Source organism: Stegostoma tigrinum, chromosome 22 (genome assembly GCF_030684315.1).
Source record: "Stegostoma tigrinum isolate sSteTig4 chromosome 22, sSteTig4.hap1, whole genome shotgun sequence".
Lineage (NCBI taxonomy): Eukaryota > Metazoa > Chordata > Chondrichthyes > Orectolobiformes > Stegostomatidae > Stegostoma > Stegostoma tigrinum.
The window spans coordinates 23,035,189-23,323,546 of record NC_081375.1 but is presented as its reverse complement, the minus strand read 5'-3'; the positions used below and the strand labels follow the sequence as shown (position 1 = coordinate 23,323,546).

The window sequence follows — 288,358 nt, the reverse complement described above, 5'->3', positions numbered from 1 at the left end:
AAGAGGGCTCATAATGCGATGTGGCCAGGGAATTGAAAACACTCTTTCACGTACTCAGCCAGTCTATGTATCTACTGATGGAGCAAATTGACTCTAAAAAGAGCCACAGTGAGCCATCTGTCTTTCTATTGATGATTCAATGTTCAATTAGTCATTCCAACTCAGAGTATGAAACACGTTCACAGATTTTGAACTTACAATGTTAAGTTTTTACACTTTTGAAGTATTTTGTGTCTTGAATGTTACCTTTCTTCCAGTTTTTCTTACAGTGCTGGTTCCCCATCCCCTCCCCTGAAAGTGTTTTATGTAGTGGATCGTGATTCTATAGATCTTTTCAATTGCAACTCAAGTGGTCAATCAACAATAACTGGCATGCTACTTACTTTACAGAATTAGCTTGGAAATTCCATTGTTTGTATTATATTATAATTTAACAGTAGTTACACTAATTCATTCCAATCAAGGAGGAATTATTCTGAGCTGCATAAATTTGATACTGGAGTCCATTTGCACATCCCTGTTCATCTTTATATTCATGTGAAACTGTAGACACACCAAGTTAAGATTTTTGGTTAAATAAATAGATTGTTAATTATTCTTTCATTCTTTGCCAAAAGTACCATTATGTGGAGTAAGTATACATTACTAGGCGGAGACAGCAGTGAATTAATTACCTGTGATTACTCCAGGCACTAACTGTTGAGACAACTGAAAATTCTAACAGGTTTTGTTTCGGGTCTGAGCTGGGAGGTAATTCATTCCGTTTTGAAACTCCATCCCCCGATTGATAGAAATAATTAATATTGATTCCTAATGCTGGTTACTTGAGAAAGGATCTGGGATTTCTTCATGGCGTTTGTCAAATATAAAAGCTCTGAGTTTGGTCTGAGAGCCCACATTTTACCCCAAGCTTCACAATCCTGGTCTCGAGCCAAAAAGCAGTTTCCAAGCCTGCAGTTGCCGGCAGCAGAATTGGCTCAGTGCATTTACCACAGCTCACCTCCAGATTAAGAATGACAGCTGGCGCTCCGATACTGCCAACCAATTAAAAGGCTGGCACCTCTGAATGCTTAGCAACCCAAACAGGGGAAGTGGTTGCTGCTGAGGCAGGCAGGAGACCTGGAGGGCAGCTGAAAATGGAGGGCCCCTCAGAAAAGTATGTAAGAGCTGGGGGGGGCGCGCAAAGAGCATTAAGTGCCATTAGATGGCTGTGAAGTGACCATCAGCACCATGAAGGTTGATGCTCAGACCTGAAGCTCCCTGTGTGGACTGTGGAGCCTTCGGCTCTGATGGCAACCCTTTTGGCCGAGCTGCTACATGAAGGCTGCCTCTCGAAGCTGGTGGCCTCCATAATGAATAGCAAAACGCCAGCAACCCCTTAAAATGGGCCTGAATTGGCTTTAATTATGAAAGTCTGCTGCTTACCTCTGTGGTGCGGGTAACCAATCTGCATCTAAGTATACATTCTGTCTGTTGTTGGGAAACCTTACGAGGGGCTGGACAGAACAGAAGGCATCCCAAATTGGGATCCTGCTATTTTATTATTCTTAGAAACTCTCCAGACTTTTCTGCAGTTTTCACTATATCATTAATTTATAAACTACAAATCCTACAAACAGCAATGGGATAAATCTTTACGGAGATTGAAACGTGCTCCAGACAACAAATGTCAAAATATTGGAACCAAATAATTAAGTAAACACATCCATCAAAGGACTGAAAAAAACATATTTAATTAGAGATAATGGGAACTGCAGATGCTGGAGAATCCAAGATAATAAAGTGTGAAGCTGGATGAACACAGCAGGCCAAGCAGCATCTCAGGAGCACAAAAGCTGACGTTTCGGGCCTAGACCCTTCATCAGAGAGGGGGATGGGGTGAGGGTTCTAGAATAAATAAGGAGAGAGGGGGAGGCGGACCAAAGATGGAGGGAAAAGAAGATAGGTGGAGAAGAGAGTATAGGTGGGGAGGTAGGGAGGGGATAGGTCAGTCAGGGGAAGACGGACAGGTCAAGGAGTCAGGATGAGGTTAGTAGGCAGGAAATGGAGGTGCGGCTTGAGGTGGGAGGAAGGGATAGGTGAGAGGAAGAACAGGTTAGGGAGGCGGGGACAAGCCAAGCTGGTTTTGGGATGCAGTGGGGGGAGGGGACGAGCTGGGTTGGTTTTGGGATGCAGTGGGGGAGGGGGAGATTTTGAAGCTTGTGAAGTCCACATTGATACCATTGGGCTGCAGGGTTCCCAAGCAGGATATGAGTTGCCGTTCCTGCAACCTTCGGGTGGCATCATTGTGGCACTGCAGGAGGCCCATGATGGACATGTCATCTAAAGAATGGGAGGGGGAGTTAAAATGGTTTGCGACTGGGAGGTGCAGTTGTTTATTGCGAACCAAGCGGAGGTGTTCTGCAAAGCGGTCCCCAAGCCTCCATTTTAAGCAGATGTTCACCTGCACATCTGCCAATGTGGTATACTGTATCCACTGTACCCGGTGTGGCTTCCTCTACATTGGGGAAACCAAGCGGAGGCCTCCCTGGACCTATCTATCCCCTCCCTACCTCCCCACCTATACTCTCCTCTCCACCTATCTACTTTTCCCTCCATCTTTGGTCCGCCTCCCCCTCTCTCCCTATTTAATCCAGAACCCTCTCCCCATCCCCCTCTCTGATGAAGAGTCTAGGACCGAAACATCAGCTTTTGTGCTCCTGAGATGCTGTTTGGCCTCCTGTGTTCATCCAGCTTCACACTTTGTTATCCTACATATTTCATTATTCTATTTTCAGCAACAAGTTTGAGCTATATGTAACATGTTAATAGCTCTCTGATTAAATTTTGTAAGACTTGCATTAAATACAAATTGCAGTTTAACCCCGAACTACAATATTCTATACAATATGAAGTTTCCATGTGGTTTTTAGGAGGTGAAGATCTGCCTATAGATTCTGCCTCGCAGTGAACACAAATAATTAGTCTCAAGAAAGACAACTCTTGAATTACAACAAAAACAAAACACTGAATGTTCTTTCTATCCCTGAATGTTGAGATGTGTCCCAACTGGCCTCACATGTAACACTGAAGACATAGATCTGTGGAGAGAATAGAGACCATCATTTCTGTTTTGTGCTGATTTTCTCACTCTGTTGTATAATCTGTAATACAAATAGTTACATTTTTAATGTTCTTTTCATTGTTCCATCATGTGAAGGCACACGAGGATCTTAACCTTTTATTGCAGGTATGAATATCTCAACTTCCTTTGCTTGTAAATTACACAAAATGGTAACTATTGACATTGATGTTTCATTGCTTTCACAACTCCTCCTTCAAGCCTGCCTACAGATTCCTTGCTAACTCTTTGGCCTGGATGAAAACCTTACTAAATCTGCTGTGAGAGTGAACTGTTTTCTCAAGCACAGCAAATGCCTCATTCTCTGGTTCACAGTCTTGATAAAACATCATGGCATGCCAAAGCCTAAGGATAGGAGCCACATCTACTTTCATGCAGGCCCCTAATTATCCAGTAGAGATTCTAGCCCATACCAGGATAAATAAATAAGATTCAATAGTTTAAGATTCCTTTCTTTTGCCACTTCCACAGATTATTAAATTTAGATGCCTGCTGTTTATCTGAATATAATGGTATAACTACATTCATATTCATTAAATTCTCCTAAACAGAGTCACCTTCACAGATGAGGAAGAAGCCTGGAAAATAACAGAGGTTATGCATAAATGAGTCTTTTTCACAATGGCATGATACGATGACTGGAGTTCTGTATTGGTCTGTACCAGGCCATCAGCATTTTACATTTTATAGCAATGACTTAGATGATGGGAATAGCAGTGGATAAACTTGCAAATGACAAAGATTGATAGGAAAACTTGCTGTGAATGTAGACAGATATTGAGAGTTTAAGTGCATGAGGAAAATCCTGGCATACGGAGGATAATGTAATAAAATGTGAAGTTGCTTACTTTGGCAGGAAAATTAGGAAAGGAGAAGTATTACTTGAAAGTTTGCCTTTTATGACAGAGATGAGAGATTCTCTCAGAGAATTGAGTGAATCTGGAATTCTTTATCTCAAAAGGTGCTGAAGGCGGAGTATTGAATATTGTTAAGGTGGAGGGTAGATAGGTTCTTGCTAGACAAGGGAGTAAAAGGCTACTGGGGAGAAATGAAAATGTTGCATCTGGAACACAAGTAGTTTCAGCATGATTTTATGGAATGGCAAAGAAGGCTTGAAGAGCTGAATGGCCTTTTCCTGTTTCTAATTCATACAATAGTAAGTCTTTATCAGAGGGAAAAGAGAGGACAATATGGAATCATAGAATATTACAGCACAGAAGAAAGCTATTCAGGCCATCATTCTGTTCTGGCCCTCTGAAGAAACTTGTAATATGCCCCCACCTTCTTCTCCACTCTTTATGTTCAGTTAATAATCCCATTCTTTAACGTCTCAATTGAACCTGTTTCTACCCCACTCTTGGCCAGTTCATTCCACGTCCTAACTGCTCACTAGTTTAATTTGGGATTATGTTCGGCATGGACTGGTTGGACTGAAGGATCTGTTTGCATGTTATATGACTCACTGTGTAAAAAAACAGTTTGTCCTCATGTCACCTTGGCTTTTTTGGCTGATTGGCACTCTGGCCTCTGGTTCTCGATCCTTCCACCAATAGGAACAGTATCTCCATCAATTCTGTCTAGATTTTGAACGCTTTTAGAAAAGCTGGCTTTTAAATAAAAATTAAATTCTAGGAAGGATTTTTGTCATGTTCTATTATTTCTTCAAGGTTCTGGATAGAAATGTTTTTGTGTTTGACTTACCTTTCCAACTCATCTATTTCAATGTAGGCCTGTATTGTTTTCCAGCAGATCTACAGAGTCTACTACACTCTTCCCTGCATGTTTGCCTTTTCAAATTAGACTTTACTTGGTTACAATCGCTATTTTTTTTCCCCAACTTCCTTGACATCACAATCACTTTGCTGTTTGATGCAGACATCCCCAGGGAATGTGGAGGAGCAGCTACATTTTCCAGCTTCGTCAGCTGGGGTTGGAGGAGAGAAAGTTTTGGCTGTGAGGCCACCATCCCTTTTCTATTAAGTGGTTAGCCATAGTTTCAGAAAGCTTTCTCCTGTGGAGCCTGTAGGGATTTTTCTTGGTTTTTGTTTTGACAGAGGGCCATCATCCAAAATGTTAGCCTGTCATGTTTTCTCCACAGACACTGATCTCATATTTGCAGAGTTTTCTGTTCTTCTCTCCCATTTACAACATCACAGGCTTTTTTGCTTTTCATTTAAGCACCTTCTTTCTCATTTAGTTACTGTGCTGTTTCTCTCCAACTGCTCGAAAAATCAAATAACTTGCTTCAAGTGTAATGACAAACGATGTATCCTAAACAGGGTATGTTTCTGTAGATAAAGTTACTGAGGCAGGAACTGATAACATTCACTTCTGAGGTAACTACAGAACAACATAAACTGAGAAACATTCGGTGATCTGGCACTTTTTTTTTGTCATTTCAAGTGATAATATATTGTGGGACCTACAGTATGGCACTCAGCAACAAGATGAAAAATTATTGTGGAAGGTACTGGAGAGTGATGATTTTTATAATAGAGGCTGAAAACAATGTGTTTTGTGTTTTAAAGGAGCAATGGGGTTTACATCATTTATAAATCTTTTATATAACTTTCCAAAATTCCCTGTTCTCTTAAAGGCAATAAGAATTTCTGGGACAAGACTCCACAAAATCTGACAGTGCTCCAGTGCATCAGCCAAGGGCTAGTTGTTTTTACGATATGAGAACTAATAATGAGCAATGTATTTCAATGGAGTGAATGACGCTTTATCATTCTTGTCAATTTTAGGATCTTATCTGTGACTTTGGGCAGTGATTGCTTTTAAATAAAATAATGTTCTCGAAGGGGTTAATATTGGAACCTGCATTAAACTCTGCCCAACTTGATGATGTCATAAAGATTTGAGTGACAAGGCAGACATTTAAGGATCTTGCAACATGAATATTCGTGTCAACATGTCTCTGAATAGTCTTAGTAACAGCAGGTGGAATTTTCCCATTTGCAGTTAAAGTTGCATTCATAGCATACAGTCATTGCTTAGAGTAACATTTCTTCTTCAATCTTTTACTCTTTACTCCTTGAATTATGCAGACGAGCTTTTCTTGGAAAACCAAGCATTTGCAGAGGCAGGAAATATCAATATTGCCAAGACTTTCTGGCTTTTATTCACTCATGGGATGAGGGCACCTCTAGCCAGGCCCACCTTTATTGCTCATCCCTAATTGCCCAGAGGGCAGTTGAGAATCAACCATATTGCTGTGAGTTGGAGTGTCATGTAGGCCAGACCATGTAAGGATGACAGATTTCTCTTCCTTAAAAGGACATTAGTGAACCAGATGGATCTTTCTGATAATCAATAATGATTTCATGGTTGTCATTAGAACCTTAGTTCCAGATTCTTTATTGCATTCGAATTCCACCATCTGCCATGGCTGAAGGTTAGGAAATTGAGAGTAATTGTTAACGGATATTTTTCAGTCTGGAGAAGAATTGTAGTGGAATTCAGTTTTGCTTTTCCGGATATGTTTAAATGATCTAGATCTTCGTGTGTGAAGGGAACAGTTTCAAAGTTTGGAAATGACACAAAAGTTGTGAAAATTGTAAACTATAAGGTGGAGAGTGTAGAAAATCAAAAGGACATTGACATATTGCTGGAGAGGACAGATAGGGGTAGATGAAGTTCATTACAGAGAAGTGTAAAATGATACACTTTGGTACAAATAACATGGAAGAGAAAATATAAAAGAAAGTATGTTCAGGAGCAGAGTGACCAAGATATACATATATTATATGTACATAGAGTCAGAGAGTCGTACAACATGCAAACAGATCCTTTCGTCCAACCAGTCTATGCCGAACATAATCCCAAATTAAACTAGTCCCACCTATCTGCTCCAGGCTCAGGACAGGTTGAGAGAGTTGTTATTAAAGCATACAGTATTCTAGTCTTCATTAATGCGGGCATAGAGTACAAGCGCAGGGATTAGCTTATATAAGGTACTGGTTAGAACTCAGCTAGAGTATTTATATAAAGTTCTAGGTGTGGCATATCTGAAGGATGTGAATGTAATGGAGAATGTGCGGAAGAGATTTATGAGAATAGTTCCAAAGACAAGATGGTTCAGTTATAAAGAAAGAGAACTCGAGACTGCTTTAGACCAAGGGAAGATTTAGTGAAAGTTTGCAAAACCAGGATGTATCTGAGCAGAGGAAATAGGGAGGAGCTGTTTCCACTTGTAAACACATCAAGAACTAAAGGCCACGGTTTTAAAGTCTTTTGTGGAAGTAATAAATGCAATAAGAAAATTCTTAGCCAACACAACATTGGGAGACTGGTGGAGGTAGGTTAAAGTGAGGCATTCAAGAAGACATTGAATGCTGATTTAAATGGAAGCAATGTGCGGGGTTACAGGAAAAAGACAGGAGATTAGCTCAGAGAGTCAGTGTAGATACGATGGATTGAATGTCCTCATTCGGTATTCTAACAATTCAGGGATTCTTTCACACCACTGGCACGACATTTAAAACCCAGTTGCACACCCAGTCACTGGAAGCCAGGAATTTATCTTCCCGCTGTGGTAATCAACTATATTCACAAAGCACATGGCCCTGAAGAGTGGAAAGCTCATTCCCACTTTACAGGCTTGGACCTGGAGGTGTTATGAACAGGCTGCTGGAGAGGAAGGCTGTCCTTTTTCCAGCTGACTGCCACTGGAGGACATGCCACCAGAGACAACCAGCCTGGATACACTGACTGCAGCCCAGGTCAGTGCTGGAAAGGGGCACCCAGAAGGGCAGGATAAAGATCAAGGATCTTCTGTCCATTGTAAGGTTAAATGTCACTGTTCTCTCTGCTACTTCACACTCACACAGCTTGCACTCACTCTAACTCTGCCACTGCACATGACCCTCACCTAGGCTTATGGACTGTGACTCTCATGATTGTGTCCCCTACGTTCCCTCAATGATTCTCACCATTCCCATCCTCCCAACAAATGAACCATTCCTTCTATAGAACATAGAACATAGAAAAGTGCAGCACAGTACAGGCCCTTCGGCCCACGATGTTGTGCCGTGGAATAATCCTAATTCAAAAATAAAATAACCTAACCTACACTCCCCTCAATTCACTGCTGTCCATGTGCATGTCCAGCAGTCGCTTAAATGTCACTAATGACTCCGCTTCCACGACTACCACTGGTAAACTATTCCATGCGCTCACAACTCTCTGGGTGAAGAACCTCCCTCTGACGTCTCCTCTATACCTTCCTCCTAACACCTTAAAACTGTGACCCCTTGTGGCTGTCAATCCTGCCCTGGGGAAAAGTCTCTGGCAATCGACTCTATCCATGCCTCTCATTACCTTGTACACCTCGATCAGGTCACGTCTTTTTCTCCTTCTCTCCAGAGAGAAAAGCCCGAGCTCAGTCAACCTCTCCTCGTAAGACAAGCCCTCCAGTCCAGGCAGCATCCTGGTAAACCTCCTTTGCACCCTCTCCAAAGCCTCCACATCTTTCCTATAATAGGGCGACCAGAACTGGACACAATATTCCAAGTGTGGTCTCACCAGGGTTTTGTAGAGCTGCAGCACAGAACACTTAGAACACACGCAGTGGGGTCACCTCACCACCTCTCTTGTTCTTGCATCACCACCCAATTTTCCCCATCCACTTCCATCCTACTTAATCCCTCCCCTTTTCTCATTGCTAGAAACATGTACCCACAACCTGGCCAAGGGGGTCAAGAGCTACTGGGGGTGGGTGTCAGTGCCTGACTGACTGGGGCCAACCCCCTGCACTGGAATCAGACGAGCCCTTGACTGATGGTAAAGCCCCTTTGCTTCACTAAGGACTGCGCCAGTCATTTGGCCACTTGCTTGAAGAGTCAGCAGTGCATGTAAACTGCTGGCATGTACTGCAGGTCTTACGTTGGCATAGCATGGCACCACACATCCCCGCCCCCTTATTTGATTAATGGATTGCCTGATCAGTGCACCTCACCATGCACTTGCTTGCCGCCTCCTCTGCACTAAAAAGCAATGCAAGCCACAGAAGCTGGCACCCTATTTGTCAGCATGTAAGACACTGTTTGCAAAGAAAACAATGCAACTCACACTGAGGTTGGCATTTGTCATCAGCACTGAAGTCAGTGAGTGTACACAAAGAAAGGATGTGAAGTATACAGCGGCTGACAGGGAAAGTGAGTGAGTGCTACCAAAGTATCCAGTGTAGATACATAAGGAGTGTGTACATGTGTGCACATGTGCGTGTATGCAATTCACAGGTGTCCCTGATCTCCAAAGGAAAGCGTTGAAGGGATGGATTTAGGCTGAGTGGGTCCAAGAGAAGACTGGTGATGTGCTGGGGCCAGTGGTTTATTGAACAAGGAGGGAGATGGCCATGGAGGGTGTTGTGAGGTTGTCATGAAGGAGCAGCTGGATGATGGCAGGTACAGGCATTCAGCAGGTGCCCGCTTGGATTTCCACATCAGGAATTTGAACTGTCTAGTTTCTCAGGGAAAGAGTGGAGAATTGGAAGTGGTGTATAAATAAGGTGAAGCAAGACTTCAGTGAGATGCAAATGCACGAAAATAAGGGCATTGCCATTCAATGGCAAGATTCTGAAATCAACGTTGATAGATTGAGAAGAATATTAATATTAAAGAATATTAAAAACATCTTTCTTGATGTCGAAAATCTGATTCCTTCACTCTCACTCTCACCATTTCTCATGCTACACCAGGGAAGTGGAAAATGCCACCCAATGTCTAATGTACTCATGTAACCTGAACCTGATGGCTATCACGTAGTAAACTACATCTTGTTTAAGGTTCATTCCTCTAATTAAATCCCACTGTTTCTTCTTCTGAAGCACTATAAACAAAGTAGGTCCCTAAACCCAGTTATTGGAAAGGGGCTAGTGGCAGCACATGACCACAAACAAGTTGATAAATGTTGGCATTGCAGCACATACAACATCTGTCAGAAACTATTCATCCATGGAGTAATGAAAGCCAAGATGGACAAAACCTTAAACCAACAGCCACAATGTAGAACTTTCTGGAGCAAGTCACTGAATATCAATCAGAAAAAGGCTGGCCTAACCTCAAGGTTGTGAGACAAATTGTAGCACTGCAAATAGATGGTCAATGCGTGGCTAGGACAGTGAACCAGATGGGACCATTTGGAGACAAATCTTTCCTTCCTGTCTCATGGATGCCTTTGTCTTTTTCCCGTTTAGTCCAAAGATTAGAGTAAAATTTCAGATATATTAGGAGTGGTAAAGAAGAGTTTGGTCATATAGAAGAAGAGAAAATGTAGTCTTATCTAAAAGAAAGTTCCTTCCCTGATTCCTTCACTGAAATGTCAACTCCTAGACAATGTGCTCAAATCCCTAGAATGGGGCTTCCAACTTCAGCCACTGATGGGGAGGTCAGGTGTTAGACTCCAGCAGTATTACGCAATGTCCCAAAGGGAAAATGGGACGACAACATGTGGATGTTTCGGGACAGACATCTTGAACACCATTCTGCATGTTCACAAAGGCAGAAGTGAGATAAGAGAATAAAATTGGCATTAAACAAATAAATATCTCACGTGAAACATCATACACTCCCTCTGCCATCCACATCAATCTCTGTCCAACATTCCCATTACCTGGAACAGTATCGTGACCGATGGCAAACACTATGAGAACAATTTAACTGAAGTCACATTCATCTCACTGCTGTTTGTGGTGCCTTGGTACACACAATTAGTTCCTGTGTTTCTCTACAACTGGACCACTTCCAAAAGAAAAGCAATTTGATGCTGCAAATTGCTTTTAAAAATCCTGCAATTGTGGAAGACATGAATGCAAATGAGTGCAAATTCATAATGTGGCTCAAGTAAGGTTGCTACATATTGTGCAATCAGCTGTGAGAATTCTGTATTCTTCCCCAGTTCACGGAGTTCAAATTTTCTTGCCCTTCTTGTGTGCTTTCACTTCCCGCTTCCTCCATCTTACCCCACCCCCACACCACTGTAAGATCATAGCTCACTTGGCTTGGAGCAGAATTCATTGCACAGTGTGTGCTTGACATTGCATCTAAATACCTCTTTCAGGTCTCAGTTCTCCCCTCTTTGTTAAGATGTATTGAATTTGAGCCAGGTCTATCAATAATGATCTCATCAGCATCAGGAGAAGACAAATATAAACAGTTTTCTCAACAACATCCATCCTTTCATTGCCTGATATTTACTTTGTGAAAACACTCTCCCTAAGTATTGTGCCCATGTTTGTCATTCAGTGCTGAATTTATTTTAAAACAGAGGCAAGACACTTGGTAAATTCTCCAGAGCTAGCAATATATATCTTCATTAATAAACACTGAATAATAAATGTGATGAGTCAGCAGTATAATTATTACTTCAGAATGGTTCTATTACAATTCTTTCCAAAGCAAACAGATTGTCATAGACATTTCTGGGTGCCTCTGACAAACGTCTTCCTCAAATAATTCATTTAATTTAACCTTCCTGTTCCTGATCAACAAGTCTCCCATTCTCTTCCCAGAATGTTCAATGCTATTAACTATTGTCACAGCAAGAGTGTCTGTTTTTATATATGTAAAGGGTATTTTCTTTGGAAAACCTTTCATTTGTTTGCCGACACAATATTGTAAATTGTACTGAAATGTATAACTGAGTTGATTGCCATTGCGGTAATGCACACAGGTCTGTTCCTTTAATTAACAAAACATACAGGCAATTGGAGATGGTGAACAACTAGCAACACATACGTCCTATGAAGAAAATAAGAATTTTTGTTAACCAGCATGCACAGACATGTTACAACACACATCTGTGGCCAGGCTGGAACTTGAACTTAGATGTCCCCTGGCCCAGAGGTAGGGGCACAGCCCTTGAGGTACAAGAATCCTGTAGAAAGCTGTTTTTCTTTGCTGGGCCAATCAGGCAGGTCCCTGCGATTACAGGAGTTCCTAGATCAGTTAATTGGATAAATTGATCATTCATTCCTTTTTGGAAAGTGGCTGAGTTGCTTCTGCTTCTGTGAATAGCCCAAGGCAGAAGGAAGACATTGACCTTCTCTCCTGATGTCACATGATGCCACATTACCAGCACAACTCAAAATCAATATTTTCTTCATCAGAACCACTGCATTCGGTGATCATTATTAAAAAAAAACTGGTGGACATACTGCAGAATGAAGTGAGCTGTTTTTGTCCAAACATAAATCAAAGGGACTATGGTAATTTGATATAAATTTCTTCATGTACTTCCCGGAATTCTCTAACCCTGGGTTACATACAACTGAATTACATCAAGTAAAATCTCATTGTTCTGAGAATAAATTGACTTTAATGACATTTTTATGCATCGATCCAACCAGTGACCTTGCACACATGTCAGAAAAGCAACTACCACCTCTGCCCAACATTGTGAATGTGCATGGAGTGACATGGAGCTAACCATTAGGACCAGGCTGCTGGTTTATCAGGCCTTTGTTCTCAGCACCTTGTTGTAGGGCTGTGAAAGGTGGACAACCTCTAATTATCAAGAAAACAAACTCAACTGTTTCAACCTTCACTGCTGGTAGCATATTCTTAGCTTCTCGTGGAAGGACAAAGTCGTAAACAGGACAGTCCTCTCAACAGCTGAGATCCCAGGTATTTTGGCAGCGACCAAGCAGGAATAACTTCACTATCTCAGGCACATTCACAAGATGGAAGACAGTTATATATTCAAGGATTTCCTGAGATAGACAACCAACAAGGTTCCTTTGGCTCAGCTTCAAGAATGCTGGCATGAAAGACCTAAGAACTGGGCTGAAATTTCCCATTTTCACTTAAAAGTGTTTTGTTGAGTGAGATTCATGGCAACCGGCCTGCCATACTTTGGAACAACGTATCTCATACAATTTCCCAACTCTTTGCCTCTGGGCTCTTATGGACCCTTCTCATGTAACCACACAGCAGGAGGTATAGAAATGCTCACTGCTGCCAGGGCTGTGTGACAATCACCTCACTGGCGCCATCTTGAAAGCCCAGCAGTGCAGCTCTTCAGACATTGACGGCCACCACTGACCCTCTCAACGTGGTGCTTAACTGTTATTACTGAGAACACGTCTCAGAAAAGGAAGCTTACTCCTCACTTCACCAGCAGGATCCTGGATGTGCCCGTGGATGGGCTGGTGTAGAGGAAGCAGGTACTTTATCCAGCCAGATGAGGGCACACCAACAGTCTCAATTGGCAGGGACTCGAGATTGCAGCTCAGCTCAGTGCTACGTCCCATGTAAAGAAAATGTACAGCATTATAGGAAGAAAGTCAATAACATTCTGTACCTTCACAGGAGTGAGCACCACCATCTAGTCTCTATTGCCTTCTGCTCACAGGGCCACTCCTCAATCTAACGCTGCAGCTACTCACCACTTCAACCAAGGTCCACAGATATAACTGTAATGTTATGTCCATTCTACTCTAGTCCACTCAACAGCTCTCATCCAACCCTCCTGGCCATGTTGTGATGAAGGCAGAGCTGAATGATATCCAGGAGAAGCAATGGGTGAGCTGCAGCCACCCAGTACCTGTTCTGAGCTTCAACCTAGAATTACAGTCATCTACTTTCCCAGGTAAGAACGGGAGAATTGGATTGTTGTATGGAAATGAGGTTTGTTAGGCTACAAGGAGATGCAAATGCATGGAAGTAAGGAGGTGCCACTCATTAGTGGGATTCTGAAAAAGTCTTTCAAAAGTTTAAAGGGAAAATTAGGAATTCTTTTCTTGACCTCAAGATTCTGATATTTTTGCATCTTCGCTGTTCTTTCTCCCCCAACTTTCTTCCAATTTCATAATTGATCATTTCACCCATTTATTCTCACATGTGGGGATACTTGCCAATGTTAGAGGGAAAGGATGGCATTGCCTGTGGCCTCGCATATGCCACCTTGATGATTCCTGTTAAATATCTTGACAATAGGTGCAAAAAATGAGAACCAGCCCCCATCGCTATACCTCATAACCACTTCATAGGAGGTGCTTGTGTCAGAACTGACCTCTTATAAGTTGTTCCTGTCCACGATCAGCAAAAGGGCAGCAAATGAAATAATCCTGTTGCTGATGGATCTGATTTGCTGCTATGTCCATCATTTTATACAGAGGGAGGATGGTGATGATGAAAACAACAATCATTAACTTAACTGCATGTGTTAAAGTTTTTGTTAGTCACTTATCTTTATTTAACACTGCTACACTGAAACTTGAAAGATAAATCTCAGAAATTGTGAACATTTTTAGTTGATAACCAATGTACAACTCTGCTACTTCCTTCCCATTAACAGATGAAAATATATATTCCCCAAGAAAAGTAAACTTTCTGTAAAATTCAACCCCTGACTTTTGAGTAAAGAATCCTCAACTTGTTTTCATGTGTCTTGAGTAAATGTTGACACAGACATTTGGTCAAAAATCCAAAGTTTTTCTCATTAGCGCCCACTTCCCATCTTTCACACAGGCCTACCCCCTTTCCTCTCACTGACTCTATCATTGTTTTTCTCCACTATTTCTCTTCCACTCACTGCTTCCTTCTTTGACTCTCTCCAATGAGCAAATGTGTGGGAGAAAGGGAGACAGAGAGTCATAAAAGGCTGCAGCATTGAGAAAGGCCCTTGACTATTCAAATCCCAAATCCCTGTACCTGGCCTGCAACGTTGTATAGCCTGGAGGCAAGTGAACAAGTCAGAAAACAGGGAGGCAAGTGAGAAGCAAAACTCAGGGTGCGGTAGATGGTCCTCTAAAGTGGTGTTAATACAGTCATGCACACTCTCTCAGGCCCAGCACAAAACAATGCAGAACGATTCAAACACCTCGACCATATTATTTGTGTTAAAATTAATCCATTACATTTGCCAAAAAGTTGGCCTTAAGGCATTAGTATTTATATAAGTACATACAGAATGAGTTTTGATTTGTGGCAATTCAAGCGAATATCCATTTTGAAATTGCAATGTTAAAGAATTATTGATGGTCTGCAGTAGAATCTGTAAAAACAGGAAATAAAGTCAATATTTGGAATTAAATGGATTGCCTTTAATTAGAATGTCCACTGTCAGAGCAGAAGTACTTTCAATTCCTTATCATCTCTAGGCATTGTGAAGAGGATCTGGCAGAAAACAAGGCATCAGCTCTGAAATCTGTCTTTGTGACAAGATGTACAAATTGATTCTGTTGAAGGAAAATAATCCGAGTAAAGGAGCAAACACTCAAAACTGCTTTGCCATGTACCAAACATTGATTTTATTTTAACCTTTCACACTCACTGTAGATGACATTAGACTGAATTTCTTCTTCATTGTTTTATGATGGTAATGATGACCCATCTGCTTACCGTACCAACATGCAGCTGGAACACTGGTTTACAGCAGCATTGAGAAAGTCCCTAATTCCCTAGAAATAACTTGAGGGAATATGCCCGAATAGAGGCGATGGAATTCGTGAGGAGGCAACATACAACCCATGAATCCAGACAGCTGGTCACATCATAGAGTGAAGGATTGGAAGAAGTCATCAAAACAAGTTGGAATCCAAGATCAGCAAGTAATAGGGGAGGCAAATAGAATGTTGGCCTTTATTTCAAAGGGAATGGAGTATAAAAGTAGGGACAGTTTGCTAAAACTGCACAAGGCATTGGTTAGAGATAATGGGAACTGCAGATGCTGTAGAATCCAAGATAACAAAATGTGAAGCTGGATGAACACAGCAGGCCAAGCAGCATCTCAGGAGCACAAAAGCTGACCTTTCGGGCCTAGACCCTTCATCAGAGGTGGGGATGGGGAGAGGGTTCTGAAATAAATAGGGAGAGAGGGCGAGGCAGACTGAAGATGGATAGAGGAGAAGATAGGTGGAGAGCAGAGTATAGGTGGGGAGGAGGGGAGGAGATAGGTCAGTCCGGGGAGGATGGACAGGTCAAGGAGGCGGGATGAGGTTGGTAGGTGGGAAATGGAGGTGCGGCTTGAGGTGGGAGGAGGAGATACGTGAGAGGAAGAACAGGTTAGGGAGGCGGGGACAAGCCAAGCTGGTTTTGGGATGCAGTGGGGGAGGGGGAGATTTTGAAGCTTGTGAAGTCCACATTGATACCATTGGGCTGCAGGGTTCCCAAGCGGAATATGAGTTGCCGTTCCTGCAACCTTCGGGTGGCATCATTGTGGCACTGCAGGAGGCCCATGATGGACATGTCGCCTAAGGAATGGGAGGGGGAGTTAAAATGGTTCGCGACTGGGAGGTGCAGTTGTTTATTGTGAACCGAGTGGAGGTGTTCTGCAAAGCAGTCCCCAAGCCTCTGCTTGGTTACCCCAATGTAGAGGGAGCTACACCGGGTACAGTGGATGCAGTATACTACATTGGCAGATGTGCAGGTGAACATCTGCTTAATATGGAAAGTCATCTTGGAGCCTGGGATGGGGGTGAGGGAGGAGGTGTGGGGGCAAGTGTAGCACTTCCTGCGGTTGCAGGGGAAGGTGCCGGGTGTGGTGGGGTTGGAGGCGAGTGTGGAGCAGACAAGGGAGTTATGGAGAGAGTGGTCTCTCCGGAAGGCAGACAAGGGTGGAGATGGAAAAATGTCTTGGGTGGTGGGGTCGGATTATAGATGGCGGAAGTGTCGGGGGGATGATGCGTTGTATCCAGAGGTTGGTGGGGTGGTATGTGATGAGGGGGATTCTCTTAGGGCGGTTATTGCGGGGGCGGGGTGTGGGGGAATGTGTTGCGGGAAATGCAGGAGACGTGGTCAAGGGCGTTCTCGACCACTGCGGGGTGATGTTGCAGTCCTTGAAGAACGCGGACATCTGGGATGTGTGGGAGTGGAATGCCTCATCCTGGGAGCAGATGCGGCGGAGTCGAGGGAATTGGGAATAGGGGATGGAATTTTTGCAGGGGTGCGGGTGGGAGGAGGTGTATTCTAGGTAGCTGTGGGAGTCGGTAGGCTTGAAGTGGACATCAGTTTCTAGCTGGTTGCCTGAGATGGAGACAGAGAGGTCCAGGAAGGTGAGGGATGTGTTGGAGATGGCCCAGGTGAACTTGAGGTTGGGGTGGAAGGTGTTGGTGAAGTGGATGAGCTGTTCGAGCTCCTCTTGGGAGCAAGAGGCAGCGCCGATACAGTCATCAATGTAACGGAGGAAGAGGTGGGGTTTAGGGCCAGTGTAGGTGTGGAAGAGGTTATTGGTTCGACCACAGCTGGAATACTGTGACCAGTTTTGTCCTTGATCTAAGTAAAGATATACTGGCACTAAAGGCAATTTAGAGAAGGCTCACTAGACTTATACAAGGAGTGGGGTGAGGGGCAATCTCAAATTTTACTGTTTGGCTGGGAAATAACCATTTCAGAGCTTTAACAATTAAGTTAAGGATCCCTATAAACATGGTGGGAGGTAACCATTAAATTAACAAGACAAAGGACAAAGGATAGAGAGTGAGAAAAAGGTGAACTTAGCATTCAACAAGGGCATCATCACCAAAGGTACAGCAGGAAGTCAAGGCCAGTAAATTAATCTATGGCAATATTGCAACATCAGGAATGCCATGGGACATACTAAGTGGAAAAAAGAGGCATTTTTAATGATTTAGAAGATGGAGACTGATGGAAGAAGGAAGTTAAGAGAAATTTTAGGATCACAGATTTGGTTGGAAGACAAATTAAGACTGCAGCCACAGTTCTTTCTTTGAAACACTGGAGATAGGGTTGTTTTGGGCATTAGACATGAAAAGCAAGAAACCATCTTATTTTACCCATGAAGAAGCAGGGAGACTTCAATTTCAGTTGGACTGCACAAGATGGGAAACCCTCACCTTGCCTACAGAAGGTGGGAAATCGGAAAAACAGGTAGGAAAAACCCACCTAGCCATGCAGAGATGGAGTAATGCAATTTAGCAGAACTGAAACTTCATTAGCAAAACAGTATGCAGTATTGCTATAATGCAGAGTTTAACAGCTTGAAGGAGCTTTAGGATCAAGGTAAGTAAAGTAATATTCACAGACTGCAAGATTGAAATCTTAAAAACCATCAGCCTACAAACAACTTTGAGAGACTACAGATTAAGGGCTCATGGTGCAGTGTAGTGTTGTTACCTATGAACCAGGAGATCTGGCTTCAAATCCCACTTACGTCAGACATGTATCATAAACATAGAAAGGAGAGGATTATTAGCAAAGTTCTACCCCATTGCAAGCTGCCAGTGGTTGGTTTCACAGACATTTGTAAAGGTAAACCTGGCAAAGATCGGGTAACTGAGTATAGTTCTTTCACTAACAAAGCAATGCTGGAGAGCTTTCAGCCTTTTAGTTCGTTTAACACATTTCATCATTTTTGGAATTGTGATGATATTGGGCGTATTACTCTCTATAATTGAAAATAGAGTAATATAACGAGCGTTCAAGAGATTTCAAAGCAAACTATGCCTTTACCTGGATTTATTTCTTTTGGCTTCGGATCATTTTCTTTAATTAAACATTGTATTAATTAAGGCTAAATTGATTCCCTTCTGAAGGTTAATGAAAGGTCACATCTTTACTGTATAACATTCCCGCAAGGTCTCTCCATGAGACAACTGTATTACAAATCCAACCAGTCTTAATCCTCTGTTCTTTATATAGAGACAAACATGTGGGGTGCATCCCTGCTTTGATACAACAGAAGCTGTATGTTGAAGTTATCGTTTAAAAAGCGCTCTCATTATTCTAATTGAGCTTTCATGAAAAAAAATACATTTTAACCCCATACAACAAAAAGGAGGAACTCTGATTTCTCTAGTGCCTTCAGTGACCCCACGATGTCCAAATCACGGAACTGTTATGGTGAGAAGCAGGCCATTCAGCCTCGCGTGCCTGTACTGGTTTAATTACCTAGTGCTGACCTTCTGGCTTTTCCCCAGATCCCTGCACACTATTTCTACCCAAATAATCATCCAATGCCCTCTTGACTAGCTCAATTGAACCTACATTCGTTACTTTTCCAGGAAAGGCATTCCTGGATTCTCTTTTTCTCTCACATCACCCTTACATCTTTTGCACATCACTTTAAAATGCATTGCTCCAATTGAAGTATTTTTATTGTGTAGTCACTTAAGGAAATAGAGCAGCCAAATTGTGCACAGCAAGCTCCCACAAGCCTCAACATGATAATGACCAGATATTTTAGTCAGAAGTCACACAACATCAGGTTACAGTCCAACAGGTTTATTTGAAATCACAAGCTTACACAGCACTGCTCCTTCATCAGGTGAAGATGCTTTAAGATCAATATAATTGAAGCAATTTTCAGGTAATCTAAGATTTAAAGCTTAAAAACCATCAGATTACAAACAACACTGAGATACTACAGATTAAGGATTCTTCTGGTGCAATGTAGTGTTGTTACCTCTGAACCAGGAGACCCACCTGATCTAGAGATAAATAATAACACTTCTAAACAGATTGATTCGGAAAGTAACTGTAGACAGGTTAAGTGAGTGGATGAAAACTCCACAGATGTGATATAATTTGAGAAAAAATGGCAGAGAGTGTAGAGAGATGGACAAAATAATGAAGGAGCAGTGCTCTAAAAGCTTGTGATTTCAAATAAATCTGTTGGGCTATAACCTAGCTTCATGTTACTTCTGACCACATCTATCCCATCTGCACCTCCACATCACATATTTTAGTGACACCGATAGGACAGGGATTAATAATAGTAGTAACACTGAGGCCATCTGCCCGCTCTTCTTCAAAGTTGTGCTTTGGGATATCTTAAATCTAGTTGAGAAGGCAAACAAGGTTTTGCTTAAACATCTTAACCTAAAGACCACACAATTGTCAGCAGCACACCCTCAGTACTTTACTGGAGCATCTGTCTAATTTCTGTTGTTAGGAATATTTGTATTAACCCAATCCTAATGACTCCTTCGTGACTTTAAATCACTTCTTTTTCCTACAATTGGCCACCTTCTCATGATGAACTGTTTTGATTAATTATGCCACTGAATTAACATCAATCATTTTGGAACTGGGTACAAACTTTCGATAATGCTATTTCATCGGCTCAGCACAGACTTTTTAAGGCTGCTTCTCCAGCCACTGTGATGCCCAGATGCTCATAGATGTTCACATCGTCACTTCAACCTTCCATTCACAATGAGTGGTCATGTTGTGGGTATCCTGTGGATGTGGGTGTGGGTATCCTGTGGATGTGGGTATTGTGCAGTGTGGGTATCATGTGGGTGTAATATGTCAGGTGTTTGGGAGTGGTGGGTTGACATTTGCTTAAGAGAAGATTTCCCAGCTTGTGGTGGCTCAATTATTTATCACTTCCCTTACAGGTCCACTGTATTTCACTTCCATTTTTTGTTTTAATTTAATCTCTGCTGCATCCAAAGCTTCTTCATTTTTTTTACCTTATTTTAAAGTATCACTTGGCCCCCTCTCATGTATTTCACATTCTCCTACAATATTTACACAACAGGCAATGATCAGGGATATAAACTCTGGATAAATTCCTTCTCCTTTCCCCTCCGATTCCCAACAAAGTTCCTTCACTTCACCTCCACATGGCGTGTTGTTATAGCCCAGTTATGATGACCTGTGTCACACAGAGGGAGGATACAGCTCAGGAGTTTAGTGTTATCTATAGCGCTCATCTGCTGAATGCATCATTGCTGTTTATCTCAATTCTATGAACTGAAACTTTTTAAAACCCCCAACCGAGAGAGTCTGGAATTTCCTGGACTTTACATTGCATTACATCATAGATGAAGCACAGAAGCAGGCCAGTTGCCTTAACTGGTCAATGCCAGCATTTATAGTCCATGCAAATTTCTCCCCACCTACCTTACCTACACTGACATATATTCCTCACTTGTCTGGCTTTCCTTTAAGTGCATTTATGTAATTCACCTCCAACTGAATAAGAGGGTTTGAGGCCACATTTTATTATTACATAAGTATTGCGTTTTATTAGTATGTTTGCAGATTGCTTTTTCTCCTTGTATATACGCTTCTCCCTGGAAACGACTTATTTCCTGCCATCTACACATTCCTTGAATACTGCAACTTGCAGAAAATCCAGCAGCCAGTGGAAGGCCCTGTCAGCTCGGCTGGAAAGCTTACTTGCCCTCACAGATAGGTGGTGTTTGGACATCAACAGGACCCCAACGTCACTGTGTAAACATGTGACTGCACATACCTTACACTGGTATTTGACATTAAGCAACTTGTCAGAGGCTGCTAATAGGATTGCCACATCGGGAGACAAAGAATATTGGAAACTTTTTTTGAGGCCAGGAAGGGAACTAATTCCCTCTCCCACCATTGTCGCAAGGCCCAACCTTCTGTAGCATTTCCATCCACCCCTTAACTTACCTCCACTGGTTGCGCAATGCCTACTGGTTCTCTGCACTGACCAGCAAAAGCATGAGGTGCAAGAAGACCCATCTGTCAAAATGGTCCAGGTCTCAGGTCTCAGGCCACTTCCACTGGGCAGGCATTACAGGCCCTCCACCTGCATTTTCCCTGATAGAAGCACTCCTGAGAAAATCCACACCAGTGCGTTTAGATGGTGAGCAGCTGATTCCTACTGACCAGAAAGGTCACAGGGTAAAATCCTGACCTTTGGTGACCTGAGCTGGCTGTACAGGATCCTTGCCATTGGTATCCTGCAAGACGTCAGGCAGGATTCCCAGTCCTGGTCTCCTTTAGTGACTCTTGGCAGTTGTGGACAAATATGGATGTCAGGGAAGGGTCAGGTCAGGCACGTCAGTCACGTCAGATGGTGGACTGATGTTCATCATCGTAATCAATGGCTGCTTTGGTCATGTTCCTTTTGTGGGTACAGTGGCGAGATGATGCAACCAAGCAAAATACATACCAGGACTGATTGGCCTTTGGCCGGGTGGTTGAGATGGAACAACCTTCCCAAAACAACAAGTCACTCAATTCCAGCTTGACAAATTTCGAGTGTGTTTTTCAAGTCATGGCAAGAGGAAGGAGTGAACGTACAGTTGATAACATTGAACATCAAGGAATCAGCAAACAGCAGGAATGTGAAAAGCAGAGAAAAGCTGCAGCCTGCCCTTGGAAAAGCTACTTGTTATTGTGACCTCGTGCTGTTTTGATGATAGACGGGAACAGCAACATCATAAGCCTTTTAAATCCTTTGGTGACTCAAAGTCTTCTATCTCCACTCCTTCTCCTGTCAGTGCTCATTCACGCTGGCTATAGAATTTTCCACCAGAGGCTCTCAAGAATCTTCTCTCTGTGTTAATATATTTTAAAAAAACACTCCACCTGGTAGAGTTTTGGAAGTTCAAACAGTTTGCGGAATGATCCGATCCGTGCTGACCTCAGCCACCTTCAAATTCACTGACAAATCCATTCAAGGCAAGTACGGTTCAGGTGAATTAGTGGCATTGCTTAAAGAGGAATTGTCTTCACTGAATTCAATTTACCTTTGTAGAGAGAGAGAGATGATTCAAAAGAAGCAGCTGTTTTCAATGGTATCACCTGTCACAGCAGTGATGCGTTCCAAGGTAATTGATGTCATTATCTCATGCTCATAAATAAATGAGAAAAAGTTTGGCAAACACAGTTTGCCAGAAGGACTCATGCTGTAAATGAACATCCCTGTCCACACACTATAATCAATGTCCCTTAGTCTTTGTTGCTGTCTTCTGTAAGTACAAGTTTCAATCTGGCCTCTTGTATTGAATCAGCCAATAACGAAGGAAGTGCCTGTTTCCTTACACTTGCTAAACTTAAGAGTGTTCTTCAGGTCTCAGAGTCCCAGCTCTCTTTAACACTTCAACCCCCTTAAAATTGAGTAAATTCACAGGTATTGCCTTCTGAAGAAGGACTCTACAGCAGTCGTAGAATTTTCAGATATGCCTTGAAAATGGAATTCAAAGGTTAGTCATGCTCTTTTTGGGGAGAGGAACAGAATGAAAGAATCATATTGCCTAATCTGAGATAGAAAGAACTGCAGATGCTGAAGGCAGAGATAACACAATGCGGAACTGGAGGAACGCAGCAGTTTAGGGACTATCGGGAAAGTTGACATTTCCGGTCAGGTCGGGTCCCCTCTGATGCTGCCTGGCCTGCTGTGTTCCTCCAGCTCCACGCTGTATTGCCTAATCTTATTTGTATTCTCCTGTCAAGATTCTGCTATCCACACACAGCCTTTACATTACTGTCTCTTGGGCACCACGGTCTATATTGCAGCACAGATACTGACACCTTAAATGTAGGTGGTCCTTACCTACCAATGGACTACTCACCCATGCAGTCAAATGAATCAACTCACTGAAAAAGTGGTAAATCAACATTGAATTTCCAGCAGAGAAATAGGCCTTTCAGCCTAACTGTTCAATACAAGCCACATCCCACCCCTTTTCATCTTCTGTCTAATCCTGCAGTCCGAGGCACAAAGAGGAAATTTTCAATTGATAATTTAACTGGCTGCAATAAGCAAGTGGGCTAACTGGCATGGAGTGCAGTCAACAGCAGTAAACTCCAAAAGGAGGGGGGTCAGTGTGTGGAAGGCTTGAACTGCTTTGATGTGCTGAAGCCTTCTCATTGGGGTTCAGTGGGAGGGAACACAGAGGAGACAGAAAACAAGAATTCAGTTACTATGTGCAGATGAATGGCCCATTCTAAAATCCTGAGCACAACACCACCCCCTCCCCATGTGGAGTCAGTTATTAAGGAATTGGAGAATCGAGCATTCACTGCCTACTCATGTTTTCCTGTGTAGTGGAACTTCACGGTGTCTCAGATCAGTCTATTTTACACAGTATTTCAGCCAGCTCCAAAGCTGTCTCTAACCTATGGCTCTGCACAGGCACCAAGGCACCACACTGCCAAAAGCAAAAGAAGAGACAAAGGCACACCAGTAAATTCACAGGCATTGCCTTCTGAAGATTTGACAGCAAGTTTAGTGAACCCATTTCCTCTTTAATCTTCCCATGTGCTGTTTATAGAACTGCAGGTGTCAGATTAGTCTGAGGGTTGCGGGTTGAGACAGAACATCTGAAGCTGGCCTTCACAGGTTAATGGGTTGGGACAGTTTTATTTAAACTTTGTGTGAAATGGTGTAAAACAATGTAAACGCTTGAAAGGTGGGCCCATATTGATCTCATAAACAACTGTCTTTTGCCACAAAGCTCCAGATGAGGCTTTTGTTAAAAAAGAACATGCTTATTCACAAATGATCAGTCTGTTTTCTGGGTGACCTTAGCAACACAGAGCTTGTTGCTGCTTCCTCCTTTTACTTTCCGCCAGTCTCTGGGTCAGAGCAGCTCACATTTCCATATAAAGTCAGCTGTGAGGCCTCAGAGCCTGTGCACATTTTATTAACTGCAAACTCTGGGGAAGAATCGACAGCACCCAGTACAACCAAAAAAGGACAACTCTAAGCTGATCTGCTACGGGTGGAGCAGAAAGGAGGGAGGAGGCTGCTCAGGACAGGCCAGTGGGCAATCACAACAGGAAGGCTTTAAGGGGAGAAGAATCTGTTTCCTTTTAACCCTTTCTGCTCATAACAAGTCTTTCAGTGCAGCGCTGCAGATTCTGAATCCTGCTTCATTTCAGACATTAACTATTGTGTGATTAACAATCATCGATCTGAAACAGGAGTGTTGCCATGATGAGTAATTCCATTATTTCCTATTTTTATTTCAGATTTCCAGCAGTATTGTGCTTTTTGATTATGTATTGTCACCTTTGTGACAGCTTTCCTATAATCTAATACAGACCATTTGTTTCTAGGGCTAAGATTTCCCCAAAGTGGCTAACAATTTTGGGTCCTGCAATGATAGCAGATTACTTCTGAAAGTAGGGGACAGGACCGGTTGGTCAATTGTACTCCCATCATAAGCCAATCCCAGTACAGTATGAGTGCAGAAAATAGCTATTAAACTCCAGGTAGGAAATTCACTTCACAGAAAACATAACAGTGAACTTGTCCCTAGGATGAGTGATTTCAAGACTATAGGGCAGATTTTTTAAAGTGAGAGGAAAGAGATTTAGAAAAGACACGAGGGGCAAATATTTTACACAGAGGGTGGTTTTCATGTGGAATAAACTTCCTGAGGAAGTGGTGATGTGCGTGCAATTACAATGTTTAAAAGACATTTGGATAAATACGTAATTAGTAAAGGTTTGGAGGGATACGGGCCAGGAGCAAGCAGGAGGGACTGGTTAAGTTTGGGATTATGTTTGGCATTGACTGGTTGAACCAACTGGTCTGTTGCCATGCTGTAGCATTCTATGACTTCCATGACTGACTGTATAATATTATAGTACAAATACTGAAAACTGACTTTCTGAGTTATTTCATGTTGTGCTACAGCACTGACTTCTATACTCATTTTGAAAACACAAACACTCACAATTGTCTTCCTGCACAACCTGCCTACTGAGGAATATTACTTTCAGGAGAGAGTTGCTGCATCAAAAAGTCAGTATTACTACATTTGTAGCTAACATAACCCAATCTGTAAATGACAACATTTTTTTAGAAGACAAAGTGCCTTTCCTAAGCCTTCACTGCTTGCTACGCCTGACCTTGAGGATTAGCTGCGCAGCCTGTAAACCCATGCAAGGTACTTCCGCACAACAACACAGCTAAGAGTAACAACATGTGCTCAACCAGGCACAAGGTCGTCTCCCACTACTCCCTTGGCATAACATCAGAGATTCCTTTAACCCTTCATTTCTCCCCTGAGGAAACATGAGACTGCACAGCTTCAAGCCTGAAGCAAAATGATATGACATAACTCAGAGGTTTACAAAGATGCATTACTCCACTGCGGTGAACAGTTACCAGCTTGTTTCCATCTCATTACTCATTGGAAAGAATTGCCTGCTTGCTCTTGGCTCCATAGCAATCTGCCTTTTCTATCCTTCCCTTCTCTCATCAAAGAAAGAATTTACAATTGGACCACATCTCAGGCTGTCCCAAAGCATGTTCAAAGTATAGCCACCACTAATGTAGCCAATTTGTAAACAGCAAGCTCACACAATAGACAATGATCTAATTATTGATTATCTAATCACTTGATTTTCCAGAAGTAATATTTATAACTGAGCCTGCTAGTACGTTCCTTGTTGACTCAGTAAAATATACTGCTGGATGGGGTGATGGGGTATATACAGACCAGGAAGGTTAAAAATACACAGAGTTAACTAATTTTAGCTAGTATACTTTATATTACTGGTTTAAATGCTCAGGGACTCCAAAATGGAAAACTTCACAAGGTCCAAGTTCTGATTGTGGTTGATGCCTTTTACTGGAAAATAAGTATGCATATCAACTGAGGAGAAAGCAAATTTGGTTATGATGCTTCCTCTGGTAGATAAGTTGTTAACATCTATAAATGAGTTGTCATTTTGTCCATGGCCCTTATAGAACCATAGCCTAACCAGAGGAAGTGCCTTCAGGAAAGTAGGGAAGAAAAATACAATGAAAAGATAATGGTGGCAGAGAAACTCAAATCAATCAAGAGGCACTGGGCTCAAAACATTAACTCCTTTCCTCTTCACAGATGCTGCCAGACCTGTGAGTTTCCTCAGCACTTTTATTTCAATTTCTCATCACGTGAGAATCACTGCAGACCAGAGACAGTTAGATTAAGCTTCTTTATTTGCTGTGGTCTTGGAAAGGAATTATCATCAGGTTACAGGTAAACTTTGGCAATTTGAAGTAAATTTGCAAATGTCAAAGCCTTCAATGACAGTCTGCACGTCCAAAAAATGATTGGATCCAAAGGTCAACTGTACTTCCAGTCAATTGTTAGCTGGATTATTGTCACTGCCATTGAACTTGGAGTGGAAGAGATTTGACTGCTGAAAGCAAGTTTCATTTCAGCAGCGAATTGCTGGATTGACAAGCATTTGGTTCACTTCCATTATTGTGAACTGAATTTAGATGATGCCCCCTGCTGCATGATCAGAGTATTTATCATTAGCTGCGCCTGTTTATGCATCACACAAGCAAATCCCACAGGATTATTTGAATGGTGAGGATCATATCACCTTAATCACTGGTTCCCCCCAAACATTTAATGGTCTGTGGGGCATTAACTGCCTAAGGACAAGGCTTCAGCCCCCAACTGTGGAGCAAGTTCCATCTTCGAGAGAGAGAGAGAGAGTAGACCCAGCAGTGCCACGTTTGACTAGTGGCCAGTTCTGGAATTGCACCAGAAGAGGAGGATGTGGAGGCTGAACTATTTAAAACCAAGGGTCCTACTGAGAGGTGCTGAGGGGAGTGAGGAGCAGGATTTGAGAGGCTGTGGTAGGTGGGGAGAGATGATAAAAGTGGCTGTAAGGCCTTGTATGGGTCAGGGGCACTCTAAAGGGGTTCATCCCTCATCGTACACATATCACCACTAACACTTGCCCAACAACTGCCCAGACAGGAAAGTTTGCGTACTACTTACTTTAACATATTTGAGCAGATCCATGCTGCTTGGCACCAAGTATCACTGTGGTGAAACAACAGTGTAACAAACATGGAGGAATAACTGTGCTTTAGTTTCGACTAAAGACTTGTTAACCTCAACACCGTTCCTCTTAAATTACATGTGAGAGCAGAACAAAGTTGGGGAGATGGTGGCAGGTGCTGGTAGAGGTATTGTCACATGAGTCGTAATCCACAGACCCAGGTTAATATCCCGTGTTTGAATGTCACTACAACAGATGGTGAAAGTTGATTTCAATAATAAGCAAACCCAATAGCTACGTTGTTGATTGTTTCATTGATGGACTTTAGGGAAGGAAATCTGGCATCCTTACCTGGTCTGGCCTATATGTGATGCCAGACCCAAGACAATGCAGTCGATTCATACCTACTGTGTAGGTAATTAGGGATGGTAATAAACCCTGGCATAGTCAGTGATGTCACATCCTGTGAATAGATAGAAGAAACATGTAATTTAATGGCTGCTATGAAGGACTCCCCTTTTCAACCTCTCTCCTTGTCATGTCCATAAAGACTCTCACCAACTTCTACAGATGCACCATTGAAAGCGTAATGTCCGGATGCATAATGGCCTGATATGGCAACTGCTCAGCCCAGGACCGTAACAACTTTCCCCCTTGCCTGAGACATGGTGACCCTCAGGTTAAACTACCACCAGTTATCGCTCTGTAATGATGGTCTGGTATGAGTTGGGAAAAATTTGGTGACCTTACTTACTATAAAGTGATTGTTTTGCATTATATCAGCAGAGACCAAATACTTTCACGGATGAACATTTATCATTCCATAACCCATTGCCTTGCTTCACCTTAGAGGAATGAGATTCCGAAGCTGGAGTTGAGACTAACACAGTATGATTATCTAATGGGCAGTGAGTAATGACAACACAGGCCTGAAATGGACAAAACAAAAGTGCAACATTGGCCGGAGTAATTCAATACTCAAAAGGTTTGGTAAAATTAATTTGCAGCATAAGTTCTCAGCATTCCCAAATTTTACTTTGAATAAATATAAATTCAGTCAATCATAGAAATATAGTAAATAGAAGGTGTAGGCCATTCAGCCCTTCAAGACTACATTGCCATTCATTATGATCATGGCTATTCATCCAGCTCGATGGCCTGATCTTGCCTTTCCCCCATATCCTTTGACCCCTTTACCTCTAAGCGCTATACCAAACTGCTTCAAGGAATCAAGCAATATTTTGGCTTCAACTGCTTTCTGTGATAGCAAATTCCTCAGGCTGACCATTCTGAGTGAAGAAATTTCTCCTCATCTCAGTTCTAAATGGTTTATCCCTGTGTAGTTAGACTATGACCTCTAGTTCTGAATTCCCCCGCCATGCATCTACCTGTCTTGTCCTGCTGGTATTTTACAGATTTCTATGAGTTTCACCCTCATTCTTCTGAACTCCAGTGAATATAGTCCCAAACAAATCCATCTCTCCTCATACGTCAGTCCTGCTGTCCCAGGAATCAGTCTTTGCTGCAATCCCCATATCAAGTTCATCCTTCCTCAGATAAGAGGACCAAAACAGCACACAATATATATATACAACAATATATCATCTGAATGTCTCCATCCTTTGTTGATACGAATTGACTGTTTAAAACAAAATTCAAAATGAAACTTTAAGCCTTTTTCCAGTTGCTGACATCTGATTAAATGTATCAAATGGAGTTTCAAGGTTAGCGACGTCATTCAAATTGTCAAAGCAATGTAACTTATTGGCATATCTACAGAAATGGAGCTTTACATTGCTATCAAGTTACATTTACTATCTGAAAACACAATTATTTAAGATGTCAAATTAATCATGTGAGTTTCAAAACAAAACAACTACTCACCTTCATTCAATAACATGGTTTAAAATTTCTGACTAAGACACAAAAAAGCCACATTTTGTGATATTTCACCAACTACAAGGCTGGTAGACAGAAACATGTATAGATGCTCAGGGACGCTGTACAGGAAGCTTAATCCAAATGTTACATTCAGTAACACAAGGCAACAACAATACATTGCATTTATATTGTGCCTTTGAGTAAAAAAAAGTTCCAAAGAGTTCCAGTGGAGAGTAATCAGGCGAGAATTGCACCAAACCAGAGACAAACACGAGAATAGGTGATGATGTGTATAGGGACTGATTTTTAGGTACCAATGAGGCTGGGATAGAACTGCATGAGTGCTAAAAATAGCACCGCAGTCTTTATTTTTTTCCCTGGATCCATTTTCCCAGAGGTGGGATCTGGTGTAGCAGTTATATACTAGCACTCATAGTGGGTAACCAAATAAAGCTATTAATTTCCAATGAAGAACCCGCTAGCCGAGGCTGGCCAGAACTGCAGGGCCTGGGACCCATTTAACTGCCTGCAGGTGGCAGCCCTGTGCCAGACTGAGCACCAGTGTCCCAGACTGCACTAATGGAGCCCTCCCATCCTGCCTAAGGGCAGCAGCAGCCATACGTTGCCTGGTGGAGGAGATTCCCTTCTTCCTGACCCCAAGGCAGTGCTGGCCTAGCTGAAAATACCAATTTTTCAATTAAAGTTCAAAATATTGCAGGCAGAATGCCTCCATTTTAAAACACGCTGCCCTTCGTTTCCAAAGCAACCTGTGCTGCTTTCGAATTGGAAGGCCATAAATTGGGTCACCAGTCTAAAGGGTCTACCCACCACCTCAAATTGGACAGCATATCCACCCTCCAGTCATTAATGGGCAAGTCTGGCGAAAATCACAATGGGTGACTCTTTCCACACATTCGGGCTCTGAACCCCACCTGAGCCTGACAGCAAGGTTTAGACGCTCAGATGAAACATCCAATGTTTAACAGAGGAGAGAGGTGGAGAGATAAATGAAATGAGGTATGAGTGTGAAAATATTTTATCTCTTCGGGAATCATGAACCTTTTTCCCATATTTAACAATTTAGCACTGTAAACTATCATATTATGTTTCCTTCAGTAGTGGTTGACTGAGTGAAAGTTCATTGTTTGATAATCTAATACAGGTGGAGAACAGAGTCATGTATTCTCAGATTGTGCACAGATGGCCAACTAAAGAACGATAAGCTATCACTCTTGCTGTGATCCATACCCCAGCACCAGCAACATTTTATCAGAGAGGGCAGATTTACTACAGACTTAGGTTCAGTCTCATGGTTTGCCCCAAAATGGTTAAAGGTCATCAAATATTTGGTAGCTAACACTTCAGGAATTACTTTTAATGCAGTTTCATGGGTCCAGCACCATTGCTAGTATGTATGGGATGCAGCTCTGTTTATTATGTCATATAACATACCACAAAGATCGGGTTTTACTTGAACCAGATGCCTTGAGGTTTATTAGCAACACTACTTACATTGCTTACCACATAGCCTGAGGGTTGGGTTCTGTGCTAACTGATGTTACTTTGCACTAAAAATATATAACTACCTGAACATACTATACCGACTTCATTATTCACAGAGTGACAGAGTCAATGTGGATAGCTTTATATTGGAATGTCACATCTCCTGTAACTACCTTCTGGAATCTATGCAATAACACAATATCCACTCCACACTCACCTCCCAGGTTTAAATAACGTCTTGTTCTACTCAAGAGTTAACTAAATCTACTTCTTACATAATGATCACAACTTGACTCTGTAGGTACACACATAGCGTGCTGACTGTCACCATAGGTGGATGTGTACAATCAGTCGTAGATGTGTGGTTGTTGCACAGCATGATATTTTCAATATCCAAGTTGTCATCCTTTTTGGTAGGCATGGTGGATGCACTTTGAATATGTGTCTATTTCTTTACTGATTATTGTTCATTTCAATGTCAAATAACCTAGGATAACCACAAAGTAATAGCTTTAAACAAACCCATGTGTTCATTTGAAAATCTTGCTCTCTTATGCTTTGTCCTAGTTCATGTTGGGATGACTGTCTGCATGGTTATTGCTCATGCCTTTGTACGACCTTCTTCTTGCTTTTCAGCAATGCATCACACACATAGTTGGATGGTGGGACTGCACGAGGGGAAAACTATGTAGATCTGTCTCCCAAACATGAGAGCTACCCAGTGAGGATAAATTTGTTGAGTAGTATGTAGATGTAGAATAGCTACCTGAAAACACAGACAAGTCACTTTACCTTTGACTATCATGGATTTTACTGTATGAACACTGCATTCTGCAAAACCATGAGGCTGAGGATAGACAGCAAAAGAGACAATGTGTTGTACACCACGTTACCTGCATATGACTTGGGAAGATGCACTAGTGTACTGCAGACTGTTGTCATGCACAATTTGCTGAGGAACGCCAAACATGCTAAATATCGTGAAGTTTCAACAACTATTGCACGTTTGTCACACACAAGAGAATTTAGTGAAGTTGTCAGTCGCCAAGATGTTATCATCCCTTGGACAAGGATAATATCAGTGGCAATCTTACACCACAAACTCAGAGGAATTTCTTGGGGGAGACGTGATGGAGTTGGCATGTTTCACATGCTGTGATTAACTGATTGTCCTTATAATGTCAGGCCAGTTTAGGTGTTTACATATCATTCTCTTAATATTATCTGTGCCCATGTGACCTATGTGTATATGGTCTAGCATGATTTGATTGCAGCAGTTGTGGAATTCCATAAGTTTGCCTTTGAAGATCACATTCATACAGAGTCCTAGTTTGTTTCTGAATGACCAGAATTAACATACTAGATGGGGGACGTGTTCAGGCCATCTTCTTGTGGTGATTATTTTGAGCTGTTGCAACTGGTCACCATCAGACACAGCTCACAGAATCTGTTCTGCTGTGGCCAGGATCCAAATACATGAGGTCAGTTTGGAGATCTGGAATCACTGGTGTTGCAAATAGTAGATTTGTAACCAGTGAGGACAGGAAACTACACCTTCTCCACAATAACAATCAACACTGGAGCACCCCAATGATGCGTCCTCAGGCCCATACTGAACTCTCTTTACACCTATAGCCAAATTCCTAATGAACACCATCTAGAAGTTCACTGATGACACCACCATAGTGGAAACGGATATCTAATGATAATGATTCAAAATACAGAAGGGAGAAAGAGGGTTTAGTGGCACGGTGCAATGAAACAGCCTCTTTCTGAAAATCAGCAAAACCAAAGAACTGGTCATTGACTTCAGAAAGAAAGGAGAACATGTCTCCATTTAAACCAATGGAATTGAAGTTGAGAGAGTGGAGATTGTCAATTTCCTCAGAGTGACAATAACCAACAACTGGCCCTGAACTGCCCACATAAATGCAACAGTCAAGAAGGCACAACAATGCCTCTTCTTCCTCAGGTGGCTCAGGATGTTTGACATGTTCATAAGGTCCCTCACCAACTTCCACAGATGCAACATTGAAAACAAACTCTCTGGGTATGTAAGGGCCTGGTCTGGCAACTGCTCTGCCCAGGACCATAACAAACTACAGAAGGTGGTGTGCACAGCACAGACTATCATGGAAGCCAACCTTCCATCTATGGACTCCATTTACATGGCTTACTGCTGTGGAAGGGTGGCCAACATCATCAAAGACCTCTCACACCACGGTAATGATCTCCTACTATCTCTTCTGTCATGCATAAGATACAGAAGCCTGAACATACGCACGAGCATGTTCAGAAACAGCTTCTTCCCATCTGTAATCAGGCTGATGACTGGACTCTGTAGGCTCAAACAATACTGATCTTGCTAACATTGATCTTGCCTTGCGCACACCCTGTGCAATGTAATCTGTCTGTCTCTTTCTAAGTCTTTTTGATCTGTACATCCTTTGCTTGCTATGGTCTGCCTGCACTTCCCATAAACAGAACTTTTCACTGTACTTTAGTATATGCAACAATAAATCAATCAATCAATTAATCAATCAATCATAGATCATGATAATACATAGATCCATGTATACTGGTATAAGGCTTCAGGTGCTCACACTGAAAATGCAAACAGGAATGACATTTACACCTGCACCAGTGCCAGTCTTGGCATTTAATCCATGCTGTCCATTCCATTTCTTGTAAGTCACTTGGATTGAGGTAAAGGCTTCCATTTTTTCTGACAGGGTCCATATGGTGTGATAAGTGAACCATATGTCCTGTCTAACTGGGGTCTGTAAGCTGTGATATTACAGCTACCTGTTAAGACTTTGTTAATGTGTTTGCATGTAATGGATGGAACTTTAGAAATGTCCTTGACATTGTTTTTATGATTGAGTCACTTTCACATGCTGCTGTGGAGCATTGTACCCCACATCTGAGTTCCTCTGGTCAATTGGATTTCTTGAACATTTTAGCTCAATGCATTCTTGTAGGGCATAGCTTGTATGTGTCATGAAATGCTGGGCATTGTCTTGGTACGTAAGACAAGCCACATCTCATACACAATTTGGATGTTTTTGAATGCTTCAAAGTTTCATATCATGTACAAACTTTGAAATAGTTGCCTGTGTATCAAGTAAAAACTGAAGGAACTGCAGATGCTGTAAATCAGGAACAAAAACAAAGTTGCTGGAAAAGCACAGCAGGTCTGGCAGCATCTGTGAATGAGAAAACAGAGTTAACATTTCGGGTCTGGTGACTGGACCCGAAACATTAACTCTGTTTTCGCCTTCACAGATGCTGCCAGACCTGCTGAGCTTTTCCAGCAACTTTGTTTTTGTCCCTGTGTATCAAGGTCTAGATCATTAATATATATCAGGAAAAGCAAGAGTCCCAACTGAGCAGCATGGTGGCTCAGTGGTTAGCACTGCTGCCTCACAGTGCCAGGAAATCAGGTTCAATTCCACCCTTAGGCAATTGTTTGTGTGAAGTTTACACATTCTCCCCCTGTCTGTGTACCCCATCTGGGTACTGCGGTTTCCTCGCATCAGCCACAGATGTGCAGGTTAGATGGATGCTAAACTGCCCATAGCATCCCAGGACATGTAGGCTAGATAGATTAGCCATGGGAAATATGGGGCTAGGGTAGGGGAGTGTATCTGGATGGGATGTTCTTCAGTCAGTCAGTGCGGACTTAATGGGCTGAATGGGGAACTCCAGTACAGACATTCCTATATCCATTAACCATTACTCTCCATTTCCTAACACTCAGCCTTTTATGTATTCATGTTGCCATGGTCCATTTTATTCCATGAGGTATAACTTTTCTCACTGTATCCACGTACACTACATCAGCTGCATAAACCTCATCAACTCTTCCTTTTACCTTTCAAACTCCAGCAAGTTAGTTAAACATAATTTTCTCTTTAAAAATCCAAGCTGGCTGTTACTAATCAAACCTGCTTTTTCATTATAATAAAATGTGAGGCTGGATGAACACAGCAGGCCCAGCAGCATCTCAGGAGCACAAAAGCTGATCTTTTGGGCCTAGACCCTTCATCAGAGAGGGGGATGGGGTGAGGGTTCTGGAATAAATAGGGAGAGAGGGGGAGGCGGACCGAAGATGGAGAGAAAAGAAGATATCTCTCCACCTATCTTCTTTACTCTCCATCTTCGGTCCGCCTCCCCCTCTCTCCCTATTTATTCCAGAGCCCTCACCCCATCCCCCTCTCTGATGAAGGGTCTAGGCCCGAAACGTCAGCTTTTGTGCTCCTGAGATGCTGCTTGGCCTGCTGTGTTCATCCAGCCTCACATTTTATTATCTTGGAATTCTCCAGCTTCTGCAGTTCCCATTATCTCTGCTTTTTCATTATGACTGATAATTCTATCTAAAATAATTGTTTCTAGAATCTTCCCTATTACTGATGTTGTGCTAATTGGTTTGTAATTGCTGGGATTATCCTTACAATCTTTTTTGAACACAACCACAATGCATGAAATTCTCCAACTCTCTGGCACTTGCCCAAGTTACGGAAGGATTGAACAACAATGGCCGATGCCCTGTAATTTCTGTTCTCACTTCTTTTATTATCGTTGGATGCACCTCATAGATCCTGGTGCCTTGACAACTTTAAATACCAACTGTTTATCTGTATCAATTTTGAACCCTACTAATTTACAGAGTTCCCCACTCTGTCACCACAGCCTGGATAGCATCAACTTCCTCAGTAAAGATAGATTCAAACTATGCATCCCTCAGCCATGCCCATACTTCCATATGTAAACCCCTTTTAATCCCTAATCGGCACAACTCCTCCATTTACCACTGTTTTACTATTGATGTGTCGACAGAAAAAACATAAGTGCAATCAACGTCTTTCTGCCATCCTTCACTCTTTCCTTAATACAGAGAATCTTCATGCGATTTCCTTTATGAAATGTTAACAAATGGACGCATATGGATTAAATTGCTGACTGTCAGATTAAAAGCTCAAATGTCAATATGTATGGTAACAGCAGTGAAATAACACACACGCACACACAGACACACCCCACCCAACCCAGAAATATTACCCTGTGCTCCACACCTGGTGTGAATCATTCATTTGCACCTTGAAAAAAGAAAACATTGAGGGGTGTAACAATGAAATTGCTTGTTTTGTATATGTAATCTTTGCTGCCCTCACAGGATGACATAATTACTGCATCATTCATTCCACAAGTTTTTTTTGTTGTGGTGAAACTGTGACTTACAAATAAAAATGACTATTAATTTACTGACTGGAAATCACTAACTGAATGCTTTAAAAAGACTGAAACCACATTCCAATCATAGCAAAGGACAACAGTCATTTGAATCACTGTAAGACTATGTTGCAAAACCATTGAAATTGAAGCAATCTGTCTGTAAAGTTGCAATAGGAGTAACTCCCCAACTTCTACTCATTAACAAAGCACTCAGATAATCATCTGGACACCAACTGGGTGGAGATACACCATTTGACGTAATCACTTGGACAATGGGACTCTTTATTAAAGGAATTTGTTCAGGTATAATTTAATAATGCCAGATATATAACTGAAATCCATAATACCACAACTGTATTTGATGTAAATGGGTAGGTAGAATCAAGTGACACACCATTGAATCCTTTGCCTGTTTAAGCACCTGTATTGTCTGTAGGCTACAAGAAAGCAATGATATCCTAAAGAAGTGAGATTCCCATACAAGTTTTGAGCCTCGTCTGCTGCTCTTTAGCTCTCGCTATGTTCTACGGAGGATTTTTAAAATGTGCTCAACCCAACAAACACTGTCTTCAAAATAACATCAAAATTGTCCATCCACATCTTTCAACAAAGATAACAAGATGTACAGCTGGATGAACACAGCAGGCCAAGCAGCGTCAGAGGAGCAGGAAAGCTGATGTTTCAGGTCAGACCCAATACGTCAGCTTAACAAAGTATGGGGCTGGATGAACACAGCAGGCCATGCAGCATCTCAGGAGCACAAAAGCTGATGTTTCGGGCCTAGACCCTTCATCTTCTCTGACACTGCTTGGCCTGCTGTGTTCATCCAACTCTACACCTTGTTATCTCAGATTCTCCAGCAATCGGCAGTTTCTACTATCTCTGAATCAGTTTGAATCACACCTTTCAACATCCTTGATGCTGAACTCAAGGGCACCAGCAAACTTTGCTGGAACTCCACCAAATCACTAGCCTCCAAGAGTCCTATGGACCTTTACTTTCCTGGACTTTTAAAATTATTTAACCTGTCCTTCCATTCTGTAAGCTATGCATACTTGAGAACTTTGAGTGTATGTTTGAAAGTTGGAGTATTTTTAATATTTCTGTACATTGGGTTAAGTAGAATAAATGCTTTTATTTCTTTTTAAAAATCCCAAGGAACTACCCACTTATAACTATTTAAATCTTATATAGTCACAGCAGGGAAACAGTTAAACACTCAAAACTGCCAGCATGTATATGTCAGATAACAAAGTGTGAAGCTGGATGAACACAGCAAGCCAAGCAGCATCTGAGGAGCACAAAAGCTGATGTTTCGGCCCTAGACTCTTCATCAGAAAAGGGGGAGGGGGAGAGGGTTCTGAAATAAATAGGGAGAGAGGGGGAGGCGGACCGAAGATGGATAGAGGAGAAGATAGGTGGAGAGGAGAGTATAGGTGGGCAGGTGTGGAGGGGATAGGTCAGTCCGGGGAGGACGGACAGGTCAAGGGGGCGGGATGAGGTTACTAGGTAGGAAATGGAGGTGCGGCTTGAGGTGGGAGGAGGGGATAGATGAGACAAGGAACAGGTTAGGGAGGTGGGGTATATGTCGCCTTTTTTGAGAAGGAGGATAATCAAATTGTTGCACCCAAACAAGGAGAAGGGAAAGGGGAGCCTCTCCTCACCTGACAGTAACACTGTTCACTCTTTCTTTGGCTAACAGAAACTCCAGAATCAAAGTAGAACATGTGACTCGAGCAATTATAGTAAAATCGGCTTTTACTTGCTCTACTTCATTGTTTTCAAAGATCACATGGGCTAAGGCTCATTTTAGTACTCCAGGAGGGAATGTCAGCTCTGATTTCCAGGTAATCAAGAGGGTTTATGCTTGAAAGAACTCATCCTATTAACTTGCGACGGAATATTTCACTCAGGTCAACTGCTGAGAGATACAGTTGTGATGAGTGTGTGAGATGCATGTACGTGTGTAGAATACCTGTTGGAAGCTCTGCTGCCCCTCTAACCTGGTTTGCAGCAAGGTCCATTCACCCATCCCATGCTTGCTGACCGACATTGGCTCCTCAAACAGCAAAACCTCAGGTTTGAAATTTTCATCCTTGCATTCAAATAGCTCCAGGGGCTTGACTGCTCCCGCTGTTTGTTCATTGCTCTGATCCTCCAAGATTTTGGCATTTCTCCACTTGTGAGTTCTTGTGAAGCCCAGTTTCATTTACTTCTCTTCTGGCAGTGAGGCATTCAGCTACCGATGCTCCAAACCCTAGGATTCCCACCCAAAATTCATTGCATTTGTACCTCTTTTTCTTTTAGACAATGCTTAAAATCTACCTGGCAGCTGTACTATTCTCTCTTGTAAATCAGGAACAAAAACAGAAGTTGCTGGAAAAGCTCAGCAGGTCCAGCAGCATCTGCAAAGAAAAAAGTCAGAGTTAACATTTCAGGTCCGGTGACCCTTTGAGTTCTGAGGAATGGTCTCCAGACTCGAAACATTAACTCTAATTTTTCCTTCACAGATGCTGTTAGACCTGCTGAGCTGGGGGAACATAGCGTGGAGCTGGATGAACACAGCAGGCCAAGCAGCATCTTAGGAGCACAAAAGCTGATGTTTCGGGCCTAGACCCTTCATCAGAAAAGCTGCTGAGCTAATCATTTCAAATGCAGTTTAGTGTCAAACTTTGTTTAGTAATGCACCTGTGGAGCATCTTGGGACATAGTACTATTTTAAAAGAACAATATGAATAGAAATTGTCGTATTGCTGTGTGTGTAATCTACAGGGTGTGTGTGCATCTCTGGTTTGTGTGCTTGAATGTATGGTGTGTTTTTCATATTTCATATTTAACAATTTGAGTTTGAGTGATTATGGAAACCTGGATTGCTTTTCTAAAAATGGATCAATGAAAGGACAGTATAACTTCTGTTTTTAAAAATGCATTTGTTGATAGCCAAGATAATAAAATGTGAGGCTGGATGAACACAGCAGGCCAAGCAGCATCTCAGGAGCACAAAAGCTGACGTTTCGGGCCTAGACCCTTCTTGTGCTCCTGAGATGCTGCTTGGCCTGCTGTGTTCATCCAGCCTCACATTTTATTATCTTGGAATTCTCCAGCATCTGCAGTTCCCATTATCTTTGTTGATAGCCAGCTGTTTTGTGATACTTGCTCATTTTCTGGTTACCCCATGCCTAATTTCATGCTTCCACTGAGTTATATAGTATACGGGAAAACAACCGACACTGACCAAATCCTCAACTTCCACAGCAGCCACCCAAATGTCCACAAACAAAGTTGCATTAGGACACTATTTAAATGGGCCACTACTCACTGCAACACTCCAGAACTACACAGGAAAAAGAGCACGTATACAAAATCTTCACTATGAACGGATATCCCTGCAACTTCATCCGCAGGTGCCTACTGAATAGACAATGAGACGACACAACAAGCCCTAGCACAATGGCTACATTGCCATACATCAAGAGCATCTCAGAACTGACAACAAGACTCCTAGGACCACAAGGAATCATGGTGGCACACAAGCCCACAGCCACTCTACAGCAAACACTCAAAAGGATTAAAGACCCCATTCCCACAGCATGCAGAACCAACGTGGTTTACAAAATACCATGCAATGACTGACATGAAAATTACATCAGACAGACAGGAAGGAAACTAGCCATCAGAATACATGAACATCAACTAGCAGCAAAATGATACAACAAACTTTCCTTAGTATCAGTACACTTGGACTATGAAGGCCATCAATGTAACTATAGTAGCCCAAACCAAACATGGGCATGCACGGGAATTCCTAGAGGAATGGTTCTCAAACCATAAGGCAATCAACAAACATGTAGAATTGAACCCCATACACAAACCCATGCGGAACAAAACCAGAAATGACAGTAGTCCCCATTACTGACCAGTATAAATTCTAAGCAGAGTGGAACAACATCGCTTGAACGGAGGCCTCACTGAAGACATATCTAGCATGGTGACGAAACATCTGAATGAAAACAAGCCAGCTCAGCGAGCAAGTCAACAACCTCAACAACTGTATGTGTTCATCAACATCTATCTTTGTACTTAGATAGTTGTTTATTCATTATTCATTCATTTATGGGGTGAGGGTGTCTCTGGCAAGGCCAGCATTTATTGTCCATCCCAGGAAGCAGTTAGGAGTCAATCACACTGCTGTGAATCTGGAGTCACATGTATTCCAGACCAGGTAAGCATGGCAGTTTCCTTCCCTAAAGTACATTTGTGAACCACATGGGTTTTTCTGACAATCAACAATGGATTTGTGGTCATCACTAGAATGTTAATTTCAGATTTTTATTGAATTTGAACTATTGATTTTTATCAAATAAATAGCTATCTGAGCATTGCAAATCTTGTCCTTGCCTGAAAAACTAACAAAAAGTTTATTTTAAAAAGTCTCTGCAGATAGAAACGCTACTTTTCAACTTTGCATGTCTTGTGTTTTGAGTGATTTAGAGGAGTAAATATCTATATTTTTGTGTTACAAACCAATTGAGTAAGCTTTGTTTTACAATTAATTAATAATTTTATGTTAGTTAAAAAAACATGGTTGATCAATATTTTTACTGAGTCTAAGATGGACAAAGCATGTGATTGTCCATATCAAGGCCAAGATAAAACAATTACATTTACGTTGTGACCGATGGAGGGTGGGTTTAGAAAATCAGTGTACACCTTCCATCCCGGTCATAGAAGGTGTATGAGGGCATGTACTTTGTGTGGATGGACTTGTGATATTTGTGTTTAACATGTAGTATGTGTTGTGGAATATGTCTGTTAATGGAGTGTGAATGGTACGTGTGTGTGGTGCAGTGCATGGATGCATCATTTGTACACTATAGTGTGTTTCTTGTGTGCCTGTCTTTGTGGTGTGCACGTACTGACTATTCGGTAAACTGAAGTAATGCTTTGCTTGTAAAAAGTTTAAATTATCACTGGTTTGAACTGAGCAATTTCAATAGAGTTGTGTCAGATGTTTTCTATAAGACATCATTTTAAAATAGCCACTCAAATAAATGAACATAGCGTTTGAAGTGGCAAAGTTTATTTACCTATGTGTTTGTGTACAGGTACATTTATGCATTTGTGCTGTCCCTATTAGTCGCTGCTGCTGAAACCCAGAAATATGGGGGAAGTGAGACAGCAGTAATCCCCAAGGCTACATTTTTAGCCTAAGTGCTGAGGAGAACATTCTTTCGATCTTCCTTACAGCAACTGAACCCGGCTGCAATTCTGAAATACTGAACACCGACAAAGCCGTGCAAATGGAGGCTAATTAACCCAGTAGAACACAAATGGCTGCCATTTAAACATTAATGAGTCACTCAAGCGGATTATAAATCAGTAATCTGCCTCGAAAGCAGGGGAACGGACAAAGCAATTTAAAACCTTCATTGCTAGAATCCATTCCGTTTAAGCTCTTTAAAGCAGAGGCTATTCTTACAGGAAATAATTTTCCTTCTACAAAAAAAACCTTTTAAATTAGAATTGATTGGTTTCTATAGAAAACATGATAACATTGAGGTAAAAGGTTTAAGTATTTTAAAAAAAGAGCTTTCAACAGGACTTAATTAAATTTTGGTTACCCATGCAGAGCGTCCTTACTGACACCTGCAGGTGGGAATGGAAAACTTAATCTCCCTCTCTTAGCATTAGTAACAGTGGCGCTTTGCCTAAAATGTGTTTTCTTTCCTTTTCACACTCTTTAACTTCCAATTTTCCTTCCTCTTCTTTGAAAATACTGACAGTAAACGCCTTGTTGAAACAAACAGGAACAGATAGTAATATGATAGTAGACACAAATCCAGTTTATTTTTTTTCTTCCTGAAATATATGCGAATCTTCAATGAGGGAAGGAAAAAGATCAGAGCTGGACCAGAATAGCCTATTCGATTTCACTGTCTAGATATTACAAAGGCCACTTGGACAAATACTAGGCAGCAACCAGAACCGTTTTACAATTACACCTGATGGTATAACGTTATCCAAAGCCAGGTTATAACTTCAGGGTGGGAGGCAACAAAAGTGTTAAAATCTGGCAAATGAAAATTAAACCAAGCAAAAACGCAAATAAATCTAGAAGCGATACAATTAAACCAGTCCACACAGCAAAAACGGACGTGGAAAAGACATTATAGCGGGACACTGGAAGATGCACGGTAATCAGCAGGTTTTTGTGAAAGGGAAATATATTTAACCAAGTGGTTGGTGGTCTCTGAGGAGATAAAATGTGTTGTGGATCAAGGGGGACTGTAGTTAGATGAATGCATTTGATAAGATCTACATCAGATGTTGTGGGAATTTTAGCTCAGGGTGCAGTGGATAGTATATTGGCATGAATAGAATATTGGTTAACTAACATGAAACAGAAAGTCAGCATTAATAGGCCATTTCCTAAGTGGTGAAATATAGTGAATGGTATGCCACAGGGATCAACCTTCATACAAGTTATATAAATGATTGAATGAAGGGATCAAAGGCATGATAGCCAAATTTGCTGATGACAAAAAGGAAGGTAGCAAAGTAAGTTGTGAAGAGGACATAAGAAGGTTACAAAAGGATATAGCTAGATTATGTGAATGAGCAAAGATCTGACAAATGGTGAGGGATTACATGACTCTGAGTTGCAGGGAGATCTGTGTGTCCTGGTGCACAAAATCACAAAAGGTGTACATGCGCGTAGAGCAAATAATTAGGATAGGTAATACAATGTGATTGTTTATTTCAACAAGAATTGAATACAGAAGTAGGGAAGTCATGTTTCAGTTATACAAAGCATTGTTGAGCCCACATCTAGAGTCCTATGCACAGTGTTGGTCCCCTAATGTAAATAAATACGTAAATACATTGGAATTAGTTCATAAAAGGTTTGCTAGACTAATACCTGGTATGTATGGGTTGTTGTATGAGAAATGGTTAGACAGGCTTAGCTTGTGACCACTGTAATTTGAAAGAGTAAGAGTTAACTTGATTGAAACATATAACATTTGGAGGGTTCTTGACAGTGTGGTTCTGGGAGAGTGTTTCCTCTTGTGGGACAATCTAGAACTGGGAGTTATCGTTTCTTATTTAAGGCAGAGTTCAGGAGATTTTTTTCTCACAGAAAGCTGAGAGTCTTTGGAACTTTTCTCCAAAAGTTGGTGGAAGGTGTTTCTGAACACTTTTAAGGTGGAGGTACATTCTTGATACGCAAGTGAGTGTAATGTTATTAGGGATTGGAGGAATGTGGAATGATTATACTAGCCATCATCTTATTAAATTGTGGAGAATGTTTGTGGGACCAAGTGGTCTCATCCTGCTCCTCATTTGTATACATGTTTGTACATTTGTATGGAATTCAATTAATAAATCTTTAGGGACCATGTGCAGGGCAGATTAATGCAAATGTCTATTATCCCCAGTGTCTAATGCTGTGTAGAGGTTTTACTACATCTAACTGAGTGAATTCGGTGCCAAAAGCAAATGTACCTCTTTTCAGCAAAAAACGTCCCTCACCTCAGTCAAAATAAAATTCATCCCCACTCCCAATTCTTTTTTAAAATCCTAATTCTTATATCAAGTCTTCACAAACCAATCATTTACATTCGCTAAAACAAGAATGATAAAATATGAGCTGATTTAAGACAAATGTCACTTCGGCAGGAGGTGGCAGAAAAGGGAAGAGATGGGCATTCAACCCATTCTGTATGTTCTGCCTTTCAAGTGGATCATGGCTGATTGTGTCATGAATCCATACTGTACTTATTTTTATATGACACAAAAAACATTATGGAGAGGACATTCAGCCCCTCAGGTCTGCTCTGCTATTTAGTATGACCACAGTTATCTTAACTCCATTTTTCCACTCACTCCTCATATGCAATGATTCCCTTGGATGCCAAACATCTGTTTATTTTGACCTTGCATTTATTTGTAGTGGATTAGAACCTAGGATATCTTTGTGCCTCCCCACCACCATTGTCCCCCACTCCACAAATTATGGACCCCAGTTTTCAGCCTCCATTCCCTGCTTCCATTCCAATTAAACTGTTACCAATACAACAGATTATTCTTAAATCCCTGTGCAATAAAAACTCTTTGGTGTCTTTGCTGAAGAACAATCGATACTGTATTATTGTACCCAATGCAGTGAACATCTGTATAGTTGTATACAGTGACAGTAAGACCCATATCATTTTATTTTTATTCACGCATGGGATGTCGGCATCACTGGGTGGTCCATCCCTAATTGAACTTGCAAAGGTGTTTTTAGCTGCTTTCTTGAACCACTACAGTCCATTTGGGTGTAGGTGTACCCACAATGACATAAGGGAGGGAGTTGCATGATTTTGATCCAGCAACACTGAAGAAATGGTGATATACACTCAAGTCTGGATGGTGAGTGGCTTGGAGGGCTCTTTGAAGGAGGTGGCACTTCCATGAATCTGCTGCTGTTATAGGTGTTAGAGGTCATGGGTTTGGAAGATACTGTCAGAAGAGGCTTGATGAGTACCTATAGTGCACACTGGTGCCACAGTGTGTTGATGGTGAGTGGTTTGTATCTAGTTGCGATTCTGGTATGGACATAAAAGATTGAGTGGCATCCTTTTGTACTGTAATTCTTCAATAGTTTAATTCCTTTACCAGAGGGCTTTGTTAGCTAGAGTGTGGTGCAGAGTACATGCGACAATATAGGTTCAGACCATTGGCTGCTTTAATTCATGGTGGCCCTGCCTCATCACTTTGCCTGTGGAGTGGTCTCCTTCAAGCTGTACATAACTAATTATCTCTAAGTAATGGAGAGAGATGTTTATTGTCATTTGTGGACCATGGCTTATTGTACATCCTTAACATTTCAAAAATCAAAATTAAAAACTAACTGCTGCATTTTTAACTACCTAAGTTGAGGTGTTAAAGGTGCACTTCTGGAGTGCAGACAATTACTTCATACAGTCAAAGAAAAGTTCATTAGCTTCATGTGAGTGCTGTTGGGGGATATTTTCATATCAGAACTTTTGCATAGTGGATACATTTTCATCATAAAATATACTGAGGGGAGCAAGTTGCTTCTTGGCCTATTCATTTCCAGTGGATGTCTTCCGGATATTTGTGAATAATTTATCAATCACTCTTCCGCAAAGGAGACTGCAAACTTCTCTGTGCCTCAAAGTCAAGGTACATGTAAAAGTCAATGAAACAGATATGTTAGCAGCTTCAAAGCTTTGGTTCACACAGTTAACTGAATCAGTGGATATTGTATTTTACTGCTATAAACAGTTAATTACATTCAATCTTTAATGAGATATCTATGCAAATTCTGGCGAGGTAGTTTTAATAGTTTAATTATTATTTTAATTCATCCATGAAATACAAGTGTCTCTGGCAAGGTCAGCATTTGTTGTCCATCCCTAACTGCCCAAGAGAAGGTGCCTTCTTAAAATTGCCACACTCATGTGGTGTAGGTACCCCCGCAGTATGGTTCGGGAGGGAGTTCCAGGATTTTGAAACAATGACAGTAAAGGAATAATACCAAGTTTAGGTATGTGCAGCTTGGAGGGCTCCTTGAAGGAGGTGGCACTTCCATGAATCTGCTGCTCTTCTAGGTGTTAGAGGTCATGGGTTTGGAAGATACTGTCAGAAGAGGCTTGATGAGTACCTATAATGCATCACCTATATGGTGCACACTGGTGCCACTGTGTATTGATGATATAGGGGCTGAATATTTGAGACAGTGTATGGCATGCCAATCAAGTCAGCTGCTTTGTCCAGGATCATGATCAGCTACTTGAGTATTGTTAAAATTGCACTCATTGAAAAACACAGACAGTATTCCATCACGATCCTGACAAATTCCTTGTTGATGATGGGCAGGCTTTGGAAAATCAGGAGATGAATTACTCATTGAAAATTTCCCAGCCTCTGACCTACTCTTTCACAGTAGTACCAATATGGCTAGTCCAGTTAAATTTCTGGTCAGTGGTAGCCCTCAGGATGGTGATAGTGTTAAATTCAGCAATGGTAATACTGTTGAACATCAAGGGGAGATGGCAAATGCTCTCTTGTTGATGATTGTCATTAACATCATATAAGTGCTAGGCAATGTTACTTAGCATTTATCAGACTTCATAGAACATAGAAACGTACAGCACAGTACAGGCTCTTCGGCCCACGATGTTGTGCCGTGGAATAATCCTAATCCAAAAATAAAATAACCTAAACTACATTCCCCTTAATTCACTGCTGTCCATGTGTTTGTCCAGCAGTCGCTTAAATGTCACTAATGACTCCGCTTCCACGACTACCACTGGTAAGCTATTCCACGCGCTCACAACTCTCTGGGTGAAGAACCTCCCTCTGACGTCTCCTCTATACCTTCCTCCTAACACCTTAGAACTATGACCCCTCGTGGCAGTCAATCCTGCCCTGGGGAAAAGTCTGAGTATTGTCCCAGGTGCGTTGCAAACAGACGCATACAATCTCTTTACCTGAGGAATAATAAATTAAAATGAACACTGTGCAACAATTAGTGAACATCCCCAATTTTTTGACCTTACAATTGAGGGAAGATGATTAGATCTAGGATACTAACCTCAGGAAGTGCTGCAGAGAGATGTCCTGTGACTGAGATGATTTACCTCCAAACACTCCATCCATGTTCCTTAGTGCTAGGCATGACTCTGAATAGTGGAGCGTTTGTTTCCTTAATTGTCATTGACTCACAGACATCTATGGCACAGAAGGCCATTTGGCCCACCTTGTCCACACCGGTTAACAAAGATCTGACCATACTCATCCTATTTTCCAGCATTTGGCACAATGCCCTGAAGGCTATGGCAATGCAAGTGAAGATTCTATTTAAATGTTACAAGTGTTTTTGACTTAAACCATCCTTTCAGGCAGTCAAAGTCCCAAAACTCACTGAGTGAAAGGATTTCTCCTCAACTCTCCTCTTCGCTTTCTACCTCTTATATTAAGTCTGTACCTCTTGTTGATTGACATGTCCTTCCTATCCATCCTAATTATGTCCTCATTATCTTATACACCTCTAACAGGCGCCCCCCCCCCCATCAATCTTTGCTGCTCCAAAGAAAACAACCCCAGCCTATCCAATCGTCCCTCATAGTTTAGACCTCCAGCTAAGGCAGCATCCTGACATTCTTCTCTACACCGCCTCTAGTGCAATCACACCCTTCCTATAAGGTGATGATGCGAATGCATGCAGTACTACATTTGTGGCCCAACCATCATTTTGTATTTATATGCTATGCAATTAACCACGTTATCTACCTATCCGGCTACCTTCAGGAATTTGTGAATAATCTTCAGTACTTTCCAGGGTTGGACCATTCGTAGACTAATCCTTTGCCTTCTAGCCTTCCTCAAGTGCACGTGGTTGAATCTATTTGCCACTGGTCTGCCCACCTGACCAGTCCACTGGTATCCTCCTGCAGTTCACAATTATCCTTTTCATTATCTGCCACCTTACCAAATTTTTATCTCATCATAAACTCCTTTATCATAGCCCCTACCTTTAAGCCCAAACCATTCATTTAGCCATCAACAGCAAGGGCCCCAACTCTGGGCCCTGCACAAGCCCACTGCAGATGCAGAAATATCCCTCTACCGTAACACTCTGTTTCCTGCCTCTCAATTAATTTTCAATTCATTGTGCCACTTTGCTTTGGATCCCATGGGCTCTTACTTTCTTGACCAGTCTGCATGAGGAACCTATGAAAAACCTTGCTAAAGTCCATGGAGGTAGATTCAAATGTATCACTCTCGTCAACACCACTGGACACCACCTCAAAAAATTCAATCAAACTTATCAATTGCAACCTTCCCTTAACAAGTCCACGCTAACTGCTCCTGATTAATCTGTCTGTCCAAGCATACATATCTTCGGTCCCTCCGGTATTTTTTCTAATAACTTCCTTGCCACTGACTGGTCTATAATTTCCTAGTCTACCCCTTCCTCCCGTTTTTAATAATGGCACAATGTAAGCAGTCCTTAATTCCTGTGGCACTTCATTTATGGCCAGAGAGGATTGAGAATGACTGTCCGATATTTCTTAACTCCCTCAACAGCCTAGGATGCATCTCATCTGGACTGTAGCTGTATCTACGTTTAAGCAGGCTAAACAATTTTGGACCTCCTCACTCTACATTAATTTTTTTCTAATATTTCACAATGCTACACCTGAAAAATGATGAGGTACTTATTGAGGACTGTGCCCATATCTGTCAGGGCCACATATAGATTGCCCCTAATGGTTCCTTCTCTTTCCTTAGTTATTACGTTGTTCTTTATATATTTAATACCAATCCTTGTGTTTTCCTTTATTGAACCTTTCGGTGCTTTTTTTTATATCTAATCCCTTTTTTAAGTTCCATTGTTAGCGGCCCTTGATACCGTCATCAGTCACGAGCTGTATTGATATCAAGGTCACTCTCAACTTGCCTGTAGAATTCTGCTCTTTTGTCCATGTTTAAACCAAGGCCTTAATGAGGCCAGGAGCCAAATAGCTTCCTAGGGCAGGCCATTATTGCTGGACTGTTAATGCAGAGACACAGAAAATGTGCTGGGAACACAAATCAATTCCTGCCACAACAGATGGTAGAATTTGAATTCAATAAAAATCTGAAATTAAGAGTCTAATGATGACCTTGAAAGCGTTGTCAATTGTTAGAAAAATAAATGATCTCGCTCACTAATGTCCGTTAGGCAAGGAAACTGCTATCTTTACCTGGTCTGGACTCTATGTGACTCCAGACCCACAGCAATTTGGTTGACCCTTAACAGCCCTCTGGGCAATAAATGAAGGCCTAGCCAACAACATTTTCATCCTGTAAATGAATTTTTTGAAAAGCCTGGACTAAATCCAAACTGAGCACTGATAATTACTGAATGAGTGCTGTTTGATATCACTATCAGTGATATCATTCACCATTTCACTGATGATAAATTACAGGCGGACCTATTGGTCATTGGCCAGATTGGATTTGTCTTGCTTTACTAGTGGATAGTATGTTTCTGGACAATTTTCCACATTATCATGCAGTTTCCAGTGTTATAGCTGGCTATCCTGTCTGCAGTTTGGTAACACTCTAAATGGAAGTGGATCTTGCAGTTTCTTGAACTGTGAATGGTCCCATTCAGAGAAGCCACTATCTGATTTTACTTCTCTTGGAATTAACAAATGGAAAATGGTTGGGCTTTGTTGCAGGTTTCTGATTCTCTCCTGCCCAGTTTTACTCCACCCTCCAACCAAGTACAGGACTGCTGCAACCCTGTGTATCAGTAACCTATGCCAGCTCTACAAATCTATGAGATACTTACGTTTTTTTTATGTTGTCTTCTTGTGCACGTTACTTTTTTAAAAAAATTTTCTCAGAATTCTAGGGATAAAAGCTTTGGAATTGCCTCTATTTCCCTTTAAAGCAGTTCGAAAACCTTTCTTGATGAACCTGATTTCAGTCACTTGCCTAACATCCCCTTCTCCACCTTTGTGTTAAAAGTTGTTGATGACACTCTTGTGAAGTGCCTTAGAACATTTAACCACATTGAAGCCTCTGTATAAATGCAAGTTTTTGTTGCAGGTAGGAAAGCTGAAAATCTTACCTCGGTTTGTGTTTCTGCCTCCGTGGAGAGAAGACGTCTTCACCAATAAAATGCTTCACTGTGAGTTTAAAAATTTACAATAAAACTCGTTTTTGTCAAGGAATCGCAAAACTGCTCACCTTTGTAAGATGACCATTTCGTAGAGAGAAAAAGGTATAATTGAATATTTTATCATAAGGTGTAGAGCTGGATGAACACATAAAGAAGGGCCTAGGCCTGAAAGGTCAGCCTTCCTGCTCCTCTGATGTTGCTTGGCCTGCTGTGTTCATCCAGCTCTATACCTTGTTATCTCAGATTCTCCAGCATCATTGAATCTTTGATGGTTTTGCTCAAAATGGGGACTGTCTATTCTGCAAACTGCTCTGTTAGAATTAATTGATTCTCATGACTGAGAAATTGAACCAATATCAACTAAATTTATTAGAATCATTGATGCACCATCTGTTAATGAGCGTAATACAGCTCTTTTATTCTGACTTCATAATTCCTTCAAACTTGTACTCCGCAAGATCACGTAAACATTTGTTATCTAAACATTCTCAAAATATCAGCACATTTTTGGCACATCAGTCAAAGGTGATCCTTTATGTTTCACCCCACAATTGCCAGGGGACTGTGATAAAACAAAAATAGTATTTATCGGAGATAATGGGAACTGCAGATGCTGGAGAATTATCGAGTGCCTTTCATTTCATAACACATGCTACATTACTTTACAGCCAGTGAAGTATGATCACTATTATATATAGAAACAGTGGGGTGAGCTTGGTGCAAAGCTAGTTTCCGACAAAAAAAGGAAATTTGGGCATAAGTGAATTATACCTGTTTCATAGAGTGCCTACATTTTTTTTATATTGGTCCCACTAAATATTTGCTGATCATCAAAACAGATTAACTCTGTGCAAAGACCAGCCCATTGTTGCTTTTCTGAATTTAAACCAGGGCCAAAGTCATTTTTCTGGTAATTTATAACGATTTTTCAAGAATTCTTTAAATTTCTCTTCACAGAGAGCTACAGTAGTCCACATTTTGCTCAAGCAATAATAGTGAAGCTATTGACACATCACCTGAGGATAAATTCAGCTTACAGAATGGCTTTTTCGGTCCGCAAAGGTCTCAGAGGGTGTCATGCTGCATAAGACTCCCAATGACCGCATTACCACTCAAATATCCACACTAAATCTGTGAGAGCAGTCACCCTAATGGATAGCAAGTGCCACTTGTTCAACAACTTGTTCGTCTGTGCCTATGAGTTTTCTACAGTTGCAAATGTATCTTTAAGACTTCAGACTGATTTGCACTAAAGATACAAAAGTTTTTAACGCGTCTATCCTTTAAATATGCTGTGTGGAATATGTATAAACAATGGTCTTTTTGTTCCAACTAAAGGCGATGAGATTCTCAGAAAGTTTCCACACAGATTTTGGCAAAACTTACACCATTTCAGGAAATTCCAAGCCTGGCTGTTGGCAGGCTTTTTGACCCTGTCAATATCACAATGGGGCCAGATCGTTTTCTCATCTAACATGCACAAAATGGACACTTTCCACCAGGGATGGCTGGACATTGGTTAAGAGGCAGAGTGCATCTGTGAGCTAGAGGTACAGACGCCAGACATAGTTCCTGCTGCTGGGATCAGCTATATTTGGAAATGAAGCCAAGAATGCTATAGACATGTAGAGAAGCTCTGAAGTTGTCAATTATTGGCTAAAGTGATTATTTGGAGAAAAGGCTTTGTAATATGCTGACAGACATTCCTTGTAGAATGCAAATAACATGTGGCAAAAAGGAAGAAATAATTGCTGAAAAGCCAGCAGAAAGATTGAGGCCAGAGACAGGATGTGAATAATGTGAAGGATATTGTACAAAAGAAAACCTAGAATGGTCCAAAGTGGGGAAAGTAGTGCTCTAACTGCAAGAAGCTAGGTCACTTTGCACGCAAGTGTTTAGCTATGAAGAAGCAAAGTGAGCCTATAAAGATCGCGGCTAGAGATATATTAGCTGATGATTCTGACAAATCATCCTATTGCCACAAAACAGGTTGTCATCCTTCGATCTAAAGACAATAAAGGGTTTGTGCATGTTAGAATGTTGACTGCCAGAGGACAGCTTCAAATGGACAAAAAGTGCCAGACTTGACACCATACAACATCATGAGTTTCAATCGACCTATGCAAATTCACTTGAGATAGTGACCCAAAGAATGAAGCTGGTGAAGGTAAGGTTCAGACTGTATGATGGGCACCATGCTAGTGCAAGAGGACATATGAAGCTGAAAGTCTAATACAATGAGAAGTGTGAACATGTGCAGTTCCAGACAGGCATCAAGATAAATACATTCATCTGAGCTGAAGCAAGTCTAAAGCTTGGATTAATAACCCTAAATGAACTCAAGACTTTTCCAGCATTTGCAGTTCACTAAGCTATTGACGACTGAACAGGTCCAAACAGATTATAAAAATATTTTCACTTTTTGGATGTCTATTTGCTGAATATCATTTTAAAGCAGATGTGAGTGTGAAGTCACTACCAAAGGAAGTTCCAGGTGCTCTCAAGTCTGCCCTGAAGGACAATAAAGAAGAGCTGGAAAACAAGGGAGTAATCAAGAAAGCGATAACTCCTAAAGCCTGGCCTGGATCAGCAGATTAGAATCAATGGAAAAAAATACCTGGGAAACTGAGAGTATGTATAGATCCAATGGATCTCAATGAAGCTCTGCAGAGATATCATTATCATACACAATGCGAAAGAAATATTGCTGCAATTTGCCAAGATGAAGGTCGTTTCTACCCTGATGCGAATGATGTTTATTGGCAAGCAGAGCAGGATGAAAACAGTTTCCTAACGATGTTCTGGACACCATTCAGGAGGTAACACATGCTTGTGCATTCTGTTTTGCATTTCTATTGCTTGAGAAGAGAGTATTAATGCTAACAGCACAAATTAGACCATGGTCTTCCCAAAATAGAAGTTATTGTAAATGATCTGTTAGTCTGAGTATGTGGAGCCAAAATGGAAGAAGCTATCAGAACATGACCAAAATCTGGTGTTGCAGCAACCAACAGATGTGAAAGCAGTGCAATGATTTGTTGGATCCATGAATTATTTAGCAAAGCAGTTGCCTAATTTGTTATCAGATTGTGAACCCCAGTGAAAGCTGTGTGCAGTGGTATTGGGGCACAGAACAGGCAGCAGTTTTTACTAGAATCAAAAAATTAGTGCTGACAGCACCAATGCTGAGGTACTATGATGATAACGATGAAGCCACCTTTGTGATGCCAGTGAAACAGCAACCCTTATAGAACACAGACAACTAGGTGTTGTTGCATCTATAAAGCAAACCAAATGACACTCTTGCTCAGATGGAGAAAAAAAACCTGTCTGGCTATTGTACTTGTCTGTGAGTATTTTCATCACTACTTGTTTGGATGAGATAAAGTGCCAGCAGAGTCCGACCACAAGACAACTTTCAAAGCATCTTCCTGCAACGACTTCTATCTCTCTGAAGTATCTGCAAAGAATGTTATTTCATTTACAGAGATATCATCAAGACATGACTGCATGTGTACCTTCTCTGTAAGAAAGTTCACCTTTTAAGGAATCCATGTGCCGTGTGTATACAGTGCTGCAACTCTGCCTGGTAGTTAGTTTGCTTAACGTCAGGAAATGAGCACTGTAAGCAGCTGGTTTGCTATAATGTCTGTTTCATAACCTTTAATGTGTTTACTGTTTTAAGTAAACTAACCCATGAACTTCGTTAATTATTAGACCTTTATCATTAGCTTGACAGTGACATACAAAGGAAACAGATGTACTTCCTGACATGCTGTCAGGAGCAACAGTCCCTATGAAGGTTGCTGAGGATGCCAAGAAACAGTGTGAAATCTTCTAGATTAAATGAAAGGAAACAGATCGACATGCTCTGGAGGTGTTCAACTCAGTGAAAGCATTAAATCTGAAAGATGAGAGCTTATTTAAATCAAGCACATTATGTAATAGGAAGCAAGTCTCCAAGCGTTGCAGGAAGTAGTGATGAAAGGATGGCCTAAAAGAATCAGGGACATAGCCTTTTTTTATTCATTGGATGAGGGCATCGCTGGCTAGGCCAGCATCAATTGCCCATCCCTAATTACGCAGAGGGCAGTTAAGAGTCAGCCACATTGCTGTGGATCTGGAATCACATGTAGGCCTGAACAGATAAGGATGATCGTTTTCTTCCCTAAAAGGGATTAGTGAATCAGATGAGTTTTTCCAAAAATCCACAGCAGATTCATGGTCTTCATTAGACTCCTAATTCAAGGTTTTTTTAAATTGAATTCAAATTCCACCTTCTGCCATGGCAGAATTTGAACAAAGGTCCTCAGAATATTAGCTGGGTCTCTGGATTAAGAGTCCAGTTATAGTACCACTAGGCCATTGCCTCCTTGCTGCTTTAAGATAGTATTGGGCATACAAATGTAAAGTGATAGTGCAAGATTGCATCTTGTACAAAGGAAATAGCGCTATTAGCCTTCAGGAAATGAGAAAAGAAATACTAAAGCACTTCTTGGCATCACTGAATTGAGTCTAGTTTGAGGAAGGCAAGAGAAATGTTAAACTGGCCAAACATGAGCCATGAGATGAAGGACCACATCAGCCAGAGCAGTGTTTGTAATAAACACCATGCTAAAGAGATGCTAATGACATGTGACATGTCTGACAGACTATGGATGAAGCTTGAAGTAGATCGCTTCACATTCACTGGAATTGATTATCTTGTCACTGTTGAATACTGTTCTGACTGCAGAGAGTTAGACTAATTGACATCAACAATAACCAATGATATTGTAGAGTTCCTGAAAGTGCACTTCTGTCATTACATCATTCTACACATTATGTTGGCAACAATAGCTCACACGTAAGTGAATAATTCAAGTGCTTCGTAAAAGGCAAACTCAACAGCACCACAGTGACCCTAGTCAAATTGGAAACTAAGGTAACTGTAAACATGGGCAAATGGATCACAAAGAAATCTAAGCAAAATTAGCACGGGCTTATAAAAGGCAATCCTTGAATGAAGAAATACACATATTGAAGATATGGAAACCAGTCCAGTGGAAAAACTGATGGCACTACACATCCATGTTGCTATATCAGACATGAGTGGCAAAATCAAGGTGAAAATACAGAAAGTAAAATTTCACTTTGATACAACTGCAAAGTCAGTCAATTTGAGCATTGGAGAGCCAGTTGGAGTGCAAACGCTCAATGATCTTAACAAAGTTTGGCCCACACAGTAATTTGGGACCTGAGTAGAGCAGATATTACTTAAATTGTTCGTGGTAAATGTAAATTACTAGTTATATCATTGCAACCACAAACATCCACAGAAAAGCCGTGCCTTCATTGCTGGTAAGGGATCAGGAAGAAGTGATTTCAAAAATTCAAAGTATAGAATGACCGTTAATCCCAGAAGTCCATCATTCCAAGCAACAGAAATAGATCAGCCATCATTACTATGACCACAGCACTCAGAAAAGGAATTACACTCCCTGGAGTGTATCCAAGTAATGAATAGATACCACGAAACAGACAATGGCAACACCACATATATAACATTAGGCCTGTATGAGTTAAAGATTATCCATGCCATACTTGTACAGAGACTGATGAAATTGCAACTGACCAGAGTTAAAAAGAAAAAAATTGTTATTGAATGGCAATTTTCTTTGTGACCATATATTTGTAGTTTGAATTGCAAATGATAATGTAGTCAAACCCTTTTTGTTTCTTTCATCAAAAAGGGATGTTTGTAGAAATGCAACCATTCCCTCGATTCTGGCTGGCTTGCCATAATCCTGTGACCTCCACCTCTGCCATAGGTGTCTTTGTGTAAAATTGACAGCAGTTAAACATATTGCACCTGTAACGTGGCTTAATCAGGCAAATGGCACTAAAAATCGGTCAGTAACAAAGGTACCATTTTTAACAAGGTAAGCAGACTGGGTATTTCGTTAATGTTTCAATTACAGACCTTAATACCATAATCCTCTCAATTTTACATTTTAAAAGCTCTATTGATTTGATGTACTTGTTAAATTTTTTTTAGAAAGTACTGTTGATTCCATGTCAAAAAAGTGAGCATCACTGTTAGTGTGGGGAGCCTGGATGAAGAAGTGGCTGAGTGATACATGAGCTCACTGACCATCATCCAGGCTGTAAGATTCCATTGTCTTTCAAAGCACTCTGTCTTCTTGATGAATGTTGATGACTTTTATGTGAGCTGGTATAGGTCTAGAAGCCAAACTGGTAACTGACACAGATTGTGTTCAATACAGTTTTATCATCTACTACCTAATGTAGGCAAACCACACTAATGCTGGCACCCATTATAGTGGAAGCTGTATTTGAAAATAAAACACCCATTAACCTTTCTGTATAGCTTAAACTAATACAGAAGTTTAAACATAAAGAGCTGCATCAGGCATTAATTTTACCGGGTAGATAAATAGCGATGAATTCTAATCATCCAATTGACAGTAAATTTCATAATCAAATCAGAACCCCAAGACATTGAATACTAAAAAGCATCTCATTTGTAGTTTCTTGTGCCCCAAAGACACAGAGGTTGGATTTCATGGAATGTCCTCTGCATCTTGTGAAATATTTTGGTTAAGGAAGGGGAGGTTTAGGTCACTCCATATCACATATCTTCCTGTCACACAATAAGACGGAGCTGGCAGCACTATCCATCACTGCTGATTATTGAGCGACAGTGCGAGACACAAGAACAAAGGAAGGCTCACAAACCACAGAAAAATCGAAGGCTGAAGTTGGAGATGGTGATACAGTGGCCCAAGGCATCACATTACTGTGTAAAGCTAACCCCTTCTGGAGGAGACTCTCACAGATAGCTCTAAGTCCCACAGGATCCCCAGTATCCTCAGGTAGTTAGCTGATTATTTTTACTTAATGACCATATCTCACTTCCACCTACTGTTGTTGTCTTCCCCTAATCACTGATTGCTGATTAACCACTTTTGTTCTTTTCCTCTTGCGCCTTTGGTGGCTAGCTGAACCATTACCTTTATTATAATGTCACATTTTTAAAAATTACTGATCGAGAATAAATGCAAGCCAGCAGCAAATGACTAGAGACAATTCTGCATTGATATTCAAAAGCTGCTCAAAGAAAAACAGTGGTAATCCTTGCATAATCTAGCATTCATTCAGAACAAATACAAGACTATGAATGTTTTGCCCCTCTAAACCAGATAAATTATTTAAGGTTTTCATCATTTGTGTTTGAGGTACAGTATATGCAATGATGTGATCATCAAATTGAAACCAGCATGTGCTTATGCAACATCTTGTACTGAGAGTGGGGAATCTCTGATTTTTTTTCAGTCAGACAGAGAGATTTGTGTCTAAATTCCTGAACCTAACTGGGGAAGAAAAACTTAGTTGTAGTCTGGTAAGAGCTCGAGGGGCATGAAATTTGATGGGACCTAGTTAAAATTTGCTTTTTATTTAAAGCAGGAGACTTCATCAACATCTCTTATGCACCAACACTCAGTATTGGAACTGGTGGGATGGCAAATATCAATCAAAATTCCAACACAAGTTGCATCTTCCCTCGGCCATTATATTTACCTTATCTGGGTGCATGATGCATGTTGACTATTTTGCTGTGATAGCTAATGACAAAATGTGGATATCAAGAAATCTTTTTATTAATTGACTTCACCAGGATATTCTCTGATATGGAGGGCACTAGCTATGAAGAGAGGCTGAGTAGATTAGGATTATTTACATTAGAAAGACAGAGGTTGAGGGGGGACCTGATTGAGGTCTACAAAATCATGAGAGGTATAGACTGGGTGGATAGCAATAAGTTTTTCCCAGGGTGGGGTACTCAGTTACTAGGGGTCACGATGTCAAGGTGAGAGGGGAAAAGTTTAACAGAGATATCCGTGGAAAATTCTTGATGCAGAGGGTGGTGGGTGCCTGGAAGGCATTGCCAGCAGAGGTGGTAGAGACGGGCACGATAGCGTAATTTAACATGTATCTAGACAGATACATGAATGGGCAGGGAGCAGAAGGATACAGATCCTTGGAAAATAAGCAACAGGTTTAGATAGAGGATCTGGATTGGCGCAGGCTTGGAGGGCCAAAGGGCCTGTTCCTGTGTTGTAATTTTCTTTGTTCTTTGACTCTAGTCAGAATGGCATTGGTCCCCAGAAAGGGCAGCAGCTCTGATAGTCACAATCCATGGAAAGGTAAATATCTAAGCTATGGCACAAATCATTCATAAATCATTTGAGTCAGAATTGAGAGAACAGAGCAGCAGCTAGAAGCCCAGTCCAGATCTGCATTGGATCAGAGCTTTGTTGTGTGCAACAACAGAGCCACTGTATGAATAATATTGCCAATAAAGCTCAAACCAGAACATTTCCCACCACACTGTATGGCTTAAATTGCTTCCTTGAGTCACTAGCTTCAGTCAGAGGCAGTAATCCATCCTGTCATTTCCATTCAAACAGGGAGACCACATAAAGCCCTGTAAGCCTGTTCTGCCAAAGAAATTGATGTTGGCTGATCTGTATCTCAACTCCTCTTATCTACAATTGCTCCATAACCCTGGGCATGCTTACAGTTTAGATAGACAGGTGACATCATGGCTACTGCTATTCAGCTGAAATTCCTCTTTCCGCTATCACATTGGAGTCATTAACCAATTCCTTACAAACAGATTAGTATCTTCACTGAAATAAAGGTCAGAGGAACTTCAGATAAACATGTTAAGTATTATATGGTTATTATCTGTGTTTCTGTATAATCTGACAACTGTGTACCCATCAATAAAAGATATCCAGCACGAATAATTTTCTACTTTTTATTGGTGATAAGTAAAGTTCTATGTGCTCTGGGTTTTTCAGTTGATGTCATTTACAGAATGTAGAGGTTGAAGGTGGTGTCTTCGACCGCCTCATTGGTACAAGCTCAAAGTTCAGCAAGTTGTGTGTCTGATCCCTAGTTGACATTGTTTGCCTTTCTTCAGTAGGACCCATGCTAGAATATTGTAATTGATCTCAGGAGACATGGGTAAGTCAGGTTGTCTTCAAATGTCTCACAAAATGGACCTTATTTCTTGCCTGAGACATAATAATTACATAAGATATATGTCACGCAAACAGGCCATTCAGCCATCCAGCCCATACAATGTTCATAAATCATTTGAGCTTCCTTCCAACTTTTTTCATACATACTTACCATCGTATATTTATTTTCCCTTGTGCACTTGTCTAGTTTTCCATTTTGCCTCTACACTATTCAATTCAACTATTCCTTGTAGTCCCAAGTTCCACATTCTCACCACTCTTTGGATAAAAGAATTTCTTCTGCGTTTTCTAACAGATTTCTTGACTTTCTTATGTTGATGGCCTCCAGTTATGCTTTTCCCCCTGTGTAGAAACATTATCTATGTGTCAAACCTTTCGTAATATTAGGTACGTCTATTAGATCACACCTCACCATTCTTCTTTTGAGTCTCTTTTCAATCTGGGAAACCTGTTCTGATACATATACCCACACATGTCTTGTAAATAAATGGATATCAGCTGGTACTTTTTAATGTAGGTGACTTTACAACTAAATCCAGTCATAGAGATAGAGATACAACATGGAATCAGACGTTTCAGCCCAATTCGTCCATGCTGACCAGATATCCTAAATTAATCTAGTTCCATTTACTAGCATTTGGCCCATATCCCTCTACACCCTTCCTATCCATGTACCCATTCAGATGCCTTTTAAAAGTTGTAATTGTACCAGCCTCCACCACTTCTTCTGGCAGCTCATTCCATGCACGCACCACCCTCTGCATGAAAAAGTTGCCCCTTCGATACCTTTTATATTTTTCCAGTCTTACCTTACTAGTTTTGGATTCCCCAATGCTGGGAAAAAGACCTTATCAATTTACCCTATCCATGCCCCTCAAGATTTTATAAAGCTCTATACGGTCACCCCTCAGCCTCTGATGCTCCAGGGAAAAGAGCCCCAGTCTATTCAGCCTCTACCTATAGTTCAAACCCTCTAACCCTGGGAACAACCTTGTAAATCTTTTCTGAACCCTTTCAAGTTTCCTGTCCATATCTGATCCCTGTACATGCCAACTTCTAATGGGGGTATTAGAAATCAACTGTGGCAACTGATGTTTACTATAGGTTAGACAACATAATAATTATTTCACACTTGGATTGGTACTGAGTTATCAGCAAGTTTATTAACAACTATGTACACTGATATGAAGCCTCAGTCTTACATATACAGTTGGATTATATTCATACTTAGCCTACTGTTTCATTTTTATATACAATATATATTTGACCAGCTGACTGACTGACACGCTGACTTTCAGCTGAGTGTACTAAGAGCAAGATGGAGAGATTTTTATACTTAACGTCATAATATCTCCTACCTCTCTGAAAGGTTTAGTGCCTCTCTGAAATCTCTGCAATTATACAACATTCCCTCAATTTCCCCTTAAAGAACAGGAAACCTGTTCTGACATACATCTAAGGATGTACATAATGCTTTGATAGATGCACAATATGAAGATCCAGCCCATACACAATTTCCACAATAGCTTCACTCTGTGATGTGCTGCCTCTCATTGTGGATAGATGTTTACATGTGTTTTGGATGCATGATTGTTGTCTGGTATGATAGTTTCAGTTGTAGAGTCATTATCTTGAATGACAGACAGTAGATCATATAGAATTCAAATGTGCTATCTGCTTCAGTGTAGAATTTGTGACAATGTTGTATGCCCAGGATTGTACACATCATTGTTGTGCCTTCTTCTGAACTCATATGAAGATCTGGAACCCCGATTCATTGTTCTGTCTACATTCGGATAACTGCATATTCATTGATTTTGATCTTGTACCATTTTCTTTTTTCTTTCCATTGTGTGTAATGTGGTTGGGTGGCAAAAGTGCACGAGGGAAGAATGGAAATATGAGAATTGCTGGTGAAGGTAAACCATTGCCTTGAGGAGTAGCGTGTAGATTTAGCATGGCTATCTGAAAGTCTTGGCAAATTGCTTTGGATTTAATGATCACAGCACTATACAAACAGTGCATTCCATGAAACAATTAAACTGAAGACAGTGGAAAAAAACAGGTAATGTGTTGAATATGCCACAACCTGCACAAGCCTTGAAAAGGTGCACTGTTGTACTATGGACCTTTGTTGAGGTATACCAAACAGATTAATTATAGCAGTTAATGCATTGTACAAGTAGTATTTTTGATCTGTCCGACAGACGAAATTTGGTGAAATAGTCAGCCATCAGAATGTAGAGATATCTTCAAACTCTGATTTGACAACATCCACTTGTAAATCTACAGAATATTGGAAATCTGCTAAGATCGATGGATATAGTCAGCTGTGAGCCTGGTTGGTATTGTTCTTCAAAATTGTACCCCTGGAACTTCACAACTTTGTAGTCATGGAGATACGCTTTTGAAATTCTGTTGGTCTGAAAACTTGGGAGTGAGATCTTCCAGAGGAATCTTCCATTGCAAAGTGCAGTTATCTTTGATCTAAATATATACATAGATATATACATATCTTTCTCCAAAACACAAGTAATGAAGTTGCAAAAGCCAGTGCGATGCTCAGCCTTGTAAATGATATATTTTGTTCTACGGAAACCAATTCCACTTTCACCCTGAATGTGAATATTGCATTTATGACAAGTATGAATGCTGGATTGGGCATCATCCTTCAGGCGTAACATTACATTGCCTTTAAAGCTAGCAATGGTATCAAACTGGTTTTGCCAGAGGTTAGTCAGATCACGCAGAGATACAATTAATTTCCTTAATTTTTCTCTCTCTCCTTTATTGCTGCTTTAAAATTTATAGGCTGATATTTAAACATGGTGTGCACACCAAACAAATGACTTTTGTTTAATTTATGCAATAATTTTGAAAGGCAAGATGGCAGACTTGACCAAAATTTGAACATTTGTAAGGCCTATTGAGAGATTAAAAATTTTTTGTGTGTTTTTACTCTATATTTTGTCTAAGAGTTTAAGTAGATTGCGACTGTGTTTGCGGCACTTTTAAACTCCTGCTTTTAAAATCTGACAAGCTGTGGCCTCTTTACTTTGAAAAGAGAGAGAATGAACTCACAGATGTTTCTAGATTCAACAAAGTTGTAGCCTTCAGTCTTGGCTGCAGCACTTCAGTCTTCAACAGGTGATAGGTGACTGTTAGGGAAGGAACATTTCTCAACTTCCACTGTTGAGAGAATTCTTTCAGTTTGTCACCAAAATGCTATCACCAGTTCGCTGTCCACCTCCTGCCATTACAGTCACTATGATATGCTTTCTTGTTTTCTTTATATTATCCGTGTAACGTACATCGCAAAAGCTTGGTTTGTATCAAATTCAGCTATCTAGTAATTTATTAGCAATTATATGTACTCACATGATCTCTCAAACTTGCATATAAAGTAACTGTTACCCAGGCTATAATCAACCTGTTTGGACATATTGTTGGTAATGGAGGATTTGAATTATGGGGAGAGGCTGAATAGGCTGGCACTATTTTGACTGGAGTATGGGAAGTTGAGGGGGGACCTTAGAGGTTTATAAAATCATGAGGGGTAACAGATAAGTCAAATGGCACATGTCTTTTCCCTAGGGTGAGGCATGTTGAGATTGCGGTGAGAGGAGAAAGATTTAAAAAAGATATGACGGGCAATTTCTTTACATAAAGAGTCGTTTGTATGTGGAATGAGCTTCTCGAGGAAGTGGTGGATGCTGGTACAGTTACAATGTTTTAAAGACATTTGGGTAAGTGCATGAATAAGGGATACGGGCAGGTGGGACTAGTTTAGTTTGGGCCTATGGTCAGCATGGACTGGTTGAACCGAAGGGTCTGTTTCCATGCTGTTTGACTCTATGATATGTAAGACACATCTCCAGGGCAGTTTGAATTTGAGCCCTAATCTCTTAACCGAGAGGAAAGGTCACTATCATTGTGCCATGGGGTCCTAATATAGCCTGGGTTATTGAGATTACTAATCAATCTGCTCAGACATGTTATAGTACACGTGTGGAGCAGCTCAGACTCGAACTCAGACTTTCTGATCCAGAGGTAGCACTGCACAACTAAGAACCCTTCAGGCCTGATTATATGTTTTCTTAGATTCCTATTACGTTATATACATAATTTCCTGGCTAGTAATCTGACAACCAACTGAATGTACAGATAGAAAGATAAAGACTTATTATACCAGAGCGTCACTTGTGCTGGTGCTGGTGCCATCCAGCTGTCTTTGATATACAGTGACTTTCGGAAATTTTGACAATAATATGAAAGCAATTCTGCTGAAATTTCCCCTGTCAGAAGTGACTGAGACCAATTGTAGCATTTGGTTGACCACTCAAACTGAGATCAAACAATTTGATGCAGACAATCAAATGAAGTACTTCAGTGTCTCATTGAATTATCAGGAGAACAAAGTTCCCACTCTTGTACCCAACTTAGTGTTTCCTGATTAAAGCAGCATGTGTGCAGATGCTGTTTAAGGACACACGCAGGCTTGCTTTCAATGCTTTGTTCATTTGATTGACAACTGACCTTCACTGCAATGCCTTATGTTATTGAATGAATCATTTAATTCTAGTTGCCTAGGCTTATAAATAGACACTTGGGCAAAGCACTGAAGGGTGTCAACATCTGTGGAATTGTAAGTAGAAAATTTCAGCAGCTACATATGAGAGGAAAGAATATTGGGGGGAAGGGGAAAATTGATTCCACATCATATTAAAATAATATAATCCATAAGCTCATTTGAGTAACAGAGAAAATCCTGTCCTTGCACAGTTAATGATCTTCACCATTCCAGGATCTCCTTTCCTGATTTGCTCGTTATTATTCCTAGACTACTGAAAGCTCCATAGCTTATGAGGCTATCCTGTGCAAACAACATTTTAATAAAGAATTGACTGATGTACTAATGTGACTTAAAAGATGCTGGCACATCCCTGCATCAATATTTATTCAGCCTGAAGACAGCATGCTGCTCACAAACCTGTTTTATATCAAATTGCATTGAAATGAACCTTCCTGGCATATGAAGTTAGCATTTTGATAATGCCAAATGTTTGAAGCTTCATAATTCATTCTGGTCGCTAAGGGATAAAACTGCCAGCTAGTGAAGCATTGAGTTTGTGGCTGGTGGGTCAACAATGGATCTGGTTGGTAGCCAATGGATTTGATGCTTGGCAACAGTTTGAACTTTGCAACTAATAATCATTGTCTTGACAGAACAGCAAATCTCTGAGGTTCAAACACGTTGTTCCATCAAGTGAACATGTGGTCACTTATCGAACCCAATGATGCCCTGAGTTCAAGTCCCAGGGCTGCCTTATACTCCGAAATGTGGAACATTTTGTCATGTCTAGTATTGGCAAGCCCAATTCTGAACTTCAAATTCTATTTTATATTTGGATATTGGATACAAAAGATTTTGGAAATGACACCTGACCTTTTTTGTGGATTGAAATCACTCCTCTGTCTCAAGAGGGATCAAAAGGATCATTTCAGACTGCTGTTCGATCAAGCCCTTCTCTGGAACCAATTCAGAAATATATTATCATCAAATTGATTCGTTCATTTAAAGAAAGAGGCCCTAATGTCTTAAACTTTTAAAGTATTAAAAAACATGACATGCAAGCAACCTAACCACCCAATTTATTTAGATAAAGACTTTTAACTTGTAACAGTCACATGTGAGACCGCCATGTTTCCTGTCTGCTTTTAGAACCAGGAAAAAAGTTGTTGCTTGCAGACAGAGTTTTACCACAAGTCATTGAGCCAGCTGCAAACTATCTGAACAGCCAAGATAATTAATAGCGAAATCTTGTAAGCTGGAGATTCCAACAGAGTGAAAGACCTGTTCCAATGTCAAGTTCACTTGATAACCATCCTGTTAGAGATATGTCTATAAGAATCCTCAGAGCTTGCTGAGAATCCTTCACTTTACTGGACTTCACCATTAACGCATCAACTTTAGTCAAAAAATCAGGCCTACCACATAAGAGACATTGACCATAAACTAGAGAATGAGTTAATTATAATCTGTAACAGTTTTACCAACTTTATCTGAAACTAATCTTTGTGTGTGTTAATGTATATGTCTGAACAGATTTGTGAAGCATTGTGTTTTAAAGTTTGGAGTAAGTGCATGGAGATAAATATCCTTCATTTTAAAACACACCAAAGCTTGCTACTGCATCTTTTTAAGAGGATTATACTCACTGAGGATCAGAAAATTCATGCCTCTTCCAGACCAAACATACTGATTACAGGCAGCAAAGTGAATTCAGAATCTGCCCATGACAATATGTTGATGGGTTTTCTTGTCATTTTGCAATACGACCATTACAGAGGCAAAGTACGTATCCCCATTGTATGAAAGAAGCAGTGACCTATCAAGAACCTGTGTACCACACTGTGTTCACCTTTCATCTTTAATTACCTTGTTGACAATTCAGAACAAAGTGCAAGGATCAGGATCTTCTCTTTAATGCCACTGACTGTAGATTGCAGCTTTTTAGAATGCTTTGGTCCATTTGTTCAAATTTAGCGCTAGACATCGAGAGGATGCAGGGCCACTACAATTAAAGTGAGTAAAACTGACTGGATTGAACCTACCTCAAACTCATTCTCAATTAGATGACTGCTCCATAATTATGGGCAAATGCAAGTACTTCACAAATAAATAGTTTGGCATAACTAAAATGCCACATTTCTCAGTTAAGATACACTACTAGCATAATGTTTGTGGAGCCACACCTGACATCTGATCTCTATTATATTTGGCCAGGAAATGCAAAGGGATTAAACACAAAAACCTTAAGTCTGGTGATACATTATGGGAAGGACTGAGGAGAACGGTGATAAATACGCCAAGTGCAGGCTCCTGCTGAAATGTACACATGAACCAACAGCAAATGGTATAATGACATTTTTATTTATCTGTGTAATTTTGTTCAGATTTTAAAATAATAAAAATTATTACTTTTAGTTATGTGCAAGCTGCATGATTGTGCAGGTCTTACTTCTGTTACGTAGTTCAATTGATATAGAATGTGTTGTTGTACAAGATTCCAGTCTCATTCACTGTTGCAAGCTGTCGACACCCTCAGTTGGATAGTGTGGAAACCATAATTAGCATCTCAGCTGGGTTGGGGAAGAAGAAGCCAGAGGTCCTCTAATCTTCCAATCATGAACTGTACACAGCATATTTCCATCCACAGAGTAGGGAAAGAAACTGGGGGAAAGGAAAGGAAGTCTGCATTTTCTAAAGCAAAAGATGAATGAATGGGAGAACAGTCTTATGATAAAGAAAGAGGCTGTCATGCACTCCAACTTGTGCAATAGTTTAAAATAGCCAGTATTATTTCAGATGCCCATTGTACATCTCACCAATTTTAATTCCATTAACTTCAATGTTGGGAGAAATGCTGTAATAAGTTCATGGTCCAACGCTACCTATTTTATGCTATTGTGCAAAGCAAAAGTTATTGCACTCCCTCAATCCAATCCTGATCATTAGTGTTAATAAAAAGGCGGAACATGCTTACTTTAAATGAGCAATGCTTGATTCACAGATCCACAAAAAAAATTGTTGGATTAATATTTATTTCATTCGGCCACTGGGCCCTGTGTAGATGGATCATGGCCAAAGATGGATAAAGTTCTAAAGACATCCTGTTTGTTCACTGTCAACATGTGGAACCTTCTGCATAACCGCATCCGCAAAGTGGAATTGAAGATCAGGGATAGAGATGAAAACTATTAATGTACTGGAATTTAAAGAGCAGATCTCTGTTCAAAATTTTCAGAAATTCAACCAGTTTTACAAATACAACTTTAAAGTTATAGAAAATTCTGGAAGTAGAGTCTAAAAATAACATTGTTGCAAAAACATCTGTAAATTTGCACAAAGTCATCTTTGATGGTATCTGAAAGTCCTTTAGATACTCTAAAAACTTACTAATTAAGCTTTTGCCTTCTTGTTCTATATCTCTTTGTGGCTCTATGTCAAATTTGGTCCAGTATTACAGGCAACAAAAGATACTTTATTAAATTAAAGGCTCTATATAAATGTAAGCAATTGTTGTTGAAAACAAGGCAAAGCAATAGAAAGGTTTACAAGGGGAACCAATGCTCTTTGGTGATCCTGAGACAGCAAGTGCTTGCATTCGACAGAGCTGATTTGAATCCTTTCTTCCCTGACAGCCTCATTAAAAAAAAACTTGGAAACAGGAGCTCTTGGTGATATTTGCCTATCCACTAATTTGGGGACTGAGGCTAATTGTAGCTCTCTTACCATCCCACTCGCTGGAACAGCTAACACAGTACAAGACCAGCACTATTCAAGCCTTTACAAAATCCAATATTTCTGAAGTGAAAGGGCCTGAATTTTATCTAACAAGCTGCCAATAAACATTTGGCTTCCAGAATACATCCAAACTGGAATTCATCTGTTTTCATAATTAAGTGCTAAATATAAATATATATTTTGGGTTCAGTTCAAAGGAAAGGTACAGTTTCCACAATTCCACGCTGCTGAACTCAGCTGTGTTATTTTGTGTTGAGAAGGTAGAGGGAACTAGCCTTAGATAGGGAACAGGTGTTTGTTATATTATTTGGGAATTCCAGATTAGAAACACAATGAAACTGACTTGTGCCAACCTTTCATTGGAATCTAGACTGAGCTTTCTTTCCCATCTTTTTTTCTCTCTGAATAGCCTGTTTTTTTTGTTCCTAACTGTTTACAAAATGTCAAAGGTCACACTGAGGATTTGCAAAGCATCAGCTGGAATTTACAAACCATTCATCACCAGGCTGCTTAGAATTCCTGTTGTCCTAAAGGATCAGGATCTGTACACATGGGAACAGAAATGTATTTGCTCCACGGGGTGCTTGCAATTTACAGTACCTTTGCAGATTTAGAAACGCTATGCTAGGAGCACTGTGTACACTCCCCAGATGGACAAAGTGGTGACGTGTTGGATCTCAGCTTTATTAATGAGTTTTTTTCTCTCAATTCTCTTTCATTCATCTACACGATCTCCAGCTGTTGTTGACAGGTTGCGACGGGGTGAAACACACTGAGTGGCTCCAGAAGTTTGGCACCAGGGTGTTGTCAAGTGATTAATTTGCTAATTGAATACTGGAGCATATAAACGACCAAACAGATGTTCTGAAAGATTAAACCATCGTAAAAATGCTAGTTAACAAATACTTAAGAATTAGAGTAAATTGCAAGTATATATTTGTAATTAAGGATTCAGTATATTGTATGTGCTGGTAGAATCTCTGCCCATCCCTACTTTATAATCTGTGACTGTAACTATCTATAGTCAAGTAGGTATAGCTTCTTAAAAAGATCAAAAACCACTTTCTTTCTGCAATGATCATACTGATCCATGTTTTAAATGCCCATTTGTAAATTAAATGCCCTTTAGCACACATCACAAATTTTACATTTACAATTAAAATGAGATTAAACCACCAGTATATAGAAAACTACTGGATATCTGCGATTTCAGGAACATATCCAAATACAGCAGTTACAAATTAAGTCTGCAAATTCTGGAAATTATTTCACAACAGCCTATCAGCTTTTGCTTCATGACAGTACTCTTGCCTCTGAGTTAGGAGGTTGGGAGAACATCAATGCTACCATTTGAATCAGGGATAAAACTGAAGGTCTGTTTGCCTTCAGCTGAACATAAAAACAAATGCAATGTTTTGAAGGAGGATGGAGAAAACATTTTCCCACTGTGGGGCAACAGTTTGTTTCAGTTCACTCAGGGAATCTGAGTCGCTGCAGTGGCTTGCATTTTTGTACGTGTGTTGTAGCCTGGAGTTATGGATATTGATGGTAGACTCTCCAAAATTCTTTCCATCACATGGCTGACCAGGAATCTGTCCCACTCTTAGCAATGCCACTGGCATATGTCTGAAGAACTTCACATGTTAATAGTCGAACAGTTTGACTACATTATGAATGCATCTACCTTGGCCATTCAGTCCTGGAGTGGGACTTGAAACTATTGAAAAATGGGTTTTTGGCATGGAGGCAGGGATCATTACCTATTGTGCCACAAGACCTCCATCTCCTACTTTACTGGCAAACTGGCATCCTTGCATCAACATTGTTAATGGAGATTATTGGTTCATTGTCTCACTGTTTGAGGGGACATGAAGTGCACAAAATGGCTGCCATCTTTCCCACATTTCAAGACTACAAAAAGCAAACTCAAAAAAGAGAAACAAAGGATTAAACAGATAGAGGAAGTACTGGAAGCTTGAATGGTGGCCAACAGAAATGAAAAGGATGTGGAGAGGTTTCCTGAGTACATGGGTGTAATGGTAATGCTGGTGAATTAGGCAGTATGTGTTCGGTCAGAGGGTGGTAGAGATTGTAGGGTTTAGTGGAGCTACAAGAAGAATTAAAGAAAAGGACACGAATTTTGAAGTAGATATCATAGGTTAAGAAGCAAATAAAAACTTGTGATGATGAGTAATGGATGGCTGCAATTTGGTTTAGGATAGAGTTGGGTTCTGGGGTAGAACTGGGGAACTGGCAGAGGGAAGACTAAAGAAATTATATAATATGTGGACGAGCATTTCATTGCAAGCACGGATAGTGAGGCAAAGGTACTGGTAAGCTATGTTTTGCCAACAAAGTTGATATGGGATTTGAAACTGAGCTCAGGGCCAAATTATAGGTTGTGTAGGTACTGTTGAATATAAACGAATAAGCAGGAAAGAAAATGGAACTCAAGTAAAAGTTTTCTGATAAATACCAACAGGAAAGTTTATCAATTTTGTGCCACAGAAAGTGTTGGTTATTTCAGGGCTTGGTGTCAAATTGATAAATAGCACAACATTATGCATTCACTGAAGGGTGGAAATGGGATTGCAGTTGGGAGTTATTAAAGTCAATATGGATGGTGACCTCCTTTCTGCACAGGCTGTTGTCGAGGGACACGATAAATAAATAAGGACAAGGGTAGTTCCCCGAAACACATCATAAGTCTGCAAGTTTGGCATCAGTTCACCTAGACTAGCATATTACGGAAAGCTTTCCACGAATTGCCGCCTTGATGTCATTGAGAGGCCTATGTGCTCCACCTGGTCAGTCAAATATTCCAATTCCTATACATGTTGAAGCAGACACTCTGGAACACATTAAGCACCTCCCATGTCTTGGCAGCCACCTATCTCAAAAGGCCACTGTTGATAAAGAAATGCAACACTGGATGAGCTGAGCCAGCATAGCTTTCTACAAGCTATTGCTCTGAGTGTTTGATATCAAAAAGACCTCTGCAAGATAACAGAAGTCCTGATGTAATGAGTAGTCGTCCTCAGCATACTCCTGCACTGAGGCCTGAACAGTGAATCAGTGGCACACAAGAGCACCAGAGAAATCCCACAGCAATGCCTCCACTGCACTCTCCAAATTCAATGGTAGGATTGTCGAACGAATGCTAGTGTCAGTCTTGAAGCCAATTCCTTAAATATTCAAGCAAAACACTTACAGGACTGGACACCAAGCTCTGATGGCTGAAAGATTCCACCTCCACCAGGTTCTGTTTCCTTAGTTGTCAAATGGCCATCATGGCAGGGAAGGGAGGGCAAAGGAAACACTACAAAAATGCTTGGAGGATCCTCTTGAATTGCAGCTGCATTGACAGGAGCAACTGGGAGAAACTTGCTACAAATTGTTCAAAATGGTGACAACACCTCCATCAAGCTGCATCATGATTTGAGTCCAAAAACATTTACCGATGAGGCAGGGAAGGAAAGAAGGGGAAGAAAAATCGAGATTCCTCTGTCTCATTGAATGTTCTGAGGTATGACTGTATGTGGCCAAAGTATTACAGACTCAGAATCTGCATGTTCAGTCACTACAATAGTAACTAACAGGCTTCAATTTGATGGATTTATCGTCATGTGTATTTTGTTACAAGATACAGTGAAAAGTGTTGTATTGAGTTGCCACTCTCTGGTGCCATCTTAAAAAAAACCATAGAATATAAAGCCAGAAAAATGAGGAATTAAAGGAAATGTGCAACTTTACAGTGCTTCTTGTTAAGTGCTCTGTCATGGGCCATGGTGGCCAGGCTTAAGCCCCCTCATCACTGGAAGGAAGGTTGCCATTCTTCAGTGCCATCTCACCTCCACGATGCTCTTGCCACTGCGAGTACCTACCGGACTTCACCAGTGCAGATGCCACCGATGCTGCAGGGTACCAGAGCAGCCCACAGTCGACTGTGCCTCTGCCAGAGCCATGCGTGTCTGCTTCAGGCCCATCTTGCCAATGACACCAGGTCTCTTACAGGGCCCAGATTCGCCTCCGCCACCATGAATCTGCGCTGGAAGCAGACGGCGTTGGGAACCCAAACTCGCCTCCGACACCCCTCCAAGCCTGTGCTGCTGGGCCTCGCTGCTACCGCGAGCAAGCTCTTCGCCAAGAAGTAAAACAAAACACGAGAGAAAGGAAACAAGACAGGGAGAAACAAAAAAGGGGTCGGGGGGACATGAACGCTGTGGTCAGAAGCCCCACTCCACAGCCTACAGACGCTTGAATTGATGGACAATGTCAATGATATAAAATATAAATGAAATAATCAACATTATACAAACTGTCTAGCAGTTCTACCCTGAACAATATCCAGTTAAATATCAGGCAGGAGTCCTGTAATGGCATGGAGTTTAAACACTGCCCATTTAAGTGGGTGCAAGTCGAATGACCATTTGGATCAGTTCGTGGAGGGCAGTGGACAGCCATTGAACTGAACCCTGGGATCCGAGAGGAAACAATTTGCGGGGCAAGGGCTGTTAAAGTTAAAATTGGGGAATGAAGTAGCCTTGTCGTACCAAAGTTTGGAAAACTGTATGGTTTAACCCGGGAACGAAATGCTGGTGAAAGAATCATTCCAGGTGATAATGAGGACAATGGATGAGCTCCGGTTGAAGGGGGTTTGACTCGCACTGATCGGCACCATTTCCGCCAATTTTTGAACCTGAAGTGGAACTAAAACCTTATTCGGATTTTTTTTTCTCTCTCTCGCTCCCTCTCGTCTCATTTGACAATAGAGAAGGCGCAGACAGTTGTCTCTGTTGGAATCCCTGACAGCTCCTGTATCAGCGCTGAAACAGAGCGCATTTCCTCCCTAGGGAGCTGAACTAATATGAACAGAGACAATATGCAAAACGCAGATAGAGAGGGGCTACCCAGAGCACTGTCAGAACGCTGTCTGAAAATTCCCACAGGGCCGCTCTGTGGGGGCACGTTGTGGATTTTCTTTTATCATTCACATCACGCGGCTGTGTTTGACAAGGACTAATGAACGCTGACACAGGGAGGTTATGCAATATTTATTCAGTGCCTCAGAGACATGGCAATGTATTGCACCGACCCTCCGCTGTAGGGCAGTTATGGATCCCTCGTACTATTTCCATTAACCCTTAAGGAACTGCAACAGCTGGCTGTCCCAGTGGGAGAGATTGGAGTTGAATGCTTTGTGCGACTGAACCAAACTCCAGCCGCCACAGACTTGCATTTTAGTCTCTGCAATAACCGAAGTTTTTGGCAATGTTTGGGCAAACACACTCGACAGGACTGCAGTTGAAACTGGTGTTGCAAATACTGCACCGAGGGGAAGCAGCGGGCCTGTGCACAATTATGCAGCTGTGGCTAGCCCTGGAGGGAGTGGCTGCTGTTAGACGGTGCAAGACCCAGGGGGCGAATTGTGTTAAAGGCGAGAGAATCAGATTCAGGATGATGTCTAACATCTGGGAAATGTGCTATCAGAATGTAATACCGTTGTCGAAGACGCCTTCACTGTACCATCCAAGTGGGTTCAATCCCGAAATTAGAAGTGCAAGGATATTTTTATATGTGTCTGTGTGCGGTACCTGGATGTACTGTCACCGTAGACCCTCTCACATCTCATTCTCACCATTTGCGTACATGAAAGCAGTGCGAGAACCATGGGAGGATGTGACTGGGTCGGCGCGGGGGGGGGTAGGGTTTTGTTTAATCGAATCATCACACTGACAGGGAAAGGTCAGCTTGCAGAATAATGCGTGGAGCCAGCTGTCAGTTTGTCAATACTCATCCAGCTAATTGATCAATCCACCCTGTTAAGTAGTTTGTGGGCCTGCACAGCGAGATTTATAACATTTTAAATAGACATCGATCAGGCACAACTTATCAGAATTTGGATTTTATGAATAGCCCTGGTGATGGTGTTTGTATTTTGAAACCTTGCAGTATTCCCAATGGTCAGGGCTCAGAAGCAAATTGAGCGGGTGTGTGGGAGAAACAAACAAACAAGGGGGACGGGGAACGTGACTGAACAAGAGTCAGCTAACCAGACCATATTATGCTCACTGCAACCAAGAGGCCATTTATATAAACAGAAACAAGCCTGCTTTGTCAGCGCACCACAAGCCCTATCTCTAATCCTAAAATTGGCTTCATGAGATAGACAGTTGAACAGGCCATCATGGTAAAGCTTAGCATTTCCAGTAGAAAGCTATTATTCTGTTTTAATTAATCTTCCTGAAAGCCAAGTAAATGATCTTTACTGTCTTGACCATGGTCAGGAAGAATTCCAAATCCCCTATTGTCTCTCCTTGGTGTAGTGGTCTGCCTCAACCCTGCTCAGCCACAAGCACATCAAGATCCTGAATCAAAATCATTTGCCTAAATCTGTTAAAACAAATAAAAGACCTTGCAGTCAGTGGATCAAATTCTGAAACTCAAGTCCTTTCAACAAACTGCAGGTTATCAGCAGAGTGACCAGCCTCAGGGAACTATCTTCAAGATTAATGTCCTGGTGAAACTATCCCATTTCTAATCGTAAAGTAGAATGTGGGACGCTTCCTACCTCTGGGTTCAGGTCCCAGCTGCTCTACTTGTGTGTTCGAACATCTGGAAAGAGTGGTTAGGGCTGCATCTCTTGCTTGGCCCTAACTACAATTAGGGCTGTAGACGAGATACACACTCCCATCGGCCTTATCCTGTTCAGGATCATTAGAGCTTCGCTGCGCAAACAGTGGACATCATTCCTGTTTTTGTTCACTGTTCTACATCTTATCCTGGAACTTCTATACAATTAGAGTTTTATAAGATTGTCACGCTTTAGGATTGAGCCTTGAAGGCTAAACTGATTCATTTGATGTTATCTTTGATCTGTCCGGCAACCAGCCTGGGTGGTTTGATTTTTACAATTAAAGGGAGGCCAGATGTTTTATGAGGAAGAAGGCGCAAGATGTTTAGAAAACTTAGAGTCTCAGGGCTGTTGTAATGCGGTGGCAGTGTCCCTACTTCTAACCTAGAAGACCTGGGTTCAAGTCCCACCTGCTCCTGAACAATGTAGCTGAACAGGTCGATTAAAAATGACTAGAACTTAGAGACAATGGCAGTAGCCTGAATTCTCACAGTAGATGGGCTGTGAGTCTCTGAAGTCCCTAAAAGGGTGTTGAAAATGTTGGGCTGTAAATAATGGTGCCTTACACCATCCATTTACTACTTAAATAAAGTAGAATTGTGGTGACAACATAATCAACATTTCTGTCCAGTTACAAGACCTATGTGTTTCATCTTGTCATAAACGTGGGCTTTGAGAGGGGAAGCATATCTAAGATATTCCTGAATCTCTTTAGCAAGGCTAGTCTTCCAGGAGCTGGGAGAGGGAGGGCAGTTATAGGAAGCAAAATGCTGTACTTCACCATGGAGGAATATGGCGGGAGTTTGCACTTGGGTTGAAGATTTGCCCAGCTATGAATAGGTTAAGAAAAATCACCATAGTCAGAGACCATAGGGCTGCTGTCTCACACGAAAGAGATGATTTGTTGTGAGTTTACCCTGAGGGTCACCATGCCTCAGACATGAGGCAAGGTTGAGAAGGCAGGACCTCTAGAATTTAGAATTTCAGAATTAGGTTTATTGTCACACATACTGAAGCTGCAAAGAACAAGAGTACAGTGTGAAATGTACAATGTAGCCAACACACAGTGCCATCTTCAGTACAAAGTACCTAGATGCAATCTTTGGTATGATTAATAGAGAAAGAAAAAGTTGGAGGTGAGAATGACAGCCCTTGACATCAAGGCTACATTTGACCGAGTGTGAAATCAAGGAGCCCTAGCAAAACTGTACTCAATGGGTAGCAGGGGGCAAACTCCCCTGTGGTTGGAGTCAAAGGTGACACATAGGAAGAAGGTCATGGTTGTTGGAGGTCAGTCCTCTCAGCTCCAGGACATCTCTGTAGGAGTTCCTTAGGGTACTCTCCTAGGCACAACCTTCTTCAGCTGCTTCATCCATGATTTTCCCTCCATCATAAGATCAGAAGTAAGGATGTTCACCGATGATTAATCAATGTTAAGCACCATTCATGACTCCTCAGATACTGAAGCAGTCCATGTTCAACCGCAACAAGATCTGGATAATATTCAGGCTTCGGCTGACAAACGGCAAGTAATATTTGACCCACACAAATGCCAGGCTATGACCATCACCAATAAGAGACAATCTAAACACCACACCTTGACATTCAATGGTGTTACAATCACTGAATTCCACCACCACCCCCCCGTCAAAATCCTGGGGGTTACCACTGACCAGAAACTCAACCGGACACGCCACATAAACACAGTGGCTACAAGAGTATGTTAGAAGCTAGGAAGCTGTCCAAAACTCTGGTGCGGCCACACTTGGAGTATTGTGTACAGTTCTGGTCACCGCATTATAAGAAGGATGTGGAAGCTTTGGAAAGGGTGCAGAGGAGATTTACTAGGATGTTGCCTGGTATGGAGGGAAGGTCTTACGAGGAAAGGCTGAGGGACTTGAGGCTGTTTTCGTTAGAGAGAAGAAGGTTGAGAGGTGACTTAATTGAGACATAAAAGATAATCAGAGGGTTAGATAGGGTGGAAAGGGAGAGCTTTTTTCCTAGGATGGTGACGGCGAGCATGAGGGGGCATAGCTTTAAATTGAGGGGTGAAAGATATAGGACAGATGTCAGAAGTAGTTTCTTTACTCAGAGAGTAGTAAGAGTATGGAATGCTTTGCCTGCAACGGTAGTAGATTCACCAACTTTAAGTACATTTAAGTCGTCATTGGACAAGCATATGGACGTACATGGAATAGTGTAGGTTAGATGGACTTCAGATCGGTATGACAGGTCGGCACAACATCAAGGGCCGAAGGGCCTGTACTGTGCTGTAATATTCTATGTTCTAGGAATACTGCGGCAAATAACTCACCTCCTGACTCCCCAAATCCTGTCTACCATCTACAAGGCACAAGTAAGGAATGTGATGGAATACTTCCCACTTGCCTAGATTAGCGAAGCTTGATGCCATCCAGGACAAAGCAGCCCGCTTGATTGGCACTACATCCATAAGCATCCACTTCCTCTACCACCGACGCTCAGTAGCAGCAGTGTGTACTATCTACAAGATGCACTGCAGAAATTTACCAAAGATCCTCAGACAACATCTTCCAAACCCACAAAACACTTCCATCAAGGGGCATCAAGGACAAGGGGCAGCAGATATATGGGATAACCACACCTTCAAGTTCCCCTTCAAGCCACATACCATCCTGACATGGAAATGTATCGCTGTTTCGTCACTGTTGCTGAGTCAAAATCCTGGAATTTCCTCCCTAATGGCATTGTGGGTCAACCCACAGCAGGAGGACTGCAGCTGTTCAAGGCAGCTCACCACCATCTTCTCAGGGACAACTAGGGACGGTCGATAAATGCTGGCCAGGAATCCCCACATCCCACAAATGAGTAAAAAAAATTAGGAAAATAAATATAAAGCCAAAAAAGATGGACATTACCTTCATAGTGACTTCAGCTAGCATGTGAATTGAACCCCTACTGTCAATGCCATCAGAAAGCAGCTGTCTTGCTAACTGACCCCCAGATAAAGCTAGAAGGAGATGTCTCAAGGAAAAGTTGCATCTTGAAAGACAAGTTCAAGGTTTGCAAACCAAGAAAGGAAATGGTCGCAAGTAAACCTTTAGTGCCTAAGAATATTTTTGATCCGATTTTGGAAGAATTTATTCCCTAATATAGTGTTTAGTCAATTGTGCTCATTATAAGTCTTAAAGTGTGAAATCTTGTCATCTTTCAACCATTAACTGGAAGTTTGATTTTTCTCTTTTCAATAGTATCTCTATAGTGATCAAAGCAAGGGCGATTGTGGCTGTGATGCTATCTGCAGCTAAATGGTGTTTGCATGTGAAGAATAGCTCATGAATTGAAAAGCACCTCAATGACACAATGACAGGGTATTCTGGAAGCACAGACTTGTATTGCAGTGGACACTGGTGATCTGCATTGAAAGAATGTGGCAGAACGACTTTGCACCCATTGACAGGAAGCGAGTCATGGTTGCATTGGACTAAGCTAGTCACTTGCTTTCATAGAACTTGCTCACTTAGTGCCCTCCTGCATACAGCATCCCTGTCTTGCCATCTCTGCCCATTAATGCAGTCACATAACCTGGCAACTTATCTTACTGGTCAGCAGTCCTTAGTCATGGTGGTATATATGTTTCCATATGGCAATGTGTGACCTCAGTTTCATCTGCTCCTCTTACCAGTAGCGTACACAGCAAACAGGCTGTGTGTCCAGCAAGCAGCCAAGTTGCAAACTCCTAAGTAGGTGGACCCTAATAACATCCATGCAGATACCCATCAGTCAGGGGATTCCTAGAACAATAAGTCAAGGGCTGCCTCCAAAACCAGTCCAGGGGATCGGCCATGGTCAGACATACAGTTGGAATGTTCTCCGTTGTGGTTGCTTGCTCCCAGTATTTAGTTTAAAGTCATCTCTATTGCCCTGGCTGACAACTTATATCAGAACTGGAAAAAATTAGTGATGCAAAAGATTTTGAACAAGATTTTGGAGCTCAAGCACAAAAGAATGGTCTGTGACAAAGTGCAAGGCTGGAAATGTTGAATGAGATAGACAAGTTAATGTTACAGGGCCGAAGAGAATAGTGGTGGGCTGAGAACAGGACAGAAAAAAGGTATGGCAACATATCAAACGTTCTGCTATCTGAAAGCAAAAACAAAGCAAAGCATGCCAAGGAAATGAATCAAGTTGTGTGTTGGATGGTGGGGAGGGGGCATGAAATTGAGTTTATTGCCTGAAATTGTTCACATCAACCTTGAGTCTGGAATGCTAAAGTACTTAATTGAAAGATGAGATCCTGTTCCTGAAATTTACATTGAGCATCACTAGAACTTTGCAGCAGGCCAAGGACAGACGTGTCCAAATAAGAACGATAGGGAGCAATAAAATGAGAGGCCACTGGAAGCTTGGGGTCATGCTTGTGGACCAAATGGAGCGAGCGTCACAAAAGGGCAACATAGTCCTTTCTCAAGAGGGTGCTGGGTCCCCAGATGTCGGACTGATCAGGATCAGAAAACTCCAAGAAAGAAACTACATAGGAGATAACACAAACTGCCCCACAATAACTCAGTCAAACCTGATGCCCAGGATCCCTATTGAACTGTGAAAGAGCACGCTAAAGTCTATTTTATGTCCGGGGAAACTAGGATTTGACTACTGGTCTTTTGGGATCACACCCCATGATTCCATTCATTTTCCTGAAACTTAATCACAGCTGGCTCAAGTGAGGGGCCACGTTTTGATTAATAAGCTGACCAACTATGAAAGGGAGAGATCATGTTTGAACAAAGGCATAGCACCACCTACTGATACTCAGTGCCATTACAGCAGGTAGCAATGAGAGAGCAAAAAAATCAGCAAGGTTTCAAAAGGATCCATCTATCACATTCATCTGTTTGTGATATGGTATGTCGGAGTCATCTGAAACTGGTTAATCACAATCCAATCTGTTGAAAGGGGAGATTCAATTTGCTGTGCTAGCAGAATACACTAGCTATTGACCGTTCCCTGTTATATAATCAATACAGACTTTAAAAAGTGCATTTTTAAAAACAAAAAGCATTTCGTTTTCAAATTCTTATTTTAAATACAAATTCTTAACAACTTAGCAGATATTTCCTTTCTATTTCCCTGTAAATGTGATCTTCTAATTAAACACAGACTGAGAATCAGCACTGACATGGTCTCCTAAATCTGTGCTCATCAGCATCACACCAAGTGGTGCATTAAAAGCATCAGTTTTATTAGAGCAGCCTTGCAGCTTTTCTGCTCCTTTCTTCCATCGTATGCAGATGCTGGTGACTGAGACAATTTTGCTTTGGCACTGGATGCCCTCTGCTGCCTCAACAAGGAACCATTCCTTATTTGAACGGCTTAACAGTGAGTGTTGGCAGATTTGTTAAACCATACTTGTTTCCATCAACTCCTGTTCAATTTCTAACCTCCACTTTCTTATCCAAGGTCTATTGTACATGCCAACACCACCCTGTTGTGTTTGCCTCTCTTCCAAAACACACTCTTTGAACGCCATCGGCCTGCACTCAGCGCCAACCAAAAGACCAAGGCTACACTTGTCAAAGTCACCGGATATCTTATTTGATTGCAACTGCGGCAACTTACTCCTTGTTTAACTCTTTTTACATTTGATAGTGTTCATCACACCAGATTCTCCTCCACCACCACTCCTCTTTGGTTCACTTCAGTGGAAGTGCCTTTGTTTGCTTTACCCGGATACCTGTCCTAATACGACCACCACAGCTTCAGTGTTGGAATCTTCAACCACGCTCTAGCAAGGTATTATAGATATGCACATTATGGTGGTTGCAGCCAAAGTTATTCCAGTTTTAATTTGATGTCTGAAAAAATGCACATATTTTCTGACAGCTGATTGCTGGATAGTGATCAGGAACAGGAATTTCTGTTAAGTTTCCACCCCCTTGCTCAAAGTCAATGAGACCAATAATAGCATCCTTCCTGGCAGTCTAACGAAATAAATAACTCAGAAATTGAATCTGGGACCTAAAGATCGATGTGATTGAGCTCAATGTTGCCTTTACTATCCGACCAAAAAGTGTAGCATGTAATAACAGATTTCCTCATCATTCTAGTCTAATGATCAATTGCTTCCACCATTTGATTTAGGACAGGCTGCTTTGGATTTGTGCCCAGGAACAAATATTAAGTGCAATATCTAAGATTTATCTCTGGTAATGTTCAACAACAGCAGAAATCATTACATTAAAACACTTTATTGAGCTAAAACATTCATATACTTCTTTAAAGGTTGAATATATTTAGTTGCTTTTCTGCTTTGAACAGAACTGACCATATGGACATCTCCCAAGAAGACCAAAATATAAAAGAGCAAGTCAGGAATTCGGACAGGTCAGATCTCTATTTTAACCACAACTGAATAAACAGGCTGTAGAATACTATGTGCATGCTGTGGACCAATGAACAGGCCTGTTCAGTGAATTCAAAAGTACAAAATTGCTTCCAGAAAATGACATGACATTAATTAGTTGCTTCATCTTAACAAGTACATCAGGTGAATGAGTAACTCTCAAATGTAATGCTGAACCAAAAGGTCAAAGCTGGCCACAAAAGCAATTCCCCCAAGGACTTTGCCAGTGCTCCATGGACTTTGATTTTTTTTAACCGTGTAGGAGAACCAAATGACAGAAAAAATAAACAACAAATGGAGCAAGTTACAAATAAACCTGGGAAAGGAGAGAACCCCTAGCTTACACCTACAAGTCTCTTAAAGAGAATTAATTCACAAAACCCAATCCTTTATGTACACATTCATATTGGTTTTTAAGGTTTCACAGTAGGTCACCAAATCCAAGAACATGGACTGTACACCTTACTTTTGAGATATGAAGCAATTTGCTGACTGGAACCCTTCCTTTCAGATGGTCGCAACTAAACCAGCTCAGAAATTGCCATCCCATTGCAGCAATTAATTTCTCTCTCTCTCTGTCAGTCTCCTTTGAACACTGTCAGCCAACAACTGCACTTGCATTTGCATGGCATTCCTTAGAGTGGCTCAGGGTAGAAGAGTGATCAATTACACTTAGGAAGCAAAGCAAACTGGAGGGAAATTAAGTCCTAAAACACGTTACAGGAGGCCCTTGAACTTGGGGAGAGAGTTAGTGAAATTGTATATGGAGAAATTGTAGAAGGAAGACACACTGTGACTGAAAATATTTTCTGCTGATTGCAGATTTCCAGCTGGTACAGGACACCTCCTGTGTTTCATTACAAGGGCCTTTATCAAGTGTTTCACAACATTTTAAGCTACTTTGTCAAAAAGACAATTATTCACTTTTCCTTTTGTCATCCTCAATCTTTCAATACTTGTTGCTCAAACCCTGTTTGTTTCTCAGCAGCATGATTAAGTTGAATCAAACAGTTTGTCAGACACAATTTAATGCTTAAAATGTTTCTTCATGCATAAACACAGGCTGTAATGAGTAATTAATAAAGAAAAACTGAAATCTCATGAAGCACAGTGTCAAAATAATGCAATTTTGACTTTCCAGTGATGCCAGCATTTCAGAAATTCACCTTTGAGTCCAGAACTATTGCTTTCAGGAGTAGCAGCTCTTGATTATTCTGGCAGGAGGAAAATTCTTCAAGTTGCAATCAGTTTGTACTCAGGCTAAGTTGGAAAGAACTACATTTCTACAAGATTCTGCTAATTGCAGGTTACTTCAGGATAGCAAGAACCTTGGTCAAATCTCACCCATACATTCAACTCTGACAGGGGAGTGTTTGAAAATTCTCACTATAATTAAAGTAAATGATTTGGTTTATCACAAGATGCTAGCGGGCACGGTAAACCATTCGGCCCCTCTTAATTTTACTCTGTAAGATTTGTATCTAGGTACTTGAAGCTAAGTTGTCATCATTAAAAGGCAGCCATTGTAAAAACATTTCACTGTACTCCTGTAATAAGGTGCAGAACTGGATGAACACAGGCCAGGCGGCATCAGAGGAGCAGGAAATTTCGGTCTGAACCGAAACATCAGCCTTCCTGTTCCTCTGATGTTGCTTGGCCTGCTGTATTCTTCCAGCTCTACACCTTGTTATCTCAGACTCCAGTATCAGCAGTTCCTACTATCTCTCACTGTACTCCTACTACAGATGACAATAAAGGATGTTCAATTCAATTAATCTATAAAGCCTCTCGTCTTCCCACTGTTACATTTGTTTTGAAATGTTGCCTCCCCCTCTCCTGTATTTCAAAGTCCATTCCATTATTATCAGCCCTAAATTGTCCTCTTACTAAATCAGACCTGTACCCCGTCATTCAGGTTTCATAGCTTAATGTGTTCCACACTGGTGTGTTCTTTACTATTTGCTATCTCGTACAGCTCTGTAAAGCATCTTCATTCAACTTGGAGAGAGGCTTCTATATCATGTTGTTCCAGTCTCCTTTCTTAGAGCCCTGGCACTAAGGAGTAACTTCTGCACGGCTACAGTGCATCGATGGGTCTCATTTCTTGGCACAAACGACTGGAAGCATCACTCAAGTCTGACCAGAGGGCTGTAAAACCTGTCCACTCATTGCTAGAACTTCATATAGATCCAAACAGAAACTGCCATTTTAAGTACCTCCAGGATCACAGTACCTGGACAGCAAATCAGACAACAAGTGGGAAGTGTAAGAAATGGAGGCATTTGTCCTGTAAGCATAATCAACATCTTGTCAGTCGCACCTACTGCAATCATTGCTGGTGAGACTAGGTGTTGGAGCTGGTGATGGAACACTGACCGAACTGGCTACTTTGTCCTGGCCAGTGTGGCTGTTACTGCACTCACCCAGGCAAGTGGAGATTGTTCCATCACAATCCTCACTTGTAGCTGGAGGAGAACTTTCACACAGAGTCTGTATGTGAGCCACTCTTAGCAAAATATTCAGCTTCTAACCTGCTCTCGCTACCATAGAATTAATGTGGCTGCTTCAGTTGGGTTCCAGGTTCATGACAACCTGATTTGAAATGTTGAACAGTAAGAGGAGGTGAGTGGGCTATTGTTCTAGATGGGCATTGACATCCCACAAGGGCAAAATATTACTTGGCACTCAGAAGCCCAAATCTGAACATGGTCTAAGACTTGCTGTGTGCAGGCATCAACTGTTCAGCAACAGCAATCAGCATTTATTGACAAACAAGTTTATTTCAAGTTTTTCAACACTGCATTTGCTATCAAATTACATTTCTGTACCTCCCTTCTGATGAAAACGTTTCCCACAATAATTGACACATGTCTGTGGCCACACTATCAGACACACTGTTGGGTCAGATATTTTATCATTGTAGAATACCAGGTTTTGCAAGCTCTTGTTTAACAATGAGGTTCATGCAAATGGTCCAGAGACCACAAGTATCACAGAAATAGATCAGTCCATAGAGTCCAAACTGCACTGATCCACGGTTTCATTTTAACCATCAATGTCATTCCTTGTGCTTTCATAAAACTGAGAAGTTTCAATGATGTGACAAAGTGCTTTCTATTGTGAACTGTTTTCAAGTGCATTGACTCTGCATATGCAAACCATCCCAGATCTTTGTCAGAAGGACTGGTATTATAACATGTATGTGATTACAGAGTGCCTTGCATCAGAGTCGAAGATCAGGGATTCAAGGCCAATGCAGGATTGGAGCACATGACTTAGGCAGCTAATTCAGTGGAGTCTTGAGGAGTAGTACACAGTCACAGGTGATGTCTTTCAAATAAGACATGAGATTTAAGCCCCATTCGCTTGTTTAAGTGAACATAAAAGACGCCAATTGCACTGTTCAAACAGCACGCATCTCTCCCGACATCCTGGACAATCCGTATCCCTAAGCTTATACCTCCTAAACAGGTTGATGGAAATCAATGTTGTGCACAAACTGGATGCCAAATGTGCCGAAAAAAAAAGTGACTATACTTTAGAAGTAATTAATTGGCCAGGTAGCTACTTGCCTAAGAATGCGAAGAGCTACAAAAATGCAAGTTTTTTTTTGTCACTCTGGTGCCATGAACTGAACAACAGGGCAGCAATTTAAAACTGACACAAGTCCCTCTCATCAGCTATAAATTGTTAAAGCATAAAGTGGAAAGCCAGCTTGGCATCATCAGGAGGCTGTGGTAGGTTGCACAATTCCAGTTGTTACACAATAACCAAATCGGTGTTTCTCAGCTGCCTGTACAGCTGCAGGAGTTTGGCCGCAGTATCATTCGTACTGATTTCCACTCCAACACACAACTGGTCACGCACTGACTGCACCTCTTTAAGCAGGCCCTGAAATAAGACAAAATCCAAAAGAAATTACAGTGTGAATAATCCCAGCTTTCTGCAACACAAATGGGACTGCCATTCAGGATGTGATTCTGGGCGGTCAAAAGAGGGAACTCTGAGCTGCTGCATCCTCTCATCCGTTCCCAAAATTTGGAAAATTGGTCGAATTGTCCACCTGGATCACACACCTTTGAGGATAAAAGTGAATTTGACCAAGTAAAAGCAATCTTGTAATTTGTTGCTTTAGGAATTTCAAACTTTATTGCATTTTTGTTGGGATGGGAATTCTGTTCATGGAAATAATTCACCAAGACTAGAGGAATTTAAAAAAAAATTGTCTTTATTTTGGGTTGTGGGCACAGTGTTAATTCCCATCCTTAGTTGCCTTCAGGGTATTTACAGTCTTTAACACTGTGTGCAACTGGAGTCCCATACCAGCTAGGCTGCTGTATTTTTCAGTTCTTTGGAACTTCATATACTGTAAATACTTTGTGCACTATCATCTACTGTCACCAGAGGCCTCTTGGATGCCAGGAAAATTCTCCATTAAAAGACTCCTTACTGCAGCAGGCATTTTCTTAAAAGTTGACATCTGATACCGGGGTCATTTTTATAAAAGTCTCAGCAAAATTTGGCCTGCAGACCCTGCTGGAAGGCAGATTCAATTCCGTAACAAAATCTGTAACTACATTTTTGTTCAGACAAGTTTGAAACTTCTGAAGCAACAACTCATAGGGTGTCATGGTGTCTCAGTGATTAGCACTGCTGCCTCATAGTGTCACAGGTTTGATTCCACCCTGAGGTGACTGTCTGCTGGGAGTTTACATGTTCTCCCCGTGTCTGTGTAGGTTTCCTCCCACAGTGCATACATGAACAGGCTAGGTGTATTAGCCAGGCTAAATTGCTCAGAATGCCCAAGGATATGCAGGCTGGGCAGATTAGCCATGAGAAGTGCAGGGTTATAGGGGCAGGGTGGGATGCCTCTTCGGAGTGCTGATATGGGCCTGATGGGTCAAATGGCTTGCTTCTACACTGTAGGGATTCTATTAAAGGATTAGTTTTATTTAGATTAGATTAGATTAACTACAGTGTGGAAACAGGTCTTTCAGCCCAACAAGTCCACACTGCCCCTTGAAGCATCCCACCCAGACCCATTCCCCTATAACCCACACACCCCTGAACACTACGAGAAATTTAACACGGCCAATCCACCTAACCTGCACATTTTTGGACTGTGGGAGGAAACCGGAGCACCGGGAGGAAACCCATGCAGACGGGGAGAATGTGCAAACTCCACACAGACAGTCACCCAAGGCTGGAATCGAACCCAGGTCCCTGGTGCTGTGAGGCTGCAGTGCTAACCACTGAGACAAGCTCAATTTTCCCCTGCTGATTGTGTGGCAACTTTGTCAGTGCCAGTCCCTATAACAAACATTCCCTCAGTTCAGCAGCAAAAATCATGCTGACCTAAGATATTGCTGTGCACAACAACGGGAAAACAAAGGGACAACAGCTCATTCATAAATCCTGACACAGGCTCAAACAGGTTAATGATGTTAATGACACAGCACGGACCTGCTGGGAACTGGGAAGACTAGCCAGGTGCTCGGGAAACATAGTCAAGCGGTATAACTAACATCACCAGCCCTGTCTTAGAACATGTACACACACAGACACACACACTGCTTGTTGTAGAGCATTACAGCAAACCAGTAACACCAGAAGTGCTTGTCGCTACCGTGGCTCATTGTGCAGTGTTAAAATACGCAAGGAGCAGAACGTTGTCAAAATAAATGACTGCCTTTTCAAGAGCTGCCCCAGGACTCTTTGCTAAATGATTTCAACCTTTGGTAACAGAAACATGCCAATCAGACATGCATCAGTTTATTTTTACCTTCTCCCACTTACCCCTGCTGAGGAAGCATCCATTAAACACTCACTTACAATTCAGATGTGTTACTGATCCAGGTTAAAACATAATCCTGGTTTTGACTTTGAAGATGTAGCCTTTTCCAAAGAACAGCATTTGTGTTATTAGGTAATTTGTAAGATTTCAGGGACTATAAGAATGAGGGAGGGATCGAAGGGAGGGGAATATATGGAGATTATACATGTTGGGGTTTGTGTTTTTCAAATAGAGGATCAATAGCACAGTCTCCCTTTCCTGCATCTGTCAAGCTCCTCACTCAAGTCTCAGCAGAGTTCTCAAGTTTATTTCACACTCCCCTTACCTCTGCATTGTGTACCAGCTGTCTAAGACTCTGTACTCGAAAGCCAGGCAGTGAGTCACTGCTGGGAGAACTCTGCTCCAAGAGCATCTGTTCAATGTAAAAGAAATACACGTACAATTAATCAATTTGAGAGGACTGGTACAATGACAAGTTTGCTATGAAGGCCTCAAACATCTGGTTATATTGTTTAACCCTGTCCCTACATTACTTCTTGTAAAGTGACTGAATGAGAAATAACAGTTACTCCACAACTAAGCATTAACTTAACTATAAAAATTAATGATTTGTCCATGCCACTACTTTAACGACCATTTTTCCCTAGCAAGGATGTGCTGTGATTCTTTCATTCTCAATTGACCCTCTTCCTCTCTAAAATCCCAAGCGGTAAACCAATTCTCAACCAAGGAGGTACCAAGAAAACCTATAGTGAAGGTGGGATTGTGAGTGATGAGGGGGACATAGAGAGACTTAGGGCCAATTTACTCAAGTTGAGTGAGTGGGAAAATGTATGGCACATACTGTATGACATGGATAAATGTGGCATTATACACCTCAGTATGTGACAGATTGGAAAGTGCTAATCGACAAAGAAATCTGGTGTCCTGGTGTAATGGAAAGTAAGTTTGTAGGTTCAGCAAGTAGTCAGGAAGGCAAACGGTATGTTGGCCTTCATTGCAGGAGGCTTGACTACAAGAGCAAGGAAGTCTTACTGTAGCTGTACAAGGCCTTGATAAGACCACGCTTGGAATAATGTCTGCAATTTTGGTCTCCTTACCTAAGAAAAAGCAAGGAGTGCAGTGAGGGTTCACCAGACTGATTCCTGGGATAGCCAATCTGTTGTATGAAGACTGATAGGGTCAACTGAGCCTGTATTAACTGGAGTTTATAAGAATGAGAAGGGATTTCATTGAAAGATGTAAAATTCCAACTGAACTGGACAGATGGATGATAATACTCCCCATAGCCAGGGTGTCCAACTAAAATGATCTTTGTCTCAGGATACATGATAGGTCATTTTGGACTGAAGTAGAGAGAAATTTCTTCAGTCAGAGGCAGATGAACCTATGGAATTCTCTACCACAGAAGGGCTTTGGAAGCCAATCACTAAATGTATTTATGAGAGAAATGGATTCTATATACTAAAGGTATCAAGAGGTATGGAGAGAGAACAAGGGCATGGTATTAAGATAGAACATCTGCCTCAATCACGTATACTGGCAGAATTGGCTTGCTGGGCTGAATAACATACTCCCACTCCTAGTATCTGTTTCTATGTAAAAGTGAGGCTTTTACAGGGATGGACTTCAAAAGACCGGATACTTTTGTGCACTTTGATTCCTCCCACCACCCTTTATGTAACAGATCGATTCTATTCATAACCAGTCGAGGAACAAAGAAGATAAAGCAGAGATTCAGATACAGGGTCAGTTATTAATTGAAACACTGTCCTCTCATCTATCAAAAGGTACAAGATGTTAAAGGAAAACTTCCTTTTTCTTCTTATCAGCATAAATATTCTAAACACAACATTCCCTCATTGCAGATTTAATCACCAGTAAAGCCATTTAATGCAGTGCCATGATTGGTCCATGCATCAGCTGTGGGATGAGCAAGACATTGATGACTGGACAGAAACATGACTGAGTTCAGAACTAGATAATACAGTGTGAAGCTGGAGGAACACAGCAGGCCAGGCAGCATCGGAGTGGCTGGAAAGCTGACGTTTCGGGTTGGACCCTTTTTCAGAAAATTCTTCAAACCTAAACTGGTTTTATCAGCTCCCTCTAACGGCTCTCCTGAAAAGCTCTACCCCAATGAAAATAAGGAGAAAGTACACGACGGAAGTGTTTCACCAATCACTAGAAAAGGGATACCAGATCAAGTGCCAGCGCATAAACAATAGGCCAAATGGCCTCTTTTTACTGGGGATGCAACCTGCAAAGAGAGAACCTTGTTTTAAATATCTTTACGTTGGTAAGAATTAAAGAACATATGCCTTTAACAAAAGGAATGTGCTGTCTGTGTCTTTCAAAACGCAATCATTGATTCCGCTTTGTCACCAAATTTTTTGACTTTAATTTTCGGAGACCTGATCAAGCTCTATCAATGTTTCACTGAGGCATACCATACAGGACCCATTTGGGGTTCAGTCTGGGTGACCAAGTGGATGGTCAAAGTTTCTTTTAATGTAGACCAGTGAGGACAGAATCAATATCCTACCTGGACACGCCGTGTAATTGCCTGATGCAAGAAACAAAGCATGGTTAGCGAAGAACATTCCATCACAATTTCCATAACACTGAGTGATCCATCAACAGAGAAATCGGCAACAGCAACCTGTAGGGAAAGGGGTAACAACAGACTCAGTGCTGCTGGACAGCCTGGGTAAATCTATTAAGATTCATGCCATCTAAATGCTGCCTAAAAGTCAGATATAATAATTTTGAATTAAATACCACAATCAAAGGAAATAAGCAATGTCTCAAACTCTTTATAACTTAATACTAAGGATTAAAAGTCCAACCCCCTCCCCGCTTCAGCAAACATCACTCCTGCTCTTGAAAATTCTTGTTTCTCACCATCCCTGTACAAGTCTTTAAAACAGCGGGCAGGATTCATAAACGCAACAGTAACCAATTGACAGCCTCTGACAGACCACGCATTAACCGTTCACCTGCTTTGACAGTATCTGGACACTGCTGCCGTCTGGTGCAGTACAGTGCACCATTGGTAGAGGCTGTGTTCCTACTGGTACCACCTCAGGATTGCCAGAGAACAGCCACTGAAGGATATCAGATCCATTCACCGCAGCATCTCCTGAGGGGAAAGGGAAAATATCAATTCAGTGGAAATGTGCTGTAAGTCAGTCACAGAAAGGACACTCAATTAAAGATAAAGGAGAATAACTGGAAACCCCTTGCAATTCATTAACTGATTCCACTGTAGTAATACGATAGATTAGATCAAATTTTGTTGCAGTTTTAGAATAAAATCAATTTTTCACTTGCTTAGAGATAATTGAGTTATGTCGCTGTTGTGGTCTCACCAGTGGAATCTGTAGAAAAAAGTAATGAACCTAAAACCCAAAATTAATTGTTCTGGAGCAATCCCCAAGAAATCAGAGAGGGGCACGCTGAAGTAACTTAATTTTGAAAATAGTAGCGCAGTTCACCATGAATAACGACAGGGATGTCAAAAACCATTCAGCCCATCGTGTCCACACTGGTGAACAAGTAACCATTCAACATAATAAAGTGTGAGGCTGGATGAACACAGCAGGCCAAGCAGCATCTGAGGAGCACAAAAGCTGACGTTTCGGGCCTAGACCTTTCAGCTCCACACTTTGTTATCTCGGATTCTCCAGCATCTGCAGTTCCCATGATCTCTAACCATTCAGCATAATCCTATTTCCCAGCTTTGTAGGTTAACAGCAATTCTGAGCAATTGCATGTATCTTTTAAATATGATGAAAGCTTCTGCCTCTAACCCTTTCCATGTAGCAACTTCCAGTTTCCTACCACCATCTGGGTGAAAACAGTTCCTTCAAATCGCAGCAAAAAATCTGCCACCTCTTGTACTAAGTCTATGGCCCTTGGTCTGGTCATCTCAACTAAAGAGTACAGGGTTTCCCTATCCACTCTAATGAGACACTATGTTGTTTTAAATCAGATCTACAGTCGGAGTCCTCTGTTGCAAAAGGAAAATAACCCCAAGCTTTCCAATCCTCCCACATAACCCAAATTTTCCAATCCAGACTAATCATCTAGCTACTGGCAGAGAACCAAGTGTTTTCAGAACAATGGAACCTCTCTTGATTTGGACCAGTCCTCCATTTTAAACTAGTACCTGCAGTAATACCAGTCTGAGATTGAATGGACAAGGGGGTCAGTAATATTTCAGTCCACTAAATCTGCTTCTAGATGCCTTTAGTTCATTGCCTCACTTAGCAACAATTTCAACACTGGAACAATAAAGTGTTGAACATTAACCTTGGGTAAATCCATTGGCAGAATTAGAGCTGCAGGACTTAGAAACAGTGCAGTCTCTGTCTGTCAATAAAAATTGGGATCAGCATCAAGCACATTTTATGCCAAATGGAGACTGATGATCTCTGTCTCATTTGCTTGATCTTGCAAGTTTTTTACTTATATAAACACCGTGACACAATGCACTGTCCCACTTCCTGAAATCAATTTATTTTCAAATTCCATTTGGCAATATTAGTGGGAGGAAGATATGGCATCACATACTAAACAGTAAGAAATTAGCTGGTCTTAAGATAGAAAAAGGCCTGTCTCTGCCAAACAGTGTCTTCCGAATCAAACTGTTAACAAACCCATCCGACCAAACAAGCCACCCTTTCCCCGAATCAAGGCCATAAATGTCAAGAAGACAAGCAAACACTTCGATTAGACACCATCTTCACCACATTTATTAAGGCAGAACAAATGAGATACTTTCCCCAAAGAATTCATCTGTGCAAGCAATGCCACAGATAGCCCTATGCTCAACAAGCAGTGCTTTATCAGTGACACTAAGTATAAGTTGCTCAAAGCCTACCAAACACCTCAGTTTCAAGAAAACTGTGGCCCAGAAGAGGTAAAGATACCCTAAACTCGACTAACCTACACTAGGCTAATTTAAAGCATTGGTACCATTAAACAGGAAACATACATAGATCCCTTAAAACGGCCACCCAAGTGGACAGGGTTGTTAAGAAAGCATATGGTGTTTTGGCTTTCATTAACAGGGGGATTGAGTTTAAGAGTCGTGAGATCTTGTTGCAGCTCTATAAAACTTTGGTTAGACCGCACATGGAATACTGCGTCCAGTTCTGGTCGCCCTATTGTAGGAAAGATGTGGATGCTTTGGAGAGGGTTCAGAGGAGGTTTACCAGGATGCTGCCTGGACTGGAGGGCTTATCTTATGAAGAGAGGTTGACTGAGCTCGGACTCTTTTCATTGGAGAAAAGGAGGAGGAGAGGTGACCTAATTGAGGTATACAAGATAATGAGAGGCATAGATAGAGTTGATAGCCAGAGACTATTTCCCAGGGCAGAAATGGCTAACACGAGGGGTCATAGTTTTAAGCTAGTTGGAGGAAAGTATAGAGGGGATGTCAGAGGCGGGTTCTTTACACAGAGAGTTGTGAGAGCATGGAATGCGTTGCCAGCAGCAGTTGTGGAAGCAAGGTCATTGGGGTCATTTAAGAGACTGCTGGACATGCATATGGTCACAGAAATTTGAGGGTGCATACATGTGGATCAATGGTCGGCACAACATCGTGGGCTGAAGGGCCTGTTCTGTGCTGTACTGTTCTATGTTCTATACTTAAGCCACTGGTTTTCACATGAAATTGACTAAAATCATGACCTCTATGGCTTTACTTTTAGTTTTTTTTAAAACTTTACCCTGGTTTTATAACACTCAAATATTCCTTTGGGCCATGAGTTCTGCTTAATTGTCCTGGAATTAAAAGGATTAATTACCCGAGTGTTCTTTCTGAGTGTAAACTAAGAGAAAAGTGTATATTTTCTCCCCCTATATTTGTTAAACATTAAGTTTCAAAAGTATTGGAGATGGAAAAACAGGCTGTTTGACTGGGTGGGCTGGTGACACAAGACGGTCATGTGATAAACCTCCAGGAATACATCCAACCAGAGCTGGCAGCTTTGCGTGCTCTTCAGCCACAACTGAATGCGGAAAGCCAAAATTTGAGATGGCCCTGCAGCTTGTTTTTCCACTTTAAGTGGGCCATATGAAACCCTAGTGACAAAACAGCCCCTCAAAAGAAAAACCTTTCAATGATAAAATCAGCTGCAGCATCTGTTATGGGCTGAAGTTAGTCAAAACACTCATGGTTTTTTTAAAAAATATTATGCTTCAGCCAGACAGAGTTCTAGAAAATTCCATACAGAAGACTGCCAGGAAGGACACACAGCAGTTCCAAGAAGGCTGCAAGCTATTTAGTTCTGAATTTTTTGAGGCCCAGAATGCTGCAGGTGCCAGTGAGTTGCTCTGAAACTGCAACAGCACCAATGCACTGTACTGTCCACCACTCCCCACTGTCTATTTTATATATAGAACCTCTACTGAAACAAGAGTTCATTTCTGACCTGGAGGAAATGCCAATAGTTCATATCCTGGGATAACATCACGTGGAGCTGGAGGAACACAGCAGGCCAGGCAGCATCAGAGGAGCAGGAAAGCTGATGTTTCGGGCCAGGGCCCTTCTTCAGAAACTTCAGCTTTCCTGCTCCTCTGATGTTTCCTGGCCTGTTGTGTTCATCCAGCTCCACGCGATGTTAATTCTGACTCCAGCATTGACAGTTCTTACTGTCTCTGTTCAGAGGCTGGATGCCCATTGAATTGGCTGCCAATACATCAATAGTGAGATCCCCAAGATCCCTAAATGTGTAATCAACCTCGGGTGAAAAAAAAAACTGATGCAGAACACAGCAAACCAATGCAGGGTAATGGGTAAGATTTTGATTAAATCATTAGCTATTCTAACACTTTGCCTATTTTTCTATTTCCACTGAAGTCAGAACATGCTGACAATTTGTCATTGCACATTTCGCACTGTCACATAGCCAAAATTGATCTCAGAAAGCCTCCCAACATTTCAGTGGGTTAGTACGCTGCATTGTTTTGTGGGAATGACCAAGCTTAGCTGAGTCTTTGAAGGAGACACTGACAATGGCCAGACAGTGTCCCAGGGAAATTCTGTGCACACAAGTCCTTCCTCAGTGCTACCTGGCCACAAGTTTAGAACAGCCATTGCCGTGGTACAGGAGGATGGCACTATCACTCAGCAGGTAAGTGTGACTGAAATCAAAGCAGGTAGACAGGATCTTGGACACACAATGTTTACAGCTCAGATCTCAGTCCATCATTCATAAATTAAACTTCCCTACCTTTGCCCAAATCTTTCAGAACAACCTTTGCCAGTTCAGAGGACAACTTGATGGAAGCTGAGAAAGTACTCTCACTACCCGGAACATTGAAAGAGCCTTTAAACGTTTCATTGCCTTTAAAGTTGTCAGCTTCAAAGCACATCAAGGACTGCAGAAATATCGCCAAGGGGTCTGACGTGCCAGATTTGTGGTTGATGTTCAGAGCTGGCACTGTTTCAGCTGCTCCTCCTCCGCGAATGTGCAGGCAATCTAACAAATCAATCACATGAGTGTTTACAGGCAAGCAAATTCCATTATTATCAGAACAGCCAGCAGCAATCATGGAACTGTGAGGGAAGGGGCGTTCATTGGCATTTCCTGTCAAAATACTGTTCAAGTTATAATGGAGAAAGCAGTGAACTGACACAGGAAATGCCATAAAGTCATCATTCGCAGAATTCAAAGGGACAGCAACCTCCATTTTCTTTCCAGGCGTGAGCTCACTGATGGGAAAATTGTAAGTAAAGGCTGTGCTGTCTGAGCTTTTGGTCAAAGCAGATGTCTGGATAATAACCCTGACACAAAGGGACCATCGGTGTTCCAATGGCCAATCGCTGAGGTTCTCCAAAATGCAGCAAACAACTAGTGAATCCTGTAGCAGTAAGCGGTTCCACTTTGCAGTGATGTAGCAGCTGATTGGTTGTTCAGAAGGCACCATTCCTTTCTCCTGATCTTCTTGATTGGACAGCAATCCACAGCATATGTTGAAGTCCTGGTTCAGCCCTTTTAAAGCTTTGTCTTTTTGCTGCATGACACGCTTCAAGGACTTGATTCTGAGGACAAAAAAAAATGACAAGTGAATTTTGATTTTATTGTTGTTCTGATCCTCTCATGTCCAGCAGTAGCTGGTTTTTGCTGGGACAGAGTTCCACAGGTGGCAGTACTCTCTGTCTTCAAGCTGCCAGTTTTCCTAAAATGTCAAAAGTGTTGGCAGTAAGCAATTTAACCAGGAATGGTGCCACAGCAAAACCCAATGTGGTATCATTTTCCGATCAGGAATAGCAACCCCATCTTAAACAAGGGCCACTGTTGTCAACTGCAAACTGCCACATGTGAGTGGTCTGTCTGTCTCAGAACTAACCCTGCAGTGCATCTTCATAGCTATAGAAAAGATTCCGTTCATATTATCCAACTACCTGTCATTGACACTGCCAATGCCAGCGAGAAGATCCTTAATGCGTTGTCCTGCAGTAGCTGCTTTGAAGTTCATACTTTGGGCTGCATTCGAACTATAAGGTAAAGTACACATCATCACCTTGCCTTTCTCAGTCAGTGCTACAAAGCTGATGTCACCTGGTTAAAGACACAAGTTATGAACAAAGTGAAACCTCACATCATCCATTTCAGCAAACCCACATCGCAGTCTCAAAACCCAAGAGGTGACAATTAGGTTCCTGAAATTTGCTTAAATCTTGCCATCCAAGTCAGAATCCGAACCAGAACATTCAAACAGAGAGAAAGCGAAGGTGCCTTTGTCAAGCACAGTATGCTCTTCATCTAAAACACATGAGTTTGTGGTTAGAATGTTAATGCAATAATATGACATAGAACAGAAAATATTTCCACTCCCGAGAGATGTGATATCCTTGAGCAAGTAAATTAGAACAAAACTTAGTAGAACTGATTCCAGATACTATCCACCGCAGAATCAGTAGCAGCTCTTGTAGTGAGGGAGATCTGCAGTGAGGAAGTATTGACTGACAGTCAGCAAGAAATCTGCCAGCTCTTATGAAGGATGCTAAATACGACATTGGGCCTTCACAAGAATGTGATTGTGTTTAATAGCAACAGAAGTCAAAAATGGGAAGTTTTAATAGAAGGGTTTTTGAGGGATTCTAACTGATTTCTTTGAAGAGAGATTTCAGAATACAAGTACCTTTCTATTGCAGAACTGCTGCTAAACACTTGCCTATTCTACTCCAGAATCTACATCACTGGCATGTCCTTGCAAACTGTCACTTAGTTGTGTTCCCATCCAACCCTCCAACCAGTTTCTTTCAATGCATCCTCCCTACTTCAGATTCTCTGAAAGTATGCTACCCATCAGAGGATGCTGGAAACAGGGAATGCATGAGAAACATAATGAAATCAGAAACAGAGCAGTGCTGGAAATACTCAACAGGTCTGGCTGCATCTGTGGAAAGATGAACAGAGTTAACATTTCAAAGTGATGACCTTTCATCAGAACCAGATTCCTAGCAAAGTTGTAAATAGATTATTACCGTTAGCTGTCAGTGAAGGTGTGGAGACAGCAACAATTCCACAGATGTTCAGACTAATGGGTGTAAGGATAGAAGGTAAAGTACCATCTGATTGGCTATTCCTCTGATCTGCTGTCCGCCCAGTTACTCCAAAAGATTTTTTCCTCTGGACAAACTCAATGCTGAAGAAATCCCAACAAGTGCTGTAGTAAAGGGTACTAGCATAGCAACAAGCACTAGTTATGGGTCCTCGAAGGTGATACTCGATGAAGTTGGGAAACCATATCTCCATTTGAAGGCTGGCCTTGATAATCACTATTTTGCCACCTTTCCCAATTACCACAACACCATCAGGAATCAATGGTTTGTCTACTGATGGCTGGTGTTCTGAATCATCATTCCCATCCTCTTTTATTGATACAACCCCAATAAAAACTACTGGCTGTTCGAGGTGGTGCAGCACTTTTACTCGTGATGCATGACATTTGGCCTCAGAGTTCACATATTTGATTGGCACAAAACAAAGTTGCCCATCAGGCAACCCACAGAGGATGATGGGTGAGTTCAGCATGTTCGCATCCACACTGAAGAGCAAGCTGAAAAGAGATGGTTCGAGAGACATGTGAGCATCACCCCTCAGTTGCTTCTCAGAATCCTTCACCGTCCGAGGGTAAATGCAACATAACACTGGTGGGGAAATTGTTTCGGGTGATTTTTCACAAGTTGGGAAATTGGAATGAAAAGGAAAGTCCACGTCTTCAATTTTTCTGCACGGCTGAAGCTCGCAGCCTGGAAGTGGGAGTCTGAGGAAAGTCACCCTCCATTTCTGATCCTCCTTCACCACCGTTACGACAATGTCATCTGACAGAATGAAGGAGGTGATGGCAGGATCCCTGATGATGCATCTCTCAGCCCTGACAGCACAGACACGAGGCATGCTGTTCCCACGGTTACATTCCGATTGAGAAGCAGCAGGAAATGATTCCCCAGCTCCAGTCTCTTCTACGAGGCTGAAAAAATACAGAAAGAGAAAAGCAAACTGCATTTGTTTAATAAGGGGATATCTTCAAATAAAATAAACTTTGAAAACATTATAATATACTAAAAATGTGTCAAGTGACAGAATCTGGAAAATGAATCTAGCTATCAGCTGCTTTCCGGTTCAAATTGCTAAACATTCCACTGAAAGAATACAGTTAGTGAAGCAATTATTGGCTAACATCAGAGATTCTCTTCTTTTTAATTTGTTCACGGGACAAGGGTGTAGCTGGCTAGACCAGCATTTATTGCCAATTCCTAATGGTACAGGGTGAACCACATTGCTGTGTGTCTGGAGTTACATGTATGCCAGACCAGGTAGGTGTCCTTCCCTAATGGTCATTAATGACCAGATGAGTTTTATGGGTGTTTCAAACAATCAACAATGCATTTATGGTCATCATTAGGCTCTTAATCCCAGATTTTTAGCGAATTCAAATTCCACCACCTGTCGTGGCAGGAGTCAAACCTGTGGCCCCAGAACTTCACCTGGGTCTCTGGATTAACAAGCCAGTGATATTACCACCATCACCTCTCCTGAGCACTGCATACTCCTCTGATAATGCATTAGACAAGGAGTAGAGGCCATCAAATGGTTCGAACGGATTAGAAGGTGTTTTCAATTGTGCAAAGGAAACTTAAAATGTTTTGTTTAATGGAACAAGCGGAATTTGTTAATCTAGCAAGTGTATATTTGGGTGATTGATGTTAATTGATGAGGCGTACCTAAAGGGCAAGCAGGTGGTTCTTGTGTGTGGAAGCAGCTACGGATTAAGTATTCAGTAAACTCTACTGACAAAGAAAGGAGTCTTGCTTTCCTTCATACTGACTAGTTTGGCTCTGATTTTACACTAGTGCCAGCAGCTTGACACTTTTTACACCAGCAGCTTGACATTGTTTCAATGGTAGTGTGATGATGTGTGACAGTAAGGGGTGTGTTTTATCATGGTTTCTTTTCGAGTGAAATTAGGAAACAGATGCCCAGCAATCTATGAGAAGATAAACAACTAATGAGGCTCTGGGTTTTTTAAAAAAAAAGTTGGAACAATAGAAACAGCCTGAGTGGATGTGGTCCAGCCTCCACAAATCCAGGATTTTTAGTTAGCTTTTGGCTGTTGTTGCTGTTGGGGTCTTGAAAAATGTGGAAGCTTTTTCGCCCTCTCTTAATTACAAGCAAAAGCTGGGGGTTCTCTTCCTGGGCTGCTGGATTGCATTCGAGACAAATCAGTTTTCTGAATTTGCCTTTTCCCAAGTTTGTGTTGATGGGATGTTACTGTATTGGAACAACTAATTGGTAATAGTTACTGTATCTACTACTCCATAAGTTTTCCATTAGAGTTAAAATGTTCAAAATTCTTCTTTCTTTTGTGATATTTTAACTATAGTATTTGAATAAATTGTGTTTTGCTTAACATCCAGTAGTTTGACCAATCAAATTGCATCTAGAACAGAGCACCTGACATTTACTTCTAAAATAAGAAAAAGTTAGAGAAAGCAGTGCTTTGAGGGAACCTGGTCTGGTCCATAACAGCAGTATGGTGTTTGTCTGAAGCTGCAAGATTCAAGATTGTGGCTGTTATCTCAACAATCAGGAACAAATTACATGTTCAACTGAATGAGGATATATGAAAATCAATAGAGAAAAGAAATATCAATAAGAAACAGCATGTAAAAAAAAATTTCAATGCAAAACCTTTATCTAATTTGGAATACAAAATGCCAGATAAGTTGATGGAAACAGATTCAATAGTGGCATTTTGAAAGAAGTTTGAAAAATATTTGAAGGAGAATAGATTGTAGTAATATGGGGATTGCCCTTCAAAAGACTCGAAAGACTGAACTGCTTTGAGCTCTGATTCTAAGTTAATTTTGAAGTGTATAAAAAATATAATTATCAAACTAAACTACTGTATCTATCTATACACCTGAGACTGAATCCATTCTAATCCCACAACGACTTTATAATTTATCAAACTTAACTTAATGTTCAACCAAACCAAACTGCCTTCGTGCAAACAGAGAGGCTATTGGGGTATTAATCATTTCACTGAGTCTTTCACAGGAGGTTAGTGCTGACAGACAAGTTGTTAGTCTGCCAGCAAGGGTACTATTACAGTGCTTGATATGCACCAGGGGTCAGTTAGCTCAGTTGGCAGGGCGGCTGGTTTCTGATTCAGAGTGAAGCCAGCAGTGTGGGTTTAATTCCCCCACCAGCTGAGGTTATCACGAAGGTCCCTCCTTCTCAATCTCTCTCCCCATGCCTGAGGCATGGTGACTCCTAGGTTATACACTACCAGTCGTCTCTCTCTCTCTCTAATGAGGGAGCAGCCCTGCAGTCCTCTGGGCCATGGTGACTTCTGACACGTGTCACTGCTGACTGCTACAACAAACTCTTGTAGCATAAGCCTCTACAGGCTGAGCCTAATGTAACATACAACAGGGTTTTCATCTATAAAAATGGTTGTTGGCCAAAATTATTGAGTTTTTGTCACTGATGAAAATTAGGGTTATATCTTCAAAATTAGAACAAAAAAATTTAAATTTGAAATAAGGCAAGACTGAAAGTAAAATGATTAAGGTGACACTGGTTATTACACTGCAGCCAGATATAGAAACAGTATTAGTTGCCAGTGAAACTCTGTTCGTTAATGCTGAACTTTTGTGATGTTAGGACATGTGAGAGAAAGGAAAAGAACTGCAATTTTTAAGGTGAAAGTTGACTAAATCTGTAAAGACTGAATATACAGAAAAGGATAATAAAATATCTGATGCGTTTTAGAGACAAGACTTGGAAGGAAAATGGACTTTGGTTTCATTAAAAAAGATTCAATCAATGGAATAAGCTTGGAATTTAAACAGAAGAAAAAGACAAAACTAAAATGTCTTGTGGATGTACTGTTCTGTTTCACATTGGATGAATATTTTCTACTCTTCATAAAACCTGTACCATAAAACATTTAACAGCTGCAGCTTGATAGCTGGAACACAACAGCTGCCTTCAAACAGGAATTTCAGTCTAGACTGCCATTTAATGCCCAGACCTTCCCAAGGGGGTATGTTTCTCTGAATCAGCTCAATCACCTCTGGGAGGAAAGAGAAAACAGGGAGGGGAATGCAGTACAGAGCACACCTTCCAGCTGGTTGACAAAGGAGCTACATCTGTTTGAAACCTGATTGGTAACAGAAAGAAAATGCAAAGATAGCACCTGAACTTGCAACTTCAAAAGTAGACTTTTCATGCTTTTACTTGTTGTTGCGTTCCAAAACTGAATGAATTGTGTGACTAGGACAGATTCTTAGCTTGAGACCTTTGCTTTGCTGATTATAAATTTCATAGACGTTCACATAGGAATAGGACAGCTAATTGGTTAACTGTTCAGAGTTGTACATTGTCTTGCACTACATAACTCAAATTCCTTGACATTTTAATTGTTGCCCTGAACCCAAAGCCAATATTTGAAGAACATTTGTCTCCCCTTGCTTGTCCCAGACCCATGCTCATCAGGTTCCTCCCCCTCTTGTTATCCGTTAATATCACTTTTCATTTCTCCTATGAGAGATAAATTGTTCTGTGGTCTTTTATCAAAATTAATGTAACTGGAGAGTATATCAGGTTACATAGGTCAAGTGTAAAACTTTGCAGAATTCTGTCATTAAATGTTAGGTTATTTTGTGTAATCACAGAAGTAGATAAAAATCAGACCTGCATTCAAAGTTATAAAAGAAGAAATATATCTTTACTACAGCTAGTCCCTACCTCACTCTTCAGTACTCATACATTGCTGTGCACTATTCTTCCTGCCTCTTTCCAATTGGCCCAATAAAAAGCAGCATTCCTCACCTCTTGCCAAAATACCCACAGGGTTAGTGTTGTCAACTTCCCATTCTGCTCAGCCCTTTCTCCATCTCCTCATTCAACTCTCTATTTGTTGAATCATTCAATAATAATCCCCCGGTATTTACAATTGTATTGTTTTTTAGGGAAGGAAATCTGCTATCTTTACCTGGTCTGGCTTACTTGTGACCGCAGACTGACAGCAATGTTGTTGACTCTTAACTGCCCTCTGAAATGTCCCAGCAAGCCACTTAATTCAAGGGCAATTAGGGATAGGCAAAAAATGCTGGCCTTGCTGGTGTATCCACATCATGAAAGATTTAAAGTAAACTATTTTATTTGACTGTAATTTGTCTCCTACTGAAACTGCCTTGAGTATTGTTTTACCACCAATTCACCTAGGCTATGATGATGTGTGGGTATTTTCAACAAGTTACATACTGAACTTTCATTCATTGGTACTCCTCTCTTTATTGACTTCCTCACTTTGTTCTGTCCTGCTCATCCATTCAGGTGACTGTTGGTTCTGAATGTGACCATTTGTGCATCCCTCCTTCCTCTATAAAATCACCAATGCCACCCAGGCCTCACGCTCTGGAATTCCTGCTCAGTCCATCTGCCTCTAACTTTCTTTTCCCCAAGATCCTCCTTGAGTCTCACCTGTCTTACCCAGCTTTCGGTCAACCTGCCTAATGTCTCCTTTGATTCAGTATCCACATTGTTCCCTCAGCTTCTTTGAAGGGCTTTGGGAAAAAAATTACCTCCCTTAAAGACATCAGATAAACTACTGTGATATTTTATTAAAATTAAGACAACTGGAGAACAAATTAAGCTACGCAGGACTAATATGAAATAGTTGCACTCTATTATATTGTGCAAAATATTTCTAAAGCGGTTGAAAATCATTGGGCCTGTATTCAAAGTAAAATAGGAAGAGACGTACCTCAGTCCAGCCTTTGTGTACCTATGGTGTCTAATTCTTGTCAGTGCAGACATGTAGTCATCTAGACTCTAAACATTAGCTTGTTCTCTCTCCTCGAATGCTGCCGGACCTGCTGAGATTTCCAGCATTTTTTGGTTTCAGTACAGATTCAACCATCTGCTGTAGTTTGCTCCTACACCGTGTTTCTCAAACCGTCCTTTGTCTAGCCATCCTTACCTGGTCCGGCCTACATGTGACTCCAGACCCGCAGCAATATGGATGACTCTTAACAGCCCTCTGGGCAATTAGGGATGGGCAATAAATGCTGCCGTAGCCAGCAACTCCCTCATCCCATGAATGAATAAATTTTAAAAAAATTTGCTTTACAATATTGGCTAAATATACCCCTACATGAATGGCTTACATTAGTGCTGATGTTTCAGCAGCTAAATTATTGTTAACTACCTTTTTTATTCTTTTGGCTTCCCAGGTCAACTGACAACTGACAAGCTCAAACAGTTCATCCACTTCACTAACACCTTCCACCCCAACCTTAAGTTCACCTGGACCATCTCTGATACCTCTCTCTCCTTCCTGGACCTCTCTGTTTCCATCTCTGGCATCCACCTGGAAACTGATGTCTATTTCAAGCCCACTGAATCCCACAGCTACCCTAGAATACACCTCCTCTCACCCATCTTCCTGCAAGAATGCCATCGCCTATTCCCAATTCCTTTGCCTCCGCCACATCTGCTCCCAAGACGAGGCATTCCATTCCCGGACATGCCTGATGTCCTTGTTTCTCAAGGAGAGCAATTTCCCCTCCACAGTGGTCAAAAACACCCTCGACCTCATCTCTCGCATTTCCTGAAACTCATCCCTCACACCCCCTCCCCGCAATAATAACAAAAACAGAATTGCCCTCATCCTCACGTACCACCCCACCAACCTCCATATTCAACGCATCATCCTCCTGCACTTCCGCCACCTGTAATCTGACCCCACTACCAAGGACATTTTTCCCTCCCCACCCTTATCTGCCTTCCGGAGGGACCGCTCTCTCCATGACTCCCCCATCCACTCCACATTCCCCACTAGCCCCACCACACCCAGCACTTTCCCTACACCCACAGGAAGTGCTACATCTGCCCCTCCACCTCCCCTCTCATCCCTATCCCAGGCCCCAAGAAAACCTTCCACATCAAACAGATGTTCATCTGCACATCTACCAATGTGGTATATTGTATCCACTGTTCCCAATGTGGTCTCCTCTACATCGGGGAAACCAAGCGGAGACTTGGAGACCACTTTATGGAGTACATACGCTTGGTTCGTGACACACGATTAACCTCCCACTCACGAACCACTTCAACTCCCCCTCCCATTCCTTGAACGACATGCCCATCCTGGGCCTCCTCCAGTGCCACAATGATGCCCTCGAAGGCTGGAGGAACAGCACCTCATAGTCCGCTTGGGAACCCTGCAGCCCAATGGTCTCAATGTGGACTTCACAAGCTTCAAAATCTCCCTACCTCCGACCTCATCATAAGACCAGCGCAGCTTGTCCCTGCTTCCTTGACCTGTCCATCTTTTCTCCCATCTATCCACTCCTCCCACCTCACTAGCCAAACCCACCCCCACTTCCTACCTTCTAACCTCATCCCCGCCTCTCTGACCTGTCCGTCTTCCCTCCCACCTACCCGCCCCTGCGTCCCAACTGACCAACCCCCATCCCAACTTCCTACCTACACTCACATTTGCTGGTTCCATCCCTAACTCCTTGACCTGTCAGTCTTCTCTCTACCTATCTGCTCCTCTATCCACCTTCCATTATTGCCCCCCCTTCTCTATTTATTTCAGAGTCCCCTTTCTCTCCCCAATTTCTGAAGGGTCCAGACCCTAAACGTCAGCTTTCCTGCTGCTCGGCCTGCTGTGTTCCTCCAGCTCTACACCTTGTTATCTCAGACTCCACCATCGGCAGTTCCTACTATCTCTGACAACATTTACTGTTCTTTTCCACCGAGAATATGTAAGACACTGCTGAAGAGAAATAGTCATCCAGAAGATTAGCATGTGAAGCTTTACTAAAAAGAACTAGCTTCATATTTTCAGTGTCATTCTCAGTTGGCAAACACAGCATGTATTTTTTTGAATTAGATTTCACAAATGGTTTATTTAGTCTCAAGACTTCCTTAATAGTAGCATGCTTCATCACAGTACTAAGTTCCAATACATCACAACTGGCACTGGGTCTAATCTGAGTACACAATCAGGTTAACTGTCCTGTCAAACGCAACTGACCTGTTTCTTCCATGGATACAAAGTCATCTTCCTGTGGCAACTAGGCTTTATTTTCTCAGGAAGGAAATTAACTTGTCAAGTAAGCTTTCTCAATATATGCATGGCATTCAAGTTCTCAGAAAACAAAATGAGCTAATTGTAGTCCCTTCCCAAACTAGTGGGTAATCATTCAATACCAAAGAATTTTTTTCTATTTCTCCCAAAAAGCTAACTGATACAGATTGTGGACCCCAGCCATTTTCCATTTTCTTCATATGCATTGCCCATGTTGGGACAAATATTAGTTTACAACTTCATCTATCTCTAGGATTTTATGAATCACCTCATCTGTTGCTACTTATTTTCTTTCACTCACACTACTACTGAAGAGGCTTTTTACTGCCATAGTCACATGTTATTCCAATGTTCACATTTTCACACGAGTTTCTAAATTTATCATTGACAAATTCCATCCAATGTCAGTTGGGAATTTAGCCAGCAACCCTAGTCTGGTCACTATCTATTTCTTAATTGTTTTGTCCAATATTACTCTTTTCTTTTTACTCTATATTACTGCAGACTGACTAAATGTAGTTGCCATTCTCTATGAAGTGCAAGATGAAAATGTTCTATTGCCATATTTTCAAATCCGTTACAACAATTTTGTTAAAGTCTCTTGTTAATGGGAGACTTGTTACGGGCCATGATAGTACCCTTATTTTTAACATATGTAACATTTATCACTAATCTCTCCCATATGTTTAGTATGCACCTCGTCTCTTACTCCTGCATTCTTTAGATGGATGGGCAATTGCTGATGTAGTTTTAGGACAATTAGCCATTTCTCCTTCAAACACCTACCTCCTGATGCCAATAACATTGGTTTAATATTTTGATTTCTTTACTAATACCTAATTTCTGAAATGTCAAGATTGTGTAAACTGTTAAGCTTAATGTAAAACAGTTGCATTGTTATGTAGCTTGGCAGTTTCATAGATGCCTGCTCAACTGTAAGAGTATTTCCACTGACACTGTTTGTGCTGATAAAGTGCCCAGCTATGTAACATGGAATCACCACACTTTTTAATGGTATCAGCGCATTGTCATGCCCAAAATGAAGCTGGGAATTTTTTCAAATTTTTTAACCAGGCCAACTAACAACATTTATTGTTCATTTCCACCAAGAATATGTAAGACACTGCTGAAGAGAAATAGTCATCCAGAAGATTAGCATGTGAAGCTTCGCTAAAAAGAACTAGTTTCATATCTTCTGTGTTATCCTAGGCCGGCAAACAGAATGTGTATTTTTCTGAATTAGATTTCACAAATGTTTTATTTACTCTCAAGACTTTCATAATAGTATTTTTAAAAAAGATTAACCAATCCATTTTAACACTGAGCATTCACTGTCCAACACAGCCCAATTGAATGGGTCTGTGACTAAGATATTTGCTCAATACTAAGTTGATGCTTTATGTAACTATAACAATTACCCCTGCCTGATCAGTATCACCATCTTTTCCCTCCAATCATTCCATGTCATGCGTAATTTTGAAAACATCTTTGTTCCATTTAGGACAATTAATTGCACAATGGCATTCTGAGTCGTACCTAAAGCGTTGGTGACCATTCCCCAGCCATTACTGGAGTTCATTCTCTTGTTATTCTTTCTTAATTTCTGGGATCTGTTATAAGCGGCAGAGGTATTGCCACCCTCACTCCATTTAGTTGATTTCCTTCTGTATAGACATTTTTAGACTGCATCTGGTTTCGCTACTGAAGAATCCTCCTTTTTTGCATTGCTGTTGAATGTTCCATTGAATCATGAAGGCTGCTGGGAATGAAGATTTACCTTGTAATATTTTAAGGCATTTGTTTCAAAAGCTTGTTTTGTTCTGGAAATCAAAGCCCAGTTAATTTTTTTTACATACAGCCCCAAGAGTCTATCCACATCTGACACCTTAGCACAATCCAACAATTTAAAGACAAACATTAAATTGGGAGTCTCTAATTATACTTTCAATCTCAGAGATAGTCTGTTCATTTGCACTATATACTATTCTATGGAATAACCGTCCTGCTTTCTGAATTTATCAAAGTCTGGTCACATTTTGTACGCATTTACCAAGTATTTTTTCTCTCAGATTTTGTTCAAAAAATTTTAAGAGTATTCACATCTTCTTCAGTGCCTAACTCTTAACCTCTAGCTCTGAGAATGTTTGACACCACATCTGCGCCTAGCAGGAATGACAGTGCCAAGGCCATACCTTATTTTTCTTTCTTTGGGAAGGATGTAGTCTATGTCCAGATCACTACTTGATTTTTTCCATTGATCACAAGGTTCAATTTCTCTTAGCATTGCTGGGAAATGTATCCTGAGCCTACACTTGTTTCAGCCATTCTTCTCAAAACCAACTCAAGTTACAACCTTCCGTTTGAAAAGAGCTCTTAGTTTCCAATGTTTACCTTCAGGAAGCCAGCCACTGCTACTACTGTCACTTTGGATCAAGCCAGTAGAAGAGACAGAAACCAAGACACCTTTCTTTGAGGATAGAGTTTATTAACTAATGAGTCCTACAGTTCTTTCTCCAAATCAGGCCCTCCTTTACAAATTTTTCTCATTAACCTGTTCACAGATGTTATGGTACATCTCTGGAGCCAATGGGACTTCAAACCAGGCCTTCCAGCTCAGAGGTAGGGACACTACCACTGTGCCTCGAAAGCATCTAGGCCCTACCCAGACAATTATTTAATTAATTAACGCTAATCACCCACAACTACTTGCAACAGTAACAACTAACTACTGCAACTTGTACACATTCAGACAGAAGTCCCAGCACATATGTATTTTTTTCAAATCGCATGATGGACTGAATTCATGGGGAAGAGGTGGTGTAGTGATAATGTCAATGGATTAGACATCCAGAACCCCAGGTTAATGTTCTGTGGACATGGGCTCGAATCCCACCACTTGAATTAACAGGGTTCTTATGGTGCAGTGGTAATGTCTCTACCTCTAGTCTAGGAGACCTCAGTTCAAGTCTCCACCTGCTTCAGAAATCTCAACTAACATCTCTGCATAGGCTGATTAGAAAATATCTTGAATAAATTCATGCATTTCCCATTGAGGATGTGTTCAATAAGAGTTACAAGAGGTGTGAAGGTCACACTGAGAAAAAAAAGCTCATAAGTTTACTATCACTCAAAAACAAAAGTGAAAACATTTTCAAAAATCACTCTGATACAGCCATTCAGCCATTGCCACTATAATACCGTTCTGATGCTTGAAAAATGGTGAAATCCCAGGTGAGAGCCAGGGAACCGTTCTTAAGGGAAGGCCAATGGCCAATGCACAACCATTTTGAAGACTCTGATGGGACCAGGAATGTTGGCCATGCATGTAATGATTGACCATGCCTCAGCACCAAGCCCAGGACAGTTCTAACATTCGTCCCACTATGCTTCCAAAATGACTTCTCTGTTCCAAGAACGTCCATGGATGTCCCTGATCAGCCAATCAGAGCATTGAACCGAATGACCATTATGGGCACTGAAAGAATGAACAATTAAGGCAACACAAGATTGTCCCATCAATTTGCCACTCGGGACAAAAAAAAATTACATGTCAAGAATCCGCTCTTGACAGTCATAACTACTGCCTCAGACTGTAGACCCTCAAATGATTGGCCTGCAAGTCCAATTGAGGTAGTGACACACAGTTTGGGATTGCCTGCATTAGGAGCAAGTCTGAGCCATTTATCCATGCAAGCTTGTTCTGCAATTCAGTGAAATCATGGCTTATCTGTAACCTAACTCCATAAATCCACTATTACCCCCATATCCATTACCAACTTTAGTTGACAAAAAACTGTGAATCTCGGTTTTAAAATTAATAATTGATCAAACACCAATTGCCACTCATTGATAAGTTCCAAACTTCTAACATCCTATGACTATGTGGAAGTGTTTACTACCTTTACCCTTGAAAGGGTTTGGCTCAATTTTTTAGACCAAGGCCCCTAATCCTAGACTCCACAATCAGGGGAATTAGTTTCTCCAAATCAATACCATCTGTTCCCTTAGTATCTTGAAAATGTGAATCAAATCACCTTTACCTTCTAAATTCCGGAGAACACAACCCTTGTCAGCAAAGCTTAACATATACGTTGGGAGAGGGGAGTGTGCAGTGGGACCTGGGCATCCTTGTGCACTAGTCGCTTAAGGGAGGCATACAGGTACAGCAAATGGTAAAGAAGGCAAATGGTATGTTGGCCTTCATTGTGAGAGGTTTCAAGTACAGGAGCAGGGATGTGTTGTTGCAGTTATACAGAGCCTTGGTGACAGCACACCTCAAATATTGCAGGGGTTTTGGTTTCCTTTTCTGAGGAAGGATGCTCTCATTCTTGAGGGAGTGCAGCCAAGGTTTACCAGACTGATTCCAGGGATGGCGAGTCTGACATATGAGGAGAGATTGACTAGGTTGAGATTGTTTTCGCTGGAGTTCAGATGAATGAGGAGGAATCTTATAGAGACATATGAAATTCTAACAGACTACATAGGGTAGATGTGGGGAGGATGCTCCACATGGTGGCTATGTCCAGAACCATGGGTCACAGTATGAGGATTCATTGTAGACAATTTAGCACAGAGATGAGGAGACATTTCTTCACCCAAAGAGTGGCAAGTCTGTGGAATTCATTACCACAGGAAGTAGCTGATGCCAAAACATTGGATGTATTCAAGAGGTGACTAGATATAGCGCTTGAGGTGAATGTGATCATAGTTTATGGACAGAAAGCAGGATCAGGCTATTGAGTTGGACAATCAACCGTGATCGTGAAGAATGGCAGAGCAGGCTCAAAGGGCAGAATGGTCTCCTCCTGCTTCAATCTTCTATTTTTCTATGGTTCTTCTTTGTAACATTTGGAGTCCAGGTTAATATTTTGGTAAATCTATGCTACATTCCCTCCAGGGTTTCTAAGGTGTGAAATTGCTCACAATAGATGAAAGCTGATTTTTTTAGCTGAAGCATCATTCCTATGCGGTTGTATTTTGTTCCTCAAGATATAAAGGCCAGCATGTATATGTTCACAATACCTTTGAATGTATTGGTAGCTATTTTTGGCACAATCTCTGAAGTTCTAAATATCATCATAGCAAACCTATTTTTAAAGGATTTTTATCAATTGCTGAAAATAACACACTGTGTACGCCACATGGGTTAAGACACAGAAGGTCTGAAAAATGCTAGCATACTAAGTAATGAGTGTGCTGTTGCAGATTATGACAGCATTGTAGATACTAATTAGTAAATATTCAAAAACTTACTGGTTTCTTAACTTTTCAACGTTATTTTATTGTTAGAAATGTCTTGATGAACATAATTCTCTAAATATTGAACTTTTAATGAAAAATCCACAATTTATTAAATCACACAATTTGAGAATGTATTTGATTGATTGATTGCAATGAATGAGTGAGTTTACAAGCATTTTTATTTTACCGAAAGGTCGGGAATGATGAAAATTATAACTTACTATAATAATGCAAAAACCACAAAAAGACAATATTGAATTCAGTTCTAATAACTGTGTAATCTGCCTTATTCAGCACCACCATTTGGCAATATATTGTATATGCATATCTGCTTTTGCTTTAGTAGTACACCGAATGTACCTTACCTATGGTTTAATGATATGCTGTATATTCCACTGCCGGCACACAGCACAAACAAGTGCTCGTGTCTACTGTCCACTTCGACGTGCCATACAGAGCTGGGTAACTTGAACACACTCTGGTAATGCAAAAGACAAAGCAAAGATTTTTAAACCCAGTTTTCTCCATCAATTTCTTCTAGCAGCAGTGGGTTACAGCTGTGGAACGGTTCAGAGATTAGCATTTCCTGAACCACTTTGCCCAACAACTTGCATTTGTGTAACACATTCACAATTTCAGTATTTTATGCAGTCTGATCATGGAGCTGACGTAGGAAGCACAGCAGCCAATTGCACACAGCAAATTCTCACAGACAGCAAATGATAAATGTGCAAATAATCCTTTCTGAGTGCTGGGTGAGGAATAAACAATTGCCAAGGAGAATTTGTGTTCTTTTTTCCAAAATAGTGAATGGAAACTCTCATTTTCAATTCAGTGGATGAAGGGAAGTCAGTTTACTGTGCCATCTGAAAGACAGCACCTCCAACAATGCAGCAGTCACTCAATACTGTTCTGAAGTGTCAATCTAAATAAAAACTTAAAGAACTGCAATTGCTGTAAATCGGAAGCAAAAACAGAAATTGCTGGAAAAGTTCAGCAGGTCTGGCAGTGTCTGTGAAGAGAAATCGGAGTTAACGTTTCTGGTCTTGTGACCCTTTAGTTCTGAGGAAGGGTCACCCAACCCGAATTGTTAACTCTGACTTCTCTCCACAGATGCTGTCAGACCTGCTGAGATTTTCCAGCAATTTCTGTTTTTGTGTCAATCTTAATATATGTGCTCAAATTTCTGAAGTGGGGCTTGATTATAGGATCGCTTGACTCATAGGTGAAAATTCTTCCAATTGAAGCAGAAGGGACTTAATTCTTCACCCATGAACCCAAACATTGAAAGTCAGTAAAATATTTGTCCATGGCAGATAACACATCTAACCATAGTTCTATTCTCACTCAACATCTATATGAGTACATTTTCAGACACGACAATCAGGAATAACATTTACAGATTTCTTTTGGGGCAGCACAGTGGCTCAGTGGTTAGCACTGCAGCCTCACAGCACCAGGGACCCGGGTTCGATTCCAACCTCAGGCGACTGTCTGTGTGGAGTTTGCACATTCTCCCCGTGTCTGCGTGGATTTCCTCTGCGTGCTCCGGTTTCCTCCCACAGTCCAAAGATGTGCAGGCTAGGTGGATCGGCCATGCTAAATTGCCCACAGTGTTCAGGGGTGTGTGGGTTATAGGAGGATGGGTCTGGGTGGATGCTTTGAAGGGTGGTGTGGACTTTTTGGGCCGAACGGCCTGTTTTCACACTGTAGGGAATCTAATCTAATCTAATACTGATATCTGTTACACATCCCTAGGCAGGTCCTGCATTTTCCCAAAACGATGATCACACCAGTAGTCTTAATGGGAACATCAAAGACAAATCTCAGGGTGACTGTGGCAGAAGAGAGTTGGGAGGAAGTGGGGGGAAGAGAATTACAATGAGTGCAGAGTCAGAAGGGCAATCTGTAATTTCTAACTGTTGAGTACACTGTGACAGCCCTACGGGCCATTTAGAAATTCTGAGTGAAGAAGGTCTGAATCCAACTCCAATTGTTGCCAATCTCAGGAAAGATATTAAAACTAAATTTAGACCACTAGTTTCAAAACGTAATAGGCTTAAATGAGAATTTTAGACTGTCTGTCACTGGTAACATTTAAAAATAAAATCCTAGTGAATTTAGCAGTGGCCCACACTCATATAGATTGGGTACAGATTGCCTCACAGCTATTTGGTCATTGCTACTTGTCCCAAAATCTCAACTTCTCTATCATCCCCTTCAGAATCCCAAAAGAATCCAAATCCTGGAGCAAGCCTTGAGCTACTCCATCTAATGTCATCACCTGGGCACAATGAAAAGTCATCTTTGATAATGCGTTTGTGAAAGACAGCTAGAGTGACTCAGGAGGTGGACACTTATCTCTGAGCCAGAAGGCCTCAGGTTCAAGTCCCACACCAGGACTTTAGGCTTTCAGTGGGACCGCCATGCTCAATGCTGCATTCCTCAACCAGACACTTACCCAACCTTACCCAAACTTGCAAGCAAACCCATTAAGGGAAAGTAGGAACTGCAGATGCTGGAGAATCTGAGATAACAAGGAGCTGGATGAACACAGAAGGCCAAGCAGCATCAGAGGAGCAGGAAAACTGACATTTTGGGCCTAGACCTTCTTTGTTATCTCATGTTATCTCTTATGGCAAACCCGTTAAGGTTGATTGTCATGCTCCCTGCACAGCAAGAATCCCACCTGCCGTTGTTAAAGCCCATTTACTTAACTGACATTGGGGCAAGAAAGTAGCCCATGAGCGTTCGTAATAACATGGACATAATTTGGGGGTTTCTGGAAGCAAGGTCTGCTGATATGCCATCAAACGCTCCTGGGATACAGTGCAGAAGACTCACCAATCCTCACAGCATGGACTGGCCAAGCTGATCTCCTTTGGGCCAAAACAGAAGCAATGGAGAATATTGGGAGTGGTAATGAATAAGAGTTTATCTCCCGTCCATATCCCAGAGGTGGACTGAAAAAGATACAGGAGTTGGATACAAAGCAGCGGCTTAACGTCACAAACGGGCGGTGGGGGAGGGGTGTGCCGGTGATTGACAGCTGTCACTCACTTGTAACATGCCGCTGTCTCTCTGATACACTGAGACAAACTCCGATCGGCTCCACACGTACAAGCGGCCCGGAGAGCCCAGCAGCCGCACGCCTCCACGGGCTTGCCCCGAGCCCAGCTTCACGGGGTCCAGGTAGCGGACCGCTTTGGTCCGACATGCCGCCATCTCGACCAAGTCCCGTAACCAGAACGCTGCAGCCAATCCGAGCGAGACGCTCTACGGAGCGCTATGAAGGTCAAAACAAGCTGGCCTTGTCTACTGCCCCACAACCCAGGGAAAGTCGATCCAAGTGTTGAAAGGAGGAAGGGTCCTCGAACCCGAAACGTTAACCGGGGCTCTTTTTCTTCACAGATGCTGCCAGACCTGCTGAGCTTTTCCAGCAACTTATGTTTTTGTTCTAAGTGTTAAAAAGACTGGTCTCCAGTCCTGCAACTTGCTAAACTAAACTGCAGTGTCGAAATGATCAGCAGAAACTGCTAAAAAAAAGCAGTGGAATTAATGTCACGGGATGGAATTGTCAGTTATATAGAAATAACTTTTGACTTGAATTTCTCGCTTCTTGTCACAGTTCTTTACCGCCTGTGGTGGATGGGTTTTGAGCATATTCCATATTTTTTATTGCTTATGATTTGATTTGAAGATAAAGGAAATGGAAGAAATTAATCTGGGATGTTTGGGGGGGGGGAATAAAACCGTGACTCTCAAAATACAAGACTCCAGAGTCTAGTAAAGGTATTTCTAATGTGTGTCTATGTTAAAATAAAATGTTACGATTGAGTGACAGTCCATATCCTAAAGTGGTGCCAGTTATAAAACCGCCCCAAAAGTTCTTTTTTCTTTTATTCACCCCCACCCCAAAAAGTTTAATAGTTTATTCTTTAAAAGTATGCTGATGGTGATGGAAGTATAGCTTGCCAACCAGGGGCAAAACTCAAAAGGAGGCATAAGGAGGGGGGCAAGTGTTGGGTATTCTAAAAGGCATTAAGACCAGTCCCCAGGTCCAGATGGGGTCTATCCTAGGTCACTGAGGGAAGCAAGAGAGGAAATAGCTGGGGCCTTAACAGATATCTTTGTAGCATCCTTGAGCACGGGTGAGGTTCCAGGGGACTGGAGAATTGCTAATGTTGTCCCCTTGCTTAAGAAGGGTAGCAAGGATAGTCCAGGTAATTATCGACCGGTGAGCCTAATGTCAGTGCTAGGGAAGCTGCTAGAAAAGATACTGAGGGCTAAGATCGATTTACATTTGGAAGGAAATGGGCTTAATGGTGATAGGTAGCATGGTTTTGTGTAAGGAAGGTTATGTCTTACCAAATTGATAGAATTCTTTGAGGAAGTGACAAAGGTGATAGATGAGGAAAGGGCTATAGATGTGATATACAGAGACTTCAGTGAGGCGTTTGATAAGATTCCTCATGGTAGGCTGATGGAGAAAGTGAAGTCACATGGGATCCAGGTTGTACTAACTCAATGGATAGAGAACTGGCTGGGCAACAGGAGACAGAGAGTTGTAGTGGAAGGGAGTTTCTTAAAATGGAGATCTGTGGCCAGTGGTGCTTCACAGGGATCCATGCTAGGACCTTGGTTGTTTATGATATAGTAAATGACCTGGAGGAAGGTATAGATAGTCTGATTAGCAAGTTTGCAGATGTCACTAAGGTTGGTGGCGTAGCAGACAGTGAAGGGGACTGTCTGAGAATGCAGCAGAATATAGATAGATTGGAGAGTTGGGCGGAGAAATGGCAGATAGAGTTCAATCCAGGCAAATGTGAGGTGATGCATTTTGGAAGATCCAATTCAGGAGCGAACTATACATTAAATGGAAAAGCCCTCGGGAAAATTGATGAACAGAGAGATCTGGGTGGTCAGGTCCATTGTATATTGAAGGTGGCAATGCAAGTCGATAGAGTGGTCAAGAAGGCATACGGCATGCTTTCATTCATCGGATGGAGTATTGAATATAAGAGTTGGCAGGTCATGTTACAGTTGTACAGGACTTTGGTTCGACCACATTTGGAATACTGTGTATAGTTCAGGTCACCACATTACCAAAAGGATGTGGATGCCTTGGAGAGGATGCAGAGGAGGTTCACCAGGTTTCCTGGTATGGAGGGCACTAGCTATGAAGAGAGGTTGAGTACATTAGGATTATTTATATTAGAAAGACAGAGGCTGCGGGGGTCCCGATCGAGATCTACAAAATCATGAGGGGTATAGACAGGGTGGATAGCAAGTAGCTTTTTCCCAGACTGGGGGACTCATTCACTAGGGGTCACGATTTCAAGGTGAGAGGGGAAAAGTCTAAGGGAGATATGTATGGAAAGTTCTTTACACAGAGGGTGATGGCTCCCTGGAACACGTTGCCAGCGGAGGTGGTAGAGGCAGGCACGATAGCGTCATTTAAGATGTATCTAGACCGATACATGAATGGGCAGGGAGCAGAGGGATACAGATCCTTGAAAAATAGATGATAGGTTTAGATAGAGGATCTGGATCAGCGCAGGCTTTGGAGGGTCGAAGGAGAGCCCAGCAGCCGCACGCCTCCATGGGCCGTAATTTTCTCTGTTTGAGGCAACAACTTCTTCATGCCAAAACATAAGTTTTTTTGAGACCTTTATCCACTAAGTTTCTGGATGAAATACTCCGTTTGAAGCATTCCTGGGCTGTTTTCAAAGCTCAGGTACGTAGTGGTGTGGTGAATATGTATGAAGTTAGGTAGACTAGTTCCATAAATTCAAAGAGCTGTGCACAATTGGTTGTGAAGTGGAGCAGTCAGAAGATCTAGTGCTTTTCTGTCTGAATTTGCTGAATTTTGTCTTCCAAATCATTCTCCACAGGAAATTACATGGGAAGGGTGCCATTGGACAGAAATTAGGGAATTGAGGAATGGACGAGTTTGCCATGGTGAGAATAAAAACCAAAAGAAGTACAAATGCTGTAAATCAGGAACAAAAACAAAGTTGCTGGAAAAGCTCAGCAGGACTGGCAGCATCTGTGGAGCAGAAAACAGAGTTAACATTTCCGGACCCAAAACATTAACTCTATTTTCTCCTCCAAAGATGCTGCCAGACCTGCTGAACTTTTCCAGCAACTTTGTTTTTGTCATGGTGTGAACCTCCCTTGAAGTGCTGACGGGGGGAGTTAGTGGAGAAATAGCAGAGAATAATCCTTCAAATGTGGAACACAAATAGAAATTGTTGGAGAAACTCAGCAAGTCTGGCAGCATCTCTGGAGAGAAAACAAAGTTAATGTTTTAAGTCCAGTGACGGCAATTTCTGTTTTTTTTTGTTCTGGATTTCCAGTACCTGCAGTTTTTTTTGTTTTATCTTTGAATATGGAGCCTGATGGTGTTGCAATACCAGGACAAACTGAACCTTTCATGGTTCTGGGAGGGCAGTGATTTAGCGAGAATGTAGAAATTGGAACAGCACAGTGGGGGCCCTGTAAATCACATTGGAAGAACAGGTAGAATCCTCAGTTATGATAGAAAGGTAGATATATCAGAACTGTATGTGGTTGCACTACATCAGAACAAATGTAGATTGAGAAACTGAAAGAATGGAATTAAGACCTTACAACAGGCAGGGTGTGAAGAAGTGTAATCAGTTCCAGTGCCACTGTATCTTTCCTTATAGAAGGGGCTCAAATCTATTCACAGTATAGCGAGTTTTGAGAAGATTTGTAGCTCAGGTTGGGGTTCTGGATGTGAGTTTGCTCACTGAGCTGGAAGGTTCGTTTTCAGACATTTCATCACCATTCTAGGTAACATCATCAGTGTGCCTCCGGTGAAGCCCTTCACCGGAGGCTCACTGATGATGTTACCTAGAATGGTAACGAAACGTCTGAAAATGAACCTTCCAGCTCAGCGAGCATATTCGCAGTATTCCAGGAGTGGTCTAACTAGTACCCTTTAGAGATTTAGCAAAACTTCCCTGCCTTTTATATTCCATTCTATTTGAAATAAAGGCCAACATTCCATTTTCCTTCCCATTACCCACAACTTAGATGCTGGCTTTTTGTGATTCGTGTGTGAGGACTCCCAAATCCCTCTGTTCTGTAGCTTTCTCTATTCAAATAGTATTCAACTCCTCTATTCTTCCTCCCAAAATGCGTAACCTCTTTTCTCTGCATCATATTCCATCTGTCAAGTTTTTATCTGCTCATTTATTCTTTCTACACCCCTCTGTCAACTCTGTATATTCCTCGCCACTTACCTTCCTGCATATTTTTATGTCATCAACAAACTTCGCTATTTTTTATTCACTTTCCTCAATCAAGTCATTACATACATAGTAAATAATTGTGGCTCTATGACACACCACTAGCTACAGGTTGCCTTGATGAAAATGCCCATTTATGTCAACTGTCTGTCTTCTATTAGTTAGCTAATCCTCGATATGCTAATATATTACTTCCAACACCATGGGCCTTTATTAAGTAACATAACGTTTGTTACCTTATCAAATGCCTTCTGAAGGTCCAAATATTTTACATCTACTGCTTCCCTTTTATCTATCCTGCTTCTCCCTCTACAAAGAATTCTAGTAAATTTGTTAGACATGATTCTCCCTTCATGAAGCTATGCTGACTTCGATCATGTTATGCAAGGCTAAATGCTCTTATGATAGTCTCTACCATTTTCCCATAACAGATCACTTTTTTCTCAGCCCTGCACAGTATAGCGGAGTAAGACGGCAGCAGGGACACAGGGAGACTGAGGTAAATGTTGGAGGAAGGTAAGTTCAGTGGTGGCAACAGCAACACCAGGTCAAGACAGATGTAGCTTCACCCTAGCCCAAGGTCTCCCAGGAAGTAAGGAGCAGATCCCAGGCTTAATCCCCCAATCCAGACTCTTAGGCTGAGCCAAGGCTCTGGGTCAACAGCTTAGCCCGGCTGCCTGATGGCAGAGGCAGTGATGGCAGCGAGTTTAGTCCTAGCTCAGGGCCTTGCAGCGCTGGTGGAGGCTGCTTTGCTTAGGCCAGCCCAACTTGAGCTCATGCCAGTGGCTACATTGGTGAGAGCGAGGTGGCATCAGAAAATGGCAACTCTTTGTACTAGTGGCAGTCGTGCAGTGAAACGTGATTGCAGCAGTGCCATCAGGGTACCAGCACACGGGTTGATGGAGTCCAGATCCAGGCCCATAGCTGAGCTCGATGTGGGAGTTTCCACTTTATTGAGAAAAGCCGATAAGATGAACTTTATTGTTTTATTTTTCTCACTTCGCATTCCATATTTTGCTTTATTATCTGTTTTGAGATGGGCTGGAGAGTGCGATGCTAAACAATGCTCTTCACAATGTTAGTAGTAAATATGTGATAGTAAATAAATCAAATGAAATAAATATCAAATCAAATAAAGGTGTTACTTTAACAGTTTTCCAGAACTTTTCCAGAATCTAAGAATTCCAGGAAGATTAATACCAATGCATCCACTATCTCTGTTGCTAGTTCTTTTAAAAACCGAGAAAGCATCCAATCGAGTCCTACAGACCTATCAGTCTTTAGCTCCAATCGTTTCCGTCGTGTTTTATCTCTAGTGATTGTTATTGTACTTATCTTACCCCCTGTGAATACTTAGTGATTTGGGATGCTATTAGCGCCTTCTTCTGTGAAGGCTGATTCAGTGTTTGATAACTCCTCTGACCTTTCCTAGTTCTGCCTTTTTATTTCCCCTGCTTTATTCACTCAGGGGCTCATGTTCACTTTGGCTTCTGTCTTCTTTTTATATATTTAAAGAAGCCCTTTACGTCTGGACAGAGTTGTGAAACAATTTCTTTTCTCAGAGTGTTGTGAGTCTTTGGAATTCCTTGTCACAGAGCCCCGTTGGGGTCGGAGTCCGTGTTTATATTTAAGGCTGAGACAGTTTCTTGATCAGTAGGAGAAGCAAGGGTTACGGAGAAAGGGCAGGAGAGTGGATGTGAAGAATGTTGAATCAGCCACGGTCTTATTGAATGGTGGAGCAGGCTCCTGTTCCTACTTCTTATGGTCTTGTGGTATTGATATGACTTGCAAGTATACCCTCAAAAGTTTCTTCTCTTTGTTATTAGTTGCTTTTTTGTTGGATTTTAAACTTTCCCAATTTTCTGGCTTTTTTTTCTTTCTAATGCTATCCTTAAGTTCTCTGGTTAACCTTGGTTGGCTTATTTCCTTCCTAGAATCCTCCTTCCTCTCCGGAATATATCTTTGCTGGTATTCTAGTTCTGGGCGAGTACAGAAAATGGCGCCAACACAGTCATCAACATGCTAGAAAGTTAACGTGTGGAAGGAGGAGGCCTGGAACAAGGAGTTTTCCACATAACCCTCGAGGAGACCAACATAACTAATGCCCATGCAGTTATCCACAGCAACACGTTTTATTTGGAGGAAGTGAAATAGAGGGGAAATTATTCAATCAAAAGAATAGTTCAGCCAGTTGGAGGAGGGCAGTGGTGAGTGCAGGTTGATTGGCTTTCTAGCCTTCATTCTATACTGCTCGTGGACAAAGAGGTGGAAAAGTGTCCATTGTGAAGAGTCAACAACCAGGATGAGGAAAGTAGAAAATGTTGAAATGGTGATCTGAAATTTACAGATGTATTTGATTAAGGACTGGGCGAGGGGAGAAAAAAAATGTGAAGATAGCAAAAAATACATTCAGTAGGGCATGAGGAGGTGAAGTCATAGGCCCATTAGGGCAGTCCTGTTTTGGATTTCAGGAAGGATGTAAAAGCAGTCAGCTTGTGGTTAGGGAACCAGGAGTTGGAACACTGCAGAGGGAAACCTCCAGCAGAGATTGTGACAGGCTAGAAACAGTGTTGTAATGTTCAATGATGGTGTGTAGCCTAAAGGGGAGGTGAGAAGAAACATCTGAGAGTCGGTGATCAGTCTTTGCATGCCAGGCAGCAAAAGCCCCAGGGGATAAGACAGAAATCACAGGCACCGATGCTGCTCCTGTCCCAACCCCCACCTCGATCTAAGAATGGTGGGCCTCCTAGATCTCTTTGAACCGTCATTACCCCTCCTTGACCCAATAATCTGAACAGTACTAACCTTGTCAGCCAGTTTGGTGACTGTTTCGGGTTTGGATCTGAGAACAGGCTGCAGCAAGTTCAGGACATAAATGAGGGGAACGGAGAATTTAAGACAGCTGTTGTCATACTCAATTTTTTTTTTCAATTTAAAGATCAAGGATAAGGGTTCTTGTGGTGCAGTGGTAGTGCCCCTACCCCGAGACCGGAGACCCAAGTTCAAGGCCCACCTGCTCCAGAGGTGTGAAAGAACATCTTTGAACAGGGTGTACAGAAAAATAGAAGATAACAAAGTGTGAAGCTGGATGAACACAGCAGGCCAAGCAGCATCTCAGGAGCACAAAAGCTGACGTTTTGGGCCTAGACCCTTCATCAGATGGGCCTGATGAAGGGTCTAGGCCCAAAACGTCAGCTTTTGTGCTCCTGAGATGCTGCTTGGCCTGCTGTGTTCATCCAGCTTCACACTTTGTTATCTTGGATTCTCCAGCATCTGCAGTTCCCATTATCTCTGTACAAAAAAATAGATTAATTAACAAAGACCAGGAGTAGATTAGAGGGCAGAGAGAGAGAGGTTCAAGAGGAGGGAGGACACTGGAGGCAGGTGAAAGGTGTACAAATAGGTCAAATTTGTAGAGAAATCAAACTGGGAGGGACAGTGAAATTAACCAAGGCAACTGAGTGAATAGAATAATCCTAACAATTTATGTGAGTGGGCTTAACAATGGTAAACAAAAATTAATTCATTTCCACGGGATCTCCCTTTTCCCACTGCAGAAAGAAAGAAGATATAGAACACAGAACAGTACAGCACAGTACAGGCCCTTCGGCACACGATGTTGTGCCAAACTTTTACCCTAAACCTAAGGTCTATCTAACCTCCACCCCTACCTTATACAATCATCCATGTGCCTATCTAACAGCTGCTTAAATGCCCCTAATGAGGCCGACTCCCCTATCCTCTCCAGCAATGCATTCCACCCCCCTACCATTATCTGAGTAAAGAACCTATCTCTGATGTCTCCCCTATATCTACCTCCACTCACTTTAAAAATATGTCCCCTCGTAATAGCTACCTCCACCCTAGGGAAAAGTCTCTGGCTGTCCATTCTATCAATACCCCTGATCATTTTGTACATCTCTATCAAGTCACCTCTCATCCTTCATTATTCTAAAGAGAAAATCCCTAGTTCTCTCAACCTTTCCTCATAAGATTGTCCCTCCATTCCAGGCAACATTCTGGGAAATCTCCTCTGCACCATTTCTAACGCTTCCATATCTTTCTGGTAATGAGGCAACCAGAACTGGACACAATACTCCAGATGTGGCCAAACAAGGCTTTTGTACAGCTGGAGCATAACTTCATGGCTCTTGAACTCAATCCCTCCATTAATGAAAGCTAACACATCATACGCCTTCGTAACAACTCTATCCACCTGGGTGGCAGCTTTCAGGGAACTGTGGACACGAGCCCCAAGATCCCTCTGCTCCGCCACACTGCCAAGAATCTTTCCCTTAACCCTGTATTCTGCTTTCAAGTTTATCCTTCCAAAATGAATCACTTCACACTTTTCAGGGTTAAATTCCATCTGCCACTTCTCAGCCCAGCTCTGCATCCTACCAACGTCCCTTTGTAACCTAGAACAGCCCTCTGCACTATCCACAACATGACCCACCTTCATATCATCCGCAAACTTACTAATCCACCGTTCCATTCCTACATCCAAATCATTTACAAAAATCACAAATAAAAGAGGACCCAGAACAGATCCTTGTGGTACACCACTCGTAACTGAGCACTATGTTGAATATTTTTCATCCACTACCACCCTTTGTCTTCTACGGGTCAGCCAATTCTGAATCCAATCTGCCACATTTCCCCCTATCCCATTCCTCCTTACTTTCTGCATGAGTCTACCATGGGGAACCTTATCAAATGCCTCACTTAAATCCCTGTATACCACATCCACTGCTCCACCTTCATCCATGTGTTTGGTCACCTCTTCAAAGAATTCAATAAGGTTTGTAAAGCATGATCTACCCCTCACAAATCCATGCTGACTATCATGAATCAAACTGTGCCTATCCGAGTGATCATAAATCCCACCTCTCAGAGCCCTTTCCAATAATTTGCCCACCACTGACGTAAGAATAACTGGCCTGTAATTCCCAGGGTTATCCCTGTTGCCTTTTTTGAACAAAGGAATGACCTTTGCATCTCTCCAATCTTCTGGCACTATACCTGTGAGGACGAAAAGATCATCGCCAAAGGCCCTGTGATCTCTTCCCTCGCTTCCCATAAAATCCTTGGATAAATCCCATCAGGCCCTGGGGACTTATCTATCTTCAAGTTCCTCAAAATTCCTAGTACATCTTCCATACTAACATTGACTTTCTCTAGCCTTTCAGCCTGTTTCACACTGTCCTCCTCTACAACTAGGTCCCTCTTTGTTGTGAATACTGAAAAAAAGTATTCATTAAGGACCTCTCCCATCTCTTTAGGCTCCGTGCACAAATTCCCTTTACAATCTTTGATTGGCCCTACCCTTTCTCTGGTCATTCTCTTATTCCTCACATATGTGTAAAAAGCCTTGGAGTTTGCTGTGATCCTATCTGCTAAGATTTTCTCATGCCTCCTTCTGGATCTCCTAAGCCCTTTCTTCAGCTCCTTCCTGGCTAACTTATATCCCTCTAGAGCCTTTTCTGATCCTTGTTTCCTAAACCTATATAAGCATCCTTCTTCCTCTTAACCAGTCATTCGACCTCTCTTGAGAACCAAGGCTCCTTCACTTGACCACATCGTCCCTGCCTGCTAGGGACAAAAATATCGAGTATGCATTCCTTAAATAATCTCCACATTACAATAGTGCTCTTCCCTGACAGCACCTGTTCCCATTTTATGTTATCCAGTTTTTACCTAACAGAATTATAATTACCATTCCCCGAATTATAAACCTTACCGTGCTGTATGTACTTATGCTTTTCCATGACTATTGTAAATAGAGTTACTGCCAAAATGCTCTCCTACCAGCAGGTCTAACACTTGGCCCAGTTCATTGCCAAGCACCAAACCCAAAGTGGCATCTCCACGTGTTGGTCTATCTACATACTTTGTCAGGAGTCTTTTCTGAATGCACTGGACAAAATCCGTTCCATCTAAACTATTACAACTAAAAAGTTTCTAATTAATATTTGGAAAGTTGAAGTCACCCATGACTACAACCCTGTGCCTTCTACACCTTTCCAGTATCTACCTCCCAATCTGGTCCTCTACTTTTCTGCAATTATTAGGGGGTCTGTAAAAATTCCCCAACAGAGTGACTGCTCCTTTCTCGTTCCTGACCTCAACCCAAATTGACTCTGTCAACATATCATTCTCGAACTGCCTTTCAGTAGCTGCTGTACTAGCCCTGACTAGCAATGCCACTTCCCAGCCTCTTTTACCACCCTCTCTATTTCTTTTAAAGCCTCTAAATCCCAGAACTTGCAACATCCATTCCTGTCCCTGAGTTACCCAAGTTTCTGTAAGGCCACAACATTGTAGTTCCCAGTACTGACACATGAACTAAGGATTATGCAATGAAAACTGCCAGCGTTAAATGTGAATCCCAATAACAAATAAAAATACAGCAGGACCATCAGCATTTGAAAAGAGAGTTCAGTGTTTCTCACTGAGACCATGTAGAATTACAACTCCCAATCTGAAACATGAAGCTCTCTCTTTCCTAATCCAACTTGCTGCATATTTCCAGCACATTTTTATTTCATTTTCCCTGCACTTGCACATTTTTCTTTATTTCTTGAATGACAGCCAAGGCTGGGATAAAATATTGACTGTCCTAATTGAATGTGCAGTATTTTACTATCAGGCTACTAGGCATTAGAGTAATGTTTCTTTGTAAAATATGGTTCTATTTGAAAATCATGAAAACAGCAGGTCTGGATGCTTAAAGCTTTAGTGTTTATCATCATTACGAAAAAAGAGCGGTCTTCTGCCACACTCATATTACAAAAATAACATGATATACTGTCCAGTGAGTGGAATTACTGTTCTGTACAGATAAAACTATATGAAAATAGGTATGCAAACTTCACCTGTAGGTCTTTAAGAACAAAGATACGCATACATAAATGATGAAAAGTCCTGAACTGTATGTATTGCTATCCAGCTTTACAAAGTGTCAATATAACTAAGGCATGCCAATTGCTATTGTTGCCAAAACGTGTCTATGTTTCAAGCTGACATCCAAAAATATTAATTTGATTCTAAAAGGCTTGATTACTCACAAATCAAGAACTTTACAGTACTTGATGCGGGGAGCTGAGGACAAAGCAGTGCCTGGTCAGATGGAATAATGTGAATTGATCCTACATTTACTTTCATTTCAAATTCCCCTTGCATAATTCAATCATCACAGATGATGCATTGCAGTGACAAATTCCCCCTCACCGTACCAAGTGTGTGCGGTCCCAAAGCTAATTAGTACGGAGATTTGGTTTCATTGGAATGATGATTATTCCAAGCTAGGAGTGGTGTAGAATGTTTAGCAAATTTTCAGATTACAGCAGTTGGCATTGGTAAGAGAGGAGATAATCACAAAACAAGTTAACAAATGGACTAAATGAGAATAAATTCAGGACCAGTGCACTGAAGGAGCAGAAATTATTGTATCTTCTCACACATAAGTAATGGATCAATGCTTTTGTCAGAATATGTGGAAACTAAATAAATCCATTGCTAGTGCTGTTTGTTCCCTTTTACCATTATCTGGTTTCACAAAAAGACAAGAAAGATGTAATTTTTTTCATTGCACTCTTATATTTTGAAAGCTGCTTCATAATGTTGGGTGTACAATACCAGTTCTCTAAAATGCACAGAAGAACAGCAGAATGCAACAATACTTGTAATTTTTGTCACAACTAACTTGTTGCATTAATAATACATTTTGTTCATGAAAGAACCCAGTTTAGAAAAAACACCAAAATAAACAACAAGCTGTGAAAACCCTGGTCCAAGTGAAAGATTTCATCAAAGCTCTTGAAAACCAAGATTAGCACTGCATATAGAAAAATTTTGAGGAGATATTTCCAGAAAGCAGGGAAACATGGCTGGTAATTTATGGGGGAAGAGGGGGTAAAAAGGGCCAGCCTGGGAGGAAGGATGTGGAGGAGAGGGTAAAATAGGGTGGGATGGCAGGGGTGCCAAATCCATGGCATTCTTGCACTTATTGGGAGTTTACCAGGGCTTGGTGGTTCACCCAGCCTTAGACAAGGTAAGTTTGGTCATCAATGATTGTTGTGAGTAAATCATCACAAGTTACCTTTAATTTGGCTACTTATTCAGAAACCTCACAATCAAGTACTGAAACTAAAATTTAAACTTTATTGCATATAGCAACCAAAATAAGACTCCTCAAGTAAGCAAGTTAAGCCTCATAACTCAAATTGGCTATTACCCAATTAAGTAATGGTGGAATTTATATAAGATTCCTGCTTACAGCATCTGTCTCTGGAAATGTCCAAAATTCAATCCTTGAGCACTGCTGGTCTTTGAAGTTCTGCTGCTAAATTGTTCTGTGTTGGATTTTTATATAATTTTCTCTCTTTCAAGTTTGTGGTGTGACATTATTGATGATTCTTTAGATTTTTTCATCCCCAAAACTGAGTATGCTTCTGGAGACCTCAAGTCTGTAGCTTGCCTTCTTATCAGAAGTAGCTCCCTAGTTCTTTGTTATGTTCATGGTAGCTGTCTGTTTGAAACAGCCTGTCCTACAATTAATCCCTTTACCTCAGAACATTCCTTCTGCAGGTGGGTCTTAATTTGTCATGAGGCAACAGTTACTAAGCAGTGTTACCTCTTCTCTCCCAGAAAACAGCACATTTATATTGCTCTGACTCCTTCTACCCAAGAATGGTTAATGAGCATATTACTTTTAATTCCTTCATAATAGTTTCTCCTTGTCCCTGTCATCTTAGGGAATAATTTACTCCAGAAAGAGTTATTGCTGATTCTTTCAATCCACAAAGTTATTACAGTTCTAAAGATATTAATATCACAATGTGAGCATATGAAAAGACAGATTCCACTTGAAAAGGCAATGTTGTTAAGAGGTAGATTGTAAACAACCAAGGATAAAGAAGATTTGACCACATACACATTTTGTGACATTTTGTTCATTAATGACATTTTTAGCCGTTGATGGCTAGATCATTATTTACCAGTTAGCATTGCCTAGGATAAAGTTAAAGTTGTAAAGAATGTTTTAAGTTGAAATAGGTTATGGTCAGGAAGGCCCAAACTCTGCCTTTCATACCTAGTGCCAATTTTCCACCAATTATTGCTGAAATTATCTCAGCTCCTGGTAAGACTCATGGGTCAGTTCAGCAAGGTGGGAGAGGAGGGGAGGACTGTATGTGGTCCCGCAATTTGCACTCATCTGGACCTGATCAAGGTTATGGACAAGGGGCAGGAGCATGGCAGCCCACAGTCTCACATGTGATCTTAATCCCAAAGCCCATGATTCCACTCTCCCTATAATATTCCCTCTTCCCTCCATCCAACCTTATCCCTGGGTTGCTTCTCTACCCCAGGAGTTTACGAATGTTGTACCAGCAACAGCTATGGACTCCTCAGGCCAGCAGCTCTGTGTGGGTGGGACTTTCTCGAGTGGGCTCTTAATCCCAGTTGACCACTGAGCAGCAGCCAATCAGATGCTGTTTGCTAGAATATTTGGCAGATTTTGCCTAGAGGACATGGTTTTTCTCCCTGCTAAATTCTCCCATTTTTAGATTTAGTCCAAAAACAGGAAGATTCTGCTCTTCATTGGGAGTCAGGAACATTATTGGAAGCCTTAGAAAAGGTCAGGGAATATAAATAAATTATAGAGTCACCTGTGTGGAAAAACAATTTGTATTCTTTCCTAATTTTTGCATTTTGTTTTGCTACTGGGTTACGTTGATCATTTCAAATAACTCCGTGCCACTGTATTTGGTTTCTTTTAAGTGATGGCTGGCAATTCTTATGAAACCAAAGCAAAGAAGACAGAACATTGCCAGATAGAAGTGGAATGATGATTTGTTCAACTGAAATATGACACCTGACTAGAAATTCTATCTTCATGGGCTCATTGGACTAAAAACCTGCAATTACATCATTTCTGATTCATTTGGTGACCTTGGATTATACAGTTTGGATTATTTAACTATTTGGTTTACTAATTTTTACTTAAGTTTTTAATCTAAGTACACCCCAATCCTCCTACTTTACTTTTGCATTGGGATCAAGCTTTAGAAAATGAAAATTAAACTGGATGTTAATGGTTTTTGCATTTTGGCTATCTTTAATGTAAGTTACTCCCTTTTACACTCCCTACATTTCTGATTGATTAGGTCCCAATGAAGAAATTTAGGACCGATTTCCCACCGAATGCAATTGAAAACACCCTGTGTTTCTGTCCTGACTAAAATTGTCCTCACATTGTTGACATTGCTCATATAAATAAATTAATTGCAAGAAAGATTCAGACATATTATATCTAATACTATGGTGTTACTGTAGGTAGACAAGTACCATGCCCCAGGTCATGTAGGCACTAGGAACTGACGTGGCCAGTTTCCAGTTCAGGGAGCAAGGCTATCTACCCAAAGCAAAGTCCTTTTTCAGCATTCGCATGTCAGGTCTCATGGTCCAGGCCTGGCTGTAACTTTCATTCATAGGGTCTGAACAGGAAACAAAAGTAAGTTTTCCACTTGGAAACTTTACAGCCTTCTGGACAATTTTAGGGCTTGAGACACCTTCTCCCACGTCCTTACTCGAATCTGCACACACCAGGCCTTGTTATCATATGGTCTGCTCCTACACACTACCCATCATTAGCCACCAGTTTTCTACTAACAGCTATTCATTCTCCCAGGCTGATGGTTATCCACTCCTTTGTCTGTCCAACTGTTCTTCTCTCTCTTTGGGCTTTATCCCCACCGATCATTTACTCCTTATGCCCTCCCCCCCCCCCCCCCCCAACCCTATTTTGTACATATAAACCACCATTTTCCTAGCTACCATCAGTTCTGAGAAAGGGTCACTGAACCCAAAACGTTAACTTTGATTTCTCTCTAAAGATGCTGCCAGACCACAGTTCTTTCATTTCTAACAAAAGTGCGTTTCCCAGCTTGGCTTGCCCAATGGAGAATCAGACCAAAGACAAAAAGAAGTTGATGGTTTTAATTTTGTTGTCTTTTTCAGGACCAGGAAATGTAGGAGCACTAATCTGAGTCCCACATAAAAGGCTTCCGGAATCTTGCCATAATCATGTGGATCCCCACAATAATGGCCTAACAATTCATCCCACTGATTCACCTGCTTTTCACAGTTGGTCTTTGAGCTGAGTGAATTGTCACCATTTCCCACTGTAAACAGATGAGACACCAGCAGACCACATTTAGGAGAAGCCTAGGAGTTGAAATATGCCAAGCCTTATCTTTATTCCAGGGGGTGAAATTTGGACTAGCATCAAGTTCATCTGCCCCAAAACTGAGCATCATTACAACCAGTGCCATAATTGTGTAAACAGTGTTAATAAGGAGCAGGGATCTATGATTAATATTTTCTAAAACAAAGAGCCCTGATTCTTGGGAAAGCATATTGCTGCAGTATTAAACATAGAAATGTCCCTACTCTGTTCAAAACATAGACTAGTTCATGCCAACACTCAAAGTATTAAACACTGCAGGATTAAGTGTCAGGGAGATCAGGAGTGGAAGTAATTATGGAAACCAACAGCAGATACCTATTAAGACAGTAATGACCAGATTTATTGGCTGTATATGATACAATGAAAGTATGCTGGTAGAACAGACATTTCCAAGAAGTATTGTGTTCTCTGTCAATGTCATAGGCATTCTTGCTTTAAGTGAATACATCTGAAGCCACTTAAATGTGAATATTCTTGCAGAAATATCATCCATCTAGCAAAGCATACCTAACATAAATTCATGCCGGTTTGAATGCATTAAACAATAGACTCAAAAATGCCTTGTTTAGAGGAATGTTCCCATTAACCAAGTTTCTGCTGACATGCAATTATACTGGCACACGAACATAAAGAAACTCAGAAGTCCTAATGGCTATCTGTACAGAAATCGGCAGAGACTGATTTCATTTCAGTTGGGTTTGGTACTAGGTCTGACAACTTGCTTTTTCACTTTATGGACCACAACTCGTGTTCTGCGGGGCCCATTATTGCCCGGCTTCTCACGTGTGGATTGTACACGCCTCTCACCCATTTGAGTGACGTGTCGGGCAGCCTTTAGCTCATCCACAAATAACTCAACTCCCTCAAACCTGTTGGTCAGCTCAATCAGTCTCTCCTTCAAAGCATTAAACTCTTTATAGAGGTCATCAAGTGCTTCAGAAAGTCCATGAATCCTGCATGAGAACAAAGAGAAATAGATTTTGTTCATTTTCTGAGGAAGACTGAAACACAAGTCCAATCTAAATCAATTTGTTAACCTTTGTCAAATGAACCTGAAGCAATTTTTCTCATAGTATATCAATTTTTTTGTCGCGGAACCTATCAGTTCTACCATAATCAGATGGAATGGAGCAAATATGCATAATTGGATAAAAATCTGGGTGATCTCCAGATTTGGGAAGGGTGTTGACAGGAATTTCATTTCATCAAATTAAAAAAAAATTGATCAATGTTTCTTTAAGAAATTGATGGAGAAACAATATGATCCTCAGCTAAACAGACCTGGACAATCCCAGATTCAGTCCCAACTTTGGACTCAGTTGGTCAAATTGTTTCCATTTACTTGAATGAGCAACACAACAAGGATTAGCTGAAGACATGCTCCTGGTTATCCTGTGAGCAGTGGAAGATCAAAGTGGGTGGGTGCTCAATTAGGCCAGGATTATGCTTTGTCTCCTGCCATTCTCTCCACCCCTATTGAGTAACCAGCCTAGAGTCATAGAGATGTACAGCACTGAAGCAGACCCTTCGGTCTAACCCATCCATGCCCACCAGATATCCTAAATTAATCTAGTCCCATTTGCCAGCATGTGGTCCATAAATCTATTTACCCTTCTTGGGCTGACCAGCGCACAGAATGGTGAGACATGCTGCCACAATTTGGGGCAACATTGTGAATGGTAGCTTTAGTGCAAGGAGGCAAGGGAGGGAAAACTGTGGCTCTTCAACAATGGTATTATTCAATTAAAGTGACCTTCTGAAAGCATTTAATTTTCCAAGCAAAAATAAATCATTTCTGTAGTTTAAAGAGGTTCAGTAAGGCTTTTACCACAACGATAAAAGCAAGCCCAGGGCTCCCTCATACAGTACATACGGTCACACATACAGAGATTCAGCATGGAAACAAACCCTTCAGTCCAACTTGTCCAGGCCAACCAGATATCCTATATAAATCTAGTCTGATTTGCCAGCATTTGGCCCATATCCCTCTTAACCTTTCCAGAGAGCGGCGGGTGCCGGGCGGAAGTGAGGTCGCAGCACAGAGGCAGTCGGGAAGGTCGGTGAGTGCTATTTAAGGAGGCGTGTTCTACGCCCCAGGTCCTACGCGGTAGGACCTCCCTCCCACCCTCCTCCTCTAACCTAATTAAGAGTCCACAGACTTGCAGCAAGAAAAATGGGGGTCAAGGGAAGTGTCTGGTGAGAGAAATGCGCTTCTTTGGCTCTGGAGTCTTGGTGAAGAGGCTGAGTGAGGAGATTACGCCAGGGTGAAGAGGGTGAAGGACATGACTGCCAAGCTGATTCAGTGTGCTTCCTACATGATGTGGGAGGTCAGAGACACTGATGATGCTTCTGGCTCCTATAGCTGTGGAAAGTGTGAACACATTCAGCTTCTGAAGGAGCATGTTGCAGCACTAATGAAAGAGCTAGATGACCTCAGGCTCATCCAAGAGAACGAGAATTTTCTGGACAGGACCTTCAGTTGAGGTCATTACACCGAGGACACCGGAAGAGAGAAGGGAGATAATGAGGAGGAAGGAAGAGATGATTCAAGTACAAGAGACCCCGGGGGAAGTAGCTCTCGTGAACAGGTTGACTCTCTTGGAAACTGTCGAAACAGATGACACTGCTAGTCCGAGAGGCGGACAGGTCTGCCAATCAAAAATTGGCGTGGAGGCAGACATCATGCAGAGCCGTGGTAATGGGGACTCCATAGTGAGAGGGACTGAAAGGGGTTTCTGCGGCAACAGGCGGGATTTGAGGATGGTATGTTGCCTTCCGGGTGCCACAATCAAGGACGTCACTGGCAGAATGCAGAGAATCCTCAAGGGTGAAGGTGAAGAGCCAGAGGTGGTGGTGCATGTCGGCACAAATGATGTCGGGAAGAAGAGGAGGGACATTCTGCAGCGGGAATTCATAGAACTCGGAAGAAGGCTGAAAAGCAGGACTTCCAGGGTGGTAATCTCCAGTTTGCTTCCAGTTTCTCAGGCTGGAGAGGGTAGGAAAGGGAGATAATGGACTTGAATGTGTGGCTGAGGAACTGGTGCAGAAAACAAGGATTCAAATTCTTGGATCACTGGGGTATGTTTTGCTGTAAGGATAAATTATACAAGAGGGACGGGTTGCACCTTAATAGGTGGGGGGCCAGCATTCTGGCAGGCAGGTTTGCCACTGCAACGCAGGTGTGTTTCAACTAAGTAGTGGGGGGGGAGGGGACATACTGGAAATGTAAGAAGGAAGTTAAAGGGAAAGTGAAAATAAGAGAAGTTAGGAAAGACAACAGAATCAACCGAGGAGAAAACTCAAGAAGGGTTCATACAGAATGGTCAGGTGAAATAGGGATTGATAGGAAGGGTGAGGGGAGTAACAAATTTAAAATATTATATATGAATGCACGAAGCATAAGAAATAAGGTGAATGAGCTTGAGGCTCAGTTGGAAATTGGCAGGTACAATGTTGTGGCGATAACTGAGACGTGGCTTCAAGTGGACAGGGCCTGGGAAATGAATATTCAAGGCTACACGTGCTATTGAAAGGACAGACTGACTGGCAGAGGGGGTGGGGCGGCCCTGTTAGTGAGGAATGATATTCAATCCCTTGCGAGAGAAGACATAGAATCAGGAGATGTAGAGTCAATATGGATAGAGCTGAGGAATTCTAAGGGTAGAAAGACCATAATGGGAGTTATCTACAGGCCCCCCAAACAGTAGTCTGGACGTAGGGTGCAGGTTGAATCAGGAGTTGAAATTGGCCTGTCACAAAGGTATTACTACAGTTGTTATGGGGGATTTCAACATGCAGGTAGACTGGGAAAATCAGGATGGTACTGGACCCCAAGAAAGGGAGATTTTGGAGTGCCTCCGAGATGGATTCTTGGAACAGCTGGTACTGGAGCTTACCAGGGAGAAGGCAATTCTGGATCTGGTGTTGTGCAATGAACCGGATTTGATCAGGGACCTCAAAGTAAAGGAGCCATTAGGAGGTAGTGACCATAATATGATAAGTTTTAATCTGCAGTTTGAGAGGGAGAAGGGAGAATCGGAAGTGTCAGTATTGCGGTTGAACAAAAGGAAAAGGAACTATGGAGCTATGAGGGAGGAGCTGGGCAAAGTTCAATGGTTCAGTAACCTAGCAGAGATGGCAGTGGAACAACAATGGCAGGTATTTCTGGATATAATGCAGAAGGTGCAGGATCAGTTCATACCAAAGAGGAAGAAAGATCCTAAGGGGAGGCAGGGGCGGCCGTGGCTGACGAGGGAAGTTAAGGACTGTATAAAGACAAAAAAGAAGTAGAAGAACATAGCAAAGATGAGTGCAAAGCCGGAGGACTGAGAAAGTTTTAAAGAGCAACAGAGGATAACTAAAAAGGCAATACGTGGAGAAAAAAATGAGGTACAAAGGCACACTGGCCAAAAATATAAAGGAGGATAGCGAAATCTTTTTTAGGTATGTGAAAAGAAAAAAAAAAGGTTAAGACTAAAATTGGGCCCTTGAAGACAGAAACGGGTGAACTTATTATAGGGAACAAGGAAATGGCAAAAGAGTTGAATAGGTACTTTGGATCTGTCTTCACTAGGGAAGACACAAGCAATCTCCCAGATGTTATAGTGGGTGAAGGACCGAGGGTGATGGATGAATGGAAGGGTATTTATATTAGGCAGGAAATGGTGTTGGATAGACTGTTAGGTCTGAAGGCTGATAAGTCCCCGGGACCTGATGGTCTGCATCCCAGGGTACTTAAGGAGGTGGCTCTACAAATTGTGGATGCATTGGTAATTATTTTCCAATGTTCTATAGATTCAGAATCAGTTCCTGCGGATTGGAGGGTGGCTAATGTTGTCCCACTTTTCAAGAAATGAGGGAGCGAGAAAACAGGGAATTATAGACTGGTTAGCCTGACGTCAGTGGTGGGAAAGATGCTGGAGTCAATTATAAAAGATGAAATTACGAATCATTTGGATAGCAGTAACAGGATAGGTCAGAGTCAGCATGGATTTACAAAGGGGAAATTATGCTGGACTAATCTTCTGGAATTTTTTGAGGATGTAACTATGAAGATGGACAAGGGAGAGCCAGTGGATGCAGTATATCTGAACTTTCAGAAAGCCTTTGATAAAGTCCCACATAGGAGATTAGTGAACAAAATTAGGGCACATGGTATTAGGGGCAAAATACTGGCTTGGATTGAAAATTGGCTGGCTGACAGGAAGCAAAGAATAGTGATAAACGGGTCCCTTTCGGAATGGCAGGCAGTAACCAGTGGCGTTCCACAAGGTTCAGTGCTGGGACCGCAGCTGTTTACGATATATATTAATGATATAGATGAAGGCATTAAAAGTAATATTAGCAAATTTGCTGATGACACAAAGCTGGGTGGCAGGGTGAAATGTGAGGAAGATGTTATGAGAATACAGGGTGACTTGGACAGGCTAGGTGAGTGGACGGATGCATGGCAGATGCAGTTTCATGTGGATAATTGTGCGGTTATACACTTTGGTGGCAAGAACAGGAAGGTAGATTACTATCTCAATGGAGTCAAGTTAGGTAAAGGGGAAGTTCAACAAGATCTAGGTGTTCTTGTACATCAGTCAATGAAAGCAAGCATGCAGGTACAGCAGGCAGTGAAGAAAGCTAATGGCATGCTGGCCTTCATCACAAGAGGAATTGAGTATAGGAGCAAAGAGGTCCTTCTGCAGCTATACAGGGCCCTGGTGAGACTGCACCTGGAGTACTGTGTGCAGTTTTGGTCTCCAAATTTGAGGAAGGACATTCTGGCTATTGAGGGAGTGCAGCATAGGTTCACAAGGTCAATTCTCGGAACGGCGGGACTATCATATGTTGAAAGATTGGAGTGACTGGGCTTGTATACACTTGAGTTTAGGAGGATGAGAAGGTATCTGATTGAGACGCACAAGATTATTAAGGGATTGGGCAATCTGGAGGCAGGAAGTATGTTTCCGTTGATGGGGGAGTCCAGAACCAGAGGACACAGTTTAAAAATAAGGGGTGGGCCATTTAGAACAGAGTTGAGGAGAAACGTCTTCACCCAGAGGGTGGTTCATATATGGAATGCTCTGCCCCAGAAGGCAGTGGAGACCACGTCTCTGGATAGTTTCAAGAAAGAGATAGATAGACCTCTTAAAGATAGTGGAATCAAGGGTTATGGGGATAAGGCAGGAACAGGATACCGATTGTGGATGATCAGCCATGATCATAATGAATGGTGGTGGTGGCTTGAAGGGCCGAATGGCCGAATGGCCTACTCCTGCACCTATTGTCTATTGTCTATTCATATACCCATTCAAATGCTTTTTACATGCCGTAATTGTACCTGCCTCCACCTTCCCTTGGCAGCTGACGCCACGTACACACACCCTCCGCCCGAAAATCTTGTCGCTTAGGTCCCTTTTATATCTTTCCTCTCTCACCTTAAACCTACACCCTGTAGTTTTGGACTCCCCACCCTGTGCCTGACAATAATTGAGACTACATTTAATAAAGCTCAGACATGATCAATGCATGCAAAACGGTCGAATCAGAACTTCACACAGCGAGGAAACATGAGAAATGGCACGAAGATGGCAAATGGATTGAGGTAAGGATCACCCATGATTTAACCTAGTTAAGAATAGGTTGAGCCACTGGATCTTGTTCCTAATCACCTGGCAGCATCATAGGTGCAGTGCGGCATTGGAAGCCTTGTCTGAAAGCATGAAAAAAGATTGTGTAATAATGAATGAATTCAGATTTGAGAGTGGGGAAATGCCTGTGTATAAACAATGCCAAAGAATTGGTTTTGCTTGTCCTTTCTTTCAGATGGCCATGTCTGGCAAACAAATTAGATAAAAACTAGGAAAAACAAAAATGATCAAGTATAAAAATATTTTAATATATTCATGCCCTTGTATTTGAATGATGCTGCAGTTACATTGCTCTTCCTGTTAAGTTGCAGTTTTAAATGTAGGGGTGATTCACAGGATCCACTGATGAATGTCAAAAGCTTGGCCATATACTGGCGAAATTAACAAAATATTTCTCAAATAAAGTAATCAAGAAAATGAAATCAATCTGTAGGCCTAAATATGAAGAAATATAAATGCAAAATATCAGACTGAAAATTTCAACTATTTCAAAATGCTTAAATTCCCAACAATCTGAACATATTATCTTGCTTTCCCCTTTCCTTTTCACACATTTTGTGTTGATTCCGCATCTTTTTATTTTGCTTCCCTAGCTGCAGTCGAGTATGCTGAGCCTTCAGCTGAAACAGCTGTGATGGCCCAGGTAGAATCAAATGCATTTCTTGTTTCACTTATAGGCATTCTATAACATTGGAATATCCTTTTTGCCAATCCAAGAACATTGATTGTCTACAATGCAAAAATTGATGTCCTGTCTTCCTGGCCACACTTCAAAAGGGGCTGTTCTGATCTTGAGACCTTTTGGGGCCAAATTTGTAAAAGACGTGATTTCTTTCTTTACCGAACACTTACCGTCCATAGTCTGGTAGCACAGTCTGATGATCATACAGGAGCAAGTCTTTAATCTGAGTCATGATGGCGAATTTCCAGTTATCCAGAACATTGGTAAGGTTTGCACAGCCTCGCATATTCACCTTTTTGGCTAGAGATTAAAGACAAAACATAATTCATGTTTCAAAGAAATGTAATCTTCCTCATAAGGTCACTATTGTAGTTAAATCATACCGGTACAATTTCATACAGAATCAGAGTACAGTCTTGAATCTTTATTTCAAAGCCTGACATCAAAACAAAAATTAGAAAAATATCTTTCTAAATTACATTCAAACACAGTCTTACCTCCTTCCAACAAAAAAAAGTAACAATTTATTTACTCCCTTCGGCCCCCTCCTATATCATTTTCTTACCTGACTGGCCAGATTAGTAACATGGTACCAGTTCTCAAGCTACACTGTGGTTGGCTGGTTGGCAAAATAGTAATTTATAGAAGCCATCTTTATCTCACTGGGGAAGCATTTTAGGATTTTAAGATTGAGATTCCCAACATCCTAATCCACGATAGGAACACAAGAATGTCCAGGAGCTAAAAGTATCATTGTCATCTATTTGATCAAGCCTGGGGTTCTAAGCCAGAATAAATTCATCAACCTGAATCCCTCTGATGAGTCTCATCAAAAGCTTGTCTCTTATTGACCTCCCGGGATCATCTATTCCAAACATTATTTTGAATAAGAGCAATTATAGAGTTCAATCCAGTGACCAACTTCTTTTTCTGGGTATGAGCCCATTTCATAGAACATAGAACATAGAACAGTACAGCACAGAACAGGCCCTTCAGCCCACAATGTTGTGCCGACCATTGATCCTCATGTATGCACCCTCAAATTTCTGTGACCATATACATGTCCAGCAGTCTCTTAAATGACCCCAATGACCTTGCTTCCACAACTGCTGCTGGCAACGCATTCCATGCTCTCACAACTCTCTGCGTAAAGAACCTGCCTCTGACATCCCCTCTATACTTTCCACCAACCAGCTTAAAACTATGACCCCTCGTGCTAGCCATTTCTGCCCTGGGAAATAGTCTCTGGCTATCAACTCTATCTATGCCTCTCATTATCTTGTATACCTCAATTAGGTCCCCTCTCCTCCTCCTTTTCTCCAATGAAAAGAGACCGAGCTCAGTCAACCTCTCTTCATAAGATAAGCCCTCCAGTCCAGGCAGCATCCTGGTAAACCTCCTCTGAACCCTCTCCAAAGCATCCACATCTTTCCTATAATAGGGCGCCCAGAACTGGACGCAGTATTCCAAGTGCGGTCTAACCAAAGTTTTATAGAGCTGCAACAAGATCTCACGACTCTTAAACTCAATCCCCCTGTTAATGAAAGCCAAAACACCATATGCTTTCTTAACAACCCTGTCCACTTGGGTGGCCATTTTAAGGGATCTATGTATCTGCACACCAAGATCCCTCTGTTCCTCCACGCTGCCAAGAATCCTATCCTTAATCCTGTACTCAGCTTTCAAATTCAACCTTCCAAAATGCATCACCTCGCATTTATCCAGGTTGAACTCCATCTGCCACCTCTCAGCCCATCTCTGCATCCTGTCAATGTCCCGCTGCAGCCTACAACATCCCTCTACACTGTCAACGACACCTCCGACCTTTGTGTCGTCTGCAAACTTGCTGACCCATCCTTCAATTCCCTCGTCCAAGTCATTAATAAAAATTACAAACAGTAGAGGCCCAAGGACAGAGCCCTGTGGAACTCCACTCACCACTGACTTCCAGGCAGAATATTTTCCTTCTACTACCACTCTCTGTCTTCTGTTGGCCAGCCAATTCTGTATCCAAGCAGCTAAGTTCCCCTGTATCCCATTCCTCCTGACCTTCTGAATGAGCCTACCATGGGGAACCTTATCAAATGCCTTACTGAAGTCCATATACACCACATCCACAGCTCGACCCTCATCAACTTTTCTAGTCACATCCTCAAAAAACTCGATAAGGTTTGTAAGGCATGACCTACCCCTCACAAAGCCGTGTTGACAGTATTTGATCAAGCCATGCTCTTCCAGATGGTCATAAATCTTATCCCTCAGAATCCTTTCTAACACCTTGCAGACGACAGACATGAGACTTACTGATCTGTAATTGCCGGGGATTTCCCTATTTCCTTTCTTGAAGAGAGGAATTACATTTGCCTCTCTCCAGTCCTCAGGTACGACTCCAGTGGAGAGCGAGGATGCAAAGATCTTCGCAAGTGGCGAAGCAATTGCATTTCTCGCTTCCCAAAGCAGCCGAGGACAAATCTGATCCGGGCCTGGCGACTTGTCAATCTTAATGTTTGACAAAATTTTCAGCACATCAGCTTCGTCTATCTCTATCCATTCCAGCATGCACACCTGCTCTTCAAAGGTTTCATTCACTACAAAGTTCGTTTCTTTCGTAAAGACAGAAGCAAAAAACTCATTTAGGGCTTCCCCTACCTCCTCAGGCTCCACACACAAGTTCCCTATGCTATCCCTGATCGGCCCTACTCTTTCTTTGATCATTCTCTTATTCCTCACGTAAGTGTAAAATGCCTTTGTGTTTTCCCGGATTCCTTCTGCCAAGCCTTTCTCGTACCCCCTCCTGGCTCTCCTCAGACCATTTTTGAGCTCCTTCCTTGCCTGCATGTAATCCTCTCTAGCTGAACTTGACCCTAGCTTCCTCCCTTGCGGTCATTCTGTGAAACATGATAAATTGGGTCTCACAGTTCAATTTGCTAATATCTTTCAAGGTTTTGAATATCTTACTGAGATCACTTCTGAGCTTTTATTCTCTATTGTAAATATGTCCAGTTTTGTGACCTTTCTTATGGATCAGATAATGTGGTTCTCATATATTGGTACTAACCCTTATGGGTATTCATTGTAGTATACAACGAGGAATCCTCATTTAGCTGCAATTGCAAGCACACATGGCTCATGTTTAGCTTCATGAAGGAACAGCACCCTGCCAGGTTTGCATATAAATCCTCAATGTGAGGGATTGTGTACTATTCCAGCTGCGAAAAGCAATTTACCATTTGTTTAAAATCCTGATAAAACCCATCAGGATTCACAATCAGTGCAACCAGTGCTGCCCTTCCACAACCTGGACTCATTTGATGATTGCTTCACTTTCCAGCCTTTTGATTTATGTCTCTACTCTTGCCCATAAGGCAAATGGCACTACGTGGGCCTTACAGAATCGTGGAATTGCTTCCTGGTCAACATGTGAGATTGCCTTAGCTCCTTTGATAGTCCCTGGACCTTACTGAAAATCTTTCAGGTATTTATTTGGGACTTCATTCAGGCAACCATTTTCCAATTGAAAAAGGTCGAGCCAATCTGGGTGAATTCTCCTCAACCACTTTCATCCCATCAGGCTTGGGCCTGGGCCTTTTACTACAAATCGGTGATAACTGAACCCGCTTTTCATAACTGACCAGAACTGAAGCTGTCTCCTTAATCTGTAAAGGCTCCTGGGTGTATGTTCTCAGTCTAACTGAGGTCTTGCACAAACATGCAAAAAAGGGCTGGAGTCCAGAGCGAATTTTGTTAAAGACTGATTCTGCAATCACTGAAGCGGCCACACTGGTATCAACCTCCATTAGAATGGTGTGACCATTTAACCAGACATTTATGTTGATTGATTCTGATTTGGATGCTGCTAAGGTATTCAATTGTTCCAAATTAGATGCAGGTAGACTTTCCAGGGTGTGCACTCTCCTGGTTACCAACCTATTAGCTCTCTTACTCAATTCAGGCCTAGAGAGACTCTTTTGCTGGAGTCTGCATACCAGCAGCAACTGTAATGACTTGCTGTCCTGGATCCTGAAGAAAATTTTAACTGTTTGACTGTGGCTTGGCTTTTGTTTTAGGGTTTTGCTGTGGGCTGACCTGGAGTCCCTCTCTTCAGGATATGTCCTGAGCGAGGCTATGCAATTGCCTTCACTCAAGTGGGGTACACCCAAGCTCAGCCGGACTGGCGAGGGTGTTCACTTCCATCTGAATATCCTGCAACTCAGATGCTCCACTTGCTGCATTTTCCAATGATAAAGCCAGTTGCAGTGCCTGCTTGAAGTCCAGTTGGAACATGCTTTGCTTTCATCACCACTGAAGTAACTCCACTGCATCCAGTGTCCCATCACCAAATCACCCTTTATTTACACGAGGGAAGTCCTTGACATTAATACAGCTCCCTCAGAGCATCAGGATATTTGGCACTCCTGTTTTGATCTGTCAGCCAGGGCTCCCCGACTGGACTAGATTAACAGCCCAAATGAGGGAGTTCCTATTCTACGCGTTCCATCTGACTGACCTTGTTCCAATCACTACACCAACCATAGCCAATTCGAGAATCACTGATGCCATACCACATTTGGAAAGTGACTTAGGCTGCAGACTAGCATGTGGGACAAACTTTGACCAAATATTTTCCCCTGAATTTAACTGTTCCTTGGCCAAAGTGCTTTAATGATAACTTCTACAGAGTTTGATATTGTTTTCCCAGCCTTCGAGGTTCTATGCGAGTGTTATATTTTTCAAGAAAGGTAGTTGCATATATTTGCACAGTTTAAACCTTTCATGAAGTATTTTACATTTTTGCTTAAAAGCTGTGTTTGCAATAAGCTAGTTCTTTATTTGATACTTAAGAAATCTGACTGACTTGTTTCTGATATTGAGTAACTATAGTTCCCGACATATAACGTATGTTGTAAGTATAGTTAATTGACAACATGGCCTCCTTTCCTAAGATTTTAATTTTGCTGTGACCAGTGAAGTAGAACAAAGAAAGGAACCAGTTCATTCTTTCTAATTCAGTCAAAACACATACTCTGTAGGCTGACACCATTAATTCTTCTACTTTCATTACTCTAACTTTAAAGTCCTTAAGAAAGGTATTTTTAGCTTTAGAGGGAGTACAGCTCAGATTTACACAAATTACACCTGTACACCATGAGTTAATTACTGGGCAAGACAATATAACGGCATTGTATTTCTAGTAATTTAGAAAGTTAAAAGATGATTCAAAGGATTGTGTAGATACAGACAAATTATTTCCATGTATTAGGGAACCTATGACCAGGGGATGTATCCTAAAAATTAGAACCAGACCTTTTAGAATTAGATCACAGATCAGATAAAGTCTCATTGAAGGATATACCAGGCTGGAAGGACTTAATAACTTTCCCTTGTTTCTAAGGTGGAGTCATCTGTCACATCATTGAGTGAGAAGCAGATAATGGACATTTTGCACCCAGCCCAGTTTCTTTTCCAAGGTGTAGAGCTGGAAGAACACAGCACAGCAGTTCATCCAGCTCTACACCTTGTTATCTCAGATTCTCCAGCATCTGCAGTTCCTACTATCTCTGGGCCAGTTTCTTTTCCAGTGACTTTCAGTGGATAGGATTAATTGGATGTGATTTGAAATGAGCTGACAAATCACTGTTAATAAAGTGTGAAGCTGGATGAACACAGCAGGCCAAGCAGCATCTCAAGAGCACAAAAGCTGATGTTTCGGGCCTAGACCATTCATCAGAGAGGGGGACGGGGTGAGGGTTCTGGAATAAATAGGGAGAGAGGGGGAGGCAGACCGAAGATGGAGAGAAAAGAAGGTAGGTGGAGAGTAGAGTATAGGTGGGGAGGTAGGGAGAGGATAGGTCAGTCCAGGGAAGATGGACAGGTCAAGGAGGTGGGATGAGGTTAGTAGGTAGGAGGAAGGGTGATGTGGCTGTGGTACCTGGTTTGCTTCAGGACATGGTCGAGCAGTTTCAAGGCTGAAGAGATTACGAGAGTGTTGCAGTGGGAGAGAGATTCCCTGAGGTTGGTCTGGAGGGAGGAGGGTAACTTCTTCAAGTTAGGCATCCCTGGAAGAGGCTTCGCAGTGAGGTTAAAATTGTATCAGTGATAATGGGAACTGCAGATGCTGGAGAATCCAAGATAATAAAGTGTGAAGCTGGATGAACACAGCAGGCCAAGCAGCATCTCAGGAGCACAAAGCTGACGTTTCGGGCCTAGACCCTTCATCAGAGAGGGGGATGGGGTGAGGGTTCTGGAATAAATAGGGAGAGAGGGGGAGGCGGACCGAAGATGGAGAGAAAACAAGATAGGTGGACAGACGCAGCCAGTTCTCAACACAATGTACTTTCACTCCAATACACCAATCTTCTGTTTCAAAGCGCTTGCTGAAATCTAAAGAAAAATGTTCACAAAATTCCTTTCACGCACAAGAGCCTGACAGATGTTTAAAAGTCACCCTATTACCCTGGGATCCTTGCTTTGAAACTTTTTATCAATTTGAAAGTGGATGTGGAGACAACATTCAAATTTTCACTGACAACACTGAAATGGGAAGGGAGAATGGCTGCAAACAATTCAGAGTAGGTTGTTCAGAAGGATTTTAGATAGCTTGAAAAGTTAGTTTAGGAAATGTCAGGCTCTACTGTGTGAAAGATAGTATTAGTTTATTGGGTTCGGGTGAAGTAATTTTGAAAAACATCTGAAAAACAGATGGCAGTGATTTGTCAGCTCATTTCAAATCACATCCAATTAATCCTATCCAATGAAAGTTGACTTACCCTGCCAACATCGTAGTTGATCATCAATGGCCATGATCAGAATGGTCTCTATAGTTGACCCTTCAAAATATGTCCCTTGTTCCTCACTGTAACACCCTGATATATCCCTCACCCCTCACTGTAACAACCCCTGATATATCCCTCGCCCCTCACTGTAACACTCCCTGATCTATCCCTCGCCCCTCTTACCTGTGTTGAAGCATCTCGGTTGCAAGGAGACACTGCGTTGGCTGGTATTGTTTTCCTTGTAGCAGAGGATGCTGAGGTGGGGAGTCGATTGAGGTTTACAAATCTATGAGGGATAGATGGAGTAGATTTTGAGAACTTCTTCCCCATGGCTGATGTGCCAAAAATCAGACAGCTGAAGAGTTTAAGGTGAGGAGTAAGTGGTTTAGCGGTTGGAGAAATAATCTTTTTCACACACGGTGAAATATGGGATGTGCTGTCTGAGAGCGTGGTGGAGGCAGGTAGTTTCACAATGACTAAGAAGCATAGGCATTGGTCTAAATGCAGGTAAAAGGATTAGTGTAGTTTGGCATTTGCTGGTTGGCATAGAAAATGGTGGGCTGAAGGGCCTATTTTAAGCTGTACGACTCCATTACACGCAGAACACCTCCGCTCGGTTCACAATAAACAACTGCACCTCCCAGTCGCAAACCATTTCCACTCCCCCTCCCATTCTTTAGATGACATGTCCATCATGGGCCTCCTGCAGTGCCACAATGATGCCACCCGAAGGTCGCAGGAACAGCAACTCATATTCCGCCTGGGAACCCTGCAGCCATATGGTATCAGTGTGGACTTCACCAGCTTCAAAATCTCCCCTTCCCCCACTGCATCCCAAAACCAGCCCAGTTCGTCCCCTCCCCCCACTGCATCACACAACCAGCCCAGCTCTTCCCCCCCACCCACTGCATCCCAAAACCAGTCCAGCCTGTCTCTGCCTCCCTAACCGGTTCTTCCTCTCACCCATCCCTTCCTCCCACCCCAAGCCGCACCTCCATCTCCTACCTACTAACCTCATCCACCTCCTTGACCTGTCCGTCTTCCCTGGACTGACATCCCCTCCCCACCTATACTCTCCTCTCCACCTATCTTCTTTTCTCTCCATCTTTGGTCCGCCTCCCCCTCTCTCCCTATTTATTCCAGAACCCTCACCCCCATCCCGCTCTCTGATGAAGGGTCTAGGCCCGAAACGTCAGCTTTTGTGCTCCTAAGATGCTGCTTGGCCTGCTGTGTTCATCCAGCCTCACACTTTGTTATATTACACTGTTTCAGGCAAAGGCCGTAATCACAAATTCTGGGAGAGACAGGGTAGTCCAGGAAAGCATCTCTCAGTATGGGGCACTTTATGCAATAAGTCAAAGACAGCCTCGCATATCAGTCCAGGGCTTGGGCACAGACAGATGTCCTACCAGGGCAGTCATGGTCAGGTTACAGTCCAAACAATGGGACACAGGCAGCCCTGTGGGTCAGTACAACCAGTCCAGGAAGTTGCAGGAACACTACTGGGGAGCTGGACAGATATCAGTCAGGGGTCTGATCATTCATCATTCAGGGCTGTCTGGCTACATTGATCAAGGGGAATGGAGCACACAGTCAGTCCAAAGATTCCATCAACTAAACGTGAAGAAGCGAGTGAGTTATCTGGGTCGGTGCTAAGGCAGAGAAGATGGGATACACACTGGTGGTCAGTGGAGGCAAAAAGCTGGCTCAGAAAGAGTATAATTGTAAAGAGGGGAACAACAAGATGTTATAGCATGTGAAGGTAAGGGGTCATTCAGGAGGGTAGGGTCATCGATGGTGAGCAACACCCTGTCTTTCAGTGAACTACAAGAGTGTGCATGTTCACCTCATGTGCAAGGTGCTGGGGCTAAAGATGGGCAAATGTAGACTCAGATAGACAGGTAGGGTGAGAACTTGAGGAAGAAGAGGATTGACAGGGCGGTCTACCAGAATGAGGACATTGGGTGTTCACGTACATGGTGAGGCAGAGCCTGGAGTTCATAGATCAGCTGCGAATACCTTCCATTATCCCATAAATCGCAAGTGGGCAATGGATGTGAATATGGCAGCAGCCACACCCAGAATGGGTGAGGAATGTGCTGCTGTTTGTCACGGAGGGGTCTGCGAGTTATAACCATTTGAGGGCCTCCAAAGGGCAACATCAGGAAACACACCCCATCCAATGACAATCAAACATTCTCAATTCAGCTTTCCCTGTGACTCTGACTGTAACCTACTGGGTGCAGTCCAACTCCTCGACGCATGCTCTCTTGACACTGCCAAAGGGTAAGGTGTAGGTAACTACACAGGAACTTGCAAAAACAGGTGATACTGAGAAGTAAACATGTATGTCCAAGCTTGACAACTTATTTACAATCAAGTGGCACCAATCTCCCCTCAGAATGTCTCCTCCCTTCTCTCTCCCACTGTATCTCAGTGCAGCCTCTGGGTCTGCAGCAAGAATAGAGGACACCTTCTGTACTATGCTGCCCAATAGCCTTTGAGTTTTGGTCAGGTATCCCAGTAGTGTTTGTGTCTAGACGGTCCAGAAATCCCGACTGCGTCATGCCCAGAGGTAGGCACACCCTCCTCACCTTGAACTTCCCCAAGTGTGTAATAACATCTTTGAATAGATTAATTAGAAAATATCTTAGTTATACATACAGGTGTCAATCAGCACTGGGGAGGGGGTTGTTATTGGTTCTGTGGCAAGCAGTAAAGAGTCTCCACAGAAGCATTTTAGTCTTGGTACAGATATTTGATCCAACCAGTTCAGGCACACTTCTGAAGCAGGTGGGACTTGAATTTGGACCTTCTGACTCAGAGGTACAGGCATTACTGCCACAACACACGAGATCTAGTCTTGTGCATACACCATGGGTAGTCCTAGGGGTCCTCCAATACTTCAGTGATGTCTTTCAAAGACTAACTGTTCATTGGCTGTCTATTTTAAGAGGTATCACTTGCCTAAAGCTATTTCCAACTAAGTACAAGGTAGCAGCACCATTCCTTTCATTTCCTCTCACTGCTAAAGTAAATCTAGGTCACTTAAGAGATAACAAGGTGTAGAGCTGGATGAACACAGCAGGCCAAGCAGCATCAGAGGAGCAGGAAAGCTGACATCTCAGGTCTGGACCCTTCCTGAAACGTCAGCCTTCCTGCTTGGCGTGCTGCGTTCATCCAGCTCTACACCTTGTTATCTCAGAATCTCCAGCCTTGGCAGTTCCTACTATCGCTCACTTAGGAAATCATTTGTTTTCATGACTGTTTATTAGCGGTACATTTATTCCTGTAAAAGACTCTGAATAGTTCTTGGAAGTGATATGAAGTAAGAATGCAGCACACAATCCTCTATTCCTAGACAGAAGAGTGTGTTCCACACATTACGTGCTTTTAATTTTATTCTGGGAGTCAGTTCTGACGCAAAGAAAAAAATGTAAGTGAACAAACAGAGGACTGGGAAATGTAAGTAATTACGAAAAATAATCGTCCTGAAAACTAAGCATACAGATTTTCCAATTACCATTCTTGCTCCCAAGGGGACTGAAGGTCACATTTTGTATCTGTTTACATAACAGCGTAGTAGACTAATTAAATGGTGGCACAGGGAGTCCTATTTACATCCTTGCATCATTGGGGATCAGAGTAATTTGTTAACTTAGCACAAGGGTAACAATCAAATTATGGTGCTTTTAAGAGTCTCTTACGGTGTGTTAACATTGCGAGCAGTTTGCAGTGTCTTACATAAGAACATTAGAAATAGGAACAGCAGTAGGCCATTCAGCTCCTCACCATTCAACAAGCTCATAACTGATCTCTCCCAGGACTCGACAGTTTTGTGCCGGCTCAGCCATAGCCTTCAACTGCCCAAAATTTTAAAAATTCAGCCACCTCCTGTTTAAATACTGTCAGAGATCAAACCAGCCCAACTCTCAAAAGGTAGAAATTTTCATACATTCACTACACTCTGGGAGAAGAAATTGCTGAGCATCTCAGTTTTAAATGAGTGACAACATGTTCTTCCACTTTTTCCGTTCATCAATAAATTTGGATACATTGCACTTTGCCTCCTCCGCCAGTCATTACCATAGACAATAAATAGTTGAAGCCCGAGGACTGATCCTGGTAGTACTCCACTTGTTAAAATCATTCCAAGCTGTAAAAGACCCACCAATCCTGTCTCCTATGTGTTAACCATTCCTCAATTCATTCTGAAACATTACAGAATTTTGTGAGCTCTTACCTTGTGCAATACCCTTTATATAGTATGTCACATGTCTTCTGGAAATCCAACTGTATGGACTGTATCGGCACCGCCTCTTGCTCCCCAGAGGAGCTCGAACAGTTCATCCACTTCACCAACACCTTCCACCCCAACCTTCAGTTCACCTGCGCCATCTCCAGCACATCCCTCACCTTCCTGGACCTCTCAGTCTCCATCTCAGGCAACCAGCTTGTAACTGATGTCCATTTCAAGCCCACCAACTCCCACAGCTACCTAGAATACACCTCCTCCCACCCACCCTCCTGCAAAAATTCCATCCCCTATTCCCAATTCCTCCGCCTCCGCCGCATCTGCTCCCATGATAAGACATTCCACTCCCGCACATCCCAGATGTCCAAGTTCTTCAAGGACCGCAACTTTCCCCCCACAGTGATCGAGAACGCCCTTGACCGCGTCTCCCGTATTTCCCGCAACACATCCCTCACACCCCGCCCCCGCCACAACCGCCCCAAGAGGATCCCCCTCGTTCTCACACACCACCCTACCAACCTCCGGATACAACGCATTATCCTCCGACACTTCCGCCATTTACAATCCGATCCCACCACCCAAGACATTTTTCCATCCCCTCCCCTGTCAGCTTTCCGGAGAGACCACTCTCTCCGTGACTCCCTTGTTCGCTCCACACTGCCCTCCAACCCCACCACACCCGGCACCTTCCCCTGCAACCGCAGGAAATGCTACACCTGTCCCCACACCTCCTCCCTCACCCCCATCCCAGGTCCCAAGATGACATTCCACATTAAGCAGAGGTTCACCTGCACATCTGCCAATGTGGTATACTGCATCCACTGTACCCGGTGCGGCTTCCTCTACACTGGGGAAACCAAGCGGAGGCTTGGAGACCGCTTTGCAGAACACCTCCGCTCAGTTCGCAACAAACAACTGCACCTCCCAGTCGCAAACCATTTCCACTCCCCCTCCCATTCTCTAGATGACATGTCCATCATAGGCCTCCTGCAGTGCCACAATGATGCCACCCGAAGGTTGCAGGAACAGCAACTCATATTCTGCCTGGGAACCCTGCAGCCATATGGTATCAATGTGGACTTCACCAGTTTCAAAATCTCCCCTTCCCCTACTGCATCCCTAAACCAGCCCAGTTCGTCCCCTCCCCCCACTGCACCACACAATCAGCCCAGCTCTTCCCCCCCACCCACTGCATCCCAAAACCAGTCCAACCTGTCTCTGCCTCCCTAACCGGTTCTTCCTCTCACCCATCCCTTCCTCCCACCCCAAGCCGCACCCCCAGCTACCTACTAACCTCATCCCACCTCCTTGACCTGTCCGTCTTCCCTGGACCGACCTATCCCCTCCCTACCTCCCCACCTATCTTCTTTACTCTCCATCTTCGGTCCGCCTCCCCCTCTCTCCCTATTTATTCCAGTTCCCTCTCCCCATCCCCCTCTCTGATGAAGGGTCTAGGCCCGAAACGTCAGCTTTTGTGCTCCTGAGATGCTGCTTGGCCTGCTGTGTTCATCCAGCCTGACATTTTGTCATGTTGATTCATGATTGTGTTTGATTGTATTGGTCGTTTCTAAATGTACAGCTATGTCTTCCTTAATAATGGACATTAGCATTTTTCACAACGATGGATGGGAGGCATATAGATTCTGTCTCCCTCCCTTTGTGGAAGGAACATCAACAGGATGGCTTGAACAGCATGCATTACCCACACAGAAACATTTAAAACTGCTTATTCTGGTTAAAAATACATACATAGAATAACATTGAATCCATACAGTGTGGAAATAGGCCATTTGGCCATCAATTTCGCAACAACTCTCCAAAGAGCATCTCACCCAGACCACCCCTCTACCCTCTCCCTGTAACCCAGCATTTCCCAAGGCTAATCTACCTAACCTACACATCCCTGGACATGACGGGTAATTTAGTTTCAACTCAGCAGCATTTTCTCCTTATATCTCCTACAGAACACACACGTGAGAGTATTTTTCATAACAATGACATTGGTTTTAAGGCTGATGTTTTAAGTCATGGTACATTATTCAATATCAATGCTGTGTGAACGAAACAACAAAATGGAAATGGTAGGGCACAAATTGAGAGACAATGCAAAAAATAGCTTCATTCAGGTTGACGTTTCATTATCCCAGATTTTGCATGCAAATGAACATGGAAACCAGGAAGATTAGTAGGACACTCATCCCTTTGTGCCTGTTTCACCAATTGATATAATCATGCTGATCTGATTACTCCACATTCCCACCTACCCCTGTCCTCCTGGACAAAGGAAATTCTCTCCCCCCCCCCCCCGCCGTCTTAAATGAGTAAGCCATTATTTTGAAGCAATAACCTTAGTTCTAGAATGATCCAGAAGATGATGCTTCCTTTCCACATGCTGTCAAGATTTTTTTATTTGAATCGAGTTACATCTGGCTCTTCTAACCTACAGGAAATATAAGAGCAGCCTGCTTAACCTGTCCTCAGGCAACTGACCTATTTCAGGTATCAATCATGTAAACCTTCTTTGAACTGCTCTCAATGCATTTACATCCTTCCTTAAAATAAGACAATCAGTATTATACACAGTACTCCGGGGGGGTCTCATCAACACTGTGTATAACTGAAGAATAAACTCCCCCCTTTTGCAGAGATAGGAGGAGCTGCAGATGCTGGAGAATCCGAGATAACAAGGTGGAGAGCTGGATGAACACAGCAGGCCAAGCAGCATTAGAGGAGCAGGAAAGCTGACATTTCGGACCCAGACCCTTCTTCAGAAGTGGTGGGGGTGGGGGGCGGAGGGAGTGGGTGAAGGGCGTTCTAAAATAAATAGGGAGAGCAGGGGAGGCAGATAGAAGATGGATAGAGGAGAAGATAGGTGGAGAGGAGACAGACAGGTCAAAGAGGTGGGGATGCAGCCAGTAAAGGTGAGAGTGTAGGTGGGGAGTTAGGGAGGGGATAGGTCAGTCCAGGGAGGACAGACAGGTCAAGGGGGCAGGATGAGGCTAGTAGGTAGGAGATAGAGGTGGGGTTTGAGGTAATAGGAGGGGGTAAAAAGGTTAAGGCCCTGTGGCACAACATTTGTAACATCTTGTTGACCGGTTCTAGCTACTTTCTGTTTGCTGTAAGGTAAGCAATCTTGGAGCCATTTCAGTGTGTTACCAATGATGCCATGAGTTTTTATTTTTCTTGAATCTGAGAAACTCTGGAAAATTAAAACTAATGCATCAACTATTTTACTAGTCACTTGTTTTACCATCCGAGAATGGAGCTCATAAGGACCTGGAGACTTGTCAGCCTGCATCTCCAAGAATTTCCATTACCGCTTCCTGAGAGACTAATTTTCTAGAGTTCCTCTTTCATTTCCACAAATACTCTTTTCTTTAAATAAAACTCACAGTTTCAATGGAATATCATTCATTTAAAATGATTACAATTCAGCTGAAACATTGTGGGTTGTTGGTTAATTGTCATCCGATCTAACCCAATGTCCAAATTTATGACTAACTCATTTTTCCTTACTTGGAAATATATTGCCTAACCTTAGAGTAATTGCTTAGAATCTCAACGACAGCTTTCCTTAAAAAAAACCATAAAACATGTTTGCCTTTTCAAAGATACAAATAAAACTGCCGCTTCGGTTTTCATTGTCCTAGCTTGTACCACACCATTGGGATGGTCATCTGGAATTCACAATTTGTTTTCACAGTATATAGCTTCCAAACACACACTCTGGGCAAGCCCAAAGACACAGCATAGGCAGCCTCCATCCTGCGCACATTCACTTCTGCTGGGACTTTTGGAAGTTGTCAAAATTTCAACATAGCCCGAAATTCCACTGTATCCTGGTCCTGTGTTAGTTTCAGATGTTGTAATTGACTCCCACTGAAATTTATGTAGCAACGTACTGAGTACAAGAAGAATTTTAGCCGCAGCATTCCTTGGTGCTTGTTCCAAATATAGCGTCAAATAGTGGCTGCATTCTGCAGATTAAGTAAATGGACATTTGCTTTTATGAATTACATTCGAGTTTTTTTAGATACTGTTGCTTTACATGATATATCAGGTTTTTAAGGCCAGACTTTTGTGTACTCCTTGGGCAATCTCATAACTGGCATCGTTCTCATAGCATTGGCAGAGGGAGGGAGGTTATTACTCAGTTGTCTGGTGACAGAATGTATATACGCTGTCATAAAGGATTGTCTTGGATTCTTCCCATGTTGGAATCAGAACTAATGATTTTAGTATTTTGTTAATTATTGTCTTTTAAAGATTGATTGAACCAATATCTTTATACTTTTACCTCATGATTAGATTTAGACTTTTCCTGTTTTACACATAAATGTCAAATCATTAAGATAAAGCCAACAAGCAGTCAAAACTGTTCATGACAGTTCTGATTAGATCATAAAACATTGGAGCCGAAGTTGGCCATTCAACCATCAAAAATGTTCTATCATTTAGTGACAAAACATCTGATAATCCTCAACTCCACATTCCTGATGATGGAGCCATGCTTTGAAAGCTTGTGATTTCAAATAAACCTGTTGGACTATAACCTGGTGTCCTGTGACTTCTGGTTTTGTCCACCCTCGTCCGATACTGGCACTTCCACAAAAATAGCTACCATCGACTCCACTTTCAGGCCTTTTGCCCATAATCCTTGGCTCCCTGACTGATTAAAAATCTGTCTGTCTCAGCCTTGAATGTACTGATTGAGCCAGCTTTAATAGCCCCCAGTGGAATTCCATAGATTCACAATCCTCTGAGGGAAGAAATTCCTCCACATTTCTGATTTTAACTACGTGACCCTATATTCTGAGATTATGCTCTTCAGTCCTACACTGTCCCACAACAGGAAACAACTTTTCCAAATGTATATATATTTTCTTGGATTTGTGAGTATTCAAGGAAAAAAAGTCAGTGAACTGTAGCCTAATTATTCCTCTGTACTGAAATTTTTTCCACGTTTATTCATCCTAGTATTTCTGTCTGCACCCTGGCTGGTTCCACATAAGTAGGAAAGCATTGAGACTGTTTCTACGCCTTGCTGAACAGCCTTGTGCTCGCACAGAGTTGGTATCCTTCCCCCCGCTCTGTGAGCACAGAGCGAGTTGGTATCATACTCACCTTTGACTTGGTAGATCAAAGATACAATTCCAAAACCTAGGTGCATGAATGATGCAGACAACACACTGCAGGATTGAAGGACAACTGGTCACTCGAACTGCCAAAGTGACTTTTAGCTGAATGTGAAAGATGTGTGTCACACTGCTTGGAGAAGAACAAGGGAACTGACTTGGTTAACATTTATTGCTAAACCAACACCTAACATAAACACCCAGTCATTTATTTCATTGACCTTTGTGGGAATATATTACTCAAATTTGAGATACTGCTTGAGGTGTGTAACTATGTGACAAGTAACAGTTCGAAGCGAAGACCTTATACTGGAAATGTTAACACTTCCAGTTCCTCAGTGCATTCTCCCTATCCACTGAGTATTTCCAGCATTTGCAGTTATTTTTCTTTCATGTAGATATATAAACCTGGAGAGGAAACACAGGAAGCAGCATAGTCTCTGCATTCACTGATTTAGATTTAAGTAAACTTGCTTCACTGTCTGCACGTTCAGTATTTGGTTGTTTCCTTGTAAAAAAAAATGTGTATTTGTTGGGGGTGGCTCTAGACCCAATGCCGGCTATCAGCTATATTTTTTCGTGTATGAAAGCACTTAAATACTAAAAACGAGATAGCACATTTTAAGTAGGAAATGTTCAGCTCATATTAGTGCTCTGACATGCCTAACAATGTAATCAATCATACACTCATTATCCCCATTAAACATATTGGTCATTCCCACTTCCTGAGCAGTAAAATGAACCCACAATGAGACCGAGCACTTGGCAGCTCTCCTGAAATTGTAATAGATGTGGTTTGTTAGGAATTTCTGTTGCTGGCCCACAATCCAGATTGCATTCATTGTAAATGGAAGTGTTCTGAATATGTTGCAGTGTACTGCAAGAAGACAGTTAGTCCTAATTGGTTAAACGGTGTTAAACAGTCATCAAGAACTCACAGCATATATGTGCTGTTTTATAAATAGATTGTCATTGGCACTTTCCGACAATCGGGTAGATTGCGTTGGAATGCGTTGCCAGCAGCAGTTGTGGAAGCAAGGTCATTGGGGATATTTAAGAGACTGCTGGACATGCATATGGTCACAGAAATTTGAGGGTGCATACATGAGGATCAATGGTCAGCACAACATCATGGGCTGAAGGGCCTGTTCTGTGCTGTACTGTTCTATGTTCTATTGCTGAAATGATAACAGTTATGCAAAACTTGAGTGAACAAGTGGATAAATAGATAAATAAAACACAGAACTGTGGATGCTGGAGAACTGAAACAAAAACAGAAATTGCTGAGAAACTCAGCAGGTCTGGCAGACAGTTAATTGGGTCAAAAGTGCATCCATTGAACTGGACCCAATATAATGCAAGATAACTCTTATTAAAATTTATTTTTATTAATATTGAACTTCAGGGTTGGAGCAAACTGGAATTGAATATTTTATTTAATTGAGAAAAACTTCCTTGAGGCAAGGGCTGGATGGGTGCAAAATTAGGATTGAACTTTTATTCTGCCAGTAAACTAGAATGTCAGAATAGAAATTAATGCAGTATTATTTCTTAGTTGCTAAAAATGTGAAAATTCAAATCAATCATTTCCATACAAGACAAAATCTGTTGCTCTAAATGAATATATCAAGCTAGGATGAATTTCGTACATGTTAGACAACTTACTGTCAGTTGCTACTGTGTTTCAACCCTCCACGGCCTAAACACGTGAACACTGACAGTACATAAGGAAAACAAATTACACAACTGTAACAAGTCAGTGTGAAACAGATGTAAACTCACTAATTAGCTAGTGGCTGAAGGCAGGCCACAGAGATTGGAGCATTCACAATGATGCAGAGTTTTAGTAAGATCAACTGCGAATAAAATTTGGTATAAACAGGGATGAATGTTACCAAAGCCTGCTGCACTTTACTTGTAAGGGCTTTATTCAATACTAATATATCAAAATATTGTTGAGCACACCAACTTGAATGGGCCATAACTCAAATGGCGCAATGTACCATGAAATAATTGTAATGATTTACTTTGGAGCTAATTCACTGCTAAACACAACTCACCGGAAGACAAATCCAACAAATCTAGCCTCCCTGTTTATGTCAAGCTCCTTGTCCCAAAATAAGTGTTGTTGTTTTTGGACAGCCCCAGGAGTAGAAGGCAGAGTTGGCCAGCCCCACATGAGCTGGTGTTGCAATAGTCCACGTACTGAGTTGTACCCAATTAAATCCCAAACATGTAGCAAATTGGAAGTGTAATTTTTTTCACTTCTAAATAGCATCCCAGTTGGCAATAACATTGTAATTCACCTCCCATGAAATAAATGAGCAATCGCACAGCATTTCCTTCCCAATTGTGACTTCCCTTCATTTTGAAAAACTCATGGATATGGATACTGAAATATTAAGAAAAATAGAAGTCCTTTTAATGCTTGTCATTTATAACATAACTGCCCAATTGATGTGACGTGGAGAATGGCCAGCTATGTCACTCCTGGCGTGTCTCCCGCTAATCAACACCCGAGTATTCTGAGTTCTGTCTGTGTGAATCCCACCCTATTACTACTTATTATTAGATCGTGTGTGCGGAATACACAACGTAAATTACATTTTCAATTAATGTGTCGGTGGTCCCAGAGAGATGCATCAGATATAAATCCCATGACCTTCTTCAACATTTTCATTAATCCTGGTGTACAACATATTTGCAGAATTTCTACATTAAGAATCGGCGATTCTAGTTTCCTGCAGCGAAAAACAGCCCATTTCACTGGTGCGATGGTAAACTTATTCAATTGGGCAGGTTTTGTTCTGTTCTTCTGGGAATGACATTTGCGCTGTACGCAATCAAAGGAAAGCCTTGCTGTGCACAAACCCGCCGCTCTGTAAACGCTGACACTAAGACTCCGATCTACTCTTACCTTCTGATCTGTAGTCCCACTCTCGGCTCCTACGCGCGGAGCTGGCGACAGTCAGCAGAAACAGAAACACCAACACCAACTTTTCCATCTGTCTCTGGAAGAGGAACAGGTCGGTTCAATTGGGCTTTGTACCCAATCCCTCCGAAACGCACCATCCACACAAATTACCGCCAATAAGTTAACATTGACTATAAAGCTGCAGACAGAAGTCCACCCATACCCCTCCCCACACAAAGTCTGAAATGAAATATACCACCTCCATCTTTTATTCACATTACAATGGCTTAGCCCAAAGTCTGCTTTCTAATTATGTCAGCTTTGATTTTAAAAAGAGGTTATTTGAATAATAACACTCTCTGGTCTCTAATGGCTGTCTCACTACTTCAAAGCATATTCTTCACCTTTTCAAAAATAAGTGGCGAGCAAGTATTCACACCACCCTTTTAACTAAAGTGCAAACAAAATCCTTGATTTGCGCAGGTCAGATGGTCATCGTTTAGGAATGAATTGCAGACCTCCTGCCGTGGGGCGTCTGTGAGCTGCACAAGTCCCGCTTCTCCCAGCTATAGTCAGGCACTTCCACATTCAGCGTCATTTACTCGGATGGAAGGTCGCCAATGTAAATATACCGATGGAAAACGTGCACAACTCTCTTCAGATGAAACACGTGTCTCTAGACGACTACGGTGTAAAGTGCAAGGCAATGTTTCCTGCAGTTCTTTGGAAATTAATTCCAACATGAAAATACTGCTTTGACCATGCAGAAAAAAAACAAACCTCCTCCTGCAGAACATAGAACATAACAGCACAGTACAGGCCCTTCGGCCCTCTATGTTGTGCCGACCTGTCATACCGATCTCAAGCCCATCTAACTTACATTATTCCACATACGTCCATATGTTTGTCCAATGACGACTTAAATGTACCCAAAGTTGGCGAATCTACTACTGTTGCAGGCAAAGCATTCCATTCCCTTACTACTCTGAGTAAAGAAACTACCTCTGACATCTGTCCTATATCTTTCACCCCTCAATTTAAAGCTATGCCCCCTCGTGCTTGCCGTCACCATCCTGGGAAAAAGGCTCTCCCTATCCACCCTATCTAACCCTCTGATTATCTTATATGTTTCAATTAAGTCACCTCTCAACCTTCTTCTCTCTAATGAAAACAGCCTCAAGTCCCTCAGCCTTTCCTCATAAGACCTTCCCTCCATACCAGGCAACATCCTAGCAAATCTCCTCTGCACCCTTTCCAAAGCTTCCACATCCTTCTTATAATACAGTGACCACAACTGTACGCAATACTCCAAGTGCAGCCGCACCAGAGTTTTGTACAGCTTCACCATAACCTCTTGATTCCGGAACCCGATCCCTCTATTAATAAAAGCTAAAACACTGTATGCCTTCTTAGCAGCCCTGTCAACCTGGGTGGCAACTTTCAAGGATCTGTGTACATGGACACCAAGATCTCTCTGCTCATCTACACTACTAAGAATCTTACCATTAGCCCAATACTTCGCCTTCTGGTTACTCCTACCAAAGTGCATCACCTCACACTTGTCTGCATTAAACTCCATTTGCCACCTCTCAGCCCAACTCTGCAGCTTATCTATGTCTCTCTGCAACCTACAGCATCCTTCGTCACTATCCACAACTACACCAACCTTAGTGTCTGCAAATTTACTAACCCATCCTTCTACGCCCTCATCCAGGTCATTTATAAAAATGACAAACAGCAGTGGACCCAACACCGACCCTTGCAGTACACCACTAGCAACTGGTCTCCAGGATGAACATTTCCCACCCTCTGTCTTCTTTCAGCAAGCCAATTTCCGATCCAAACTGCTATATCTCCCACAATCCCATTCCTCCGCATTTTGTATAATTTGCAGCTGATCCAATGTAATGTGGTGGAGTTGTTATTCACAATAATCCTCTAGATTCAAAGTGACTCAAAATCATGAAGACACAATAACAATTCATTTATGTGCTTTTGTTCCAGACTTGATTATTTCAACGTAAAGTCACCAATGTGGTGCCCGACCTCTCTCATTAGAGGGGGAGGGGGAGGGGGAGGGGGAGGGAGACAGACACTGGTGGTGGTCTAACCTGAGGGCCGCCATACCTCAGGTGGAGTGGGGAGGGAGAGACTAGGAAGGAGAATTCTTCATGGTAACCTCAGCTGGTGTAGGGATTGAACCCACACTGTGGGCACCACTTTGCAATGGGAACCAGCTGTCCAGCCAACTGAGTGAGGCCAACAGTATGGGTTTAACTCCTATACTGGCTGAGGATACCATGAAGATCCAACTTAACCAATCCATCTCCTTGCCTGGGAATATGGTGACTCTTAGGTTAAGCCAGCACCAGTCGTCTCTCGAATGAGCAACCATGGGGGATCAAGGTGATTATTCCAATATATTTCTAGCCGGCTCCATGTTCTGGCCTCCTACAAAATTGACCTTTAACCTTTAATTGTTGTTCCTAGGCCTCAGCAAATCTCCTTCAGACATCATGCCTGTGCTCATTGACAAACATTAATTTCTGATTAAGCAACATCTCAGATTTAAAATGATCAACCTTCCTTTCCAAACTCTCAAAAGTCTCATCCTTCCTTTCACCATAATCTCCTCCAAATACACAACCCTCTGAGGTTTCCCCATTTCTAGTCCTACTCCCTGACTTTAACCTGCTATTTAAGGTAATTGCTCTTGAAGACTTATTGTTGAACTTGCAATAACCACACCCAATCTGACTGTCTTGCAAAAGGTCTCAATGGAGACAGACAAGATGTACTTGGCTCTGATCATTGTACCTAACTAGTCCAGCATAACTGCAATGTTAATTGTACCTACTGTTTTCATGCAATAAATTATACTTTGTTATTAAAGTCAAGTTCCTCAAGACAGGTCATTGTGTTAGGACTCGAGTGGTCTATCATCTATAATTCAACAGGTCCTTAGACACAAGGATAGAAAGGGATTAGTGGAAGCACTCTACCACAACCATCCCCTGCCAGTGGTTGGTACCAAGAACCCAACGTGAGATAATCTACCCCCTCCTGGTGGTCATGCCATCAACAGCCAATATCCTAAATTCTGGAATTCTCTCCCTAATTTCTTTTCCTTAAACTCCCATTTCCTTGTCCAACATTAGGATCATTTGCTGTTACATCTCCTTATGGTGTCAAAGAATGATCCATTAAAATATCTCCAGATTTAAATGTTAAAGGAGCTATAAGCATCAAGTTGTTGTTAATGATGATCCTGGAGAAGCTGGGGAGAAAGTTCTAAAGTTCCTCGTTTGAATTTTTTTTTGATGAGAATTTGTAATTTATTTTTGCTCAATTTAGCCCACGATTCGCACATCATTGGGGAACATTATGAATAATCCTTATGCCTTCCAGAAATATTGAGGTCTGAAAAAACACTTTTAAAGATATTATGTCTGAAGATACCACTTGTCTCTGATGCATTTTCCTTCAATTCACTGCAAAATGCCCACCCACATCTCTTGCATTTGGAAACTCATTATCTTTTGATTAAAAAGAAAGTCCTAAAAATCAGAAACAACAACAACAAAGTGCTGGAGAAACTTAGCAGGTCTGGCAGAATTTAGGAAGAGAAAAACAGATTTAGCATTTTGAGTCTAGTCATTCTTTGTTTTGTAATCTTTTGAATCCAACATACGTAGCAAGCTACTGTGCGTTGTCCTATTAGTGTTGAGCTGTGGAAGTTCACCTGGCTTCCCACAATGTACTTTGAATGCCAAATAATTTGATTTCAATAATGAAACTTGGCTGTCTGAACCTAGACATCTGGACGTTTTCATTCTTCTATGATTTAAAAATATAGAGCATGTTTCATGAAACAATTACTGTGCGAGCATATGGCATGATTTCCCTCAAGGAAACTACCTGATCACTTTCTACAAATAGATAATATTCTGTTATTAGATTTATGTGATAATTTACATTCATTTCACAAAGAAATGTACAAAATGCAGCAAAGTCAACTTTAGACTTATGTTTATGGTTTCTAGTTCTAGTTTTCCCACAAATGTTTGAGTGCTGATTCTGTCAAGTCTTTCCACAATCCCAAATACATTTAATAAGTCACACCAATGATGATCCTTTACTATAATGCGTAAATATTGTGGTAGCCTAGACCTGGTATTCTTGTCTTCCAGTGATCAAACAAGAAACATGAGTATGCAGAAATCAGTCATTTTCTTGTTGACAAGATGTAACAAGTGGTGTAACACAGGAATTAGCGCTAGGGTCTTCAACATTTTTACAATTTATGTATGTCACTTGGATGAAGGGACCAAAGGAATTGTTGCTAAGTTGGCTAACAACTCAGAGGTGGGTAAGAAAGTAAAGTTGTTGCAACATGGCAGAGATAAGTAAAGCAAGTGGACAAAAATTTGGGAAATGGAAATCATTGAGGAAAAATGTTAAATTGTCCATTCTGGCAGGAAGAGAAAAGTAGTAGCATATTATGTGAAGGGGGTGATATTGCAGCAGAGGGATTGGGTGTCCGAATGCACAGATTGGTAAAAGTTGTTCTGCAGGTTCAGCAAGTAATTAGGCAAGCTAATAGAGGGAATCGAATACAAACGTGTGGAGGCTATTCTTCAGTTAGATAAAGTATTAGTGGGATCACAGCTTGAGTCATGTATTGATTTTCTTATTTGAGGAAAGGTGCTTTGGAAGCAGTTCAAAGAATTTTTTTTAAGACAGTATCTGAAATCAACATTCCCTTTGAATTGTGTAGCTGCACATGCCATAGCTACTTCATGGTTCTGCAGTGTGACTGGCAGTGGCATGCCAGTGGCTGCATTGACTTCCTGTTCTGAAAGTCACTTAATCACTCAGACAACGAGCACCTGCACACCCAGAAAGAAAGTTAGAAGGAATGCTGTCTGGAATGGGCAGGTTTATCTAATGAGGAAAGGTTGGACAGGTTAGACTTGAAGCTGCAGGAAAAAGATGTGATTTGACTGAGACGAATAGGCTCCTGAGGGGTCTTGAGAAGGCGGATGAGGATAGGATGCTATCTCTTGTAAGACAACCTAGAACCAAGGAGGCTCACTATTTAGCAATGAAGGGCTGCCCATTTAAGACAAAGATGAGAAGTGTTTCTTACAGAGGGTGGTGAGTTTTGGAACTTGCTTCCTCAAAAGCTGTGAAATCACAGCTGTTTTAAAATATTTTTAAGCTATTTGGTAAGCAAAGGATGTAAGGTTAATAGAAGCAGATTGCAAATGTGGAGTAATCAGATCAGCCATGATCTAAATGGCAGAGCAGGCTTGAGGGCTCAATGTCCTACTCAATTCCTAATCGGTATGTTTGCATTGTTGTATTTAATGATACGTGCTCTCGAGACTGATGCTCAAATGTCTATGTACACTGATTTATTTTAAAATCTTTGGTCATTATACATATAAGTGAGGTAAAACCAACGTGTGCAGTTGAGATGACTACGGGGGGGTGAATTGCAACAAGGCACAATTTAAATCTCATTTTCAGGCAGGTCAAGTCCAAAATTTTAATTTGCTTCATAAATCAGTCCAACAACTCAGAATCTCTGCCAACACACAGACGTATCTAGTTATTCAATATTTCAGAAGGATAGGTTCACGCATTAGTAATTTAGTCTGATATTGCTTTGGGGTACTGAAATCATCAAAAACGCCTCCCTTCTTACATGAGGTGTATAATTACAGGAAATGACAAACCTATAAAACAAAGGCAAGTGATCAAGTAACAAAGTGAAAAACATCAAGTTTTATTTTTATTAACTCTTTCAGTCAATGGGTGGAATTTTATAAATTCAATTGACATTAACAAAAATCTGACAGACAGCAATACCCATCTCTCATGAATGAATAAAAGAATGGTCATAGCTGGGATATTTGGATGTTAATTGCTGCTCCCAACTATTGCTTTAGTTGGGATTAACTGACTGAATTAGCACAGACTAGGGATTGAATTTGGGACATTCTGATGTGTGATTCATTGCATCTATACTGCCCTTATGCACTACATTACTGAGATGGCATGCTGCAAATTTTAAATTATTATTGTACAGCTTTCATTTACAGCTTTCTCTCACCCACAAAACAGACATGAAGGTTTTCTGAATCAGTAAAATGTTAGTGTCCTGAGTATAAGTAAAAGTTATATCCTACTTTATGGAAAAATGCTTAAAAGATACAGGTTAATTCATTCTGCTCAGAAACTAAGAGCAGCAGACTGCATTGAACCCGACTGTACTTAACCAATTAAAATATTTTTTAAAACATGCAAAATGGAAAATTGTTAAGCAGTCCACATGATTCATGGTGCACGTGATTCAGTGAAATCAAAGACTGATTTAACATCTGTGGCATGCTGTTCCTTAGGGTATGGGTATACAGCAATAACATGTTTGATGTGGAGGTAAAACTTGAAAGCGTTTGACATCCTGACCTGAGCAGAAAAACTGATTCCATTTTCCCCCTATTACTCTACAGGAAAGACTGATCTCTTGTTGTTGCGGTACCATTTTGCTCGCGAGTGTTTTTTCCTAAGTCACTACTTTGCAAATGCAAGATGTTTTTCACACACGCGAAGAACTTCAACCCAATCCCATTTTCACTAGACATACCTGCAAAATACATTTCAGCAAGATACCACTAAATTGAAACAGGGAGCAGCAAGTCAGGATGATTTTCACCAGGAAGTGCTAGTGAGAGTCATAACATTGCAACTCTAGAGTGTACAGGAACAAAGGATGTTTTTGTAGTGTCATTGCAAGTGCAAAAACTATGACTTTAAGAGGTATACAGTCTCCTGGTTTTTTTTGTGAAATTGAGACACAGGTATTTAGTGGTCTGCTCCAAGCCAATGATGTAAACAGCATGTGAGGCCTTGGGGATTTTTTTTCCCTAAGTTGGAACAACAGACGCAGCATGAACGGTTGGATTTAGGCTCCCACATAGCCAGGGTTTTTAAATTTAGCTTTCAGTAGTTATTTTTATTTGGAAGCTGTTTCTGAAAGCTGCCATCTCTCTCTCTCTCGGCTACAGCTGAAAGCTGGGACTCTCTCTGACACCACAATTGCATAAGAAACATATCTATTTTACTGAATTTTCCTTTGCCAAGGGTGTGTTTGAGACGTATTGCTTAAAGCCAAGTACTGTCACCAATCAATTACACACTGCCTTACACTTGAACATAAGAACTAGGAGTAGGAGTAGGCCATGTGGCCCCTCGAGCCTGCCCTGCCATTCAGTAAGATTGTGGCTCATCTTTTTGAGACTCAGCTCCACTTACCCACCCACTCACCATAGCCCTTAATTCCTTTACTGTTCAAAAATTTATCTAGCCTTGCCTTAAAAACTTAAAAGCTTCAGCCACTTCACTGGGCAGGGAATTCCACAGATTCACAACCCTTTGAAGAAGTTCCTCCTGACCTCAGTCCTACATCTGCTTCCCTATATTTTTTGAGGCAATGCCCTCTAGTTCTAGCTTCATCTGCCAGCTGAAACAACCTCCCTGCCTCCACTTTAATCTATTCCCTTCATAATCTTTTCTGTTTCGATAAGATCTCCCCTCATTCTTCTGAATTCCAATTAGTATAATGCCAGTCTACTCACATAATCCAACACTCTCATCTCTAATCAACCAAGTGAATCTCCTCTGCATCTCCTCCAGTGCTAGTATGTGTCTTCTCAAGTAAGGAGACCAAAACTGCACACAGTACTCTAGGTGTGGCCTCACCAGAACCCTCTACAGCTGCAGCATAGCCTCCCTGTTTTAAAACTCCATTCCTCTAGCAATGGCAGACAAAATTCCATTTGTCTTTTTAATTACCTGATGCACCTGCAATCCTACTTTTAGCAATTCATGCTGCTGCAATTTTTTACCATTTAAAACATAGTCCATTTTGCTGTCATTCCTACCAAAATGGATGACTTCACACCTGCCAATATTGTACTCCATTTGCCAGACTTTTGCCCACTCACTTAGACTATCTATATCCCTGTGCAGACTTTCAGTGTCTTCTGCACACTTTTGCTCTACCACTCACCTTAGTGTCTTCTGCAAATTTTGACACACTGCACTTAGCCCCCAACTCCAAATCATCTATGTAAATTGTAAACAATTGCAGTCCCAACAATGATCCCTGAGGCACACCACTAGCCTCTGACTGCCAACCAGAAAAAACACCCATTTACCCCTACTCTTTGCTTTCTACTGGTCAACCAATCCTCTATCCGTGCCAATACATTACCTGTAATACCATGCAACTTCATCTTATGTAGCAGCCTTTGGTGTGGCACCTTGTCAAATCCCTTCTGGAAATCCAGATACACCACATCCACAGGTTCCCCACTGTTGACCATGCAAGTAATGTCCTCAAAAAATTCCACTAAATTTGTTAAACATGACGTACCCTTCATGAACCCATGCTGTGTGTTTCCAATGTGACAATTTATATCCGGATGTCTTGCTATTTCTTCCTTAATGACAGATTCAAGCATTTTCCACTACTGAAGTGAAGCTAACTGACCTATAGTCACCTGCTTGTTGTCTGCTTCCTTTTTTGAACAGTGGCATCACATTGGCTGTTTTCCAATCTGCGGGAACCACCCCAGAGTTCAGTGAATTTTTGTAAATAATTACTAGTGCATTTGCTATTTTCTCCATCACCTCTTTTGCTACTCTGGGATGCATTTCATCAGGGCCCAGAGACTTGTCTACCTTTAGCCCCATTAGCTTGCCCAACACTGCTGCCTTAGTGATAATGATAGTTTCTAGGTCCTCACCTGCTATAACCTTCTTGCAATTAGTTTTCAGCTTTATTTGTGTCTTCCAGTGTGAAGACAGACACGAAATAACTGCTTAATGTCTCGGCTATTTCCTTATTCCCACTTATTAAATTGGCCTTCTCATCCTCTAAAGGACCAATGTTGACATTCGCCTTTCTTTTACAATTTACATATTTATAGAAACTTTTGCTGCCTGTTTTTATATTCTGAGCTAGTCTACTTCCATAAAGAAAAGTAAGATAGTTTATAAAACTTTTTTTGTGGCTTTCTGCTGGCCTTTAAACATTTCCCAGTCTACTATTATTGCTTCCCATGGCAATGTTAAATTACAAATAACAGAAATTGTTCATTCAAAAAAATGTTTTGCGTTAGGTATAATAGCTATATTCACATTTTAGTGTTTTCTTTGTTCTTTAAGCTTTGTCTTTTTCTTGACAAGATATAAACTTCCTTATTCAACTCTACTTGCTCCTTCTGCTTTTAATTAACCAGACACACATGATAGCACTAGAACTAGGGGCATGGTCTAAAAAAAAATTAAGGTGAGACTATTCAGGAGAGATATTCAGAGGCACTTGTATACTGTGTGCTAGAGCTAGGGAACTGTCCTCCCCAAATGCCAGTTGATGTTAGATCAGTTGTTAGTTTTAAATCTGGTGTAGATTATACCTTTTGCTTAACAAAAAAATTGAGAGATATTAGCTAAAGGCATATATATGGAGTTAGGCCACAGAGCAGCCATGATCTCATTGATTAGTGGAGCAGTCTCAAAGGGTTGAATGGCCTATTCCAGTTCCTATATTCCTAACCATATCTTGTTGGTGTCTACTAACCTAAAATTGTGGTCAGATTGTAGCTGGCAGAAACAAGTAACTCAGCCTTCATGTTCTTGAACAGTGGGAGGTACAATTTCTGAACATGTTTTATTGGTACAGTCCAAAATTACAAATTCCCTGATCAGTCATGCAGCACGAGCAAGTGCTGCTGCTGTGAACACTATGAACAAAAAATGATCAAAACTTCACAAAATAACTTAGTTGATCTGCTAATTCAGGCAAAAGTTTAAATTTTATATTGCTTTTGACCCTTGGTTGCAAAGGTTAAAAAAGCTGAAATGTTCCAGTAACTCAAATTAAAATAAGATGTTGATTATTGAAGAAAGTTTCACAAAATGCACTGAAGTTTAAAAATAAATGAATAATATTATTGTAATGCATGTTATTGCAATGCATCTGTTTCCTGTGATAAACAACATTCTTCAACTCAATCGTCACAGAATTCTGCCCATCTGGTTGTTGCATGATCTCCATATCTCTGGAGTTGAGTCGCTCATAAATACTATTCATTTAGCTGAATACAGTATATTTACTGAATCAGAGATTTTACATTTAAGACCCATCCCAGCATTTGAGCAGATAATCTCATACTGACACTTCATTGCTCTACTGAGCAAAGTTCTTTTGACTGCTACAGTTTAAATGGACACAAAGCAAATTTCAATTCAACAGAACTACAAAGAAATGAAGTAAGAACTGATCAAGTCTTCAAGCCTAAAACCCCGAACTGATAGCAAAATGTTAATTTTGTCAGAAGAAATGACACCAGATGATGACAGCATATTATAATCATATTAATTTTTATTTTCATTTACACTGTCTTCTATAGAAAATCAATAGTTTATCCTTGCTTTGCTGTCATGGCCCCTTAATGCTCATCTGTACTGGGCTTCTTGAAAACATTGTCAATAAGTGTTATTCCTAAATGTGCTAATGGCATTCAATTTTAGTTCTCAGTGCCACACTCAATTCTGATTGTTGTTGCGCTGTCTTAACATTAAGTTGTGGATAAGCTAGAACCTCCTTCTACTAAACATTGTCAAGTCCACAGTTCACCCCATATTATCATCTTTATAGTGGAATGCCGAAGGTTCATGATGGGATTGAATCAAATTCTGCATAATCCTAGTGTCCTATACCTCAAATTCCTGTCACCAAAACTGTTCATTTCTACTACATTCTATCAAGTCCCATCTCCACCCACAGCATCCACAACAGACACTCAGCAAAATCTTTTTACCTCCAATCTTCACAACAGACAAGATCAATGTTTGGCACAATACACGATTATCAAAAAAAAACTGTTGAACATCAAGCAGTTCCTTAATCATATCCAAAAGGAAGATCAATCTATTGTAGCACTGTGTTTAAAAATGACTAATGCTGTCCAAAGTCATTCACGAAACTGATGGATATAAAAAGAGTCTGGGATTCAGAACTTCAAGAATTTTGAGACCTTCCATCTCATTATTACAACACAGATAAATAGCCTTATTCCAGTGTAAATTGAACAGTGTTACAAAGGACAAGCTACCTGACTGCAACAAACTTTGTCATAACAATGACAAACACAATAATATTTATATCCCGTCAATTTCACAATGAAAAACTGGCACTTGGGGCTAATCTCTTGCTAGTTAGGTGTAATTATTTCCAATGAAGACCCCAACATCTAAGCTTGGTAGCACAATCAAATAAGTGGGGAAAAATGCTATCAAGAGTTAGAAAGTGGTATCAGGTTGGATATCTTTCTCATCTGGCATTGGCTGAAGGGACTTGTTATAAATATTCTGTTTCAATCTAAAATATTTGTAATTTAACTGCTCAATTTGTACTTTTCACTAAGTTTAGAAATTAGGAGACAAATTGGGAAAGATAAACAAATATGCAGCATAGAAAGTAACAGGAAAAGTATTAAATTTAACAAGATTACAGTTCAACTTATCAGAATAGCCATTTCATGTATAACTACATTAGCTAACATCACTGGAAGCAAACGTTTGGCTCTGACAAAATTTCGGCCTAATCAAGTGAACAAGATTGCAAAGCAGACACATCCTCTCTACTTGCTTCCTCTCAATCAGTATCTCAGATTATTGGTCATCAGCCCATTGTTGTTTGTGAGACCTTGCATTTTGGAAGTTGACAAATAAAAACTGCTTTTCCAACATTACACAGGTCAAATGCAAACTTACCCGTAACTCATGTCTTGAGGTTGGGAAATGCTTTATGTAAATATAGGGTTTTCTTTTCTAAAATGTAATAAAACACAGAAACCAAACAGCAATTTTATTTCATTTTCTGGAATTTTATTATTTCATACTCAGCCACTGCAGAAGCCACAACTTCATGTGGCAGTGTTAAATATACCTGGGTGCAAAGTGAGAACGCCCCAAATTTTAATTAGAGAGCAGCAGTGTTCAACTGTACAGAATTTTGATTCAGATTAATCTGTTTAACTGTGGCTAGTTAAGAAAGATCTTCAATTTTTATTGCGCATATCCAATATTTTAACTGCATAATGTAAATCTTCACTTGAACCCCACAGCTTTTACTCGGAACTAATCACATTTGGTGCACTCCTAAACATGCTTGGATGGTTAATAGCAGAAATCCATTTTGGATCCTTGACAATTTCCCATAAACTTCCACTTCATTCAATGCTTGGATAAGGACAACTCATAAAATAGTTAACTGGACATTCAAATGTAAACTATTCATTTACAAGTACACTTTTGAGAACCATATCCTAGATTGGAATTACTGCAGAGCAATATTGTGTCAAGTACATCAAACACATGACTAGAAAATTTGATTCTTAGCAGCACGGGGGTTTGTGCAAGCACCTAAACAATTAAGTCAAATTGATTTCAGAAAACTGGCTGATCTCCACTGTTACTCACAGGGACTGGAGACAGTAAGACCAATATAACAGTCCTGTCTCTGACAGGAAGGGCCTGAAACTGCAGAGTTGTTAAAAATCTGAGCAGGGAATCCACAGGCAGGGATGGAAGGCAGAAGATTATACAGGAGGATAAATATGAATAGAACAAAAACCAAAAAAAGGTAGAACTTCTGAGAAAGGGGACGGAAATTAATTAGCATGCAAGATGCAACATAACTACATTGGTTAGCTTCCAGAATTAAAACATTCTGAACAGTTGTTATATTTGCAGGAATAGTCTACTCCTAATCAAAAATACTAAACTGAAATGAGGTTAACTCAGATTGAAACTGCACAAAGATGTCCATTGTGCTGTTTGACTCAAAGTGCTTAAATCAGAATAACTGGCTAAAATTCAATTTTCAAAACAAAGGTAATTTGAACAGGAATAGATTGCACAAAAGGTGGATGTGGTCCATGACTCTGTAATAATGTCTCCTACATGTTCAAGGAAGAGTTATTTAAACCACAGAAAAATGCATCTTATGTTTAGACTGCAGATGTATTTGAATTGTGATGCAAAAAGCTTGTATTCACATATAGACATGTAATTTATATCTACTGTTCTAATAATACATATTATTAGATCCCTTAAAACCTGATGGCTGTGGGCATTGACTAACGTGAATTGCTACTAGTTTCTGCCATTGTGCAACTGACTGAAAACATCTTGCGCAACTTGCATTAAGTTATCACACTAACTGGTCCCACCTGTGTCTTCATTAGGGGCCATCTACTGCCTTACTACTGCTTTCAATTCTTGTGTTCTATTAACAAGTCATCTTAAAGGGTTCAGAGAAGGTTTACCAGGATGCTGCTTGGACTGGAGGGCTTATCTTATGAAGAGAGGTTGACTGAGCTCGGACTCTTTTCATTGGAGAATAGGAGGAGGAGAGGGGACCTAATTGAGGTATACAAGATAATGAGAGGCATAGATAGAGTTGATGGGCAGAAAAGGCTAACACGAGGGGTCATAGTTTTAAGCTAGTTGGAGGAAAGTATAGAGGGGATGTCAGAGGCGGGTTCTTTACACAGAGAGTTGTGAGAGCATGGAATGCGTTGCCAGCAGCAGTTGTGAAAGCAAGGTCATTGAGGACATTTAAGAGACTGCTGGATATGCATATGGTCACAGAAATTTGAGGGTGCATGCATGAGGATCAAAGGTCGGCACAACATCGTGGGCTGAAGGGCCTGTTCTGTGCTGTACTGTTCTATGTTCTATGTTCTAAATGGAGACAGCAAAATAACATGTACGAAACCGAAGTCAAACAGTTTTAAAGGGAAGATGCTGAAATGAAAAAGGAGCTTGAACTGATTGAATGGGTTTTTTTTGTATGATTCAATGACTTCCTGGAGATACTAAGATTACAGTCCTCAATCAAAATGATAACACTGTATTTTACAGATATTAGTGAGGTCAAGTGGTTATCTCTTAACTGTTAAAAAGTCCTGTTCTTTTGCTGAAGAGAAGGGATTAAGAAGGATCTGCTCCACATACTGATAAAGGAACGTGTGCCTCTTTATTATACTTGCAAATGATGGCACTACTAAAGCACAAAATGTCCCCTAAAAGCCTGTGTACGAAGGCTTAAAAAGGATAAATGAGGCTTATTGAAACAGGTGAGAAACAAAAACACTTGCTACCAACTACTTATCTTCAAATTGCTTATTTTGAAGTTTCCATTTGTTGTTCTAGTCAGCATTTTAAGCCTGCAACTTCAATTATCTAGTTGGAAGGTGTTACTAATTTCAGGGTATGCAAACTACTTGTCAAATATCACTCCATCTACTGTTTCATTTTTTTTCATAAACATCAAAGCCAAGTTAATGCACTAATTTTTTAATACATTTTCCTTTTTTTTGTACACTTTTTGCAGCATCAAGTCATTTTACAACACCAAATGCTGCATCACAGCTCTTTACTGGTCTAAACTTCTGAAAGTAGTGCAGTGGTAAAAATGGAGCATGGAGGTGGGTAATGTATTTAAAATATACTGTTAATACATTTCAAATTATGTTTGTGTTTATCTAGTCTGCTGGAGGCTATGCCAATTTGCAAGCAAACAACAGATCTGGCAGCAATCAGAATGAAAGATTTTCTATGATTCACCTCTGCATCAGACTTGGCAATACTGGAAGAAAAAGTGGTTTGTCCCCACCGTCCATTTCTTACCCCCCAGTACACTTTTGAGATCCATATCCTAGGTAGGAATTATTGCAGAGCAATATTGGGTCAAGTACATCATACACATGACTAGAAAATTTGATTCTTAGCAGCACGGGGGTTTTGCAAGCACCTAATCTCCTACCAAGATATTTATTTAACAAACTTGGTTCAGCACAGATTTTGGAAATCAAATGATAACTTTCAGGGCAAGCATCTTCTACCTGAATGCTGAAACCGTCAGGTCACCAGCATAAAAAGTACAGCAAAAGGTCTTGTGATTCAATACATATTGTTCTGTCCTCAAAATGATTTTCAAGTATTTGGCTTCTAGATAGCCTGTTTCAGCAGGCAGAGTGCAGCTGAGAGAGACTTCAATGTTAATGCTACAATATGCTCAACTGACAGGTTTGGTCAAAGAAGTGGCCAAATGATAGAACTGTAAGGCAAAATATTCTGAACTGAAAAACAAAAATAAGATGGTCCTAAACTCTACAGTGGAGAATCAACCCATTCTAATGGGAATACAGAGTGCTGGGCCTTAAAGTTTACTTCTCTGGAGATATTTGTTATACATTTGCCTTTATGCCAAAAGTTTGAAACCTCTCAACTGATTGATCATGTAGGTAATGGATTGATATGTTAGGCACAGTCAGGAATCTAAAACATCAGGCCTGAGCAGAAAACATCTTAACTACCACATTATTGGGCCTGCTTATTAAAAGTAATTTTCATCTTCCTGGGAGATCATCTATTAAAGCAGCATTCAACTCTTTCTGTTGTCATGCTAAGAATACAGGATTTAAAAATAAAAGGAAGTACAGATCATATCACAATTTTACAAAGCTGTAAAAGCTCCATGAAACAAATAACTTGTTACAAACCCCTTAAAACAAAAGAAACCAGCACTGACATTAATTCGTATCGCAGTCCTTGGCAAGTGAAGTGTATGTAAATACAAGTCATATGGCTGAATTGAAGTGTACATTGGTACATTTGTACCATTATTTGCTGATGCATATTCTAGTTATAACAAACAATATTTAAGTTTATCTTGTATTTGAAACTGTATCCCAACAATCTTAGTCCAGTTCACCAGCACATGATAAAAATAAATGTGCATCAGCAGACAACTGGACAGATTACTTTAAAGCAATGCAGTGAAGCTTTGGAGAGCACTGTACAAGTAAATATTGGTCATATTTAAATGACTCATCCTCACATGCTCTACTCCATTAAATACATGTAACTGCACATACTTATTGTCTAAAAACACGGGTACTCAGTTTTGCTGGGAAAGGACAGAACAGGCTTTGTCACAGTACTAATCATTATTGGTTTTTCAAGTCGCTCTAAATTTAATTATACGCTCCAAGTATTATAGTCACGTCAATGTCACAAAGGACAACATTCAATTGTGAGGCAGTTTTAAGACCATCAACAAGAGATATTAACTATCAAGGCAGGGGAAACTGCCACAGATTAACCAAATAACACCTATCGTGTAAATATCTTCAAGTGTTTAAACCCATCTTGCCCCTTCAGGAAAAGAATTGCAGTAACGTACTCTCAACTCTGATTCTTCAGTCATCTATGACTTATCCACACTGATGACATCTGACAGCAGAAAGCAAAACATGTCAAACTAAGCATCACCACCCTTTTGGTACTTTTGAGGGGGCAATTACAGGTTTGCAGCACATATTTGAGCAGTTTAGGTAACTTGCTAAATTCACATAAAATCTGAAACCCTTCCACAGCCTTTGGGTAAAAGCTAACCATCAGTAGCTGTTCCTGAGCTGGGTGCTACATTTTGCTCGCCAGATTTTTTTAAACTAACAAGGCAAGTGTGTCATTATAACCCCCGTAGAATTTGTTTTGCACAAATAATATCTTCTCAAAAAGCATTCAACTGAAACATTCAAGAAAGTAAAAGTCCTTGAAAGTAAAAGTTGTATTTAGTAATTGTTTTTAATCTCAATTAAGAAGTCCAGACAGACCTCAAGAGTACAAGTTCATTTGTAGAATTTGCTTGCTGGAGCCAGAGTGCTCTGGCAGCTACCTTGCCTTCCAAATGGACAAAAGGATCAAAGGATATGCCCAAATCCGGCTTTCATTTGTTGCTGGCTAGGTTCGAGGAAGATTGCACATTTCACATTGGTCAGTGCCTGGGTGGTTCATGAAGGTGCAGTGTCTACAGGACCACATCGCAGTGGGAGCAGACTGTGGAGACCCTCCTAGTGCACCATAATCAGAAGCACTGTGTGGCTGAACACCCACTGTACCTGCAAGTGGAGAACAAGTGATTAGTATCTGGGCTGAAACATTTTGAAATCTATAGTGCGCACAAGTAAGTGTGGTGTACAAAACTAAACATTCAAATTCATTCAGGTAAAAGTTAAGCATTTTACGAAGAGAAACTGTGACACAGAAGTATACCAAACTTCAGAGTTAGTCACCACCAGGATTGGATAAAACAACCCAATAATGTGTTAACATCATGAAAGCAATTCAGATTCTCCTCTGCTGTTAGGTTTCTGTTGCCAAGCAGCAGCACAGAATCTAAACAGCAGACTTATTCTTCTAAAGTTGGTAAATAGGACATAATTGGAATTTTGTATTATTTAAATCAAATGGCACTCTTTTTAAAACACTACACCCGAGAGTAGTAGTTTGATAGTCAAGCTTGCAGCGTGGTGCATAGGCTTCTGTTCTTTGTTGAGTGAAAGAACATGTGCATGCAACACAAGTGTTTCAATGCAACAGTACAGATAACAAGCATTTGTTGGTTTGTTAGTTGGGACTTTACCCTGAGCAATCAGAGTCAACCTGCCTGGTTTAAAAACAAGGAAAAATCAGGCCGTTAACTGTCAATCAATAACGGATTCACGCCCAATGGCAATTTCCACCAATCAGTACTCTCCTATACATGATAAATGTTGTTTATCCCCTTTATTAGTATTCTTGCAAATTGTCCTGATGGACAAAAGACAAACGCTAACACAAATCTGTCTTTATTTCAACAATACTCCGTATTATGTAGTTTGAATGGAATATTAGATTCTACATTAAAGTGAACTGCACATTTAAAGTTCAAATAGACAATAGGTGCAGGAGTAGGCCATTCGGCCCTTTGAGCCAGCACCACCATTCATTATGATCATGGCTGATCATCCACAATCGGTATCCTGTTCCTGCCTTATCCCCATAACCCTTGACTCCACTATCTTTAAGAGCTCTATCCATCTCTTTCTTGAAAGTATCCAGAGACTTGGCCTCCACTGCCTTCTGGGGCAGAGCATTCCATATATCCACCACTCTCTGGGTGAAGACATTTCTCCTCAACTCTGTTCTAAATGGTCTACTCCTTATTTTTAAAACTGTCCCCTCTGGTTCTAGACTTGCTTCCTGCCTCCAGTGTGTCCAATCCTTTAATTATCTTATTTAGACAAACCAATGTTTTGATGTTATGTATATTAATCACACAGCAACTATTTGCTATCTAGTGTAATCAATTTAAAAGACCAGGAAGTAGGATAAATTTTATTTTAAAATAAAGGTTAATGGTAGATATCTTTTCCCCAAGATGGCAGATTTCAAGACTTGGGCGCATGTTTTTAATATGAGAGAAGAGAAATTTAAAGACGAGGGCCAATTTTCTTTTCAAAAAAAAAAAAGAGAGGGTGTTTTGTGTGTGGAATGAACGTCTTGAGGAAGTGGTGGATACGAGCACATTTACAACGTTTAAAAGACACTTAGATAAGTACATGAATAGGAAATGTTTGGAGGGATACAGGCCAGGAGCTGCCAGGTGGGACTAGTTTAATTTGGGATTACGTTCAGCATAGGCTGGTTGGACCAAAGTGTCTGTTTTCATGCTGCATGACTCTGCTTCTTGGGTGACCAGGAGATGTACAAGACCTCCATCAATATCAGCACTACAGATATGTATATTTGTACTTCTAAAGAAACGCTCACATGTAAGTGAGAGTGAAGATGAAGTAACTCTGTATTAAGTGGAGCATATTCTTCTTACAATAGCAAAAACTATTTCACAGGTATGTTACAGACAGATAATAAGTTAATGACTATAAACTATTATTTTAGTTAGGTAACTTACTTAAGAGAATACAAGGAGAGGGAGAACATTTTGAAGAACACAAGTTAATTACATGTAATCATAAGACTAGGAAAGAATGCCAGTAAAGTTACAGTGCAACTGAGTAACCATTGAAGAAATCAGTATTCTTAAAATGACAGCTGTGTATGTGATAGTAGATATCAAACCACGATTTCCAAGTGTCAGGCTCTGATCTAAGACTGATTCACATGTGAAACAGATACGCAAAAAGGTTAGAAATTCAGATATTCTACTATTACTGTTTAGGGTAACTGCACTACACATCCCCCTTAATGTCCTTACTGCACAGCTGTTCAATGGTAGCCCATTGCTCTGATCTCTTCCAGGTCTGGGCAAGCTCCTCATTCCGTGTTTTCACTGCTTCCAACAACAAGTTGATACTATCCTGTTAAAGATATGGAATAGTGAAAGTTATGCACCCAGAAATAAGGTCTGATCTATTCAACTACTGAGAATGAGCACTGCTGGAGTTGAATGAGGACTTTAATTAGCTTGTTTCTGATAACTTGCACTGAATTAACTTATTTCTAAGCCAACATTTAAATGAATGAAAGCTAGTTTTCAAATTTCAAAGTGAGTCATTTAGATTTTTAAAAATAGAAACAGGTGATAACTGAGTATAAACTCAAGTTACAGCTGCAGTGTCAGTGGATGGAAATAAATAATTAGCGTAATGATGTAGGACTAAGATAGCGCATATAAATAACAGCAAGGAGTCATCATTTGGTCACTGGCATGCCAGAAACTTTAGTTTACATAAGTACACTTCAGCATTGAAGTGACAAACTCTACTAAGATTCTTACATAAACGCAGTTCAGACTCTAGAAATTAACAAATTAGTGTATAATCACTTTTATGGAAAAAAACTGTAATTTAACAGCTTTGTGATATAATAAGAACTGCACAGCACTAAACTTGATGTACCAGTTAGAATAATCACTTCTTTGAAATAGATAACTATTACCAATATCTGTACAGAGCTGTTTGAAGAAAATACAACCTGACATTCTGATATAATGATTGCCATTTGTAAAAAGTAGCTCATATTTAATGAAACAACTGTTTCACATGAACACGTTGAGGTTGTTCGACAAGTTTACTTTAAGATGTTGCATTTCATGGATAATAGTGAAGGATTATGGCAAACAATATTGATTTTCGAAAGCCAAAACTAGAAATTCACCAAGATAAATAAATGCTACTTTATTCTTTCGCAGGAAGTGGCTGCTGCTGGCATAGTCAGCATTTGCCACCCATTCTAACTGCCCTTGAATTGAGCAGCAGGCTAGGTTATTGCAGATGGTAATTAAGAGTTAACTATATTTCTGTAGGTCTGGAGTCACATGTAGACCATATCAGTCAAAGTTGGAAAATTTCCATCCCTGCCAAGCATCACTGAACCAGGTGGGGCTTTTTCAGAAATCTGTGTTAGTTATAGTGACCACTACTACAAATTTAGCAACTGAATTTAAACTCCACTCACTGTCATGGTGGAATCTGAAACTATGTCCCTACAGTAATAAAATGTGAGGCTGGATGAACACAGCAGGCCAAGCAGCATCTCAGGAGCACAAAAGCTGACGTTTCGGGCCTAGACCCTTCAGCAGAGAGGGGGATGGGGTGAGGGTTCTGGAATAAATAGGGAGAGAGGGGGCGGCGGACCGAAGATGGAGAGTAAAGAAGATAGGTGGAGAGAGTGTAGGTGGGGAGGTAGGGAGGGGATAGGTCAGTCCAGGGAAGACGGACAGGTCAAGGAGGTGGGAGGAAGAACCGGTTAGGGAGGCAGAGACAGGTTGAGCTGGTTTTGGGATGCAGTGGGTGGAGGGGGAAAAGCTGGGCTGGTTGTGTGGTGCAGTGGGGGGAGGAGACGAACTGGGCTGGTTTAGGGATGCAGTAACTTTCCCCACACAGTGATCGAGAACGCCCTTGACCGCGTCTCCCGTATTTCCCGCAACACATCCCTCACACCCCGCCCCCGCCACAACCGCCCCAAGAGGATCCCCTCGTTCTCACACACCACCCTACCAACCTCCGGATACAACGCATTATCCTCCGACACTTCTGCCATTTACAATCCGACCCCACCACCCAAGACATTTTTCCATCCCCTCCCCTGTCAGCTTTCCGGAGAGACCACTCTCTCCATGACTCCCTTGTTCGCTCCACACTGCCCTCCAACCCCACTACACCCGGCACCTTCCCCTGCAACCGCAGGAAATGCTACACTTGTCCCCACACCTCCTCCCTCACCCCCATCCCAGGCCCCAAGATGACATTCCACATTAAGCAGAGGTTCACCTGCACATCTGCCAATGTGGTATACTGCATCCACTGTACCCGGTGCGGCTTTCTCTACATTGGGGAAACCAAGCGGAGGCTTGGGGACCGCTTTGCAGAACACCTCCGCTCAGTTCGCAACAAACAACTGCACCTCCCAGTCGCAAACCATTTCCACTCCCCCTCCCATTCTCTAGATGACATGTCCATCATGGGCCTCCTGCAGTGCCACAATGATGCCACCCAAAGGTTGCAGGAACAGCAACTCATATTCCGCCTGGGAACCCTGCAGCCATATGGTATCAATGTGGACTTCACCAGTTTCAAAATCTCCCCTTCCCCTACTGCATCCCTAAACCAGCCCAGTTCGTCCCCTCCCCCCACTGCACCACACAACCAGCCCAGCTCTTCCCCCCCAACCCACTGCATCCCAAAACCAGTCCGACCTGTCTCTGCCTCCCTAACCGGTTCTTCCTCTCACCCATCCCTTCCTCCCCCCCAAGCCGCACCCCCAGCTACCTACTAACCTCATCCCACCTCCATGACCTGTCCGTCTTCCCTGGACCGACCTATCCCCTCCCTACCTCCCCACCTACACTCTCTCCACCTATCATCTTTACTCTCCATCTTCGGTCCGCCTCCCCCTCTCTCCCTATTTATTCCAGTTCCCTCTCCCCATCTCCCTCTCTGATGAAGGGTCTAGGCCCGAAACGTCAGCTTTTGTGCTCCTGAGATGCTGCTTGGCCTGCTGTGTTCATCCAGCCTCACATTTTATTATCTTGGAATTCTCCAGCATCTGCAGTTCCCATTATCTCTGATACTATGTCCCTACAGTGTTAGGTGCAGGACTGCTAATCCAGCGGTATTAGCACTGCACCACAGTCTCCCAATCATGTTAAACCAAAACCGGGGGGGGGGGGGGAGAAAGGAGGAGAAAGAGAAACAAAAATCACAGGATTATCACTCATTTTCAGGAATAAAAATGTTAAAAGTTCAGATTCTGGAGATACTATAAAATTGAAAATTTATTCACATCACTTGCAAGTTTTTTTTCAGTAAAATGGACATTCGCAAAATTCATGGTCGCCTTTTACTAGTAAAATTCACTTGTCATAACATCTGACTTTCTATTTTTTGCTTTTTAATAATACCTAGCCACATGACAAGGTTTAGTGTGAAGATTTCACAACCTGTGACTAAACTGATGAGGATCACTGTTTTTGGCAAAGGCTTTGGTCAAAATGCCGTGAAATTAAGCATTAGTTAAAAAGGTGTGTCAAACCACTCCCAAAATATCCCACTGGTTCTAAAGCAGCCTTATCTGGCTTTACCAGATGTCCATTAAGAGAAATTCTTGCCTCAGGGATGGTTTATTGCTGTCTGATGATATAGTTCTACAAGGAATCCTACTCCCTTGGGGAACTCTCACTTGTGGCTGGCAGAGTGAGTATCAGGGGATAATACATTTTGACTGAAATCCTTGATTGTATCAACATACAACTGAAGTCTTCCTGCAATGAGAATGTGTTTTCGTTTTTCTTTTAAAACACATCTGCATTCAGTTATACAATATCTGGAAGTAATATATGGAGTGTTCAATAAAAATATTGAATGAACTTAACAGTGCTGTTTGCCTTCATTCATCATTGTTTGCAATTAAAATAACATCTTCAATAACTAAATTTTAGTGTGAAAAATAAGACTTTTTTTTAAAAGCTCTTCAAAAGGAGATATTCTATTGCTGAAATTTCCACGTTAAATGGTTTACTAAAGTCCAAGTTAACAAGGTTCCGGATGGTAGACTAATTAGTAAAGTTGATTACACAGGATGTCAATAGGGTAGAAAATTGGTTCGACAGCAGCTCAGAGAGCATGGTGGTGGAAGGTTGTTCATCAGACTGGAGGCCTGTGACCTGTGGTATTCCACAGGCATCAGTACTGTGTTGACTTCTGGTTGTCATTTATCTAAATAATTTGGTTACGGATATATGGGGGAGGTCATGCAGGACACTGGTGAGGCCTCATCTGGAGTGCTGTACGCAGTTCTGGTCACCCTGTTATAGGAAGGATATTATTAAACAGCAGAATGTTCAGATGGGATTTACCAGGATGTTGCCAGGAATGGAGGGTTTGAGATATTAAGGACAGACTGGAAAAACTCAGGCTTTTTTCACTGGAGCACAGGAGGTTGAGGGGTGACCTTATTGAGGTTTACAAAATCGTAAAATGAACGACAAGCATCTTTTCCCTCGGCTGGGGGAGTTCAAAACCAGGGGCATATTTTTAGTGTGAAAAGAGAAACATTTAAAAAGGACCCGAGGGGCAATGTTTTAACAAAAAATGTACAGTTCATGTGTGGAATAAGCTGCCAGGGTGGTGGATGCAGTTACAGGTATAACTTTAAAAGACGTGGATAATTTCATGAATAGGAAAGGTTCAGATTGATATGGGCCAAGTGAAGGCAGGTGGTACTAATTTAGTTTGGGAACACCGTCAGCATGGACATGTAGGCCTAAAGGGTCTGTTTCCACGCTGTATGACTACGAACAATTTGGACGACAGGCAAAAACAGGAAAGTAGATTATACGAGCTGCAAGATTTATGTTTAATCTTATAATAATTACTGAACATGGCTTTTTCCTTATCTTGGTAATTCAGAATATTGCTTACATCGTTTTACTAGTTTGCAAGAATATACTGAATGATGAAATAAAGCTGTGAGCAATGGCATTTTTCCAAAGCAAAGCTAAATTAAGTGAAATCCTAATAAGACAAAATTTACAATCCAAATTGAAATCAGTTAAATTCAAGTTCAAAGACTTTCACATGAGATCTGTCACACCTCAGATGCCATGATCCTTCAGTGTGCCCATGTTATGGTAAAATGATTTCTTTTTTATTGCTAAAAGTTAAAATTCACTCAAACTCATTAGATAAACAATGATGATTAATTGTTTCAAATGAAAATACACTGAACTCAAATCACATGTGTTATAGACAATGCACAGAGTCCCAGGCAGGTCAATATTTTGACTGATCCTGATCTCCAGTTGACCACTGCCAACCAAACCACTTCTCTCTCTCTCACACTCACACACACACACACCTTCCTGCCAAAGGTGAAGTCTGGAAACAATCTTAGCAGACATTCATTGGTACTATGCCAAAACAGCAAGCTGCTTCTGACTCAAAAATCAACCCCAGTTCTGCAGGTGGCCTAACAAAAGTATGTATACACAACACTTAGAATACGGATTTATATCTATGTTGAAAAGCAAATTCATTACAGTAAATATTTTAAGTATCCAACGAGCATTAAATCCCCCAAAATAGAAGGAGTATAATTGCAAATGCAAATAACTTGCATGTTTCAAAAATATTTCTGGAATACTTTTCTCGTGCAGAATATACAAACAGGATTAAAGTATGCAAGGTTTCCCAAGAGAATATGCAACTCTGGACCACAAGATGAGAACAGGATACCTGTTCAGTTAATATATAGAGCCAACAATTCTAATGCACGTTTAACTTATTCTCTTTTGCTATGAGCGTGTAGGAAAATACTTCAATGTAATAAATCTGTTCTTCGTAGGTGATTTTGCAAAATTATGTGGCTACTCGAATCACTCCTTTGAGCAGAAGTTGCCTCCCCAACCCACGATGTATTTCCTCGAGCTCTACATACAAAATTATACATGTCTGGCACCTGCCTGACCACTGGGAGGTGGCTGTTCATCACTGGGAAGGAAGCCCTTCTCAACGACAGCATTCTTGTCATTTTCCACCAGGTGACAAAAGGGTTCAATGCAGGTGAGGGGGGTGCATTGCACAGACTCTGAACTTTTCACATGAGAATTTAGGAGGTATGGTTAGTGAGTTTGCAGATTACACCAAAGTTTGTGGTACCGTGGACAATGGAAGAGGTTATAGAACATAGAACAGCACCGTGCAGAACAGGCCCTTTGGCCCCTAAGATTAAAAAGGGATCTTGATCAATTTAATTTGGATAAATGTGAGGTATTGCAATTTGGTCAAACAAGGGCAGAACCTAAGGTTAATGGTAAGCCCCTGGGTAGTGTTGTCAAACAGGCAGACCATGGGGTTCAGGTACACAGCCTGTAAAAATTGCATCACAGGTAAACAGGGAGTTTAAGATGACATTTAGCATGCTTGTCTTCATTATTCAGATCATGGAGTATAGTAGTTGGGGCATCATGTTGAAGTTGTACAGGACATTGGTGAGACCACTGTTGGTGTACTGTGTGCAGTTTTGGGTGCCCTGCCCTTGGAAGGCTATTATTAAATGGCGAGGGTGCAAAAAATATTCACAAGGATGCTACGGAGACTGAAAAGTTTGAATTATAAGGACAGGCTAGATAGTATGGGATTTTCTTCCCTGGAGCATAGGAGGCTAAGGGGTGATCTTCTCAATGTTTATAAAATCATGAAGGGCATAGGTAAGGTGAATAGCAAAGATCTTTTCGCTAGGATAGGCGAGTTCAAAACTAAATGGCATATTTTGAAAGTGAGAGGGTCAAGATTTAAAAAGGGACCTGAGGGACAACCTTTTCACGAAGAGTGATTTGTGCATGGAACGAACTGCCATAGGAAGTCATAGATGCAGGTACAGTTAACATTTAGAAGTCACTTGGATAGGTACGTAAATAGTAAAGGTTTGGGCAGATGTGGGCCAAACACAGGCAAGTGGAACTACTTTAGTTTGGGAAACTTGGTCAGCATGGACTAGGTGGACCAAAGGGTCTGTTTCTGTGACTATTCTTTCCATGATATTGAAATTGTCCAATTAACCACTGATAGAATTGTCCCATTGCTTACCAATTCCATGCATTATTAACATTCTGATTCTTTGCTTCACTTATTCTTTGCAACCTAACACCTTGGTAAAAGGAATAAATAAAACTCCTTTCAGATGTGGCCACAACTAGAAAACTTAGGGACTTTAAAACAAAAATCAGAGATGTCAACAGAACTTCTAAATTGTAACATTAAATGTTCAGGGTTACTGAATGATACTTACCCTGAGCGGCATAACATCATTGGTTACCAGAAATAGAAGTAGGTGGAAATCTGAGATGACATCAAGAAAGACAGCAGACTGATTCTGTGATAGGTAGGAGGCAAGGGTATGGAAATCCTGCAGTAAACAAAGGAAGTTACTGTATGCCCCTATATGAAGGAACACAAGAATAAAAACAAAGAAATTGCTGAAAAAACATTTTAGTTCTAGCAGCACCTGTACAGCAAAAGCAGAGTTAACCTTTCAGGTTCAGTGACCCTTCTTCAGAACTCTGACAAAGGGTCATATTTTGAAGATGGGTCTAGAATTCCCAGAGCAGAAAGAAGCCATTCAGCCTATTGAGTGTGCATCGAATCTCAGGTCACTAGACCCAAAAGTTAACTCCGCTTTGCCCCCACAGATGCTGCCAGGCCTGTTAAGTTTTTCCAGCAATTTTACTTCTGGCTTCTGATTTCCAGCATCTGCAGTTCTTTAGTTCTTTTAAAAAAAAACACAAGAATAAAGTTTGTATTAACCAACAATTATTTTTTATACTCAAAGCATTACCTGAGGGAATAGTGGATAACTGGTGTGATACAGACAAAGCAGGGTGGAGCCTCAAACTCTTGGTTCAATGAATTAGCTGTTTTAATTCAATAAACAATAAGAATGCTACAATTGGAATTATCAGCATGGTCTGGTACACAGAGGAGGAAAGAAACAGCCAGGAAGGCAGATGCAGGTTCAATTGAGGCATTCAAGACAGCATTGGGTGATTATATTGGACGGGAAAAAAAAACAATGGGGGAGTGTTTGGCACCAGGCCAAAATTCCCAGAGTGCCAGTGCAGACAGGATCTGCTGAATGGCCTCCTTCTGATCTGTAACATGCGTGATTCTGCTTCCTATTGCTTTTGAATGGCTTGTCCTAGAAAGTGCATGCTGACAGGTAAGGACTAAACAGGCTCTGCTCTGAAGCACACCACAGCTAAACAACACAACACTCACTATCAATCTAAACAAATATGACAAATGGTGACTTGGTGCAAGAAAATCATTCCTCAGCAAAAATCAATAACTTCAGGAAGGTATCAGAAGTTTTATGGCTCTGTTTCAGTCACATAACTAACAATGTAGAAACTCTAACTCATGACACAATAGAAGGTTCTATTTGGATGATCCAACTTTCCTCAAAAAGATCCAGTTAATGTGGTGAGTGTCAATTCAGATTGTGTAGGTCAGACATTGACTTCATTGCTCATTGTGAAGAATCAATATAAAAAAAACTGACAACTCTGACTGGAAATCTATGCAATACATTACTTCAATGTAAACTTGGTTCAAGTTATTATGCACTTATCTAAAGTCAATTTACATTGAACCAGAAGTTCAAACAATGGTTGCAGAGGAGATATTGAAACCAAATTCTAAATAGTTAAATTTGATCCTAATGAGCTACTTTCAGAAGAAATCATGGTCATGTGGATAATTAAAACATAACCTGCAGGACACAGCTAGGAGTAGTTTTCGCTGTGATCTTTTTGGGTGAACCATAAATTGAACATCGCTGCACTTCAAAGCAGTAAGTTTAAGAAAGTAAAGCTCTGTATGCATTCCTGGCTTTGGGGGTGAGAGTGTGCGTGTGCGCGCGTACACGAGTGTGTTTTGGAGGTGGTGGAAGCCATTAAAGTCGAGAAATTAACATAATGAATGAGGTCAAAGACTAGATGCTCATATTGTAAACTTGAAATGATAGAGCTCCTTGCACTAAACTCATGCATAGCTGTACATTCATTGGAGTGATATTATTACAATGTGATTGGAAGCCACAATCTGGTTTACTAATAAACACAATCTTTTGCTGGGGCTTTTCAATGGCTTTTTGTTACACAACAATTATTTGCCACACTTTCTTACATTTATTGGGTGCATTCATGCACCTCTGGCCATCTTACACTGTAGTTTAGTGGAGGAGTTTGTGTTGTAAAGACAAACAAACCAACATTCATGCCAAAAGGTTTAGTGGAATGCAAGGATAAAATCATTTTAAATCTGCTGTGAATTTATGAGGTGGTTTATTATGCCACACACATGCAAATTGTTGAACGAGTGCTGCTAGTTATTGCTTAGAACTATGTCAGCCAATTTCTCCGCAATGGTATGGAAAGCAAACCAGTCCTGTAAGAAAATTCAATGTTTGGTCAAACAGAATTCTTTCATCAGTAAAAATTTCAACCAGATTGTTAGTATTCCGTTTTCTGCCTGCTTCATTTTAAACACTCATTCAAATTTTAATAGAATGCTATTAACAATGAAGCAGTTACCTGTGTCTCTCCGACGACATCCCTGTTCACAACAGGAAAGGGGTGTGGGGATGAAGCAAAAGTGTAAACAGGATCCTTTGGAAAAGTCGTAGGAATCTAAATTGGATGTGCAATCAGAATCAAGAATCAGGTTTATAAATATGCAAGAGAAAATCATGGAAACAGGCAGCATATGAACAAATTTGGAGCGGATATCGGCCATTTAGCCACCGAAGCCAAAGTCATAGCTGATCTGTTTGTTTTGAAAACTATATTCCCATCTATTCCCAGTAACCTTTGATTCAACTGCCAAACAAAAATCTACCTCCTCAAAAATATCCAATCGCACTGCCTCAATATCCTTCTGATGCAGAGGTCTAAAATTGTAAACTATCAGACTGAAAATAAATTCTCATCTCTGTCCTAAAAGGTTGAGCCCTAATTTTAGAACAGTGCCTCTTAGTTTTGGACTCACCCACATGAGAAAGCTTCACTTCCAGATCCACTTTGCCATAACTGTTCAGGATTTTATACACTTTAATCAAGTCTCACAATAGCATTGTTAGAGAAAAGGCAGACTAGTATTTCAGAAACAGGCCATTTGTTAGAATGCTTCTGATTCAGGGTCTACACACAAAAAACATCACTCAATCCTGTCATATTGCAGAAGATGTAGGCTTGCTTAGAATTTGCCTTATTTTCTATTTTTATTCTAGAATTCAACATGCGTACTTTTTTTAAAAAGCAGTTACCTAGATAAAATGTTTCCGTATTTGAAACAACCTTGCATTAAATTACCTTTAGGAACGAGATTAACTAAATTTTCTTCACGACAGTAACAACTTGCACATACACAGCACCTTTAACATCAAAGAGGTGTCTTGTGCATCTCAGGAATATGTACAAATATAGCTGCCAAGACAATGCAAATCAGAGTGGGATCAACACTTTTAAAAAATCTTTGAATTTCAAAGAATCTCTTGTTAGGGGAGAAGAATGGATGAATTTAGGATGATAATCTGAGAATTTGATATCAGTACTCACGAGAAGGACATGACTGATGTTGAGGTCAGGAATGAGTGTATGAGTACTCTACAGAATATCAATATATTAAAAGAACGAAGTTATGGGTATCCTAAGCTGCATTAAGGTAGTCAAGTTCCCAGGGCCAGATGGGATCTATCCCAGATTCCTGCAAGAGTCAAGGAAAGAAACTGCCAATGCTCCAGCTGATATCTTCACATCCTCCTTGACCACACGAGGTGGAGATTAGTCATTGTTGTTCCCTTGTTTAAGGAAGGAAGCAGGGATGATCCAGGAAATTATAGGCTGCTGAGTCTAACATCTGTAGTTGGGAAGCTCTTGGAGAAGATACTGAGACTATATGCACATTTCGAAGAAAATGTGCTAGTTAGCAACAGGCAGCATGGTTTTGTACGGGTAAGGTCATGCCTCACCAATCTGATCAATCTGTCACCTCTTCAAAAAAATTAATGGATGAGGGAAGAACTATGGATGTAGTTTATATGGCATTTAACGGACATTTAATAAAGTCCCAAATAGCAGATTGATGGGATTCAAGGTGGGCTCGCTGAATGGATACAAAACTGGCTTGGTCATAGACCACAGAGGGTAGCAACGGAAGGGTGTTTTTCAGAATGGATACCGGTAACTAGTGGTGTTCCACAGGGATCAGGTCCTCTGTTGTTTGTAGTGTATCTAACTAATCCAGAGGAAAATGTGGGTGGTCTGATTAGTAAGTTTTCAGATGACACAAAGATTGGTGGAATTACTAATACTGCTGACGATTGTGAAAGGATACAACAGGATAGAGATAGATTGACGACTTGGGAACAGAAATGGCAGATGGAGTTTAATCCAGACAAATGTAAGGTGATGCATTTTGAGAGGATCAAATTTAGGTGCGAATTATACTGTAAATGGCAGAACCCTTCGTAACACTAACATACAGATGGATCTAGGTGTGCAGATCCACAGTTCCCTAAAAGTAGAAACACAGGTGGCCAAACAGATTAAGGCAGCATATGGCATACTTGTGTTCATTGGCCAGGATATGGAGTACAAAAGCTGGCAAAGCGTGTTACAGCTACATAAAACCCTTGTTAGGCTGCATTTGGAGTATTGTTGTGTGCAGTTTTAGTTGCCACATTACCATAAGGACGTAGAAGCTTTGGAGAGAGTGAAGAGAATGTTCACCAGGATGTTACCTCATCTTGAGGGCACTAGCAATGAGGAAAAGTTAAAAAGGCAAAGAAAGATTGTTTTCACTGGAAAGATGGTGGCTGAGAAGAGCCCTGGTAGAGGTCTATAAATGATGACAGGCATAGATGGGGTAATAGCCAGAGGCTTTTTCCCCATGGTTGAAGTTTCAATTACAAGGGGACACAGGTTCAAAGTGAGAGGGCAAAAGTTTAAGGGAGCTGTGCGAGGCAAGTTTTTCACGCAGAGTGGTAGGAACCTGGAATGCAATGCCAGAGGTGGTGGTGGAAGTAGGCAAGTTGGCAACATTTAAGAGGCATTTAGATGGTTACACGATTAGGGAGGGAACAGAGGGACACGGACTGTATAAAGGGGAGAAGATTTATTTTTTTAAGTTCAATCAGAGCATAATGATTGGCTCAGGCTTGGAGGGCCAAAAGATCTGCTCCTGTGCCGTACTTCTCTTTTGCTCCCCAGGAGGGGGAGAAATACCTGGATGCTGTGTTCCAAGGAGGCAGTCACACCTGGTAGATTAACTAATGTTAATTCGATCGGCGGGCAGGTACAGCAGTGTGAGACTGCGAGTGAGGCAGGTAGAGGGATCCTGCAGACAGGAACCTCAGCCCTTGACACTGTCCCACAGGCATAAGGCACTTGCTCCCTGCGTGGATGAGGAACAGGGCTGCAGGGAGGAGTCAACTGACCATGGCACCATGGTCCAGGAGGCCATTCAAGAGGGGGGAGCTAAAAGACAGATTGCAGTTGTAGGGGATTCCATCATCAGGGGGAGAGAAAGTATCCTTTGTGAACAGGATAGACAATCCAGCATGGTATGTTGCCTGCCAGTGCCAGGGTGCGAGACATCTCTGACCAGCTTGAGAGGATACTAGAGAGGGAGGCCGAGGATCCGGCTGTTGTGGTCCACCTGGGTAGCAACAACACAGGCAGGACTAGGGAAAAAAAGACCTGTTTCGGGATTATAAAAAGCTAGGAACAAAATTTTTAAAAAAACAGATCTTCGAGGGTCATAATCTCTGGATTGCTGCCTGTGCCACGTGCAAAGTGGTGTGGGGAGGCGAGGATCAGGAAAGTAAACATGAGGCTAACAGAGTGGTGTGGGAAAGAGGGTTTCCTTTTCATGGGGCACTGGCATCAGTTCTGGGACAGGAGGGTTCTATACCGCTGGGATGGACTCCACTTGAACAGGGATGGGGCCAGTGTTCTGGAGAAATGGGTAAATAGGGTGGTTAATAGGACTTAAGGGGGGGGGGGTGAGGGAGAAGTGAGAGTAGAGGGAAAATAACAATGTAAGGCAAAGCAACAGGTTAACAGGTGGTGAGGAAGCTTCAGCTCCACTGAAAATTAGGAAAAAAAAGTTAAAGGGAAGGAGAGCTCAACAGCTGTTAGTAATGGAGGTAATATGACCCAAAAAGGTGCAAAAACCAGCATAAGGGCACTTTATCTGAATGCTTGGAGCATTCGAAACAAGATGGATGAGTTGAAGGTGCAAATCATGGCAAATGGGTATGATTTAGTGGTCATTACAGAAACATGGTTACAGAAGGACGACTGGGAGTTAAATATCCAGGGGTATCAAACTGTTCGGAAGGACAGACAGGAAGGTAAGGGAGGTGGTGTTGCTCTGATTTTTAAGGATGATATCAGGGCGGTAGTGAGAGATGATTTAGGTTCTAATGAACAAAACGCTGAATCCATTTGGGTGGAAATTTGGAATAGCAGGGAGAAGTCACTGATAGGTGTGATCTATAGGCCACGAAATAATGACATCGTGGTGGGGCGGGCAATAAACAGAAATAGCTAATCCATGTAAAAAATGGTACAGCAATTATCATAATGGGGGATTTTAATCTGCATAGTGATTGGTCAAACGAGGTCGTTCATGGCAGCTTTGAGGAGTTCATAGAATGCATCCACAATAATTTCCTTGAACAATATGTAATGGAACCTATGAGGGAGCAAGCTATCCTAGATCTAGTCCTGTGTAATGAGACAGGAATAATTAATGATCTCAGTTAGGGATCCTCTCAGAAGGAGCGATCACAATATGGCTGAATTTAAAATAAAGATGGAGCGCGAGAAGGTTAAATCCAATACCTATGTCCTGTGCTTAAACAAAGGAGACTATGAAGGAATGAGGGAGAAGTTAGCGAAGGTAGAATGGGAGCAAAAACTTTTGGTGGGTCATGGATAGATCATGAAAGTAAACTAGCTCAGATTATAAAAACAGGCAGCAAAAGTTTCTACAAATATGTAAATCGTAAAAGAGTGGCAAAGGTCAACATTGGTCCTTTAGAGGATGAGAAGGCCAATTTAATAAGTGGGAATAAGGAAATAGCCGAGACATTAAACAGTTATTTTGTGTGTCGGTCTTCACATTGGAAGACACAACAACATGCCAAAAACTAATGGCTGAAGGTTATAGCAGGTGAGGACTTAGAAACTATTATCACTAAGGCAGCAGTGTTGGACAAGCTAATGGGGCTAAAGGTAGACAAGTCCCTGGGCCCTGATGAAATGCATCCCAGAGTAGCAAAAGAGGTGATGGGGAAAATAGCAAATGCACTAGTAATTATTTACAAAAATTCACTGAACTCTGGGGTGGTTCCCATAGATTGGAAAACAGCCAATGTGATGCCACTGTTCAAAAAAGGAAGCAGACAACAAGCAGGTGACTATAGGTCAGTTAGCTTCACTTCAGTAGTGGAAAATGCTTGAATCTGTCATTAAGGAAGAAATAGCAAGACATCCGGATATAAATTGTCACATTGGAAACACCCAGCATGAGTTCATGAAAGGTACGTCATGTTTAACAAATTTGGTGGAATTTTTTGAGGACATTACTTGCATGGTCAACAGTGGGGAACCTGTGGAGGTGGTGTATCTGGATTTCCAGAAGGAATTTGACAAGGTGCCACACTAAAGGCTGCTACATAAGATAAAGTTGCATGGTATTACAGGTAATGTATTGGCACGGATAGAGGATTGGTTGACCAGTAGAAAGCAAAGAGTAGGGGTAAATGGGTGTTTTTTCTGGTTGGCCCAGAGACTAGTGGTGTGCCTCAGGGATCAGTGTTGGGACTACAATTGTTTACAATTTATAGATAATTTGGAGTTGGGGGCTGAGTGCAGTGTGTCAAAATTTGCAGATGACACTAAGGTGAGTGGTAGAGCAAAAGTGTGCAGCAAGTCTGCAGAGGGATACAGATAGTCTAAGAGAGTGTTCAAAGGTCTGGAAAATGGCGTACAATCTTGATAAGTGCGAGGTCATCCATTTTGGTAGTAATAACAGCAAAATGGACTATGTTTTAATTGTTTAAAAAAAAACTGCAACACGCTGCTGTGCAGAGGGACTTGGGTGTCCTTGTACATGAATCGCTAGAAGTAGGGTTGCAGGTGCAGCAGCTAATTAAAAAGGCAAATGGAATTTTGTCTGCTGTAGCTAGATGGATGGAGTTTAAAAACAAGGAGGCTATGCTGCAGCTGTCCTCGTGAGGCCACACCTAGAGTACTGTGTGCAGTTTTGGACTCCTTACTTGAGACTAGCACTGGAGAGGGTGCAGATGGGATTCACTCGGTTGATTCCAGAGTTGAGAGGGTTGGATTAAGAGGAGGGACTGAGTAGACTTGGATTATTCTCATTGGAATTCAGAAGAACGAGGGGAGATCTTATAGAAACTTATAAAGATTATGAAGGGAAAAGATAAGGTGGAGGCAGGGAGGTTGTTTCAGCTCGCAGGTGAAACTAGGGCTCGAGGGTATCGCCTCAAAATATAAGGAAGCAGAGGTCAGGAGGAACTTCTTCACACAAAGGGTGGTGAATCTGTGAAATTCCCTGCCCAGTGAAGCAGTTGAAGCTAACTCACTGAATGCTTTTAAGGGTTGGCTAGATAAATTTTTATACAGTCAAGGAATTAAGGGTTATGGTGAGTGGGTGGGCAAGTGGAGCCGAGTCTCAAAAAAATCAGCCATGATCTTACTGAACGGCGGGGCAGGCTCAAGGGGCCAGATGGCCTACTCCTGCTCCTGGTTCTTATGTTCTTCTTGAAGCTTTGATAGCTGAAAACACAGCTGTAAACAGTATTCTAAATCTTAGTGGGATATAAAAAAAGCTGCAAATATAAGAATGGAGTTTTAACCAGGGGTGGGAGCTTTATAGCCAGGAAGGTTACAAAACAGGGAAAGGCTGAGGAATGTGGTATTTAGCACAACAGTGAAAATTTTTCATTGGAGACAGTAACTGACAATGTGTTGATGGAAGAGAGCAAGTGGGATTTTGTGCAGCAAGTAAAGACAAGAGAGGGCTGGATTAGTTAAGTTTACAGAAAAGAGGTGGGAGAAACCAGACAAGTGAGAATAGTGGAGCTTGTAAGTATGAAGTTTATATAAGGACATGAGCAGGCTTTGCAATAATGGAAAGCATGGAACAAGATGGACTTTGGTCTCCATAATGTCCCAATGCACTTTAAAACCAATGAAGTAGGAACCTATTAGGTTTTGCGCAGGACATCTATAAGTTATACCCTTTAAAAGATACTGCTCATGCACAGCCATACAAGACATATTTAAAAAGGTGCAGAGCATCAAAAATAACAGGCTATGCAAAAAATTTAGAAGGGATACTGATCATAATAATCTTACACTATTATTTATGGAGAAATATGGTTATCAGAACGTGGCTGGCATCTAAATGAGCATGTTATTGCTAATAGAAACCAATGCCTGGAACACCTGCACAGGAAGTAGCTTCAGGTTCTACATATTTCCACGTATTGGCAGCTGCTGGGCTGTCTGTTGATCTTGTTTCATTTAGATTTTTCTGCAGTGCTTTGACTACTGTGTTAAGAACAGTGCCGACACACTATAATCCTTTACATCTGTCTGTCATTTCTCAAGAGATTAATCATCGACTAAAAAGAATCAGTGCTGCATAACAAATAAATCTGTCTTAATAATGAGTGAAACTAAAGTAAGCTGTTTTGTAAATCATTAACCAATTCAACAAGTTAAAATAGTTAACCAAAACCAACGGCTTATAACAAATGGCACAGCAATGACCAGACTATGTTGAGATCATCTGCTTTGATCCTAATTTTGCTTGTCAGACATTTTAACTTGTTTGGTTGGTTACCAAGTGAAAAACATTTAGGAATTGTCGAGTTTAATTTTCATCTTAAAAATAACAAACGTCACCATTTAATGTCAGTGTATTCTTAATAAATCGGTGTTCAGGCAGAAGAGGAGGAACAGTTCTCAGTCACAACTACTGCCAAACAAAGAACACTTCATCTCCTGATGACTTTCAGTGGTATTTCCATTACCAAGCTACATGCCATCAGTGGTGGAGGCAGCGGTAGCAGCAGAGGAGGGATTTCACTATTGACTAGAAGCTCAAGTGAAATCCCTCCTCTGCTGCTACCGCTGCCTCCACCACTGATGGCATGTAGCTTGGTAATGGAAATACCACTGAAAGTCATCAGGAGATGAAGTGTTCTTTGTTTGGCAGTAGTTGTGACCGAGAACTGTTCCTCCTCTTCTGCCTGAACACCGATTTATTAAGAATACACTGACATTAAATGGTGATGTTTGTCATTTTTAAGATGAAAATTAAACTCGGCAAATCCGAAATGTATTTTCACTTGGTAACCAACCAAACAAGTTAAAATATCTGACAAGCAGCATTAGGATCAAAGCAGATAAACTCAACATAGATGGCACAGCACTGACCGGACTGTTAGTTTTAGTTAATTATTTTAACTTGTTGAATTGGTTACTCATTTACAAAACAGCTTACTTTAGTTTCCATCCCTACCCTTGTCTGCCTTCCGAAGAGACCACTCTCTCTGGGACTCCCTTGTCTGCTCCAGACTCCCCTCCAACCCCAGCACCTTCCCCTGCAACTGCAGGAAGTGCTACACTTGCCCCCACACCTCCTCCGTCACCCCCATCCCAGGCCCCAAGATGATTTTCCATATCAAGCAGGTGTTCACCTGCACATCCGCCAATGTGGTATACTGCATCCACTGTACCCATTGTGGCTTCCGCTACACTGGGGAAACCAAACGGAGGCTTGGGGACCGCTTTGCAGAACACCTCCGCTCGGTTTGCGATAAACAACTGCACCTCCCAGTCGCGAACTATTTTAACTCCTCCTCCCATTCCTTAATGACATGTCCATCCTGGGCCTCCTGCAGTGCCATAGTGACGCCACCTGAAGGTTGCAGGAACAGCAACTCATATTCCGCTTGGGAACCCTGCAGCCCAATGGTATCAATGTGGATTTCACTAGCTTCAAAATCTCCCCTTCCCCCACTGCATCCCAAAACCAGCCCAGCTCGTCCCCACCTCCCTAACCAGTTTTTCTTCTCACCCATCCCTTCCTCCCACCCCAAGCCACAGCTCCATTTCCCACCTACTAACCTCATCCCACCTCCTTGACCTGTCCGTCCTCCCTGGACTGATCTATCCCCTCCCTACCTATACTCTCCTCCCCAGCTATCTTCTCCTCTATCCATCTTCAGTCTGCCTCCCCCTCTCTCCCTATTTATTTCAGAACCCTCTGCCCATCCCCCTCTCTGATGAAGGGTCTAGGCCCGAAACATCAGCTTTTGCGGTCCTGAGATGCTGCTTGGCCTGCTGTGTTCATCCAGCTTCACACTTTGTTATCTTGAATTCACCAGCATCTGCAGTTCCCACTCACTTAGTATTGGGTTGTGTGTCAGATTGCCCAAAGCCAATTATCCGTGGACTCTGACAGGGAGCAACATCAAGATGTTCCTGTTCAGAGTAAGTCATTGCCAAGGTGATAATTTGATCAAGCTTCCTGTTCCTTTGCTCAGGAATACTGAAACTAAGTGTAGTGCTTGAAGTGTCATTTAGCTGGCAACTTTCCAGCCTATGTGGCTCAGCTATTCACAATTTTAATCAGTCTTGTCATTTGGATAGCTACAATTCACCTTCAACCAGAAGCTCTACTTAACTGGCTTCTGTTCTTATAAAAACCAAACACACACAAATGTTTGTTAAAACAAAAATACTGATTAAGCATGTTCTCCCCGTATCTGCGTGGGTTTCCTCCGAGTGCTCTGGTTTCCTCACAGTCCAAAAATGTGAAGGCTAGGTGGATCAGCCATGCTAAATTGCCTGTTGTGTTCAGGGGTGTGCGTGTGTGTTATTTGGGATAGGTCTGGGTGGGATGCTCCAAGGGGCAGTGTGGACTTCCTGGGCCGAAGGGCCTGTTTCCACACTGTAGGGAATCTAATCTTAAAGTAAAATGCGAACACAAATGCATTAAGGAAACTAATTTTTTTCCCAAGAAATAGGAGATATAGGTGATACATGTTGCCTATGTAATTTGTAATTCAGTAACCGAAATGACAGAAAGTAAAGTGGGATGATCCACAAATTCTGCATACTTCTGGTCAAGTTAATCATCAGCCTCAAATTTAATTGGCCTAAATAGCATCTATCTAACCATTTCAGAACATGGTATCTGTATTGAGGGACATCAGGTTTATCCATGTAATTATGCAACAGAATTATTTCTATATTGCAGTATTGGCAAAGGCAAAACAAGCATGAATAGATTCAAGCCATATTAGACAGCCACACCCTAAGTTCTTTTGCTTAATCCCAGGAAAAATAAAATGCAATCCTGATCGAATTCAGGGCTAAAGATTTTAGCTCATACTTACATCAATGATCAGGTACTCAACTGGCAATGGCCTTGCTAACTGTGTGATTTCATTACCAAATTTGTCTATGTCCTATGAGAGAGAAACCACATGAATAGTTTACATGCATTGGGTTAACAACTATTATTGTTATGAATCAATTCACACAAAAACTGCTTTGTGAAATTTCTACTCAAAAATCAAACTTGTTAGCCATAGTGATTTAGCATTCAAGTAAGAAAACAAGCAGCCTTCAGAAGAACTTTGTCAGACTGGTAAAATAGGCAGATACAAGAAACTTAACACAGACAGGCCTAGAGCCATGGATTTCCAACAAAACAATTGGACAGGCAATGTAAAGCAAACAGTATCATTTTATAGGACCTGGAGAAACATAAAGGACTGGGCATTCACAATCATAAATCTTTGCAAATGGTAAAACAGGTTGGTAAGAGTTACTAAAGATAATTTGATGCCTTTTATAAATGGTGGCAAAGAGTATAAAAACAACAGTTTGCTAAAATTAAGTGATGAATTAGGCCTCAATCGAATAATCAAATCAAATTCTGGGTAGAACAAATTGTATTTACATTGAGTTGCTTAACTCTGTTAAGGATTCAATGTTCTTCACAGGGGCTTATCATACAAAATTTGACCCCCACACCAAAAGGAAGCATCACTTCAGGTCTGCAAGAACACCTTAAAGGATCAAAGGGTGAAGAAGAGATCAAGAATGTGAATTCTAGAACGCCAGGCCTTGGCAGTTAAAGGCATCTTTATAAACTGATTAAAATCTAGGATGCACTGGCCAGAATTGGAAGAGTGCTGAAGTCTGAGATCTGGAGGAGATTACAGAGATAGGTCAGGTCATTTAAAAACAATTAGTATTTTGAAAACAAGGCATGAATTATCAGGTGGTCAGTGATCACAGAAGTGATGCATGAACAGGATTGGTTCAAGTTAGGGCATAACTACCAGACTTTTAGAACAGTAGAAATTTATACAGTTTAGCAAGCAAGAGGCTAGTCAGAAGCATTTTTTTTAACAGTCAAAAGGCAATGACAGATGAGAATTTCAGCAGCTGAGTTGACAAAATGTTAGAATCAGGCAACGCTACAGAGATGGAAGCAGCCACTCTTAGTAATGGTGCAGACACATGCTCAGAAGCTTACTTAAACTCAAATATCATACCGAGGTTTCAGCCTCAGACAGCTGCCAAGATGGATGGAGTCAGTGACTAGGAAAGAGTTTGAAGGCAATGGCTTTGGTTTTACCAATATTTGGTTTTAGGCAATTTCTGGTCAACAAAGACTGAATGCCAGGCAAGCAGTCTCAAAATTTAGAGACAATGGAATACTTGACAAGGGAATAAGTGAGCTCGAAGTGCATGCTTCAGCTGAAAACATGGGTAACTGAAAGCACAGCTAGCAATGGTGCAGTGAAGAAAATCAGAGCTGCACAGATGTCAGAATTGGAGGAGAGCAGAGATCTGGTGGAGCTAAAGCAAGTGGACTGTCAAGAATGAAGATGCCTCTTATGGCAATGGATGTAAGCAATCTTGGCAATGGAAAGGACATGGGATTGATTGCTCAATCCCGAGTCTCATGAGACATCAAGGTTGCAGACAATCTGGTTCAGCCTCACACTGAAATGAATACTCAAGATGTTTTGAGAGGAAAAGGGTCTTTACCTGGCTGAACAGGTTTCCTCTAATATGAATAAAACATCGAACAGCATATCACACGGTCATTGATTTCATCTGTTTTTTAATTAAATTCAGTTAAGGGATGTGGGTCTCTCTGGCTAAGCCAGAATTTTACTGACATCCCTAACTGCCTAGAGGCAGTTAAGAATCAACCAGATTGCTGCGGATCTGGAGTCCACTATGCTTCCAATCTCAAAGACCCCGAGCACATAATTTGTCTTTTCTTTCCTTTCTCCCTGTATGAAGGAAGACTGTAGTAGTAAACAAGGAATAATCAATGCAGAAAATTGATTTGAAATATTTATCAATCATTTGGACTCATGTTGCATATAGTATGCACTCGTGACAGTGAGTTAATCAGTTACCTTATAGAAAACATCAGGAACATATTGCTCACTAGAAGACTCCTTCACATATCCCAGCTCTGGTGCATCTCTGCACGGTAGAAAACAGTCATCTCCTACGAGTGCCATACACTGATTGGAAACTTGGTAACCTTCAAAATGAACCTGATTATCTGGACCACCTAAGGAAAGTGAAAACAAATTTGCAGTAGGAAATATAGCAAGTCTCTGTTTAACATTATTTCTCTTTAACAGCAAACTTACATGGCTTGTGCTCTCATTTAGTGTGCAAGATGTGTTTTAATACAGTTTGCTGCTGGTCTGACAGAGCGATGTGAACTGATCAGCATTGATTTGGATTGGTCCCTTGCTGTCTGATCCACTGACTTGTGGCTCTCTCAATCCCTAACTCACCCCCTTTTTGCCAATTCTCTGATTTGCAGTGTCTCTTGCTCCCTGACTCATCATCTCACAAAATCTCCTGAACCCTCACTGAGAATGAGGACTTTAGACAGAAGGAGAGAGAAATAGGAGAAAACACAGATAGCCAGTAGGGACTGCAGATGCTAGATAATCTGAGTTAGCAAGGTGTAGAGCTGGACGAACACAGCAGGCCAAACGTCAGCAAGAAAGCTGACATTTCAGGCCTAGACCCTTCTTCAGAAATAGGGGAAGGGGAAGGGGGCTCTGAAATAAATAGGGAGAGAGGGAGAGGCAGATAGAAGATGGATAGAGGAGAAAATAGGTGGCAAGGAGACAGGCAGGTCGAAGAGGCAGGGATTGAGCCACTAAAGGCAAGTGTAGGTGGAGAGTTAGGGAGGGGGTAGGTCAGTCCAGGGAGGATGGACAGGTCAAGGGGGCAGGTTGAGGTTAGTAGGCAGGAGATGGGAATGGGGCTTGAGGTAGGAGGAGGATACAGCTGGGAGGAAGGACAGGTTAGGGAGGCAGGGACAAGCTGGACTGGTTTTGGGATGCGGTAGGGGGAGGGGAGATTTTGAAGTTTGTGAAGTCCACATGGGATCCCTGCAGCCCCAGTGGTATCAAAGCGAAATAGGAGGTGCTGTTCCTGCAACCTTCGGATGGCATCATTGTGGCACTACAGGAGACCCAGGATGGACGTCATATGAGGAATGGGAGGGGGAGTTGAAATGATTTGTGACTGGGAGGTGCAGTTGTTTAGTGTGAACCAAGTGTAGGTGTTCTGCAAAGTGGTCCACAAGCCTCCGCTTGGTTTCCCCAATGTAGAGGCGGCCACAACGGGAACAGCGGATACAGTATACCACAGTAGCAGATGTTCAGGTGAACATCTGCTTGATTTGGAAAGTCTTCTTGGGGCCTGGGATGGAGGTGAGGGGAGAGGTGTAGGGGCAGGTGTGGCATTTCCTGCAGTTGCAAGGAAAAGTGCCAACATCCCCCCCCCACCAGTGGTCGAAAAGGCCCTTGACCGTGTCTCCTGCATTTCATCCCTCACACCCCCTCCCTGCAATAACAATCAAAACAGAAACCCCCTCGTCTTCACATACCACCACACCAACCTCTGGATCCAAAGCATCATCCTCCGACACTTCCGCCATCTGCAATCCGACCCCGCCACCAAAGACATTTTTCCCTCCCCACCCTTATTTGCTTTCCAGAGGGGCCATTCTCTCCCTGACTCCTTCGCCCACTCCACACACTCCTCCAGGCCCACCACACCCGGCACTTTTCCCTGTTACCGCAGAAAGTGCCACACCTGTACCTACACCTCCCCCCTCATTCCTCACCCCCATCCCAGGCCCCAAGAAACTCCCCACCTACACTCACCTTTACTGGCTCCATCCCTGCCTCTTTGACTTGTCCGTCTCCTCTCCACCTAACTTCTCCTCTATCCATCTTCTATCCACTCCCCCTCTCTCCGTGTTTATCTCAGAACCCCCTTCAGAAATGGGGGAGGGGAAGAAGGGTCTAGGCCTGAAACATCAGCTTTCTTGCTCCTCTGACGCTGCTTGGCCTGCTGTGTTCATCCAGCTCTACACCTTGTTATCTCAGAAACCACAGATGAGTTTCTTCAAATGAACTGATGATTAGCTTCACTCCTTTTTGATCAGAAATCTTCTGGTAACAGATCCCTGACCCCAACAATGCAACGATTTACTCAATAATGGGTTCAGGACATCATAGTGGGACATAACTCCTCTTGGATGAAGTAAAACCAACACGGCTTACACTGCCACCACTTTACACTTATTCATGGGCATTGCTCCTCCTGTTCTGAAACTCAAGCAGACGTGCAAAGGGAGGTGTCTGATCAAAAGTTGGCGAAAATAATCAAAATCCACTTGGAAAAAAACTTACTACCTGCAAGGTGAAGCTGCTTTTCTTGCTTCTTACTGCTCATCTCCAAGGCACTCATCTACAGTGAATGTTCAGGAGTGTGACAACTAGCAGGAGAATCAAGGAGCACATTCCATGAGACAGTAGATTAAAGGAGCAGATTGGGATGTATGACAAGCAGGTAGCACAAGTAATAGGTTATTATTTTCATTCTTTATTAAAGTTCATTTTATTTGAAAAAGATTTTATTTATCAATATAAAAATTTACAACTTGAAGATTTTCTCTTAAAAGACTATATATTTTAATGTTTTTAAATTTCTGAACAGGAAGGCTCTACAGCCCTTGTAGCTTCTACATTGATCTTAAATAGCAAAAAATGATTCACTTGAAGTTGCAATTTTTGGAATAACAACTTCAAATTTAAAACGAGGAATTACTGCAAACATGATCTAATTGGGTACAATATTGTGTCAAGATTTCCAATTCTACTCTTACTTAAATCAGGGCATTTGCATCACATTCTGATCCAAATTAAAAACTGAGCAAAAACAAACAAAACCTACACTTTTGCTAAAAGTGTAAAGTTGACATTTTGCCAAGCTGACGGATTTTCATGTAAACGTTTTGTCTCCTTTTTAGGTGACATCATCAGTCCTGTCTAACCTCCGGTGAAGTGCTGTTGCTCTGTCCCGCTCTGAATTTATATGGTCAGGTCTATCATGATGGGCAGTTTTGCTCCTGATTGTGTGCTGCAGCGGTATGTAGATGGGGTTTATTTCAAATTGTTTGTTTATCGCATTAGTGGTTAAAAAACTCCAGGAATTCTCAGGCTTGGAAAAGGCAAAAAGATCCCATTTACTTAGCACTATGGTACAAAGCCAGAAACAAGACTACCCACCATGACAGACTGGCCCATATAAATTCAGAGCAGGACAGAACAACAGCGCTTCGACAGAGGCTACAAGGCACGGGTTATGTCACCTAGAAGGGAGACAAAACATTTGCATGAAAACCAGTCAACTTGGCAAACCAACCAACAACTCCAACTACAACGAGCTACAGATCTTCGCTAAAATATTAAATCTTGACATGTCTAGTCACTATTGCAAACAGTTCTGCAATACCTGTTCTGCTCCCAGCGCTGCAGCCAAAACATTAGGGAGCTTCATTTGGTTCCTGATAGCAAGAAAAACAAACTAATTTTCTCCAGGTGTTATACTGGCCACTGTGGTGAGCAGGTAAATTTCACTCAGATCAGTCACTGCAGTGTTAAGTGATGAAGATTGTATTTCCTAACATATTATTTTTCACAAGCTTAGATTTTATCACAATTAACTCATACCTGTTGCTAAGACGGTAACAAATTTAGATCCAAAATGATTGACAGGAGATAGGCGGCAAACATTGGGATGTTTATTTTGGAAATCTCCTGCTGTAATGCATTCTTCTGCACTTAGAAAATGCGCATCCTGACAGAGAAAAATAAAACCAGTAATGCTTCAACTTTCTAAACTTTTATCAGTAAAATAAACACAGCTAATTTTGTTTTTGATTGCCAATGTCAAAACAGCATTAGGCTATAAACTTAAACAAATAGAATTATTAACACGTAACTAAATGAGGTTAGAACCAGCAGTTGGTTACTCTTGGAAAGGCTGGCCTCGACTCCATACCTCCCTCAATAACTCTACTCAGCTACCACAGAATATGCTAGTGACTTGGCTACATTTCCATAGGGTTTACAAGGCCATTCAACCTTGTGCGTCGTCAGCTCTTTGTTAAAGAAATTTAAACGTAATTCCACAACTCTTCAATCTGTTTTCTTCATTTATTTCAAGTGATTTCACTTTTCTTTTGAAAATGCAATGCTTCCTGTTTTGATTAATCCTACTGGAAAAACAGTCAAGTTTTATGCAGATCTGAAAAACAAAAGGCATTTTTCCAGACCTAATTTTTCCTTTCAGTGCCAGATTTTAAAAATCTATAACTTCTCAGCATTACGACAAATAAGAGAGTCATCCAGTATCCATCCTATTAAAAAAAATCAGCTATTGATTTTTAGAAACCACTGAATCCTTTCCTGTTCCAAGGCAAAAATGTCATACTTTCACTTAAAACCTAAATTATTCATCCTTGGTACCATTTGGTAAATATACCCTTCCCAGCATATCATTTTTTTTGCAATTACAGAGTGTTCTAAGCAGCACATACTGATCTTTAACTGTGGTCTCTAGTCCATCTTTCAAAGGAAAGTCAGTGGCCAGTGGACAGACCAATAACAGTGTCCTGTTGCCATAACCACTAGAAGCAGCTACTCCAATGGTCCTGGTATGCCAGAGATCAGTAGCAGATGCTGTCTGGACTGCAAGCTGTGCGAGAATGACGGTGCCGATGAATCCTAGAGTAAAGTAAGCAAGGACATGGGGGATGGGTTATCAAGAACCTTTTAGGTGGACAGGGGTGTAAGAGAGAGTGAGGGGGACACGTTTGCAGAGACTGAGCATGAAGGGGGAGGAGATTGGAATGGGTGTGTTTCTCTTCAGACTCTTAGAAGATTTTATAAAAATGGGCTACTCACTCCTGCCTGCTTGTCCATTGTTAGACTATTATGAGATGAGCAGGGCGTGCTGGTATCAATTAAGCTGTTAGCAAGCTTCATTCATCCTTTTCTATTTAAATATAGCAAGCAGACTGTCACTTTCAGCACCCTCCCATTCCTACGATATGGGGGCTGTTAGGGGGTGGGTGGGAAGGTGAAGGCTTGGGCTGCCCCCAATCTTACCATTACACCTCACCCCCATGAAAAAAAATCTTAAAGTCTGTCAGGGCAATTGGCTGGACTTAAATCAAGAATTTGTTTTCTCTTATAGTCAATGTCTCTATTTTAGCTTTTTCTCCAGAAGACAACTCGAGGTCTGGATTATTTGTCCCAATATCAGTGTGGATGGTAGTGAATGTAAATTGCAAACTGAATTTATTTCGGTCATTAAAACTTGTCAGGTCTTTCAAGGTTGAAAACACTGCAGGCATTTATTTAGAAGGTACATGATTTAGCTTTGCAGAGTATTTTTATTAGTTAGGTACATCCAATAATTCATGTGATTTCAGGTCCTGTTTTATCAAGTTAAGGTCTGGTCTAACCACAGCACCCTTTTCTAACTTGAAATTTATTCATAGAATAGAATCCTAGAATTACATCCTGCAGAAGATAGTGAATATCCAAGAACTTCTGCGCATGATTGACACTTTAAAATTCTGTGGAATTATGAGGTGATCCTTCTCAACTCAGAAGGACAGGTCGATCTGTGTGCATCTGTACTGGTGCCATCCCTGTCTGGGTGAGATTCTGGAATGCTGCAAATGTCTACAGAGTAAACTAGCTCCGAACATTTTCAGAACTCAGGCTTATTTGCCTTATTTTGTATTGAAAATCAACTTAAGATTATAAATATCAAATAAATAGTTTTAAAACCATCTTTTTTGTTCTGTTACAAAGTTCAATCTGCCAAAAACACAACTCAATTGTCCGAGCAGCTCACTAGGAACAATCCTGAATGAAAACATTCTTAATTTGGAAAGGTTTATTGCCTACAAATAAAAGAGTAGAAAATCTGTATTCCAGTATCAGTTCCTACTACTGCTCTTTACTCATCAGTCAACAACGCCACATGTCAGCTAACAACCAGAAAGCTAAAAATAATTTTGTATGGCCTTATAACATTAAATATAATTGTCAATGGATCATGAATAGAGAAGTCAAAACAGATTCTTCTGAACTAAACATCATTTACTCCTTACATCTGGCACCATTGTGAAATAGTCTCACTTTAATAAAGTGAGCTGCAGTCAACATATAAATGCAGTCTGGATAGAAATTCAGGCCCAATGTCATACTGGCAGAAGTAGAGCATGAACCTTCACTTCAGGGTGAATATAAATCTTCACACCTCTTTTACCTTCCAAAATTTAAATCCATTAGATGTTAGCTTCACACTATGAACCAGGATGTGTGAATGCTCCACAACTCGGTGGGAGATAGAAGGAGGTGGTGGAAGGAGACAAGAGAAAGTGAATATGTTAAACAAAAAAAAATCACAAAGTAATGACATGGGGCTCAATGTATTAAACAGAAAAGTGGCACATGCAATTTGAAGCACATGTTTCTTTCAATTTGAGTGAAAGATCTCTTTAAATTACTGGGAGCAATAAAAAACCCACCAGGTTTTACATAGTTTGAAATTAAATAAGTTATGAAAAGCATAATTACTGAAGTTAAAATTAAAAGGTAAATGTGTGAAAATGGAATAGATGGCCAGCTCTGTTCTCTCTCAAGTCACCAACACACTTGAAATGTAGCTTAGCTTTTTTTTTTAAAAAGAAAGATGAAAATACAGCAAGCATCAAGTGGTCAATTTTCATTGAAAAAAAAATCCTTACCTTATTCCTGATAAACTTGACAGTGCCTTTTCTTGTGTCCTCTGATAGTAGATCTGTGAATATCCAACCAACCTGAAAATGATAATGCAGCAAGTCAAACAGAGCCTAAAATGTTAGACAGGAGATTTTAATGTTTCCACCATATGACAGTGAATTTCCATTTAACTTTCAGTAAGAAGCAGAGGACATGTTAACTGACTTGTATACTTCTTTCTCAACGTTATTGTGTTTGGCCAGCAAATATACTTAAAAACACTGCAAACTGAAAGGGGCCAGATTTTCCTTACCACTTTGCACTTATCCTAACTGTAAAGTTAGAGCACCAACACTTAACTGAGTTGGCACATCTGATGTTATTCTAAATATGATCTTTTACTTGTAATTTGCAACCTGACAGAAATGGTTCTTTTACTGAGGTACTGAAGTTTGAAAATATTTATTGTCTATTGTTAAATTTACAGGGTGGTCACATTGTGTACACAATGTAAAGTATTCATTAATGAAAGATATTAGAGCTGCAGCTGCACCTTCTGCTAAATAATCATGGAATAGTTTTGGAGAAATGTACATTCGGCCATCAAAAAAGCCAAATGTGTAGAGGAATTTTGCAGCGACAACTTCAAAGAAAAAACTGCTTATCAAGAATGCATTGGTTGTGCTGAGTTTATGTTTATTTACTTCCTTCCACATTAAGCCTTTGTCAATAAAAAGCCGATTGAATTTTCCATTTTAACATCTCAAAGCAGTGCAATTTGGAAAATGACTGCTTTTTTCCCCCCCCCCCCATAGCGTTGGAAAAGCTCCTTGCATAATTTCATGTAAAGACTCAACTATATTTTGGATTGTTATATTCCAGAAATTACATTCATTTAAAAAGTCAAGGATTCAGTTGCCACTGAATTTAAGATCTTCCTTTTTCTGCTTATAAAGGGCTGGAAGTTAAATAAATTTTTCATGCATCGAGATCTTGTGTTGTCTAGCCATAGCAGCTGGAAAACATTACTCCATTTACTGTAAAGCAGCTCTCCACATCTGCTTATTATTAACATAACAGAAAAAACAATGCAAGCTCCAACTTTTGCAAGGAGGATCCTTTTACTGCAGGACGTAGACTTCAAAATGAAAATGTTCTGAAACATAAATCAGTGCTTTTTTTTATATATATGAGAGGACAACCAATATTGAATCAAAGAATGACAGATTATTTTGTAAGAATTAAAACTTGGTATGACATTTATAGTTCACACATTTTTGCATGGACAAAATTAATCACTTTTGGCAAACTTACGAGGTATCTAGTGGGTCAGCACAGAACTTCACACCTTTACGTGTTTGAATGCCAAACCTTGAGAAAGAAATGATGCCACTTCCCTTCAAAAGTTTTGTTGCAATTTGGAAGGCAACATTCCAATTTCTAATGCACAGTGCACATTCATGTGCAGACCCCAAAATTGCCATCCAGTAGTTCTAAACCTTTCCATTATTCCTTCACTCACCTTCCTTAATCCAAGTTTAGCAGCAATTTCATCTACAACTTCAGCTTTTGGGTCTTCCAAAAATTCTAAGCTGTTTGCTGTACCAACCTAGACAAAGGACAAAGGACAGTCAGTCAAAAAACAAGCCACACTCAAAGATAAGATACACAGTAACATTTTAAGGGCAGCAGATCACTTGTTCAAGCTTTTTGAAGTTGTGAAAATGGATGTAATAAAACATTTCTCCATTGCTTTTGGTACATCAAATATTTAACTGGAAGAAACATTTTAGTTAAAATGGTCTGATCAAGTTCAAAAACACAACAATGAACCCAATTTAGATGTAAGCACCTAATAGTTCTCAAACTAATCCGAAGCAAATAAGTAATAGAATACCAATGTTGCAACATACATCTTTATTAAAATTAGATTCCAGTTTATGGTCCAAAATTAGTAAGGTGAAGTCATTCCTCAGAAGGCATGGTCTAAATTTCTAGACAAACACCTGCTGGATTAACTAAAACTTAATAGTGTGTACTGTCAAGGTCAACATTTGAGAGGGTATGAGTTTCATACAAAGAACAATTTCTACAAATTACCTATTCTAATCAGAATTCAATTAAATCTAAAGGTAAAAGGTAGTCTCCAAAGTCATACCAGACCATAGGGCTGCTCTCATATTAGACAGAGGCGACTGCAGGTGGCTAAACATGAAGGTCACCACGTTTCAGATAAGTTTTCTTTTGGGGTGGTGGTAGTGGTGGTGAAGAACCCATTGTGGTAATTTCAGCATTGCTTTGCATCACAACCATCCAGTCAATGAAACTAACTCACCATCATCCCTCCCACCCCACAGCCAAATCTAAGTGGTGCCCCTAGCCAACGAGCAAGTTGGAAATTGAGGAAGAGAAGTGAAGAAATAGTAAGGACAAGTCAAAAGCTTAGAATTGGTCACAGAATTCCTTTCATCCCTTCTGTCCAGACCACTGAAGGATCCTGAAGATGAGAGGAAACAAGTTGAGAAATTTATTTCCAATGACACAGGCTCCAAGCTGACTAATCTCTGGTCTGGGAGCAGAAGACAGCAAATTGCCTATTGACACAAATAACTATTTCCACATAATTTAATGCATGGAAATATCCAAGTTTACCTTGTTATTGCCAGCTGTTATTCATCCCTTAAATTAAGTATCAACGAATGTTAAATGAATCCCACCTTGCTTGTTGGCATTTGACAGTGTGCTTGTTCAAAGGTACATGATTTACTTGTGCCACATTAGGCTACTGTGGAGTTCCAGTTAGGTTGCCAAATGTAGCATTGATGTTGCCATCACAATCTTTGGACTAGTAAGCACCTCCTAAACATACGTGACAAGAAATGTGTCTTTGTTCAAACTTCAAGGACAGAATCCACGGTCAGCAGATGGAGAAGTGTTCACTTATGATGCATTATTTCAATCACAATGGGATAAGAACAATCATGGTTTGGTATCATAGGGCTTACATGGCTGGACTAGTCATTCAGAGACTTGTTAATGATTCTAAGAGAATGTAATTTAGTTATTTAAATACATTTGTAATAAAAAGCTGGTTTCAGTAACGGTGGCCATGAAACTACCAGATTGTCACTAAAAATCCATCTGCTACACTAATGTCCTCCGGGGAGGAAAACTGTTACCATATCCTGTCTGGTCTGTGCACTCCTGCAAATTCACAACACACTGGCGTACTTTTTGCTGCCACTGAACTGGTCTGTCCAGCCACTCGGCTCATGAACATAGAACATTACAGCACAGTACAGGCCCTTCGGCCCTTGATGTTGTGCCGACCTGTCATACCAATCTGAAGCCCATCTAACCTACACTATTCCATGAAGTGCAATAAATTCGGACCTGCTAGCAGTGCCCACATATCGTTAACGAATTATAAAATAAAAACCCCTTCCACAATATCCAGCTAGAAGTAGCATGAAATGTGTACATTGACAAATTAATAAAATATTCAAGAAATTCAATACAAAATGAAACAACGCCACAAAATTTCCAAAAAGATATGCATTTTAGTCAGAATGAATTTGACACATTCAAACTGGCATTGCAATGTATATAGTATTTATTTACATTGCTCATTTATTTTACAATTTTTATTGTTTAAGAGTAATCAATTCAAATCATACAAAATAGCATTCTTCTCTTTAAAGAGACGAGACAATACAGGGCCATCTGGTGGATCCAAATTGCTCTCATTGTTTAACTGGAAAGAAGTCTACTCAATATCAACTTTTCTATTTAGGTAAATATCTTTACAGAGGATAAAAAGTAAGTAATTTGATTTTAATTACATAATAAAAATCCGGGTATTTTTCTGTTTGCATGAAGTTGTTGTTTTTGGCATCTAATATACAAGATGTCATACATTTGGAGTTGAACGGTTATTTAGATAGAGTGCATTTCTTTTTCCACATTTGTTCCATTCTCTTCAAGGGCTCCAAGTCCTTAAATTTGTTCTGCACTGTATGATTCCTAAGAAATGTATTAAATAAGAAGCATGTACCATAAACTTCACTTGTGGACAACATCTACAATAATCTGTGTCACACTCAGCCTGGTAAAGCAGATTTATTCTACTGGGTGCCAAACTTCCCAAACAACCGAGGTTATAACATTTCTCCTGTAGCCTCTCAGATCCCTTCATTTTTAGGGAGCAGTGCTTATTTCTCTTCTCTTGCAGCCCTTAAACATAAGGCCACAGGCATAGGAACAGAAATTAGGCCATTCGGCCCATCAAGCCTGCTCTGCTATTCAGTAAGTGTTTCAAATCAATTCTCCCTGTAACCCTCGATAATCAAGGACCGACCTATCACTGTCTTATATATACTCAATGATCTAGCCTCCACAGCCTTCAATGGCAATGATAGATTTGCTACCAAAATGTGAAGCTGGATGAACATAGCAGGCCAAGCAGCATCTCAGGAGCACAAAAGCTGACGTTTTGGGCCTGGACCCTTCATCAGAGCCCCTCTGGCCCAAAACGTCAGCTTTTGTGCTCCTGAGATGCTGCTTGGCCTGCTGTGTTCATCCAGCTTCACACTTTGTCATCTTGGATTCTCCAGCATCTGCAGTTCCCATTATCATAGATTTGCTACCGTCTGGCTGAAGAAATTTCTCCCTATCGCCATTCTAAAGGGTCTTCACTAAGGCTCTGCCCTCCCAAACTAGTCTTTTCTGTCAACGGATATTTCTTCCCAACATCCACTCCATCCAGGCTGTCAATATTCCATAAGTTTCAAATGGATTCCCCCTCATCCTTCTAAATTCCACTGAGTATAGACCTAGAGTCCTCAAATGTTCCTCATATGTTAAGCCTTTTATTCCTGGGATCATTCGCGTGAATCTCCTCTGGGCCAACTCCAGGGCCAATATATCCCTCCTGATGTATGGAGCCCAAAATTGCTAACAATACTCTAAGTGTGGTTGACCAGCGCTTTATAAAGCCTCAGAAGTACATCCCTGCTTTTACATTCTGGTCCTCTTGGAAAAAATGCCAACACTGTACTTGGCAACATCATTGAACTCATTCTTTAAGTATGGTAAAAAATGCAGAATTTTGTTGATTATATAAATGAACAAAGAATAAAAGAGTTTTTGCAATGTCACATCCATGAATAAATTGTGAAAGGAGATCTGACCTGTGGAGGTTCGTAGATGGCAGCAACCTCTGCTCGAATACCTAGAGGAATGTCCGTGTGCTCGGTGTAGCGACCATAAAGGAACCCAAGGCGCTGGTTTCCTGTTTGACGCCAGAAGTTGAGGAAACGGTCTGCTATTGTATGATTCTCAAACATTATGTTGTCCACATGCCTGTATTTCTGTTCAAAAGATAATAACAATGTAAGAGATCCTGGAAGCAATTTTCTAAATAGAACTGAGACCAACATACAGAATTTTGTATGTTTGCTCTACAAAATACAGCCATAATGTGTGATTTATAATCTTTGAATTCCTTGAATTACCATACTTCAAAAGGCAATGACCGACTGGATTTATTGCTGGACTATTAATCCTGGGGTTCTGGTTTCAAATCCTGCCATGTCAGAGGATGGAATTTAAATTCAATAGAATATGTGGAACTAAGAAACTAATAATGACCACGAACCACTGTCAATTGTTGCAAAAACCTATCTGGTTTACTAATGTCCTTTAGGGAAGCAAACTGCCATCTTTACCTGGCCTGGCCTACATGGCACTCCAGACCCGCAGCAATGTGATTGACTCTGGGCAATAAATGCTACCCAGCAGCAATGCCCTCACCCCATTAATGAATAAATAGAAAGAAAGAAATCATTATAAAGCGCCTCCTGATAATCCTAATTGTTTCAAGAATAATGTTTTGGATTTTGGATTTCAATGCAAACATCCAGCATAAATTTGGAACCAAATGTCCAAGCATTAAAGAATGAGAAGTGCTCCAAGGGAGATATTTAAAATGAACAAAAGATTCAAGAGGGTGGTGACAGAAAGTATTTCCACTGATTAGAGGTTCTATATCAGGAAGGTTCAAGTTTAAAATTAGCATCAGGCTATTTAAGCTTTTTTTTTTAATATTCATGGGATGTTGGCATCACTGGCAGTTCCAGCATCTGTTGTTTATCCTTTATGAGTCTTCAGAAAGTGATGCTGAGCCACTTTACCAGACCACTGCAGTTCATATGGTGAGTGTCATCCATAGTGCTATTAGGAAAGGAGCTCCAAGTTTTTGATCTAGCAACGTAAAGGAATAGAGATACAATTCCAAATCAGAATAACGAGTTGCTTGGACTGGATTGAATTGCATTGTTGCTGGTGTTTTTGGAACAGGTAACCAAGAAATTTGAAGAGGGTAAGGCTGTTGATGTGGTTTGCACAGATTTCCAAAAGGTACTTGAATTTGGACAAAGAATTTGGTAGACTTAAGCTGGAATATTGTGTTGTAGATGCTAGATTACAGGCCCCATTTGGAGAGAGAGTGCAGAAGCAATTTACAAGAACATTTCACGAATGACAAATTTCAGTTATGAGGATAGATTGGAGAAGCCGGGACAGTTCTCCCTGAGAGAAGGCAGACAGGAAATTTGATACAGGTTTTCAAAATCATGAGCAGGGTAGATAGAGTAGATAGGGGAAAGCTATTCCCACTCAAAAGGAATGAGAACGAGAGGATAGATTGAAAGTGACGTGCAAAATAAGCTAGGATGATGAGAGAAAAAAATATTTTCACACCACGCGCAGTTATGGAGCACACTGCCTGGAAGTGTAATGGGTGCAGGTTCACTTGAGGCATTCAAGAGGGCATTGGATGATTATTTGGACAGAAATAGTGTGCAAGGGTATGAGGGGAAAGGAGGAGTTTGGCACTAGGTATTTATGCTCATATGAAGAGTCAGTGTAAGCACTATGGGCCAAATGGCTTCTTTCTGCAAAGTAACAATTCTGCTATTGTGTGACTGGAACACTTTCACGTAAGGGATAGTGAAAATTTGGAATTCACTCCCAGAAGAACAACGTGGGATGTTGAAATTTATTAAGAATCAATAGTTTTCTCATGTACGAATACCATGGAATACGGAAAAAAGGAGACATGGTAGCCAGCCAAATCTGGATGAACAATAACAGACTTCAGAAGCTGAATAACTTGTATCTGTAGGGCCAGGTTTTGTTTTGACAGGTTTTATCGGCTCACCTTCATCACGGCAACAGTGGGTAAAGCAACAGTGGGCTATAAAGAGGTTGAAGAGCAACTGGATAGAGGCGAGGACACAATTATACTCATTTCTAAGTACCACCCTGAGTGTTCTTCTGGTGCAGTGGCAGTGTCCCCATCTTTGAGCTAGGAGCCTCAGGTTTAAGTCCTACCTGCTCCAGCGGTAGGTAATAACATCTCTAATCAGGTTGATTTTCATTTAAAAAGTGCACTTCTTCACCTAAAAGTTTCACAACCCTCTGCGATAGCCATGTGTGAATAATGGCTTTTTTGTTATTGTCTAGCAGTCTCACTGGAGGTCTAATTACAGGAATTGGTCCATTGCAAGCAGACAGGCTAGATGGAGGTGAGATTTCGTTAGCTTTCTAGTGACTTGTTTATGGAAAAAAATCTTTCTGAATACAATAGCCAATCTTTGGTCCATGATAACCAGGGCTGACTGATCAGTATATAATGTAATTGACAGAACAAGGCAATAAGCCATAGGCCAATTATAACTGATTTATCTGGGGCTGAAAAAGTCTTTTCAAAAACATATGAGTCTAACATAGTAACATCATCCAAATGCCCAATTCAGCTTGTGTACTGTTGAAAATCACATCCGTGCCTTTGTTACCTTATACTTAAGTTCTTTGCTCTCCTGGAACAATTCCCAGCTCGTGTCCTCCATGAAGTGGAGTTTCTCTAACATCTGTGACTTGTATCTTAACAACACTTAACCCCAATCACTCTCAATACTGGCTCCTGGTCTGACAATGCCTACATTTTGGAATTCTCACCATTGAGGGATTTAAAAACAAATGGCCTCAGCCTGAGATCTCCCCAGTTCTGGCTTCTTGTGAATTTCAATTTAATTACTCCATCATCAGCAACTCTCCTTTTAATTTCTCAGACACTATCTCTACAATTTCTTTGCTTAAAAGAAGAAGAGTGACAGAGATGTTAAGATGCTGTTAAAACTATCCATTTAACCCATCTTTTGGACTGCTGTCCTAACATCCCCTTATGCAGCTCCATTTTAAATTTTGTTCAATAATACTCCTGTTAACCTAGAGACTTTATACGATAAAGGTTATACATAAATACAAGTAGTTGCAATTCTACAATGTCCCATGGTGCTTCACAGTAGCATTCATAAACAAACTCTGATATGGAGTCACATAATGAGATAATACGTAAAGAGAGAATTCAGCGTCAATGGCATGTTGATCTCCAACACAAGGGTACTGCAATATGGAAGTCTTGCAGCAATTGTCAACAACCTTGATGAAACTGCAACCAGAAGAGGTGTACAGCTTATATCTCTTTACGAAGGAAAAATTTACTCGCCAAAAAGGGAGTGCTATGAAAATTCACCCGATTAAAAAGGCAAATGGAATTTTGTCTGCCATTGCTAGAGGGATGGAGTTTAAAAACATGGAGGCTATACTGCAGCTGTATAGAGTCCTGGTGAGGCGACACCTTGAGTACTGTGTGCAGTTTTAGTCTCCTTACTTGAGAAGGGATATACTAGCACTGGAGGGGGTGCAGAGGAGATTCACTCGGTTGATTCCAGAGTTGAGGGGTTGGATTATGAGGGACTGAGTAGACTGGGATTATACTTTCCGGAATAAGGTAGGTGAGCTTGCAGCATGGATAGGTACCTGGGACTTTGATGTTGTGGCCATTTCGGAGACATGGATAGAGCAGGGTCTGGAATGGATGTTGCAGGTTCCAGGGTTTAGATCTTTCATTAAGATCAGGGAAAGTGGTAAAAGAGGGGGAGGTGGGCTTTGTTAGTCAAGGACAGTATAACAGTAGCCGAAAGAACTTTTGATGAGGACTCGTCTACTGAAGTGGTATGGGTTGAGGTCAGAAACAGGAGAGAAGAGGTAACACTGCTGGGAGTTTTTTTTAACTAGGCCTCCGCAAAGTTGCAGGGATGTGGAGGAGAGGATTGGCAAAACTATTCTGGGCAGGAGTGAAAGGAACAGGGTGGTCATTATGGGAGACTTTAACTTCCCTAACACCGATTGGAAATGCTATAACTCTAGAATGTCAGATGGATCAGGTTTTTGTCCAATGCGTGCAGGAGGGTTTCCTGGCACAGTATGCCGAACGGCCGACAAGAGGGGAGGCCACACTGGATCTGGTACTTGGTAATGCCTGGGCAGGTGTTTGATTTAGTGGTAGGTGAGCACTTTGGAGAGAGTCACCATAAATCAGTTATGTTTACTTCAGCGATGGAAAGGGATAGGAACATGCCACAGGGCATGAGTTATAATGCGATTAGGCAAGACTTAGGAGGCATAGAATGGGTTAGCAAAATGCAGGGGATGGGGACAATTGAAATGTAGAGCTGGTTTAAGGAACAGATATTGCATGTCCTTGATAAGTATGTCCCTGTCAGGCAGGGAGGAAGCGATAAGGTAAAGGAACCGTGGTTTTACTAAAGAAATTGTATCTCTCGTTAAGTGGAAGAGGGAGGCTTGTGAGACGATGAGACGAGATGGTTCAGATGAGGCGATGGAGGGATACAGATTAGCTAGAAAGGATTTAAAGATAGTTAAGAAGAGCAAGGAGGGGACATAAGTAGACATTAGCAGGTAGAATAAAGGAGAACCCTAAAGCTTTCTATAGGTATGTGAGGAACAAGAAGATGACTAGGGTAGGAATAGGGCCAGTCAAAGACAGAAGAGGGAAGTTGTGTGTGGACCCTGTGGAGATTGGAGAGGTGCTAAATGATTATTTTTCATCTGTTTTCACTGAGGAGCAGCAGAATATTGTCGAGGAGATGACTGAGTTATGGGCTACTAGAATTGAAAGGATTAAGGTTAGTAAGGAGGAGGTGTTATCAATTCTAGAAGGTGTGAAGGTAGATAAATCCCCGGGCCAGATGGGATTTTTCCGAGGATTCTCTGGCAAGCTAGGGAGGTGGTGGCGGAGCCTTTGGCCTTGATCTTTGAGTCCTCATTGTCTACAGGTTTAGTATCAGAGGACTGGAGAATTGCAAGTGTTGTGCCCTTGTTCAAGGGCAGTAGGGATGACCCAGATAATTACAGACCTGTGAGCCTTACATCTGTTGGAGGAAAAGTTCTGGAAAGGATTATAATAGGATTTATAATCATCTAGCAAGCAACAATTTGATTGGAGATAGTCAGCATGGATTCATCAAAGGCAGGTCGTGTCTCACAAACCTGAGTTTTTTGAGAAGGTGGCCAAGCATGTGGATGAGGGAAGGGCAGTTGACATGGTGTACATGGACTTCAATAAAGCCTTTAATAAGGTTCTACATGTAGGCTATTGGAGAAAATACAGAGGCACGGGATTGAAGGAGATTTAGCAGTTTGGATTAGAAACCGGCCTTCTGTAAGAAGGCAACAAGTGGTGGTTGATGGAAAATATTCAGCCTGGAGTCCAGTTACTAGTGGTGTGCCTCAAGGATCTGTTTTGGCACCACTGCTGTTTGTCATTTCTATAAATGACTTGGACGCAGGCATAGGTGGATGGGTTACTAAGTTTGCAGATGACACTAAAGTTGGTGGAGTGGTAGACAGTGTGGAAGAATGTTGCAGGTTGCAGGCAGACTTGGATAAACTGCAGAACTGGGCTGAAAGGAGGCAAAATGGAGTTCAATGCAGATAAATGTGAGGTGATTCACTTTGGGAAGAATAATAGGAAGGCAGAATACTGGGTCAACCGAAAGGTTCTTGCTAGTGTGGACGTGCAGAGGAATCTTGGTGTCCATGTACATATAGCCCTGAAAGTTGCCACCCAGGTTGATAGTGCTGTTAAGGCGGCTTATGATGTGTTAGGTTTTATTGGTAGAGGGATTGAATTCCAAAGCTGTGATGTCATGCTGCAACTGTACAAAATGCTAGCGCAGCTTCATTTGGAATACTGCGTGCAGTTCTGGTTGCCCCATTACAGGAAGGATGTGGAAGCATTGGAAAATGTGCAGAGGAGATTTACCAGGATGTTGCCTGGTCTGGAGCGAAGGCCCTATGAAGAAAGGCTGAGGGACTTGGACCTGTTCTCACTGGAGAGAAGAAGGCTAAGAGGGGATTTAATAGAGACATACAAGATAATCAGAGGATTAGATAGGGTGGACAGTGAGAGTCTTTTTCCGAGGATGATGACTTCAGCTTGTACAAGGGGGCATAGCTACAAATTGAGGGGTGATAGATTTTAAGACAGATGTCAGAGTCATCATTTACTCATCCATATGCTTGGTCACCTTCTCAAAAAACTCAATGAGGTTTGTGAGACACAACCTGCCCTTGACGAATCCATGCTGACTATTTCCAATCAAACTGTTGCTTGCTAGATGATTATAACTCAGAGTGGTGAGGGCATGGAACGCCCTGCCTGCCAATGTAGTTAACTCACTCACCTTAGGGGCATTTAAACAGTCCTTGGATAAGCATATGGATGATGATGGGATAGTGTAGGGGGAGGGGCTTAGATTAGTTCACAGGTCCGCACAACATCGAGGGCTGAAGGGCCTGTTCTGTGCTATATTGTTCTATGTTCTATACTCATTGGAATTCAGAAGAATGAGGGGAGATATAGATTCCCTACAGCGTGGAAACAGGCCCCTTTGGCCCAACAAGTCCACACCCTAGAAACCTATAAATATCATGAAGAGAATAGATAAAGTGGAGGCAGGGAGGTTGTTTCCGCTGGCAGGTGAAACGAGGACCAGAGGGCATTGTCTCAAAATAAAGGGAAGCAGATGTAGGACTGAGGTCAGGAGGAACTTGTTCAACCAAAGGGTTGTGAATCTGTGGAAGTCCCTGCCCAGTGTAGTGGTTGAAGCTATCTCAATGTTTTTAAGGCATGGGTAGATAAACTTTTGAACAGTGAAGGTATTAAGGGTTACGGTGAGTGGGTGGGTAAGTGGAGCTGAGTCTCAAAAAGATCAGCCATGATCTTATTAAACGGCAGGGCAGGCTCGAGGGGCCAGATGGCCTACTCCTGCTCCTAGTTCTTATCTTCTTGTGTTAATCCCTGGGAAGAAGGAATTGTTTCATGAAGAAGAAAACCTGCCTGTATTTTATCTAAAACTTGGAGGATTGGATATAGGTAGATGTTACTCAGCATCTTAAAGAAAATGTGAAATGGAGAGGCATGTGGGAGGCAATTCCACAATTTGGGGTCTAGACCACTTAAGTCACAGCCATTAATAGACAAGAGGCTACTGTTATAGGAACTCAGATTCTGAAGAACTGGCGGGTCAGAGGAGATTATAAAGAGAGAATGGGTCAAGGCCAAAGTCACAGACAGTATAATAAATGAGTGGTCTCAGTTTCAAATCAGATAGAATTGTTCCAAAAAGCTGCCAATTTTTTGGTGTCATTTTATGTCAACTTATAAAAGACTGTCAATTCTATGCTTAAATTAACATAATGATTAAATTTTCTTCTAAATGTACTTTACACCCTTCTCTGATATAGCCAATACACCACATAATGAAGTTTGTGAATTCATGCAATGACAATTAATTCATACTTGCCTGTCTATTAAGAGTTATGGCACTTGGTTGGCACTTTGTACAAATTCCATCAGGCCATGGAGGATGCCCTTCACACCCAGATTTGATTTTGCAGCTAATATTCTCCAAAGCAACAAACTTGCCTCTGAGTAGAAAATGCAATCATAATTCAATCTTCCAACTTTCCAATAAGGTTGGGCAAATCTAATGAATGCTGCACATCACTAACATAAAAATAATTGAAGTAGAATAATGAACAACCTTAATTAACATATCAACCCTAGGGTTAGGATGAGATCATCCGTTTCAGCAGGGAATGAAAGAGTCATTCTACCAGGGGATCCATTGCTGCTGCCATTAGAACCTAACTGCTTTTCACGACATACAAATCAAGCTTTAGGGATTTGAATACCTGATATTTTTGTTTCTGGAAAAAGTGTATTTGGAGCAGGTTTGAGAGACACTTCTAGCTCAGGCATTGGTAAGGTTTGTGGAGGCACACAAAGGCCATATTTTAGTATTTGAAGAAACAAAGCAAGAACTGTGAAATAAATATTAAGAGTACATATTTAGCTAGTAAGCATTTGACTCTCACCAACAGATTTGATCTTGTTTCTCCTGCTTGCTGGGCTTGTAGAGACAGAATAATTTACTTCCAACACCCAAGTTTTGGGACGGTGGTGCAGAAAAATGAATAAGTTATTTTAGATCAGTAGATTCATTTGATTGTGATCTTAAAATTTAAAATTATGGTTACTTAAAAGTCTAATTGCAAAACGACTGGAATTCTAATTTAAAAAGTCGAATTAAAAATCAGAGACATTCTGTCTCAGTGTTGGTTGTTAAATGCTCAAACATACATCAAGTTTTTGATAGATTAGTGATAGAGGTTGAACTTTCTTCATTCAGTACGATGGTCCTGCAATTTCGGTGATACAGCACGTGCTGCTGGTACTAACCCCACAGTCCTTTTGGTTTTCCAATGAAACCAGTGGGGTCTGGAATTGTACAGACAGTTAGAAAGATAACCTCTGTTTCCCCAAATATCTACTTTTTGCCACATTTAGTACTGCACAGCTGCTTTTAAATGTACTTAATTTTTCCCATGATGACTCAGACAGATCCTGCAGTCCTGAAATTCAATGGTCCAGTTCTGAAACTGCCGGATTACAGAAGTACAATGTGTGTGTTCAATGCAATAAAAAAAAATCAAAACTTCAATTCACACATTTGTGAACGAATGGACTGTATGTTACAACATTAAGCTCACAGGTTTAAATTCTTCTGTATTATTCACAGCTTTAATGAACTTCCCAAACAGCGGGTCGCAATTCCCAGATTTTGGAGTTGCATACTCCAAGTCACCAAAGGCTGCCAAAGTGCTCAGACTGATTACCCTTCAAAATGCTTGTACTTTCTACAAATGATCATGATATACTGACTGCTCATTAAGACCTGCTTTCTACTGCTGGAAAAATTCTGTGAAAAGGTGGGTGCTCCTTTTGTTTCTTGCCTGTTTTTCATGAACCCCATAAACCAAATGGGAGGGGGTGCTTTTTTTTGCTCTTGCACTCATCAGGACAATGTCCTTTATTGTATGTCTTGTGAAAACATTTTGAACTGTATAAGTAGCGTGTGCTGATTGGTTGGCATAGGCTCTGATGAAGATAGACTTGCCATGGAGAATGCATGTAGACTTGACAGTCTCTTCAACACTGAACAACTCTCTCAACATCTAAACATTCATTTTTACCAAACTTAAACCTTTGAACGTAATTTAAATGTTCACTATTTCAGTGGTGGCCACCTTTTACAGTCAGTCAATCAGTAGAAATATAATTGTAATAAATAAACTAATGACCCGCAAACCCAATGAGTCTCGTGTTTACTTTAGCAATACCTCAAAATATAGTAAATTGGATTAAATGGCTTCAATTCGAAATCAAACAGTAATGTACAAGTCATTACTGAGCTGCTATTTTAAGCAGTTACCACGTAGTCATCTTGTTTGCTGAAGAACTTTGCAGTATTCCCATGAGGATTTGGTTTTGGAACTGAATTTCAGCAACTTCACTTTCACAGAGACATTGGGTGTCTTTACAGCATAATAGGCAGCAAAGTGAAACAAAGCAAGATGGGATTATAAAGGAGCTGAACGTACATTTTAAAAGGTATGAATGGAAATGTCTAGCATTAGTTTACATGGGCCATTAATTGCAAATAACAAACACAAATCATATTAAAGGAAAATTCTAGACTGAACTAAATCAGGGTTGGATCACTTTAAGTGGGCATAGTCCACAACAGGATATTCTGGAGAAAGGTTTCTTTTACAGTTTTCATAATCTATTATTTAGGCCACTTCACCTAGTTTACTCCATCATTTCATTATCCCAAGACAATTTGAAACAACACACCTGGAAGTAAGAAATGAATCAGACTAGAGTAAAACGATGTTTACAAAATAATTATAAGAGGAAATCTGAGGAAATCAGAGGAAATCATTTTCCAGAAAATACTTACTTATCAGCACCACCAGTCAGTTTTCGGATGTATGCATGGAATGACATGTGTTTAACAGGTGGGTCCAAATGATTAAGGTAATCCTCATCAAAAGGCTGAATAATAGAAAGCATAGTTCATAAAGGTCAATGAATATAAAGTAGTTATCACCAAAATGAGAACTATTATTTGTGTGCAGAACACAAGTCAACACATTATTCACAAATATCATTAGACATCTACTGAAGTGTGCTTAACACAAGGAGGACCATCAGCAATGAAATACAGTACTTTAATTACTGACTTTGTTATATACGTGAAAGTGAGAGATGCACAACTAAAAGCAAAATATCACGGAAGCTGGAAATCTGAAATGAAAACTTCAGGGTTAGTACAGAAATTAACGTTTCATGATAAAATTAATTTAGTTTAGTCATATTCAAAGTATATTCATTGATCATTCCAACATCATGATTACAGTTGAACAGAATAATAATCAACATGTAGACTTTAGTAATTTAATACCATGTGACTCTGCTTAGCCTTGCTTGACAAATGCACCACAGGATTGCAAACAGGCTGAAGGCAATACACTGATGTTTGAAGGTAGAGGACAAGGCCAAGGAACCCCTGTTTAGTTCAGTCAGTCCTATTTTAGGATGGTAAGAACAGGCAAACTTTAAGGCTAAAAAAAACACATCCTCTCAGCACATTTGCACTTTAAATCGGCAATCAAGATGACAGGCAGGAGCTACCGAGAAAAAAAACACGAATACAGCTGTGGTCCGAACTGAATTTGTTTTAAATTGAAGAAATTTTACATGACTATTCCTTTTACAGAGTGTAGCCTTTGTCTTAGTTAGTCTTGGAACAATGTGTGATTAAGTTTGTGATTATAAAATCTTTTAGACACTCACTCAAGACTACGTACTGACTGAATGCATAAAGAATAATTCAATGTTTCATTCTCTTTACATACTCTGGTTCACTTAGTATTTGCAATCCTCTATTATTTTATAAAGTTGAGGTTATAAGCAACTTTTTACACTACATCATTGTCTCAAAAAGAGATTATAAAACTGTCACAGAAAGAAAAGCAAAATCATAAGTGGCTTTTAAGAAAGAACAAATAGTCAATGATAAGACCCAGATTTAATAAAAATTTCACAGTAAGTGAAAATTGCATCAATGAGCTTAAAAATATCAGCCACTGGGTCCTGACAATATACCTCTCCCTTTTCTAAAACATATGAGTAAAGAGAATATCAACCTACCTTAATAAAATTCATATAAAGTGCTAATAAAGCTAATGAAGAAAGTAGGCCAAGATAGTTGTTAACTTAAGGTACCAGTCAGGAGACAGTGGGAACACAATTGACGTTCATCACCCTCAAAAGCCAATTAGAAATTGATCATGTGTCCCTTAAACCAATTATCAAAAAATCTTGCTTAACCTAGGCAAATCAGAATGTAACAATATAATTGATCATGTTGTGAATTGTGGCTTAGAAACAGTGATAAACAGACAATATCTGAGAAAGTGAAATTATCCTCCTGTCCAAATGAAAGCAGAGCAGAAGATCCTTGTGGTTGTGGAAAGAGACCAGAGACAGTGTAGATAGCCTAAGCTAAACGAGAAAGCAAGAGCCAAAAGATTGATTAAGGGGAAAATACAATCCGAATGTCAGCTTGAAGGCAACATAAAGACTGACACTAAGAACTTCTGTATGTATGTGAAGAGAGAGATTGGTGAAGACAAATGTAGGTCGCCTACAGACAGAAATGGGGGAAATATATATTAGCCAATAAAGAAAATGGCTGAGCAAGTGAACAGATACTTTGGTTTGTCTTCACAAAACAGGACATTAATCAAATACCAGAAATACTGGGGAATGCAAGATTTAATGAGAGGGAAGAATTGAGGGAGATCAAAATTAGTAGAGAAAGGTGCTGGGAAAATTGATAGGATTGAAGGCAGATAAATCTCCAGGGCCTAATAATCTACATCCCAGAGTAATTCAAGGAAGTGGCTCTAGAAATAGCGGATGCATTGGTGGTCATCTTCCTGGATTCTGTAGAGTGTAGAACAATCCCTGCACATAGGAGGGACTGATTATTATTCTGCTCAACTGTAATAGTTAGAATATTCAATGGATTCCCTACTAATCCCACAGTTTTCATTTCAGATTTCCAGCATCCACAATATTTTGCTTTTAAGTGTACAATATTCAGAAAGAGAGTCAGAGAGAAAACAGGGAATTATAGACCAGTAAGCCTAATATCGGTAGTGAGGAAAATTCTCAAATCCATTACCAAGGGCTTTTACAGCATAGCATTTAGAAAGTAGTGGGAGGACCAGAGAATCAGCATGGATTTATGAAGGGGAAATCATGCTTGGAATTATACAAAGATGTAACAAGGAGAGTTGATAAGGGGGAGCCAGTCAATGTGGTATATTTGGACTTTCAGAAAGCATTTCACAAAGTCCTGCATAAGAGATTATTGTGCAAGATTAAAGCGCATAGGATTGGGGAAGTGTATTGAAATGGATAGAAAACTGGTTGGCAGAGAGGAAACAAAGATGTAGGAATTAACATGTACTTTTCAAACGGGCAGCCAGTAACTAGTGGAGTGCCACAGGGATTAATGCTGGGACCCCATCAATTCACAACATACATTAATGATTTCGATGAGGAAATAAAATGAACCATCTCAGGATTTGTAGATGATACCAAGTCCGTTGGGAGGGTGAACTATGCAGAGATCTTTCAGAGTGATCTCAACAGGTTGGGTGAGTGGGCAAATCAATAGCAGGTGCAGTATAATTTGGATAAACGTGAGATTACTCATTTGGGAAGCACAAACAAGAAGGCAGGTTACTACTGATGAATGGCTGTAAATTGGGAGAGGGGAGTGTCCAGCGGGACCTGGGTGTCCTTGTGCACCACTCACTGAAGGTAAGCATGCAAGTGCAGCAGGTAGTAAAGAAGGCAAATGGTATGTTGGCCTTAATTGCGAGAGGTTTTGAGTGCAGGAGCAGGAATGTGTTGTTGCAGTTACACAGGGCCTTGGTGAGGCCACACTTAGAATACTGTGCGCAATTCTGACATCCCTTTCTGAAGGAGGATGTTTTTGCTCTCAGTCTCAAGGGAGTGCAGCAAACGTTTACCAGACTGATTCCAGGGATGACAGGTCTGACATGAGTGTGACTAGGGGTGTCCATGTGCTTCAGAGACTTATAAAATTCTAACAGGACTACACAGGGTAGATGCAAAGAAGATGTTCTTAACAATGGATGTATCCAGAACCAGGGGTCACAGTCTGAGGATTCAGGGTGGACCATTTTGGATGGAGATGAGGAGATATTTCTTCAACCAAAGACTGCTAAGTCTGTGGAATTCATTACCACAGGAAGTGGTTGGTTCAAAAACATTGAACGTATCTTAGAGATGGCTAGATCTTGCATTGGGCGAATGGGATCAAAGGTTCTTGGAGGAAGTAGGATTAGGCTATTGAGTTGGACAATAAGCCATGATCAGGATGAGTGGTGGAGCAGGCTTGATTGGCCTAATAGCCTTCTCCTGCTCCCACGTTCTGTATTTCTATTCATTGCCTGTAAAATTGTCATCCTGCTTTGTTAAGTATTGTTTAGAAGTTAAGTAAAGCTTCCTGAACTACTATAACAAACTGCCTCCTGTTGCCTTATCAGTTAAAGTCTCAAAATGAACAAGTTAATATTGTTTTATTTATCCCAAAGAACTATAGATACTGGAAATGGGAAACACACGAACACAAACTGCTGGAGAAACTGAAGATCTGGCACCATCTGTGGAGAGAAAACAGAGTTTGTTTTGAGTCCAGTGTCCTTCTGAAGGAGGATCATTGGATTTAAAAAGTTAATTCCTGTTTTCTCTCCACAGATGCTGCCAGACTTGCAGAATTCATTTTGGAGTTTGAGTTGAAAATTTGAACTGTAGCAGAATAACACACATATTCAGCAAGCCTGACAGCATCTTCGGAAACGGAAATAGCATTAGCATGAGTCCAGTGGAACACAAGATGATGAGCTATTTGACTTGAAATGTTTATTCTATTCTTCTGTGCACAGATGTTGCCAAAGCTACTGAGTTTCTTCAGCATTTTGTCAGATATAAAAAGTATTTTAGATGTAACTGGAATATATCACAAAACAAAGTAAAATAGTGCTTTAACCTTTTACTGCTCACATCACAAATGCACCATGTACCTTTAGTTTACTGGGCTGATGTTACTGTTGACAGTTTGTCAAATCAACCAATGTTTCCTGTTTTATCTTCCTAATTTGAAGAATTCAGAACTAGTCTAAACAGAATGTGAAATTTTGTCTGAACAATATTGGGAATTTTAGACATTTTAAAAAGTTGCCTGTCCCAAAGCACAAATATAAACAAACTAATTTTTCCAATAATCTTTGGTAACAAGAATGCAATCAATTTCTGCAGAATTTTTAAAATTGACAGATCAGAGAACCTCTATCATCTGCTGCCTCAAAATTCACTTATTTTCCCAAAAAGCGATAGTATATCACAGAATCACTACAATGTGGAAACAGGCCCATTGGCCCAACAAGTCCACACCAACTGAGCATCCGATCCAGGCCCATCCCTGAACACTAGGGGAAATTTAGCATGGCCAATCTACCTAGCCTGCACATATTTGTATTGTGGGAAGAAACCTGAGCACCTGGAGGAAACCCACGCAGGTACGGGGTGACTGTTCGTGTGAGTTTGCACAGTCACTTGAGGGTGGAATTGAATCCGGTGTCCCTGATGTGTGAGGCACCAGTGCTAACCACTGAGCCATTGCGCCACCCCACATAGCGTTCCCTTGATCATTCAAACACTCCCAAGGCAGAACAGTGGATCCCTCAAAAAGAGAGAATGTTGGAAGCACTCAGCAGCAGCATCTGTGGAGAGAAAGAGTTAATATTTCAACTGAGTTGAGTTTCTCTAACATTCTCCACGCTTACTTCAAATTTTCAGCAGCTGCGGTACTGTATTTTTGTTGTATGCTCCAACTGTTCTCTCCCTCAAAAGCTTAAGTCTGAGTAATATTAAAGTCATGACCTCTTATCACTAGCTCCCAAACTAGAGGAAATAGTTTTTCACTAGTTAACGTATCAAAACCCTTCATACTGTAATACAACACAGATGCAAAAGCTTAAGTTCTTAAATTTTGTCTTGGCTTTACTGCTCCAATGGAACCAATCTCAACAGCCAAGCTTTACAGTTATATTTTCTCTCTCCTCCTATTATCTTACTTTGGCTTTACTATCCTTTCCATAATCAGGCAAACTACAAACAGCTTTTGTGTCTGAACATTTCTTGTATTCACCCATTTATGAAACCCCAAAATTCTGGGGAAATCAGATTAAGACCGTGCTTTTTCAAGGTATCTAACATATAGCGTCTGTTTCTGTGCTGAGGGACTCTTCAGTCCAACTTGTCAGCACCGACCAAGCATCCTAATTGGACCAAGTCCCATTTGCCAGCATTTCGCCCATATCAGTCTAAACCCCTCCTATTCATATACCCAACCAGATACCTTTTAAATATTAAAACTGTACCTGCCTCCACCATACACGTCCTACTCTCTGTGCAAGAAAGATGCCCACTTAGGTCATTTTTTTAATTCTTTCCCCCACACCCTAGAAGAAACGATCTTAGCTATTCACCCTATTCACTCAATTTCAAAAACCTCTACAAGGTCACCTCTCAGTCTCTGATGCTCCAGGGAAAAAAAATCTCCAGCCTATTCAGTCTCTCCCTACAACTCAAACTCTCCAGTCCAGTCAACATCCTTGTAAAGTTTTTTTCTGTACCCTCTCAAGTTTAACACTTCGAATCCTCTATGCATGTTACCAACATTTCCCATTTTACTTTCAAACATGCAGCACCTATCCCCTCTGTCAGCCCTGCACAAATCATCACCTCTTCTTGTTCGGAGCTCCTCTTGCTTTTCATGGAGGTATGATACACCTAACTGTTCCTCTGACACATTTTCACTGCTTATGAATTTTTGTATCAACACTTGTTTTTATTAACTGTTCACTTACCAACAATTTTCTACCTCTTAAAGTAATATTTTTAGCTTTCCCTTCACCTGATAAAACCACTCGATTATCTTGAAATTTAGTTCGCACAATAAAATATATTAAAACCTATCCAAATTCTCCTTTTTTTTTGTGATATTGTCCTCATTTGAGGGCATGCCACCCCATCTCCCTTTTGTTTCAATACAATTCAGTCAAAATGATTTGCAATGTGGATAGGATAAGCAATTAAAAAGTAATGATCTTTGCGACCTCAACCAACCAACCACTGCCCTCACATCAGGAAATAATGAATGTTCCAATGTGAATAACAAAGAATGATGTTTTCTATTTGTTTTTGATGAAAAACAAATGGAACTCTGAAATATCATACTTCGATATCACCGAAAAAGCTTTCATTTTGCATTCATTGGTATTTCTTGTAGACTGTCCTAATGTACAGGGAAAACAACATTTTATTCTGTGTGAGCATAGAGTGCTGATTGGTTGAAGCATTGCCACGGAGAATGCAATGGACAGTTTGTTCGGGTCCTGGGAAGAGTTGTTGAACATACAGATAGGGGTTCAGGTACACAGTTCCTTGCAAGTGCTATCAGAGGGTGGTGAAGGAGGTATTTGGCACACTTGCTTTCATTGGTCAAAGCATCGAGTTTTAAAGTTGGAATGTCATGTTGCAGCTGTACATGATATTGGTGAGGCCACCTTTTGAGTACTGCGTGCAGTTCTGGTTGCTCTGACATAGGAAGATTATTATTAAATTTGAAAGGGTGCAGACAAGATTTCAAGGATGTTGCTGGGACTGGAGAGATTGAGTTATAAGAAGCAGTTGGTACTATTTGGCCTGGAGCATAGGAGGTTGAGAGGTGATCCCATAGAGGCTTATAAAATCATGAGAGGCATAGATAAAGGTGAATAGCAAAAGGTCTTTTCCTAGGGTAGGGGAGGTCAAAACGAGAGAACATAAATTTAAGGTCAGCAGAGAAAGATTTAAAACGGACCAGAGGGGCAACGTTTTTCCCACACGGAACGTGGTGCGTATGTAGAATGAGCTGCCAGAGCAAGTGGTAGAGGCAGGTACAATTACAACATTTAAAAGACATTTGGACGGGTACATGAATAAGAAAGGTTAAGAGGGATATGAGCCAAACACAGGAAAATAGGACTAGTTTAGTTTGGGAAACCTGGGTGGCATAGATGAGTTGGAACAGAGTCAGACTCCACGTGTCTATCATTGGAGTGGCTCATTCCAAATGGCAATGCCTCTATTATTCAAAATCCACACCAGCCAATAAACACTTTCTTCCCACATTGTAAAATGCTATTCACCCTTTACATTACTAATTTTTACAAATTATCCTGATGAGTGTAAGATGAAAAGCTTCACAAAATGTGACTTTTCCAACAATACTCAAGTTCTGTATCACAAAACAACTTCTATGCATCAAGCTAGAAAATACATAAGCATTAAGAAGAAATTTTGGCAAAAGTACTTAAAACCTTGAAGAACATACTGTGTTACATCACAGTTCACTCTACAAATATGGGAACCAAAAATGTGTTAAGAGCACACTGAATCATGTATCAAAATCAACTAAGCACGAAAATTCCATTATTACAAAATAAAACCAATATGATGGCATTAAAACCCCAAGTAGTGACTGATTTTCCTTTTCAACTGATAGCATGTGTCTGCACAGAGGACTGTGGGAAACAAAAGCAAGGATTTCACTTGTAAACGAAGAGATAAATCTAACTGCATGTTAGGTGAATAACAAATACCACAGTACTGTCAATGTTGGTACGTTTGCCGAGCTGGAAGGTTCGATGCCATCAAACCTCCCGGCTCGGTGAACACATCAATATCTACATCCAGCACGCAAGCTACAAATCTTCACTCAAACCCCGAACACCAAAGTACTCTTAGGGTGTTTTATCATAAGTTGGACAGCATGTCATAGAATACATAAAAACTGAGTGTCTAGAAGTGTGGGAGGGTCTTTGCCGTTAATTAAATGACAGTAAGAAAATATCTAGCATCCATTCTTGTACGACAATGTGTACCTTGAGTAGGTCCAAATCCATATATGCAGTGAAATGAGTTGTACTATAGATTTTTTTCAACAAAACATAGGAACTAATACAAAACACACAATGAATTAAAGGAGTATTCTTAAAGATTCTATATGTATTTAAGGCGGACATTGTTATAACTGCTTCGAGAACCCAATACGAACTAAATATGCAAGAATTGGTCAGCAAAAGAAAATTAAGGCATTCTAGTCCATAACGACATTAATCAAATGCACAAGTCTATTCCAGTGTCTGACTAATAATTACTACTGCATGTGGAACTGCGTTGAAACGTTTCAACATCAGATCTACTACCCAATCATTTTGCTAAGTTAAAAATGGTTTTCAACAAACTTGATTGACTGAATTGTACTAGTGTCCAAAAATGAATGTCATAGTTGCCTCAATTATTATTTTATGCATATTAGTTATACACTAATTTTCAAACAAATTATATTACTGTGACTTCCTACTTACCTCCAGTGGTACACAATGAACACATTTACCCAGCGCTCCATGCCGACACCTGATAAAAACACAATCCCAGAAGGGGGTCAATTCTGAAAAGGACAAAATTCTGAAAGCAGAGTTCTTAGCTTAGATATTGATCACATGACAGTATAAAAGTGAACAACAGCAAACTAGTAAGCTGTTTTGCATCTTCCTCGTTATTTTTGCTGAGATCAAGGGAGACAAAAGGTGGGCTGTCAATTCATTATCTTGTGTTATACACCATTACACTGTCACAATCCAACCCTTTATGTCAAAGTTTTCCAAAACAAGACAACAAAATAGATACTAGCACAACCATTTTTATCATTTTCTGTGTACGGTAAATACAAGTTTACACCTCAGTGAAGACCTAACGCTCAGCCACATTTTTCAATACGATAAATCAAGTGGGTAATGGTTCACAGCGACCATCAAGAGAGAGAATTATTTAGATTACACTATAAGCCAACATAATTAACGCTTTCTTAAAATCCATATAGAAAATAGACATTGAACTTTCCTCAACCATCTGTTTTTCATCCAAAAATCAACTGGAATTGCCTTTTACAAATCTGCATTAGCTCTCCTAAATGAAGTCAAACTTCAAAGCCTAATCTTTTCCCCCCCTTTATTGTTCTAAACTTTTTCATAAATTGAATTGCCTGCAGTTACACAACTGTGCCACATCTGGCACTTTCCAATCCATGTCATCTCTTCTGCTTCTTGTGAAGATTTCCATGACCACTTCCCTTACTGACCTAGAATGCAAGCCATCTGGACCAGTCAACCTATCCAAACTAAGCCTACACAGATTTTCCAGTACATTCTATCAAGTTTCACATAATCCATTAACTGGCTTCTGTTTTTTCAAGCATCCTCTTCCTCAGTGAAGATCAATATAAAGTACTCGTTCAGTTTTCTAACCTTGATCTGTGCCTCTACTTATCTAATTACCACTTTTCTCTCTAGTAGGAGACCATTTGTGGGTTCCCTTTTATATTCACTGCCATTCTACTCTCAATCTTTTTGCCAGACTTAATTTCCTCTCTTCTTGTGTTGACCAAGATCTCAATTGAAAAATTCAATAGACATATATCTTGTTTTATTGAGTCATATTCTTTATTTACCTTTTCAGCTAAGGAATCATGACTTTGAATCCCCCAGCTTTCACTCTTCTTGGAATGTATCTAACCCATAGCTGAATTTGTCCTTCAAGATCATCCATTGTTGAACTACAGTTTCACCTGTCAGCCTTTGAATTCATTTCCCTTTCATCCCATGGAAATTCTCTCACAACTTTGAAGTTCTATTTTTATTTGTTCATTTTTCTTCCACAATCTAAAGCTTGACCTGATGATCATTCCTACCAAATGTACACATACAGGCACCTGGTCTACTTGGTCCAAAACAGGTACCAAACCTGGTTCTGAGAGAACATTTTGTTGTCTGTTCATCTTGCTTCAAGGTTGAAATTTTCTCAAGTTCACACAGTTATATTAGGGCTCATGGGTACGTGACCATGCCAACAGACGTTTATGCCAATAACGTTTAATACGACTAGGCTTGTAATCTTAGAGTTATGTAGAAACATTTTGCCTCTACTTTATTGGCTTAAACCAAATGAAGTGATGGGAACAGAGGCCAAAAACCAGAAATCTCCCAAGAAATGGTTTTCGAAGCATGGGAATGATTTCAGAGCAGGTTATCAATGTTCCTGAATATAGATGGTAAGTGAAAGCACGGAATAACATAATAGGGCACATTATCTCTCAAGAAAGTTAATAAACTTGAATACAGATGTTCTATTGTGCTTTACAAGGTCACCTCTCAACTTACATTGGCTTTGTTCAGAACACCAAGTTATCATTCAAAGCATAAAACACACACATAATTAACATGAGCATAGGTTCAGAAAGCCTTACTGTTGCTGGTCCCGGTTTCTGTAGATCTTTCCATCCTGTTTCATTAAGTACTGGTCAATTTCATCCTCCACAACAGGCACTGCAGACGTGGTTGAAACTCGAGACCCTCCAGGAGCTTGAGGTGAAGTCTCCATAACTTGAGTGGAAGTCCCAGCATCACTTGATGGAAAGAGGAATAGCATGTCTCCATGTCTAAAGCAGAAGATATCAAAAGGTAAATTTACCAAGCCTACACCTGTCAAAATATTGACCAGCAATTAAACTTTCAAACCAAGCATGTTCTGAATTAAAGCACTCCTGCTGCCAAAGCAACCTTTCATTGCCTTGGGAATCTTAGCATTCCTTCAAACAGCTGCTTTTAAAAAAAATAAACAGCATCCAGCTATAAGTTCAATTAGGTTAAGTTATTTGGTCTTATTGTCATTATTATTCAATTATTCTGCTGAGTTCTCTGAGCAGTTACTCTCAACTGAGTGTCATGTTTTCAAACACATTATAAACCCGGGTCACAGTTTAAAGGGGGAAAATAAGATAATAAAAGCCCGCTCAACATTTCTGAGCCATTAATTAACTTTTAGCATTCAGACATCACCAAAATGACACACAGGGCAGAAAGAATACAGCTGACCAGGATTCTAGAACCTGAAACATCCAGAGGTCTGTTGCCTAGAACTATCTGCAAATGATCAATGTTTTCTTTTCTCATTTGCCGCCCTCCGAACTTCATTTGATCTAATCTCGACTCCCCAACTGCACAGGAATCAGGTGTGAACAAATATAGTACTTGAATGGTTCAAGCATTTACCACAGGATATGATTAGAATCACTTTAGAAGCACCAAGAAGGCCACTCAGCCCATCATGTTTATATGTGCCCTGGAGAACAGCAATTAATGCACTTCTTTTTGTTCATTCATGGAATGCCCTTGAAAAGGTGATGTCTTCTGGAACCACTGCAGTCTACTTCATGTAGGTAGACCAACAATGTCATTGGACAGAGTTACAGAACTTTGATCCAGCAACTCTGAAAAGACCCTGATGCATTTTCAGGTCAGGGTAGTAAATGGCTTGGAGGGGAATTTGCAGGTGATCGGGTTGGTGGTGTTCCCATGTATCTGTTGCCCTTGTCCTTCTACATAATAGCGGTCACTTGTTTGGAAGTTGCTACTTAAGGTACCTGGGGAATTTCTGCAGTGCACTCTGTAAATGGAATGCACTGCTGCTGAGTGTGGTGGTGGAGGGAGTGAATGTTGTAGATGTGGTGCCAAGCAAGCAAGTTGCTTTGTCCTGGATGATGTCAAGCTTCCTCAATGTTTTTGGATCTGCACTGATCCAGGCAAGTAGATTACATTCCAGCACACTCTGACTTGTACGAAGTACATGGGAGATAGGTTTTGGCAATTCAGGAGGTGAGAAACTAGTTGTAGAATTCCTAGCTTCTGACCTGCTCTGTAGCTACAGTAATTACACTAATTTATCAGTCCACTTCAATTTTTGGTCATTGGTAACCTCCAGTATGCAGATATGGGGAACTCAGTGATGGCAATGTAATTGAGCGTCAAGAGTCAAATGGTTAGATTATCTTTTGTTGCAGACAATCATTTGCAACACACAAAATGTAAGGTAATGTTAATTGACACTTCAGCTCAAAGCCTAATACTGTTCGCGTCTTGCTGCATTTGGGCATCGATAGTGACCTATTCAGAAGAGCTGTGAATGGTGCTGAACACTGCAATCATCAGTAAACATAATTAATCCCAACCCTGATCTTATGATGAAGGAGATCAAGATGTTTAAGACCATAAGAAATAGCAACAGGAGTAGTCCATCAGCACACAAGCCTGCTCCTCACATTTACTGCACTGCCGTTCCCCTGTGAGCCTTGATTCCCTGCCTATAAAGAATCTATCACAGCCTTAAATATACACAAGAACTCTGCACCCACAGCTCTGTGCCACGGAGTTCCAAATGCTCTCAACTTTCAGAAGAAGCACTCCCTCATCTGTCTTAATTTGGCACCCCTTTATTCTCAGACTGTGCGCTTCGGTCCTAGATGCTCCAGTGAGAAGAAACTTCATGTCTGCATTTACCCTGTCAAGCATCTTAAGAATCCTATATTTCAACGAGGTCACCTCTCATTCTCTGTGTAACATTTATTCATAAGACAATCCCTCCATAATGGGCAGAGAGACTCTGTTCTGAACTACCTCCAATGAAATAACCTTTCCTTAAACAAAGGGCCCAAAACTGCTCTCATTCCAGACATGGTCTCACCAGCACCTTGTGCTTTTGCAATAAAGTTTCTCTCCACACACTCCAACCTCTTTGAATTAAAAGGACAATGTTCCATTATCTTTCCTGATCAACTGCTGCATTTGTGTGCTAGTTTTCTGTGGGCAAGTTTTAATTATCTGTCCCCATGCTTCCTTGTCTTGGTGCTATTGTTTTATTACACCTCCATGTAATGCCTTGGATCATTTCATTATGTTAAAGGCATATGAATGGGATACTTTAATTACTCATGTCCTAATCTAATGCAAGAAGGGGATATTTTATATAATGTACAAATGATTGAAATCACTTGTCACAAATACAATTTTAAACAAACACTTCCTAAAATTCGGAACACTTGAAGCAACGAGGAGGAACTACGTTTCCTTTCTAAGCCAACATTTGAAGTAATCTACTAGCAAAATGCAAAAACTGTAGCTTAACGTTGGGGAAAAAAAAGTTAGAAAAGTTCAAGAATGAGTAAGTAAGTAACACAGTCTACACAAATCTATTTCTTGAAACACTCTAATGGCCAAGTGTTTTGCTATTAGGATAGAATGAGAACAGAAAACAAAAGTAAACAAACATCTTCACCTCATGTACTTTCTTGTCCTTTAGAGCAAATTAAGTCAGCAAATGTGTACACATTTTAGTCTTTTCTCCAACTACACAATAAATTAAATAGAAATTATTCTTCTAGGTAGAGCCACTGGCTTATGATAATTAAGTAAAAATCTTTCACAACAAAAATGAACTTTTACTTATGTTTTGGAGACTGTATTCAATTGTCCTGTGAATTTTCTATCAAATTATACATGACTAAGTTTACTCAACTCAGGTTTAAAACTTGCTTAAGAAACCCTATTGAATAAAGTCATTTCAACAACATTTGCCAGACTTCAATAAATCCAAAGCATCATATGATGAAAGTAATCAGACAGCAGTTAGTTATACATCCCATTCATTTTCAAATAAAAGACTTTTAACATGTTGAAAAGTTTTCATTATTATTAAAAATGTTTAATAGCTGTACGTACTTAATTTTAAGCAAAGACAGTGATTTATTCGTTGGGGAGATCTCTCCAGTTTTATTTCTGTTAAGGTATACAGAAAAGCCATTGTTAGAACAGCCAAATTCCTTTGCAACCTAAAAAGAAAAACAAATTAAATTATAATTAGGATGCCAAAGTAAAAAAGTTAAGATTTTATGCATGCTTTGATCGAAATGGGCAACTACTAGCCCACCCTTAATTTCTGATAACAAGAAACAACCTTTTTCATCAGACAGAATAAAAGCAAGCAACCCAATACAATCAGACTCTCAGAATCACAGCTATCAGACAATGTCCCAAACTGCATCATGGGTTCTTCCTGTCAATTGGGACAGATTTAGAAGTAGCATCAGAGTAGTGCTTTGTTCAGAGGGATGTGGCTGTAGGAGTCCTCAACAACGAGGGTAAAGCTCAAAGAGTCATGCACCTGATCAAACCTTGGCAAGGAATTTTCTCGCAGATCTACATCTTTTAGCAGTCCTCTTGTGCTGGATCCCAGTTGGTATCAGGGCACAGAATATACTCAAAAGTGGGGGCTTGCAATGTCCATCACCAAGAGCAAACGGAAGCACCACTACAAAGTAGGAAGTAAGAAGGAACTCTGCAGGCCTACTCTGGCGGTTAGGAGAGAACTCACATGACAGAAAAACCTACTGCAGTTTGTCATCACTAATCTAACTACCCCAGATATATCTTGCACAACAGTACTGGCAGGAGAACCCATTACACAGTAAATATGCAAATCGAAGTCTGTCTTCACCACAAGTCATGTTGTATATACCATAGTGCGTTGGACAAATTTAAAAACAGATCTTGCAGCTCACAATCATGACGTTCAGGAAGCACTGGAAGCCATCAGCAGCAGATTTATTTTCCACCGTAGTCTGCAAGAGCCAGCAAATAATCCAAGCATTGAATCTTACACATTACGATAGTAGCAATAAGGAATGTCAAAGAACACTCCAGGAACATTACTTAAGTTCCTTCAATAAGGTGCCAACATGGTGAAGCTACAACACAACTTGCTAAACAGCAAAAGTAGCAATCTGTAGGCACAATCAAATGATCCTTAAACCAACCGATCTGATTATGGCTCTGCAATTCTCCAACATCCAACTGTGAATGACATCGAATAATTAAACAACTATTGGGAAATGAAAGGTTCATAAACATCACTAATAACAGTCAAGCCCAGCCAAAAAAAAGACTGAGCATTCACAAACACTGAAAGGGAGTGAATAATTCATTTCAGCCACAACCCGTGGTTCCTTCCTTCACAACTGCCAGCTTTCAGTCAAGTTGATTCACTCTGTATGGTACCAAAAATAGCTGAATGTAGCAAGGGCACAGCAAGGGCTATGACACCTAATAACACGTTGGCTGTAGTGCTGAAGACTTGCTTTCCGGGAGTAGCTGCACCTCCTGCCAAGCAGGTTCAACAGAGTTATAACACTGACGTTGATGCATCTCAGCATCCTGGTCACAAAATCAAGACAAATCCAAACCACCCGTTATCATCCCAATCATCAGCGAACAGATGAAGATGTCAGTGACAATGCTAGCAACTGGCAACTACTCACCAATATAACAAAGTGAGAGGCTGGATGAACACAGCAGGCCAAGCAGCATCTCAGGAGCACAAAAGCTGACGTTTCGGGCCTAGACCCTTCATCAGAGAGCTCTCTGATGAAGGGTCTAGGCCCGAAACGTCAGCTTTTGTGCTCCTGAGATGCTGCTTGGCCTGCTGTGTTCATCTAGCTCCACACTTTGTTATATTGGATTCTACAGCATCTGCAGTTCCCATTATCACAACTACTGACCAATAATCTGTTGACTGATGTAGGAGCAAATTACTGCCTATGCTGGAATCTGTACTGAAAACAACCAATTCTGGAGATCACAGTGGGTCAGACAATCAATGGAGAGACAGCAAGTTAACTTTGAGTCTAGATGACTCTAGATGTCTGTTGATTGATGTTCAATTTGGGCTGAATAGGACCACTTGCACCTTACGCCTGCTTTGCTCTGGAATTGAACCACAGATCAAAAGCCAGAAGTGGAATAAGTGACTAGCCTTGGCATCAAAGCAATATTTGACAAGATGTGTCATCAAGAGGTCCCAGTAAAATTGAATCCAGAGGGTTTCAGGAGTTGGAATCATACCTAGTCTTGTGACTATTGGCAACCAATCAACAATATCACAATAGGAGTTCAAGGTGGTAGTATCCTAGGTTCAAACACCTTCAAATGCTTCATTAAGGATCCACCTTTCACAATAAGGTCAGAACTGGCTCAGTTTCAAATGGAACACTGCATCCAATTCTGGACAATGTGCTTTCAGAAGGCTGTGAAGGATTTACAATGTGCAGGGAAGATTTGAGAATAGTTCTGTGGACAGGGGCCTTCAACTATTTGGATATTCTGCGAGAAAATTTGATAAAAGGTGTTCAAAAACCCCAAGACATTTGGGCAAAGTGGAAAAAAGAAACTGCTTTGACAGAAGGGTTCAGATCTAGAAGCCACAATTTAAGGCCGATTGGTAAAATCGCTAACGGTGACGAGGAAAAGTTGCTTTGGGCGGTGAGTGGTTATGATTTATAGTGCACTGCCTGAAAGCCTATCAGACACAGATTTAACCACAGCACCTCAAAGAGCAGTTACATAAACACTTGAAGGAATAGGCAGCTATTGGGAAAGGTACTTGCCAAATTGCTCTTGCAGAGATCTAGCTGGGACTGGATGGGACAAATCACCACCTCTGGCGCTGGAAACATTCAATGCTCCCAAAAAGAATATTTACTGATGATTGCACATTTCCATTTTAAACTTCTCAGATAATGATATAATCTATGTCCTCAAGGAGCAAGATCTGGACAACATTCAAGCTTCAGTCAATAAGAGATTGAGGAACATCTGAACCACAACAAATGCAATGCAATGACCATCTCCAAAACAAAAGCAATTCTACCTTGATATACAATGAGTATTGCCATTGTTGAATTCCCCAACATCAACATCCTAGGGCAGTGTAGAAGTCATCACTCCCTTAACTGGACTAGCTACACAAATTCCTTGTCTTACAGGTCAGAAGTTTGGAATTAACCACTAAATGACTACAGCACTGTGTGAGCACTGTCATCAAATAAACTGCAGCTGTTCAAGGCAGCAGCTCAACACAACTTTCTCAACAGCTTCAGATGTGAAATAAATGTTTGCCTTGCCAGTGTTGTCCACATCCTCTCGAGTGAATTAAAAAAAGTTCTTTACTTCCTCAACTTAAGTGTATTGTTTTACCTTTATATCCAATAAATGCACATCTTCTAAAATTTAGTACAACTCAGCTGACAAATTCCAGCTTTATCAATTACCAAGACCTGCACTTCAGAATTCAAACTGGAAGTTCCTACATTTTAAAGCAAATTAAACACGGTCCTATTTTGCATTACTTTTAGACAAGACCTTGGGAACACAGGAGGAGAATTACTCCTTGCATTCCCAACCTCTGACCTGTTTTTCTCTCTAGACCCATTCAGTTTCTGATCAAAGGTCACCACCAGGATGTTGACAGTGGGGAAATTCAACGATAATGCCGTGAATATCAAGGGAACATGCAATTACTGGAGCATACACTAACAGGTCAAAGACATTATTTTCCAGTGGTGAACAGAATATTTACCCCCAACATTTAAACACATGTTGAATTCACCTTAGTAATATGCTCTGGGCACAATTTATTGTAATGCAATTGCAACCAATTGTAATCTGGAAGTCAAGATAATCTAAATTTGGGAATATTTTTCTAAGTGCTCCTCAGGTACTTCAAATATGTTGTTTTCTGTCTTGTTGCATTTACCAATTCTTCTTAAATGTTTGTATTCATAATAACACTTAACTCATGTTCTAATATCACAAATTGTAAGAACAGATAAGGCTTAATGTTATGAAGCCAACATTTATTCAAAATTGCCATCACAACTGACTGTTCCTTTATCAGTTCTGACCAGCTATGCATTTCCTGCTGCTTCTGTTTTTGTTTCCAATATTCAACATTTGCAGGCTTTCCAATTTATTTTACAGCTTTATAAATTTCATAAGAAACGACTTGAGAAAAGCTGTTTGCTGATAAGGTGAATCAGTGCTTTGAGTCATAGTATTTGCGATTTTAAAAAGTCGAAGTGCAGTAATAGATACGTCTGAAGAGCAACTGAAAATGATCACTGACTTCAGCAGACTTTTGTACGTTGGCAACTGCTTGTAAACAAGCAAATTCTCCCTTTTGACAGGTGACCTGTTCATCATTTGGATTCCCGTCTGTTCAGTAGTGATTTGCGGCTGAAATCGCATCAATAAAACAGCAATTTGCTTGCACTTTCAAAGTACAATTTCAAATGCAGGCAAGAGACCAAAATGTGGCACATAGTTAACGCAGACGTGGACTATAATAAGATACAAGTAGAAATGAATAAGCTTGCAGAATGTAAATGTAATTGACAAAAAAAACTTTGAAGTGCATTAAGGAGGAGGTCATGCACTTTGGTAGGAAGAATAAGGAGGCCACAGACTCCTTTGAAAATAATTATCTAAATGGGGTAATGGAACCAAGAGATTTGGGGTTGTACAACCTACAACAAGCAAGACAGCAAATAAAGTTTAAAAGAAAGAACAAAGCATAGGTGTTCACCTCTGGGGTGAGTAATTCAAAAGAACAGAAGTTGTATTGAACCTTGTTTACACTATACTTTACACACTTTGAGAGGTTCTGGTCTCTATATTAAAGAAAAATTAGAGGCACTGGAAAAAAATTCAGAAGATTTTACAAGTCTGATACCAGAACTGAGGAGTTATACCTATCAGGAAAAATTGAACAGATCAAGGTTCTTAATCTCTCTGGAAGAGAGAAAACAGAGTAAACTAATGGAGATCAATTATAAAGGGTCTATTAAGTTAGAAATTGAGAGTGCTATCACTTGCATGTGATATTAGAATGAGAGACCACAAACGTAAGATAGTCAGAAAGAAATGTCTTCAGCTAGAGAGTCAAGACAATAGCCCAGATGCAGTTGAGGGGACGAGCTATAAAAAGCGAAAGGAACAGAAGGCAATGTTGATGGCGTTAACGAAAGAAAGTTGTAAGGAGAGTTTTGTGGACCATATAAATTGTTATGAATGCATTGGGCTGAATAAAAGGCGGCTGTAAGGAGAAGCCTGGGAACTATAGGTTGGTCTTTCTGACATCAATGATGTCAGAAGTTTAGGTTCCACATGGTAGACTATTGGAGGAAATAGCGAGGCATGTGATTGAGGGAAATTTAGCAGTTTGGATTAGAAACCGGCCTTCTGTAAGAAGGCAACAAGTGGTGGTTGATGGAAAATATTCAGCCTGGAGTCCAGTTACTAGTGGTGTGCCTCAAGGATCTGTTTTGGCACCACTGCTGTTTGTCATTCCTATAAATGACTTGGACGCAGGCATAGGTGGATGGGTTACTAAGTTTGCAGATGACACTAAAGTTGGTGGAGTGGTAGACAGTGTGGAAGAATGTTGCAGGTTGCAGGCAGACTTGGATAAACTACAGAACTGGGCTGAAAGGAGGCAAAATGGAGTTCAATGCAGATAAATGTGAGGTGATTCACTTTGGGAAGAATAATAGGAAGGCAGAATACTGGGCCAACGGAAAGATTCTTGCTAGTGTGGACGTGCAGAGGGATCTGATGTCCACGTACATAGATCCCTGAAAGTTGCCACCCAGGTTGACAGTGCTGTTAAGAAGGCTTATGGTGTGTTAGGTTTTATTGGTAGAGGGATTGAATTCCAAAGCTGTGATGTCATGCTGCAATCGTACAAAACGCTAGTGCGGCCTCACTTGGAATACTGCATGCAATTCTGGTTGCCCCATTACAGGAAGGATGTGCAAGCACTGGCAAAGGTGCAGAGGAGATTTACTAGGATGTTGCCTAGTCTGGAACGAAGGCCCTATGAAGAAAGGCTGAGGGACTTGGGTCTGTTCTCACTGGAGAGAAGAAGTCTAAGAGGCGATTTAATAGAGACATACAAGATGATCAGAGGATTAGATAGGGTGGACAGTGAGTCTTTTTCCGAGGATGGTGATGTCAGCTTGTACGAGAGGGCATAGCTACAAATTGAGGGGTGATAGATTTAAGGCAGATGTCAGAGGCAGGTTCTTTACTCAGAGTGGTAAGGGCATGGAACAGCCTGCCTGCCAATGTAGTTAACTCACCCACATTAGGGGCATTTAATTAGTACTTGGATAAGCAGATGGATGATGATGGGATAGTGTAAGGGGGTGGGCTTAGATTAGTTCACAGGTCGGCGCAACATCGAGGGCTGAAGGGCCTGTTCTGCGCTGTATCGTTCTATGTTCTATGATGGCTAAGTAGTTGGAGAGGATTCTGAGGGATAGGATTTACATGCATTTGGAGAGGCTAGGGCCGATTAGAGATAGTTGGCATCACTTCATGCATAGGAAATATAGTGTCTCACAAACTTGAGCTTTTTTGAGGATGTAGCCAAAAAGTCTGATGGGGGCCCAGCGATAGATGTTGTCTACTTGGACTTTAGTAACACCTTTGACAAGGTTCCACATGGTGAATTGATTAATAAAGTTAGATCATGTGGATTTCAGGGAAAACCTGTTGATCAGATACAAGCTGGCTTTATGGCAGGAGACAGGGGGCAGTGGTGGAGGGTTGCTTTTCAGACTGCAGGCCTATGATCTCTGGTGTTCCAGAAGGATTGGTGCTGGGTCCACTGTTGTTTGTCACTAATGTAAGTGATTTATGTAAGTGATTTAGATGAGGAGCAATGGTTATTAAGTTTGCAGATGACACCAAAATTGATGGTATAGTTAATAGTGAAGAAGGTATCCAAGTTTCCAAAAGGAATCTTGATCTAATAGGCTAATGGGCTGAGGACTGGCTGACGGAGTTTCATTTGGATAAATGCAAGGTATTGAATTTTGGTAACAGTAACACAGACAGGACTTATACAGTTAATGGCAGAGCCCTGGGTAATGTTGGCGAACAAGAAACCTAAGGTTCAGGTACATAGTTCTTTGAGAGTTGCGTCCCAGACAGACAGGGTGGTGAAGGAGTTTAAGCATACTTGCCGTTATTGGTCAGACCACTGAGCATAGTAGTTGGGGCATCATGTAGAGACTATACAGGACATTAGTAGGGTCACTTTTGGAGTACTGTTTACAGTTCTGGTCGCCCTGCTACAGAATGGGTATTATGAGATTAGAGAGGGTGCAGAAAAGATTTACCAGGACATTGCCAGGACTAGAGGGTTTGATGGATAAGGACAGGCTGGAACTATTTACACTGGAGCATAGAAAGTTGAGGGATGAGCTAATAGAGGTTTATAAGGTCATGAGGTGCATAGATAAGGAGAACAGCAAGCAGGTCTTTTCCCTAGGGTAGGGTAGTTCAAAAACTAGGGGACATATTTTTAAGGTGAGAGGTGAAAGATTTAAAAAAAGGGACCTGAGGGGCAAATTTTTCCACACAGTGGACGCTTTGTACGTGAATTAAACTGCCAGAGGAAGTGGTAGATGTGGGGACAGTTAGAGCTTTTAAAAGACATTTGGATACGTACATGAATAGGAAAGCTTTAGTGGAAATATGGGCCAGACACAGGCAAGTTGGGCTAATTTAGTTTGGCAATGCTGGTTGCTACTGACGAGTTGGGCCAAAGCATTTGCTTGCCTGCTGAATGACTCTATGATACTTCAAATATGAGAGGCATGCTACAGGCAAAGCATCAGATATGTAAAAATTAACAGAACTTCAGTGTAACAAGTCATTTAATATTGCATGGAATTGGACTCCCATAATCATTTAAATGTCAAAGAGAGAGAGCAGGAATTTATGAATAATATTTAAGTCAACATTAAAGAAATAGCAAGATAATGTGAAAAATTCTTTTAGTATTTACCAAAATTACTGGAGTTAAACAGAAAAACAAAGGAAATATACAATACATTTGAGGCTCTCAGAAGCAAACTTCCCCTGAAGAAAATGATTCATTACCTTTTTCAAAAATTGGGCTCCTGTTTCTCGTTTTCCCACGTTAATCCGTTTCATGCCATGTGGTGACTGAATACGGACAATCTAAAAGATTAAATAAATATTTAAAGTGCACATAAACATGATAAAGTTTTATGAAAGCACTCACAGTAACAGCACGCAATATCACACAACACTCTTGTTTAAACTACAATTAAAGCCCTTCAAAAGTGTTAGAAAATTGGAGATCTGGAAACATTTTTTGAGTGCTCAAGATATCAAATGACCTGCAAATTTGTATGTATTTAATTAATATTTTCAGTGGGACTTAAGTGAGCCAAAACAAAAACTAACAAAAGTACTGAGCTATTAAATATGCTACGTTTGTAGTATCTCAACCATTTCAATCTATTTTGATCCAACTGACATTGGGTTATCATTTGCCATTGACTGTCAGTCATTCTTTTGGACTTCCCAATTTTATTTTCACATCTGTTTCAGCCATGCTTGCAAGGGCAAACATTTATTCTAAAATTTCTCTATGTAAAACAAAAGGTATATGGCAGACGATCATATTAAAGATAATCACCAAAATAAGGGCACTAAACTTGGCTGGCTTCCTTCCTACAACTACAAAAGACCGTAAGATAAAAGGAACAAAATTAGGCTATTTGGCCCAAGTCTGCCCCATGATTTGATTTTGGGTGATATGTTTCTCAACCGCACTCTCCTGCATTCTCCCTGTAATCCTTGATCCCCTTATCAATGAAGACTTTATCTGTACTAACTACACTCATGATTTGACTTCCGCAGCCCTTTGCGGCACAGGTTCCCAAGGATTCACCATCCTCAATTGTCAGATTCCTTTTGTACAATTACATCGAGTTTTTTCAAAAATCTTAAAGAACTGTATGGTCAACAAAACATTACACCTTGAACTTCTATAAAGGTCATCCTTCAACCTCCTATGCTCCAGTGAAAAAGGTTCCAGTCACTCCTTATAAATCAAACCCTCCAGTCCCAGCAACATCCTAGTAAATCTTTTCTGCACCCTCTCCAATTTAATAGTATCCTTTCTAAAGCAGGGTGACCAGAACTGTATACAGTAATCCAAAAGTGACCTCACCAATGTCCCGTACAACCTCAACCACTGAAAACTAAAATTCAGTGTATGAAATGCTTATCCTAAACCTGCTATTAGCCAGCCTAATCCTACGACAATGCAATGCCACTCAGTTCATTTTAAATAATCAAATGTTGCGTGCAACGCAAGCTTCAAGAATAAATGAAAGTGCATAGTAATGCTGCAGTTACAACACTTGACTATTGCGTCTGCCATCCCTCCATGGTGTTTGTCAGCCCATATTAAATCATAAGGGATTTCTTCCTAAGCGACAACATTCATAAGATCAAACAGACAACAACAAGATCTGTAAAAATGGGCATTGACTAAGCCATTATAATCTGTAACTGATGGGGAAAGCAAGAATCTGGCTTCACAGATTACAAATCTGAAATAAATGTTGCAATACCATTGACAACCTCATGAAGTGCCCAGAAACATCATATGATTCCTCACGACCATGAAGAAATAAATAAGCCTGAATTTTGTGTTAAGGATAAGGACGACACTAATAGATTAGATTAGATTAGATTTGATTAGATTCCCTACAGTGTGGAATCAGGCTCGTCAGCCCAACAAGTCCACACCGTCCTTTTTGGAGCACCCCACCCAGACCCATCCCCCTATAACCCACACACCCCTGAACACTATGGGCAATTTAGCATGGCCAATCCGTCTAGCCTGCACATCTTTGGACTGTGGGAGGAAACCGGAGCACCTGGAGGAAACCCACGCAGGCATGGGGAGAATGTGCAAACTCCACACAGAAGGTTGCCCGATGCTGAAATCGAACCTGGATCCCTGGTGGTGTGAGGCTGCAGTGCTAACCATTGAGCCACCGTGCCGCCCCTAGTATTCAATACTATGAATAGTATTCATAGCTTCTCTGGAACAAACTGAACAACGTCCAGCTTTGACACCCAAAGTTAAACATCAAAATTTAGATTGTGTTTTCTGGCTTGCCCTACTGACTCAGAACCTGTACTCCATTGATACTTCACCAATGACTCAGCATTACATTCCAATGAAGGATGGGAAATTGCTCTACTCATCACACAGATATCTAATACTGACAAAAAGGGTAGAACTAGTAAGTTTATTATTGAATTTTTAAACGGCATTAAAAAAAGACAAATACTGCCAAACAAGCTCTACAACACTGGAATTTAGTAGTAAAGTCTGGAGTCACATGCATTTAGACTGCACTTATTTTTGGCAAGTTTCAAAAACAATTCTATTCTTAAAATTCTATTTTTCACTCTTTTATTCCTCGATCTCAAAACTTTCTTTCCCTTCCTATTTCACTCTGTACATGATTTGACAGTGAGTTAAATATTCTAATTTGAACCTCCAAGAATTCCTCAATCTGACTGGTTCCGGGGACTGCCGTCACCCGCCTCACTTATACACATCCTAGACCTGCTCAAGCAGTAATCTGCTGATAAGAACCATATTTAGTGGGAGGTTTCAAATTAAAGCTCATGAAAAAGACTGGGCAGTTAAACCACAATGAAAAGTCTTACTTTCACAGCTGACTATGAAATGTGTCAAATTGAGATATTATAAACAGATGATGTTGGAAAATTTAAAATATTTCTGTGAAATGTATTTTAAGTGTATAATATCTTAATTTCGCCAGGCTACAGCATGAATAGTAGTGTTGTAAAATAAGCAGTAAAACTGCAGCCAAATTCCATTAGTTAACCAATATCCAACATCCGAAAGATCACAGGCAGATGGTACCTGGTGAGCAGATTCTGTGCAAGTGTTTAATAATGCATTGAATCTCACATTGTCTGAACAAAAGTAGAGAAAGAGAGCTACCTAAGTTGCTGCTGTAATGAACTGTTCTAAAATGGTTCCTGTGGAGTGTAGATAATTGTATTGTTTCAAAGTTCTAATTCTCTTGCAACTTTTTGCACATATCCAAATCTAAACTACTCAGGTGATTCGATCACTGTATTGTTCGGCTTGAATATTAGACTTTTCTTTGCAAAACAAAGCCTGCACACAAAAGAGGAACTTTTTCACTATAATTCAAACTGTCAACACCTTGGCATTCAACAGTTTAAAATGTAACTACAATAGGGGGGAAAAGAAAACAGCAACCCAAAATTTAACAAGGTACTGGCCTCTTTACATGCATCATGAAAGAAATTTCACCCACAGGATATCATCCAAAACTATTTTGATAGAAATGTCTTGGATCCAACACACAAGTTGACTTTTTTTGGTTGGTATCCAAAGGAGTAAGCAAAGCAATTAAATCCAATTATAAACAGCATTGAGATTTAGCCAATGCTTAATTGGCAGCTTCCCTTTGAATTCAGTTAGGTGTTCAAATTACCTTTTGGCTACGTTACATTCCCTAGCTCTTCTAAAATCTTTGAAAGAAAATGGTCAAATCAGATTTCTTGATTGATGGGGAGAAATAAAGATCCACCAACACAGAAAAACAAGTTATTGTTCAATACAGTCATCGCAACTGTTTGTAGTTTTCTAGTTCAAATGGCTATCTACCACAGTTATAACAGTTTTCTTCCCCCTCAGTTTAATAAGCTTGTCAAAGTCATGGTCTAGTGTGATACTGTCATCTTCCAAACTTGACGAAGAACACAAGGGCCCACAACAAAATCAATTAACCAAACTAGAACAGATGACGTTGTATTCAATTTCTGGAATGCTACTAATTTAGTATTTTTCTACCCATTCATTAAAAAGAGGTACACAGAGAGCAACTTTTCATCTGTAGAAATAGTCAGACACTGAATCCGATAAAAATATCAGAATTGAAGTAAAGTAATTTCAAGAATAAAACATTTTTCTAGTCTTTTGTCTCAACAGTGGCTTCAAAGAACCAATCCCTAGATTGGCAAAAATTTTAAAATTTCAAATAGTTCTGGCAACTCTCACTCTGTACGCTACCATTGCCCTAGATGCTCCATTCAGGAGCATAATTGCCTGATTGGAACATCCAAGTACAGTATTTACTTTGTCAAAGTACAAATTACATCAGTATATGATATGAGAAATCCAAATAGATGAGGTATTAAATGAACTAAATACTACAAATAATAGGTCAGTAATTAGTTATACATATGCAAAAATAATCAGTTTGTGCAAGTTAATTATTCTACACATTCACAAAAAAATTAATGCCATGCCTCCTCTTGATTTTGAATGACAGATTATTTATCTGACTATCAAATATACCAATTTTGTTCAGCAATTAGTCTTAACAATACGATACACACTTTTTGGAAAACTTAGAGAGTTTACAATTATTATTTTATACTTTAACTTCATTGTTAATCCATTTTATTTAATCAGCATATTAGAGTGGATTAGATTTTGCTAAGAGCAAACAGAATAGTGTTAACCAGTGGCTCCCTAAAGTAACTTAATTATGCACTAATTATTTCATTTTTGTTATTGATTTCTTTGCTGTGGCCTTTTGAGATGTGGAGAAGAATATCATCTCAGGTTAGGAGTCAAGTCTAAACATGATCACACTACATTAACAATATGTAGTTTCTGTTGTGATTGTAATCAGTGCCAATTCATCTGTTGTCAGCTGTGTTCAATAATAACTCCAGCCAGTTCCCCAATAACATACTGAGCCAATGTAAGTATTCTATTAAAAAAACGTTCTCCTTAAGGAAGGATATACTTACCTCAGAAAGGGTTAACATGACTGACTCGTATGGGTACAACCCAAATATAAACAGTCGATACTTTCAGAAGACCAGGGCTCTTGCGGTGCAGCAGTAGCATCCCTACTGCTAAGTTAGGAGGCATGAATTCAAGTGTAGAGGTATGTAATTACATCTCTAAACAGGATGATTAAAAATATCTATACTTGCAGAAGCACAAGAGGTGATCTCATTGGAAGGTAGGAAATTCTCCAAAGAGGCTGCCACAGTTGATGCACTGAGGGTTTTTTCCTCTGGCTGGTCGGCACAGAACTTAATTTCAGTCTCAAAAAAAGGGATCAGCCACTGAAGACTGACAAGGACAAATTTTTTCAGAGGCTTATGAATCGTTGGAATTCAGTACTGTTGAGAGCCATGGATACTCGGTTATTAAGTATGTTCAAAACTGAAACAAATAGACTTTTGTGCACTAAGAATCAAGGAAGATGGGGAATAGGACAATTTAATATAAATCAGCCATAATTTTATTGGAGGGCGAAGCAGAGGGGTAGTATGGCTTATTTCCAATTCTGATCAACATTACATTTGATGTTTGAGAAAAAAGTAATGCAGATTCATCAACCTCATGCAAACAAAGCTTCCTATCTGCTCCACACTCCCCACTAACCCAGACACCTTCCACTGCAACCACTGCAAGTGCTACAACTGCCCCCACACCATCCACCCCCATTCGAGGCCCAAAACAAACATTTCATATTAGCCAGGGGTTCACCTGTACATCCGTCACCTTGGTCTACTGTATCCACTGCTCCTGTTGGGGCCTCCTCTACAACAGTGAGACCAAGCATAGACTCGGAGATCATTTTGTACAGCATCTGCACATGACAGAGGACCACACCCTCCAATTGCCAACAATTTTAACTCCCCCTGCCATTCCCTGGGTGGCATGTCCATCCTGGGAAACCTCCAGTATCGCAATGACACTACCTGCAAACTGGAGGAGCAACATCTCATATTCTGATTCAAAAGCCTACAGCCTGATGGTCTAAACATGGAGCTCACCAGTTTCAATCTCCCCAAACCCCAGCCTCATCCCATGTCCAACACTCCCTCTCATCCCTACCTCCTTGACCTGACATATCCTGTCCATCTTTTCTCCCACCTATCTCACTGACCAATCTCCACCACTGCCTATCATCTGCACTCACCTATCACCATCCCACCTACCTTCTTCAGCCCCATCCCTCCTCCATTTATTTGAGATCCCTCTCCATTTCTGAAGAAGAGTCCTGACTCAAAACATAACTTTCTTGCTCCTCCAGCTCCAGTGTTGTTTCTGACTCCAGCATCTGCAGTTCTTGCTATCTCTTCATCATGGCACACTACATCACCACACATTTTAAAAATGGATGTGTATTTACGTTGCACATTTCACAACAGACAGACAACACAGAGCACTCTATAGTTATTTTAAGTATTTTTTGAATAAAAAGGGTATTGTAATGGAGGGCAAGCAGCAACCAAATGCATGTCATAAGCCTCTATAAACAGCGATGTCATGATGCTCAGGTGTTTTTTTTGTGATTTTTGGTGACAGGTCAACTCGCTTCCTCATTTTGAATGTGCGGCACAATCTTTTACATACATCTGAATAGGTAGATGGGGCCTCAGTTTGATATTTCATCTGAAAGATGGCACCTCCAGCAATGTTGTGCTCAGAGGACTGCACTGGAGTGTAAGAAAAGCCCTGCTGACACTCAAGTCTTGGGATTAGACTTGAACATGGACATTTGACACTCAGAGGCAGGATCTTACAAACTGAACCAAAGCCAGCATTCAAAAACTTAATTCATACATGTATTTCTGGCTACAAAAATCCTATTTCAAATTGTTATTTTTTGTGTTATGTTTTCTATTACTAATCCATTGTAAATTCTTGTGCCGACTTTTGTAACTGTCCACACCATCACACCAGTGGTAGTGTTTGAGTGATTCAGTTCTGTATCTTCTAGTTTCTCAATCTTTAATGCAGACAGTGTTCCAAAGGGGTTCCTTTTCTACTTTCCAATTGGTAATGTTTTCATTTTTAAAACTATAAACATAAAATCAAGGTGTTATACAAATGGACATAAAACAGCTCCCAACCCACTGTCTGGATTACATTCCATAGAGATTTCGTTGTGGAATCTTCAAACTTTTCTGTTCTCTCCAAAAAAAAAATGCAATCTAACCAGCTGGAGTTTCCAGTAGTTCACCTTTCGTTACTGGATTTCACTCATCTCTATCTCCAATCATTGCATCTATATTCAAACTTTCTCTGAAAACTACTACTTGACATCACTGGCACAAAGCTACAGCACAGTGACCAACTTTATTTTTAATTTTAAAACATTTACGTAAATAGCTGGCACTAACTTCCTAACCCACACTTACATCATACAACAGCTGATCACTAAAGTGTCTATTTTCCAATCTCCCAACTAACTCATTTGTCACTACCATTACAGCCTTAAAACTGCAATGAAGTAGTAATTAATGTTTTAAAAAGTAAGTCACAATTTTCATTAATCTAGCACCTATAAAATGCCCACAGTACTACAAAATCATTGTGTGCTTCAATCCAGATAGATATCTTTAAACTCACAAGTTGTGTACAAGATATAATAAAGCATTTACTGAACTCTTACTACCTTAAATAAATATTTACATGCATATAGTACTTCAGATTGCAAGTAATTCATATCATTTAGACAGTCTTCAATTTGTAGTCTCTTTTCAAATGCACAAGTTACAGCAAAGCTTCTTTATTAAAACAAAAACAGGTTGTTCAAAAATATTCAGTGTGTTTCCCCAGCTTCTTCAAATTATGCAGACATATTAAAATTCCCTCCCCATGCAAAACTGCCAACTCATTCAGGGGTCTGAATCCAGAGGGCAGCAGCACTTTGGTCGAGCTAATCTTAGTGTTCATTCAGGATGGGATGAGCTAATTTACTGACCAGGGATCCTGGCCAACATGACTGAATCCAAAGTGTGTCCTTTTCTAAGTGACTGAGCAATTACGTGACCATATAATTTCAATCCTACAGTTAGACAAATTGAACGTCATTGAATGAGCAAGAAGAGCAATTCTGAATACTGACATTTAAAAGTACAAAATCCACAATGGTCGCGAAATCTGTTGCTCAACATTTGACTATGCAGCAGTGTCTAACTGCTGAAAATTGGGCAAACGGCAGAGGCCAAAAACGCAGCTTTGGCTGTGAACGAGCGCCTCATACAGACAAACAATACTGACAGTGCAACACAGAAGGATTAGGCAACTGTGGTGGCTGCATTCTCCAAAAAGTTGTGGTAGTCAACATAATGGACTAGGAAGCAATCACAACTCGATATGGTGCATCAGGCAGAGACTCAGTTTAACTGAGTAATCACTTCAAACCGGGCAGCAAAGCAAATCTACAGTCCACGCACAGACTAAATAATCAAACGTTGGTGCAAGTCATGTTGGAGGTTACATCGTGTCATTTTGTGAGTGGTCGAAAGAACCCCACATCTTTCCCCGGCCTCCAGCTGGCTGAGGCATGGAGGGAGAGGGGAGGGATCTAAACCCGATCTGCTGCCTCACTGCTCCGACACCGGAGACGTGTGGAGATGCTCCATTCCAACCCCAGGGACAGGGAGGGCCGCTGTCGGGGCCTTGGCCTGAAGCTGTCAACCCCCACTCCTCAGTCCGGGCCTGGCAGTTAAGTGGGAAAATCAGGGACCTCTCCAGTCGGTCGTGTCCCAGGTCAGGTAATAAGGACGGCCCACCAATGTTAGGCGGGAGGCCTTCAGGCCCCGAACCCGAGCAGGCTGCAAGAAGCTCGCCGAAGATGAAGCCGTTACTCACAATGTTTTCCGCCATGACACCCCCCGGGAGCGGCTCCTCGGCCTTTTACCGAAATTTGCCTTCCAACTCCTCCGCGTGTCACCACAAAACCCGTCCGATGCTGCACAGCGCAAGGTAACACTCCGTTCCGAGGTATATACGTTCCCCCTTCTGTACAACGCAGTACAACGTTGACAATGCAAAAACAAAACTTAGCAATTTACGTACAAACTACCACACGCACAGTAATTAGTTATATTTGCGCAACCTATCCTAAAATATTCCAGCAAGTTTACTTCCATTTCGTTTCCCCATAAAATTATAGAACAGTTAACAGTTTTTTGAACTTTGATACCACATATCCTAATGAGATGGACAAGTTAACATTAATTTTCTTAAACTTTGCACACCCGTTAAAAAGCAGATCCGTCGGAACATTCACCAATTGGACAACTTTCTGTGCATGATGTAGTAGAAGTGCAGTGTAGTTAACAAGATGTGCTTTTATCAAGTAAGTCCAATATTAGTCAATGTGGGACCAAAGCTTAAAACCGTGTTACAAATACCCAAGATAACAAAGTGTGAGGCTGGATGAACACAGCAGGCCAAGCAGCATCTCAGGACCACAAAAGCTGACGTTTTGGGCCTAGACCCTTCATCAGAGAGGGGGACGGAGGGAGGGTTCTGGAATAAATAGGGAGAGGGGGGAGGCAGACCGAAGATGGAGAAAAGAAGATAAGTAGAGAGGAGAGTATAGGTGGGGAGGTGACAGGTCAGTCCAGGGAAGACGGACAGGTCAGGGAGGTGGGATGAGGTTAGTAGGTAGGAAATGGAGGTGCAGCTTGAGGTGGGAGGAAGGGATGGGTGAGAGGAAGAACAGGTTAGGGAGGCAGAGACAGGCTTGGGGGGGAGGGGACGAACTGGGCTGGTTTTGGGATGCGGTGGGGGAAGGGGAGATTTTGAAGCTGGTGAAGTCCACATTGATACCATTGGGCTGCAGGGTTCCCAAGCAGAATATGAGTTGCTGTTCCTGAAACCTTCAGGTGGCATCATTGTGGCACTGCAGGAGATCCATGATGGACATATCGTCTAAAGAATGGGAGGGGGAGTTGAAATGGTTCACGACTGGGAGGTGCAGTTGTTTATTGCGAACCGAGCGGAGGTGTCGGCAAAGCGGTCCCCAAGCGTCCGCTTGGTTTCCCCAATGTAGAGGAAGCCACACTGGGTACAATGGATACAGTATACTACATTGGCAGATGTGCAGGTGAACCTCTGCTTAATATGGAAAGTCATCTTGGGGCCTGGGATGCGGGTGAGGTAGGAGGTGTGGGGGCAAGTGTAGCACTTCCTGCGGTTGCAGGGGAAGGTGCCGGGTGTGGTGGGGTTGGAGGGGAGTGTGGACCGAACAAGGGAGTGACAGAGAGAGTGATCTCTCCGGAAGGCAGACAAGGGTGGGGATGGGAAAATGTCTTGGGGTCGAATTGTAGATGGCGGAAGTAACATTATCGCAACATTTTAATAGGGAATTTACAAAATAATCATGTATGTATCATTCCTAGAATTGTGTGTAAATTTACCAAAACAGGCCATTCAGATTTATTCCAATGTTTTAACCCTGTACATGCTATGTCTTATCCTACTTCAGCTCACTGCATCAACATATCATCTATTCCCGTTCTGCTCCTGTGGAGTAAGTGGCCAACTATACCTTTATTCCACTGAGTGTGTCTGTAAGGAGTAATGCCCATCATGGTGTCAGATGATACGGAATTGGGCTCTAAATGCATTGGTTTCCCAGGGATGTCTTCTTTACCATTTTCTTATATATCGTTAATGTAAAGGTGGTTGATGTTAACTGACATGGAAGCAGATTACCTTCTATCAATAACCCAGATTTAATCTCAAAACATGTTGGCAAGTGGTGACCAGATCCACAGAACTCATGGCATATGTAAAGAAGATGCTGCCTGATCATAGTATATAAGAGATTACTGCAGATTAGAGATCTTCACAAAGAGGAGAAAATAAAATGTTTTCAGTTGCCATAACTCTTCAAGAAGAAAAATACTCAGCAGTATAAAGCTGAGTTTTATTTCTTGAAGATAGAGAACTTTCCTGGTGCCAGACCACTTGAATGTGACTCAGTTCAATTCATTAATAGGGAGCTACCAATTTGCTGGTAAGATAAATAACACTGAGAGAAAGGCCTTCTCTTGGGCTACTGGACCACATTCAGTGCCTGTGACCAGATCCTGTATTAGGTCAACTAGGACGAATGGTTTAGTTGATACCAGATTGCCATTGACCTCAAAAATATCAGATAAAGACCAAATCAGTGTATTGTTGTACGTGATCAATAGCAGTATTGACACTATTTTTATCAGGTCAGGCACAGAAAACACACTGTTAAATATGATGATGTGATCTAGTTCTTTGATTCTTATTCTAGTTAAAGACACAATCCCATCAAAGGGCAAAATTTATCTGGTAGAACAAAGAGCTAGGGAAGTCTATTGATTCTTCTATAAATAATTTATATCAGCCAGGTGCTAACTGCCAATAGGGAAGATTGAGAGATGAGCTCATGAAGGGACTCTATCAGTGTGCAAGTGTTTGATGGAGCTCTTTTGAGAAATTTCAATTTAATCAGAATCCCTGCAGCGTGGAAACAGGCTATTCGGACCATCAAGTCTACCCTCCAAAAAGCAACCCAGCCAGCCAGACAGCATTTCCCATGGTTAATTCACCTAGCCTGCACACTGGGGGCAATCTAGCACAGCCAGTCCACTTGAACTGTACAGGTTTGGACTGTGGGATGCAACTGGAGCCACCTAGAGGAAACCCCTGCAGACATGGGGGCAAATGTTCAAACTCTACACAAGCAGTTGCCCAAGGGTGGGGAATTGAACCTGGGTCCCTGGTGCTGTGAGGCAGCAGTGCTAATCACTGAGCCATTGTGCTCTCCTCTAAAATTCTGTTTTATATGAGGAAAGGCTGTGCAGTTCACCAGATTGTACTTTGCAAATAAAGCTGAGATTTTATTCTTGAAGACAGAGAACTTTCCTGGTGCCAGACCACTTGAATGTCACTCAGTTCAATTCATTAATAGGGAGCTACCAATTTGCTGGTAAGATAAATAACACTGAGAGAAAGGAGCACCATTTTCTGTCATTGTTTCTTGTCTGTGCTATTAGGATAGCTTCACATTGTCAACAATCCCACCCAACCAGCAATGCTGAGTATCATTTTAGGCTGAGTTGTGAAAAAGGGTCACTGGACCTGAAATGCTAACTCTGGTTTCTCTCCACAGATAATGTCAGATTTGTTGAGATTTTCCAGCGATTTCTGCTTTTGTTGCCAATTTAGGCTGGTTCGATAAAGTAACAATGAGGATTGTCTATTTGCTGGACAGAAGTTGAAAAACACACTGCCCCATTCTACAGTTATCAAAGAAGTAAATGCTGCCAAGTCTCAAGACATATTCTTCTGGGTGGTGGGGTGGTCTGGTGGTTCCACTGGCATGTATATCATGTTTAGTAGAAAATAAATTGGTATTAAAGTGGATACAGAGGAAAGCATAGCCATTCTTTCTGATTCACCACTATGGTCGAAGCTTAAATTCTCCACCTGTGTCCAACTAAACCTCAAGGTGTAGGAGGCATTACAATAACAGTGCGAGGGCAGATGCAGGTTATCCTTTTCTAGAATGGAATGGAGATTATTGATACTGTGTACATCATTCCCAAACAGCATTGTTCTTTATAAAACGGAGCTGTGCAGGTAACATAGAAACTTTTTTATTCCCATGCTGCAGCTGAATTTAAATAAATTCATTTCTCGACAAGAAATTGACTCCTTAATCTGCAAGCCATTTTTCATTGAAGAACCAACGTCCATAGGACCACAGGAGGATGTGGCAGATTTCTCACTTACTTTGAGGAAAGGTAGGAGAAGCAGAGAATAGGATTCACCAAAAGTAACAGTGACCTGCAGCAAAGTTACCTCCATTTGCTCTTACAGGAATGAATGGCAGAGAATGAGACTGACATAAAAGCAGACTATCCAACTGATGAAAAGGTCTGGAACTTTCTACACTGTTTGACCATAAAATTCATGACAATTTAGCCTCTGCTTTCTTTTTTGAGCCACCTCATGTCTGTTGGAAGAGGTGAGGAAGAAATGAATTTATCTGCTTTTCCAATGACCTTGCTGATTACATGCAACAAACAACTGACAGCAGCCAGCAAAAAAAGTTATCCAAGGAGGATGAAATATTTAACTTTAACTTGGATTCAGCCTTTGTTGAATATTCAGTTATTACTAATCGACAAAAGAAGTCAGTTGAAGCCTGAAAGTGAGTCTCACTAGCAAGTCATGGACAGTTGAGAAATACTTTATAAAAGCTTAAATCTGATTATCAAATTGAGATTAATGTATTAAAATAAAGCAAACAGTTCTGAAGAAGACTCATGCCAGATTCTGTTTCACCCTCCACAGATGCTACCAGACCTGCTGAGCATTTTCAGTTCTTATTTAAATCTAAAAGAGATTAGTGAAGTCAAGCCACCTAAAAAGGACTGCCAGACTAAAAGCCTAGATATTAGCAGTGACACAGAGTATTCAAGTAACAGAGCAACTGTCTGAAGGAGTACCCACATTAACTATTTTTCTTATCGCCAAGTAGATCTTTATCAGGAATGTGCCTGTTCCTAAGACTGAACTTTCTGCTCAGTGGTTAACACTGCCACCTCACAGTATCAGGGATCCGGGTGCTGTGGTTTCCTCCCACTGTCCAAAGATGTACATATTAGGTGGACTGGCCCAACTGAAATTGTCCAAAATGTTCAGGGATGTGTTGACTAGGTGGATAGTCATAGGAAATGTGAGGTTGCAAGATACAGTAGGGGGCTGAGTTTGAGTGGGGTGCTCTCCGGAGGGTCGGTGTGGATTCGATGGGCCAAATGGCCTCCTTCTACACTATTGACTTCTAGGGTAGGTCTGAAGATCAAAGTGCTATGTAGGAACTTCCTAAAGATCCTGATCCAGAAATTTATTCTACTGTTGATGATGGTGTTCTCTTAGTTAGTGTGATGTTATTTTCTGCAGCACAGCAGCTTCACTCTGAAGCAAGTTTGGAAATGACACCAGTTGCTGCAGAAAGTGAAATTCCTGCCTCAGGTGTGGTAAGGAAGTCCTCATTTCCTTGTCTCCATAATTTTCTTCAGAATATTCTTCGTTCTTCTTTTCATCCATTACGTTTATCCTTGGATCATTGCTTATTCAGAAGGAAATGAGAGTAAGAATTTCAGTTCATTTTTTCCTTTACAAGCAATTATAATTGGTTGAATCTTGGAATGTTTTCTGTTGAATCAGTTTTTCCTTGATCTGTCTTGTTGTTGTTACATTCAGGTCAGTATAAATGTCACAGCTGGGGAGCCAGCCGCCATGAGAAGTGCCAAGCCCACTCCATTGATGTTTTTACCTTCCAAGAAAGGATAAAGAAGCAGATACCTCTCACAATTCCTCCAAAAGAGCTGAACACCCTGTCAGAGATTGATGTTTTGGGGTCGGCATTGGGTGGGTTATAGGAGTTGGACAGAATTTCTGAATAATTCATGAATTTAACAGTTTGTTGTAAGAAGAGTGATCTTGGATGAGATGTAGAATTAAAGGTTAAACACAACATTCACCCAGTTAATGCTCCTGAGCACGTGGGTCAGAAGCGATGTTAAGATTATGAGAACTGAAATAACTGCAGATGCTGTAAATCAAGAACAAAAACAGAAGTTTCTGGAGAAAGCTCAGCAGGTCTGTCAGCATCTGTGAAGAAACAAAAATCAGAGTTAATGTTTTGGGTCCTGTGATCCTTTGTTCAGAACAGTTCTGAGGAGGGGTCACAGGACCCGAAATGTTAACTCCAATTTTTTCTTCACAGATGCCAGTAGACCTGATATTATGATTAAGTCAGATCCAATGGAACCATGACCAATTGTGTTGGGTTCCAGAGGAGTCATCCCTTGCTATTTCTTGCAAATGGTTAATAATTAGTACAAATTGTTGATGTTTGCTAACATGGATATGGACTACCTTCCATTAACAACCAGACCGAATATTAATACAGAGATAGTAGGAATTGGTGCTAGAGAATCTGAGATAACAAGGTGTGGAGATGGATGAATACAGCAGGCCAAGCAGCATCACAGGAGCAGGAAAGCCAACATTTCGGGTCTTCAGAAATGGAGGAGAGGAAGGGGATTCTGAAATAAATGGGGGGGAGGCGGATGGAAGGTAGATAAAGGAGCAGATAGATGGAGAGGAGATGGACAGGTCAACGAGGTGAGGATGGAGTCAGTAAAGGTGAGTGTAGGTGGAGAGCTAGGGGTGGGGCTTGGTCAGCCCAGGGAAGATGGACAGGTCAAGGAGGCAGGGATGAGGCTGGTAGGTAGGAAGTGGGGGTGGGGTTTGGTCAGTGAGGTGGGAGCAGTAGGTAGGTGGAGAAAAGACAGACAGGCAAGGATGTGGGGTCAAGCTGGGCTGGTTTTGGGATGCAGTCAGGGGTGGCGAGATTTTGAAGCTTGTGAAGCCCACATTGAGACCATTGGGCTGCAGGGTTCTCAAACAAAATATGAGGTGCTGTTCCTGCAACCTTCAGGTGGCATCGTTATGACACTGCAGGAGGCCCAGGAATGGACATGTCATCTAAGCAGTGGGAGGGGGAGTTAAAGTGGCTCACGACTGGGAGGTGTAGTCATTTGTCGTGAACCGAGCAGTCTCCAAGCCTCCGCTTAGTTTCCCCGATGTACAGGAGAACACATCAGGAACAGCAGATACAATATACTATATTAGCAGATGTTCAGGTGAGCATCTGTTTAACGTAGAAGGCTTTCTTGGGGTGACGGGGGAGGTGTCGGGGCAGGTGTAGCACTTCCTGCAGTTGCAGGGAAAAGTGCCAGGGTGGTGGGGCTAGTGGGGAGTGTGGAGTGGATGAGGGAGTCACAGAGAGCGCAGTTCCTCCGGAAGGCATATAAGGGTGGGGAGGGAAAAATGTCTGTGGTAGTGGGGTGAGATTGTAGTTGGCGGAAATGGTGGAGGATGATGTGTTGAATCTGGAGGTTGGTACATGAGGACGAGGGTGATTCTGTTTTTGTTGTTATTGCGGGGACAGGGTGTGAGGGATGAGTTGGGGGAAACGCGAGATATGGGGTTGAAGGTCTTTTCGACCACCGTGGAGAGGAAGTTGCAGTCCTTGAAAAATTAGGACATCTGGGATGTCCGGGAGTGGAATGTCTCATCTCAGGAGCAGATGCGATGAGGTGAAGGAATTAAGATAGGGGATGGCATCCTTGCAGGAAGGGAGGTGAGAGGAGGTAGCTGTGGGAGTCAGTACGCTTGAAATAGATATCGGTCTCCAGGTGGTTGCCAGGGATGGAAACAGAGAGGTCCAGGAAGGAGAGGAAGGTATCAGAGTTGGTCCAGGTGAACTTAAGGTTGGGGTGGAAGGTCTTGGTAAAGTGAGTGAACTGTTTGAGCTCCTCGTGGGAGCACGATGTGGCGCTGATACAGTCATTGATACAACGGAAGAAGAGGTGGGTTTGGGTCAAGTGTAGCATCAGAAGAGGGACTGTTCCACGTAAGCTACAGAGAGGCGGGCAAAGCTTGGGCCCATGCGGGTGCCCATGACTACCCCCTTTGTCTGTAGGAAGTGGGCAGAGTTGAAGGAGAAGTTGTTAAAGGTGAGAATGAGTTCGGTCCAGGTGATTTGTCCACCTTCTGGGCCAATCAGTTTTACTAGCACCTTTTCCTTGGTGATGGCCACCATACTCAGCTCTGCCCCCTGACTCTCTTGAATTTTTGGGAGATTGCTTGCGTCTTCCACCGTGAAGCCTGATGCGAGTAATTATTCAGTTCCTCAGCCATTTCCTTGTTCCCCACTACTATCTCTCCACCGTCATTTTCCTATGGTCCAATATCCACTTTTGCCTCTCTTCTGCCCTTCTGAAGAAACTCTTACAGTCTTCATTTATATTACTGGCTAGCTTACCTTATATTTAATCTTCTCCCTCCTTATTTCTTTTCTTATTGCCCTCTCTCGGTCTTTGTAAGCTTCCCAATCCTCTGGTTTCCCACTGCCCTTCGCCAAATTATATGCTTTCTCTTTTGCTTTTATGATATCCCTGATTTCCTTTGTCAGCCATGGTTGCCTCATCTTCCCTGGATCATGCCTCTTTTTCCTAGGGATGAATTTTTGCTGTTTCTCCTGAATTACTCCCAGAAACTCCTGCCATTGCTGTTCCACTGTCTTTCTTGCTAGGGTCCTCTTCCAGTCAACTCTGCCCAGCTCCTCCCTCATATCTCTGTAGTTGCCTTTATTCAGCTGTAATACCGTTACCTCTGATTCTATCTTCTCCCTCTCAAATTGCAGAGTAAATTCTATCATCTTATGATCACTGCCTCCTCAGGGTTCCTTTGCCTTAAGCTCCTTTATCAAGTCTGCCTCATTGCACAACTCTAGATCCAGTATTGCCTGTTCCCTTGTGGGCTCCACCACTAGCTGCTCCAAAAAGCCATCTCGTAGACATTCCACAAACTCCTTTTCTTGCAATCCACTACCAACATGATTTTCCCAGCTCACTTGCATATTTAAATCGCCCATGATCACCGTAACTTTGCCTTTCTTACACACCTTTTCTATCTCCTGGTGTACCTTGCACCCCAGCTCCTGACTACAGTTTGGAGGCCTATACACAACTTCAGCTATGGTTTTTTTTTCACCTTTGCGGTTCCTCAGTTCTACCCACACAGATTCTACACCATCAGCCAATTCACTCCATATGATTTCAAGAAATTGTTGGAGGCACGAGATACAGTAAAGGCTATTCTCCCTAACAACAGACTAGCAATAACACTGAAGACTTCTGCTTCAAAACTTTCCAATACCCCAAGCAAAGCTCTTCTAGTACAGCCATAACACTGGCATCTACCTGACAATGTGGAAAATTGTCCAGATATATCCTGTACACAAAGAGCAGGACAAATCCAATCCAATCAATTACTGCTCTGTTGTCTACTCTCAATCATCTGTAAAGTCATGGAAGGTGTCATTAACAGTGCTGCTTGGCAACAACCTGCTCGCTGATGTGCTGTTTGGGCTCTGCCAGGACCACTCAGCTCCTGACCTCATTACAGCCTTGCTTCGAACATGGACAAAAGAGCTGAATTCCAGAGGTGAGGTGACAGTGATAGTCCTTGACATCAAGCCCATATTTGACCAAGTGTGGTATTAAGGGGTCCTAGCAAAACTGGAATCAATGGTAATCAGGGCAAACTCTCTGCTGGCTGAAGTCATACCTGGCATATAGGAAGATGGTTGCGATTGTTGGAGGTCAGTACTTAACAACAGCCACATTGCCCTGCATTGTCTTCCAACTTACATACACATGGACTTGCAAACGGGCTCCAGAACAGAACCAAGGGGCTGCCTGAATGTTGTTTGGAGTAAAAGTAGTATAAAAGTGGTCATGTGTTTAATTTTAGACATGATAAACTTGAATAGTTTTGAGAGGGATACATTTAGTTAGATACATTAATAAAGAACAATGTGCAATGAATACGAAACAATCGGCTTGGAAGACAAGCTCTAAAAATAATAAGTTATTTAAGATTAAAAATGCAAGTTATGAAAAGAATTTGGCAAACAAATAAAATTTAAATGATATAAAACAGAAAATTTCTGAAAATGTTGAATTTGAAAGTAGAGGCTTGCAATGAACTGATGTCAATCATCATACAATTGACTTGAAGTTATAGCTTTTATAAGAGAATAAGGGGAATAATGATTGTAAATTTCTAGAAAAGAAGAAGCTACTTCTAAGATGGCAAATAACTTTCAAACAGGAGAGTGGTGAAAGAAACAAATCTGGGAAGATTAGGTAAAAAGAAAATAACACTGACCAAATTGCTGCATATCTCTATACATTTCTGCATTTATTTCTATGGAGATTAGTGCATTTACATTCCATCAAGAAATTAACAAAAGAGATCAAATTCAGAATGTTCACATGAATTAAGTACTTAAAAACTAAAAAGCAATTCAGAGAAATGGATCACATCTACAGCAAAAAATCAACTAACTTTAATTTGTTTCAAGACATAGAGAATGTATATTGACCAGCTATTCTATATGTCAAAGATCTTCACAAGTGAACACAAGAGAATAACCCAGCAGTTACTTATGAACAATGATATTGATCATGCATTTTGTTGATGATAACATGTGATTATATGTATCATCCACTTGATAACCCTGAAGACCTTTTATTTTGATGCACGTGTATTTTTCCTATCTAGGAACATGGCAAGATGCACTGAACATTTAGGTTTCAACAACTGATATCCTGACCCCTCTGCTTCAGAAAATTGTGCGCTTGAAAATATTCTGACAATGACACCGCTGCCAATGAAGAAATTACAAGTTTCATCATTCACATTTAGCTAGTCCAATGACTTTAGTTATTGCTTTGAAAAGTCAGTGATGCCTCTTATGTGGTGTATCATTGTAAATTAATTGCAACAACCAGAAAGAGGCATGTTCATGCAGATTTCCAAAGCCTCATCTGATCTAACTCAACTGAAATAAAATGAGACTGCCTTGGTATCTTAGTCTGATTTTGCATAAAGTGTACATCTGGTGTCACATCTGGTTTAGAAAATGGTTTGGGTGCTTATTAGACTTCCTGGGTACATCTAAAAGTAACCTTGTCTTAATCAAATTTTCATAAAAGAGAGATTCTTTCCTCATCAATCACTTCTGGACAAGATAGTTAGATTTCCAGCCAGGCAGGAACTCAGCAATGTAAATGTCGTTCCCCTCACTGGGAAAACAATCACAACTATCAGTTTCAGCTTAGTAAACACACACTTACGTTGTTATTTATTAATCTTCTGCACGATATGACAATACATGTTATTCTCTTTTCTCTCATTGTATAAATGGAAGATACAATCCATTGATCAACAGGTTCTCAATGTATATTCTCTGAAATTGCTTGTCAGGGGAGATAACAATGCAAACTTACACCTTTACAGTGACAGACCAATGGCCCAGATTTTCTGCTGGCCAGACAGTTGTTATTTCAGCATAGCTTAGAGGTGCACATGGGGACACTGTGGAATCCCTCTTATAGTACACTCCAAAGGAATTGCCCAGGGAATTGTTTTATCTGCTGTCAAACCAGAAACTAGCATTACCGTTCCTGGCTGGGGAAAGGAGGCAGCACAGTGGTAAAAATTGGGAGGGAATTCACCTGGGACTCCTCAATATTGACTCCGAACCCCACAGAGTCTCATGGAATCAAGTCAATCATGGGAGACCTTCTGCTGATTATCTTCCCTGCCAGCACCACTCCCTAGCTGATGAATCAGCACTCCTCCACATTGAGCTCTACTTGGAAGAAACACTGGCGTTGGTATCTGCACAAATTATACTCTGGGTCTGGGCTCCAACATCCATCACCAAGATTAGATCGGTAGCACCACTACTGACCAAGCTGGTGGAATCCTAAAGAACTTTCCTGCTGGATTGTGTCTGTAGCAGGTTGTAAATAAAAAGAAGGAAAAGCCTAATTGATATTATCCTCACTGTCCATTACAGTATGTTTAAGAATGACCACTGCACAGTTCTTGCAGAGAAAAAGTCCCGTCTTCACATGGAGGATACACACCATCTTTTTGGGTGGCACTATCATACTAAATGGGTAGAATTGAGATAGATCTAGCAACTCAAAAGTTGGCATTGATGAGGTGCAGTTGGTTCATCAGCAGCTGCTAAAGTATGTTCAATTACCGTCAGTAACTTCATGATCCAGCAAATACAAATTATTAAGAAGGCACTTTGTTGGATTCATGTTTAACAAATCGTGGAAAGTGGTTCATTTGGAGTGAGAAGAGATACTTGGCATTTTATTTAAAAGGGGTCATGAGAAGGACATTGACAACTTTTGCAAACAGTCTTCCTTGAAAGTTACATGGTTTAATCTTATTGCTTGGACGGGTTTAGTGGTAATCGCATGCCAGGGTTTATGGCTTTGTTTTGAATATTGTCTGGAGTTCAGTTGGGATACAGCCGACTGGGAAAGACAAGCTACCCAGCTCATCGTCCACCTGAAAACCGATTGCAGCCGTTCTTTTAATTAGCTTCTGATTACTTATCATCTCCTGAATGAACAGTGGATAAAGGTCCCAGTGATGACTGCTCATGATTAGTGGCATCTGTCTATATTTGCCAGGAAGCCAAATGAAAGCCATTTTGAATTTTTGTAACATATCCTTTCTTATTCAAGAGCTAACAATTATTGGCCAAAGAATTTCTTTTCCCAAACGTATCTGCAGAGAATGTTTTCTTCTCTTTTAATTGGTGTATTGTGTGCTGGGGCTTTTTAGGAAGACAAATAATTATACTTTTCTATTTCAAACTGTGTATTAGTCATCTTTACACCTTTGCTGAATAAGGTCTGCTTTCCTAATAAATAATAATTTGTTGTTTAGTAAATAAACTTGGTTGAAGGATCTCATAATCCTAAACCTAATATAGCTAAAGTCTATAACTGGCCAAATCAGTAAACCATGTGTATGACATTTACATTTGTGTTGTAACTTACAGAGTAGTGGGACTACACAGTAATACTGCACTCCTCCACCCTCAGTTGCAACAATCTCCCCCTTTACCATCAGCATCAAGCAAAAAGATCAACACCTAGTTCAACGAAGATTGCAGGAGGATAATCCAGGTGCAGCATCAAGCATCTCTAAAAATAAGGTGTTTTTTGTGCCCAACAGCAACAGACATAAATGTGCATTATACTTTCAATTTTGTTGTCATTACTTATGACTTAGTAAACATCTTGATTCACACCGTAAACATTTTTTTTTACAGGTTTACAGCTTGAAAAAGTACCTTTGCCTGCATTGTTACAACCAGAGGAAATGACTTTCAAAACTGCTGTGTCATTGTGTGTAGGATGGAAATTTTGGCGCTTAATATTCAAGCCTCAAATACTGAAAAAAATGCATGCAATTTCCTTGTGTGGCCACTCAGTGTCAGTACAATGCTTTATCATTTCTGTAGACTAGAAAATTTGTTTCAAACTCAATGAGATTCATTGATCGTTCTATGTCGAGTTTTTGGTGCTTTTCCTTGTTTTGGCTACTTGTCTACCGACTGCATACAAGTTGATCTACTCGAATGGTGTACTCTTTCACCTATTATGACCAGGTTAGAAATAATGAACTGGGTCTCATCTTTTCAATCTCCTCAATTGATCATAATTAAGGTATAAGTTCTTCTTAGCATGAGGCTATATCTTTCTCCAGTTTAAAATGTAGTCAACTTTTCTATTGTATGTAATAATGAGACAATTACAAGATTGTATTCCATTATGGAAAGAACAAGCTCACTACCACTAGAAGTATAATCAAATTGTGATGTCAAGTATAAGGCCTTTATGTAGTCACTAATGCCCTCATGCATACACAGGGACAAAGTGAGAAGAGGATAGTGTACAGCACAAAAGGAGATAAAAGAATATACAGCTTAGTGTCCTTTGAGTGTCTTTGAGGCATAAGGTTTTAACCTGAGACCATGTTTGCTTAGTGATTATTGCATTACTCAACAAGTTCTCAAATTCTCAGTACTCTGGCGTTTATTTCCAATAAATGATATTGAACCAGACATCTTGTCTTTTCTTGAGGGAGAGAAATTCTTCTCAGCTTGTGTTCAGTTCTGCATCCTCTTCCTGCTGCCAAACATAAACTCCTTGAAGAAACAGCTTGGTTGGGTTTTCTGTGTCTGCTGACTTGAAAATTGCAGGCGATGTCTCTTCTTTAGAATGTGAATATTCCCAGAATGGCGTAAATCAAACAGGAGATGAGAACCTTTGAAATAGCTCCTATGGGGGGTGGTGGGGGCTGACATGCACAGTGGTGAGAAGATTGTCAGCTGCCTGCTTCCATTGCACTTGAATGAAATATTAATTTTGGCTCAGACTGTGTTTAATCTAATTCAAATTGTTTTTACAAAACTTGGCCAACTTGGGTAGGGTCTTGGTTATGAAATTCCCAGATATTAAATTGGCAAAAGAAATTCAAAGATCAACAATCCATATTCATTTCAGCATGTTATACCTATGAATAAGTTTGGTGGCATACACATCTTTTAAGGTTCAATTCCTGCTCCATGACATTAACACATACAATCAAAGCTGACAGTACAGCTCTCCCACAATGCTGCACTGGATGCACTGTGGGAGAGCTGTACTGTCATATGTGATGTCCTTTGGACAAGATGTCATACCAAGTCTCTGTCTGGTTTTTCAAGTGATTGTAAACAATTACATGGCATTACTTCTAAGAAAAGCAGGGGAGGTAACTACAGTGTCCTGGCCAATACCTGGCCATCAAACAACATCACACAAAACATATTACTTGATCCTTTCACCATTGCTATTAATGGGAGTTTGCGGTGTGCAAATTTGCTGCTGTATTTCCTACATTCCAATAATGACTACACAGAAAAAAAAGTACCTCATTGGCTATAAAGCACTTTCAAAAAACTGGTTGTTCTGGAAAGTGCTATGTACACGCAAATTCATTTGTGCATTTACTGCTGTATGTATAGCAAACAATATGTCCCTGCTTGATATCATTGTGTAATAGAAAATGACTTGTTAACTGAGGATTTAGCAAATTTTCCTGAAGTGCTACTATTATTACAATAACCAATAAATATATAAATAACATTAGATTTCCCTTGGCACTACTCAGACTAAATCAGAAGATATGCTGCTTTTTAATAATACCAGCTTTATAGCATGTAACCAACAAAGTATTGTGCAGCAGAGCTGTATTAATGTGACCTTAGCCTTTGAAGTCTCAAGGATCGATAGTGTCAAGGCATATATGGAAGATTAATTGTCTTTTGAGAGAACATAAAAGTTTGCAGCCGAGTGCCTGTTTGTAAATTCCCAACACTAGCTCAGAAGAAAGTCTTCCTCAAATGACTGCTTCTGTTTTTGACAATTTGAAGAATGTAGATATCTGGACTGTAACAGGCTCAAAGCCTTCATACTTAAGTAATGAATTTCCTGCTGCATTGCTCACAAAAAAAATCAATGATATTCAGCCCAAGATGTCACAAACTTGCTCTGTCCTTGTAAGTGCAAAGAGAAAGAGAATCTCTAATTTACAAAGAAGTACTTGATCCTCTCTAATATCTCAAGGTTGGGCAATTTGAAGATTTTTAATAACCCCTCGCTCCAGTATCAGCACAGAAGGTGTGGCAGTGGGTTAGGATGGCGAGGATTGGGGAAATGCCGCAATTGATATGAACATGAATTAGGATAGGGGTTGGGAGAATGAGTTTGATTGGAAGAGCTGGCCCATGCAACTGAAGGTGGTAGGAAAACCCTAGGGGCCTGATGGCGGGACAGTTGGTTTGTAATGCAAAGTGATGCAAACTCTTTCAATATCTATTCCAGCTGAGATTACCATGAAGGATCTATTTCCTCAATTTCACTGTTTGAGATATGATGACCCTCAGGTTAAACTCACTATCAGTCTTCCCTCTCGAGAGAGAAAGAGAGAGTGTGGACTCTGGTGACTTTAGTACTTGAAGCTGGAAAGAAGCAGTTACGACAACAACCTATCTCCACCCTACAGGAAAACCAAGTCAAAGTTTCAACAGGGCAAAGACCCAGCATCACAAGGTCCCACTATAATTTCCATTGTAAATTTTCTCCAAATACATTGGCATGAGTACAGCTAATTTGTAATCCAATGTGCTACAAACAGGAGAGCATTAAAGCCATGCAAAATGTATTAATCCACTGATAATGTGCAGCTGTATTTAAAATGGTTTGTTTTAAGCCACATAGTTCAGTCACTGTAATCCTAAAGTTAGCTAGACATTGAATGTTAATAGTAAAATGCTTGAAGCTTTTAGATTCACAAGGCACATTGGGTAAAGAAGCTCATTTAACCAATCGTCACCATCCATCTGGAAATGCTTCTATTAAGACATATTTATGCATCAATTTTGCATCAACTGCAGCTGGTAGTCAACTTCATTTGTTGGCCAAACTTTGTACAGGGCAGAAGATTTGGAATCATTATCTATGTCCTACTTTCATAGTTTAGTTTAATTTTCAAAATATTCCTGCTAAATGCTGTTAACTATCACATATCTCTACAAGATCACTTCCAATGTGCTATGTGAATACTGGGATATATTTTCCTTTGAATCTGTCTCATTTTGCAGTTTATCACCTGAAGACAATAGCTATTATGACAAAATTGCATTTTATAATCTGCTGTACTGAAAGCGAATTAGTAATTGACTAGCCTTGTGAGAAACTGATGGAGGTAATGTGGATAATCCTGTTTGACTGGAATAGATTATGCAGCAACTACTGTAGCTAGGGAAGGGAAAAGTGGATTAGATATTCATTGCCCTTTTTTATTATATGAGGGTTTTAAATGAAATTGTTTCTTTTTCCTTACTTCTATACGAGGTTACAGCCAAACAGAAGCTACTGATATAGATTTCTCATGTCGTTTGAAAACCACCATTCTTCATTTAAAGTTCAGATTCTGTGCTCCACGTAAGATTTGACTCCAGCCAGGCAGCACTATGCAAATTCCCCAATAGGGTTTCTGATACTTGTACAAAATAGAGTTCTCTACATGCAGAGTTTTACACACACACACACATTCTCGTAGAAGTGGAAATGTAAATGCTTCGCGAATGCCTGAGTGCAGATGTTAATCTGAGTCGGGCACTCTTAACATCCATATTTGGCTTTATTAAACACATACCCCAATCTTTGTCTAATCTCATCATTATGTTCAAAATAACTTGGCTGAGCAGAAGTCAGAACCTTGTTGTGGTGAGATTCTACTTTTTTTTCAGCATCCTATAATTCTGCCATATCTGGGGATATGCAGCTTTTATTCAGGATCCCTCCCAAACCTCAGTTGGCTCTAGAGGGTATCACCAAGCAGGGGTCCTTTAAAGACATCAACCAGCTAGAATCCTATCGGTCCAACTTCTATTGTTCCTTTTTGATGTGCCCTTGTAGGAGGAATATAGAACATAGCAAACATACAAATTAGGAGCAGAGAAGACTATTCAGCCCCTTCAGGATACTCTGCTGCACAATAAGCTCATTGCAGGCTCAAATTCACATAGCGACCTCACCCTGATGACCTTTCAGCCCCTGGCTTAACAAGAATCTACCTACATCTGCCTTAAAAATATTCAAGGATTGCTTCCACCACCTTTTCAGGCACAGAGTTCCAAAAGCTCACAATCCTCTGAGAGCAAAAAAGGCCTAATGTCTATTTTAAATGAGCGACACCACATTTTTCAACAATGACCAGGTTTTCATGCATGCAGAGCTGGCTTACAGTAGGAGTAAGCCAATTCTGGATTGAATTGGCTATGTAGCTTTCTTTCCTGCAGCATTTGACAGCACAGTAATCATGTGAATTAATAAAAGTAGAAATTATAAAATTCTGCCTTGCAATTATTTTGTTTTAGAACATAGAACATTGCAGCGCAGTACAGGCCCTTCAGCCCTTGATGTTGCGCCGACCTATGAAACCAATCTGAAGCCCATCTAACCTACACTAATCCTTTATCATCCATATGTTTATCTATATGTTTTAAAGATCGTCAGCTTGAGTAGTTAGACATGTTATATTGAGGGAAGTGTAGTTTAAGCCGACTTGACCAAACCCCAAGTAAGATCATATTCACCCTGTGCAAACGATCTTATCTACAAGACTTGGATCAATGGTGCACCCGTGGGATTCACCTATGCCAGGAAGCCAGAATGGGAATTTCTAGTCTACTGTAGTTTCTACGGAAAGAGCTCCCAGGAATACCTGCAGATGTTGTATGTCTTATTTGTAGGGATGCAAGGAGGTAGTGGATTATTGGTTTGATTTAGCAGAAAGAAACATTGGTCATACACAGTTTGTCTTAGCCCTAGGTGTTATATGAAACAAAAGAATATAGTGTCAGGGCTAACCATTGCTACAAAAAAAATGCATAGTTATTTCAAGCAAGGGAAAACTCAACACCTACTATCCTGAAACCCACGCTAAGGAGTAAGATTACAAATGTGAGATTTCTTACTTTTCTTACAAATTATTTTGGCCAGACCAACCTATGTTATTCCACTAACAGAATCTGCAGATTTTGCTGAACTTCAGCTTTGACTTCTTCTGTTAAATGCAGGCATCAGTCAACAATCCGTGGAACATGCTAATCCACTGCCTCTATTAAAATTTTAAAAGTGTCTCAGAGGGAGAGTAAGAGTAAACATGGGATTTTCTTGTTCACTTTCTCTGGGGAATTGGCGCTCACCAAATAAAGTGAAGCAGGAAAGGGGTAAAAGCTTCTTACACCAGATATTCACCCTCCCTCTTTCTCAAATTTCATGCTACATCACTAGGCCTGAGCATGTTTCCTCCTTAATTTGCAGGTGCAGAGCTTGTGTCAGGAATGCAATGGAGCTGTGTAAATAGCCGAGGGAGGCAAAAGCAAATATGCCTGTCCTGAGGTAGGACAGTGAACTGAGGTGAGGGAAATTACTTGCTAAAGCACAAATGTATCCCAATGGCAAATATTTTTAAAAATGGAAATCAAAGCCAATTTTCTGTTACATTTCAGTATCAATTGTACAATCAAACTGGCATTTAACATTTTAAATGCACCTGAAGACCCTTAACAATATTAAATGCCACAGGTGCCAGTGATGGTAAATTTGACCTGTGACTTGTATAGCTGGCTATTTGTGTGACCATCCCACAAAGATAGCAGATTATTTATGCGATCAACGCCATTTCTGTGAGAAATGTTGATGGTTGGAACAAGAGGTAGAGACCTGAAATAACCCAAATGAACACAGGTTCAACTTGTGTTCTAATATTTTGGGCCATTTCTTAAAATTGTTTGATTGTAGAGAAAATGGACAATCAATATTCAACTTACATCATTTGGCTTTAACGCCAGAGATATCTTTTGACTAAAAATGGTTTTAAAAAGTACATGACTGACCAAAAATGGCTGTTCTGATCACTTGACAAGCCCGGGCAGCCCACATAGAACATACTAAACTGGTCGCAATAGAATTACCATTTCAATCAAGAGACACTTCAACTCAGTGAGGTGTCAAGAATTTTGCATTTGTTGTTTTATTCACATATACATGATAACATGGATAATATTATGATAATTATGCCTAATATTGGAGATGAATGGCTACGTGCTAAATGTTTAGTTTGAAAAAGGCATGGAATAAGACTTGGGCTATACCAGCAAACTATACTTCAGCAATTTGTTTTGAGCAAACAAAAAAAGAAAGCAAGAGCAACATCGACATATAACAGCTAGGATACTGAATGCTCTTCTCACCCTCTTTTTCTCAATCTCAGAAATCCACACCAGTGAAAATTCAATTTTGAAATATTACCATCCACCAAGATATTAAGGTTATCTGCAGGACTCACCACCCCTGAAGAAATGGGACAACAGGTAAATTGTTGGGCCTCAGGTTTCAATTTTCCAACTCAAGGACTCTTAAAAAGTTTAAAATGCAGCTTGGCTTACCTTCCTTGCCAGAGGACACGCAACCTCCTCTACCACCCCTCCCCATTTCCCTACTCTACTTAGGTTAAGTGCAAATGTTAGGTGTCACAATTTCTTATTTTTCCAGGATTTGGTAAATCAAACTAAATATCTTTCAGTGAAAAAAAACCTTGGAATTGGCTGTCCTTCATCTTTTATCTGGTTAACCAAGTTCAGTAAAAGCGTGATAGCTATGTGCTAAAAGAAGAAATAAAAATATTTGTTCCAATCACAAAGAGGGGGAGTCTCCTCACTTATTCTGAATAAAATAGTGAAATTCACCACAGTTGAAGTTAGAATTTCAAGAAAAGTCTAGATTAAAGAACATAAAGAAACTAATGGCAACAGTGTAAACACTGTTAATTGACATCAAAAGCAATCTATTTCACTAATATTCCTGAGGAAAGTAAATCTGCCATCCTTACCTGGGCTGGCTTACATGTGACTCCAGACCCACAGCAAAGTCGATGATTCTTAATAATTAAGTATGGACAATAAATGCCAGCCCAACCAGTGATACTACATCCTGCGAATTTTTAAAAATTAATTTTGCCCACTCAAAATGGTTCAAATGCAACAATCGGGTTTCTGACATCAAGAAAAAGTTGTTCCGATTTAAGAAAAAATTAAGTGGTTAGTTCTGAATTTCCCCAATGAGCAGAGGTTATATTATTTTCACGTGTTTGCATCTCATTGATAACTAATCCCCTCTTATTCCAATGCAGCTCCTTATTCCCCAATCCTCCCCCGAGAAAAAAAGACAGTGCCAGATCCTGACGTGAAAGTCACAGCAGTTACCTGGCACCACAGTTCACTGCTTGCTTCTCAGGGTCTCGTCCAACTTTGCTGTCACCACCACTTCCATGCATGCTCCATAGACCCATCCTCGACTCAAGTGAGTATTGTCAAACCAGTCTCTCCACATCAACATGATTATTTTCAGAACAACTCACAAACTTCCTCCCTTCAGGACTTAATTTAGCAACTCATCTCATGGATCGACACACGATGCATCTGTTGAATTCTTCTGTTAGTGCTCACTTACTTTGCATTTACTTCGAAGCTGTCAGCACCTCCGGCTTGTATTGGGTTACAGTACAGGGAGAAAGGCAGACAGCTCGTCATCTGTGACAGCACTGCATACTGAAGGGAGCGTTGCTGTGTGGCACTGTGATACATCAATGTCACACCTATAGCATATGTCCACAGCGTATGTGGAAATACATTGCACGTACGTGAAACAAACGGTCAGGTCTGAAAGCCATAGAAGATCAAGAAAGTTCAAGTCCTCAATGGGGAGGAGGAGGACTCCAGTCAGTCTGGGGGTACCACCACAGTCGGTCAGAAGGATCATTTGATCTCAGTACAGGAGGTTGGCCATGGTTAGTTTGTAATTTGGTCCTTTTGCTGTTTAGGGATCATTATTTTTGCTAGCCAGGGTTTGGGTATGATCAGTCCTTCAGGTCAAGTCCAACCAGAGCAGATTGCAGGGAACATTCCCCCAAGCTGCATGGGTGCACCCGTGCGTTGCTGCTCTGATGTTCTGTGCGCGCAATTGGCGTCAGCGTACTGTTCTCGGCATTGACTTCCAATGCAGGGGGCTTGGAGGCTGTGTAGCCCGGATGACAACTATTTCGACATTTTCAGTTGTTTTAATTGCATTTCAATGAAAACGTGTATTAACCTACGTAATTTCCTAGCCTTCTCCTGCTACACAGTCCGGTGCATTTAAATGAAATTTGCAACACATTTCTGTGAATCAAGTAACTCTTTTGACAAGAGTTTCATGCGTGAAATCATGTCAGTGCAATGCAGACCAATCATTAGCAGTGTCTACAAAATGTCAGAACAATGGACACTGTGAAAAAACAAAACGGGCTTTCAGTAAAAAACTTAGATCCTCCCCTCTAATCGCTTGGTTCTGACTTTCACATGATATAAGAACTGTTTTTTTGGGGGGAGGGGTTTGTTACTTCTCGCTGACTCACTCAATCACTAGTGAAACAACTGCTTTGACTTTTTGTGAATACTTTCCGTTAAAGTTGACCAGAAATTGAAAAGAACCATGGTGCAGTTCATGATGAAAATGATGCTGTGTTTACCTTTCATCAAGAAGGGAGATGCGGATGAACTCAGTCCTTTGATTTTCAAGGTAAAAGATCATATTGATAATTTCAAAATATTGTAATTATAGCTTTAATAAGTGATTGATAATAAAATGTCGCCTTGCTATGTGAACCCTCGGTATCATTTCCAAGCAAGTATCTTAATTTTCATAGAATTACAATATTCCTTCTGGAGTAAAAACAGAATATGGTAGAAGCACTCAACAAGAGCAGCATCTTTGCAGAGAAAGTGAAAGCTAACTTTTCAGCAAAATAACCTCTGGTCAGAGCAACTTTTGGGATTGTTCAATGTGTTATTGAAAGGAAACTAAGAAAGAAAGAAAAAACAGTCTACAAAGTTAGAAAAAAATGTTATTTAATAACTAGACAAAATGAAAGACTGACAACAGAGATAAAAGTGTAGTCTTCTTTGTTTAACATGTGCATTATTCCCCTTAGAAGTTATTTTTGCTTAGACAATTGCAATGTATGATGGCATTGTGAGTTTATCCAAATACTGGAACTCAATAAAATTATATCTGCTGTTAGTTTCCATGCCCCACCATGTCAAATTGTAGCTGATTATAAATGTGGAAATAATCTTAATGCACAGAAGAAATCCTCATATTTGAACACCAGCTGTGAGAGAGTGTTTCCAAAAACAGAAAACCAATTTTTCTTAGTGTAATTTTTTGAAGAATGGGTAAGGCACGGGTCAGTATATTAGTAACAAGGTCAGTCGTGTTGAAATAAGTTTCTGAAAAGTGGGTGTACTGCAATTAATTGAAAGCATTATAGAGGATCTTTCAGTCATCATTCAACCAAAATCCAATGAGCAAAGACAACCAGGGAGTTTCTGGTAATTCCTTAATTATGTTCATATGAAATGATCTTTTTGTTTCATTGTGATAGGCAGTACATGAGTTTGAAATTGTGGTGTGGTGGTAATGTTCTGGGGATATGTGTCTGAAGCCCATTGTGGAAAATGGTGAAATTTCAATTCAATAAACATCTGGACTAAAAAGCTGGTGATGATGTAACCACTGTCAATTATCACAAAACCCCATTTGATTCACAATTATCCTTTAGGGAACAAAATCTGGTGGAATGTGACTCCATGTGGTTGATTCTTAAGTTTCTTGTAACTAGGTTGAATAATAAATGCTCGCCTAACCAGTCACACCAATGTCCCATGAACAAATAAAATAAAGAGGGAGTACTGTGTACCTCAAATACTATGGCAGTGAATTGCAAAGTTCAAAGTATGTCAACAGTTACTGTTGTTCAAAGTAATTAACTGTGCATGAAGCGTTTTTGGAAATGTCCATGAGTTGTGATAACGTATAATATAAATGAGCCTTCCTTCTTTCAATAATCCATGGTTTATCATTAGCTTTACTTATAAACACTTTCTGCTTAATCTGTTGCATGCTGTACATTATTTCTTGACATGACCAGTCCCTGGGTGATGTTCCCCAATTTATTATGGTTCCACAGGGGACACAATGCCAAACCCTTGGATAAGAAGGGCTGAACTAGATCCCTTCCTTTCTTCATCCTCCTCCCTGGGCTTGGTGTAACAAGGTTAAGTAAAAAAAATCCCCTTCCTGGTATGTATCTTTCTCCCAGACCAAATGTTTTAAATGGGACAATTTAACCAGGCTTTCTTGAGTTAATGGAAGTTACTCAGTTACTAAATGTGAGAATGCACAACACACAGATTAGAAATGAGGAGAGTTCAAGAAAAAAACAAATTTAAAAGATAACAAAGTGTGGAGCTGGATGAACACAGCAGGCCAAGCAGCATCTTAGGAGCACAAAAGATATACTGATTAGTCTCTGGGTCATTTGTGAAACTTACCTGTGGAATGTTGATGGTTGAGTGACTGATTTCAAGATTCTCCTATTTCCTTTTGAAGTGGCTTACAAGTGGCTCCCAGCACTCAAAGCAAGGGAATCCTTTACTTGCAATAAATGGTGTTAAGTAAATGGTTTTTTGACTGTGATTTTTATAGGGTACAAGCACTTTAACCCAAACTAGTATACTTGAGTATCTTAGCCCACAAGCTCATCCAAGCACTGTATATCCACTAGTGCACATAGACCAAAGTTATATCTGGCCTTTAACTGCTTACCTTGTTTATTCTTAAAAGGGAAAATACAAAGCAGCTGTCCTATCCAGACTGCTGTATTTTCTCTCAAAATTTTCTCAGCCTGAGATATTCAAAAGGGGTTACAGTTCAGTTTGTCGTGCATTTGTCCCTTTGAAGCTTTCTTGATAGCTTCAGGTGTGACATTCGAGGATTCCTCCGTGGAGGAATAATCTTTTGGCTGTATCTCCTCATATTGCAGTTGAATGTTAAGTATATCCATAGATGATTTGGGGTTATGATCCTTGTTCATTACATTCTGTAGCTTAAATAATGTTAAACACATAATATCATGAAAATAGATGTTAAAAATGCTTGGTCAATTCAATAAAATGAAACAAAAAGATAATTTCACATGAGCATAATTAAAGAATTACCAGAAATTCCCTGGTTGTCTTTGCTCATTGGATTTTGGTTGAATGAGTGTAAATGATTGCATTGCCAAATTGCCACTAGAAAAGTATTAAGTTGTGCAATGGAGATAATGGGAACTTTAGATGCTGGAGAATCTAAGATAATAAAGTGTGAAGCTGGATGAACACAGCAGGCCAAGCAGCATCTCAGGAGCACAAAAGCTGACGTTTCGGGCCTAGACCTTTCATCAGATAGGGGGATGGAGAGAGGGTTCTGGAAAGGTTTCCTACCTACTAACCTCATCCCACCTCCTTGGCCTGTCCATCTTCCCTGGACTGACCTATCCCCTCCCTACCTCCCCACCTATACTCTCCTCTCCACCTATCTTCTTTTCTCTCCATCTTCTTTCCGTCTCCCCCTCTCTCCCTATTTATTCCAGAACCCTCTCCCCATCCCCCTCTCTGAAGGGTCTAGGCCCAAAACGTCAGCTTTTGTGCTCCTGAGATGCTGCTTGGCCTGCTGTGTTCATCCAGCTTCACACTTTATTAAGTTGTGCAATGATTTTGTTTTAGTGATTTTCTCTGTGCAACATCAGTACAGCCTGGAAAAAAGTGATCCAATTAATTGTATTTCCAAAGTACATGTTAGTAAAGAAAAAATCCTACAGCCACTAGTAATAAATTGTAAAATAATCTCCGTATTTACATCTTTAATTCTTTACCAGCGTTTCCCTTTCTTTCGATGTATTCAAGTATTGGATATTGGTTTGGAAATGATTCCAAATTTTTCAACAGGGCAAATCCTGACCAACTTCTGAAGGGAAACATACTTACAATAATTGTTTTTATATTATGCTTCGTATCTGGAAAATATTTACTTGTGAAAAATGCAGAGATCAGAAAAGCTTGGTCAAAAAGATTTTTTCAAAGATGACTCTTAAAAGAGGGCAAGTTGAAATTTGCAAATGAGCATTTCCAGGGTGATGCACTTCAGTAGTTCACCATTACTGAGGCAAAGGTGTGTCTGATATACAGAGGATCAGAATAAGAACAGCAAAGACAGGAACTAGTTGTTGCGGTTTTGAAGAGCCAAAGGAGATTACAAAGATTCCTAGAGGCACAAGGATAGACAACACTTGATAAAGAGGGTGATCCTTGGTGAACATGTGAGGTGTTGGAACCACAGAGGAAGTGGTGCTCTAGCCATGATTGATAGGTTCAACTGTTGCACTGGAACTGACAAGATGGCTGGTTCATTGTGTTGGGAGTGATGAGCTGACAGTGAACGGTGTGACTAATTGTCCAATACTGCAGAGCAGTAGGAAAGGATAATCCATCACAGTCACAGGGATTGCCATTTATGACCATGGTTATTGATTTGCTGCTGTGGAAGGTACAAGAAACAAATGAGAAAGATTGAACGGAGGTGCAGGAAAGATAAGAACACACTTGAAAGATGAAAGCAAATTCTAGGGCCTTGGAGAGGAAAGTGGTATTTGACATTGAACAATATTTATTTAGAACAAAGGATTCTTCAAGGATTAATTTTTGAGTAGGCCACAATAGTATCATCTAGAAAAATCAAGAAAAAAGCCTGATGAAAGAGACCTATTAACATGACAACCAGGAAGGGCAACTTGATGATCATGAGATGAATCGAAATAGGTTCAAAGCACAGAAGGTAGACCTTATGGCAAAAGAAAAATGCTGAGAGAGGACTTGAGGGTGAATGAAGAAATTCAGAGAGAGATGAAAGTGCAGAGGTCCAAAAATTAAAAAAAAACATTTTTATTAGTGACAATGTGCTTTTAAAGTAAAACAGCATTATTTTGAATGTCTCTAACTAAAGGAATCTTTCAGTTTAGGGTTTTGCAAATGACCGTTAATTATGTTCGGAGAGCCCCTGGGACGTGATCCCATGATCTCCCCATCAGGCATCGTGCAGAAATAAACTAGTGACTGAAACAGAGAAATCTTTGTTGACTTTGAACAGTTAAGGTATTTGTGTAGAATGATAATGTAACATTATTCCATCCCTGAATACAATTTAGTTTAAATTTACCAAAATTTTTTGAAAAATAAATTAACAAAAATGAAGAGAGTAAGCCTATACCTATAGATCTGCAGGATTTCACAAAGACTACACACTATCTTGCCTTTAGTCATTCTTTCTATGTCATGGATTCAGTGTAGTACCTTTAATCAGTCAGTTATGTCAATGTAACATATAATAACTTCAGTAAGCACAGAATCCAGACTGTTCTGAAGACTGGTCACTGGACTCGAAATGTTACCTCTGATTTCTCTCCACAGATACGAGACCTGCTGAGTGTTTCCAGCAATTCTGTTTTTGATCCAGACTGTGAATACCTGTAATAATATGCCTAGGTAAATAACTGCCGTTGTTTATAAACCTCAAGACCTTTTCCCCCACAGAAATCAGTCTACATGATGGATAATATTTAATACCACAGACTGCACAGTGCTGTCAGAAGTGGGGTTGCTGAGAATACCATCTACAGGCAGAAGTCTTGAAATTTTAAAGAACAGCAACTCTTAAAGTGACCACTCTTATTGACCAGTTGTGGTATGAAGAACTTGGACATCTGGGATGTGAGGAGTGGAATGCCTCATCGTGGGAGCAGATGCGGTGGAGGTGGAGGAATTGGGAATAGGGAATGGAATTTTTGCAGGAGGGTGGGTGGGAGGAGGTGTATTCTAGGTATCTGTGGGAGTCGATGGGCTTGAAATGGACATCAGTAACAAGCTGGTTGCCTGAGATGGAGACTGAGAGGTCCAGGAAGGTGAGGGATGTGCTGGAGATGGCCCAGGTGAACTGAAGGTTGGGGTGGAAGGTGTTGGTGAAGTGGATGAACTGTTCGAGCTCCTCTGGGGAGCAAGAGGCGGCGCCGATACACTCATCAATGTAACGGAGGAAGAGGTGGGGCTTGGGGCCTGTTCCCTCGTTCTCACACACCACCCCACCAACGCATCATCCTCCAACACTTCCGCCATCTACAATCCGACCCCACCACCCAAGACATTTTTCCATCCCCACCCTTGTCTGCCTTCCAGAGAGACCACTCTCTCCATGACTCCCTTGTTTGCTCCACACTCCCCTCCAACCCCACCACACCTGGCACCTTCCCCTGCAACCGCAGGAAATGCTACACTTGCCCCCACACCTCCTCCCTCACCCCTATCCCAGGCCCCAAGATGGTTTTCCATATTAAGCAGAGGTTCACCTGCACATCTGCCAATGTGGTATACTGCATCCATTGTACCCGGTGTGGCTTCCTCTACATTGGGGAAACCAAGCGGAGGCTTGGGGACTGCTTTGTAAAACACCCCACTCGGTTTGCAATAAACAACTGCACCTCCCAGTCGCAAACCATTTCAACTCCCCCTCCCATTCTTTAGATGACATGTCCATCATGGGCCTCCTGCAGTGCCACAATGATGCCACCCGAAGTTTGCAGAAACAGCAACTCATATTCTGCTTGGGAACCCACGCAGCCCAATGGTATCAATGTGGACTTCACCAGCTTCAAAATCTCCCCTTCCCCCACCGCATCCCAAAATCAGCCCAGCTCGTCCCCTCCCACCACTGCACCACACAACCAGCCCAGCCTGTCTCTGCCTCCCTAACCTGTTCTTCCTCTCACCCATCCCTTCCTCCCACCCCAAGCCGCACCTCCATTTCCTACCTACTAACCTCATCCCGCCTCCTTGACCTGTCCGTCTTCCCTGGACTGACCTATCCCCTCCCTACCTCCCCACCTATACTCTCCTCTCCACCTATCTTCTTTTCTCTCCATCTTCGGTCCGCCTCCCCCTCTCTCCCTATTTATTCCAGAACCCTCACCCCATCCCCCTCTCTGATGAAGGGCCTAGGCCCGAAACGTCAGCTTTTGTGCTCCTGAGATTCTGCTTGGCCTGCTGTGTTCATCCAGCTGCACACTTTATTATCTTGGATTCTCCAGCATCTGCAGTTCCCATTATCTCTGATTAATTAGAAATGGTTAGGACCGCGCAAATTGAATGGACTGCTTGTAGCCACAGCTCCACTGCTTTCTGATATTTTCCGAGTGTAGAAACAAACTTAAATATCTAAGCTCAGGGGAGACGAGCCTCGCAGTGACCTTCCTTTTCTTATCTTTTTACTCCCCACCAATCCAACAGGAAGGCATACTCCACGATGATAAACTGGGAGAGGCATCGTGCAGTCGCTGTCCACAGTCTGATGGTGCTGAAACTGTGAGAGATGTGCGGTCAGAGCTTCACAACCCCCAGCGGCTCTGCAGAGTCAACAAAGTCAACGGTTGTATCAAGTACCTCATGGTCCTGTCCAACATCATATTTACAGTGCTGGGCTACTTGATTCTTGGGATCGGGATCTGGGGACTGATAGACAAGGAATCTCTGGACCTGAACAAAATCAACTCTCTGAGCACAGACCCCATGCTCGCGTTCGTTGTTGTGGGACTGATTATTAGTGTCCTTTCCTGCTCTGGCTGCCTGGGTGCTCTGAGGGAGAACCAGTACTTGCTGAAATTCTTCACGGCTGGCATCCTCATGTTCGTGACGGCGGAGATCATAGGCGGGAGCGTGGTCTACGCCCAGAGGGACAGAATCGAACGCTTCCTGAAGAACGGCATGATCCTGGGTGTCAAGAGATATCGGGACGATCCTGATGTCCGGTTCATTATCAACGAGATCCAACAAGGATTAAAGTGTTGCGGGGTTGAGTCTTATCACGATTGGCAATTAAACCTGTGAGTAGGTTACCAGCCAGATTCACAACACATATTGACCAATGTACTAACCTGTATTTAGTTTGGGCTTCAACAGTAATCGAATATTCATTCTGCCAAAAGAAAGGTTTTGCGCGGAGTTGCATTCCCGGTGCAAACTTTAGTTATGTTGACTTTCATTAGGAGGTTCTGTTGAATCAAACTGTTCTTCTCATCAACAAAAGCAGAGAAATGCTGGAGAAACTTAGCAGGTGTGAACTCTGTTCTTCAGAAGAGTCATTTCAGACTCGAAACGTTAATTCTGTTTCTCTCTCCGCAGATATTGCCAAACCCGTTGAGTTTCTCCACCATCCTTTGTTTGTTCCAGATTTCCAGCGTCTTGTAGGATTTGTCAGTATTTCTCCACGCCTGTTCCTGATCCACGTGAACTCCAACTTCCGAAAAATTCCGTAGATGTTAGAAAAATGGGTAAAACGTCGTTCGAATTATGTCAGGCCAAATCAAACAACTTCCATCACTTGTTACACTTTCCTCCTGCACTTGGCTAAGAAATAGAGACATGTACCGTTGCACAAATTTGTTTTTAACAGCCTGAGTCAGAGGTCTGCATCTGCCTCCAAACCTTGCTCCTGAGAATGAAAGGCAGAAGCAAACGTCGATTGGCAAAAAAAAACAGCCAAAGAAAATGTCTCAAGATGAGGCATCAATAGAAAATGAGTCAAGGATCTGCCGAGGCATCATGGAATGGAAAATATTTTAACCATAAGATGCATTCAGAAAGCTATTGTGTCAGCCACATGTAATGAACCACGTGATCCATGCTTATCATATGATGTCATACCTGCCATATAACAGTCAACTAATAGTCCAAACTTCTACTTTACTGCTATTTCAACAAGCAAAATAGCAGGGGCAGTTAAAACAAAAAGTCTTCCTTCAGCCCTGAATATACTGTTTCTTAACAAAAAAGAATGCTGGAGAAACTCGGCAGATTTGACAGCATCTGTGGAAATGGAAACAGGAGACAACATTATGAGCCTGATATGACTCTTCTTCAGAACTGAGTTCACACATTGCACCAGACCTGCTGAGTTACTCCAGCATTCTCTTTGTCTTTTTTTCAACATTTTTTGCCCACATTTGCAATGTTTTTTAAAATCATTTTCACTTAATTTGTTTCTTTTTTTATCAAATTGTGCCATAATGAAGGAGACAAATTGCTCAAGTAGTTCATGAAATTCAAAAGTAAACTATCCTTTCTGACTAAACTAGTGGCTCTTGCCAATTCATTTTTGTTGGCATAACAAAATTCCATGAAAGAATTGGAAAGTTGTGATATAAATATATATCATGCACATATTTATGTAGCCTACCATTCAAAATGAAGAGAATGATTTCAAACAGTGGCAGTATAACACAATGTCAAATTGCAAAAACATACTTTCAATAAAGTTACAACTTCCTGTCACATTGGGACATCAGCTTTCCTCACAGCTCTTCATTTGATCACTTTGGTTGGTGCAATTTATACACAAAGTAAGTCTTGTGATAATGTAGGAGTATTAGTTTCTCTGAATTTGAGACCTGAGCCAGGACTTTTTGGGTCTGGGCAGTGCCTTGGTAATGTCAGATTGTTTATCAGTTTTAAATTCTTCCGATATGCCTGATAAGTGGTTCAGAAAATAAGCATGGGTTAAAAGACAAACTCATATCCACAGTTTTAATCAAGATATAATTTCATTTTTCATTTCCAGCTAATCAATGGAAGGTTTCATGAGTGTAGTTAACTCTACTAACATTGCCTGTCTGATATCATCATAGCAAGTTTTCTTTCTTGTGGCCTATAGTGTAGCAGTTTTGTTGGTAATTATGAAACAGTCAAGAACCCTTATATAATTATCAACTAAGCAAAGATAGGCAGCCAGCGCAAATAGACTTGTTTAGAAACTGGAAATGAATCCAAATTATGTATGTTTTCTCTGTCAAAAACAGAACTTGTGATGTGTTTTTAAACTGTTTGATTTACTTTTACAGGTATTTTAACTGCAGCTCTCCAGGTGTCCATGCATGTGGAGCTCCTGCTTCATGTTGCATCAATCCTCAAGAAAATGGCACAGTTATGAATTCTCAGTGTGGCTTTGGCACTTTACACATGGAAGAAGTGGCAGCCCAGAATTATATTTACATCCAAGGGTGCATGTCACAGCTCACTAATTGGCTTAACAGCAATATAGATTCAATTGGTGCATTTGGTGTAATTCTCATGGTTATTCAGCTACTTGGGTTAATTTTTGCAATGAAGATACTGAGTGACATTGAACTGATCAAAGTACATTGGTAGCAAAGTGTAAAACAGAACTTTCCTGCAACGCTTTATGTTAAATTTCAAAGAATGGATGGGTGGAATCTGTTGACTGAACTGTTCTATATTATTGTTGGCATCCAAGCCTCACGTAGCCCACTCCTGAAATGGAGCTTTATATAAATCCCAGCTCACTCTGTTGTCTTTGACTGAAGTTTTTTTCTGAGATTTTTCCTTCAACTTTATTATTTATCCAAAAAAATGGTCGTTATGAGCAGAATATGGAGGTTAAATGTACTGAGATAATTTAGGTGCATGCAAAAAATGTGATTGCAAATATTAAATATTTTATTCTGCAGCTCTGAATGCAGTGTTATTTAATCTTTGCTCTTAACAAATGTAGGTTTTCTCACTAAATTAGACCACACAGACAAGCAGAGGTTCAAGGATTTGTAAATTACAGATTTATTCTAATATTGTAAGGTTATACTTACCTCCAACATAACGGTATAATTCAGAAGACCGATTTGTTTATGGAAGCTGTTGAATTACCAGAATGTTTTAACAGTCGTTTATGTGAGTGAGATGAGGATTGTGTGAATTGAATGTAAAAGCAGAAATTATTGGAAATACTCGGTGCATCACTGAATATACACTGAGAGAAACAGACACTTGTTGACTATTACCAGCATTTTCTGTTTTTTTTTCAGATTTTCAAGACCCTCTTGCCTTTGTGACTTGCGTATTTGTGTTAATAACCTTAGGATATGTCATTTGAGTACACTGATCTGCAGAAGCTCTGCAAGTCAGATTAAAATTCAAGAATATCCGATGGCATTTATCAAGTTGTCTTGAGAACATGAAAACTGATGTCAAAATATAACTTTTTTTTTGTTACTAGGACGAATTAAATTAAATTGTGCCAGCAACAGGAACACACAAAAAAGTAGCTATGGTATGTGTGGGGGAAGAATGTAAAGGGAATGGTTTCATTTTTTAAAAATTGTTGATTTTTTTAAAGCAATCATTAACAATAACATGCTCAAAGTCTGGGTAAAGATTATATCAGAATTTGTTTATCGCTTACTATACTTGTCTGGGCATCTCTATTAAGAAACAAATTTAAAATTAGGAAGCAGAGAGGGAGAACAGTGAAAAGAGAAAGAGAAATGATGGGAAGAAGGATCAATTAAGGAGGAAAGAGAAAAACAGAAAGAATGGAAGAGAGACAATATAGGAATATAGGAGGTATTCACCCTTTCAAACCTGCTCTGTAATTGCATATGAGCATGGCTGGTCTATTTGTGTTTCGAATTCCACCTTCCTATCTATTCCCAATGCCATGTGATTCCCTTGCCGAGTAAGAAACCGACCTCTACCTTAAAAATAATTAATGACCCCACCTTTACCATCTTCTGAGACAGAGAGAGTTCTAAAGTTGCACAACTCTCTAAGAGGAAAAAAAATGCTCCTGATTTTTGTCCTAAAAGATAACTCGTGTTTTTCAAACAGTGTCCTCTATTTCTGGCATCTGTCACACGAGGAATCATTCTTTGCCATTACTGGACCTTACAAACTTAAATCAAGTCACCCATCGCTCTTCTGAACTACAGTGGAACCAGGCTTAGCCTCTCTAACCTTTCTTTATAAGACAATTGACTCATTTCAGACAGCAATCTAGTAAATCTCTTCCGAACCACCAACACATTTACAGTTTTCCTTAAATAAGGAGACCAAAGCTACGTACGGTATTGGAGATAACAAAGTGTGGGGCAGGAAGAACACAGCAGGCCAAGCAGCGTCATAGGAGCACAAAAGCTGACATTTCGGGCCTAAACCCTTCATCAGAAAAGGGTCTGATGAAGGGTCTACGCCCAAAACATCAGCTTTTGTGCTCTTAAGATGCTGCTTGGCCTGCTGTGTTCTTCCAGCCCAATACTTTGTTATCTTGGATTCTCCAGCATCTGCAGTTCCCATCATCTCTACGGTATTTGAGATGTGGTCTAACTAATACCCAGTAAAGCTGAGGGTTAACATCCTTAATTTTATGTTGAATTCCTCTTGTGATAAAGGATACGATTCCATTAGCCTTCTTAATGACTTGTTGTACCTGCACATCAATGTTTTGTGACTTATGCTCCAGAATACATGGATCTCTCTGCACCTCAATTAATATAAATGTTAAAATGTTGAGAGCCCAGTACAGACCCCTGCTACATTCTGCCAAGCTGAAAGAGATTAATTTATGCATGTTCTCTACTTTCTGCCATCCACCCATTCTTCCATCTATGCTGGCATGTTACCCCATGCACCATGAGTTTCCCTTTCGCCAATAACCATCTGTGCACAACCTTGTTAGATATCATGTGGCAAACCCGTGGCAAGTCTTATTGAAGCTTGAACAATGTGGACTATAGTAAGAATAAGGCAGAATCATGCAAGAAATCCACAAGGCCTGTGTTGGGATGAATTCATTGATTCTCATGAGGCAGAGGCAAATGGCCAAATCCGCAGGATTATTGTTTGTTAATGACCTTACTAACTGTACTCTTGCCGCATTTATATGCAGCTGCCCATTTTACTAGCTGCAGTGTGTAAACTAGACACCAACATTCTCAATCTAGAAGTCAAAGCGGATAACTGGTGACTTTAGCTCACTGCTGGCTGTGAACAGTCTCTATGATGGTGACTCAGCAATATCATCTCAAGGCATGATCCATGGGCAACATCCTTCATCCATGGACTTAGGCATCCGACATTTGTCGATGCCTCATATTCCTCCTGGCACCTCTCCAATTCATGTGCAGGAAGCTTGGGAAGTACAACTTGCATTGCAGGGAACACCAGCAACTAGCATTGAAAAGCTGTTGTGAGGACATTTTGCCCACATGGACAGGCACCAAATTCTTGGTTTGGAGCGGAGGCTGCATCTTAGGGCTGCTCACTTACTCTCTCAGTGCTCTCAGCATCAATGCCTTACCTCGCTACGCCAAGCCCATTGGCATGATTGCATTTAGCTAGAGCCTAAAGGCCATCACTATTGCCACAACAAAGTGTTTTTCAGTGAAGATGCATGGACAGGATCTTTGTCTTGCTTGTCTGTAGGGATCTTTCCATGGGTGTGGGCAGGGACATCCTGCTGTATATCATAATAAGATGTCAGCCTAACACCTACAGCATGTGCTTTCTTCATGTGCAGCTGCCATACTGCATGTTTACTCAAACAGATGGCTATATAGGAAAATATGCGGGGGGTAGTCCTCAGTCCAGATGAAGGTGGGGGGCCCTCAGGCACATAATCCATGAGTTTGGCCCTGGTCAGTAGTCTGCTTAGTCCAGTCATGATCGGAGATATGTCTGACTGCAGTACAGGGAGAGGGCAGCAGTCAGTCTGGTCACAAACAGTCAAGAAAATCACTTACCACCAGTCAAAAAAACACAAAAACAGTCGTCAGAGGTCTGGGCACTCGTGTTTATGGGCAGCTTGTCAAAGTCAGTCAGAAGTCTGGGTACCCATGCCTTGAGCAGCAGGGAAGATAAAAGGGGGAGCAAAGGGAGATCATTACCAAAATGGGGGTGGAGCAGTCAAGACCGTAGTGATTGGGATAGAATATGAGTTCCCTGATTGGGTCCGTTAATCTGGTCAAATCAGGGACTCCTGGCTGACAGATATAAACAGGAGTGTCAGAGGTTCTGGTCAGTCTGAGAGCTGGCTCTCAGGTAGTTAGATCCATGTCAAGGGCTCTCCAAGTGTAAATAAAGGGTGACTTGGTGATGGGATACCGGCCTATGAGTTATTTCAGTGGTGGCAAGAATGGGATTGATGATGTAACCAGGCAAAAGCACCTACGAGCTCAAGCCCAAATGGACTTCAGCATGCACTACAACTGGCTTTATCGTTGGAAAATTTGGCAAGTGGAGCATATGATTTGCAGGATATTCTGATGAAAGTAGACACCTTTGCCAGTCCAACTGAGCTTGGTTACACCACTTGAATGAAGGCAATTTCATAGCCTCACTCAGGACATACCCTGAACAGAGCAACTACAGGTCAGCCCACAGCAAATCCCCAAAACACAGCAAAGTCTCAGCTTAACAGTTAATATTTTCTTCAGGATCCCGGTTGGCAAGCCTTGCAGTTGCTGCTGGTATGTGGGCTCATGTGAGCAAAAGAGTCCCATTAGACCTAAAGTGACTAAGAGGACTCATAGGCCGGTATCCAGGAGGGTGCACACCCTGGAAAGTCCACCTACGTCTGGTTTGGAACAGTTAAATTGCTTAGCAACTTCCAAATCAGAACCAAACAAAATAAACATCTGGTTAAGTGGTCATCTGGTTGTAATAGAGGCCAATACCTGTGTGGTCATTTCAGTCTTTAACAAAATTCATTCTGAACTGCAATTCTTAAGTTTGCACAAGGTGTCAACTAGACTGAGAACCTATACTGGAAAACTCTACTGTTTAAGGGTACGAGAAGCAGCTGGTTCAGTTACCACTAATAGTAGTATAAGACCTAGTCCCAAGATTGATTGGGTAAAATTGGTTGAGAAAGGTTCACCCAGATTGACTCAACATTTATCGATTAGGAAATGGCTGCCTAAGGGAAGTCCTAATTGAACACCTGGAATTTTTTCTGGAAGATCTAGGGGCTATCAAAGGAGCCAAGGCCACCTTGCAAGCTGTCCAGGAAGCAATTCCACAATTCTGCAAGGTCTGCCCAATGCCATTTGCCTTACAGCAAAAGTACAGGCAGAAATCAAAAGGCTGGAAAGTAAAGGAATCAGCAAACAAGTCCAGTTTGCAGAATGGATAGCACCAGTCACACCAATTTTTGGTTCACCTTTGTGGGGATTTTAAATATGCAGTTAACTGGTTTTCGCAGCTAGATAAATACCCAATGCCTTGAATAGAGGATTTATAAACAAAGCTAGCTGGGGGCTGTCCTTCACAAAGCTGGACATGAGCCAAAGTGGTGGATCCCCGTGTAGGGGAATGGGTGTAAATATGGTGCCTAGATTGTACAAGATCAAAGGGGAGATGGAGAGTCTTGGGAGTGGGTTGGTATCTGGCAACAAGGCAGAGTCTAGTGCTGATAGTATCCACCGTGAGCTACATTCCTGCCATCTCTTGCTGGTCACTAAATGCTAACTGCAACTGGCAAATGGCTGGGGCAATTCTCAGGATAGGTGGATGTGCCAGTTTTAAGGGTAAAAGCACTGGCTCCACATTTGTTGAATGTTGTGACATTTAAGATGTAAATTGAGGATGCATGCCCTGCAATCACTAGCTGCATTTAATTTGCAATCACTTCTTTATTTATTATAATGCATGCAGAGTAAATGCCTTTAGGATTCAAATACTGGTCAAAGGTGATTTGCACTATGCCATTGTTTCTTAAAAATTGAGCATTGGTATCCCAAGGATGCCAATGTTAATAGCAATGACATAAAAAGAGGCAAATTCTGGCCAAAAGCAACTCATAACTTGTGATACTTGCAAGGGTCCTGGGGGGTTGGAGATGATCACCTCATTTTCAGTCATGTAAATGTGTTGATGGGCCTTTCAGAATGCAGTGGAAAGTTTCATTGTTAATGTGGGTCCAGGACTGGATGGGAGTTGATGATATTTTTAGGGCAGCACAGTAGCTCAGTGGTTAGCCCTGCCACTTCATAGCTCCAGGGATGTGGGTTTGATTCCACCCTTGAGTGGAGTTTACAAATTCTGCAGGGGTTTCTTGCCACAGTTTAAAGATGTGCAGCTAAGGCGAATTGGCAGTGTCCAGGGATTTGCAGGCAAGATGGCTAAGCACTTGAAAATGCAGGGTTATAGGGTAGAGGGCTAGATCTGGGAGGGTTGGTATGACTCAGTGGGCCAAATGGGAAGCTTCCACACTGTACATTTTCTACGATTCAACTGCTGCAATACCTCCACCAGTTGGTGCATAGACTAAGGCTGAAGTTTAATGAATGATTGAGAAATGGCCCGTAACATTGTGATGCTGCTTGTCTCAATGTATGGAGGAGTGTGTTTAGCCCTCATCTGCAAGCTATGTCACCATATCTGTTCTCAAAGCTAAGAACATTTTTTGCTTTGTTTGTTCCCAACATGGTCATTTCAGGAGTCATGCACCCAACTGTTGGTGTGATGTTAGTCACTGAGGTTGCCTTTCGAAGAAGGTGAAAGTGGATTCAGGAGGATCCTGGATGACGGCAAGTTCATGAGCTGCAACAGGCCACTTCAGAGGCTGAGGAGCACTTCAGGAGAGCTCACAGCTGCACGATTTCTAGGGAGAACCAGAGCCTTTTGCCCCACCTCCATTTCCTGGGCATGAGCGAGGTGAAGTGTTGACTCAGGCTCCTTCTGTCTAGGGACACTATGATGGAACTGTGTTGGAGTGGGACCTGTGAGCCGTGGGACGAGGTGTGTGGCGGGGAACGCCATCCTCTCCTGGTGGTTGTCAATGTGACAGCTGTGTTGAGGTTCAATGTGACTGGCTTCTTCCAGGGAGTGTTAGACGACCTGTGTGGGGGTTCTCTCAGCCGTCCACCTAGAAATCCATCAGGACAGTGACTGATGCTATCTGTACAAGATTATAGCAGTTCATTTTATTTCCTGACGAGGAAGTTAGTGCTGCAGCTGGGCAATAGGATTTCGGAATGTAACTGGATTTCCCCAGGAGCCAAGTACCATTGACAGTACACACATGGCACTGAGAAGGTTGTATCACGATGCTGAAAATTCATCAAAAGGGAATGGTTGCATTTGATCAATGTCCAAGTGATCTATGAACACTGTTACCACTTCTCAGAGTTGTGTGCTCATTACCCTAGCAGCTGTCACAGCTCCTCATCCTGGAGCACTTCCATGTATCTGTCATTCCTCAAAGAATTCCAATAAATTGGTTAAACAAATTTCCCTTTCACAAAACCATGATGATTCATCCCAATTACTTTAATTGCTTTCCAAACGCCCTGTTAAAACCTCCTTAATGATGGGCTCTAACACCTTTGTTGGGTATGTAAGAAAGAAATAGAGTGGGAGAATAAAATATAAAGGGAACAGAAAGCAGAGCTGGGGAAATATAAACTAGGGAAAAATCGTTTCTTAGTAGTTAATAAAGGTTGAAGTTTCAAAAGACATTTAGTACTCAAAAACGTTCATCTGCTCAGTTCCATTTTAATGATAAGTGTTAGTGGCAAAACACTTCTTCTGGCTTTTTAAAAAAATGCAGTCCATGGTTTGATTTTATGAACCACTTTGCACAATTTCAATTTTTCTGAATTTGATTACAGAAAATGAACATACAAGTCTTTCTCTTTGTTGAATGTACAAAATTTATATCTAAGGGTTGGGATATGATGAACTGGCATGCGATATGTTCAAGGCATGAGAAATGTCCTGTTCATGTAATGTGAAAGGAAACTGGAATTTAATCTGAACAGTCAATGAGATAACTTTTGAGCATTTTCCAAGATTTTGTCAAAGTGTTACATACAACTCTCTTCATTACTCAGTGAGTTTATTCATGAGTGTGAATAGGAACAGTAAAATTATCCATACTAGGGAGGAGGTGAAAAATTATCTTGGATATCTACAGTCAAATGTAAATGATAATATCTGGGAGTATGGGCAGCAGGAGAGAAGAAGACTAGGCTCAGGAATACTCACTGTCAAGGCTCATGAACGAATAATGAGCATTTGCCTCAGGCACAGGAAACAGTGGACCTAGATCACAGGACACAGCCAATCTGACTGAGACGAATGGTGAGATTTGGAGAGTGAAGGATTTCCATAAAATGTTTACGTTAAATTTTAAAATGGTACATTGTTCATTTTTGCAAAATCAGGAGAAACAAACACTGTAGAGCAAATGACAAGGAATTGGTGAAGACTGGCCTGATTTTAACTTACTGAGAGCCTATGCTCTTGCACAGACTTAAAATCAGGGTGATTAAGCCTAAATTACACTTCTGGATTATGAATTTAAATGATCCATATGCCCAACTTTATCCATAATTACATTGTGAAATGTCAGTCTTAGGTAACCCTATTTCAAGAAGGGAAACCATTTTTATAGCACCAATTCTCTTTGCTGCTGGACAAATAAACATATGAACTGTTGGATGTTAGGCCAAGCAGCTGAAATGTATATTTTCAACACTGACCCTGACCATTTTAAATTGATTTTAGTTTTGAATTGTTTAGTTATAATGCCAGTCTGCCAAGAGCCATAGGCTGTGACTTCTGAAGGCCCTGCCGAACTGATTGTGTTCAAATTGTGTCCTGCGGTGCTGAACCCTGGGGGCAGCAGGTCACTGGGAAGACATTATATTTTACAAGGCTTATAGATACCCTTGTCAGTCAATTGTTCCACTTCCAGTTGTTCTCAGTATACTAAAACCCCAAATGCATTCATACAACCAGAAAGAGATGCCTAGTTTCTCCCTCCAAGAAATCATTGGGACTGCCCTGACGTACCCAGTATTGAACTGAGAAACATTTTTAAGAAGGACTAATCTATTCTTTGAAAGTGCCATTCTGTTTCCCTAACCTCCTCCCATTTTATTCTTGGTCTCCTGGTTTTGCCAAAGAACACTCACAAGAGTCTGTTGATTTGAGAAAAACATTAACTTCATATAACAATACTTAGTGATGCTTCATCTTGCCGCAGTGCTGCAAGAAATAACAAAATTTCATGATTTTTATAATTTCCTGTTCTGATTTAAAAATAAAGGTAGTTGCCATAGTCCCAGGGGACCATAAGGTTTTTATGATGTATACTGTGCCTAATCAGCATATCACACTGCCAAGCTTTACTCGTTATACTACAGCTACTGCTGCACTTTGTGTGGCCTCATCTCTCTCAGCATTCTGGTCATGAATATTAATGTAATAAAACAGGAAGTCCTGATATAAGGATTGCCCATACCCCTCATCATGTGGGCCTATTGGTATTGTAAAAACAAAAAGTAATTGTTATCATACTAGACTAACAGCCGTGGACATTGTCCCACCCCAGTAATTTGACTGTTTATTTCTTGACTTATGTGTTTACTCACAGGATATGAATGCAGCTGGTAGAGCCGACTTTTATTGCCTGTCACTCTGATGCATAATCTGTTTTTTTTTAAAAAAGTGATTTTAGTTGATAGACAGTCATTATACAGTAGGCTGGGAAGAACACCCCTTTGATTCTTTGAATTAATATCCAGGGATCCTTTACACTCACTATGATTTCTGCTTGTCTCTGATTAGTTAGTGATGAACAAAATGGTTTGTAAAATATTTAAATTCTCTACTTAGAACAAATACAGTTTGAAACATTTCATTCCTTTACCAACAGATGGGCACTGCCATTATTATTTTGTTTAGTACAAGTTTGAAGGGAAGATGTCAATGTTGCTTTGGATGTGCTGCAAGACTTTTCATTCAATGTTTTATCATCTACAATCTTCCATCTATGAGGAAGAATTTTCAGCAATGGTTTATTATATATTGCAATATTTTAATTGCTGGTCAAGTGCAGTGCTTGCTGTTACTGAATCAATGCGATACTCTGAAGCGCCAGCTCCTAAACGTTTTTGAGGGTTGTACTATAACTGCAGCTGGAATCTGCGAAAATGTTCTCAAGAAAGAAAGACTTCTCATTCAGCTGAATCATTATACGGTACCTTTCACAATCTCAGGAGACTTCAAAGTGTTTCACTGAATAATAAAGTATTTCTAAATAACCACTGCTGATATTGGTGTGGAAAATGAATGTATGTTTCATCCCCACCTTGATGAAGGCTAAGAAAGCTGTGTCTGAAAAATGGCTACTGTGCGTTCAAAATGCTAGTTGTTAGTGTTACTTAATAAATGTTAACTTGGAGTTTGTTACATATTATTGTAAGTATAGTATTCAATGTGCAATAGCAACTTTTTGTATATTTTGACCGAATGCAAACAAAATATTTGGCCACCTGACCCTACACAATTCATTAAAAAATGACTTTAAAGTTGTCCAATATTTCTGGGTCATTGCTTGAACATATTTTGTAAAAGAAGGAATATTGCAGAGTGTATATATATTACCGTTTTGAAATGGCTTGCTGGTTCTATAATGGTACTGGAAACTGAGAAAATAAGTTTTATCAGACTTTCTGTGATCAATCTCTCAGAATTTTGGCAGGCCACCAATATTATGCTTGGACCAAGTGATGCTATTTTCATATTCTGGATTTAATAGACAAATGCA

General features: G+C 41.0%; 3 protein-coding genes and 1 long non-coding RNA gene across 10 annotated transcripts; 2 read left to right on the top strand and 2 right to left on the bottom strand.

Annotated features, from left to right (window-relative positions):
* Window positions 1–42,896: 42,896 nt before the first annotated feature.
* Window positions 42,897–112,141, bottom strand: faap100 (FA core complex associated protein 100). Of its 4 annotated transcripts, none has more exons than XM_048555390.2 (9): window positions 111,941–112,141; window positions 109,246–109,358; window positions 95,511–96,499; window positions 94,425–94,581; window positions 93,250–94,061; window positions 89,008–89,150; window positions 88,554–88,670; window positions 86,334–86,420; window positions 42,897–45,333 (listed from the first exon to the last, which is right to left on the bottom strand). In XM_048555390.2, exons 1-9 carry the CDS (start codon window positions 112,103–112,105, stop codon window positions 45,292–45,294), a joined length of 2,625 nt encoding a protein of 874 aa, XP_048411347.2. In that variant the 5' UTR covers window positions 112,106–112,141; the 3' UTR covers window positions 42,897–45,291. The 4 variants fall into 4 exon arrangements, with proteins under 4 accessions (XP_048411347.2, XP_059509681.1, XP_048411346.2 ...); XM_059653698.1 differs by lacking the exon at window positions 42,897–45,333 and adding an exon at window positions 49,533–49,847; XM_048555389.2 differs by lacking the exon at window positions 42,897–45,333 and adding an exon at window positions 65,894–66,124.
* A 55,758-nt stretch (window positions 112,142–167,899) lies between these two features.
* nploc4 (NPL4 homolog, ubiquitin recognition factor) lies at window positions 167,900–267,410 on the bottom strand. 3 transcript variants are annotated; one of them, XM_048555188.2, is made up of 17 exons: window positions 267,256–267,410; window positions 238,151–238,231; window positions 230,090–230,199; window positions 226,783–226,974; window positions 224,846–224,894; window positions 216,229–216,323; window positions 213,727–213,850; window positions 206,182–206,361; window positions 202,515–202,601; window positions 201,019–201,090; window positions 197,924–198,050; window positions 194,288–194,448; window positions 192,239–192,310; window positions 182,328–182,423; window positions 180,026–180,142; window positions 172,992–173,094; window positions 167,900–170,853 (listed from the first exon to the last, which is right to left on the bottom strand). In XM_048555188.2, the coding sequence occupies exons 2-17, from the start codon at window positions 238,202–238,204 to the stop codon at window positions 170,696–170,698; spliced, it is 1,797 nt and encodes a 598-aa protein (XP_048411145.1). In that variant the 5' UTR covers window positions 238,205–238,231; window positions 267,256–267,410; the 3' UTR covers window positions 167,900–170,695. The 3 variants fall into 3 exon arrangements, with proteins under 3 accessions (XP_048411145.1, XP_048411144.1, XP_048411146.1); XM_048555187.2 differs by lacking the exon at window positions 267,256–267,410 and adding an exon at window positions 246,795–246,930; XM_048555189.2 differs by lacking the exon at window positions 267,256–267,410 and adding an exon at window positions 246,795–246,831 and having other exon boundaries at window positions 230,090–230,146.
* LOC125463647 (uncharacterized) lies at window positions 246,214–260,463 on the top strand. The gene is made up of 3 exons (XR_007249883.2): window positions 246,214–246,908; window positions 259,432–259,587; window positions 259,705–260,463. It is a non-coding gene; the product is annotated as an uncharacterized LOC125463647 (long non-coding RNA).
* A 673-nt stretch (window positions 267,411–268,083) lies between the features above and the next one.
* tspan10 (tetraspanin 10) lies at window positions 268,084–288,087 on the top strand. 2 transcript variants are annotated; one of them, XR_007249914.2, is made up of 4 exons: window positions 268,084–268,609; window positions 275,248–275,840; window positions 277,854–279,076; window positions 284,240–288,087. XR_007249914.2 is itself a non-coding variant. In XM_048555551.1 (3 exons), exons 1-3 carry the CDS (start codon window positions 268,523–268,525, stop codon window positions 278,158–278,160), a joined length of 987 nt encoding a protein of 328 aa, XP_048411508.1. In that variant the 5' UTR covers window positions 268,084–268,522; the 3' UTR covers window positions 278,161–279,886. The 2 variants fall into 2 exon arrangements, 1 of the variants encoding a protein (XP_048411508.1); XM_048555551.1 differs by lacking the exon at window positions 284,240–288,087 and having other exon boundaries at window positions 277,854–279,886.
* The last annotated feature ends 271 nt before the right edge of the window (window positions 288,088–288,358 follow it).

Coding starts and splice junctions, on each gene's coding strand:
- faap100 (XM_048555388.2), bottom strand. CDS start 112,105: ATGGCGGCATGTCGGACCAAAGCGGTCCGCTACCTGGACCCCGTGAAG. Junction 94,062..94,424: donor ATTGGCAGTGTCAATGACAG/GTAGTTGGATAA, acceptor TTTTGTCCTCAG/AATCAAGTCCTTGAAGCGTG. Junction 89,151..93,249: donor TCTGAAAGATTTGGGCAAAG/GTAGGGAAGTTT, acceptor CTTTCCCCTCAG/GAGATGCTGCGGTGAATGGA.
- nploc4 (XM_048555187.2), bottom strand. Junction 198,051..201,018: donor TCAAGTTTATCAGGAATAAG/GTAAGGATTTTT, acceptor TTTCTCTGTCAG/GATGCGCATTTTCTAAGTGC. Junction 180,143..182,327: donor ATGTCGTCGGAGAGACACAG/GTAACTGCTTCA, acceptor TGTTTACTGCAG/GATTTCCATACCCTTGCCTC.
- tspan10 (XM_048555551.1), top strand. CDS start 268,523: ATGGTGCAGTTCATGATGAAAATGATGCTGTGTTTACCTTTCATCAAG. Junction 268,610..275,247: donor TCAGTCCTTTGATTTTCAAG/GTAAAAGATCAT, acceptor CCAATCCAACAG/GAAGGCATACTCCACGATGA. Junction 275,841..277,853: donor CACGATTGGCAATTAAACCT/GTGAGTAGGTTA, acceptor TTACTTTTACAG/GTATTTTAACTGCAGCTCTC.